At 40.0% G+C, this 243,876-nt stretch overlaps 3 protein-coding genes across 10 annotated transcripts; all 3 read right to left on the bottom strand.

Annotated features, from left to right (window-relative positions):
* Window positions 1-7,446: 7,446 nt before the first annotated feature.
* PYROXD2 (pyridine nucleotide-disulphide oxidoreductase domain 2) lies at window positions 7,447-23,768 on the bottom strand (the record flags this gene model as incomplete). Its single annotated transcript, XM_081328559.1, has 16 exons — window positions 7,447-8,680; window positions 8,940-9,060; window positions 9,354-9,460; window positions 10,071-10,225; window positions 12,115-12,271; window positions 13,093-13,165; window positions 14,195-14,329; window positions 14,602-14,743; window positions 15,178-15,275; window positions 15,523-15,584; window positions 16,522-16,675; window positions 16,829-16,984; window positions 18,248-18,321; window positions 18,408-18,501; window positions 18,715-18,734; window positions 23,321-23,768. 16 exons carry the CDS (start codon window positions 23,766-23,768, stop codon window positions 8,610-8,612), a joined length of 2,067 nt encoding a protein of 688 aa, XP_081184685.1. The 3' UTR covers window positions 7,447-8,609.
* A 3,068-nt stretch (window positions 23,769-26,836) lies between these two features.
* HPS1 (HPS1 biogenesis of lysosomal organelles complex 3 subunit 1) lies at window positions 26,837-40,150 on the bottom strand. 8 transcript variants are annotated; one of them, XM_081329272.1, is made up of 19 exons: window positions 39,810-40,146; window positions 39,246-39,362; window positions 38,621-38,758; window positions 36,661-36,803; window positions 35,782-35,890; window positions 35,249-35,409; window positions 34,923-35,034; window positions 34,052-34,144; window positions 33,732-33,801; window positions 33,093-33,157; window positions 31,969-32,136; window positions 31,696-31,875; window positions 31,379-31,446; window positions 30,519-30,644; window positions 30,296-30,360; window positions 29,556-29,701; window positions 29,254-29,432; window positions 28,309-28,391; window positions 26,837-27,856 (listed from the first exon to the last, which is right to left on the bottom strand). In XM_081329272.1, the coding sequence occupies exons 1-19, from the start codon at window positions 39,918-39,920 to the stop codon at window positions 27,810-27,812; spliced, it is 2,181 nt and encodes a 726-aa protein (XP_081185398.1). In that variant the 5' UTR covers window positions 39,921-40,146; the 3' UTR covers window positions 26,837-27,809. The 8 variants fall into 8 exon arrangements, 6 of the variants coding, with proteins under 6 accessions (XP_081185398.1, XP_081185397.1, XP_081185400.1 ...); XM_081329271.1 differs by having other exon boundaries at window positions 29,319-29,432; window positions 39,810-40,142; XM_081329274.1 differs by having other exon boundaries at window positions 29,319-29,432; window positions 39,805-39,950.
* Window positions 40,151-54,618: 14,468 nt separating this feature from the next.
* On the bottom strand, window positions 54,619-218,095 carry HPSE2 (heparanase 2 (inactive); the record flags this gene model as incomplete). The annotated part of the gene is made up of 12 exons (XM_081330114.1): window positions 54,619-54,784; window positions 56,262-56,408; window positions 58,796-58,941; window positions 62,591-62,705; window positions 67,005-67,111; window positions 70,704-70,797; window positions 81,003-81,050; window positions 94,832-95,003; window positions 95,810-95,983; window positions 190,205-190,366; window positions 216,566-216,723; window positions 217,836-218,095. The coding sequence occupies 12 exons, from the start codon at window positions 218,093-218,095 to the stop codon at window positions 54,619-54,621; spliced, it is 1,749 nt and encodes a 582-aa protein (XP_081186240.1).
* Between the last annotated feature and the right edge of the window lie 25,781 nt (window positions 218,096-243,876).

The raw sequence follows: 243,876 nt of genomic DNA, 5'->3' as shown, positions 1-243,876 counted from the left end.
ATAATCAGAGGCCCAACCTCTAGGTGTGATTTGAAGCATGGAAAAAATAAAGTACATGAATCAAGTTCAAAATGACACTTTAATGTACTGTAACTGCTTTCACTTCATCTCTTATTTATCCAAATAAAATTTGTTTAACACAACCTTATCCAAATTGGCATCTTTCAAATGAGACTGCAGTCCCCAGAATTCCTGGGCTGAGTTAGCATGATTAAGTTAGTAACTTATATTTAAATTGGGGGGGGGAATCGAGGAATGCAAACAGGATCTATTTCTTTGCAAGTTAAGGAATTCCAAACTCAGTTCTCTCTCTGTCCCTAATATAACCTTTGAAAATTCTGAGACAAGTTAGACTAAATGCAACTAATTGGTCCAATATTACTTTGAGAGCTTTAATACTAATTTGAGATTTGATCCATAGTCTTTCAAGTCTTGGCCATATTTCTCCTGATCTTATGTCCAAAAAGTTTGACTTTTTGAATAAACTAGGAGAATAATATAAATAAAGGAAGATGTTTATTTAGGAATATAAAGACATCTAAAATTATAAACACTAATTCTATGCTCAAGTAAACTAATTTCAAAGATAGAAAACAAACCAAATAAGATTGACATTCAAGAAGATAGAAGTTATGAACATGTTTGTATAACATTTTTTTCTCCTCTTAGAATGAGAGGAATTTTGTCCACTGCTGAGTTAAATTGCTTTCCATCCATCCTTGAATCTCTAGCATAAATCCAGCATAAAATTATACCCCATTGCTGATCTCCATCTTGCCTCTAGTGTGTCTATGTCAAATAATGTTGTCCTAATTATGTACTGTATATGTAGTGCAGGCTAGGCAAAAGTGATGGCTGGGCTTTGCTATCCTCCGTTTTAATATGTCATCACACAGGGAAAATCATCTGCCAATCAGGGCACTGCAGCAGAAATTGACTGGGTCCAGCACCAGGATTTTGCCAGGATCTCCAGACGGCATCATCTGTTGCTCCCTCCTAAGCTCCGTTCTGTCATAATAAAATTGGAAAAAAAACCAAAAATATCACAGATGGAGTTTTTGGCAGAGGTTTAAGGGAAAATTACATTTATTTGAAATTTATTTCTCCCTTCTCTCCTTTTTTACATAGTAACCATACCTTTGTATTCTGGAAGTGAATGCAGAAGGGGGAAAGAGAGAGGGCATTATTTCACTCTTCCTGTTTCAGCCTGTTATGCTATTTCATGTTATACTATTTGGGCAGCAGCAACATATCAAGTAAGCTTCATGTTTTGTGTCCAGAGAGCAATTGGCAGAAGTATCCAGATCATGAACCAGCAGAAAAGGGAAACACCTGCATCAGTCTGGATAATAAGCTCTTTCTAATCAATTATTCTACTATTCACCTTACTTTGCTTCCATGTCATAACTGGAGAATTGTAATAGAAAGAACACACCTTAAGGATGCTGCTGGACAGTATTAGAACCAAGGGGAAAACACTACTTTAGCACTAGTACAGTACAGTTAAGACTGACTTAAGCCAGCCTCGCTGATGGACTGGGGAACAAGATGAAGGCAACATGATGGGGATGAGTAAGAATGACTGTTATCAAGGAATGACTATCAAGTACAAGTAGAGGAAGAATTTCTAAGTTCAGGTGTATTCACTGAACGTAAAAGAAAGTCGTTTTCTGAAAAAGTGGAAGGTTTCCCCCCCCTTGGAGATCCATACATATCTTGCAGCACCTTGTTCTTCAACTAAACATATTTGAGGGGGAGGGAAGCAATTAAGAATAAGAATTATGGCGCAGCAGCAGGAAACTGGGGAGTGGGATGAGGTTAATCTTTTTTCCCCACATTGATGCCTTATTCCAATTTCCTCCCTTCCTCATGCTATTTATTTGGGAGAACATCAATCATAGTGATACTTTCAACAAGCTCTACTTTTCTCCCTTCTTAGAGCCAAGAGCCCAGGGATAAGGCCTGGATGAAGGTTGTGGAAAGAGACTGGGCATTCATCTGTAGCCTCTCTCAGATCAGGGAGAGAGATTGGGGGTTCGGATATCAATTTACTCACAACGTGACTTGTTTGGACTTGCTGTTAAGAGCTGGTATCAACAGCTTGCACATTTTAGCTGCGCTCTAAAACAATATTGCTTATGACTCAAATGGTTGCCAAGAGCAGACCTGCACCAAGTATCATGAAGGAACAAGGGGGCTTTCAAGTGTATGGCTCAGATCGGAAACTTGGTTTCAATATCAGAATTGAATCCCCCATCTTCCCCAAATAAGGTAACATTCTGCTTTCTCTCAGGCGTCCTAGTTGAGAATATGGGGGAGCCACTTACAAGCTCATTGTGCCACACATTGCTATGCCCAAGCATTCCCTAGGAGTTATGTTGAGACCCTTCCCCTTTCTGCTTTCGAGCAAGGTCTTCAGATCTTCCATAATCAAGACGCTCCTTTTCAACCGCTTCCCTTCCCTCCCAGATACTCTCTGAATAATGATTTTAACTCTTTTCCTTCGTTTTACTTTTTATTGTTACAAGTACCCTAAGGATAGAACGGCAAGGCATTAATCACATAAATAATCAATCCCTATCAACCTTCTCTCTCATTTCTTAGAAATAGTGATCTAGCACTAATCTAGCATTAACAGGTAGAAAACAAGGGCCAAATGTCTTTGCCAAGAGGAATGGCAAAGCATTACAAAGAAAAGTAAATCTTGCTTCCTCCCCACGCCCCAAAACAAGCCAGGTTTGCGACTTTGATCCCGTTCATAAAGAGCAGACATGCCTGCACCAATGCACATGCAAAGGAAATATCTTGGGGGGTCTAAGTAACCTATGGAGTTCTGTCACCCCCACTGACTTAGTCCACTTAATTTTTCAGGCAGGGTATAAACGAGCCTCTTTCCTCCCCGTCTCTCTTCGTCAAATGTTCTGCAGAAGGACGACCTGACTGGGCACACTGGTCACCCCACCGATCGCCAGGATTGATTTGGCTGCGCTCCCCAGTTAGAACCTCCAAACAAGCTCAGAGGCTTGCACGGAAGATCTACTGGGAGGATCAAGAGATCCTCCTGCTTAATGAGATTTGCCGTCTGTCTTTCACTGGCTCAATTTTGCCGTGCATGGCGAGATCTCTCAGGCTTTGAAGGAGAAAAACGACTGCTCCGGGACGGTCCTCCGATCGGAAACGTCGAGCCAGAGATTAAAGCTGGATTTGTCCTTCCAGGAAGGCGGGGAGCCGCTGACAAGGGCGAAGTTGCTCTTGCTTTCCTCCGGCACCGATTTCTGGCCTCTCTCCGGCCTTCTGCGCGATCCCCCGACAGCCCCGCGGCCTCTTCTGCCCCGCGGCGGCCTGCGGGGGCGGGAGGCCGCCCCTTAACGCGATCGCCTGGACCCAGGGCCATTCGCCCGGCCGACGTGGCAATGCCGGGAGGAACAGGCCCTCCTCCGCCTTCCGAGCGCCAAGCCCGGGGCGAGCACGTGTCAGGCCCTCGGCTCGGGATGCATCCTGCGGTTTAGCCAGGGGAGCAGTTCAGGCGGCGCTAAAAACAGCTCAGGCGGGAGCTATTCTCAGCCCGTCAATATTTATATAGCTGTCTCAGGTGCAGCCCCCTCGCTCCAGGGAAGCTTTTATTTCGGGGCTGGTGGGAGTTCCAGCGATGGGGCGAAGCGTCACACGGCGGAAATGGCTTCGAGGCCGAGCCACAGGGTAGGAGCCCCTTGTTTCAACGAGGAAAAGTGAGGGGGCGAGGGTGGGCCGCTTGCGCCCGTCCTTCCAGTCGACGAAGGGAAAATGGGCAGAGGCTGAGGGGCGGGAAAGAGCCCCAGGGCCAGAAGCCGAGAAGGGGCTCATATCCTACGTTGCCTCTCACACAGGACCCAGCCCTAGCTCTCTTTCACTGCTGTCTCCAAAGGTGCTCTTTAACGCAGCGTTTCTCAAAAAGTGTCAGCTTCCAAGACGTGTGGACTTCAACTCCCAGAATTTCTGAGCCATAAATTTGAGAAAGCATGTTTAAAAGTGTGCTGCCCGTGATTAGTAGCCTAATCCTCCAGAAATGTGGCCAGTCTCCCTTGAACACAATATATATTGGCAGCCATTACCACATCTGATTACAGTGAATTCCACACTTTTATTGTGCTGCATAAAGGAGGACTTTCATTTATTAGTTACGGACTTACTGCATTTATTTTTAAGGAGTGATCCTGCTTGCTAAATTATGATCATAAAAAAACTACATTCTCTCCCTTTTTTCCTTATTATAGATTAATTCCTGCGTATATTCCTCTAATCTGCTGACTCTGGAAACCGCTTAGAGAGGGCTAAAGCACTGTAAAGCGGTATATAAATCTAAGTGCTATTGCTAATCTGCCTTCTTTTGCATCCTTTCTGGCAGCAGGCTGGGCTGCTGTTTGATTGGCAGAGAGGGGTAGCTTGGAAAGTGTTCTCTTCCATTAGAAACCACGCATTATCCCAGAGTAATATTGTAGTTTTCAAGCACTTTTCGTAAGTGTCGAGGCTGCAGGTTCACCCGCCTTTTTGTCATAGACTGTGGCTCAATCTGATCCAGTTCTTATCTCCAGAGTAACAATTTCCTTCCTGACAGAAGCTGAGGGTAAGAAAACTTCTAACCCTTTGCGCCCCTGCTTTTTATTTGTCAACCGGAAATGCTGCATAAGAAGCCATCTGTATTCATATCCATCTTTCTATGAAGCATTTCTGGATAATGTTAAACATTTATGTGCAAACCTATGACTCTTCTCTGCCATCATCACTGCAATCAGAGGAGGTCAAACACATGAGAACCCCTTCAACCTGAAGCAGAATGCCAGGACAGTCTCTTGAGATTGGAAGAAACCTGGCAGATACAATATGGATAATCTCTGGTGTGTAAACAAACTAATACTGCTTTTAATTTTTATTCATTGCCCCTGGCGAAAGACACTGTGCCCCCCCTTCTAAATGGCATGTGCAAATAAGAAGTCTCAAGAAATACACAAGGGGATGAAAAACCAGGAAGAACCTTTTGTTTTCAATCTGCTGAGTGAGATGACCAAGGAACTCTGGCTGCACTCATGAAACTCACTTAAATTGGTTAATTCATTTTATACGTTGGCACAATATATAAAGTACCCCAAATGGCTGGATTTACACAGCATGTTAAGCCACAAGGAAACCTCACCAATGTTAAAATTTGCCAGCTTTTACATGATGTGCAAATGCAGTTATTTAAAGCTTTAACTGACCTGGCTAAGCATGTTGTACAAACACAGCAGCGAGTTCCATCAGCCAGTCTGATTTGGAAAGGAAGGCACAGGGAAATAATTGCTGCTGTCAGCTGTCTTCTTAAGCAGCTTCTGCAGAAAACAGCATGGCCTTTTTGCTTCTAAAGGGAGGCAAAATTCCTGCAGTGTGCTCTTTGCATTGCTGTGGCTGCCTTTTTCAGCCTTTCCGGTAGTCAGCTAAGAAGCTTCTGCAAATGCAGTTTAACAACAAACCATGACATCAAAATAGCAACACAGGGATACAAATATGACATGTATTTGCCTCAGGATGCTTGATGCAAATAGAAAGTTCCATGGTTTATGTGATTACATCATCTCTCCCTCTCCTGGGATGCTGATGGCAGGTAGGGCAAAATGAAACACCTTAATAAATCACGTAGGTCTGTCTCCATGTCTTGATGAAACTGACTTGCCCAGGCCTGTTCTAGTCCTCTCTTATGCTAGTGTTTACGGCAAGAACAGAGAGATCATGGCTGAAAAATAAAGTTAATGTGGAAGTTCTGGATTCAGCTCTTGGCATCTGTAAGGGCTCAAGTCAAAGACAACGAAAAAGATGCCAGAAACCCTGGAGAGTTACAGCCAGAAGAGGTGGAGAGTGACAATTCAACCTAGTGTATATTTCCTTAGGATATTAAGATTTTCATCTTCATGGGCTGACACTGAAGGCAAAAGGAAAATATATTTAGAGAATGAACTTGAACATTGCTATGCTTTATAAATCATGACTCAGGGTTTGTCATACTCTGAACTAACCAGTTATGTAATTACTAAACCATCATTAGTCAACTTATGGCTTAGCAATCTGTGTAAACACATCTTTTCTGGGAATTGTACTGAAAACTGGATTTTGCCTTTAACTTAGGACATCAGCACCAACTATTATTATCCATTATAAATGTTTCCATTGTTAGCATGTTCTGTTTATGGACAAGTGGCAATGGCAGATGACCCATGTTTTAGCTTCAGGCTAGGCCAGATCCTATATGTCCATCATTATTAGACACCTTGTTGCAAGCTAGATGCTGTGGACACAGCACTGCCAGATTCTACCAGTAATACCAAAATAGCTGTGCAAAAAGTAAACATAACACCAACAAATGAGAAATACAGCTGCATTAGTAAGGCTATGGAACTGTATTAGAATAGGGCTACTCTGTACTTGCTCTTTTAAACCCCCTAAATTTAAGTAGCAATGCTTCCCTCTTGTGGCCATCTTTGGTCTAGCCAAGAAAGGAGTTGCACAGACTTTGTGGTCTCTTGGATTATGATGAAATATAGTAACCTGTGTGAAGCATGACCTTAGAAGCTGTGCCATATAAGTTGTGTGACTCTATCCACTTTTAGTTTATTCAATTAACTGTGATTAAACTAATCACGTCTTAGCAGAAAAGTGAAGGCCAGTTTTTGATTCTTTTCACTGTGCTATTTGTTCTGGGTTCAATTCAGCTCTGAAAGGTTCCTCTGCTAAAGCATCCATTCTTGACTAGATACCACACGAGATGATTCCTATGGGATGTGATATAAAAGCAGGGCCCTTTACAATGTTCATATAAATGAACATTTACAAGAAAAGCTAATTGTTCCCGCACTAATTCCTGTAACTGCAGCTACTGCAATGCACAGCATTGCGGGGGGGGGGGGGGGACCTTAACAAGAAAATATTCCCTCCCAATGTGAACCAGCAGTGGTAATACATAGGGAATAGTTGTATGGGTTGCATTACAACTGAGACAGGATATTTGGGGTTGACAATGTTTGGGAAGTAGAAGGCTCTATTTATTTTATGTAATATGCTTCATCATTTCATATGATGTCTCAGAAATTATGTGGCTTTATATAACAATCTTGTCAGACTTTGATAATTTCCTTCGTGGAAAAATCTACCAGCTATTGCTGCATACAACTTGCATTTACTTCAGTTGATGTTTGTGCCAGTTCCTAAGGAAGCCACATCAAAATGAATGGCTGTTGCTCATAAACTGCAGTTGAGAAAGAGTAACATGAGGCCACTGGCAGCCCCATCTACAAACACCATAACCAGCATTGTCTGCGCTCGCTTTGAATCCAGCAGCCAGTGATTGATGTGCTCCCATAAAACAAGAGAAATATTACAGTATTACAAAAGACGATTGGGGAAAGGAAGGTGTTTTTCAAACATTTTATTAATCTCTGGGTATTTTCTAGTAGGGAATGATTTTATAATCAGTTCTTCATATAAAACGCATTCATCATATACAGGGAGGGAAGTTACTGACATTCCTTATTGTGTCAACACATTTTGCTTGCAATCTATGTGTAAGCTGAGGTGGAGTATTAGATTTAAACTGATTTATTCGCACGGAGTTCAATGGAATGGAATGGATAGCAGCCAAGTGTTCTAGCCCCGATGCTTTGTGACTGAGATTAGCTGGTGCAGAAAATCCAACCGAGGCCGAATCAGCAAGGGCAGCTGGCTTCTGGCCACTTCCTGCCTGGATTTGCAGTCAGATTGCAGAGAGGTGTTTGCAAGCAGCTGCTTTTTGCTAGTGAGAAATATGACTCTTTTGGACTCTGGCTCAGTCAGGCATATCTGGCTTTGGATGGGGAGCACAAGGTTAGATGACATGCATGGCAGTAGACTCTCCTTAACCCTCTGCTGAGGTGATACTGTAACAACCTGGCCTTGGTTCTGATCTTCTGGAAAGCTTGACTCATCATCTAAGTTATAAGCTGGTTCTCAGGAGCAGCGTTTCAGAATGGCTGTATTTTCACAGGTCAAGAAGCAAAAAGCAAGATAAATAGTACACCTGGGAGTTTTGGAACAAAAGAAATTGCTAAAGAGCAGTCCAAGACAATCTGAACTAACGAACCTCAGTACAGTTGGATTATTCAGCTGGAGAGAAAGCTAGCCCAAGGGGTTTCCTTCACTCATGACTCTGAATGTTCCTCTAACTATAGAAAAAAGAGCAGTGTGCATCCCTTCAATGGTCCAAAGAAGAGGAATAAGTTGTGGAACAAGACAGAGGGACAAAATCCAGATTAAATAATACAATATGAGAAGTACGTTAGTTGGTTATAAGGTCAAAATAGATCTCCAGAAAAGCTCAGCTACTGTGTTCATAGCATGCTTTGTATCCTACATGAAACAGCAGTGGCTATTACTTGTTTAGTGATCATGCTACTCCAGGATAAATGTATCACAGTGGTATATTGAGTAATTTGTGATGAAAAAATATGAGAAGATGCTAGTAGAACAGGCTTCCAAATGCCAGATAAGAGAGTTCATTTCAAAGGCTTGGACTGGAGAATGCCAGATTTCTCTCCTTTTGAGCCAATGCAATAAATCGTCCTACTGGTTCACAGATTCTTGAAGTCCTCCAAGGCTACTCTAGCAGCATTGCGTCCCACTGCTCCCATTACACCTCCTCCTGGGAAGTAAATTGAGGCATTGAAGGAAGAAAGAGGTTTGACTACAACAGTAAAATGGCAGTACTCTCAGAAATATTTGTGATTGACAGGCAGGCCCGAACAAATGACCCCCAACTCATTCAACCCAACTAGCAGCCTCTTCTAGGATTATATTGTAGAAATGCAGCTTCCCATAATGACACTATGAGCAAACACATTTTATGTCTTTTTTTATTGCAGTCTTGCATATACTACTCACACTACCCCTCCCAGACATACCCGGATGAGCACCACTTCCACAGAGGTATAGGCCTTGGATTGGAGACTGGTAACTGGAGTAAGCTGGCACCGGTCGGGCAAAATATAACTGATCCAAAGACATAGCTCCATGGAATATATTCTGAAAGCCAGAGGCAGTGTCAAATGAGATATTGCTGAAGAGAGAGGGCTCCTTGTCCATTTCCCAGCATAAAGACAGGGAATAGCTATCCTGTGGCACTCAAAATTCTAAGAATAGCAGATAGGATAGATTTCCAAGACCATTTTACAGTCAAAGGCAGGAAAGGATCAAAAAATTTCCTTATTTGTCAAAGGAGCCTTCAGAGGGTGGATGGATTTTAGGCAAGGCTGCTGTGAAAATTAAGATATATAGTCTCCTAAATTGATAGGGAGTGATTCTCAGTAAATACATACCCCACCAGGTAGACCAAAGATCTTCTCAATGTCTGGAGGTGTTAAAACATCTACACCAATGATGGATGCCTTGAACCCAGGTGCGTAGGCTTCAACACTGTCAAATACTACAGAAAGAAAAGACATCTGATAGAGACCGTAAATCAGGAGTAGAACAGAACTCCCCAAAATTCATCTCTGATATGTCCAGGTTGAACTGGAGAACCTCTACCTTTAATCTTGGAATCTCCTCCCAGTTACTGTTGAAGACACTTAAACAGTTGGATTCATGGTCTGATATAGCATAAGGCAGTCTTGTCATTGGCCAAATAGAATGAAAATACTTGGTTCAAGGCAAATCAAACATCATTTATCTAGGTGGCCCCCCAACCAGGTTGGAATGCAAACCTTCAAGAACATAAAGCTACGGATGCTCTGTAATTTAAATCATCCTTCAGTTGCTGCTAGGCTTCTGTTCATTCCAAGAACTTCCCTTGTTCATCATGGAAATGCACACGGCTGTTCTCAGAGGTTATCTCTGCGTACTGAAACTGCAACTAAGAGCAATATATCCTTCTAAAAGAGCAAGGGAATTAACATTTTGTCAAGGATATAGTGATAAGGTTTGCATGAATACAAAGGGGGGAGGGGATATTCTCGCAAATGGAAGATAACTCCTTAGGTAAATGCAAGATTTATCCTTTATACCAAGATTACTCCCTGCCAGGGTTTAGGTACCTCGATTGGCATAGTCCTCACGGTCACGGGGGTCCCACTGTTTTTCTTCAGCAAGCAAATAGGGGGTGTATTGGGTAAAAAGTGAAATCACATGGCAGCCTGAGGGAGCCAAGGTCGGATCCAAGACCGATGGAATGCACATCTCAATCATGGGCCTAAACAACAAGAAAGAAGTACATTTCGCCAGGACCTGAAAACCTGGCTTTTCGATCTATCAGGCCTGGACTGAAGGGGTTTTAGCTTTTTAATATTGTTTTAATTGTTGGGCTTTAATTAATTTAATTCATTTTAATTTTATATTATCTTTTTATATATATGCTGCCCTGTAAACCGCTCTGAGTCCTTCGGGAATAGGGCGGTATAGAAAACTAAAATAAAATAAAAAAATAAAAAATAAAAAACCTGCAACTCTTATCCCCAGAGTCGCTGGCTGATAGTTCTCTTTCTGTGGCTGCTAAGATCATGCTTCAGTTTGGCCGTAATACAATCCTGCCAGCAGCTTGTAACAGAAGGGAACTAAATGAGGAACTTGGCCCCAAGCCAAGAAGATAGCCCAAACCTTAAAACAAATCTTTTGAGAAGAGCTAAAGTCTGCTGAAGGATAACATATCTGGACAAAGTCTTACTTATTTCATAGTATGTACTGACTTTGCAAACCTCACTGAAAACAATATACATAAATCCAGAGGTGAACAAGAAGTAGCACTCCAGTTCTTGCAGAATGTCAACTTCTAGCATCATCTTTAAACTAGTTGGGGTTGCTGGGAATTGAAATTCAGCAATATAGGGGGGGGGAAATCACCCATTCCTAGCAAATGCTAGTAGCAAATTCAGCTCTTCTGACCAATAGAAGGGGAAATCAGAAGGAAATTGGTCAGATGGCAGATTAAACAGAAAATATTGGTCAAGATTGGTCATTTTATTGATCCTGGGTCCCTTTTGCTATTCTCATAAAACCAAGAAAATACAAATTTGAAAAAGGCAGGGTTTTTTTATAGATAACAGATATCTTATTTGGAGTATATGATTCCCAGCATAAGGCCTAAAATTCCCATTTTATTTATTATGGGATTTAAAAAGTATATTATAACTTAATGTAATTCCACATACAATTTGTTTGGGAGTAGGCCTCAGTAATTCCATGAACTTAATTCTAGTGAGTAAACAAGTATATAATTGGGCTATTAATTTCCTTTCTTCACAAAACAGATTGAGTGCCAAGGTGAATTATTATTCCGGATTTTAAATGGTATTGTGCACTTAAAACTGTTGAATAAATGATAATACTGAGAGATGGGGAAAACAGAAAACACCAGCAAACTCTTTGTTGTTGCAAAGAGATGGCACTAGAAGATCAAACCAGCAATGCAGAATGTGCATCTAAATTAGAATTTCTGCACTACATTCAAACAGGAACAAAAGCCTGACAAATGTTGCAGTGTCTAAAATAGCTAATGAAACTGTGTAGATGCATGCTTATGTAGGACGTTCACAGTCATATAATTATACCAGAAAAGAATCTTGACAATATCTGTTTGTTTTGCTACAAAATGAGCCTTCACTCATTAGACTAAGATCAGATCATGGCAAGGGCTTTAGAGTAGGAACTCTGGAGAAATGAAATTTGTGTTAACAATTTAAGTCTGTGCTCTCAAGTGTAGGAAAATTGGATGTTTAACTGAAAGGCACTGCCAGATTGAGTACTAGGAAGGCTACTTAAAAGGGTAGCTGGGAACAGGTCCAACCAGAAAACTTTTAAATATGCATTAGGTAAGAATCTCATATATCAGAACTGGGCTGACTTCATTCTCTTCTGTAGCTGTTATCGTTACTCGACAGGGTAAGAAAAGGTAGCTTATAAAGTTGTCTCCCCAAAGCTAAGAAGACCTCAGTTTATACAACTCTCAATTACCAGTCTTTGCCATGTTAGTTGGGAATTATAGGACCTGGAATCTTAACATTACTGGAAATATCCAGGGCTTTTTTTTTGGGTGGATGCTCCATCTCCAACTCTATTGAAGCCACTCAGAATTGCTGATCATACCTTCTAGAAGGCCTCCCGTTGCAAGCATCTTCAAAGGCCTGGTGCAAGGCACAGGTGTTTTCACAGTTGAGATGGATGGAGCATTGATGGTGAGGCAAGGGGTTGTTGCTGGTGGTGTTTGAGACTGCCAGAAAATTGGGCAACCGATCCACAGCCACTGAGGATATGGGCAGTAAAAGTTGATGTCATAAATAATGCAAGGCAGTAGGATAAATTTTAGTTCTCCAGATATTTTAACACAACATTCAGGAATTTGCTCACAACAGAAGTTCACAACAGAATATAGAAAAATAAATCATTTATTGCAGATAAAACGGAAGCCATACTTTGCAGAATACCTACCCAATGCAACAGAAATCAAACCCTACATAATTTCTATATTAGGGTTTAAACTCAAAGCCTTTTGCTCCTACCTTTTCAAGTCTACAAAAATTTTGCTGCTTCCTTCTCCGCTTTGAGATTGGGGCAGCTGTTCAGTGTTTACAAAAGTGTCCTGTCTAGCCTGAGAGCCATTGGTTCCCACTTTGTCAGCATTTTCTTTAAATTACCAGCCTCCTAAATTTGCTGGGGGAGGCAAATAAAAATAGATTTCCAATTATCTGGGCAATTGAGTTGGAAGAACAAAATATAATTCAGAAAAAATAAATCAACAGGCTGCTATGAGAAGGAAGGAAAGAGAAGGTTCCCCAAAACTCTTTGAATGATTGAACAATACAAAACATTGGGAGGCGGGGGCATCTTTTTTTATATATTTGCTTTTTTTTATTCTTCATCCCAGGTCTTTAGTATTATCCAATCTGAAGAACAGACCAAAATTTGTTATCGGTTCTGTAATGTTTCAGTTGGTCCTATTAAATTTACCCAGTTACAGATAGGAAGGCAGCTCTGCCTGTTATGCACAGGACCATGGAAATTATTGTACCACTAAGAACCTTTACATGGAAGCTTCTCACCTATTCACTGCCTTACAGTTCTCACCATTGATCTTGGTCACTGGAGAGCGTGTGTCGAACTGTGAGATTCTCTGTATAAATTCCAAGGGCAGATGCTCCTAGAAAGAAGAAACACAGATGCTTGGTTTTGAAGCAAAATGGAAACTAGTTTGGAGTTTAACTGACCAAACTCATTTGTCTCATTCTTTGTATTATTTATGGTTAAGTGCCCATACCTCAGGTTGGACAATTCATTGACAGAGAATAAGGACATTATGCCAGAGAATATGATGCCCCTAGTCAGTACAATACAATACAATTGGAAGATTGATATTTAATATGAAATCAATCCAGTTTTTTTTTAAAAAAACTATCAATACACAACAATAGAACCAGAACAATGTTTCTTAAATTTCACTTTCTTAAGATTCCTTTGGCACTCTTTAGATATGCCAGGCATTAGGTAGGAATTATTTATTTATTTTTATTTTATTTTATTTTAATTCCATTTATATCCCGCCCTTCCCCGAAGACTCAGGGCGGCTTACAAGCTTAGCAGTAGCCTTCATTCTATGTATATGCCTGCTTGTTAGGGCTTTCACACACACCCTAAGCGGCATTATTACAAAGTCAGCTTAATTGCCCCCAACAATCTGGGTCCTCATTTTACCTACCTCGGAAGGATGGAAGGCTGAGTCAACCTTGAGCCTGGTGGGATGCGAACCTGCACTAATTGCAGGCAGCTGGTGTTACTTAAGGAGGCATTAGCCCACTGCTCCACCAAGGCAGTTATGGAACAGGAAGATAGAGAAAGCTATACTGGGAGCACATGACTTAGACCTCTCCCCCCCCCCTTTTCTTCTGGAAAACCTTCCTCTTTCCAAACAGTATTTATCAGTCTTTCTCTTATATGGATCGAAGGAACTCTCAACAATCTTATTTGCCTGAGAATCCATTGTCTTCTAGACAAATTATACTCCCAGCCTTATGGGTCCTTGTTGAAAGAGCTGCCAACTAGAACACAAATAAATCCAAGTTCTAGGCACCTGGTTTTTTAAGAGAAGGAAAAAAATAAGGATAATGGTGATGGTTTTCTAACAAATCTTCCTGAGGCCTTCTTCCCTGTTTTGTCGGAAAGCTAAACATACTTGTGGAGTCAACTCCAAAAAGGTGTGACGTGGAGATGCATTGGACAGTACCAAGCGACTCTTCACTTCAGTTCCATCCTGGAGGCAAACTCCTTGAACCTTCTTATCAGAACTCAGGAGAATCTGGGAAACTGCCTGAGGAGTAAAAAAAAAATTGTAATCAGCAAATAAATATGGGTTCTCACGTGATTAGTAAAAACTGCCCACTTAACTGGTGGTAGAAGGGATCCTGACTTCAGGCTGTCCCCTCCATAAAGAAACCAAAGTTTGAGTATCTGTGTCTTGTCCTGTGGTTCAAACAGAACCCCGTGTGCATTTGCTACCTCTTGTTCCATTGTCCTTTGTCACTGTCTACTTTCCAGGAGGAGTTTTTGACACTCGGATCAAGATTTGATAAATCTACTCACCTTGTCAGTAAAGATCTCAGCTCCAAATGTAGTTGCAGCACGAGCCAAGGCCCCAGAAAGTGCCCCCATGCCACCAGACACATAACCCCAGGCACCTTTACGCCCCTCTACTCCTCCCATGACATGGTGCAGCAGAACATACCTAGGAGAAAAACCCAAAATTAGGGACTGCCAAGCAGTATTATGAAGGCTGCAATTGTATTTTTAATGTAGATGTTGGCCAGCAGCTTGTCTCAGACTTTACGGATACCTTTTTCAATGCAAGTCTTCTGCCTCAAATGCAACTTAGTCTTTATAACCGTATGCATTACAGTAATTGTGTGCATTATAACAGTTTCAGTCTCCAAGGGCTTAGAAAAATGTAGAGTATTATAGAGATAAAATGTTATGATGCTTGGTATAACTTATTAGCTATTTTTCCTTGTGTCCAGCAGTGCTGGTACATAGATTGCTATTGATTGCCAACAAGATATAAAGGCTAGGAATGAATATGAAATGATGAGAAATGGTATGTGAAGATAGGAGGCAAAGGTTAAGTTGGAGGATGGCAATAAGTATTAAGAACAATATTATTACCCACTGCCTGGTGTGTGTGGACCAGCCATGGCACCAATCACTGCATCGGTGGCCAATGTTGCTTTTAAGGGTTCTGATTCAAACCAGAAATCCAAAATCTGCAAGAAGAGACTCAGAAACAAGTCTTGTACGGAACCCCTGAAGGAATCTATACATTCCTGTGACCGACAGGTGCTGGGCTAATCCCAGTGCCCTCTTACAGTTCAAATTAAAGTTATCCAAAATTCATTACTGAGCATCTAATGAATTATGGAGATAGCAGTTATACAGTTAAAAAGTTGTGCAAACAACCCCCCTCCCCATTTCACTGGAAGCTTCCTGATCAGGTTGGCCAATGCCATTCACCTTGGAAATGGGAGCTGTGAGAACCTCATAATACTCTGGAAGTTGTTTTCCCAAAGCAAATCCTGGGAAAGAAGAAAATAAAGTTATTGTTCACCCCACCAGAGTTGCTTTTATGAAATGGACAGCTATAGAAAATGTGATTCATGCCTTTCAAATATAGAACAAAAAGGAAACTACTCTAGTTAACCATCCCACCCAGAGACTTACAGCTTCAGAAGATCCCCAATAAAAGATCACACCAGGAAAGCTCCTTTCCCCTCTCTCTCTGTTTGCTCATCTTCCACTGCTGCTCATAAACAGCTTATATGCCCTGGATGCTGCTTAAGCACTTACAGGTTTACATTTCTTGGTTAGCACACCTTCCACAAAAAGCCTTCACAAAGTCCTCCAGAGGTTATTATGTTAGTGCCAATTCTCTTGGAAATGTTGGTTTCAATAGTCTAATTTAAGGAAGATGCAAAGTAATCTTAACTAATCTAGCACAGTCTTCATTCTTGCAGGTCTATTCTTTGGGCATTAGTGCACACACATATGAGTATAAATTAAGTGTGCAAATGAGTGAAGCCCTCAATTCACCAGCCAATGTAGTTTCCAAGAGCTATATGGTGGTTTTGTTGTTCCAAGATAGAAACAAGTAACCTTTTGGTTTTGGGGTTAGATAAGGTTACACATGTGGGAAAGGCTAGGTTTTATTTTAAGGCCAATGCTAGTATTCATGTGTTTCCTTCTCAAAATTGTTGGAAACTGGGTGCCACGCTTTAGTGAACATGAACAGAAATTCTTTAAGGGCTGCAAAAATCTAGGCTTTATATTTGGCCTTGGGATCCCCGTTACTCCTTCTTACTTACAACAAGCTAAGAGGAGAGACTGTTAATTCAAGTATAAAGTGTATAGGACTGGGTGTGATTCTAATCATCTACGTAATCCAACACAACAACCACTGAAGAGAAATCTGGGTACATATCACAAATGGCAGGACCTGGGCCACCTGTCTCTCACCTGCACAGAACAGGGCTTTCAACCCTGCCAAGGCCCTGAATCGCTGATGCAAGGAGCCCTGGGTGAGTGCAGCTACATCCATTGGACAGATATCAAGTAGAGGATCAATGGCTGTCACCAAGCGGTTCATGAAGGCCTCATACTTGGGAAAAGCCTGCAAAGGTAAAGGAAGAGAAACTACGCAGTTTAGAGTCATTTCTAGAGCAAGCCCAAGCACTCACAAATGGTTTTTTTTTTGCATCATATGACTGTGACATGTTCTACACTCCTTACCCCTCTGCCTCCAGGATCAGCCCTCCCCAAATACCTGGGCATCCTTTAGTGAGAACTGGGAAATCTGTCTCTGTGTCTCAGCCATGCTGCTCCCCAGCAACAGCGAGCGAGGAACCTTCCTGCTCTGACTTTTCTCCAGGATTGGAGTGAAGGAATAGGGGTCACGCAGCAGCACTTTTAAGCCATGTTTCTGCAAGACAGAATTATCACACACATGCAGTAGGGAGATTTGTGTACAGTGCTCAGACATATGGGTGGCTATGCCAAAACATATGCTACACAATGGTCGTAGAATGACCCTTTCCTAGCATACAGTAGAAGAATGATTTCTTTACACCACTAACAACTGTACAAAGGGCCACCAGCTAATTTAGGCTGCAGTCTTAAATATGTTTATATATGGAGTAAACTCCATTAAGTATAGTGGGACTTAATTCCAGGTAAACTCCTCAACCAGGCTCCCTTTTTAAACCTATTATCTGTTGGTTTCTGATTTCAGGAATTTGCCTCTTTGATTATTGGAATTTTAATCAAATTTATGTATCATATATACTATATATTACACACACACACCCATTTCACAAAAGGCAACTCTGAGCAGCAAACAACAATCAGATAAAATAAATAACAAAAATGTCCAAAAAACCTTATTAACAAATATCATAAAAGTATCATAAAAGTAAAAAATACAAACAAGAGAGGGAAGAGGAAAACAATGGAGCCATCTGAGGCAAGTCTCCAATTGCCTGGGAACCCTAGGCCTGGTAACCTAGTCAAAACCTCCGGAATGACCATCTTATCCCACTGGGATTGGCTTGCCTCACCTGTGCTAGCAGAGGAGGCATGCTGCAGGTCCTGTCAGCCCAAGTATTCAGGCTGGCAGGATCCAGGAGAAGGGCCTTCTCTGCCATTGCATCAGCCCTCTGGAATATTGTCCCCCCCCAGTGAGGTCAGCTCCAACCCTCCTGACCTTCCATAAGAGCCTAAAGACCTGGCTCTGCTAGTTAGCTTGCAGCTCCAATTGGGGGGGGGCATCACAGTGGAGATCCTTGATAGATTAACAGAACCTACCTCCCCCCCATACTGCTCCTGCCTCCCTGTTTGGCTTTTTGTATTAACTTTTTTATTCTTTTTAGTTTATAGTTTTCCTTTATGATTGTAAACCTCCCAGAATTACCTTGAGGCAAGACAGGAGGCCAATAAATTTTACAAATAAATAAATGTCAAAAGGGATGGAGCTAATCTAAATTCAGGGGGAACAAGAATGTTCCATAAGGCAGGTGCTACAGCAGAGAAGGCACATCTCCTGGGATTCCACCAAATGAAGGTCTCCAGTCAATGGTAGATCTGGTATCAGTATATAACAGCTTTCAGGGGAAAAAAGCACAATTTGGAAAAAAGCTATCAAACAATACCAAGCATTTCCTAAGGCTACCCAAAGCACAATCCATACCTTCAACTCCAGGTCAGTGTAAATCTGGGGTCTCAGCAGACTGAGCAGGTAAGAGGCTCTGGAGAAGTGAAAGCCTGCAGAATAGTGGAAATCAGGTGAACCAAGGAACAGAAGTTTATATGTTTGGGAAAGGAAAGTATTGGGTCAGTTTAACTCTTACCTGGTATGATTTCTTCAGTGACTGCAGCGCCTCCCACAATGTATCTTCTCTCCAGCACTACTGTTTTCAACCCTCCCTTTTGCAGATAAGCAGCCTGGGGATGCAGTGAGTGTTAACTTGGTCCTGAATAGTCCCACCTGCTGCTTTCCAAGAATCCTTGCTGCAGAAACTCATAATTGTAAGACCAAATACTGTATCCCCAGCAAAGAACAGATTCTCTCCCCAAGTACAAATTAAGCACCTGGGACCTGTTCTAGAAATTGTCAAATGTAAGCGGCTACCTCTTCTCAGTACCCTCCATACTTACAGCCACTAGTCCATTGTGTCCTGTAAAGAGATATCCCAGAATGAAAAAGCTACTTATCATATGCTTCTTCTTACATAGGTGCAAATATTTTATTGATACCAGCATTTTTGTCACCCCTCTCAACCCTGAAAGGGTCCTCAAGGGAAAACTTTCATTTGAAAAGTTAAAATATAACTTATAATACAATTAAGAACAGGTGATACAAAAATTTAAAATCAGCAGTGGGACTGCAATGCAAGTGGATTGCCATGCCTAGCCACCCCCAGCCAGCATGGTCAGTGATGAAGATGCTGGGAATTATAATTCTGTAGTATCGAAACCAGTATTTCTCAACCTTGGCAATTTTAAGACAGGTAGATTTTACTCCCAGAATTCCCCAGCCAGCATGCTGGAGAAACACTGATCTAACTGATCAGAGATTTAATTTTAATTTAATTTAATTTATTATCATTTCTATACCGCCCTTCTCCCGAAGGACTCAGGGCGGTGTACAGGGCAAGAATAAAACACAGAAATTTACAAAAATTAAAAAATAATTAAATGCATGCCCGATTAAAATACAATTGATACATAATAAAAACCCCAATAAAAATGATAAAAAACCCCACCAATCCCCCCTCAGGCCAGGCCGGCTTGCTCGAACAAGTATGTTTTCAGATCGCGGCGAAAGGAGCGCAGATCGGGCGCCGTCCGGAGCTCAACCGGTAACTGGTTCCATAGCTCCGGGGCGCCCACAGAGAAGGATCTCCCCCTGGGGGCCACCAGACGGCATTCTCTGACCGGTGGCACCCTGAGGAGGCCCTCTCTGTGGGAACGCACAGGGCGCAGGGAGCTTGATGCCGGCAGCAGATGTTCCCTGAGGTACTCCGGCCCCATGCCATGGAGGGCTTTGAACGCCATTACTAGCACCTTGAATCTCACCCGGAAGACAACTGGCAACCAATGCAGCTCACGGAGCAGAGGTGTCACGTGGGAGTATCGGGAAACTCCCAACACAACTCTCGCGGCTGCATTCTGTACCAGTTGGAGCCTCCGGGTGGTCCTCAAGGGAAGCCCCATGTAGAGGGCGTTGCAGTAGTCTAGACGAGAGGTCACGAGCGCGTGAGTGACCGTGCATAAATCATCCCGGCTTAGATAGGGCCGCAACTGGCGCACCAGGCGAACCTGGGCGAAAGCCCCCCTAGTCACGGCCACCATGTGATCTTCCAAGGTAAGCCGCGAATCTAGGAGGACTCCCAAGTTGCGAGCCCTATCTACGGGGGGTAATAATTCACCCCCCATAGAAAGAGATGGAATATCCGAATAGACCCGGGATGAAGGTATGCAAAGCCACTCGGTCTTGTCGGGGTTGAGTTGAAGTCTGTTCCTCCCCATCCAGACCCGAACCGCCTCCAGGCAACGGGACATCACGTTGAGGGCATCACTGGGGTGGTTTGGGGTAGAAAGAAAAAGCTGGGTATCATCAGCGTACTGATGATACCCAACTCCAAAGCCACGAATGATCTCACCCAGCGGTTTCATATAGATGTTGAACAGGAGAGGCGAGAGGACCGACCCCTGAGGAACTCCACAAACGAGAGACCTCGCGGTCGACCTCTGCCCTCCTGTCAACACCGACTGCGAGCGTCCCTGGAGATAGGAGGAGAACCACTGTAAAACCGTGCCTCCCACTCCCAATCCCCTGAGACGCCGCAGCAGGATACCATGGTCGATGGTATCGAAAGCCGCTGAGAGGTCCAATAGGACTAGAACAGAGGAATGACCCCTGTCCCGAGCCCTCCAGAGATCATTCACCAGCGCGACCAATGCCGTCTCCGTGCTGTGCCCGGGCCTGAAACCCGATTGGTACGGGTCTAGATAATCCGCTTCATCCAGGACCAAAGGGAGCTGGTGCGCCACCACACTCTCAACAACCTTCGCAAGAAAGCGAAGGTTGGAGACCGGACGAAAGTTGTTCAATACAGCTGGGTCCAAGGCAGGCTTCTTGAGGAGGGGCCTCACCACCGCCTCTTTCAAGACGGCAGGGAAGCTACCCTCACTCAAAGAAGCTGATATAACTGCCTGGAACCAGCTGCGTGTCCTCTCCCGGGCTGCATAAGTCAGCCAGGAAGGGCACGGGTCCAATAAACATGTGGTGGAGCTCAGTCTCCCCATAATCCTGTCCACTTCCTCCGGAGTCACAGAATCAAACTCCTCCCAAGTGATATCGACAAGACCACCCGCGTCCTGATCGCCAGACTCTGCCCAGTCGGAGTCCAGACCGGTCCGAATCCGAGTGATTTTGTCCGACAGATAATTGTTAAACTCCTCGGCACGACCCTGCAAGGGTTCCTCCCTCACCTCCTGATTAAGGAGGGAGCGAGTCACCCTAAACAGAGCGGCCGGGCGATTATCTGCGGACGCGATAAGGGTAGCGAAGTGATTAGACCTCGCCACCCTTATCGCAGCGAGATAAGACCTAATATGGGTTCTTAGTCACAATCGGTCGGATTCGGATCGGCTGGACCTCCAACCGCTCTCTAGGCCCCGTCTCCGGCGCTTCATCTCCCGGAGCTCCGCGGAGAACCATGGAGCTCGACGGGATCTGCATCGGGTCAGGGGCCGCAAGGGTACAACTCAGTCAAGAGCCTCAGTGGCTGCCCTTTCCCAAGCTTCCACTAAGGCATCTGCCGAGCTGTGAGTGGGGGAGGCAGGTGGGGACCCCAGCGCTGCCTGGAATCTCGCGGAATCCATTAAGCGTCTGGGGCGGTACCATCTAACTGGTTCCACACACCCACGGCGGGGGGTGGCAAAACGGAAGACCAGCCGCAGGAGATGATGATCGGTCCATGACAGGGGCATAATAATTGGGGAGCCCCCACCAAGATCATCTAACCACCGCCCAGATAAGAAAACTAGGTCAAGGGTGTGGCCTCCCTCATGAGTCGGTCCTGAAATTACTTGCGTCAGGTCCATGGCCGTCATGGAAGCCATGAACTCCCGAGCCAACTCAGATGATCCTCCCAGAGATGGTAGATTGAAGTCCCCCAAAACTATAAGTTTCGGGAACTCAACCACCAACCCAGAGAGGACATCGAGAAGCTCAGGCAGGGCTGCTGCTGCGTGACTAGGCGAAAGGTACACCAGCAGCAAGCCCAACTGCGCACCAGGGCCGCATCTCAAGAAGAGAGACTCACAACCGACTATCTGCGGAACGGTGGCCTCCCGCGGAGCTAAGGTCTCCCTCATAACAACAGCCACTCCCCCACCCCTACCCTGAGCCCGAGGCCGGTGTAGCACCCGGAAACCAGGTGGGCAGAGATCAGCCAGAGGAATACCGCCCTCTGGGCCCAACCAAGTCTCCGTGATGCAAGCCAGGTCCGCCTGCTCACCCTCGACCAAGTCACGGACGAGAGGAGCTTTATTAACGACAGACCTGGCATTCAGGTACACCAGCCGGAGCTCAGGAGGCTGCACATCCTCACTCCCGGGACCTCGGGGTAGAACAAGAGGGTCGGAACGCCTCACCGCTTGCAAGTAGCGGAGAGGCCTTCCCTGGAGTCGATACGGCCCTCTGTTCCTGCACCTGCTGCCATTCCCTAACGTCGTGGGAATAGGCATTCCCACGACTTGCCCTGGAGCCCCGGGGGCGACCGACCTCCGCTCCTCCCCTCCGCGATCAATCCCGGCCCTGGCCTGAACAATGGTTGCTGGACTGCCCCCCATATCCGAACAACCAAAAGAAGTTCCCACCCCCCTCCCTAACCTCCTAAAAAATTTAACCAAAAAACTAACCAGGGGCCTCCTATTTGGCTTATATCGGAGGCCCCTACCCATGCCCAGCCATCTCTCAGGGTCCCAACACTCGGGCCCTTCATCAAGAGAAGGTGTAAAAAGTAAGGCGGGTCGCTCCCAGGATGGGGGGGCCCCCCTGAGAGCGTATAAAGTCGTGCTCGAATAAGTCAGACGCATGATCTTAACAAGTCCGACAAAAAAAACAGCAAGGCAGACCAGATCAAACTCAACATGGGATTGCTGATCCCTGTATATGTTTGGCACAGAATTAGAGTAAGTCTCCAAATTAATGCTTGATTGCATTAATCCTTTCAAAGATTTTTCTTAGCAACTATAATGAGGTGGCTTTCTGACATTTCAGTCCAGTCCTGACCTTTTAAATGACCAAAAGTGACTCTGCTTAATTGAGATCAGCCAAGGTTGCTAAGATGCTATACCTAAAGAGCAGTACAGAACTCCAGATAAAATATGCAATGTTGGCAAACAGCAGCACTTGGATGGGAGACTATTAGAAAAATACCTGGGAAGCAGAAAAACATCCTTGGCAAACTAAGTCCATTCTGTTGTCAAGATAACTGCAGGAGTCAAGGAGGCCCCCAGGAAGCTTTACTTTTTAAAGGGCAACAGGACTGCACGGCCCCCAGTTTCTAATTTAAAACTTCAGCGCTTCATCTTTCCACCTCAAGGAAGCCTCTTGACGCCAAAATACTGTAGACATTGACTCCGAGTCAAGGCAATTCTACCAAGGCAGTGGACCATTTCCATATCTGGCCATGGGGAGCCTCCTTTGCTCCCGCATGTGTTAAATGGGCTCCATTCCTCTGACGCTCACCTGCCCCGATCACGACAGCATCGTACTCCCGCTTCAAAGAGGCTGCAGGCCGCGATTGGTTTGCCCTGCAGCCCCCCCAAATCCAGCGAATGCCGGTCGGGCCCAGGCGGCGATAGTGCCTGCTTGCCATTTCACACGTACTCAACTTTGCATTTCGGATCGCACTTTCGGGCGAAGGAACAGGGGAGGTCCTACCAGCCTTTCGGGAAGGCGGGGGAGAGGAGGGAGGGGGGAGTGTCCGGAAACCGTCCCGAATGCACAAGCCAGAGGTATAGAGGGGAGAGTCGTCGCTTAAATCTTTCCGTGTCGCCGTGCTTCCCGGCGAAACAGGACGAAAGCTATTTGTAACACAATCCAAAGCAGAGCTGCTTCCCAGCTCGAGGCAAATCAGTTTGGTGCCTGATGCAGAGCATGTCAGAAACTTCTTTCGCCCCTTCCAGCAATGCATAGTAATTAATTAAGGGAATGGATGATTAAGGAGTCTCTTTCCAAGACAGGCGACCTCCTAAAACCTTTCGCGCTCTGGAAGTGTGACATGACCAGGAAAGTGTATTCTCAAAAGCGTTTTAGGTACCCACCCACGGGGGCTTTTCCTTGACCTGGGACCCTTCTCTTTCCCCCACGGGCCTACTCAGCTTCTAGATTTTCCAGCTAGTACGTACAACACCCTGAAGGAAGGCTGTTTTCAAGGGACAGAGAAAGCCCTTTAGGGTGAACTTAACTAAGTGGCAGAAAAGGTGATGTACAATGCACATATTAACATCAAATCAAAATCTTGAGAGCCTTTGCTTGCAACCAGGCAGAACACGACCTGATTCAGGCAGAACTGGAGCATAGCTCGCTCCTGTTTCTCGGCAGTGCAGATCACACGCACACCCCACCCCCAAAGCTGGATAATCACAGCCATTGCCAACATTGCAGGCAGCTGAGATTAAGAGGGCTTCCAGTCAAGCGTTTAAAGAAATAATTAACTTCTGATATCTATTGGTATAATTACATCTTCCACTCGGCTCGCCTGGACATCTTTCACATGCTTCTGTGTTATCGGTCCCCACCCTTCCTTCTAAGTGGTTGGAAGAATATTCTTGTTTTGCAGTGTTAATGAAAATATCCACAAAGGGCTTTTCCCCCTGGTTTTTAAAACAATTGTTTACCTGTGGATGCCAATGCAGAATATATCCCATAGCTTTATGCTCAATAACCTTTAACCGCAGCACATTTACATTATTTCAGGGGGAAGACCAAGATCAAAACGTTACATCGCTCAGAATGCCAGTTATGTCCCCTTCCATACAAGACACTTTTTTCCCTCTCCCTCCTTATTTATTACTCCATCTCCTTCCACCATAGTGTGTTCTAGGGTTTTTTTTTAAATCCCATTTATATCCCGCCCTTCTCCGAAGACTCAGGGCCGCTTACAATCTAAAGCACAAATCAATGTGCTTAGCATGCTCAATCCTTCCTGGGTTCTTTGGAGACGGGAGGCGTTTTCTTGTGAGATCTTTTCTTGCTAAAGATTGCACTGACATCCTCAGGTTTCCTTCACCCTACTGCTAGACTTCACTTGGGACTCATTTGGCTACACAGCTCAGCTCTCTTCATTTGCATCTTAACCATGAACCGTACCACTTTATTCTGCACTACGCTCATCAAATTGCCTTCATTTCATCATCAGCCTATGTATGGGACAGTGTTAAGTGGTGCTTAGCTACTTTGGTTTTAAAGTACAGTAGTAATCTTCCACCTAGACCAGGGGTAGGCAACCTTGGCTCTTTTATGACTCATGGACTTCAACTCCCAGAATTCCTGAGCCGAGGTTGCCTACCCCTGACCTAGACCTATAGCAGTTTCCAGACATATGGAATCGGACATGCTTTGCTGACTATCCTGCCAGCAGGTCAGGTGATTGTAAGAGGTGGAGTAGCAAACGCCCATTAGCAACATCAGGCTTGCGTAATGGTCACTGCCTAACCCTTCACGTCCCAGCCTTCTCCTCTGCCACCATTCCTTTGTTCCATCTCCTGCCAGGAAGTGCTGGAAATACAGCTCTGCTCATGGGCAGCTGACAGAGCGGTGGGGTGCGATTGCTTGTAAGAAAGTGGCTTCTCCTGCTTTATCACACCAGAGAGGAAGAGGCGACTGGGTTATCTGCAAACTAGTTGACATCTTGATAAAATAGGAGACGGGGGTCAGCTGTCAAGACTTGCTGCCTCCTGAAACCCCCACCCTGCCAATGCTTTCCTGCTGACATCCAAAACATGAGTGTGCAGCAAAGTCATAGGGTTTCACCAGCTTGTCATGCTTAATATGACCTGAATGTACAATGTCAGGATACCACTGTTTGGCCATAAGCCAACCCAAAGACAACAGATACAAGATAGGACAGCAATGGGAATAGTGAATTTCATATCAATAGTTTTCTGCCAGTTCTAGAACCGGTGACTATAGTAACTCAGGTGTGGGAGAAGGCACTGTAAAATGATTTCATTGTTAATAAAGAAATCCCCTGCCAAGAACTATGAATAAACTTTGGTTCTTGCTTTCCTATACAAGTAATCCTTATAAGTATAATTACCACTTTTCCTGGATAGATAGGCTATCATATTGAAAGTTTTTTGCAGATAAACATGAAACAGACAAAATAAAATAGCTGCACATTATATAGAAATTTCATTTTTATACCAGACACAGCCAGAGAAATGTACCGCCCTGAGTCTTCGGAGAAGGGCGGGATATAAGTGGGATTTTTTAAAAAAAATGGCAACAACAGACATGGGTAAGAATAGACCAATAGCTGTTTTAGATCAGACCTGAAATCAATTTAGTTCAGCCGTAACCAGCTTACTATGTTCCAGATGTGTTCAACTTTAACTGTAATAATCTCCTAGCCAATAAAAGAAATGTATTGACTTGCACAAGCGGCAGGCTGGCATGCACACATGAAGCTCAACTTGTGCAAGCGACGGGCCGGTGCGTACATTGCCGATTGACTTGTACAAATGGTGGGCCGGTGGGCCCACATTTGTATGGGCTGGTTCCCTCCTCCCCACCCCCGCTGGGCCACCAAGCCATAAAGGTTTGGGACCACTGGCATAAACTATTAACGCTGAGAATCCTCAGCTCTTGTTCTATAGACATCATTGTCATTATGTTCATGTTTCTTTTTTCATGCAAGTTTTACAAATGTTTATAAATCATGGAGGGAGAACATGGTGCTTGTGGATGTGTTCCTTGACACCTGAAAAATTCCATGCCCACCCTTTTGAAATTATATTTAAAGGAATAAAATAAATACATTGGAAGCTGGCATGCTGCAAAGCAAGATAAAGATTAAAAAAAACACAGAAAACCTCTGGAGAATTTTTTTTTTTAAAAAATAGCCCCAGGAACTTTTATGCCCTCAGGGACAAAGGTCAATGGATGTCCTCAGCATTCCCCAACAACATGCATTACAGCCCTTCCATTGCTTAACTAACAATACGTTAACTGACACTTTTTAACAATGGTCAGCCACTATGCAAAAGGAAATATTTTTAATAATACAATTAAAGTTGAACATGGCAGGTAAAGATAACTGCAAACAAAAAGACTAAATTAAGTGTGGCAGTCAAAGAATTAAGGGCATGATAGCTGGAGGAAAAACCTCTGTGGTACCCCACTTCCCTTGGGACCCTGAAGATGTACTTAATTTGCTTAATAGTTAGTTCAGGGCTGTTTGGGCCCCATAGGCATTCTTAAAAAATGCTTTAAAAACCAGAATGGTTGCAGTCTAGGACTCTCATTGGATATGTAGACACTTAAAAATAAGATTTAAAAAACTGAATTGGAGTGATAGCTAGGATCTAGCCAGGGTGGTGGATGGCACTCTCTTAGTTATAAGAGGCTTAAAATATCATCTTTTCTGCTCTCAGTTATTGTATATTGTATATTACATTTCTCAAGTTTAGATCAATATTTAATGATAATGGAGTGCCTAACAAAATGAGGCACTATATTAAACAGGTAAATTTACAAGCTGTGCCCAATGGGCCACTGAATCAAAGTTCTGATGTGCAGTTATAAGAAAGGAAGTCCTGTACTGCAAGTTCTCCAACACAAATTCACACCAAGGGCCAATGCTATGACAGTAGCTATGCTCTGACGTGAATCACTTTTGGTATCCAAGGCAAGTTTTGGGACAGAGCTCTTTGATGTTGTGAAGGAAGGCAAATGAACACACTGATCTCCTAGCTCTGAAAATCCAATGGAGGTCAAGTAAAAACGCCACCCAAGTTAGACCTGTCCCAGTGAAGTAAAATCAGCAGAGACCTGAGATGCAACATAGTCCAAAAAGAAGAAAGCAGCCAAGTTGCACTGAGCACCAGCCAAGCCCTCTAAAGCAAGGGGATGCGTGTTGGCTCCCAGAGTTGCTGGGCCAGGCTGCGTGCCTGCTGGATCATAAGTTCATTTGGCATGATGCCCAGATGGATGGTCAGCAGCTCATAGCACTTCACCACTTCATTGGCATGTTTCCTCCCAAAATAACGGAGCAGTTTCCTGTATGAGAGAGTCAGAAAATGGGTAAAGGTGGGTAGTGGCGAAAGGGTGAAACCAAGAAAGTTCTACAAAGCTTCAATGGTCTATCCAGCACAAGACAAAAGCATTGCACGTCAAGTGTCAACAGGCTTACACAAAGTTAAAAGTATATCCATACAATTTTAGGCAATTTAAAGATCTCTCCCAATGTTATGCAAAGTAAAAGATATAGTTGCGAGAATGGTGATGGTTACAACACCTTTCAACTTCATATCACACAAAGATAACTTACAGTATAGGTATAAATTTGATGTTGGAGGCCGCACACTTCAAAGTTGTGAGTTATACCAATGCTAGGAAGAGGCAGTTAAGCTAATTAAGTTGTAAACATTGTCCTTTTCATCCAATCGCAGAGCTTGAATCAAATCCCTTCTGCACCCATCAGTATCTATGGAGTCAGAAACCTTGCTTACCTGTAATAATCACCTGCCAGTGTCCCAATGGGAACTGAATCATCAGTAAGCACTGGCACTTCCATAACCTCCAGCTTATATCCCTACATGGAAACAGAAAGAAACTGTCAAGAAAAAGATGTCTGGAACTGAAGGAGATGTATGTATTCTTAGCTCATGGCTAAGGAAGGCATCCTCATCCTAGTACTCTTCAGAAAGACTGGACTAAAGTCATCAGTCTGTACTATCTTCCTGTCGTCAGTGCTTAATTGCCACATTAGTTGTTCATCCCCAAAACTGGAAAAGGCCGGTACCTCATCAAAGATGAGTAAATCTGGCTTTATTGGTGGGTCTCTGGAAGATGTGCAATAAATATATGTGCAATAAATAAATATATGTGCAATAAATAACAAAGCAGCCTTGGTGGAGCAGTGGGCTAATGCCTCAAGTAACACCAGCTGCCTGCAATTAGTGCAGGTTCGCATCCCACCAGGCTCAAGGTTGACTCAGCCTTCCATCCTTCCGAGGTAGGTAAAATGAGGACCCAGATTGTTAGGGGCAATAAGCTGACTTTGTAATAATGCCGCTTGGGGGGGGGGCAAAAAGCCCTAATAAGCAGGCATATACATAGAATGAAGGCTATTGCTAAGCACATTGAGTTGTGCTTTAGATTGTAAGCCGCCCTGAGTCTTCGGAGAAGGGCGGGATATAAATGGGATTAAAAAATAAATAAATCAGGAAGGGTTTCTGATTGCACGTTGTTTAAGCAGCAGCAGAAGAAGAAGAGACTCTCCCTGGCCATAAATTATATCAATTAAATAAAGAAACTAGGGGACACCAGTTACAGATTTAATGGGGAAAGATTATGAATTTAATTTGGGTATACCCAAACAAATCTCTGTATATCATTTGCATCACACTCTAAAGAAAGGGTTTTCAGCTTCTGAATCAACCTCTTTTATATACCAAGTTGTAAAACAGCATCCTGCCCCCTCTCTTCTCCTCTCAGTTCCAGGTTCCTCCATAATTACCAGCTCATTCTCAAACCAGAGGAAGTAGGTACAATAGTAGTCTCCATCCCGGACCATCAGTGTGGTGTAGCCCTTCTGCAAGTAGCTTCGAGCCATAGCCACCAGTGACCATACCTGTGGACCAAAGGAAGGGAGAAAGGAAGGTAAAAGCTGCTTTAGAGTCGGCCCAAACCTCAAATTCAACATCTCCCATTGAAATTATATCAGTATATATACTTGTCAATCACTCATTATTACCTTCTTTTTTATAAATTCAAGCAGAGGTCCTTTGCCTAACTCTGAAGTAGATTCCTCTGATATGCCAAGTGACGGAGCCACCATTTGTCCTACTGTACGATCTACGTAGATGAAATGCACAAGCCCTGGGAAATTTTCCAAATATGTGGATGAAAGCAAGTTAAGAACTTGGTTAAAGATAGGCATCTTTTTTCCATTTTGGCCATGACCAGCTCGAACAGTAGCCTTAAACATTCACTCTCTACAACAATATTTAGACACGTCATAGAATTTTTGGAGTCAAAAGTCCAATCCCTATTTTTTAAAAAACAAACAAACACAGAATTAAATGAATAACAGAGCTATCATTTAATCTCTTTAGAGTTTAATATTTATCCAGGAGTATGGATACTTTCTTGCTGTATTTCTGTTATTCTTCAAGACCATGTTTTTTTATGGCTCTGTTCCAACACCTGAGAAACTTAGGAACTGTGCTCTTCTACTCCCGTTTTGTGACATGCAAGGGAAACCCTTAACAGGTTTTGTGCGTGTGAAGATGGGAAAGAAATTCTTCTTTTCAAGGCTGCTTTCCCAAGAAATTCCCTCTCTGCCAAGGTTGCTTCAATAGTTATTTCAAAACAGTATTTTGCTCGGTGCTTCCCTTTCCCTTCTCTAGAACCTCTCTATCTTCCCATAGGCCTTCCAGCATCCCCCACCAAAATGGAAAGATGGGGAGAAAATGGTGAACATCAAAGGATATGACACCATGGTAACGTTACGCTTGCTCTTCACCAGTAAGAAGTCTTTCCAATCTCGGAGCTTGTCCCTGACAATACAAGGTGGAGAAAAAATAAATAAATAAATAAATAAAGTACTAATGCTGTTATGCACACAAGTCATGGACAACCTTGCTTGGCACCTACAAATCCTGCCACCCACCAGACTCTCTGCTGCAAGTTCATCTTTCTGCTCCTTCTCACTCACTGTGTGAATTGCTGCACCTGCTCCAGCAAATTTTGAGGCAGGCCTTGGGCCCCTGAAGAGCCAAGGAAGAGAAGCCGATATACAGCACAGAGCTGCCGCCGGACATTGCAAAATGCCTGCAAAAGCCTGAAACAAAATAAATATCAGTATGTTTTTAGAACATCTCTTGCTCTAAACATCACTCCTGATTTGGGCTTGCATTTTTCCCCCCTACAATTACTTTTTATAAAGAGCACATCAACAATTCAGGAAAACTAATTATCCATATGGAATTCTTTTCCTTTTCCCAATATTTGAGTATGTTTTCTGTTTATTTTCTTTGCTGCACAAAAGTATTAGCTGAAGTATTGGACTCTTTAGCTTTAGGGTTTACCTTGGACAAAACAATCTCTTGTTTAAAATATAGCATTCCTATTTTAAGCTTTAAACTACAGTTTCATCTGCTTCCCACCTCAGGAAATGATCTCCTGTCCCTCTGGATTTTATCAATCATAATCAATTGGAGCTCTGACAGCCCCACTCCTGCTTATTGTATCTTTCACATTTTAGTTCTTGCTATATTCAATTTTGAACATCTTTGTTAATTCTTTTAAACAAGATCTGTATTCTAAATATTCACAGGTGCAAAATTTAAACTATCCCATAGATCAGGGGTGTCAAACTGCCGGCCCACGGGCCGGATGCATCAGCCGGAAGCTGCGCCCACCCCATTGCCGGCAATGGCAAAACCGTCCCGATACGTTGCGCGATGTCACATGATGTCGCGAGTTTGACATGTCTGCCATAGATATATTCTGCTTGAATGGATGAATTTACTTGTGCTTATGTCAGCAAGTGTGATAATTTTCACTAATACTCACTCCAAGGAACTCCCACACTCACTTCGAGACGAAATTTTGTTCTTTAACTCCTGCCAAGTATTCTGCAACTGAGGAACATAGAGAAACAAGTTGCATTAAGAATCCATTACACAACAGAGTTCAGCTATTTTCTTATTTAGGAGGTCTCACTATCATTCCCATAGCAAAGTGGGATCTCAACCACTGTAAAGGTCTACTCAATTCTAACCCATACTGAAGGATTCGATTTTACCAGTAATTAGCCCAGCCCTCTTTATATTGAGAAAAGCATCCACTAACAGTACTTATTTTCTGTGTAGGTGAAGTTATTTTTTTACCTGTGACTCTTGTCCACTTAGTTTCTTGACAAATTTGTCCATTCGATGTCGGAGCTCCAAAAATAATGGCTGAGAACGCAGAGGTTGCCGAGTCTCCTGTCCCTCTTTCAACTTCTTCTCTATCATTAGGATTCCATCCAGCAATTGGTAGAGAGAAAGGGCTGCTTGGGAACTGGGGTTCTAGAAGACAAAGAGGGTGGACATTTAAAGGGTGGACATTCTGAACCCGCCAGTCTGGATGATATCAAATGAATGTCTGTGGACTCTGTTCACCTTTGTGAGGAGTACCAGCAAGATGCCTGGCCAGAGTGAAAGGCAGTGCATTGTGTGTGGCATCATGGGGCAGTAGCCTTCTTTCAAGTTGACATCCAGAAATATTCTCCGTGGATTTGTAGCTTCTGAGGCTGGGGATTCTATAACATGCAGCAAATCCTCAGCCACCTAGGAAGAAAATGTACAGGTGTCATGAAATTAAAATAAAATGAACTGCAGTATATATTCAGATTAGTGTTCCAATTTTGTTTCATTATGATTTAGTGTGTATGTATATATATATGTATGTATATGTATATGTATATGTGTGTATATATATATGTATATGTGTGTGTGTATATATATATATGCGCGTATATATATATATGTGTGTGTGTGTATATATATATTATATATATATATATATATATATATATATATATATATATATGTATATGTATATGTATATGTATATGTATATGTATATGTATATGTATATGTAACAGAACATTTACCCAGAGGTTGTTTTTTTTAATTAGGATGAGGCAACTTGTTCAAAGCTTAAATGATTCTTTCAGGACAAAAAAGAATTGAGATGGAGAATGCCTTGGAATAGGCAGGCTATCCATCTATTATTATGCAAAATGGAAACATGTATTGTGTCACAGAACAAGCCTCCCCAAATCCTCCAGCTAGGAGTCTGTATTGGTTGAAGACTATGAAGATTGTAGCCTAATGCATCTGGGGGATACCAAGTCTGGGAAAGCTACTATAAAAAAAATCCCTTGTTTTCTCTTCTGTCTTGAACTCTTTGATTCATTATAGAATAGTCCTTAGCCTCACTCCATTTTCCACTGATGAGTTTCTTTATTGCTACATTTTATATTTTGTGGAGTTTTATAGCGTTTGAGAGGTTTCCTTTTATTCTTTTCTTCTTCATATGGGGACAACAAATGAATGCAAGTCTATGCTAGAGGCTTGGCTCACAGAAAGGGCAGTGAGTGGGTGGTGGGAACCCTAAAGTCATTTCTGATATGGTGATAAAATAGATGAAGGTTAGAGAAAGGTCTAGGAAAGAGTAAAGCCCAAAAAGATGAAGTACAAAAATGGATTATAAAGCTAGCAACCCTAATCCAAGCACTTACCAAGAAATCAGCAGAATTTACCTCTCCATCACTCTGTGAATCCACGCCCTCGGTCCAGGCACTTCCTTCAGACAGCAGAAAAAGAAGAGAGACTAAGAGTGCTTCCAAACTTAGCCTCCTTATATACTTGCCCCTGCTTCAAATACAAATTTTTACTGACATGTTCAGTCACAATCGTCTTCCGCTTGGAGCCGCTGTGTTCTCACATATTTTCTTTTCCCCACAAAAATACATTAAAAATAAATGTGGAATAGCTGCATAATAACTACTGACTGATAATCCTTATAAGCACCCAAGATACCCTTACCTTCAAGAACGGGAAAGAAGTCAAAAAGACAGCAACTAAGACAAGAGATTTTGACCATAATTGTCCAATCCAGGCATCTGGAGCAATATATATCCCATTTTTCCACAGGTTTTCTCAGCTTTATGTTATTATTTTTCTAATGTCACAATAGTAGTAGAGCTCTGTTGCAAGCAAGCAAGCAAGCAAGCAAGCTAATAGTAATTGCCATTTATTGCAGCCAATTAATATGCAACCCACTTCTCCTGAAAAAGTCCTACTCAGAGCCATAACAGAATGCCCCTCATTCTCCATAGTCTCATCTCAATGTTCTCCACAATTGATCCTGAACTCACCCGTGCTCTGTTGGCTAGGGGAAGCCTTGGGGGTGAAGAACTCTTCAGGCATAGAGAGATCATCTGCTATCTGAGGGAAGGCGGAAGGGAACTGACTCAGCCAAGACTCAACATGGCTTCCTCCCATATGTCCCTGAAGAAATTCTTACAATGTGCAACAGAGATTAACCATCCTGGCAAAGAATGTATCCCAAACAGCTCGTCCCAAACCTCAGAGAAGCTTTCTTGTTTTCTACTTTTTCAAAGTCCACACCCGGTGTCCAAATCCCAAGCCACATTAAGTATCTGAAAGGTCACACCAAAGACCAGCCTGTACTCACCTGTTCTTGAGAAGTGCTGTGGTAAAAGGGATTGTTCACTGGAATACTCTCACTGCTTTGAGGTCTCTGAAGGCTTATTGCTCCCTCTATAGGCTGAACAGACAGATTTGGCATCAGCATCCAGTTCCACTATAAAAAGCTATTTTTCCAGTGTTTAATTTTTCACAATGCCTAATCATAACTTAATTTTGTAGCCCTGTGGGAAATTAAAGTAATAGAAAAACATGGGAAAATAAGCATTTTCAGAAGCTAACACTGTAAATAGAAACTGTCACATTCATCCCGTTCTTCTTTTAAAGAGGATAACATATATTTATGACATCTTTCAACTTCATTTTAGATAAGTTGAGTGAACATCAATGACATTTACAGCTGATGGGGATTTGAACTAATCTTCTGAATTCTAATTCAAGTCTAATAATGAACTACCAGTGTCATTCAAGAAAGACTCGAACATTTGAGCAAATCGTATAGAGCCAATGTTATTTAGTAATTAAGATACTAAAACTGAAGAGAAGTTGATGTAAGTTCATTTTCAACCAAAAGCGCTTTTGATCAGTCACTATTTTTCAGCCTAATACCTTTAATTGTTGAGAGAAACACTGGAGAAGGGAGTGCTTATCATGTTGTCTTAAGCGTCTGAAGGAAAAGTAGCATATACAGTATCTCTATATCTGGCACATAAATATTTGTATGAATAAAAGTTCTCCATTCAAGATCCTTATCACAGAATTCTGTTTCTACATAATTCTATTTTGACATTCCATCCCAAAACAGTTGTCAAAGGGATTCTCAGAGGGAAGGAAGAAGAGGGTGATAGGCCAAGAGATTCTTATGCAACTCCCTTCATATGGAAGAGTTATTTCTTTACCTGGGCAAGCACTTCGGAAACAGGCTGGTCCTTAAAAGAGCTGGGATATAGATCTTGCACAATCAGAAGCAGAGTGAGCAAGTCAGCTGGTCGCAGAGAGCTGGCATTCCGGCTGGAAACAAAGTGCCACGGAGAAAAAGAATGTAATTTTTAGGGAAGCCACATACTGTATCGGCTTCCCAAAGGGACAAAGAAAGCAAACTGGAGGACCAGACAATAGGAAGTATCAAAGGAGGAGGCCCAGATAGTGGGAAACATTAAATATTTTATTGGGAAAAGCAGCACCTGCACTGGGGGAATACGACTGAGGAGAACTAGGATTTTACCTGGAGTAAAAGGCAAGTAGTTTAGTGTGTATGAGCAGAAAGGCATGCACTACTTCATGTCCAGCACATTCAGTGTTACTATTGATGAAGTGTACAACTTGGCGCTCCAAGAATTCAATACATTGTTCACACAGCTGCGGATGGATCAGCCGTTCTACAGCCTAATAAAAATGAGCAGAGGGAGATTTATATTTCAAAAACTTCTCCGCTCCCACCTTTGGAGCTTGTAGTCCTTCAGACAATTCCTCTATAGTACAAAAAGTACTTTTTTATTCCTCTAAACAAATGTAGGATAAATTCCTTCATCCTAAGCCCTATTTAATTAAACAGTACAAACGCCATCAGTACTAGCACTTTCCCCATTCTAGCATTCTCTCAGCCTATTGGCTCAAAAACTCCCACCTAAAATGGCTAATACCTGCTTTATCCTGAAGTTATGCTTACTTCTTACAAGGGACAGTCACATATTCTGGCTTGCTATCTCCATTCTTAAAATGATGCATCTCACAAGCATTCCAACAACCCCATTCTACCTCTACAGCAAAACTCTGGTCTTCCTCACGCAGCTGGTTATACGTCTGCAGCAAGCTCTGAAAAAGCCTCCAGATGTGAGCTCGTTGTTCAGTTTCTGTTGGTCGAAGTCTAAAAACAACAACAGCCAATCAGCTCAGTATAGCCAGGGCTAATTTTCCCTTTCACCACCTTCCCCTTCATGCATTGCCATTGGTTCCCCTTTCTATCTACAGTGGAAAATGCCATTGCATTCTAGTCATTATCCTTAATTCAACTATGCAGTCTTCCTTAATATATCAAGCAATACAACACAGTTGCTGATAAGTACTCTAAGCCATACAACAGCTTCTGTGTTGCTGTAATTTGCCTCTCAATTATAAGTAATACCAACTTTTCTATCTCAGAACCTTGTGACCAACTCCTAACACATGGGAGATATGTGTTTGAGTTTCATGAAGCTGGTATTCCCAACACGGAGTTCCTGAAAATTGCAAAGCCTAGAAGTGGCATTGGCCAGACGGTTGTATTACAGCAGTGGTTCTTGATCTTGGCAACTTCAAGACATGTGGACTTCAATTTTCCAAAATTCTCTAACCAGCCTCCTTCTCAAAGTTGAAATCCAAATGTCTTAAACTTGCCAATGTTGATAAATACTTTATTACAGCTGTATGTCCAGGACTACTACATGTGCACATTTCTGCAAGTGTAAATTGTAAGAGTGAGGAAAATGAAAAAGAAGATCTTGCTCTCATGTCACTTAGCACAATTACAAAAGAGGAGCTTAATGTTAGTAGAGCTGAAGAACAACATATAAAAAGCCTGGTTGATGTTCCATCCAAGAAAAGGCCACAATGAAAAATCCAACAAAACAAAAATCCCATCTTCACCCAGTCACTCACTCCCGTTGGAAGAGGTGGCTGTCCAGTGTGACTAGGCCGAAGTGAGCCTCAGTTAATCTTCTGAGCACATAGAGCTGACGGCGCAAGTCATCCTCACTCTCATGGCCGTCTCCATTCATTGCAATGTACAGGCACTCACCAAACTGAAAAACAAGCAAAACACACCTACAGAACTGCATCGGCTACAAGTACAAGGAAACAAAATCAAGAACATACTGCTGGTAACGTTTACCATAAAATTAACATTACTTAAAAGTCCTTTTTACTGCTCCAAAACTTCAAAAGTACCTTTTTATTTTCAAATAAAATATGTTTGAAGTCAAAGGCAGTTCACTGAGGATGGTTAAAGTCACTGAGCCCACTTTAGAGAACACTGTCTGAGACTTACCAAAAAGTGTCCACTCTACAATATACTGTTTCCAGGATGAATGTGGCTCGTGGTTGACAAAAATAATTTATTCTTTGTAGGAAAAAAGATAAAAACCAAAAGTTTAGTTTCAAACATTGAAACCAAAAGATAAGGAAAAGAATACAGATAGTTCAGTGACCACTCATTCAGCAACTGTTCAAAGTTATGACATCACTGAATGTTTCTCATAGGTGCAACCATTGCAATGTCCCATGGTCATATGACTGTGATGCCGGCACTTGGCAATCAGCTCACATTACGATGGTTGTATCCCATGGTCGTGTGATTGCCATTTCTGATTTTACTGCTGGATTCTGGCAATGGGGAAGCCAGCAGAAGGTTGCAAATGTCGATCACCTAACTGCAGGACATTGTGGCCATGCAGGATTTGCCTAAGAGCAAATGTTAGCAATGGAGATGCCGGTCCCAATTACCATCATTACATGAGGACTATCTTTAAATGTGGAGTTTGCTGTTTAACTATGTGTCCTCGGATGTAATTGGATCTCAGCTAGGCATTCCCTTTTACTAGCCTTCTTCTGCTGGGCCTTAAGAGTTACCCAGCCCTGGACAGCCAACTTTAAGAAAGCATGTATTCAATAGATCTACATCCCCCCACACCAATTAGATCTTCAAGGAGGATGTTAAAATAAAGTTATTTAAAATGCTTCCGTATAAACCTTTCACTTGTTCTGCAAACAATTATTAACCTCTCTGGCACTGCAGGCAAGAAATCCCTTTTGGAAAGCCCTCTCCAAGCTTGGATATAAGAGGAGTTGAACTATGTACAAATCCAGCTGAAGGATCTCTTGGGCCTTCATATGCACATATATGGATATATGTGCTTTAGATATCCATGGCACCTAATTTATCAATTAAAAAGTCCAAATTGGCTTGAGACCACAGAAATTAGGCTATGACATCTTCTGATAAAAATCTGCCTGCAACTGAAACACTCAGAAGAACTAACTGAGAAGATTGAGAGACTCCTCAGCTAATCTGTAGAGAAAAAAAATCTAGTTGGCTCTCCTTTTTGACTGAAATACTCACCTAATTGTGGCCATGAACTAATGTTTATGAGAACTTAAATGCAATTTAGATAAGAATGCCCCTGGTCAGGGAAAGATATGATGATCTTTACTTACTGCTGCTTTAAGCAATGTTATTTAATTTTTTTAATTTTTTTAATTTAATTTTAATTCCATTTATATCCCGCCCTTCTCCGAAGACTCAGGGCGGCTTACAAGCTTAGCAGTAGCCTTCATTCTATGTATATGCCTGCTTATTAGGGCTTTTCACACACACCCCAAGCGGCATTATTACAAAGTCAGCTTAATTTATTTTTAGCTTTTAAAAAAAGTCAGAGTTGTAGAGATGATTTTTTTTTGCACAGAAACAAAACAAAACTCTTTTGGGAGAAGAGAGAAAATATTACTTTGAAACTGGACAGTTAATTTCTGTCCTAAAACAAGTGGCATATCCAGAAGGTATTTATCCCCTCCCTGTTAGAAGTTCACCAACTGCTTGCAATACAGAGCAGTGAGTAATTACCATATGCAGCACATAGAGATGCTTGCCATTTTCAGCAGAGAAGCAAGTGTATGTGTCTCCTAACTTTTCTAGCATAGTTGCACAGGAGATGATCATGGGGGCAAACAATGTGTTGATGCTGTCTTCCACAGAAGGTATCTGTGAAAAGAAGGAAAACCAGCAAATGTTCCTGACTTCCAATTAGCACACATATCTTGGAAAAGCAGAAACCTAATATCCTTCCAAGAAGTTATACATAATCACTTAAACAGGAGCATGTAACTATGAACTTTCCCAACCACATTAGGCTTTGCACAGCAGACCAAGAAGCAATATTTCAAAAGTTTACAGGGCCACTACTCCTTTCTTGAGTGATTTGGCAAGGCTTAAAGGACCCATTGTGCTCTTTAATCCCCTGAACTACAAAACATATACTGTAGAAACAGGCCTAAAAACGTTTGACTCCATCTACTCACATGGGGCTCTGGGGGCTGCAAAAACTGGCAGGCTGCCATTTGGGCATCCAAAAAAACCTTAGGTACACTTGCTCTAATGCTTCAAGAGTTACAATTTCTAAATGGAGCTGAACCCAAGAGCATCAATCTCCTGCTCCCGCATTTCTGCTAATTCTCTCTTCAGATCTTACTTCATCCTCATTCTGATCCTGGGTTCCAAATCGCTGATGTAGGATTGCCATAAAGTCTGCATCTGCCCAGTAGAAAAGGACTTCAGCACCCTCACTGGAAATGAGGATGCACTTCATCTGTAGAGAAATATACACACATAGCTTTTAAGGTGGTTACCTAAATTTACTTCCTGTTTACGAGGAGCTGAAAAACAAAGAAGAAAAAAGACCAGTTTTGGATCTAGCAAGAAATACAAAAGGGGGGGGCAGTAAAAATGGTAACCACTGGAGAACTGAGCATGGGTCAGTAAGCAAACTTATCATCTATAATGGTGATGGTGCTCCAAGGAGGCCTGTAGAAAGAAGGAAGAGCCAAGAACCTCTTCTCCACTGCTTGGTATATGGAAACGAAACTTGTTTCTACAGTTGGCAGAGGAAGAAGGGAAGGAAAGAAGCAACACTCAAGCTCCCCGCTGGAAACCCACCAGGACTAAGCGCCAGGATGTCACGACGATTTCCCCCGGAAGGAAGAGAACTTTTTTCAGGCCACAGACGGGCCCGTTGCACCCAATTGCCCTACCTTACCCGTCCTGGGACACGCCTCCAAGCGAGGCCGGCTGCGAACGTGCAACCGCGGGGTCTTTTCAGTTTTTGAGCTGAGCAGAAGGAACGGCCCAGTCCCAAAGCGGTTCTCATCCACTCCAGACGAACTTGTGTAAGCCAAGCCAAGCCAAGCCCGCGCGGAGCCGGGAGGGCGGGTAGGCGGGCGCGTGACTCTGCCCGGGAAAACGTAGGAGCCGCCGACTCAGCTCCGCCCGAAGCAGAGAAGGCTCGGAGCTCCCCCGCCCGCCGTGGCCGCCCTTTGGGCGTTGCTGTTTAGGGGTTCGGTTTGCTTTGGATCAAACCGGCGGCCAGCCTACTAGGCAGATGGCGGAGAGGAAGGAAAGCGCCGTTGCCTCACCTATTTCCTCGCCACTCGGTTGGCTGTTTGGCCGGTTCAGTGAAAGCGCGCCGCTTCGCCTTTGAGAGGAGATAGGGCGGGGCTCTTCGACAAGGTGCTGGCGGGGGAACGGCGAGATGAAAGTTGGTTATCCGAGGGGAAGATGGAGAGACACCCCGAGCGACCCCTCGGTCTAGCAGGGCCGCAAAATTGGCCGGCTGCTGCCTTTTCTCTGGGGAGGGAGGACAGAGCCCCTTTTCACTTGCATCCAGGCTGCTTCTCGATGCCGCTCAGCAAGCCTTTTTTCGGCTGTGATGTGATGTCGCGGACTTAATCTCTTCCCCAACCTGTATCTGTGGCAGCTTTAAGTCTGTACTGATGTCAAAGCAGTGTTTCCCCCTTTCTCCCCTCAATTTTCGCCACGGATGCGAACTGATAAGTTTCACTCACCAAAGCGAAAAGTAAAGCTTCGCTGGTCAAAGTGGTGTCAAGTGAATTCTAAGAGGTGTGATGTCTTTTGGTTGATGGAGCCACATCTCCTTCTCTCTGCGTCCTAGCCAGTGCCTCCCAGAGTATCTGCTTAAAGTATTAAAAATCCATCGGGAATGATCAGCATCTGACCAGAAGTGGAGATGGGGTTAGAGAGTGAGCTGCCTATTGAAACTAGAGCGAGTTGTCTCTGCTGCTTTAGGGCACAACTAGGCCAGCACCTATCAGCTGGTGTCCAGGATGCTTCTGAAAGTGAGTTTAGCACTCTTCTGGAATAGCACTAAACTTGAAAGAACTCTTTTTGGACACGAGTTTAGTGCCATTCCAAAAGATATATCAGCTTATAGTCATGCTTCCATGCGCCCACATAAAAACCCTAAACTTGCTGGTCTAGTCATCTGTCGGCATCTTCGCCTCCCAACCTCCAACCCCAGTCCACTGTAGGAAGAGTATTGATGCATGCTTTCCCATTGGCTGATATTTGTGGGAAGGGAAGGATAAAAAGCCAGGGAAATCTATCCTTGATGTGCCTCGTACAATGCAACAAGGAGGGCACCATTTGTTAGGAATCACTAGTATGAGAAATAAAGTTTAAATAAACCTTTATTGTCAAAGTACAACATGTGTACATTGAGATTAGCTGAGCCTCCCCCCCCCCCGTGCTCTCTCCCCTCAACACACAGTGACAACAAACCCTCCATCCCACCACACCGTGTGAACCAACTACACCTCCCAAGTCAATTCTGCATAAGATTATGTCCCATTTAAAAGCCTAACAGCCCACGGATAAAAGCTATTTTTCAGCCTGTTGGTACGGCTGGCTATATTCCTATATCTCCTGGTATATATACTGGTATAGTTTTCTGCTGGCTCAAGAACTGGTTTGTAGTATTTAATTTGGCTGTGATACTAATTTCATTGAAAAATGTGGTACAAATAAAGGAGAATATTTGTAGCTCAGGGTTGAAATCGGGGGTCCTTGGTACTCTCTGAGCTTGTTTTCTTGCAGACATTACCTAGTTTGGATAACGAAATGTCTGCAAGAAAACAAGCAAGAGAGCACCAAGAGCCCCCCATTTCAACCCTGAGCTATCCCCCATTGAAAAATGTCCCATGTGTGAGTGTGTGCGCGCGTACATATGCATATATGTGTGTACACATATCCTGACTCTCCAGGTACACGTCTTCCTCTTACCATTTTTTTTTCTAATTCTAGATAACTCGGCAGTGGCACAACTGAAATTTTGAAAATGTTTTGTAGATGCTCATTTGTGGTAGTTTCCATGAGAGGACTTGCCATTATTAGAAGTTCTACTATGGTTGCTGTGATGAGGGACTAAAACATCAATTTTCCAAAAAGTTGCTCCTTCCTAATGCTTCTAACCTGAAAGATACTTTCTTGTTTACTTTTTTTCCTAGACAAGTGGACACATTTCTGAGTAAGAATTTTGTTTGGGGAAAAAATGATGATTGTACTGTAGTGGAGAGTGGTGTAGCGGCTAGAACAGGGTAAAAACTGGGTGCCTGTGAATTCTAGTTCCACCTTGGAAACAAAGCCCGTTGGGTGACTTTGGGTCAGTCACTGTTTCTCAGCTGTAGGAAGGAAGCAGCAGCAAACCACTTCCAAGAAAATTGGAGGGAACTTATCCTGGCAGTTACCAGGAATCAACACCGACTTGAAAGGCACACAAAAAAGAGAAAAGAAAAGAAAAGATGCTGGCAACTTGTTATTTCATTATTTAATATAGTTTGAAAGAATTTCCCCCTAAATGTCAGATTCGGCAGGAATATGGGTGGTGTAAAATAGAGCATCACTTTGTTCTATTTCTATCAAAACCGATGCTGTTCTCTCTGTCTTCCTTGGTCCTAATTGCTCCCTCAACCCTGCATCTCTGTGTCCTTTTCTTTGGGCTTCTCGATCTTTCCCACCTCCTGTATCAATCCTCTCATTTGACTTCTTTCATGCCCATCTTTTAGATATCTCATTTTACAATTCCCATCACTTCCCATCAGCCTGACTACTCAAGGGTGTAACCGAATATTGTTTTGTACTTGTTATTGTTCCACAAAGTGTCATGTCCACTGATTGTGCTATATAAATAAGGTTAATTTTAAGCCTTGCCAGCCAGCTTGCTGCAGTCAGCAAGTTTGCTAATTGCTCTATAAGCAGCATGCTATGGCATAGAGTGAAGGATGTGCAGACAATTACTTTCAGTGGAGAGCTTCAGTGATAGGCTTCAGGAACATGAATTGAAAACAATTCCCCTTTTCTTTTGGGAATCCTTCCTTCCCTTGTCCTGGGAAGCCTTTGTGATACTTGCTACATGTTTGAAGTTTGACTACAGAACTGTGGACAGAAGATAGACTTGCCTTCCCCAGGTTGAGTGCCTTTCTCCCCAATGGCTAGGCTTCAAGGCAAGATTGTAGCAGCTAGTGAAAAAAAATAGGATGGCCACTCTTTTGGAGGTGACATAAAAGAGATTAAAGACACTATAAACACTAACTGCTAGATTATCTTCAGCTGAAAATAGAATCTCTAAATGAGAAGACTGTGGGAAGTCTGTGGAGATGTCTGGAACTGATTTATTGAAAGCTGATAAAATCCTTCAGGGTGAAACAGTGTTGCTGGAATTCCACTCTCACTGGGCCAATATATATACGACTGAAATTGCAAAAGAAGATTATTATATTGGATCAGGAGCTATCTTATTTTTTATTATCTTGTTTTATTGTGATATTGGTATATGTTATAAATGATTTTGCTTTACCTGTTGCATGATGCAGGAGCCAAAGTGTACTGCATGGGACGGTGTTTAGGCTATTGGAGTAAGAGCTTAAGAGAGCCAGGTTCTGATGATCCCTTAGGCACAGAAACCAGCTGGTTGAGCGTGGGTCAGTTACCGTCTTTCGGACTAAATCAGCATCAAGTTCTGCCCCCCTCTTGTGGGGGGAGGGGAGATCTTAAAAGTTTTCCGTGTTCAGCTAATGTGCCTGTATCTAGACTAGAGCATTGTTTTTTCGGTCTCATCCTAATTGAAATCTTATTTAATCATGTCTGCCTACAAGGAAAGGTTAAACTTGGAAGTTTTATTTGCAGCTCTCCTTCATCTTTCTCCTTTACCCTTTTCCAATTCTTTAACAACCATGTATTTCAGCTAATAAATAAAACTTCTTTCTCTTCTTTCCTACTTATTGGTTCATGTACTATTAACAATAATTTACCACAATTATCTTATTACATCTTGTAAGGGATATCAGGGATATTTTGTATGATAATTTGACAGCTGTGTTCAATTAATAAAGATTTCATTTTTAATTTCATCATTTTATGTGCCTCTGTTTTGTTGTATCTATACTATTAATTAAATTGAAGGCACTCACCATTGTAACAAGGGATCACCGAAGGGCTGGATCTCCCAATTAAACCTACTGTAGAATAATGTTTGCCAAGTTAAAACAGATATGGACTGAACATGTTTTTCTGCAGGAGGCTCCTAATAGAAGGCTTGAGAAGGAAAGTCTAGGTAAGTGATCGTTCTGTTTTCCAGTTGTAATTTTGATTGAATTACAATTTCTTAACCTTTTTAAAATCACACTCCCCTCCCCCTCAAATTATATCCTTGGTTTTGTAAGATTTTTTTCAGTGTTATGTAAGAATTTTAGTGGATATTTGTAGTTCTGTTAATCCTTCTCAACCTGAATATGCTTCAGCTTTCTCTGTACCTAGAACTTTTTGGGTTGAGTGTAAGCTGATCCTGAAGGTGCATTGCTCCTATTCTAAGACAAAAGGAAAAAATACTGATATAAAGACCGCTGCTCTTCTTCAGCCTTTTACTATGCATGTCTCAGCAATGAGGCTGGAATGTAGCTGTCTTCACACAGTGTTGGTAATTTTAAGCTTAGACCTTTTCATCCTACTCCTTGCTGGCAGCTACATCTAGGGTTGCTTCTGCAATGACACTACATAAAGGAAGTGGGAGCAGAAGCAGCAGCAATCGAAGCACATCTCCAGGTACTCAACATATACAGATGCACACTTGAGTCTACAGTTGGATCTAAGCACATTCGTTTACACACAACATATGTATGGCTACTATTTGGATCTTGTAGCCTGCAACAGTAGCAGCACATACATTTATTTATTTGTTTGTTTGTTTATCCATTTTATTTATTTATTTATTATTTTTATGCTACCCATCTCCCCTACAAGGTGGCTTTGGGTGGCTTAGAAATTATAAAAAAACATACAAAAATAGTTAAAAGATTAAAACGAATTGCCATTAAAATATTAAAGTCTCCACTAAAAACGACACCTACAAGAATCAAGAGATGCGTGATGTGATAAATAGAAATAAGCATCTTTAAATTTGCCTCTGGCAAAGAAAAATTGCATCAATGCTTCAACTGTTTTTTTGTGCTAGAGATGGCTGTTTGTGTCCCTGTTTTCTCAGGGTCTACATAAGTGTAGTGATGCTTCAATTCTGCTTTCCTCTGGGCATTTCTGTGTGCCTTATGAAATATTTATTGGCAGGGAGAGCTAGAAACAGATGACAAAGCCCAACATCAAAGCACTACAGGCCCATGATCCCTGGGCAAGGAAAAGAAGGGCCATAAGAACTCACGCATGGATCACACATAAGTCTATAATACGCACAGAGTACAAAAATTGAAGGACAGCTCCTGAGCACAGTGCTTGGTGATGCATTTGTACTCTGCAGCTTTTCTCCCCGGCGCTGCCCCTCCCCCCCAATGGAGACAAAAATTATCAGATGAGGTGGTGCTGGGAATATTAACTTCATGGAGGACCAGTGTTCCCTTTCCCAAAAGGGTACTATTCCCCTGATCCATACCGTTGTAATGTCCCCTTGGCAGTCCTTCTCCTGCAGGAGTTGGGAAAGTACTGATTTCATGCTGGAGTACCTTGAGCCTTTAGTAGCAGGTTGTCTACAGGATAGACACTCTCTTCTGAGGCTGTATCTTCAGCAAATGGTATGTGAGGCTTCTTTGCATCATGATAAGCAGATGATGTTCTTAGCTCTTTCCTGTTTCATATTCCTTGGTAAAGTTAAGCCAGGATATATGATTTCACATATACACCAGGTAAAAATGATGTACAATTTCAGATTATGTTTTTGTGAAATTTATAGCCTTATTTGACAATAAATTACACAGATCTTTTAAGTGGTTCCTTAAGTGTAACTTTGTTAAAGTATTAAGGTTTAACTTAGGTAGAACAGAAGATAGTATATTTTCCCCATCGTAATAGGGACTAGATTACATTACTGTCTCTGACATGGGACATTGCCAAAGCATTTATTTGAACTGAATTACTGCATACTGTTCTTACAAAATTGAGCAACAATTAGTTAAAGTCCCCTCAGAAAAAAGTTAAAGAATTATTCATTCTTTATGGATTTCATTCAACCCTGAGTAATGTAAATCTGTGGTGTCTGCTAAATGGGAATCTCACAAGCTTTACGCTTCTAAAACAGATTTTTTATTACATTGCACCAGGCAACAATATTGGGAAAGGAAAAAAAATCAATAAGCTAATGGCCTTTAGACAGAAATTAAGCAATGTAGTATTGTAGCATTTATTCACATGGGAAACTATAAGGGTTCTAGATCAATCAACACTTCAAAAAATTATAAATTGTTTAGGTCCAATTCATCACCAAATGATGAAATAACGATTTCTTTTAAAAAACGCACACAATGTGAGATTACTGCAGTTATTATAGGGCGAGGTCATTAATTTTACTTTACCTCTTTTACTTCAGGAAATTGTCACTGCAGTTAAATTTGAAACCAGGAAAAGCTCCTGGCCATTGGCCTTAACTGTTTTCCCATTGACTGATATAAAATATATGAGTTTATATATTTTATTTTCTTGGAGGTATATAGTAAAACTTTTCCAAATAAATTCCTGTACTTTTAATGAGTAAAATCATACAGATATATCCAAGCAGGGAAGTATATACTATGTGTTCTATTTATACACATATTTTCTTGATAAAAGTAGATACTACATTTTTAACAGTAATTAGTCTTGTAGATTGTTTTTCCAATTGTTATGCATGCGGATTTGATTGGATTTATATCAGATTGTCAAACCTCTAACTCAAAATGGGCAGATTTTGGTTACTGGGAAAAAGAGAGGGGGAAGGAGGGAGATTTTTTGAGACCGATTTTGATTTATCTGGGGTTTCTCAGAGCTATACAGTTTGGATTCATATGATTTATTAGACCTGTAAATTAACAAAATTTATGAAATGGTACAGATCAAATATGCTTGCTTTCTCATATTCTTTTTAATATGAGTTTTTGTCTGTGTTAATAGAAATTCTGGAAATATTTAAAAAATACATATAAAGATGAGGGGCAAATGTACAAATGGGATAGTATGTTTTAAACCAGATATTAATACTGAATACATGATATTGGATCCTAAAGTGACTTTATTATGCCAAAATTTCAGGCTTATACTTTGACCTTTATTTTAGTTTTGGTTATTGTCTAGGACAGGCATGTCAAACTCACAACAACACATGACGTTGTGTGATGTATCGCGACTTTTTCCCCATTGCTGGCAATGGGGTGGGCGCGGTTTCAGTATGATGCACCCGGCCCGTGAGCCTGTAGTTTGACATGCCTGGTCTAGGATAAGGAATATCAGTTTTCATCTTTTCTTTGGGTTTAAGTTGACAGCTGTTTTTTTACCTAATTAAAATTCTGGTAAGTATTATGATCCTGTTTCATACAAGATCAGTTTCAATACCCACAAAATACCTCTGTCTGTCTGTTCATCTGTCTATCAAAAGGGTAATTCTTACCCTTTCAACTATGAAAAGTTTTATGTCAATATTAAATATTGCAAATAACAGATCCTTGTGGATTTGCATATCAGTAAAAGATGGGTTATGGGAAAAAGAGATATTCCATGTATTCTTACAGGTGAAGAATTACTAAATTTGTACTTATGATGATCAGAAATCACTTCTTTAAATATGTCTTCTTTTTTTGCACTTTCTATTCTGTATTTTTCTTTTAGTTTTATTTTTTCACTATTTCTTTTTTACTATTTTTACATTTTTCAATAAAATATTTTTAAAAAGGGAAGTTATGCCAAATTATAAATTAAAATTTTTATTTTTTTATTTTATTTTAATCCTATTTATATCCCGCCCTTCTCCGAAGACTCAGGGCAGCTTACAATTTAAGCACAAACCAATGTGCTTAGCAATAGCCTTCATTCTATGTATATGCCTGCTTATTAGGGCTTTCCCCCCCCCCAAGCGGCATTATTACAAAGTCAGCTTATTGCCCCCAACAATCTGGGTCCTCATTTTACCTACCTCGGAAGGATGGAAGGCTGAGTCAACCTTGAGCCTGGTGGGATGCGAACCTGCACTAATTGCAGGCAGCTGGTGTTACTTAAGGAGGCATTAGCCCACTGCTCCACCAAGGCTCTTGTAATTTTGATTTTGTAATAATAATTTGTAATAATGTAATTTTAATTGTATATTGCATTTTATTTATTTTTCATGTGTTATAATTTGTATAACTTGAAATATATATTATTAGCAGTATGAAATAAAGCTACTATTATTATGACATGCTAGAATAACTGTTAACAAATAGTTGATAAATTACTTTTTGTGTTACGTTGCAACTGTCTAGTTGTTGGATTAGCGATTCAGGAACTGAAATGTTGATGCGTATAGTATTGTCTTCTATATATAAGTATATAGTTTTCTGTTGTCACATTTTGGGATGAAATTCACAGAATCATTGAAACACATCAATCACTATGTATAAGTATGCTTTTCTCCTTCTTGGCTATATTCCCAGTGTATTTGGAATTTGTCAAGACATACGAAATGTAGACTTTAAACAGAAAAAGGAAATCTATGCCTGTTCTGAATTAATACTGTGTCAGTATATGCTACTTATCAACATTTGCAAATGGACATGACTTTTGAGCTTTTATTTATTACATTATTTTCAAACTGTTGCTGCTTTCTCTTCATTTCTATTATTACCATATTATTATTATTACCATCATTTCTATTATTACCATCTTCTATTTTTTTTCTGTTGCTAGTTTAATATGCATACCCACCAAGATATATACCGTGTTTCTTTGAAAGTAAGCCCCCCTGAAAGTAAGCTCTAGTTTGCGGGGTACGGGGGGTGAAGCTGCCCCACGTGCCTCGCACCCGCTTACCTTACCAGTAGGACCTCCACAGCCAGACCTCCCACACCCTGACACTTGTCAAGCAATGTGGCTTGTCACGCCAGTGCCACTGCTCGTGGCAGGTTGCACAGTGCTTTGGGCCATTGCTGTTGCTCGTGGCAGGATGCTGCATGGTGCTTCACACTGTTGCCATCGCTCAGAAATGGCCCGAAGCGCCATGCGGCATCCTGCTGCAAGCGACGGCAAGTGGCTGCTGAACAAGTCAAGCAGCGGCACAACAGGTGTCAGGGTTGGGGGGGCCTGGCTGTGGTGGTCCTAAGGTAAGACACCCCCCCCCAAAATAAGACCCAGTGCCTCTTTTGGTGGCAAAAAAAATATATAAGACCGGGTCTTATTTTCGGGGAAACATGGTACCTATGTTATAATCTACCTATCTCCCTCAGATTGGACCTGCTATTGTATATACTACAGATGGGGAATCATTTATCCAGAGGTTATTAAATTTCATCTCATCAGACTAGCTAGAATAATCACAGATTAGAAATAGTGAGAGCTGATGTTCAACAAAAATTAGAGGTGCAGAAGTTCTCCACTCCATATTTAGGTAATGTTTATATACAAGTAACTTCTAGTTCACTATTGTTCCAATAGGACCTCTTGGCTGCAATAATTTGTATATATAAATGATGCCCATGGGCACTGCTGTGTCAAGAGACAACTCCCACTGCCCCTACAGACCATCTCTTCTTTTTCACAGTGGCTAGGAGTGCTTCAGCCTGATGAATTGGCCTGTAGCCACTTGCTATTTTTATACTGGAGAATATCTCCAGGCTTCAAAAGACCCTAAAATATTCTTATGAACTAAATATTTTGGCAGCTGAAAGCCATATTTTTGTTCTGATATACCTCTCCAATCACACAGAAAAGTGGCCAGTCTCACTGTTAAAGGGAGAAGAATGTATAAGTGTCATCTGATCAATGGGAAGAAGAAGCAGTGCAGAGGGACAAAACTGAGAAAGAAATGAGCAATGAATGAGTGGAACCTAAATGAGATTCAGTTATGTGGGGGTGAGTGGATTATTGATGGGATAAATAGATTTTGTATTACAAGTACTTAAAAGAGTAAGAAAATCCGAAAGATGTTCTTGAAAGAAATGAAGTTCAAGGAATTGTGTGTTTGTGATTCTGTCTCTTCACTGCCAACATATATATTACCAGCATCATTTTGCTGACATAAGGATGTGGCCATGCTCATCACATTAATTATTGGGAATGGCACATACTTCCATAGCCACTTCTTTGTGATGACATATATGACATATTCCTTAGATATGAATGTATTTAATTATATTTTAGGCCATGTCATTAGCAATTCTGGATGACATACATGTTTCTAGATTTTCCTAGGAAAATCTTAGAATTGCTAGGACTGTAAGCAGTTGTGCTTCTGGTACAAGATAATGGAAGCTTCTGACCTAGAGGATAATGCATCCTCCCAATTACAAACTGGAAAATAGTAAAAATATTTGTGTTCATACATACTGAACTGGGATAGTCAACCTAAGACCTTTCACCTTTTACTTGAACACTTCTAAACTTTTTATACTCTTCTAGATTGGTTCACACACCATGGTTTGTTTAACTGATTCATTGAATACAGCAAAATGGCTAAGTTCACATAATCTATTAAGCAAAGAACCAAACAAACCACATTATGAACTCATTCTTCATTTTATAGAAATTTAGTAAAAATAAAATGCATTTCAACAATAAGTGATCTGAAATGAAGTGGTAAGAACACTTTGGGGAAAGAAAGAAGGGTTTCTCCATATGTTAAATTTCTGTCATTGAACAATTTAAGGACGCAGTTGTGATATTTCACTCACACCTAAACCTTTAGACTGTTCAATCCAATTATACCATATTCAATCTTAAATTGAGATAAAGTGGATCTATACAATAACTGAATATAAAAAAGTGATGTGGTTACCAAGGAGCACTACTTTGGATACAAAACCTATATGGAGGAAGTAGTCCTGTTTATCTTTAGGGGGTATGGATTAACAAGCACATGCTGTTGATGGTTTCAACAGAGCAGAAACCTGGAAATGCCTGTAGAAAAGTAATCTCTTGAGTAATGGAGCACAAGTCATGGAATTACTTTAATGCACTACTGCCAGTGCAGAAAAGGATCAAAAGAGCCACAGGAGGAATCCTATAGAAAATATTGGCCCAACATTCACAAATTGCTATGACTTTATATGACAAGGAACAGGCCAGAACACAATGCTATTTCATTTTGCTGTGCAACAATTCTATTTTGTTGTTATTTTAGTATTTTTTAAAAAAAACAACTAAATTCTCCACAACACTTTTTTTATAAAGTTGAATTAGAGAAGGAATATTGTATAGCGTCAAAGGATGGACATATTATGAGGTGAATCAATTCCAACACTGGAATTTTCTTACAGAGATTGAAAAAATAATTATTCAAGAGATTGTCATATTTGCCCAGGGAACAAATATAAGACAAGTATAAGCTTTAAAATAACGTTTTGTAGCTGAGGCTTAAAATACTGATGTCTAGTACTGGAAATTCACTCAAGTTAACCTAGAGAACAAGAAGTTGAGTCTATGGGTTTCAACTGATGTATTAAAATTAAAATTGATTCCCCTTCTGCTGAATCCAAGAAAATATGCACAGATTCTTCTGCAACTGCGCTACCTCTATATGCTAGCTGTTGCATTACTGTACATACAAGAATTCTGATACTTTTACTTCATATCACTGACATAATTAATAACACTATAGTTAATACTTCTTAACTGTCAGCAACCCAAAGAGTGAAAATTAATCGACTTTCTATTTTCATATACTAAACACTATTAGGTTTCCTGAACATAGAGCAAGTGGTTCAAAAACCATTGAAGTACCTACCTTTCTTAATAATTCTTTATTGAGAAAATATATCTTTAAACTGGATGCTATCCACATTTTAGGGGAAGTAAATGTAGAGAAAAGAAAATACTTTACCTCTCTCGTTTTTACTATTTTGGATTAAATATATGCAGGTTATTTTTCTTAACTGTAAGTGACACTAAATTTTGCTTTTCTGTTTTGTTTCATTCTGAGAGTATTCCAACCCTTCCACATTTATCATTTTCTATCCTTTACCAAAGTTTGTCAGTTTAGAGACAGGAAAAGAAGGGGTTGAGTTTAAGTCCTGGTGGAGTATTTCATGTTATTTTGTGTGTAGCAATAGAGAAATGTTTTCTAGTTGCATTTCTTGTGGAATGCATTTTCTTGTTTCCAGTCTGGCCTTTTTTGGTGGCCTCACATCTAAATACCAGCCAGGTCCAACGCTACTCAGTAATTCTCAGAGAAGATGCAAAAAGGGAGAATATTTGCATTGATAGTTGGAGGTGGCATCCATACTTTAAGTTGTTTCACAATTCATGTTTCATATACTGTACATCTAATTCAGGCTACAATATATTTTACAGCAGAGCAGACAGGACACAGAGTTGGGTGAGAGGACATGGAGAAACAAAGTGGGGAATACAGCTTCTGCAATTATGTTCAGGAACTCAAGACTGTTTCACAAGTTACAGGCAAGCATAGCATCCCAGGCAATCCCAGTAAAAGGTACTAGGAGTTTTGGCAAATCATCAGTTTTTGCAAAAATGCTGTTCAGTTTTACGCTGTGATGAGCAATGGTTTTGGGTAATAGCTGGAAGCATCGCATCGCACTTTGAATATGTCACAAAGATCATTTAGTTCACCCTGTTAATACAGTAAATCATTACTACAACATTTATAAGCTAATCCATTAATCAAAACATTCATTGTTCTTGCCTTTACTGTGTATTTGCTCAGTTTTTTTTCAAGGCAGGTTACTGCTTCTTCTATGCCCATCCTTCATTTGTCATATAGAACTAAAAATGCTGATTTATCTTCCACAGATTGTAATGATTAATAATAATAATAATAACAATAATACCATATCTAAAGTAATTGAAAACTCTAAAGCATTACATAAATAATATGATTCGGACTTAGTTTGCTTTATTCCTGGTCTTGCATGCCTAAAGACAACAGTGGCACACTTTTTTCCTGTAATTGGTTTGCTGTCCTAGAGGAAATTAAATCAATCATGCACATAACAAAATAATTATGAGCTAAAAGGATCAAGAAAACTAGTTTAGAATTTTTCATTCTATAATAAAATAAAGGGACCTTTAAATCTATGTCAAAACTATTTTTGAACTTGAGAGGCCATTAAATAATTAGGCAAGGTATTTGGTGAGGCCTCTACTTGATAACAAAACAATAAAGAATTAGCTACTATTATTAGGTGTCACTTGTGACAAGTTCTTTCTTTTGCATCTCTTTTAGTTTCTCACTCTTCTTATTTTTCTTTTCCTATTGACAAGAAGTATATATTAACATAGTGAAAGTTTCATTTTTATTTTAATTGTCCTTATCATTTACATTTAATGTCAACCAAAAAAAACCCCAAGACTTTATATATGAATTATCCTCCTCCCAGGCTAACTTAATTTAATCTTGGAGAATACTGTATAAATGCTTTGCTTCTTTTAGTAACCTTTGAGTTAGATGAAATGAATAGAGATGAATAATGTGGGGTGGACTGTATCTAAAAAGCTAGATAATTGTGCACGAGAGTGTAAAGAATAGGATGGATCCTCAGACTGAAAAAGTGTGCATGGTTATTAGTAACATAACAGATGTCCGGTTGCTCATAATTAGTTGTGACATCTAAATTAATATAAACACCGCTTTTAGAAAGTGCAGGGATAGAGCTACTGGCTCTGGTTTGCAAAAATCTGAAGGACCACTAAATGAAAGCAAAGAGACATAGTAGATTATAGTTCTTTGCTGCCATACAGAGTTTTGCAGCCCAGACTTAGTATGATGCAGAGACTTCAGAATATTGAAACAGAAATATAATAGCTGTTTTTAAATATGTCATTCTTTCACACACCATCTGATACAATTTATCCGTGCCCCAAGAAGTAGGAAACTTTTTTAAAGCCTCAATTTCTCAGTTCTTACAAGCATTTTTTTCAGCTTTTCAGAAAATATAATTTAATAGTTAACATTTACAGCAAATGCTCCCAGGAGGCAGCATTATTTACAGTGGCCAAGACCAATCCTCTTCTTTTCCATCCCACAATGCCATAGGCTCAAGCAGCTGTAGATAATTTCATAATTTCTGGGTTGTCTTTCTTCTGCAGCACCACTGGGTGCTTAATTCTTCAAGATACAATTCTGGCTCTTCTAGATATGTTTTCCTGGCTACGTTGCTTATTCTGCTGCCACTTGCCAGTAGGGGGCACACCACCCACAGGGATAAAGCTGAAATACCAGATTCTAAGCCTCTTCCTGCTGATACTGTTTTGGTAGCCTCTGGCATGATGGATCAATGCATCTTGACTTTGCACTTGCTGGGCAGAGAAAACCAGGAACAATTCTTCATATTACAGCTTCTTCGTTGCCCACAAGGTGGCACAAAGTCCCCACTCTACGATAGTCTATAGGAAAATTGCAAAGGATTTAAAATACTGCTTATTTGGAAATCGCCATAGCAGGTGGGGATGCTAGGACCATAAGAAACAGCTGTGGATAGCCAGTGTTTTCCTGGAGGCACTTCTGTCCTTTTTTCCTGTTGATGTCTGCACACCCCTGCCAAGAAGTGTCCCAAGAGGGTCTCAAGGTCTGCCTTTGGCAGTGGGGTTTGGTAGAGCTATCGATACCGGCACGCCAGGGCATTAACATTCTTCACCACATAGAAGCTCATAGTGAGAGGTGGAATAACAAGGGTTCGGCCAGGACGAAGAGGACGAGGCTTCAGATTTGGCAGGGTTCCATCATCCAGCATAGTGAGAAGCTGTCCATTAAGCTGCACAGACCTACACAGACCAGATGCATTTTCAGTCAAAATGTGGAGGAGAAAACTGTCCCTTTCCAGATAATGGGGGGGAAAGTAGGACTTAGAGATAGCATAGATGTTCTTCATGACAACGATAAAAGAAATACAGGAGACGTCAAAATAGATGGCCACTAGCTTTATCTTTATATCTTTGCTATGGGACCTAAAGATAAGCTCCTATGAAAGAACAAGGCTAGGACAGTGACTGCATGATCAGATAAATTATACCAATACTAGAATCACATGGCTGGTGAGAAGGACTGAGAGTGTAGAATTCAGGACAAATAATCAAGAGCCGGGGTCCCCAACCTCTGGGCCATGGCCCACTATGAGGCATTGAGCCATTCAGAACTGGGCTATGGAATTGACGGGCGAGCACGCATGCGCATTCCCACTTGCACAGAATCATACCCTCTCCCCTTCACATGCTAGTCTGCAAAACCAAAAAGTTTGGGAAACTCTGATCTAGGGCATGCATGATAACAAGCTGTGGTGATGATCAACAGTCTGGAAGACTTTAAAAGCAGACCGGACAAATTCATAGTATACCACTAACTGACACCTAGTTATGACTCATGATGGTGGAATATATTTCCAAAACGAAGACAGTACGTGACTCAATACTACTTGCTGAGAACATGAGAGAGAGGCCTACTGTGTTTGCATTCCATTTGTGGATTTCCCACAGGCATTTCATTGGCCATTAGGAAAATGGAATGTTAGACCATATAAGCTTTCTTAGGTTTGGTACAATACTGTACTTCTTATTTTTTTTATTTTAAGTGGAGCACCATAGTGGAGAATAAAGTAAGAAGGTATATTGTAATAGTTTCCATTATGGGGGATGGAAACCTCTGGTCAGGAGTGGGTGGAATTTTGGGGAAAACAACATTGCTGGGTTCTCCATCAGTATTTTAAAGCTGGATGGAATTATACACAGTGACAAGTTCCAAAAAGGTAGCCTTTTCTGTTTAAAACACAAAAATATGTGGTTTTTAAAAAAATGAACATTATTTACATGATTTATTATAACATAAGCTTCTGCCAACCTAGCAGTTCGAAAGCACGTAAAAATGCAAGTAGAAAAATAGGGACCACTACGGTGGGAAGGTAACAGCGTTCCGTGCGCCTTTGGCATCTAGTCATGCCGGCCACATGACCACGGAGATGTCCTCAGACAAGCGCTGGCTCTTCGGCTTTGAAACGGAGATGAGCACCGGCCCCTAGAGTCGGAAACGACTAGCATGCATGTGCGGGGGAACCTTTACCTTTACCTTTTAAGCTTTTGGGACAGCAAAAAGATGGAAATTAAGGTATCTGAGTAGTTCATGGCAAGTAGCACACGATATGTATAGATGAATAAATGGAGCACAGTGCTTAATATCAATGCTTGGTCATTAAAATGTTCTTTAATGGGTCCTCATGATAGTAGCCTTGAACTAGACAATAGCACTCACCTTGACCAAAGTCCTTCCTGACCATCAGGCTGCAGCATATACTGATGGACAAGCTTGTCCCGAAGGGTCCCCACCAACTTTATTTTCTTTCGCGACCGATGTAAGTTGATAATGTAAATTGTGATAGAACCACGGACATAATTATGGCTGTGAGAGAGATAAGAGGTTGAAGGTGAACCATTTGAATGCTTTTTAATAACAATGTGTTCGCTCTAGATTTAAAGGTTTTCACCATTATTTTCCAATCCCAACATGAAATTCTAGTGATAGGAACCCCATTTTGGGACGGCTGTGGCCCTTTTTATCTAGCTTAACTGCCTAACAACAAGAAGCATTTCCTGCAGTTCAGTCCAGGATGTTCTTCGGTCAAATCAATTTTCCTATGTATCACTTTGCAAAGAAAGATTTGGCTAAAGGATACTCCTAACATTTTCCACAATAATTCCATGGTCTTTTTTTTTAATCCCATTTATATCCCGCCCTTCTCTGAAGACTCAGGGCAGCTTACAATCTAAGAAGCACAAATCAATGTGCTTAGCAATAGCCTTCATTCTATGTATATGCCTGCTTATTAGGGCTTTCACACACACCCCAAGCAGCATTTTTACAAAGTCAGCTTATTGCCCCCAACAATCTGGGTCCTCATTTTACCTACCTCAGAAGGATGGAAGGCTGAGTCAACCTTGAGCCTGGTGGGACTCGAACCTGCACTAATTGCAGGCAGCTGGTGTTACTTAAGGAGGCATTAGCCCACTGCTCCACCAAGGCTCTTAATGAAGCCACTATGGATTGGTGTTTTCAGAGCAGCTAAGGTCCTATATTTCCACTAAGCTAGGACAAGATAACATTTTTGCATCAAGATCTAGCCTGGGTCATAGGGAATATCATAAAATTGAATAGCACAATTTGTTTGGGTTACATGGGAGAAGAGCACTATAATCTAGATGTAGAACAGGGTTGTCAAACTGCCAGCCAGCGAGCCAGATGCATCATGCTGAAGCTGCGCCCACCCCATTGCCGACAATGGCGAAAAGGCTGCGTGACATCATGTGACATCGCGAGCTTGACATGTCAGATGTAGAAGCATCAATATTTTCTCTTGGAAAAAGTTAGCACCTATTGGTGTAGTCAATGTAGCGTTTCCTAGTCTAGTTAAATAAACAGCCTTCCAACTCCACCATTGTTTATTTGCAAGTGGCTATTAAACTGAGTAGGAAACTGGCATGTGAGACAGGTGCAGTGACTTTATTTGTGATGAATGGATGATTAGAGTAGGCTTCAAGTTTTAATGTTTGTTGCAGGCAGCAATAGGGTGATGACTAGGCCCTTACAATTTTAAGTAAAATCCTCCTATTTAGCTGTAATTTGCCATTAGGTACATGTAGAAGAGCTGCCTAAAAAGCAATATTTTATAGGTCAGAAGAAAGCTATACCGTATGCTAAAGAAAAGTCTTTTGGGAGGAATACTTGAAAGCTAGTAGAATCGTTAAGACACATGTTGGGAGTCCCTGGCTGAAATCTCACCTAAATCTCAGATGGTTTTTTTTTAGTGGCCTTTGGCAATCTTTCAATCTACATCTCTTGCCTGAAAGGTGATGGGGGTGACGGTGTAGTTAACAGCACTATTTTATTATAGGATGTTTATACAGATGTGATAATACAAAGCATCTGAAGCCTTATACATATTATTTCCTTAGGCAGCATTTATAAGGTTTTCAATACTCCTGCTTTTGAAGTAAACCTAGGCAAGAATATGCCCAAAGAGGAGAGAGTTAGCTTCTGCCCCCATTTACAGTATTTGCCCTGGGCATGAAAAGGAGCTAGGGGTCTGCTGGCCTGTGCCTACTTTCTCTTTCCCATCTCTCCCTATTTCTGTTGCCAGTTACCTGTCAGTCGTTGGCCAAAGCTCCCTCTAGGAGGGGGAGGGGGAGCCTTGCTGAAAGCATCTGGGTGATGTGAAGTAGCAACAATAGGGAGCTGTGTCTTTAGGAAAGTCCCAGATCCTACACTCCTAAGATGCTTTGAAGGCTTATCGTAGAAATTCTAGCTAGGTTAGGTGCCCCAAATGGGAAGTGGAGGTGGGGGGAGAGAAGGAACTGAAACCAGACCATGGGGCCTTTGGGGAACTGTACTCCCTTGATGTCATCCACAAAGGCTCCCACCACAGTCCCAGAGATAGGTGAGCTTCCCTATCAACACCAATTCCCTATTTCCTCCTCTCTCCACAATCTGAGAAAGCCACGTTGCCAAGATGTGCACAGAGAGGGGGAAAAAAGAGAAGACAAAATCTATGCTTGTATTTATATAAGATTTTCCCCTAGTGCTCTACTGTTCAAATAATAAATCTCATTCTTTAGCAGGTATAATGACACATAGATCTGGGAGCCTGGAACACAAAGATTCATCTGAATTAGATGACATTTTCTTCTTATGGGAGTAGCTCACTCTGATTAATCCCACTTGGATCTGTCGGTCTTCAGTGCCCAATCTCCATTTTTAATTTCAGTAGTTGCACCTGCTCTGAGATAACTCACTTGTAGTAACTGGTGCAGTGAGCATAGATGCGTAACTTATCACGAATCACCCTGCCAGGGCGAGGTTTTCTCTGCAGTCCAGCTACATGAACAGCAAGTACTCTGGGTCCAACAAGTTGCTTGTATAGCAGTGAGAGCCAATAGTCCTGTCAAAAAAGCCAGATTGATTATTCCTAGGACAGAGTTTATGGAGAGGCGGTATAAAGGATTATGAAGCATATTCTAGTTTGCTACAATCCAAGAGTAACACTAAGCATAAAGAATTATGCTTCTCTATGTTCAGAAAATATAATACAGAATTTTTCTGCTTTTAATAGCTACACATATGGGAGAAGGTGAAATGTGTGTTTTTCTTCTGTTGAAAAACAGTACTTGTACAAATTCTTCCTTTCAGAATAACTGTCCGAAACATTTGAGCTCTATCCAATACTGAACATACTGCTATAGAATTTAAGTATCCTTTTGCATTGAACGTTTCTGACATGACCTCGGGGGTTTCTTATATAGGTGTGTTTAGAAAAGGAGGTATTGGGGGAAAAAAGTAAATTAGATGACCTTTTATACAATCCTACTAAGTAGACACGGCTGTCTCCAAGCAGAGACTTACAGGATACATTCCCAGGGGCCCTGTAGACCTTTGCAACCAGATCTGAGCTCTAAAATTGTGCCCTAACCACATGGTGAAGAAATGCTGCTTGTAACCTGACAAATAATTGCAGTATAATAGACCTTCCACTCCCAATTCTCTGAGAGTTATTGTTGTAAAAACCAGAACATAAAATGCCACTTGTGGTTCTGTTCTCGTCACTTCATGTTCTGTTCCTTCCAGTGACAAATGCACATGCGTTTGTCAAATGAGATGCAGCACAACAATAAGGGTGCCATTTACCACAAATATGAGAACAATATACCCTTAGGACTCATGTGCAAAGCAGACAGAGTATTTATTCTTAGCTAAGGTGTAAACACAATTTGGTGCTCCTTTACCACAATATTTTACAGTACAACTTAGAGCTGTCATAGTCTTAGAGAAAAGTTTATAAAAATCTGGGGATAAGAAATTCTTTCTTAGCTATTTTTTTGTGAAGTCTCACATTCAGAATATCCTCTACAGCAGCTACTGAGTCTGAAAAATTTGGAAGCATCTCAAGATACACTATTATCATATGGAAGTTTCCTTACATGTTGTTTTAATGTCTGTAATCTCAGTTGGCCTGTGATAAGCAATAGGATTTTGGATAAATCTTTAATTTGCTCCAACTGAGAATTATTTCAAGTAATAGTAAGGTAAATTATCATCTAATAAAGTCAATGGCAGTACATGGTGAATTGAATACTCATATATACATATATGAATGATATTCCAAAACAGACAGTTGGAAGACATTCACTTTGGCAAACTGAATTAGCCTAGACGTCAGAACTGTTTTCATGGGTGCCACAACAGCTCAATTGTCCTTCCTTCAGCAGAGAATCTCTGGAGTTAGGGCTAGATCTGCCATGGCATGGAAAGGAGAGCAATTGAGCTCTTGCAAGGCACCCAGCCAAAGCTTGTCGCCAGCTGATGGGTAGCCAGGCCAAGGCATTGATTGATGTCACGGCTTCTCTCAGCATTGGAGGGTTTGCACAAAGGAAAGATAGCAAGTCTTTGTCAATGAGTTAGTGGGAGGATTCAATTTCACATCCCAGCAGTCATGCACAGCCCCAAACAGCCACTTTCATCTCCCTGATAGCTCCCACGGGAAAAGAACGGGCACCACATCCCAGCCCAGCTTCAGAGTCTGCTGCAGCTGAGCGATGCCATTTTTGCCTCCACCCAAAAAATCACCTGTTTTGGATAGGAAGAAAGATATTAGCACTGAGTGAGTTTTACTCAAAAGAAGATGCGTGCATAATATGAGCTTTTTTCTTAGCGCTGTATGCTTAATTTAGAATGTTTGAAATCCTAGAGGAAGCTCTGCATAGGATTTTGATTTTTCTGAGGCCCCCCAAACTGCCTTTTTGGTATAAATGCTTTGAAGAAAAGTATTTACATATTGATGCTCAGTTAACAGCAGATCCATTTCTTGTGTCTCTGCCTGTCTTCTGCCTCTGTCTCTCAGTAGCCTGATAATTATCTGTACCATATTTTCATCCATCCCTACTCCCTCTCCCCTTTCCTCTTTTTATCAGTCTATTTATAAAGCAGTGGTTTTTTTAAAAAAAAAAACCTGAACCTTAACTTTATGAAAAAAGAAACATTCAAGAAGTATCATTTTTCCAAACTTTCTGTTTCATAACAACTACAGACCACGCATGTCCTTGTCTTTTCCTACTATAGAATTATGTAAGTTATTTAAGTGATATCTTGTAAACATTTTTATCGAGATGTGAGGCATAAGAAGCCTGAATCAACAAATTTTTAGCTAGGAGAAAATTTCAGCAACTGATGCTCTCCTAAAATCTAATTGCACAAAATTTCCTCTTCATTATAGGATAATTTGGCTTTTGTGGCTGCTCTTCTGCTTCCCAAATCTGCATGCTGCACTCCAGGGTCTTGCAAACAGTGTGTCTCAGATGTTACCAGGCCTGTACATTTCTGGCCATGGAGATTCAGAGCTTTTTGATGCTGCTAAGTTTCACTTACAAGGTGTAAAATTTACTAGACTGAAATTGAAGAAAAGAAAACCTATTTTAAGATTAACATATGTTTTTCTTATTAAAACCCTGTGCACTTTCAACAGTGAATACTTCTGTCCTTTTGAAGAACTGCAAATAAGAGGGTTTGCATTAAACTGCAAGGAACTACCCTGCTGTGTGAAATTGTGAACTTCTTTCACCTTCATTCCTACAAATTTAAACTTTGTTCAGCTCCATTTTCCTACCACTTTGCTCTTTCCCTAAGGACCTAGCTGCCTTGGGTTTGGTTGTTTTTATGGTATGTTTTCAGGAGCTATAACTCCCCTTTTGCCCCTCCTTCCTCCCTGTATTGGTTTAAATGCCCCTCCCATAAGAAATGCCCTGATTCTCTTGGTCTTCTGCAACCCACAAGGGTCCCATTGAGGCACTCACAGTGGACAAAGTTATAGCTCCAGAGGTAACCCTGCCCCATCTGCTTTCAACATGTTGTACTTGACATTAACTAATGTCTCCTATTAGTACTGAAAGCAACAAATCTGGAAAAATGTATTTTCAAGCCGAGTTCAAACAGGCCACAAAGAGCAGTAGATTTTCAGCTGTGTGTGCAAAATCTTTTTAAAAATATATATACACACAGTATATCTGTGTATGAGTGTCTGTCTGTCTGTGAAAGCCAAGAATTTGAGGAGCAGGTCAAGAGTACAAAAGTCATGCACAAATCCTCTGATTTACTGACTGGCAACATGAAAAGAGAGAAACTCAGACTGATTCAGCAGAGATAATATAGAGCAAACAAGAAAGGAACAAGCAGAAAACTGAGGTGAGAAATGAATGGAATTACTGTTGAAGTATATACCTAACTAAGAGTGAAAAGAAGAGAGAATTCTGGCTGGAAATAACAAAAAGAAGTTGATGAAGATACAGCATGTGAATAAGGTTACCATGCAATGTACCTCTGTTAGTAGATTAAAAATGCTGCTTTGAAGTAACTCCTACAAAATAGGTAATTATGGAGAAACAGTTTGTATATATATACAAGAATGTAAAATATGAGAAAGACCATGTGTTACATTACACATTTAGAGGTGTATATAATATGTAGGACAGAGGACCAGCAAGAACAGAGGGATGTTAGTGCAAGTTCAGAAGATACAGAACACTGTATCATCCACCTACCGGCAATGGGTTGAAGTTCTGGTCCACAAGATGGTGGTGCCCATGATCAAAGAATGAATGTCTCATTACCACATCAATGCCTTGGCTCGCTAGCATCCCAAGAGAGTTTAGCCACCTAGCAATTTAGAAGACAATCAATTAGCTTTTAACCAAGAATAGCAGGGCAAATTTCCCCAATCTAAGTTGTGCCTTAGTTCCGTATATATCAGAGCTGTCTTGTCTAATGGGTACCTCACAGTTCACCATAGTGGTCAGTGACTTGTGATGACTGGAATTACATCCCAAAACATTTGGCCACTAGTTTGGGAGAAGATGTCCCTGGTGCATTCTCTTCGTTTGCCATCCAAGTAAGATACGCTTAATCTGCTACTTCACTGAGAAATAGAGTTAACTTCAAATTAAGAGGTACTCAAGATCTTTTCCAAAAAAGACATATTTCAGAGGTAAATTATGGGAGCTTTTTGGACCTGAAACCCAGCATTGTCAGATAATGTATACTGCTATTGTGCAGTATGCACAATGCTGTATGTTTTCAGCTAATTATGATGGGGGGGAAAAACCTCAGCACTAAAAGTCAAAGATATTTCTACAGATTTTTGTTGTCCTCCAACAAGGACAATGGACAAAATGCCCTATATTGTCTCTGTACATTAGATAACTTTGTATATTAGCATGTGTGATTTTGAATAAACCAAAACAACAAATTTACTCTCGTGTACACACATACACACACACAAACAAAATAATAATAATAATAATAATAATAATAATAATAATAATAATAATAATAATAATAATAATAATAATAATGATGATGATGATGATGATGATGATGATGTGCTAGCAGGTCTGCTTTCCCTCTCCCCCTGCCCAAGTCAATCTATTATTGTCTATTATGAATAAAACTTAAATCCTTTTGAACTTAGACAGCCGGTTGATTGAAAGTGTGTCTTGGCAGCTCTCCTGCGTGAAGGTGGATATGATATTACCAAGATTCTTCAGGGAAAAGTTGGAGATTTATATGAAAATATCCCAGGAGAACTTGCATAAATTTTCCATGGAATAATTATAAGAAGTAAGTGAAATATTGGGGGAAATTGAATTTCTATTGTTGAGATATAAAGCACCATTAGACAAGAAAGAGAGAGAGATGATTCTCCCTTAATTATAATGAGATATTCAGGAGGAATGTGCAGTCCTGATAAGTGTGGTGAGATGAGTCCCCCACCACAACAGTGCATCGATGAGGATTTGAAGTTATGAACAATTTTAATATCTGCTCAATGAGCAGGTAGCAGCTATGGCTAGCAAGGCCTCTCTGTACAGCTTCATCTGCTACACCAATTGTGTGCCCTCTCCAAAATTGGGAGGTCCTTCAAACAGTCATTTATACCCTGATCACTTCACAGCTTGACTACTACAGCATGTCCTTGAAGACTACGCAGAAGCTTCAAACTGATCCAGAACACAGCGCTTTGGGCAATGATGGGCAGGCCTTGGCGTGCCTATGTAACAGCTGTGCTTCATGAACCAAACTGATTGCCAGTTTGTTTCTGTGATTCTGCTTATTACTTATGAAGCTCTGTATGGCACAGACCTAGTTACTGAAGGACACCTTCCCCTATAATCTCTTCCTATCTGATTTGATCTGACGGGGTTAATACTCTCTGGATCCTTGAACAATACCATCTATTGGAACAATGATTTCTTTTCTACTTTCTTTTTATCTTTTCTTAGGAATAGCTTCATAAGTATAACACAGCTCTCTTAATGTCCAAAATAAGAAAGTTGTCCAAATCATTCTTCTATAGTTGAAATCTATACATCCAACTAACTCTTCTGATTTATTATTTGTGTGTCCATTTTAGAAATTAAAATATCAGCTGGTTTCACTTTTAAGTCCTGTATAACTTCTTTGTCAATATCACTCTTCTATTCTGTCAATTTTAAATCCATATCTAAAACAGCCTGATGCTTATACAGGTAGCCCTTGACTTATGACTATTTATTAACAACAGTTCAAAGTTACTGTGGTATTAAAAAGTGACTTAAAATGAGTCCTTACATTTACAACCATCACAGTGTTCCTGTGATCAGGTGTTTAAAATTCAGGTGCTTGGCAAATAGCATATATTTATGAGGGTTGCAACATCCTGAGGTCATGTGATCATTGATTGCTATCCCAGGGTACTTCTGACAAGCAAAATCAATGGGGAAAGTGGATTTACTAAAAATCTGTGGCAAAAATGTTCTAAAATCAGGTGTAACTCTTTTAATGACCACTTTGCTTAGTGATGGTAGTTCTGGTCCTAATTGTGGTCGTAGGTTGAAGACTAGTTGCAGTAACTGATAATCTTAAGAGAAAGTTCTGAGAACACTGCTGTTAAATATCCTTGAATTCTTCCAGAGTTAAAATCCTTTTCTCATTTTTCAACTCTTCATCTCCTCTCTAATACTCCTTTGCAAGTTTAGTACTTTCCTTCAACTTTAATACCATAGCCTATCACATTCTCTAAAACCACAATAAAAGTTAAATATGTACTTGAAATAAATAAATGTGTAGTGATTTGTTTTCACATTTGTGCAAATATATAAATTCTCATGGAATAATCTAAAACACAATTTGTAATCAAATAGTAAATGTTTAAGGAATCTTATCAGCAGTCTTCAACCATTAAGCTTACTTTATTTCCATCTGCTTTTTTTTTCCAGGAAAAGCTTGAGGCTATCTCATTTTCTTTTGGGCAGAGATTTTTATCTCCAGTGGGAAGAGGAAGAACCGTGGAAGGGAAGTTGCCTAGCACAGTTTTTAGCTTGGAATGCTAAGTCAGACAAAACATGTTGATCTCCTGCTGTCAGTGTAATATAAACAAACTCTTTTTTTAAGAAAGTGAACCCCTATACTAATTTCTGTTGATTAACCTAGTTTGACCATGTGGATCTCCATGGAGCACCTTCTATGAACTTAATAACTTGAACTTTCCCATGTGATTTCCTTGTTTTATTTTTATAAATGAGTTGAAAAGTTGCCAGGATTGTTCTTTCCACCACCACCTGGATGACCTATAACCTATGACATCACTTTCTGACAAAGCAAGAGGAAAAATACTAATTTTAAAAATGGATTTTAATGACACCTACTACAAAATGATCAAACAGAGCTTCCAAGGGAGTTGTGGTAAAATATGAAATCTTTATATTTTCATAACATAAAAATGAAGTAAAAATCATTAACTTAAAGCAAAGACAAATGGAAGATAAAGGGAGGGGAAAGGGGAACTTGAACTAATTAGCACTGTGCACAAGCTGCTGAAAAAGAAAGATGGGTATAAGTAAATCTTCTATAATAATGTGTTAAAGAGTTCTGGGAGGCATACTATTCTTTTCCATTCTTTAAGTTATCTTAATCAGTCACCTTTCTGTCATCTGAAAATTCAACAGATGCTACTTATTATCTACTGTTACCTGTGGAGTCATATCCTTTTTTTAAGCAAAGTGTCATGATATTTCTTCATTCTTATTTCCATATAAGAAGTAAGAAAATAAAGTTGAAACAAAAAGGAATTACGTTGATGGACAAATCTTTCGATCTTTCAAAATCTTTTAGAGCCAGTTTGGTCTAGTGGTTAAGGCACCAGGCTAGAAAGTGGGAGATTTTAAGTTCAAGTCCCACCTTAACCATGAAAGCCTGTTGGGTGATTTAAGGCCAGTTATTCTCCCTCAGCCCAACTCACCTCATAGTATTGTTGTTGTGGGGAAAATAGGAAGAGGAAGATGTGGTGGATATGTTCATTGCCTTGAGTTATTTGTAAAAACAATAAAGGCAGAAAATAAATAAAATCTTTTAATCTCTAAGAAATTTGTCAATAACAAGTAAAGCTTAACAAACAATAGGTGAGGACAGAACCAAAAAGTCTTTTGCTAATACAATTTTTTACTTTCGCTTCCCTTCCCTTTGTCTCTCCCTTCCCTTCTCTTGAACAGCCATCACAACAGATTGAGGCACATAATTCTTGTAAAAATTCTCCTGTGGCCCTAGGTCTGTTAGTTGGACAGTGGTATGACAAAGCATTACAGCTAATTAAAAGTTCCATTTCTAATCAGCTTACAATACGTCCAGCTTATATATAAATAGAAGTGAAGCTACTACTTTAAGGATACCTAGCTATTCCTACCTTATAGCAGTAGCTTCTCCACTTTTATTTATATGTTATTTACCTTTACATGTCTTCTCCCATTGAAAAAGAAAAATGGATAAATAAAGTCTAATATTAATCCAATGATGTACAGTATCCTTGATTTTAGAGTTGAGATTAGTGTGTCTTATAGAAAATAAAGAAGCCAATTAATCATTTTGTGCACTTACTGGTTTTCTCATAAACATATCACTACTTCCATCCTTAGATTAACTTACAGGAAGCTGGCAGCATAGGAATCTGAGAGATTAGTGATGCCTCCTTCAGAAGCAGCCCCGATACCCTCTAACCAAATCCTTTTTCCAGGCATGTGTGCATTGACCACCTGTTGCCAAAAAAAGAAGGGGAAAGCAAAGGTGGCGGTAAGAACATCATAAGAATAGCCCTGCTATTCAACAATTGTCTATAGCTGGTAACTTTAAAACATGTGTTATCACAGGCTAGCATAAATAATACTGATTTTTCAGTGACTAGGTAAAGGTAAAGGTTCCCCCGCACATGCGTGCTAGTCGTTTCCGACTCTAGGGGCCGGTGCTCATCTCCGTTTCAAAGCTGAAGAGTCAGCGCTTGTCCGAGGACGTCTTCGTGGTCATGTGGCCGGCATGACTAGATGCCAAAGGCGCACAGAGCGCTGTTACCTTCCCACCGTAGTGGTCCCTATTTTTCTACTTGCATTTTTACGTGCTTTCGAACTGCTAGGTTGGCAGAAGCTGGGACGAGTAACAGGCGCTCACTCTGTTGTGCGGCACTCAGGATTCGATCCGCCAAACTGCCGACCTTCTGATCGACAAGCTCAGCGTCCTAACCCACTGAGCCACCGCGTCCCTTTTTTTCAGTGACTAGCAGGGCTGAAATAATGAGGAAAACAAAAGTAAGAAGTGGATGGAAAATACGTTAATCTGAACAGAACTTTCTTCTACTTCTTTTACGGGCATCGATCTTGCTTTCCTGGAACATAAAACTCTTTGCTGACTTCCTATTTGTTTGTGAGGGTTCTCTTAGTTTTGTTGTAAGCGCACCATCCTTGAATGATTCCTTTCAGTTTGTTTGTGGTGTCTCACATGAAGTAGCAGACAGCAGGCTAATCAATAAAATACTTCACTCTTGCAAAATGAAATTGTCCGTGCCTTCAAAGCCTCATTTCTTTATGAAAACAAAAATTACTCACACAACGTAAGATATTTCCATTATCCAGATCAGACCCTTATGTAAGGAAATAATTTTTTTTTACTTATAATTTTGCTTTCCAAGACATATATCACAGTAGGCTGCAATACCATATGGCAACACCATTAAGCTTTTCTTATTCCCACTTATTTGGTATAATACCTCATTCTCAGTTTTTAAAATGAGTACAAATTGACATTCTCGGGTTTTAAGAAGTTATTTTTAAAATTTCCACAATGGTAATTCTCTCCCCCCACACACACACATATGTACACTTTGTAGTTTGACTACGGCTTAGCACTGCCTAGTTTTGAATAGTTTTATATACAGGTAGTCCTCAACTTACAACCATAATTAAGCCCAAAATTTATGTTAAGCAAGACATTTGTTAAGTGAATTTTGCCCCATTTTACGACCATTCTTGCCACGGTATAGTTAAGTGAATCACTACAGTTGCTGTAATACAGTTGTTAAGTGAATCTACCTTTCTCATTGACTTTGCTTATCAGAAGGTCACAAAAGGTGATCACATGACCCCAGGACACTACAACTGTCATAAATATGAGTCAGTTACCAAGTGTTTGAATTTTGATCATGTGACCATGGAGATGTTGCAATGGTCATAAGTGTGTAAAATGGTCATAAGTCACTTTTTTCAGTGGCACTGTAACTTTGAACAGTCACTAAATGAAAGTCGAGGACTACTTGTAATTTACTATGTACATTTATAAATACATATGTTGTTTCAGTAAACACGTCTTTTCATATATAATACAGTTTATGCACTGGGAGCAAAACCAGGTCCTTACTGTGTATATATGTAAGGGTATATAGCCTAATAAGAAACAAGACGCTTGTTAGATTAATATGTAGATTGGATGTCTGATTAATTGTGTTCAAACATCTAATCTACATTAATATATAACCCTAGCTTCTTTACAAATCAGAGCAGGCTTTTGGCCTCTAAGCTAGTTATCAATAAAAAACAGGCATTAGTAACAACTACAAAGCTATTTCTTAATTTAACTATATTGGTGCGTTCAATGAGAGTAATCAATGTTTGGGGGCATATGTTACCAAGCCCCCAAGCTCCAGAACCTTGTCAGAAACTCATACTGGCCTTAACTCTTTCCTATGAAACTTCAGTGGTGAAATAGAAGTATGTACATGGCACTAGAGATCCCATTGTGAGAATGCCCGTTTAACATGAGACAAACCTTACAACACAGACCTGTCAAGAACATGATGGTGCCAAGCAACAAATGCATGTAAGTGAACACAAGGTCCGATGATGTCAGTTTACTATCTGCTACCTCTGGATAAAAATCTGACAAGTGTCTGCAGGTCTTGTCATTCACTAGACTTACTTAAAGGAGGTAGGGCATCTGTAAGCTGGTATCTTTGGGTTCTTTAATGAAGCAAATCTTCTGTTAGGATATGTCTGGCACTGCAGCTAAAAATTCTATTTCAATTAGGAGAAAAATGATCCATAATAAAGCTGTTTTTATTGTTTTCTTGATAAGTCAAAACATTCTGTAAAAATGGACCAAGCATTCTAGTCAATTACCTTACAGGAAATAGAGCTAGGCATAGTGAGTTCATAGGTATCTTTTCCCTTGATATACATTAGCCCAAGGAAAGATTCATCACCCTTGTTCTCCAAAACTAGCATCTCCTCCCCCATTTCCTGTCCTGCACAATGAGTTCTGTATTCTTACAAGGGTTCGGAAATTCAATTATTTCAGTCAATAACAGCTTTCCCAATATCTCTATAAAGACAGAGTTTAGGACATTTCAGCTGTCCACACAATCTCTTCCAAATATTCTTATAGTTATTTTGTCTATCTTATTTGTCAAGTTTGCTGGAAATTACAGTGGACTTGAGTTTGCTGGAAGTTACGGGGTCTTGAAGTAGCAAAGTAGAAACCTTTGCTAAGACCAGGGGGGCTTTTGCCCAGGTTCGCCTGGTGCGCCAGTTGCGACCCTATCTGGACCGGGATGCCCTATGCACAGTCACTCATGTGCTCGTGACCTCCCGTTTAGACTACTGCAACGCTCTCTACATGGGGCTGCCCTTGAGGACCACTCGGAGGCTTCAGCTGGTGCAGAATGTGGCCGCGCGAGTTGTGATGGGGGTTTCCCGATACTCCCATGTAACACCTCTACTCCGTGAGCTGCATTGGCTTCCGGTTGCCCTCCGGGTGAGATTCAAGGTGCTGGTGATGACCTATAAAGCCCTGAATAGCTTGGGTCCGGGATATCTGAGGGAACACCTGCTGCCGGCATCAAGCTCCCTTCGTCCAGTGCGCTCCCACAGGGAGGGTCTTCTCAGGGTGCCGCCGATAAAAGACTGTCGGCGGATAACACCCAGGGGAAGGGCCTTCTCTGTGGGTGCGCCTGCCCTCTGGAACCAGCTGCCTGTGGAGCTTAGGACTGCCCCCGACCTTCGCACATTTCACCGGGACCTGAAGACTCTTTGAGCTCTCCGGCCCAGGCTGAGAATTTTTAACTGGGGTTTTTAACTTTAGGGATGATTTAATCTTTTTTTAATTTGTTTTTAACTTTTGTACTGGTTGTTTTAAATGCCCTGTAAACCGCCCTGAGTCCTTCGGGAAAGGGCGGTATATAAATTTAATTAAAAAAATAAAATAAAATAAATAAATAAACCCGTCTGGTACTGAGCACTTGTCAAATCCAGACTCAGCACCCTGAAGTATTTGAAGCTCCCCACGTTTGTAACACTCACTCACTTTCTGGATTTTCCTGATCTGGTCAGAGAGTGTGTCTAACAGGCGTGTTTTCAGGAAGTCCGTCACCTTGGCCACTCGGCCATCAAGGTAGTAACTGGAATGAAAATGAGAAGGCAACAGTCAGAGGGGCTGCAACTATGTGCTCTCCCTCACCTTGACCAAGGACCGCTGCTGTCCACATTTACATTTCCCCCAAATATTCTCTCTGTTCTGCACAAGGTCAGCTGCTGTTGGTGACCTTTGCTTCTTACTTCTGTGCCTTTGCCACATGCTTTTCCTTGTATCCCAAACCCCATTCTAGAAGTTTCTCCATGGTGATATTTTTCAGCAGTCTTCTTAAATCACTCTAATTTTTCCTTCTCTTTACTTTCATCTGCAGTAATTTGTAAGTCCTAGATAACTTTATTCAGTTTAATGAAGAAAGAGACCTCAAGCCAGGAACACATTTCTACATAATGTCTAGAACTATGATAAGTATAAACAATAATGAATAATATTAATAATTAATCACAAAATATGGAAGTCACCTCAGTCAACTTTCCAAACAGATAAATTTACTCAGATTTGTAAATAAATTGATACGCCAAGTATAAAAGAGTTCTAAACACCAGAAGCAATTCATTTGTTGGAGAATAAGAGGAGACAGCTATTTCCTTCATGTTCTATTTGTCTTAGATGTCCTAGGTTTGGTCACTGCAAGCAATTAAGATGATCTAACCAAAGGTTTAGAAGTCCTGTATTGGTGTGTTAACTGCCATCATAATTAGTTCCTACTAATTAGTTTCTACTAATTAGCCACTATGATCTTCTCAGGTAATGATATGCACTGTATTGTGAATACAAAAAAAATCACATACATGATTTTTAAGCTAGATTCACTACAGAAGCAACAATCTCAAGTAAAATAACAATGTCAGCTGAGGATCATAGCTGAAATAACTTTGGGAGCATATTGGTTCTGTTATGTACTTTGGAATCATCTTCCTAAAAGTTACCAATTGATTAGAACTTCTATTTCCTTTCCTTTCATCTTACCTTTGTTCATTATCAATAAATAATTTATTGGATGGTACATATAAGACAGGTAAAAAGAGAGTTATCCTGTTATAAAGCTGGATCTCAGAGACCTGTGTAAGCTAGAAAGTGCCTACCTGCAGTGGAATATATTGATGGATTGTCTGTATCTAATATGAAGGAGTCAACAGTAAAAATGCAATATTAATAAATTAAAATGATGAAGTTATATGTAGTATATTCAGATATAAAGGAATACAATATCTGGATGGGTATCTGGATGGGGACACACAAGCTTAAAAAATCAATCCTAGAAAAATGAAATGGCTATGTATAAGGAAACCACCCAAAATGTTCTATGGAAATTCAGTAAATAGTTTTGCATAGGTTTACTCCATTCCACATTGGTTCATAATCCAGGGCTTCTCTTGATTCTCAGTTCCTGCTTAAAGAGGAAAGTGAAGCTGTGGTAAGAAGGGCCTTTGCGCAACTCCATATAGTACCTTTCTTGGAATGAGACAGCCTGGTCGTAGTTATTCATGGCTTGGTCACTTTTGGTTGGAGTATTGCAATATATTCAGTATGGGGCTACTCTTGAAGAGCACTCAAAAATCAAAGCTGGTCCAGAATGCAGCAGCTTGAATAGTTATGGATGCATCTCAATTTGTCCATGTTTTCTGAGCTGCAGTGGTTACCACTTTGCTAGTAGGTACAATTAAAATCCTGGTTGTCACTTTAAAGCCCTTCATGACTCAGGACCTGGTTGTCCTCATTATTGCCTTCTTCCAATTGGTCTGCCTGATAATATCAGATAGAAAGAGCTCCCTCCAGGCTATTAACGACTGTTTTTTCCAACAGGGTTTGGGAATAGATATCTTATACATCTTGTTTACTCTTCTAGTTTGGGCTTTTATTTATATAGCTCTTGCCTTGTTCCTTTATGGGGAACTGTTATGTGATGTTGTTGTGTATATTTTTTATCTTTGTTTATGTAACAGTATACACACTATTTAGACTCTGAAATAACTGGAGCAGTATACAAGCTGAATTAAATAAATACTATGTACATACTTAACCTGGTAGCAATATGGAAACTGATGGGATAAATAGGGTAGAAATTAGATCTACGGTATAATCAATGAATATAGTTCTTATGAGGCTTCAAATTAGGAAATTGTAAATAAAGATATTTAAACTTTGGCATAACTCCCAGGGGGCTGTTATCCTTACCAAATTTTCGCTTTAATTAACATGGAAGAAAAACAAGAAGTCTTTCTGAGAACAATCGGCATGGAAGATTTTCTATTATTTTAAATATAGTACAAATTTATCTTCATTAATGCTAGCCATAAATGCAAGAAAGGCAGGGAAATACTTATTTTATTATTAATGGGTTAGGTTCAGGCTTAGTCAAATTTAGTCAGCTTGGAAAAGATCCTGTCAAATAAATACAATAGCTGTGATTTCAAGAATGTAAGCCAATGTCTGAATGCTTCAAAGTTGTTATTTTAATTCTTTTAGTTCTTTTTTATTGAAATATTTTAATTATATTTTATTCCTTGGTTTATAAAAGTCATAGAATTACAACACTACTAATAGAGGGATTTTCCTATCTTCTCAAAACACTCACATTACATTGCAATCTAGCAATGCTTAGCAGAAAGAGCAAGAGACACATAGGTTAAATTAATGCAGCAAGTTAATTAAAAAAACCTTGACCTCAATAAACTTGGTTTCAAGTAAAATTTGAGTGGGCACTTATAGTTCATAATAGATCCAGCTTTTAATAACTATGTTAGCTGTCTCACAGCAGCACATTCTAAATATAACTATGCATAAATCTAGCATTGGTTTGTCAACCAGATCTATTCTCTTAAACTACAAGGAGATATGCAGCATTGACAAATGAGAGCTCTGGAACATATTATCAGGCACGCCAATATCTAATTGTCAGATAGTAATGGGTGGAGAACCTAATAAGGAACAAACCAGAGTGGGGAGTGGGAGGATGTCATCCAGGATGTAGATAGACCTAATTACAGTAGCTGCTCCACAGACATATTGTCTAGCAACCCAGGAGAGGTAAGGAAATTTATGCCTGATTTCTTGATCAGCCCCTTCCGAATCTATTCTGTTTATCTTCTCTGAAGACTTTAGCAATTAAGCCTATTGTTCTGTATTGCTAAACTAGGTATTATATTACTATTCTCAGTATGCTCAGAGACACACTGCTAAGTCTAACAAGATTTTATTATCCCTGAGATAGAAACTGAAACTTTCCACAGAAGTCTTGAGAGAATAGGAGGTAATGAATTTGTACAACTCTCATCCAAGCCGATTGGGCGCAAACAACAGTAGATCAGATATGTCTGCCTCTCTTGACAGATATGTTTGCTGCTCATGACAGTACTCTAAATTTCTACTTTGCCTTGCCACATAGTACAGATGCCTTTGATACAGAAGCATATTTTAGAATTAGTTAACACACTTTACTCTCCCATTTATTTTCTAGATGGAAAACTCTTTAATCTCTCTAGACTGAGAGCAAAGTCTAAAGTCCAGCTGAAATGGCTACGGGATTTCCTCTTCGCTGACATGCTGCCATTACTGGTCACTCTGCAGAAGACCTTCAACAATTTATGGACTGTTTTAGCAAGGCCTGCCAAGACTTTGGACTAACAATCAGCCTGAAAAAAACACAGGTCATGGGTCAGGACGTGGATTCACCTCCCTGTATTACAATCTCTGCACAAGAACTGGAGGTCGTCCATGACTTTGTGTACCTCGGCTCAACCATCTCCAACACTCTCTCTTTAGATACTGAGCTGAATAAACATATTGGTAAAGCAGCCACCACATTTTCCAGACTTACAAAGAGTATGGCTTAATAAGTCAGCTTCTTATTAAATCTTATTAAATCTTTTAATAAGATTTTTTCTTATTAAAAATCCAGGTCTATAGAGCCTGCGTCCTAAGCATACTCTTGTACTGCGGTGAGTCTTGGACCCTTTATGCACGGCAGGAGAGAAAGTTAAACCTTTCATATGTGCTGTCTCTGACGTATTCTTGGCATCACCTGGCATGACAAAGTTCCAAATAGCGCAGTCCTGGAATGTGCTGGAATTTCTAGCATGTATACGCTATTGAAACAGCGATGTCTATGCTGGCTTGGGCATGTCATGAGAATGGCTGATGGTTGTATTCCAAAAGATCTCTTGTATGGAGAACTAGTGCAGGGAAAGCACCCCAGAGGGAGACCAGAGTTGCAATATAAGGATATCTGCAAGAGGGATCTAAAGGCCTTGGGAATGGACATTAACAGCTGGGAAACCTTGATCGTTCGGCTTGGAGGCTAAAGACACAGCATGGCCTTCTCCAATTCAAAGAGACACTTGTGTGGCAGGCTGAGGCAAAGAGGCAGTCCTGGAACCAGCAAAATCTGGGGGCTGGACAGGGGACAGATTGTATCTGCCCTCAGTGTGGAAGGGACTGCCACTCTCAAATTGGCCTTTTTAGCCACACCAGATGCTGCTTTAGGACCTCTTTCCTGAGCACAATACCATAGTCTCTTGATACTGAAGAATGCCAATGATTTCTAGGGTACTATTTCTAGTGCATTTAATTAATTAAATATATATAACTACACATATAAAGACACGGGGTTTCTGAAATGGAAAATGTGCTGATGTTGGTTTTAGCCAAGGGATATGCATATTGTACCATTTAAGAAAATACTTTTGCTTCTGAATACAAGTGAAGTTTGAATGCCTTTGCATTTGAAACAATAACCTGCATTAAAACAAGCTGTCCTTATTAGTCAGATTAGTTTGCTAAAACCAAGCTAACAAGAAGAGAGAATAAGTTAATTATATCTGAATACAATTTTCTTTAACAAGAAAGTATATGCTCCACCAGGAGTAGAATGAAGAGTCAGGATTAAAATACGAAATTGATAGAAATATGGTCAGAGAATGACTATTTACTCTGAGAGAGTTGCATTCCACAACAGTCTGGCCAGGTATTTGTATATTGTTTTTGAAGAGAACTGGAGAGCTAGACAAGTGCTAGACAACTTCAGTGGAAAGGATAAAAAGAAGGATCCAGGGAATTATAGATTGGTCAGTCTAACACCGACCAATTTCTTGGAGAAATTCTAGAACAGATTATAAACACTACCTTGAAAACAATGAGGTAATCACCAGAAATCAGCATAGATTTGTAAAGAATAATTCTTGCAAGATTAATCTGATGTCATGCTTTGACCAAGTAGATTGCAGAGATACTGTAGACCACAGGTGTTAAACTGAATCGTGTCACATAACATATTGCAACGTTTTTTTGCCTTTACGGAACCGGGGTGGGCCTGGCCTGCATGTGATGCATCTGGCCCGCAGGCCGCCAGTTTGACTCCACTGCTGTAGACATAAGATATCTAGTTTTCAGCAAAGAATTGGGAAGATTATTGAAAATGTACTAAGTAATCAGCTAATTAACAGTGTTATGGATAGCATCACAATAAAGTGGCTTGACAATCATTCTCAAACTCATCAGTGGTCCCTCATCTAATTCAAGATAGATCATGAGGTACCACAAGATTTAGTTCTTAATCCTCTCCTCTTCATTATTTTCATTAATGATGTGTATGAAGAGAGCGAAAGAACATTTCTCAAATTTTCAGACATAACAAAATTAGATAGCTAATAGAAGACAAAAATTCAAAACAAGTTTGGTACCTCAGAAAAATAAGCTAAAAGAAGCAAAATTATATCTGTATAACAGAGGTACCAGTATAGGCTATGGGAAAGCTGCTTGGTAATTCTATTTTAAAAAAAGATCTGTGGCATAGTAACCAATTGCAAACTGAATATGAGCCAATGATATGATTGGCTCCAAAAAAAAGCTATATTAACAAAAGTACAGTTTTCAAATTATGGGAAATAGTACAGATAATCCTCGACTTATGACTACAATTGAGCCCAAAATTTTTGTTCTTAAGTGAGATATTTGTTAAATGAGTTTTGTCCCACTTTACAATCTTTCTTGCCACACTTAAGTGAATCATTGCAGTTAATACATTTGTAACATGGTTGTTTAGAGAATGTAGCTTCCCCATTGATTTTGCTTGTCAAAAGGTTGCAGAAGGTGATCACATGACCTTGGGACTCAGCAATGGTCATAAGTATGAAAAAGTTGCCAAACATCTAAATTTTGCTCACATTATCATGGGGAGGCTACAAAGGTCTAAGTGTGAAAAATGATAAGTCACTTTTTTCAGTGCCAATGTAAATTTGAATGGTGACTAAATGAACTGCTGTAAGTCAAGGGCTACTTATAATTCCACATTATTCTACTTTGGTCAAAACCCATCTTGAGTATTTTGTCAGTTTCTGGGCACCATACAACAAAGAGAGGCAGTTTGCTATAGTGTTTAAAGTGATCAGATTAGAAACTGGTAGAGTGAGTTCTAGTTCCTCCTTAGGCAAAAAACAAGCTGGGTGACTTTGGGCCAATTATTCCCTCTCATTCCAGGAAAAAAAGATAATGGAAAACGACTTCTGGAAATCTTGTGGAGAAAACTGCAGTGATGTGCAGTTGCTGGGACTCCACACAGATTTAAAGGCACACACACATACACATACCTTAAGAAGGATTTAGATGAATTGGAACAGATATAGAGAAGGGCAACAAGGACAATCAAGGGAGTAGCAATAAGTCCTATAAAGGCAAATTTAAAGGAGCTGGAGATGTTTAGACTTGAGAAGAGATGACTGAGGGAAAGAGAGTGATAGCACACTTCATGCACCACTTGTGACAAAGAATGAGATCAAGTCCTCTCTCACTGCAGAGTGACTTCCTTATAATAACCTGAAATGGTGTAAACCAAACTGAAAGCTCTTCTGTGGATTTGGTATACTAGCCATTTCCTTCACTAAACAGAACTATTACATCTTCAATACATTTTTCCAGCAATATACACAATTAGTTGCTTAGACCCATTAGTCTCAGACAGGATACAATGAACAAAGTTGGATGGCTTCAGCACAGCTGTTTTTTATTTTACTCCAATTTATTGCAGAGGAAACTTTGCTCCATTATCTGACCCTAATTTTTACTTCAGTTAATGGCATTAAAGCCACTTCCCAACATGCAGGAATTTTTAGGGAGGTCTGCTTGAAATTAGATCTGTACCACCTTTTCTTTCTCCATCCCACTTCTCCCCAAGCCTGGGTTTTGTGTTTTTGTTTGTATGGTCCACTATCCCTTTCTCAATATAGCTACTGGATCTAATTTATGGGATCAAAAATATGGGATGTTTATACAAAGCTGGGTGCTTCAGTTCTGTTTGTGTGAACCAGTTGCTAAATTCTCAGACATATTAGACCTAAGTCTAAACCTCGTATTTTCCAGTTTGCTTCATCAAGGTGACATTTTGGTTATCCAGGCAGAGAGGGAAGGCTAGCATGTGAGCTGATAAGAATTTGTACCATGTACAAGGCTGATCTGTAAAATAATTGCTGTTTGCATCAAACAACATTCTTCTGCATTATCTGAGATATTCTCCTGCCTTTAGTACAATTGACCGCTAATGACAGGCTATGTATCCATCAACTCCCATTGCTCAGTTTCACTTTCTGACTTCTGTTTTTCTTAATAATTTATTATAAAAATATGTGCTGCATCTATACATGCATACACAATTTTCAGATAAAATCCTTCACCACAGAGCAACACCAAAAACCACAGCAACAGAAGTTCTGATAGGGTATGGATGGGAAGATCATTTTCCAGCAATGGCAAGAAAACAGATGCCCTCCCTCACCCCTGCACCAAATTTTTCCTAAATCTACACGTAAGTATCATACAAATAGGACTAAAATAAGATTACCATTTGTAGAAAAGTGTAGCAAAGAGGTTCATGTTTATACTTAATCTAAAAGCATTCACTGCCTTAATCCAACTTGGGCTCCTGAGAAAAAATACTGACCGTAACATCTAGATTATTTTGATCTCAGTGATAAGGTCATGGCTGCGAAGCACCTTGACATACAGACTCATTATACAGAATATTACGTTTTGCTTTTTCTTTATTTCAGTCCATGGAATGGACTCTTTCAAATAATTTTACTACACTAGATGTTCAAATATTCTCTTATTCCATTGATACAATATAACACCTACAAAATTAATACTTATTTTACATATTTCAAGAGCAAATATCTCACAAATTCTCTGCCAGTCACCCTAAAACCATAAAACATGAGTAGTAGCAATAAGTAACAAATCAGCATGTGGCCAATAATGCCATTCTTATTATAGTCAGACTTATTCTCATTATATAGAATAGATGCTGTGTCTGTTTCTGGGAAAGTAACCTGTATTCCCATATTTCTGAAACTTAGGAAGAAAAGTACCATTATGAAAAGAATTCCATAGTGTCTACAAGAGTCTGGTATATGATACTATGAAAAATGCACTTACATTATCCTAAGTTACCATAGTTCATTATGAATATAACTATGATATTATTTGGAAAATGCTTGCTTCAGAGGGCAATAATCTTGCATACCGTCTAAGGCAGGGATTCCCAGCCCACAGCCCACTACTGGGCCTCGAGCCTTTTGGAACTGGGCTGCAGAAGTGGCAGGCAAACGTGCGTGAGTTCGCATCCCCACCTGCGCTCGCAGCAGGCAAGCGTGTGCACGCACATTCCATTTGTATGTGCACTTGCCTGCAGCTCACTCAAATGGAGCTGCACACACATGCACGCTTGCCTGCCACTCGGGCGGAACCATCCCCTCTCCCCCCACTGCCAGGCCACCAAACTGGAAAGGTTGGGGAACTCTGGTCTAAGGCATTCAAAAATATGAAAGAGCATTCTGGCATATGTGCTAGTGATAGTTTAGATGAGATTTGAGAATACCTTCCATTTACCTGATTTTACTATGCTTTATTTTTTGTCAGCCAAAAGAAAATCATCAACAAAACTGTTGCAAGTAACAAGCAAACATTGCTTGAATAAAAGGATTTAGGGGAGATATTTTCACTATTATCAGGAAACATATGTGGAATCCTAGAAGGACATGATTCATTAAAAATGTCCAAGGCAAAGCCTTCTTGGGTGATCATCATTCTGAGAATACCTGCAAATAATGCTAGCAGCCAAATCCCTAGAATAAATGACTGTTGTTAGTTTTCAGTATTCAATTCATAATTGGCACGAAAGCCATTTTGGTAGGCAGAAGAAACACCAAACATTAGTAATCTCAACTATTTTTCAAGGGAGCTACCTATGAATTCAATCTCACCTATAGCAAAATTCCTATAGCCAGGATTTCTAACTACATAGTCCAATCAAACTTCCTTCAGTAACAATAATCCCTTCAGGCTTAGTAAATGCTGTACATGAGAGTTTTTCCAAAAATATCATGTGTTATCACTGGGCAGTGAAACTTGATTGCTCAGATAAACAATACGAAGAGTAGAAATTATGTCTTTCCATCTGTTTTTTTCTGAAGCCCACGGGCTCAGCACTGATTATACATTCAGCCAGTTCCCTACAAGCTGTTCCTTACAACAGCAGATACAGCAGGCAGATAAATGTGACCCACCTGCTGGCCTATAAAGCATTAATTAATCAGGAAGCCTAGTGGATTTCCAGTGTGAATTTTCTTCAGAATACCATCCTACCTGAATATGAAGTACTCCAAGGGATTGCTGTATTTGTTAGAATAGGTTGTTTTAAACTTCACGTCAAGTCTCTTTGGTCTATATTCAGAATAAACAGTGTAAGAGAGGTGATATCTGAATAACAGTGCTAGCAATAGTCCCAGCTAGCAATACTCAAGAAGAAGGATGCTGAAAGTTATTATTCAGCTTAATGACTGCTGATTATATCTACACCAGTATTTTTCAACTTTGGCAATTTTAAGGCATGTAGACTTCAACTCCAGAATTTCTAGGAATTGGTCCACATGTCTTAAAGATGCCAAGGTTGGATCTACACCTGTGGTTTAAGTTCTCCTGAACTACAGGAGTAGGTAATGTGGTCACCTGCTGAATTTCTTTGGCTTTACATAATTAAAAGAGTACCTCTTCCTTTTGTGATGCAAAAGAGCTTCATTTTCAGACTAAACTCAGAAGAGCAAAATGAGGATAAATTTCTGAGTTCTCTCGTCTGAAGGTCCTATCAATATTAGGTTCCCTTTTGTCCTGTACCCAAGCTTTTTGTCATGATCATCCTTTTATAAACATTTAAAAAGGAAAAAGAGAAGAAAAAATACCTACTGTTGCCAGGTAACTGCATCTACTATGTTCCCTGCCACCTTCATGAACCTGTGAAATACAGAAAGCAGGTAAGTTTATGGGCCTAAGAGAAAGGCATGCATATGTATACATGTACATGCATGCATATACACATCCTAGATGAGCACCTGTCCCTCTATCTTTGAATAAGTCTAAGAATGAATTCTTCTATCAACTACACTTTTTGAGAGCCATGCTTCAAAGTAAATGAGCCAAATGCAGCTGGTACAAATATTCATGCTTACTCTACTTCTGAATGCACTTTTTTGATGAAAGAAGAATCTAATCTAAATAAATTTAAGCCAGTAATCCTGACCCAATTAGTGCTATAGCATTTAAAGTCTGAACCTCTTAAAACAGTTTTCTGAACATGACTTCTTTTGAATATTTTTTAATTGCAACTCCTCAAATTTCTACCAAATATGGTTTAAAAAGCACTATTTTTAGAGAAAGGCAGGAGAGACCGTACTCTAGAACAGGGGTCCCCAACCCACAGTCCATGGACCAGTACTGGGCCATGGCATGCCAGCAACTGGGCCACACAAAAAAGCAAAGTCCATCCCTGGGATGCAGGCAGCACACAAAACCACACACTCTCTGGTCTGAGAAAAAACCTCTCTCCACGGAACCGGTCCCTGGTGCCCAAAAGGTTGGGGACCTCTGCTCTGGAAGTCAGCTGGGAAATGTGTATCAGATTATGAAGTGGGTAAAAGCAATACGATGTGTAATACGTAAGTGTACACAAGTGTGTGACACCATGACTAATATAGCACAAAATATGTATTTTAATTTGATTTCACAACTAGAACTGGCTTAGCTTTTTCTCTTGCTGATCAAAAAACTATAACATCTAATTTTGGAAGGGGAAAGATACAGTTTCAGAAGAAAAGATTTCCAATTCTTTCCCGAGTGTTGCTGCGTGGATTAAACTGGCAGACCCTCCCAATTGTGTTTCATTTAAAAATTGTTGGGAAATCTGCAAAGATTCCAGACAAGCCATTTATTACGCAATCATAACATGTAGTTCATGGAATTTTATAGCGAGATCCAGATGTTATTGTCTTCTGTTTATAATCCACCAGTGTTTTTTCACTATAAAGAACCCCTTAAGAAAGAAAAGATGGAGCAATTGCACAACTGATGGATAGAATTACAAATAAGTCTGGAAGCACAGCTAATCATGGGGAATTCTTTCAATTAGTTTAGTCATGTAATACAATCTCAGTAACTGTAAGTACTGAAAGTGACAATGTAAGAAACATGCCATAGTGAGTTGCAATCATACTGTGAGTCACTATGTTCCAGTTCCAATGGTGATTTGAACATGACTTGCTAACTACACGCACATTTATTCATTCCAAATGTGATACAAAATTATTATCCTGAATTGGCAATACAATTAGCACTGTATTGATAAATTTATTCAGCACAAAAATATTAAGAGTATCAATCCTGCCTTATTTATAGTTTCAGCTTTGCTAATCGATAATTTAGATAGTAGATAATTTACTTTTGTAGGATGCCAGTCATTCAACCTATTATTACTGCTTTAAATTCTATTTCCTATTGATGATACTGTGCTGTATGCTATCAATGAATCGCTTCCTGCAGTTTCATCTAGATTTTAAACAAGAATGGGTAGAGTACTCATCCCTGCACAGCAAGAGGAGAAGATTTCACCTCTCCCCTCCTCCATCAACATTGACTGGAACCATACCCAATATGAAGCCATTCAAGCAGAATATTAAGAGAAATTTCATTTGTCTTTTTTCTCATGGCAATGAATCTAGGAGGGAATTTATGAAAAGTGGATTGAGGAGATTGCAATGGTTGTGTGAAAGTTTGGTAGTTTCAAGTGTTGGGACAAAAAAGGTGTTTCCCAATCTTCAACCAACAGTTTCTGCTGGTCTTATTTTTGAGGTCTCTAAATGAGTGATTGGATGATAGGGTTTTTCTCAAATAACTTGCATAGTGGAATGGCTGGAATTGTCTTGGTTCTGGTGTTGGACATTGGAGTGGTAGTCAGATCAACAAAAAGAGGTAACAGAAACAGCAGTGAAGGTGGAGGTGGACGCAAAGCAGTAGTAGAATTGGAAATGCCATTCAGCTGTTAGCAAGTCCCACCATTCAGCTGTTTTGCAGCATGTCTGTCATAGTAGAACTGTAGAAGATCTTTCCCCTCTTTGCTTTTTTCCAGTGTCTAATTAGAGTTCCAGGAGTTTCCACATATTTTCCTGTGCTCATTGGAATTTATTAGACCATATTATTATCATTGGATCATATAAAAAACATAGTACCCCTTTCCAAAGAGTGCTTTTACTCTTTGGAAAGTTCCCTAGTAATAATCCATTTATAAAATTGAGAAGATTCTTTTAAAAAATAATAAGCAGTATTTGGAAGGGGAAAGCCATATCAAATAGTCAACCTGAATTAATTGTACCAGCACTGAATCAGTTGATTCATTCATCAGAGTCTTGGTAATGCAAGTTTATAGGAAAAATAGGGAACACCAGTCCAAAAAAGAACACAATCTACCTTGCATATTTTGTATTATTTATTTTCTGGCAAACATACAGAAACAGTGGTGTACTCCAACCAGTATGTAAAATTGGGAGAACTTATAGGCTAGTTCCACTTGAAATCCTCCCTGATGAGATATGGGTAGTCCTTGACTTATAACTATTTGTTCAAAGACTGTTTGAAGTTAAGGTGGTACTAAACTAAGGAACATATAACCAGTTCTTGCAGTTACAGCCATTGCAGTGCTCCTGAAGTCATGTGATCAAAAGTCAAGTGCTTGATAACTCATGCACATTTCACGACTGCAGGAGCATTTCAACTCCCCCACTATCTTATCTTCTCCCCATCTACCATGTTTTCCGGAAAATAAGACCCAACCGGAAAATATGCCTAGCATGATTTTTCAGGACACTCGTAATAACAAGCCCCAGTTAAGATCATCAGCCAGATGGATGCATTTAGTACTGTATTTCCCCCAAAATAAGACCTAACTGGAAAATAAGCTCTAATGCATCTTTTGGAACAAAGATTAATATAAGACCCGGTCTGATTTTCGGGGAAACCCAGTATGCCCTTTTGGCACCCTGCATTCTGCAGCCCTAACTGACCTTCACAGTCTTCTTGCTTCTGCTACTGATCAAGAAGGCCTGGCCCGGCCCATTGCAAGGCAGCTTCTGGCTACACAAGGGTTTCTTCTTTGTAAGGCCTAGGAAAGATGGTCCTGCTTGGTCAGCAGTTGCCTCGTGAAGGGTTGGGGCGAGCAGGCCTTGCCAGTAGCTGGGGAGGCAGAGTGCAGGGTGGTGAGGGAGACTGAGGCTGGGACTGTGCTGGGGTGGCTGAAGCTTCCTAAGGTGGCTGGGGTTTTGAGCCATATTACTGGGGCAGCTGGGGCTTCCAGTAGTAACTGAAACTTTTTGTTGTGCTGCGATTCAGGGATTTCTTCCATGCAAAACAATGTAGCCAACTGATTTAATTTCATTTGACTTATCCATAATCTTTGGCACCCAAACATAAATGTGCAGTACTTCATAAATCTTCATGTGCTGATTTCAGTTTTTAGTTTTAGTCAAGTACAGATAATCTCAAGACTGCAGACAAACTTCAGAAAAGATGTCAAATCTTAAATTACTGGTAGAGAGACAAAAGCCACCCAATCTCTACCAATAATTGAGATTACTTCACCAATAAAAGAGTTTTTAAGAATTATTCCATATGTGCAAACATCAATTCTAACTTCAGAAAAGAGAAGGGCAGTAACAAGAAGTCAGCTTAGCCTGTGCAAGATATGGGTTACTCACAGAGTATTGAGAAGGGTATATAGCCAATTAGAAGCTTCAAAGACTTGATTATAATTAAGAAGATACTGTATATATTACATCAGTGCTGGGCAAGCTGCATTGGTTAACAATTTGTTTTCAACACCAATCTGAGGCAGTGGTGTTGATCTTTAAAGCTCTAAGTGGCATGAAACCAGGTTATTTGAGAGACAGTGTCTGTTTGATATCATCTGCCTGTCTCACAAGATCCAACAAAGTGGTCATTTTATGGGGTTTTTTGTCCAGGAGTTCCAGCTGGTGGGTCTTAGGTGGCAGTCCATTTTTGCTATGACATCTGCATTGCAGAATTTTCTGCCATCTGAGGTGAGGATGGCTTCATTGCTTCTAAACTTCTGAAGGTCCTTCAAGACCTGGTTATTCCCCAGGAAGAGGTGAATTAATGAGGTGGCTTCATATTATGAACATTCCTTCTTCTATTTATTTCTTTGCTTTAATTTTGTTCCAAAACATTTTCTAATTTTTTAAATATAATTATTGATAATTGTTTTAGATATTTATTTTTTTAGTCTTATATGCTGCACAGAATCACTTGTTTTATGAGATGAGTGGCTATATAACCTAGACAAACAAACAGAAAAATAAAATTCTTCCAATTTTTATTTTGTTTTACTTGCTTTTCCATGATCCATATGTAAAATGATGTTTACAGTTAAGGTGTATGACATCTATGACATTGGCCAGATATACTTGAAATATTCCCTGCCAAAAGTCTGTTAGATTGGTTATACCCTTTGTCATTTTCATAAATCTATGCCACCTACTAGTAATTACTCTGTTTTCCCACAGGTGCTTAAAAAGATTGATTTATTGCTCATCCTAATAACTTCCAGGGTATAAAAGTCAAACTAACCAGTCTATAACTCCTCAACTTCTCCTTAAATATAGATGTCACATATTTGTCCTTCTTTAGTCTTTTAAGATTTTTTTTTTCTTCTGCAGGAATAAGAAATAATTGCTCAGGCTCCAAGATATCTCTCCAGCATTTGATAGTTATTCTTTGATGTGTGCTTTTCTTTCCCAATCCACATCTGGTTTTCCTTCCATGTTTGTCATATATCAACATTCTGCAGCATGCAGCATATAAAAAACGGGCTCTGAATTAGCAAGTGGTCAGAGAACTGTCTCAGAACATATCTGAATGTCTGCAGTGTCAGTCAAATCTTGGGAAAGAAATTAATGGCAACCTCTAATAGCAATTATAATTGTAAAAAACAACAACCCAGCAATGTTTATATGGTATAATGTTTATTCATATGAAGGATAGGTAGAGCCAATTTTATGTAACAAGAAGATAAAAGAGTGAATATCACACCTTATAGGAATAATAAAGATGCACAGATGACAGCATTCATCTACTGTTTTCTATTAAGTTTAACTGTTCATGAAGAGGATTTTCCTAGAGAAAATACTTCATAGCTTTAGAGCACATATTTTAGGCAGGTTCAAAAGTAGCACATTTTTATCTCTATCTGATTTATATCATGCTGCTGTTTTGGTGGCCCTCAATAACACACAAAATATAATAATATTAAAAAATATACAATATAAGTACAGTACAGTAAGTACAATTCCTGGCATCAGACCCTATAGGCCCTCTGGGATAACTCTGTTTTCAACTTTTTCAAAAAGGCAGATGGGAAGCCATTCCAGAGAGCCAGACCCATCACAGAAAAATGTTTCCAGGCTTCGGCCTCTCCAACCTCCCAAAACTGGGACAACCAGCAGCTTCTGACTGCTCAACCAAAGTGACCAGACTGACTCTAGTGGGGAGAGGCAGCCCTGCAGATAATTTGGCACTAAGCCATAATATAGGTTAAATGAGGTATCTCTATTCATTTTTCATATCTGGAATTAATAAAAACAGAAGTCTATAGCAGACTGCCATAGAATTATTTCTGTGTGACTGAAGGAAAAGTGTGGGCTATAAACTGGTCTGTGTTTCAAATTAATTTCGCTTTCCCTATGGGTGCCTCCAGTTACTGTTGTTCTTCTGCAACTGCCCTATTGTGTTAATGGAATTTTATAGGGGGTTCATATGGCATTATTTTTATTTGTAACCTCTCATAATTCCAATTACTTGCTCCATATTTTTTTCTTAAAAGATGAAGTAGTTGCACTTTAACTTTTAATTGGTTATACTAGGGTGGTAGTCTTTTATCTGACAATACCCAATGAAGATTAAGGTGGAAGGGGCTTAAAAATAAGCTTTATGACTTGCAATTTTTAACTATGTTTATCCGGCAAGGAGCAAATGGTTTCTTCTTCAGATTTTTGAAAAGTGTGTATATTGAAATCTCCCAGAACATACATAATCTACAATGCTTTTATTGTTGTTGATGATGTTGTGGCTTTTTAGGGGGGAATCCTGACATAACCAGTTACACCAGAGAGACTTAAAATCATAACTTTAAGTCAACTATAGCTGTTCCAGAAATTTTTTAAAAATATTTTTACTTTTCTCCCAATTCAATTTTTGCCATTTAAATGATTTAGCACACTTTATCAATGATGTAGTTGATGACTCAACTAGAGGTTGAGACCTGTCCTACAAGCATGACCCTATCCCTCGAATTGCTAGATGGTGCTATTTTAGTTTGATTTACAGGGCAGACTGAATTCTTGTCTTCTGTAGAAGTGCTTGTCTATTATTCCAGCTCCTTAAGTAAGTTTTTAAAATGTGGAAGTTTTTAAAACTTTTGAAAGAGCACTAGTCCTGTGATGCAGAGACAGTTGAATTAACCCAAGAAAGAGAACCAGATTTTACCATTGTGTATTGCTTATTTTGTCACTAATGTGTGCATTACAATTTTTCTGATCTTTTTACCAACATGGAGTTTCATGCAGCCCTCTTTTGGAGTGTTTTTATTATTTTAGATAGAGGATTCATTTTTGTCTACTCCATGGCTGAGTGCTGACACCAGCCTTAATGCACAATGGAAGTCTATAATGCAGATAGTAAAATGTATGCTATCACACTTTTTCTAGACTGAAGTATAGCACTTTGATGCAGCAATCTGTCTGTGCCTTAATTCTCTGCATTAACGCATTCTCAAAATCCACATTTGACTGGAGAAGGAAAACTGAAATATCACTTCCCCATAAAGCAATCTTCCCCAACTTCTCCATCAAAGTATTGGACTATAATGTACAGAATATTGCTCAAGAATTCTGGAAGTATTCATCTGGATGACATAATGTTGGGAAAAATGTGTCTTAGATATACTTATTAATGCAGATATATTTGTGACAATATATTATATAATATGAATTATTTGGTGAATATTAAAAATGGCATAATACCACTGAAATATACACTTGCAGAACTGAATTTATATAAGAAATCTGTTAAATATTCTAAATATGTTGACTTTTAGAGGAATTCAACTATAAGAAATCCAGTCAGTACGATAATGGCTGCAGCTTAAGAGAAGTTGGGACTGCAGTTTTAAAACAGGCAAAAGAAAAAGATCATAAAGATGTAAGACTAAACATTCCCCTCAAAGGAGGCAACTTAAATCAAATAAACTTCTGCATACCTATCTGACAGCACTAACTATAAAGATGATACATTTATTTCAGGGATGCATAATGTTTTTTCCTCATACAAAATTCATTTTTATTGTGTTCATCTTTATTATATGGTCAAACATCAATAACACAAGAACATTAGCAATGTACTTCACCCTGTTTTCACATTTCTAAAGTTTTTATTTATTACTTTCACTTCACCATTGGTAGGAAAGCCCACTGTTTGATGCAGATATTTCAAAGGAATTTTTGGTTATAAGGTCAGACATGTAAGTTAGGAAGTGGGTAGACAGTGTGACAGCAAACTGAATATTTTGCTTCATTACATTACATATTTTACCCAAAGTCCATTTACTAAGAAGCTGACTGAAGTGCCTTTCTCATTATATATGGACACACACACACTGTGTGTTTGTTTGTGCGTATGTGTTTGTGTGTATGTGTGTGTGTGTGTGTGTGTGTGTGTGTAATTTGTGTATTTGTATACAGTGTACAGATACACTCACATACACACAAAAAAACTTTTTAACCATTAAGGAAATGGTTACCATGTAACCACAATAACAAAAATAAGACAAAAACCAGAACAAGAACAAGAAAGTAAGGAGAAAAACCTGGAACACATCTCATCTCAAAGAGCGTATGAGTGTTGTGATGGCGGGAAGGTTTATGGACCCAAAATCTTCCATTGCCTTCTAAAATGTGGAACCTGTTTGTAATGTATTAGGATTTTTATTTGAACTGTTTCACGTGTCTGTATGCTGCTTAAGGTTGCTCAATGGTGTGTCTGTGTAACGGTCACTGACTAAGCCAGACTTGTTCTCTCCAAGATCATTGGATGATTTGGGGCAGGAATGGGTTCCTTTAAACCTATTGGCTGCCGCCTAGTGTCCAACCGTATATAAGTAGCTGCGTAGCAGCCTCTGTTTCAGTTCTGTTCTGTTTGTCTCAATAAAGCAATGTTCCTGTTTGCAACCTTCTGTCTTGCTTATTGCCTGCAAAGAACTGGCTGCACAACACTGGCGACGAGGATGGGATGCTGCTTCTTCGAAAGAGCTTGAAATCACCAGGGGTGAGGCCAGCACCCGCGTTCCCCCCCCTTCGGTCTGCCTAGCAAGCCACGCTAGAGACCACCCTGCCCTGTGGACCAGTCCCAGAGCATATGAAGCAGCAGCAGCACGAGGCAACGCGAGACACGAGCCGCGAAGACTTCTCACCATGTCGAAGGTCAGAAAGCTCGAGGAATTCGATGTCACACACACGGAGAGATGGACATCCTACATTTCAAGAGTAGAGAACTACCTCCATGCAAACCAAGTTGCCAAAGATGGCCTGAAGGCTGCAACACTTCTCTGTGTCTGCGGGTCTGCAACATTCGACATCACGGAGAACTTAGATGCACCGGCACAGCTGGAATCCATTACTTACGCAGACCTGAAGAAACAGCTTGGTGACCATTTCCAACCGAAGCTGTCGGTGATAGCGTGGAAGCATGCCTTGGAACAGCAAGTGCAACAACCGGGTGAGATGGCCACAGAGTTCATCGCGGCATTGAGGCAAGCTTTGCGCCTCTGCCAATTCTCGGATTTGGAAGAAAGGCTTAGAAATCGTCTTGTCTGTGACTAAGGAGTAGAGAGCTCCAACAAAAACTTTTCGCAAAGAAGACTTTCTCGCTCCAAGAAGCCTTAAAAGAAGTTATGGTGGACGAAGCCACCAGCAGGGCCGTGAAGGCGTTGCGGCCTGCCAAAAGCACTGAAGAAGCCATCCACCATGAGGACGCTGAACATCAAGAAGACATCAACTCCGACCACGAAGTTGACAAGATCCAACAGCACCACAACAAGGAACTGAAGCCCCCTTACAAGGCAGTTCCCTTCCTTCGATGTTTGGGCTGTGGCAGCCGCCACCAATGAGGTGACTACTGATTCCGGTCAGCCACGTGTCGGGCCTGTGGGAAATCCGGCCACATCACAGTCATCTGTAGAGGTGACCACAAGGACCGTCAACCGGATGAGCCAAACAGGAGAGGTACCGCGGCACTGGGACAGCATAGAGTAGGGTTCTGCTCCAGTCGCAGAAGTGTCTGCCATACAGGAGCTCACCACCCCCTTAAACTAAAACTTCGGCTTCAAGTCAAGCTGCAAGGCATTCCTTGCAGGATGGAACTGGACACTGGTTCAGCTGTATCCATTATTTCACTTGAGACTTACCGGTTCATATGCAACCGCAGCAAGAGGTGGGCCAAGCTTAGGCTGTCCAACATCATTTTAACTGACTTCCAGAATTCCTGAGTAGCCGTCAAAGGCAAGGGCACTTTGGCCGTCAAATTCAAGAGTTTTTGGGGGCTCCTAGATGTAATTGTGGTGGAGGGCCAGAGAACGAGTTTAATTGGGCTTGATTGGTTTGATGCACTGGGTATTCAAGTAACCGGGATCCACCGGACACAAGCAGAGAACTTGGCGTCAGTATGCGAGGAATTCGCAGATGTTTTTGATACAAGCCTGGGAGAGTACAAGGGCCCTCCGATAGCCTTTAAGCTTCATCCTGCTGTAACGCCTATTAGGATCAAGCCCCGTCGAGTGCCATTTGCACTAAAACACAAAATCGATGCAGAGCTGGACAAGCTAGTCAGTCAGGGGGTATTACAGCCTGTAGATGGGGGTGAATGGGAAACTCCCATTGTCATGCTACTTAAGGCCAACGGGGAGATCAGAATTTGCGCTGATTACAAGTGCACCATTAACCGGGCACTACAGTAGCACACATACCTGGTGCCAGTTGTTAGCCACATTTTGGAATCGCTGCAAGGGGGTACCATGTTTACTAAGTTAGATTTGGCACAGGCCTATCAGCAGTTACCTGTGGATGAGGCCACAGCGGCTGCACAAACAATTGTGACACACAGGGGGGCTTTTAGAGTCAAACGTTTCCAATTCAGGGTTACCGTAGCCCCAGGAATCTTCCAGGGAGTTATAGAGCATACGCTCAAGGCTATTCTGGAGGTCTGCCCCTATTTTGATGATGTGCTCATCGCTGGTGAGTCCACTGAGGTGCTAGCAAGGAGGCTCAAAGACGTCCTTCAACGGTTCCACACAGCGGGATTCAAGCTGAAGAGGTACAAGTGTAAAATTGGGGTCCCTTCCACTGAGTTCTTGGTATTCTGTATTGATACTGAAGGCATCCATCCTGCGGAGTCCAAGCTGAAGGCAATTCAGCTGGCACCAAGCCCCAGATCCAAAGGAGAGCTCCAGGCACTCCTGGGCCTCCTGAATTTTTACCATGCATTCCTTCCTAACAAGGCCGCAGTGGCAGAGCTGTTACACTGTCTCTTAGATAAAAACACCCCATGGAAGTGGACCAAGGTTCACAAAAATAGTTTTAAGGCAGTAAAATCACTACTGTCCTCAAATTCAGTGCTTGCGCACTTTAATGAAAACTTGCCTGTATGCATTGCAAAAACTAATTATATGTGGTTCTCTTTTAGTGACCATAATTAGGAATGGCAACTTGGTGATTAGTGAAGTGTTCACTAAGTGAAACTGCAATTATGCTTATGATCTTACTTCAATTTTCCTTTGTTTTACAGACCTGCAAATGTTGTATATGTGAGAATTGGTGGTAAAGTTACTCTGTTATCACCATTGTAACTGTGAACCATCACTAAACAAAGCCGTTACTAAAAGAGGACTGCCTGTACTTTTTGTTTTCTTGGCTGCATGTTAGAGAGTTGGCTTTTTATACTGTATTTGCTTTGGCTGTAAAGGAAGACATGTCTCCTGCAATTTTTCTCTCCTACATAAGTTATTGACAATATAAGAACTCTTATTTTCTTCTGCATTTTGTCATCGCAGCTAGGAATAATTATTGGAACAGCAAGAATGTCAAGATTACATTAAGCTAATCTAAGTGTTAAAAAGTTACCATTTGTTATTTTATAATAAATGTGAGATCTGCCTTCACCCTTCTGGTTTTCAGAAGGGCCTTAAAACCTGGCTTGGCCAGTTGGTCTGGGGCTTTGATAGAGGTGGTTGGTGCAGTGATAGAGAAGGATGCATCACCCTCACTCTACTTGAGCTCTTGGTTTTGTTAGCCCATATAAACTCTTGGAACTTTAAATTGTTTTTGTATTTGTAACTTTTTTGCATTTTTACTGCACTGTAAGCCACCTAGAGTCACTTTGGATAGCAAGATGGGCACACATATATTTAATAATAAATAAAATATAAAATCTTGTTCTCACAGTCATAATTTAGCCATGCTCAACAGAAGAGTTTAGTTTTTAAAATATGTATCTATTTGAGGAAAAAAAATCCTAAATTCAGGCAGTTAAGTACTTATAATTTTATGGGAAAACCTTACTTTAATAATTTATAAAAGCAGATAGCAAAAAAGTTTTTTAGGCCGCAGAATTTAACCAAACTATATGGAAAGGAACACTATGGCCAGGAAGCAATATGAGACAGGATTAAAAACAAAGAGCAGGAAAAGTAATACTATTGATTATAGCAGGTATAAGACCTTTAACTATAGTCCAGAAAATTTTTACAGGGAATGGAACATCTTACACCTATGCCAAATCAATCAGAAAGTGAGAGAGGCAATAACAATAGCACTTAGACTTATACACCACTTCATAGTGCTTTACATACCTCTCTAAGCGGTTTACAGAGTCAGCATATTGCCTCCAACAATCTGGGCCCTCATTTTACCAACCTCGGAAGGATGGAAGGTTGAGTCAACCTTGAGCCATTCAGAATTGAACTACCAAACTGCAGTCAGCCGGCAGTCAGCAGAAGCAGCCTGCAGTACTGCATTCTAACCACTGTGCCACTAGGGCTCATTGAATGCTCAATCATTCCATAATTCCTTCCTTCAGCTCTGTGATATGGTACAGTACACAAGATCAGCTTTGATTCAGAAACTAGCAGTTCTCCTTTCTTTTAGATCTAACATACATCATATATTTGTCCATATATGACTAGACAACCATTTATCTGAAATGATATAGGGTTTCCTACCTGAGCAGGTCCCTTCCAACTCTATTATTATTATTATTATTATTATTATTATTATTATTATTATTATTATTATTATTATTATTATTATTATTATTATTATTATTACTACTACTACTACTACTACTACTACTATTATTATTATTATTATTATTATTATTATTATTATTATTATTATTATTATTATTATTAAACTAGAAGGGACATAATGAATCATTTACTCCTATTACAAGAAAAGATATCATATTCCTATTTAGATACTATTAGGAAACCCTAGATCAGGTGTTTGCTGTCATCTTAACACGCGGTTTGTAAGCAGATATGGCAAAAATAGCAATGCCCAAGGGATCAGAAAATACCAATTTAAAATTTCTAATGCTAAAAGGGTAATACTAAAAGACTACTTTAGATTCAACAGGCTGGATGAATTCTCTTTGGGGCCAAGGTCATAGAATATATGGTGGTAACATAGCTCCTGAGTTTCTTGAGGAATGATTACTGAACTTATTTCAACTCTCAAATTGGTAGAGAAATTGGTCACTCAGAACAACCACGGAAGTTGATGAGAGAGTACATCCCTTTTAGTTCTGTAGGACCTTCTTAGCAGTAGTGCCCTTTGAATAAGACATTGTCTAGAGTCCATTGGAGGGAATAGATCAATGGGGCATTGCCTGTGATAGTTCAGATCAGCATGTACAAGGATGTAACAGTTTGTGAGGCGTGCTTTCTCCTGCTTCACCACACAGTAGCAAAGGGGAGGCTAGTCAGTCACTTATCAAAATTCAGAATTTTCCCATCCTTGCCCCAAATTATATCAGTGTTTTGACTGGTGAATTATTTCCTGTCACCTGTAATGTTCAGAAAGACACAGGACATCAAAGCCAGAAAAATTAAGCAATCACTATGCTTAACATACCTCAACACGAGAAAACTTTAGCAGACGTAATAGATGCAGGATAGGAACTGGCAATAAGATCACCAAATGTTATGTCAATGTAGTTTCCTACTTCAGGATGGGTGAGAAGTAGTTGGCCAATGGGGAAAAGCATGACTGGTTGCCAGTCCCCTCACATTTGGCAACAAGATGTGTTGGAATGGTTCTGATCTCTTGTATCTGATGGTCACGGAGCTCTTAACTAGCTGTGCATTATTCTCTTAGCTTACAGGAAGAATTTTTTTTAAATCCCATTTATATCCCGCCCTTCTCCGAAGACTCAGGGCGGCTTACAATCTAAGCACAAATCAATGTGCTTAGCAATAGCCTTCATTCTATGTATATGCCTGCTTATTAGGGCTTTTGCCCCCCCCCCAAGCGGCATTATTACAAAGTCATTATTACAAATTCATGGTTTCTCTATTATATGAAAAAATGGATTATATAGTAATTCTGAAGATAGGTATAATCACTTACCCATCCAAGAGGGTGACAACATTTTTCCTAGGTCTCCCAATATTGGGCCCATATAGACTGGCTCTGGAGTAGGTGCGGATTAACTGTAGCAGTCTCTTCAGCTGCATATAATCCTTGCCCAACTGAGTGCCATTTACTGCTCGTCCTGTGAGGGTTCGGTAATTATTTGGTTCTGTAAGAAAACAGAAAAAAACATTAACCAACCTTGACAACATCCTGACAATTCACGTGATAAACCTTCACTAGTCTGGAGGCATTACATGTAGTCCTTGACTTAACAATGGTTTGAAGTTACAACATCCTTGGAAAAAGTGACTTATACTCATTCTCAAAATTATGATTCTTGCACTACCCGTATGGTCACATGACCTCAGTTTAGATGCTTGGCAACTGGTATATATTTACAAAGAGTTGAAGCATCTTGCGGTCACATTATCATGGTTCTCAGCTAGTTTTTGATAAGCAAAGACAATTGGGGAAGCTGGATTCACTTATTGACAGGGCTAATTCACTTAACAACCACAGCAAAAATGGTTGTAAAACCAGGTCTCATCACATGATGACTCACTTTATGATCTCACTAATTTATGATGGAAATTCCAGTCCCCATTGTGATTGTAAGTTGAGGACTATCTGTATGCATAAGGAAATGATGTCATATGTCTTTAGAAGGCATATCTCTTAGTCATCTATCTATTGGAATGAATTTAATTGACTGTAAGATCACACTGTAAATATATTTATCCCCAGGTACTTGTAAATGTTCTCACTTATGCTTATATACTTATGCTTATATATTTATTGCACTTACAGGTGCCTGTCTTTATTCAACTCATTTGTTCTATTTGGATCCCTGTAGGGATGAGTTGCACTAACATTCCATACAGCAATACTTTATTGAAAAAAGTTCCAAAAGTGCTTCTTTGGTCCTCCCATTTCCTTCCCTTCTCCAAATCCCCATCCTTAAAGTTCACTTACCGTTGCCCAGCTCCCAGGAGATATTGTACTTCTTGCTGGCACTATACTTGAGCAGGCTGAGAGCATTGGAGCTGTTCCAGGAATTGTTGGGATTCCGGCGCAAAGCATTTAGTGCAAAGATGAGATGCAGGCCAGAGCAGTCAGCAAAATTATAAAGTTTGTCTAGAGACCTGGCTGGGAAAAAAACAAATCCAACCTGAAACTCAAATGCAAAGAGCCTGGGCAACAAAAAATTAGCTACAGGTTCTGCCGAATTGGTGTGAACCGGCTGACTAGTTCCATGCCAATCATAATCTTCAAACTGGAAGAATAACGTCCAAAGCAAGGAATTGTTTCTGCAATTAATTCTTAAAATTCAAGTTTTAGAACTGTCTTAAGGTGCTTAGAGAAAAACTCTTCTTGCTTTGCACCTCCAACTGAGTCATACTAATGGCCAGTGATACAGACGGTTGTGCTCATCCTTATTTTCATCCCTCATGGATTGAATAAATAGAAAAAGTAGAAAGTTTGGACTTCTGGAAGTGGCATCCACACAGAGAACCGGTTGTTCACATATTTGAATCTCACCACTGGAACTAGTATGCTGCTCCCCCTACTCTGTTGATTAAACCAATAAAATAAAACAAAACACCTAAATGGAATTTAGATCTAACCAGTGAATCTTGTGGAACATCTTTTTTTTTAAAGGTAAGTGAAACTTACTGATTACTTAGTGAATACTGAAGAGACTACTATAATGTGTATCAGAAATCCTCCTACCACTCCCCCAAAAATAATTCCAGCAGAGAGAAACATGTCCATGTACTCATTCTTTGATGAATTTGCAGATATTAATGGAGCTAAACTGATATAAGAAGCAGCCATAAGAGTCTTTCTGTGCTGAAAAGCAAGTTTGCGCACAGCAGGCAGTCGTTGGGGGGGAGATCTCTAAGGTAAAAGGTCATGGATGCTAAATAGGCCCAGACGGCTCACGGTTTGCTTTTTATGGGGCCAAAGACTGGGTCTTCTCCCCTGGGGGAGATCTGTTGTCTCTCAGGTCTCAGTCATTCCTTGTTACACTAGCCCCCATTCTGTTTAGGTCATGCAATTTCTGAGGAAACCTTGACTTTTGTAAGCATCTTGGGGCCTCCTGTTTGCATATGCTCATTTTTTAGCACAGTCAGAGCCAGCTCCAGTTTTTGATAAAAAATCCTAAGATTTTTCCCAGCCCAAAGACATTATTTTTCTCGGAAAGTTCCATATTTTCTGGTGTGAGGTGTGGGAGTAAGGAGAGATGCTGCAAGCTTTAAGTGGAATCAGGTGCTGTTTTCCTGCAGGGACATCTGGAAAATGTCAAGATCCTTGGTGTAACAGGTACTGGCAGATGAGCCCAATGCTTCCCACACAAAGCAACCTCTTTCCTTCTGGAATCTTACATCCTGTCCTTTGTCCCTGGAACACAGATCCTTGAGCTGGGTTAAATTACCAGCCACATGCTGAAAAATCAGCATCTATTGGCAGTGCTTAATAAGAACAAAAGATGGCATTTCTAAGAAAAATGCAGGCTCAAAATGAGTCATCCCAAGTACTTCTGTCTAAGAATAACTGTATCACTTTAATGTCCAGGCTCCACCTGCCGGGCCAAGAATCATTTCCAAAGCTCAGAGGATTCCACCTGTGAACATGTAAGTGTCGGGGGAATACACATTGCCATAGTGATTCCTATTATACAGTATTTCTTAAGAAAGAAATAGTGAAAGAAAAAATCAGTGGTCGCAAGTAGAAGTTGTATGTATCCAGCATGGAGCTTCTTTACTTGCTCCATTCTTATGCTGATGAGGCATATAGTATAGAGCAGGGGTAGACAACCTCGGCTCTTTTATGACTCGTGGACTTCAACTGGCTCAGGAATTCTGGGAGTTGAAGTCCATGAGTCATAAAAGAGCCGAGGATGCCTACCCCTGGTATAGAGAAATGCAGCTTAAAGGGTTCTTTTTCCCTTGGATGTTATGCTGCTGCTTTCTGGAGATAGCATTAGTAAAGCAATGACCTATAAGTAAGAGACCAGGCTCTTCTAGAATAGGATTATCTGTCACATCTAATCATACTCCACTGGTTTTCTTACTTCTCAGGGCTTGCATCAGAATAGTCTTGGTGACTCGACAAAGTTAAAAGATGTAGATACAGCCTTCAGAGAAGGGGTCTATGACAATTCGCCATGGCCGACTCAGCACGGCAGTCTCACCGTAGGAGAATTCAGTGCAGGAGAAGTCAAGAAAGGAACAAGTGAAGTGCAGCTGGCTTGTCTTGCTTTAGGTTTGAATCTTCTCAAGTTAGAAGTCCTCAAGGCTGGGGTGAGCCAGAGTGTGGAGCAGCCCAATGGCCAAGCCATGCAGCAACCAGTGGAACAAGTGTGGCACACCCAGGTATTCCCTGTGGGATCCAGGCTGAGAGAGCAGGTATGTCTGCAAGATGCTGCTGCCCTCCTTTCTTCCTGGCATGCCCGCTGCGAGTGCCAGCCGCTCTGCTGACATCCAGAAGTGGGGGAGGGGGTGGCATGGGGAGAGAAAAAGCAGACACGTTTGAGAAGGTTCAAACCTAAAGCAAGATAAGGCCCACTGCAATTCACTTGTCCCTCTCTTGAGTTATCCCATGTTGAATTATCCCATGGCAGGTTGCCCTGCAGCGAGTTGGCCAGGGTGAGATAGCCAGGATGAGACGGTGGTGGCGAATTGTCCTATTCCACAGAGAAGAACAGGCAAATCTTGGTCAACCCATCAGAACAAACTATTCTTCCCTTTCCCTTTGCTGCTTACACAAACTGGTACACAAGCATTAGGTACTGAAAATTTTCAGATAGTGAAGTTTCAGCTGTGGTTAAATAACATACTAGTACAAAATGGTTCAATACTTGGTAACCTAAATCTCAGTATCTGACATAATATATGTTCCACTTGGCTTCAGTAAAAAGTTGTTTGTATCACTGAAAGCTTTGTTATTGTATTTTTCTTTTAAGACAAAAGATGTTAATGTATGACTTTTTTTCTAAACCAAAACCTCAGTATTCAGATTAAATTGCTGTGTTGGCACTTTGCGATAACTAAGTGGGTTTTGGGTTGCAGTTTGGGCACTCGGTCTCTCAAAGGCTCGCCATCACTGTTCTAGTAGGCATTTGGCCCATAGATTAACTGAATGACACCTTTAAGGCACTACTTTTTATTGCTTTTAGACAATGAATTGATGGAACATAATGAAATCAAATTCAATTTTAAATTAGTTATATTTTATATACTTTTTTACTTTGTTATTTCTTGCTCAAAGCTGTTAGGATTAGGGCTGTCTATAAAAATTGTAAAATATTTTTCTTAAAAAATATTTATATTGAATGCCAAAAGAGTATTGTGCTTGGTTAGTTTTTTCTGGAAGTCTTATGTCTTTAATATTGACTGAGAGAAAATGCTTTTCTATCACTATGTTCTTCTGTTGGGAAAACCTGAGTCTCCAATTTTTCTGCCTGTCATGCAGCTCCTGAAGGCAATGAAACCCTATATCATCCTTTTCCTAGTGCACTCCAGACACTGGGACTACAACATATGTGCATGGGCTGGGTTGGGAAAAAATGTTGTATCCAAATAAATGCTAACATCCACATATAGGTCACAGAAATTGGATTTTATCCATTCTTCTTCTGTAGTTTAAAGATGCAGCTTAACCTGAATTGTTCTCTCTCTTATTCCCTCTTTTCCTTTTAAATACATTTCAGTTTTTGTATTTTTTAAATAAAGTTGCCCATATTTTCATGAAATAAGAGGACTGATGGCCATTTGCACTGTTTTGAATTTCAATATTCTACATCATGTCATCATGATGTAAAAAAGATGTTGAGACTCTAGAACAGGGGTGTCAAACTCAATTTCATTGAGGGCCGCGTCAGCATTGCGGTTGCCCTCAGGGGACCGGGTGGGTGTGGTCTGGGTGGGCGTGGCCTACTGGGTGGGCGTGACTAAAGTGCCTATGGCCTACTGGGTGGGTGTGGCCAGCTCTACATCGTTTGCATGAAGGGTGCTTATGGGGGCCTGGGCAGGAGTGGGACAGATCTGGGGGTCTCTGGCAGAAGGAGGGTCTCTGGGCCAGGGCCAAGGCAGTGGGGGCCGTTCCCTCACTGTTTCCAGGATGGCTTCGCGGGCCACATGAAACCACTTCACGGGCCGGATCTGGCCCCCGGGCCTTGTGTTTGACATGTCTGCTCTAGAAAGAGTACAGAGAAGAGCAACAAAGATGATTAGGGGACTGGAGGCTAAAACATAAAGAATAGTTGCTGGAATTGGGAATGTCTAATGAAGAGAAGAATGAGGGGTGACATGATAGCAGTGTTCCAATATCTCAGGGGTTGCCACAAAGAAGAGGGAGTCAAGCTATTCTCCAAAGCACCTGAAGGCAGGACAAGAAGCAATGGATGGAAACTAACCAAAGAGAGAAACAACCTAGAACTAAGGAGAAATTTCCGGACCGTTAGAACAATTATGCAGTGGAACAACCTGCGTCCAGAAGCTGTGAATGCTCCAATACTGGAAGTTTTTAAGAAGAGACTGGACAACCATTGTCTGAAATGGTATAGGGTTTCCTGCCTGAGCAGGAGGTTTGACTAGATGAACTCCAAGGTCCCTTCCAACTTATTATTATTAGTATTAGTATTATTTCATGTATCTCATGCTTATTAGGATATAAGCCTAATAGCTCTCTTGATGATAAGATGCTATAAGTAGAGGAAATAGGATGGCCTATAAAATATGACATAGTCATTTCCAAATACATATATTTTGTATGTTAGCTGAGAAGTTATTGAAAGAGCTATAGGTTCCACATCTAAGACTATTATGGCTATTACAAAAGCAGCTGTATTTTTATGTCTTTAGGTCAAGGGTCCCCAACCCTAGGGCTGCAGTCCACTACCAGGCCATGGCCTATTAGCAATTGAGCTGTGCGAGTGGCTGTCTGGAGCATGTACGCAGCTCAACTTCCATGAGTGGCAAGCCAACAGGTGTGCATGCACATGTGCACACTGGCCTGCCAGTTGTGCAACGGCCATTTACATAGCTCAGTTCCCCTGTCCCTCCCCCCTGCCAGGCCACCAAGCCACAAAAGTTGTGGACTGCTGCTGTAGGAAATTCTTGCTTTGCTTTCTTTAAAGGCAGTACCTCTCAGTAGGAAGATCTATCCATTGCTATCCAGGCCAATGCAATTTTTTTTAAAAAAATATTAAGCTTTATTTTAAAAGTCATTGCCCTCCAGATATCCTGGGATGCTTCATACAGTATTTTTTGCTCAACCAAAAAATATTGTGTTTGCAATGATATATCAAACAAAATCTGTCTATTGTGTTTTTTCTGATGACTGTTTCACACAGGAAAGTTTTTACTCTGATGTTTCCTTTTTATCCGTGAGTGAAAAAATGAAAATGTCAATCAGTCCAGCCCTAGGACTCTGTTGGAAATGGAAAAATAGCTTAGAAGCAAAAGAAGCCAACCCTCCCTTTATATCTGCATGCAAAGTGCTAAATGGTATGTTTTGAACCCACTTCTTAGTTGGAGTTCTTTAGTACAGAATGGATTCTAACACAAAAGGGCAAGTTATATTTCTCTCACTTTCTCAAGGACCTGATATGCAGATGAATAGGATATGAATGTACCAAATATTTTTCACCATTAAGAAGCTGAACTGGCAAATGTAATAGTGAACGCTTTCACATTTTTATATTGATTCAAAGGGAGCTCTGGATGCCAGGATTTTTAGAATTTGAAATCAAAACTTTTTATTTTCTGGTTCCACATTAGCTGAAATTGAGCAAAACTGTCCTTTCCTTTGCAGCAATATAGACTGCTTTTCCACAAATGGGAACTCCTCACTCACCAGCATCCTGGCTCTGAACCTCAGCATCTGTTCCTGCTCCCGTCTGCAAGCACAGATCTACACATTTGGAAGTGCTTCAGAAACAAACATGAGCACAACACCTCTCCGCTATTTATTAAAGCATGCATGTCTTTTTTCAAACTATGTGTAAGCCTGGAAAAAGATGGTCTGCTTTTAGAATCACATTAAAGATACAATGATTTAATTATTAGCTTAAATTAGTTCTTTCATTAAATTTCCCTTCATGATGTCTGAAGCATTCCTGTGGAATCATTTTGGAAGACTGTATGTTTTGATTCAGTTCCTTTAGTGGTTGTTATACATGTACAGAGATGGTTTAAGCCCCTTCGGATTGGGCCTGCTTTGACACTTCATCAGTAGAGATGCATCATTTTGACATTCAACGTGAAGACTGAGACAGATTGCACTGCTTTGCACAGCCCTAACAAGAGCACAGATAAACAGTTGTTTCAAATGAACAACTGGAAATAATTGTGGCAATGGAGAAGTATCACACAGAAACTTTAAAAATGAAAATTAGAAAATAACATACGTAAATAAGTAAATAATTTTGCTTACATTAATTACACCATCCATAATTCCAATAGCTTGATTTCACCACCCACTGTTATTCATCACTCCTAATTATTTAGAACTACAAAAGAAAAGGTTCACCAAAACCAATGAAATTACCATAATGTGCTAATTCCAGGATATAAGATTCTTATCCTATTTAAATATAGAATTATAACAAAATTCTGATTTTAGCATGTGTCTAGTATTTTCAACTAGACCCAACCACCATTAATTAGAGAAAGCTATGAAACATTTGATTAAGGGATTGTATACACCAGTCTTTCAAAACCATCTCCCTCTATTTTTCCTCTATACTGAGGCCAGACAGTATATAACGTGTTGCGAAGCTACCACTGTCTGCCTCTACACTCACAACTGTTCTAGATATGCAGTTACTAAACAATATATCTAAGCTGTCAGGGCTTGCTTACTTGCTCTCTTACAGAATGACTGGTTTATGTGGCTGTAAGATCCGCTGTCTGAAAAGCAGCAAAATCTATTAAGTGTTTCTAAGCAATGACAGCTGGCACTGCTGTGCTATAGTTTATGCTGGCTCTCACATAGCTTAGATCAGCCGCTCTTCTCTGAGCACCTTGGTCTTTCAGAAAACATGGTTTTTGGAATGGTTTAAAAGCATTCCCAAATACACAAGAATTGTTGTATCTGCTCTTAAACTTATAAAGGCATTTGGAAACAAAGAATAAATGCACAAATTGAAGATAACAGCCTTCTCTTGACCAAGGCTTCCCTTGATCAAGACCTACACCGCCCAGAGCCCCTGTAATAAATAAATAAAGATTAGTCCTGGATCAAAAATCAAACTAAACAATGGATGATGCTGCTGAACCAGGAACAGGTGAGTTTATGGATGTAGTTAATGGGTTTCCCCTAGTCAATAGTTTTCGTTTAGAATTGTTTCCAAGTTCAGAACTACAATAAATAACATTACAATATGGCTTCCATGTTGCAGAAATATGATCAATAACCAAAATTATGCAGTCATATTTTTAATTTTATGCTAACCAGCAGGGTATACTATAGTAAATTAACCACATATTACAAAATGACATGATAAATACGTAAATAAATAAATGAAATAATTAAAAAACCCATCCATTCATCCATTCAAGATGCATTTCAGGACAGCATACACTATTAAAAGCAACAAATAATACCTCTAAAATATAATATACTAAAACATATTGTGCTGCAAGTGATTTAAAGAACCAGAACAATTAAACCAAGCTTACAAACTACCTTACCTAGTGTCCCGAAGAAAGCCAGGGTTTAGATCCTTTCAGAAGGCAAGCAGGAGTGTCCATCTTATATGTTGTGCTCCACATGGGGCTATCCTTGAAGAGTATTTGGAAGCTGCAACTTGTGCAGAATACAATGGTGCAGGCAGTTCTTGGGCGGCCCATGTTACACTGCTGTTCCTCAAGCTGCATATGCTGCTGGTTTGCTTCTGGGTGCAATTCAAGGTGTTGGGTATCACCTTTAAAGCCCTTCATGGCCTAGGTTATCTGAAGAACTGAGTCACCCCAATGGGACTGGCCTGCTCCATCTATGCTAACAAAAGAGGAATGCTGCGGACCCTGTTGGTCAAGGAATTTTGACTAGTGAGGTCCAGGAGAAGAGCCTTTTCTGCCATGGCTCCTGCCCTTTGGAATATCATTCGCCCCAAGGTGAGATCTGCACCCATCTTACTGACCTTCCCATAAGGGCCTCAAGACTTGGCTCTTCCAGTTGACCTAGGGCCCCAGCAGGAATGCACCATTCTGGAGGTGGCTATTGGGTTAAGAAAAACTCCCACCTTTCCTTATATACTTCATGCTTCCCTTCTCTCCCTCTTTTAACTGTACATATTTCATTATTGTTATTTATTGTTTTAGCATTTTTATGTCTACCAGTTTTAATGTTTGTAAGCCACCCAGATTGGCTTCTAAATGAGACTGACAACACAAATCTAATGAACAAACCATACCAAACTACATAATTTGCAAAGAGTTCTTATCAATTTCAATTCTTCAAAGTCATCACTAAATTCAGGATTTGCTAAATTCTATGATATATGGAAAAACTTTTTATTGTAATTTTGATCTTAGCAATGACAGTGAAACACTTGCTATCTTCTGAATATAAAGTCAATAATATTTAGTGAATAACATTCAAAGAATGACGTTTATGCAAATTGGCCACTTAATTTTTACTTTTCTTTACCTTCCTATCAGAATGAATGGCATAGCCTTCTGTTTATAATGCAGATTTTCCACAGCAATCTGAATCACAACTCATGCAATAAGATTCTAGTATAAGGTTAAATTTGAAAAGAAAATATCTTATCAGCAATTGATAACATAGTAGCGACAAATGGCTCCTCACTGATTGTTCCACGTAATTATAAAATTAATATGTATCATTAAGTAAAGGATGCAACTGTTTTCAATTCATTTTGTTTCAGGTCACAGTGTCTCAGAAGCATTTTGTATGTATTTAATTCTATGTAACTTCTACATAACGATAGCATCTTAAAAGTTCAAAATAGGCAAAACATTGTTCAATCCTTCAACAACAGTTTTGAAGAAGGATCTGTAACTTATAGTCTGTTGAAAGATATGAAATGCCTGCAGAATTATATCAATCATATAAATGCTGAGGACATTTTCAATGTAGTTTGTTTATTCATAATAAAATACTCACCAGCCTTCATAAATTAGCACATTCAATTGGCCATTTCTCTTCCAGTCTTACTGCCCACAGGGAAATAATTACAGAATAGATTGCAACTGAAATACATAACAGAAATAAACAGAAATACACACCCACCATACACACCACACACACACACACACACACACACACACACACACACACACACACACAAGCCAAGTGATGTTGTTGCCGCTCTGTTGTGGAGGCTATGGGATCTGCATGAGAACAACAGGCTACAGCAGAACCCTGGCAAGATTGAATGGCTTTTGGTGCATGGAACTTCAAGATCCAGGACTTTACCCAACTTAGTTCAGGATGGGGTAGCATAACTCCAGACAGACCCAGTTTGGAGTTGGGAGTCTCCTGGACTTCCGACTCCTGCTTGAAGAGCAGGTGTCGGTCGTGGCTAGGAGAGCCTTTGCACAATTTTGGTTGATGTGCCAGGTGCGAGCTTTCCTGGATCAAGAGTTCCTGTCCTGTCATTCAATAGCAATTGCAATATACCGCTCCATAGTGCTTTACAGCACTCTCTGGGAGGTTTACAACATCAGCATATTGCTCTCAACAATCTGGCTTCTCATTTTACAGGCCTCAGAAGGATGGAAGGCTGACTCAATCTTGACTCAGGCTCGAACTCCTAGTTGTGGACAGAGTTAGCCTGCAATAGTGCATTCTAACTACTGCATGACCATGGTCGTCTCACATCTGGACTATTGCAGTGCACTCTACATGGGGCTGCCCTTGAAGAGCATTCAAAAGTTTTAACTAGTGCACAGTGTGGCAGCACAGACAGTTCTTAAGGTCTCTAGGATGACCCATGTTACACCACTGGCCTGCGAGCTGCACGGGCTGCTGTTCTGCTTCTGAATGCAATTCAAGGTGTTGGTTATTACCTTCATGGCATGGGTCCAAGCTACTTGAGGAACCCCACTGGGATTGGACTGCTCTACCCGCACTGGCAGGCTGGGCATCCTGAGCATGCACTCCCTCTCATTCAAGGAATTCCAACCAGCAGGGTCCAGAAGGGTCTTCTCTGCTGTGGTTCCTGCCCTATGAAACATCTTATCCCTCTGAGGTGAGACTGACTGCCCCCCTTCCGTGCTTCTGCAGGAGCCTCAAGACCTGGAGGTAGCTGTTGAATTAAGAGGCAATCCCACCTCCCTCCCTGCGCATTCTCTTCCCTCCCTCCCCATCTTTTAATGATATCTTGATTAGGATTTCAATTTTTATCCCTTTAAAGAAATTTATTTGTTAGGTTTTTAATCTTTTAATGCTGAAAGCTGCCAAGAGTTGTTTGCTACAAGATGGGTGGCAAATAAAGAAGAGACTGGACAGCCATTTGCCTGAAATGGTATAAGGTTTCCTGCCTGAGCAGGGGGTTGGACTAGATGACCTCCAAGGTCCCTTCCAACTTCTTCTTCTTCTTCTTCTTCTTCTTCTTCTTCTTCTTCTTATTATTATTATTATTATTATTATTATTATTATTATTATTATTATTATTATTATTATTATTTTCAATAAATAAATAAAAGCAGAATTCACAAGATTATACCTGGAATAAGGAATGCATCATGATCCTCATATAGTACAATACATTTCTGGCACTGCTCAAAGCACAATGCTTCAAGGCAACGTGGTCTCACATGCTTTTTGAGACTCGGCAGGTCCAAAAAAAACACCCTATGACTTCCATTGGACTGGACATATACTTGGTTCTCATATATGCCAGAGTATGGAAACTGACAGGAAGGAAAAAATCCTTTCCTCAGATACGTTTATTTATTTACTATTTATTTATCATTAGAATAGATTAACATTAAAGATATAGACGGTTGAGCCCGTTTGATGTGTTTCTTGTTTATATTTTTTTGTTTGGAGAAGTCAGCTGATGTGTTGGCCAGGTAAAGAGAGAACACAGTTCTGTTGCAAGCCAGCATGCACAACCCAGGCTCATACATTTAAAATCAAATTGCTATCAAAACTAGCTTCCAGGACTGAGGAAGTTCTATGACAACTTTTGCACAATCATGGCTCCTGCCATAGCCCCTTCTATTTTAAGTGCTGCCCAAAGCAACCCAGTCAAAACTGAGGTGTGCTTGCCTAATCTTACCATTAAATGAATCTCTGAAATTGCAACAGTGTATTACTCACAGTTTCTAGGGGAGATCTTCTAGTCCTTCTAGGGGATACCTTTACAACTAGTACTTGCAAACTATTTAATCAGATCAAGTATGTATTAAATCTACAGTCATTTGGTATTCTGTTCTGTAATCATGTACGAGAGGAATTTGTTTGTTTTCTATAGCTGTCCATGTCAATCCAGTGACTCTGAGTGGCAAGCAATTAAATATTAAATTTTATATATATAAAAGAAATAAGCATATTACTCAGCTTCAAGAACTCAGATATCAAAAGTCCATTGCATTTTAATCCATTTATTTTCTAGGTAAGATTGTCTTGCTCTGAGAAACCCTATAGTGTTCCATAGGCAAACCTTATTGGATATTTCAAAGATCAAAATCTGTTATTATTATTTTATTCCTCCTTTATATTTGATCAACCCAAAGTGGCACACATAACTAACATTCCTGTCTCCTATTTTCCCCATAACAACTCTGTAAGGTGGATTGTGCTGAGAGAAATGACACCTTTAAATTTTCATGCCTAAGGGAGCACCAAAACTTCTGGTTTTCTAGTTAAGCTCAACACCAAACTGGCTCATAATCTACGGATAGCTATTTTAAAATTTTGATATTCAGGAAATAAATTGAAAATAAACCCTTACTTGTCTCAAATAATTTTAAAAATTCTCCTCTGCAACTGGATACCAGAAAATGTAACAAACTAGACTGTGGCCAATATGAGCTAACTATTGTTCCCATTTAAGTCATTCTCTCTCGGTCAGATTCTGACAATATTATACACGTGGTTTTACCCAAGAATCAACACAGAATGTTGCGGCGGGTTTTTTTACATTTCTTTTGCAATCTTTGAAAATGGGGCATCTGGTATTTTTCAAAACTCTAAAACATTTTAACTGGAAACTGTCCTTAGGAAAAACACACACATACATAAAACCGGAAATGTTTCAATCCGAAATCCTTAATTAAAAACATGTTCTAAATACTTAGCATTTAAAGAAAAAAAGTTAAAGAAGAAATGTCTTTTTGCACATCCTAGGCAGAGAGCCATGCCAAGAAAATGCCATCCTAGAGTTAAAGCAATGGCCTCTGACACATAAATGTGGGGCTTCTGTGCTAACCTGCCCCAGCTGTCTTAAAACTTAGGAAATGGTGCATACCCAAACCACCTCATTTTGATAATCATTCCATCAACTTTTCTTATATTTTGATTATGAATAGAGAACTAAAATGAAGTATTCTAGATTCTTCTGGCTTTTTAAATGTTGTATTCCAAATATGCATTCATACCATAGACACATGATGCTATTTACTGTTGGGCAAACAATGTTATACAGAGCACAGAAAAACAATAAGTAGTAGTATAAGTAAAAGAAATTAAAGGCATGAGGAGGAAAAAAGGAAATAAAAATCTAGTTTACATAAACAGCATCAAGCATACCACTTGGCCCTGTTTATTCTCATTTCCACTATGTTCACACACTGATTCATACATTGCCCTTTATTCTTCTGATTTCTCACTTCTCTTTCTGAGGTTTTCATCAGTTCAACAGAACCTTCACTACCTTAGTTTTCCTCTTCATCTTTACCCAGTCATTCTTTTTTCATGTATTTTGCACTTCAATCTTTATTCATTCTCTCTATATCACTAAATCACCTCAATATACTTCCTTCACACTGCTCACTTTTGTGAGCAATCAAAAATCATCATCCATTCTTTCTGGCACTCATCTCTTCTTTTGTAATACACACTTCTTAAGTAATTGATTACCACTGTATTCAACTTATTTTTATGTTTCCCCTGACATACTAACTCTCATTTCTATATAAGAAAGTAGGCAGAAGTATGTATTTATACACAGCCATTTTCTCTTCTTTCAACATTCATTCGTTCTGTGCCATATATTATCTGCTAAATTAATGTTCAGATCTCTCATCATACAGTCTTTGAAAATTATCATGCTTCTCAGCTAAAACTATTACCTTGTCCCATACAGAATACAACAATAGTGGGCCTTATTCAAGATGACAATGAGGGTGCTTACCGCAAGGAGGTTGAGGGTTTGGTGAACTGGTGTAAAAAAAACCCACAGCCTAGTTTTAAACTTTGGAAAAACCAAAGAGATCATTGTCGATTTCAGAAAAGGCAGGCACAGCCACACTCCTCTGTGCATTAATGATTCACCTGTGGAGATGGTTACCAGCATCAAATTCATGAGTGTGCAGTTAACGGGTAGGCTGGCTTGGTCGCTCAACAGCAAGACACTGGTACAGCGGGCACAGCAGCACCTGCATTTTCTGCGTTACATGAGAAAAGTACATCTTCCTTCTCCTGTCCTTACCACTTTCTACAGAGGGACGATCAAGAGCATCCTGTCATACAGCATTACAGTCTGCTTTGAAAGCATCACTGCTTCATACAGGAAGATGGTGCAGAGAGTGGTGAGGATGGCAGAAAAGATTATTGGCAGTTCCTGCCTTCCATCCAGGGCATACCATTTAAGTGTTGCTTCAGCAGGATCCACAAGATTGTCTGGGACACTACACATCCTCTTCACAACCTGTTCTCCTTGTTACCTTCTGGGAGGAGGCTTCGTGGTATCCAAAGCAGAACATTCAGATTTAGTCATAGTTTTGTTCCATACAGTATTAACCTTGTGAACTCTAAAGCTTCCTCTTTATTCAAGATGGCAGTGATTAATATTTATATGTTATTTATATGTAAGGGTGTAGATTTATACATATGTTGTGTATAGCATGTTTAAATGTGTGTTATATATGTGTACGCTTTGAGAGCAAGCAACTACATTTCATTTTTAATGTGTGCCAATGTGCCCACAGTAAAAAATGACAACAAAGGTTATCTGTCTATTTATCTATCTAGAAGTACAGACATGATTCCTGAACCATACAATTAACCAGGTTCTTATTATAAATGTTTTGAGGATGAACTTTTACAACCATTACAAAATATGATGAATTCTATTTTATAGGGAAAAAAAGATGTCAGAGAGCTGGAAAGAGGCCACTATAGCATTAATACCTAAATACCTAAATATGCACAAAATTTGACTTTAACAAGAAACTGTAGGCTAATATTGTTATTGAATAATGATCACAAATTGTTTACAAGATTTTGGTTGACAGGCTGAAAATAATTTTGCAACAATTTATTCATAAGAACCAATGTTTGTTTGTTTTTTTACTTAAAATAGAGTTAAAGGTCAATATTAGAAATGAGTTGGACATTTTGGAATATTTGGAGCAATGTAATGAAAAACAAGCCACACTGATTTTCCTAGATGCAGAGAAGGCCTTTGACAATTTGAATTGGGCCCTCTTGTTCAAAGTTTTGGAAGACATAAGCTTTGGAAAGAGCTTTATAAAATGGATAAGATCAGTTTATCCTTCACAAAAGCCCAAATAATTTTTAATGGAAATCTAGCAAAGCCCTGTGAGATACAAAAGGAACAAGACAGGATGCTGACTGTCTCCTCTTTTGTTTATTTCAGTTCTTGAAATACTGAATAGAGATAGAAGGCAAGATGAGAAGATTATGGAATAAAGATTAAAAAAGAGATTTTTTTAAGCTAAGAGCTTTTGCAGATGACCTGGTGTTAGTTTTGGAAGATCCTTTAAGGGAATTGAAATATTAATGGGAAAACTAAAAGAATTTGGTATATTAGCATGTTTTATGATCAACAAACAAGATGCAGATATTAAGAAAAAACATGAAAATAGATGCTCAAACAGAACTGATGAAGAAACACAGATTTTAAGATTGAGAAGAAAATATAATTTCTGTGTATCACCATGACAAATATCAATTCCATCTCCCATCTCAGCTGCAGATTCCACCACAGCTAAAATAATATCATCAAAGGATATAAGACTGTGGATCTGAAGGTAGTTTTCTACAGAAATCAATTATATGAAATCTGGGCTAGATGACTTTCCAATAGAATGGTGGAAAATATACAGTAAAGAAACCTTGGCACCTATATTACTAGAAATAAATAACGATGTTTTGAAAAAGGGAGTTTTTCTCTTATTTTACTAGGCCTATATAATGGTAATTTTGAAACTGGGCTAGCACTATAGATTGAGTTATCATCCAATATCATTGTTACATATAGCAAACATTCTAATGGCAAATTTAGCACATAGGTTGAATAACCTGCTACCAAAAATAATACAACCTGCACAATCTGATTTCATTAAAGAATTTTGACCTCTGATAGTATTAGATTGCTAGTAAATATTTTAGAACCTCAGTCTGAGAATCTTGAAATTGCTGTAGTAGCTCTGTTTGGGTGATGACAACTGATTATTTCCTCATGAATTATGATGCAATGTGGGATGCATCAAGAAATTGTATATAGGGAAGAATAAATGTAAAAATGAATACAACCTAATGAGTAATACATATTTTAAAGGAATGCATATGTTAATTCCATTTAGATGCTTTAGTTTAGACAAATATATACATTAACAATTACATTTCTGTAACAGCGTTCCGTGCTAGTCATGCCGGCCACATGACCACGGAGATGTCCTCGGACAAGCGCTGGCTCTTCAGCTTTGAAACGGAGATGAGCACCGGCCCCTAGAGTCGGAAACGACTAGCACGCATGTGCGGGGGAACCTTTACCTTTACCTTTAGAACAATTGTGGATGCTGCTAAATTATGGGAGTTGGAATCTTTAAAATCCTAGCATTTATTTCATTCTAATTATAGCTAATTAGAATTGAAATTTATTTCCAGCATTAAAAGGAGCTAGAGAAGCTACTGGTGAAAAAATATAAGGTTGATTTTTGTTCTCATAAACTATAGACTCTCTGAACTAAAATACTGAGGAGGAGGAGGAGGAGGAGGAGGAGGAGGAGGAGGAGGAGGAGGAGGAGAGCAAATAGAAGAATAACTGGCAAAAGAAAGCAAAGGTAGTACCAATATTAATAGGCTCCTTGGGTTCAATTCCAAAACATCTAGACCACTTGAACACCATTAGCATTAACAAAATCACCATCAGGCAGCTTTACTTGGAACAGCTTACATCTTGTGACAATATCTTTAACATCATCAGACATCTGCCTATTCCAGATCTTTGGAAAGGACTTGATAGGTGGATAAAAATGCCAAATCCATTCTAAACATCTGTCTGACTGGGTAACTAACTATAATAATAATTTTATTTATTAAATGTATATGCCACCCACACCAACAACTCTCGGTGGCTCACAACAATTTTAAAAATGTAATAAAATCAATAAAAGATAAACATAAACGATTTCATGAATAATAAAGCAGGATTAGTTTATTAATTGTTTTTTCATGACTTCTGATCCATTAAAAATGAATACAATCTACAAAAAATTGCTTAATGATAACATACAACATGTACATGAAACTGCTAGGGGATGTCATCCATCGGTATGGCAGTGCTGGCTGAGTGCCTGGAAGCTATAAGGATCTGGATGGAGAGGAACTGGCTTCAACTCAACCCTGGTAAGGCAGAATAGCTGTGAGTTTTTTGTCTGTTCCCCCCCCCAGGCTGAGATGATACTTCACTCTGGACTGGGGGGCACTTTCTCAGACTGAGTTGGTGCCCAATTTTGAGGTCCTCTTGGACTCCTGCTTGAGGGGCAGGTGGTAGCCATGGCTGGGGGAGGGCTTTGCAAAAATTCATCTAGTACAGGATTGTCAAACTCAATTTCATTGAGGACCGCATCAGCATTATGGTCGCCCTCAAAGGGCCAGTTGCATGTAAAACTCTCTCTCTCTCTCTCTCTCTCTCTCTCTCTCTCATGCTATTTTGTCTGAGCCAGATGGTTGGCATCTTTTCTTGGCTACAAGTCCATTCATGTTTGAGGTAAGGTTCTGAGTTGTGGAAACTCTCAGGATAGAGTAGAGGTGTGCATCAGTGAGAAGACTTCTTTGTACGCTTTTGTTCACCTTCATCACAGAGAAAAGTTGCCCACACAGGTATGTACTACCAAACATGCAGAGCATTCGAGCAGCTTGTAGGTGGAGCTGGGGCATTGTTTTTGGGATGAACCTGGTGAACTGTGCGGGCCCTACAGAATCATACTTTACCTTAAGTGTGCTGTTACATTGGAGTTCTGTCAGCTCCATCTGGATGCTTACAGATGCTTTCTCCATGTCGACTGCAAATGGAATTACTGAGCAGTCCAAAATTGAATTTCAGTGCTTCAAAGTTAACAAAGCGACGTGTAAACTCCATGTGAAGTATGCTCAGTTTATCAGCAAAATGAACATCTGAGAACACAGCGGTGGATACTTGGTTTATGATTGTTTGGCAACAGGGAAAGTGACTCAAGTTTCCTTGCTGCATCTGAGTCTCCCACAGTTGCAGCTTAACTTGAAAGGCTTTCACTGAATCATACATGTCCGTGATCACACGGTTCTGTCCCTGAAGCTGAAGGTTTAGCATAGTGAGATGCTTAGTTATGTCACACAGCCACTTTTCATCCTGCAATACTTTGGAGCCTTTTCCTTTATTTCCATGAACTGACAGATTTCCTTACACAACTCTAAAAAAAAAATATTGAGCACTTTTTCTCAACTTAGCCATCACACCTCTGTGTGATAGGGCAGACCACCAAGTTCAGAATGTATTTCCTCCAGAAAAAGCTTAAATTGATGGTGATTTAAACCTTTGGCTCTTACAAAGTCTATGTTACAGTGCTCATTACACTTTCCATCTTCAAGGTTTTGCTGCATAGTGTTTCTTGGTGTATGATGCAGTGATATGCTGTTAGCTTACATGTGCAATTCTTGCTCTGCATCCTTCCCATTAATGCACTCTTTTCTCTGCACATCAAAGGCCCTCCATCTGTTGTCAGTCCTGTAACTTTGTCCCAGGGCAGTTTCATGTCATTTACACATTTAGATACTGTTTCAAATACTGTATGTCTTTTCCTGTGGTAGTGCCATGCATTAATTTCATATCCAAAAATTCCTCTGTAATGTGTAAACTTGAGTCCGCTCCACGGATAAAGATTGCCAGCTGTGCCGTGCCAGTGATGTCAGTGTTCTCATCCACAGCAAGGGAATATGCAATGAAATCTTTTCCCTTTTCAATCAATTGTACTTGTAAATCAGTGGCAAGCTCACATATCTGATCAGCAACATTATTTCTACTTAGGCATACATTAAAAAATGCTTGCTTTTGGTCTGGACACAAGACTTTGCACACTTTAATCATGCAGAATTTCAGAAACTCCCCCTCTGTAAATGGCTGGGCTCATTTAGCTATCTCTTCTGCCACTATACAACTAGCCTTCACAGCAGCTTCACTTTGTGATTTTGCTTTTCTGAACATATGCTGCCGTGACATCAAACTCTTTTTAAACTCTTCCACTTTCTTTAGCTTCTGCTCTATAGCCAGGTTTCTGTACTTAATCATAATCATAACAGTAAAGTTGGAAGGGACCTTGGAGGTCATCTAGTCCAACCCCCTGCTCAGGCAGGAAACCCTATATCATTTCAGACAAATGGCTGTCCAGTCTCTTCTTAAAAACTTCCATTGTTGGAACATTCACAGATTCTGGAGGCAGGTTGTTCCACTGGTTAATTTATTTATTTATTTCTTTTATTAAATTTATATGCCGCCCTTCTCCCTAAGGACTCAGGGTGGTGCACAACAATTAAAATTAAAAACATAAAATAGAAATTTTTTAAAAGAATTAAACAATAAATACAATAATTATATGACAATTTAAAAACCAGTAAAAAGCTAATTAAAACCATAGTCAGTCCAGGACCGCTTGTTGGAACAACCACGTCTTCAGGTCACGGTGGAAGGACTGAAGGTCAGAGGCCGTCCGCAGCTCTGGGGGCAATTCATTCCAGAGGGTTGGCGCACCTACATGGAAGGGTGTGTGTAGTGGGGTGCCCCAGGGCTCTGTTCTGGGCCCAGTGCTCTTCAACATCTTCATCAATGATTTGGATGAGGGGATAGATGGGGAACTCATCAAATTTGCAGATGACACCAAGCTGGCAGGAATAGCCAATACTCCAGAAGATAGGCTTAAGATACAGGAGGATCTGGACAGACTCGAACACTGGGCACTATCTAACAAAATGAAATTCAATTGTGAAAAAGTAAGGTTCTGCATTTAGGCAGGAAAAATCAAATGCACAGGTATAGTATAGATGGTACCTTGCTCGATAGTAGTAACTGTGAGAGGGATCTCGGAGTCCTACTGGACAATCACTTAAATATGAGCCAGCAGTGTGCTGCAGCTGCCAAAAAAGCCAACACAGTGCTAGGCTGCATTAACAGAGGGATAGAATCAAGATCATGTGAAGTACTAATACCACTTTACAATGCCTTGGTAGGGCCACACCTGGAATACTGCATCCAGTTTTGGTCACCACGATGTAAAAAAGATGTCGAGACTCTAGAAAGAGTACAGAGAAGAGCAACAAAGATGATTGGGGGATTGGAGGCTAAAACATATAGGGAACGGTTGCTGGAATTGGGTATGTGTAGTTTAATGAAGAGAAGGGTGAGGGGTGACATGATAGCAGTGTTCCAATATCTCAGGGGCTGCCACAAAGAAGAGGGAGCCAGGCTGTTCTCCAGAGCACCTGAGAGCAGGACAAGAAGCAATGGATGGAAACTAGTCAAGGAGAGAAGCAACCTAGAACTAAGGAGAAATTTCCTGACAGTTAGAACAATTAATCAGTGGAACAACCTGCCTCCAGAAGTGGTGAATGCTCCAACACTGGAAGTTTTTAAGAAGAGACTGGACAGCCATTTGTCTGAAATGGTATAGGGTTTCCTGCCTTAGCAGGGGATTGGACTAGATGACCTCCAAGGTCCCTTCCAAATTATTATTATTATTATTATTATTATTATTATTATTATTATTATTATTATTATTATTATTATTATTATTATTATTATTATTATTCACAGAGAAGGCTCTCCCCCTGGGGGTCACCAGCCGGCATTGCCTGGCCGATGGCACCCTGAGGAGGCCGACTCTGTGGGAGCGAATCGGGCGATGGGAGGTTGTCAATAGCAGCAAGTGTTCTCGCAAGTACCCCGGGCCTAAGCCATGTAGGGCTTTAAAGGTTGTAACCAGCACCTTGAATCACACCCGGAGGGCAACCGGAAGCCAATGCAGCTCGCGCAGGAGTGGTGTAACATGGGAGTACTAAGATACTCCCATAAGCACCCGCGCAGCCGCATTCTGCACCAGTTGAAGCCTCCGGGTGCTCTTCAAGGGCAGCCCCATGTAAAGAGCATTGCAGCAATCCAAACAAGAAGTGACGAGGGCGTGGGTAACCGTGCATAGGGCATCTCGGTCCAAAAAGGTGTGCAACTGGCGCACTAGGCGAACCTGTGCGAAGGCCCCCCTGGTCACGGCCGTTAGATGATCATCCAAGTTGAGCCGTGAATCCAGGAGGACACCCACGTTGCGAGCCCTTTCTGAGGGGGGCAATACCTCCCCCCATCAAAAGAGAAGGAACTTGTTGGACAGTACCAGATGCCGATATCCACAGCCACTCGGTCTTGGAGGGGTTGAGCCTGAGCCTGTTCCTTCCCATCCAGACCCGCACTGCCTCCAGGCACTGGGACATCATGTCAAGGGCATCACTGGGTTAGTTCGGGGTGGAGATGAACAACTGGGTATCATCTGCATATTGGTGATACCTCACCCCAAAGCCACGGATGATCTCACCCAGGGGCTTCATGTAGATGTTAAACAGGAGGGGGAAGAGAACCGACCCCTGAGGCACCCCACAAGTGAGGGGCCTCAGGGTAGATCTCTGTCCCCCCACCAATCCAAACTGCGAACGGCCTGAGAGGTAGGAGGAGAACCACCATAAAACAGTGCCTCCCACTCCCAACCCCTCGAGCCATCGCAACAGGATACCATGGTCGATGGTATCAAAAGCCGCTGAGAGGTCAAGTAGGACCAGGACAGAGGAACATCCCCTGTCCCGGGCCCGCCAGAGATCATCCACCAGTGCGACCAATGCCGTTTCCGTGCTGTAGCCGGGTCTGAAACCGGATTGGTACGGGTCCAGATAGTCCGCTTCCTCCAGGAATTGCGGGAGCTGATGCACCACCACACTCTCAACAACCTTCGCTACAAAGCGAAGGTTGGAGACAGGACGGTAGTTATTCAATGAGGCTGGGTCCAGGGCAGGCTTCTTGAGGAGGGGCCTTACCACCGCCTCTTTCAAGGAGGAGGGGAAGACACCCTCTGTCAAAGAAGCGTTGACCACTGCCTGGAGCCAGCCCCCTGTCACCTCCCGGGTGGCCGAAACCAGCCAGGAGGGACATGGGTCCAATAAACAAGTGGTAGCGCTCAGTTTATGCATGATCCTGTCCACATCATCCAGAGTCACAGGGTCAAACTCACCGCAAATGGTATGATCAAGGCCTGCCCTCTCCACTCCGCTGGATTCTGCTCAGTCGGAGTCCAAGCCAGTCCGGATCTGAGTGATTTTGTCCTGCACATACTGTACAAATTTCTCAGCCCTACCCTGCAAGGGGTCATCCCTCGGTCCCTGGTTAAACAGGGAGCGGGTCACTCTAAACAGGGCAGCTGGGCAATTATCTGCGGACGCAATGAGAGCGGAAAAGTAAACATGCTTTGCCACTTCCATCACCACTAGGTAAGACTTAAGATAAGTTCTTAGCTGTGTTCAATCAGATTCAGAACCTCTGGACCTCCAACAGCTCTCTAGGTGTCTTTTCCGGCGCTTCATCTCTTGGAGCCCCTCGGTAAACCAGGGGGCCACCCGGGGTCTGCGCTGGGTCAGAGGCCGCAAAGGCACAACTCAATCCAAGGCCCCAGCAGCCGCCCTCTCCCAGGCTTCTACTAGGGCCTCGGCAGAGTCGTGGGCAAGGGAAGCAGGAAACGTCCCAAGCTCCGTCTGGAACCTTTCAGGGTCCATCAGGCGCTTGGGGCGGAACCACCTGGTCAGTTCCGCCTCCCAGTGGCAGGGGGTGGTGAACTAAAAGTCTAGCTGGAGAAGGAAGTGATCGGACCATGACAGGGGTTGGATGGTTAAATCCCCCCTACCCAGATCATTAATCCACTGCCCAGAGATAAAAACCAGGTCGAGTGTGTGAACTCCATTATGGGTGGGGCCCTGAATTATTTGAGTCAGGTCCATGGCCATGATGGAAGCCATGAACTCCCGGGCCAACTCAGACGCCTCACCCACAGAAGGTAGATTGAAGTCCCCCAGAACTATAAGCCTGGGGAACTCAATTGCCAAACCAGACAAGACGTCGAGAAGCTTGGGCAGGGCCAATGACACACAGCTGGGAGACAGGCACGTGATCAATAGGCCCAATTGAACTCCAGGACCCCACTTCAAAAGGAGAGACTCACACCCGCCTATCTGAGGGACAGTGGCCACTCTCGGACAAAGACTCTCCCTAATAATAACCGCCACCACCCCCCACCCATACCCTGGGCTCGCGGCTGGTGAAACACCCAGAAACCTGGTGGGCATAATTCCGAGAGAGGGACCCCCCCTTGGCCCAACCAGATCTCCGTGATGCAAGCCAGGTCCGCGTTCTCTTCCTCAATAAGATCATATATGAGGGGAGCCTTATTAACCACGGACCTGGTCTTAGTATAGGCCAACCTGAGCCCAGGGTTCTGCAATCCTATGCCCCCAGGGGAGGCGAGAAGAGCAATGAGGGCGGGAACAGGCCACCACTTGAAGACAGCGGTGACTCGTTCCCTGATTACAATGAAGCCCTCTGCTCCCACATTCTCTGCCCCTCCCAATCACCGTCAGGATAGAAAGACCCTTCTCCCTCAGAGCTGCATCCCCCCCAACTCCCTACTCCCCCCACCATGATCATCTGATGGTCTGGACTGCTGTCTGGATCAAACTACCCCAAGTTCACTCCAGATCCCTTGGGCCTCCCCCCCGGATCCCCTTAAAATTTTATTTAAAAATCTTAATAAAAAACCCCTCAAACTCCTCTTTGCGGCATACCAACTCTTGGGGTTCCACAACCCGTCATCAAGGGAGATCTTCCATAAAAAAGATGGTCGCTCCTGTGAGAGGGGGGAATCTTGCAGGGAGTAAAGTTCTGCTGCAGTACACGCACACATACAAAAAAAGGGAAACGGTAACATCAAACAATGAAGGGTGCCAGCAGTTGAAAGCAGTAAGAAAGTTCAGTCAGCCAGTGGCAGATCCCAAAGCCACAGTCATGATAACAACGATGGTATGGTCGACGGCGGCGACAGCAGAAGACATAATAAGAGTGGCGATGACAGCTCCAAAACAACGGGTTCAGCCACGACGGCAGGAACAGCTGCAGCCTCCGTGGAGGCAAGAGGGGAGGGGGAGCGCTAGAGCAGGCACCATAGCCACAGCAATAGCGCCACCAGGTCCACTGCGTCCGTAGAGCCAGGCTTGCTGAGTGGCGGAGAGGGAGGAGGAGCCACGATAACACGATAACAAAAGCCCCTTTCCACAACCCTCCCCCCGCTACAACCCAAAAAACCATAACAAAACACACAGGCAGCATTTGGCTCCAGTTCCAATCCACTCGACTCAGCTCCGTTCGACTCAGCTCAACTGTCAGGAAGTTTCTCCTTAGTTCTAGGTTGCTTCTCTCCTTGATTAGTTTCCATCCATTGCTTCTTGTCCTTCCTTCGGGTGCTTTGGAGAATAGCTTGCCTCCCTCTTCTTTGTGGCAGCCCCTGAGATACTGGAACACTGCTATCATGTCCCCACTCGTCCTTCTCTTCATTAAACTAGACATACCCAATTCCAGCAGCTATTCCTTATGATTTAGCCTCCAGACCTCTAATCATCTTTGTTGCTCTTCTCTGTACTCTTTCCAGAGTCTCAACACCTTTTTTACATCGTGGTGACCAAAACTGGATGCAGTATTCCAAGTGTGGCCTTACCAAGGCATTATAAAGTGGTATTAACACTTCACATGATCTTGGTTCTATCCCTCTGTTAATGCAGCCTAGCACTGTGTTGGCTTTTTTGGCAGCTGCAGCACACTGCTGGCTCATACTTGTCCTGATGTTTCATCTCATAGTGCTGTCTCAAGTTATATTCTTTAAGTACAGCCACATTAGCTCCACAAACAAGGCACACGGCCTTATCTTCAATGTCAATACTCTGCCTCCCACCTCTTTTGAAAGCACCTGTTTTCAAAGTCCACTTTCTGTTTGGCCATTTTTTGAGGTTTAAACATCAGTACAGGTACGCAGGTCTTCTTCACGGCAGATGTATATATGGAGTATGAGACTGCACAGAATTAATTATATAAAAAAGCCCTCAGTTGTATTGATCATATCAAGCCATGGAATACACTTAGAAAAATAGAATATATCATTGTCCTCACGTGAAAACTATGTAGAGATCAGGAAGTCTCGGTATAGACAGAACATGGTAAAACACTGACTACCAGATTGGCAAAGTAGTAATTTGGCAGGCCCCCAGCTTTTAACCTTCTGAAAAGCACTTAAGACCTGGCTTAATAATAACTTATCACCAAGTGCTGGGATAGGGTGAGTTTGATGAGATGAACATCTAAGCTGCATGTGAACGTTTAGTTACGATACCAGGTTTTGTGGGGTTTTTTGGCTTTATACTTGTGGTTTTAATATTTGTATTATTTTTAGTTGCAAGCCACCCAGAGTTGGTGCAAGATGAGTGTCTATATAAAAGTTTTAAGTAAACAAATATGCATTGACAAAGCAAAAAATCAGATAGCTTTGATATGTTCCAAAAAGGGAGATTAGTACTTCATATTTAGGATTTATGAAGGTAGTCCTCGACTTACAACAGTTATTTTAGTGACTGTTCAAAGTTACAACGAGACTGAAAAAGTGACTTATGACTGTTTTTCATGCTTACAACCATTGCAACAGCCCCCTGGTCACATGCTGAAAATTTGGATGCTTGGCAACAGGTACATATTTATGACAGTTGTGGTATCCTGGGGTCATGTGATCTCCTTTTTTGCGACCTTATGACAAGCAGTGTCAATTAGGAAGCCAGATTCACTCAACAACCGTGCTACTAACTTAACAACTGCAATGATTCACTTTACAACTGTGGCAAGAAAGGCTGTAAAATGGGGCAAAACTCACTTAAATGTTCCCTTAGCAACATAAATTTGGGGTTCAATTGTGGTCATAACTTGAGGACTACCTGTATTGCTTCAGATAATTCCAATTTTTCAGAATGATAGCCATATTTTTTGTCATAGTTTATTCTGTTATTCTTTTATAATTGTCAGATTTCATTCTGATTTCCAAATGCAAAAACCATAAAATGGAAAGTCTTCATTCTCTTCCGTTGCTGACACAGAAAACATTTAGCCAGTCAAAGAAAAACAAAACTGGAGAAACTTCATGGAATAAGAAGGAATGGGGAAGAGAAGTCTAGCAAGGATACCTAACAAACACAGCATTACCCTCTAAGAGGAATACGTGAATGGATACATGAAGTTCCCAAAACATTGTCAGTCAAGAACCAGGACATAGCTGTCAGACAATTGTGCTTTGGTTTCTGAATTGAGGAAAAGTGTCAGTTCCACACTCTTCCTTACTTCTCAGCTATATTATTCAATACAGAAAAGTTGAAGCCCATCGACATCTGCCATTTAGTTCTCAATCCGTTTGAAAGGAAGATCTCACAACTGTTAAACAATGGCTAGGAAATATGGCAGACATGTCAAACACAGGGCCCGGGGGCCAGATCCGGCCCGCAAAGCCATCCTGGAAACAGTAAGGGAACGGCCCCCACTGCCTTGGCCCTGGCCCAGAGACCCTCCTCCTGCCAGAGACCCTCAGATCTGTCCCACTCCTGTCTAGGCCCCCATAGGCACCCTTGATGCGAACGATGTAGAGCTGGCCATGCCCACCCAGTAGGCCATATGCACTTTAGCCATGCCCACCCATTAGGCCACGCCCACCCAGGCCACACCCACCCAGCCCCCTGAGGGCAACCACAATGCTGATGCGGCCCTCAATGAAATTGAGTTTGACACCCCTGAAATATGGGATTGCAGAAGAACCAGACGAATATTGAATAAAAGGAAAGAAGAAAAGTTCTTCAATGGAATTCTTATTGACTAATAGTGGGTAAGAGCAAACTAAAGGCAATAAGATGAGGAGCAAAGGCATGTGGGAGTGTTCTTTTTTTCACACAGAATTCACAACATTCTTTTGAAAATTCAGTTTAACCGTGCTGTTCTCATTTGCTAACCAGAACCAATTTAATTTTAAATCTATACACAGAGACTAAAAATGGGATGGGGTGCAGTGGGGGAAGAGCAGACAGAATATATTGCCATCTCTCTTAGCTCCCAGTACAAAGGCAAAGTAAAGTGGCTGGACAGACCACTCGAGACAGCTGGTAACCTTAACACGTTTATTAGAACAGAGCAACAGGTAACAGGAGCACTTGGCTATTTATAGTCTGGCGCCGGTCGTTCGGTCCAATCACTGGCCGGTCTTTTTCCCGCTTCTCTTCTCCTCCAATCAGCTTTGCGGTACGTTTGACAGTTCGGTTCCTCGTGCGGGCGGCTTGTGTTGCTTTGACAGCCGAGAGCTGTCAACTAGTGCGCCTGCGTGGGTCGGGAGTTTTGACAGCTGTCAAAACTCCCTCGTGTTCAGCTGTCAACGTTTTACCTCATGTTCGGCTGTCAAATGCTTAACCTTACGAACCAATAATGTTAACACATTAACTGCACTATATAACTGAACTATATACATATAATACACAAAGTGCAACTGCTTTGGATCCTGCTGTAATAATTGTCCCATCTTCATCAAATCCAGGGCAGATATTCTTTTCTCTGTTCAGGTCTAGAGAAAATAATTGGTCTGGATCATTGCAAAATAATTCTACATGGTTTATGCAAAATAAAGCAAGGAAGGATCTGCTTTTTTAAAGAGCCACAAGAAAATCCCACCTAACCTGTCTGCAAATTGTATGAAATGTAAATCTAAAGAAGCCATTTTCTATGGTCAGTTCTGATTCCCACCAGGTCCACACCTATAGCTACCCCACAATATGAGACCACGTTCAATAGCTTCAGAGAAATGTGGCTGATTATTTCATCTACTTCAGGGCAGGAAGCCAACTAAGCCATGTTTCCATCACTGCCCACTTTCAGGAACATATTGCCAATATGAGCATGTACAAGGGTTCCTTGGTTTCATGCCTTGTTGTGACAGTTTAGTAAACAATTTGATAAAATCAAGCACTTTTCAAAGGAAAAGTCATTGCATTCATACTCACTTACTCGTCTGGTTCTGCTTACCATCTGCATGGGCTTATTTGGAACAACAAAACAAATTTCATTTCCTGGTCTCCTTCAATGTAAATAGGTCCATTAAGCTATAAGGGTGTTTACATTCTGGAAGATAGTTTCAGCTTTTCTTCTGATTACCCACAGCCCATAGCTAGTATTTCAGCTGCTTCCCTGCAGTCAACTTTCTCTGTTACCTCATCCTGGAAAAGATGGAGCCTTGTGGATCTACAAGCATATACATAACAGAACCAAAAGATGGGCTATACATCTTTAGAAAAAATAGTACACACAAACACACATATACAAACACTGTCTCCACTACATGATATATCAGCAGCAAATTGTTTCAGCCAGTCACAACTCATTCTGATAAAAATATTCTATTAAATAACTTTCCATAATAATTTTATATTCAAAGATATTATTTTGGAAAATGTCATACTTCTAAGAAGTAAAGCACAAAGTAGAACTAGCTAGGAAAAGCGGAAATCACCAGGCCACATAGAATGACAATCAACAATTAAGGTGCCTTAGCAATTTAGAAAAAAGAACAAAGTAACTTACTATGGTTCTCACAGTTTGTAATTATACAGGGTGAAACTCAATCCAAAAGTTGCTTTAGAAATGCCACAAGGATCAATTTATTTGCCACTCCCCATCTCCAAAAGAAAGGGACAGAGTCAAAAACAAATGATTTGTGTGTGTGTGTGGTAGGCCATTTTGCCTACAATTGGCAAAAGAACTTAGAAAGATATCTTTGCTACAAAGATCTTTTAATATATGCCAGGTCTACACATAACAATGTTATTTTCCTTGTTGAACTCTTGTTTAAATGCTGAAGTTTTCCTACAATTAACATTCATTTTGAATTTATTTTTGTCTAGAAGAGTAAGAATTCTTGAGTTTCCCATTTGGAAACAATAATAAATGGATAGGGCTGGGCAACTAATTGTTCAAGCCAGGTCACACTCGTTCCTATTTTACAGGACACAAAGTCCTTTGGAAAGCATTTTCTCAGAATTAAATTTATCCTGGTTGGAAAGCAAATGTTTTAAAAAGACATTCTGTCTCACAAAATGGAGGAACGTATTAGTAGAAAACTGACATAATGTCCATCTTATTCACCTCAGGCTTTTGCATTCACTTTATATAATTAGGTTGGCTTGGAAATCTTGCCTTGACCTTTCCCTCTCCTCAAAGCAACAAGGATTGTATCATGTAAATGTTTCTGCTTCATGGACACCATTTTATTGCCAATTTTAGTAGAAGAAACAAATATTACGACTTTTCTGGTTATGTCTTCTGTTTTTGTTTAACTTAGGAAAGATTTTAAATGCTTTCACACAGAATGTAGAACTACACTGTAATATATTGGATTTCAATCCCATGAATCCTGGAAGCATCTGTATCCTGCAGACAAGTGTTCAAAAGAGAATTTTATATACACCCAGACTAGAAGGATTAAACATAGCCCAATGGATTGTAAAAGAAATAAACAAACAAAAAATAATGGGACCCAAAAACCATTATAGTTATCTCCCTAATGTCATGGTTCCGATAGATGAAACTCTTCAAAAGAACTTTAAGGCATTGTTTGCCTTAAAGAATCTTTTATTCGAGAAACAAAGTATTGGCACTACATAGTTGAAACCAGAAACTAAATTCCCTTCCCCTGGATACAAAGTAACAAAGTGCAATTCCCTCCTCCAATAAGCAGTCATAAATCACATTCCCAAATTAGCTTGAAGCGCGGGCTTTCTCCCCAGCTCTCCAGCCCGCCAAAATATTATCAGCTCTGGGCCCAATGTCCTTGGGTTCCCACGATTAAGTTATTATTGTTATGACTAGGTGGACTCTCATCCACATTCCCCCTCCCAGCAGCAACTAATTCTAAAAGCAATAGAGAAAATGGCTGCATTTCCATCTGTTGTCAAAGCAAGAACATCCGATGTAAGCAGCGTTGACATCCACCACCCCCTTATAAAAAGGACAAATCCTGTAATGCAAACAAAATCATAGGTTAAGGTTGCCTCTAGGTTTGTTAGGGTGCTCCTTATAGAATCTATTAATGGGTCTGTCAGCTTTTACATCGCTAGATTTCACCCAGGCGGCTTCAGACAACGGATACCCCTTCCATTGCACTAAGTACTCCAATTTCGCTTTAAAAAACCTATAATCAAGAATACGCTTCACTTCATAGTGATTCTGTCCTGCTACTATGAGAGGTCCAGGTGCCTACTTAGGGGGAGGTCTTAAGGTGGAATCCCAAAAAGGTTTCAGTAGGCTACAATGAAATACAGGAGTCTGGGAAGTTTTAGTTCTACCGTGACCAGATTAATAATCTTTACAATGGGGAAGGGTCCTAAGTACTTCAGTCCTAGCTTTTTACTAAGAAACTTAAGCCGTAAAAATTCTGTGGACAAATCTTTTTCCCAACTTGGAATGTCCTTTGAGGAGCCCTTTTTTATCTGCCTGTTTTTATATGTCTTGGAAGCCTTTTTCAAAGCAGTTTTTGTGGTTTTCCAGACTACTTCCCACCCCCTCACCATTGATCAAGAGTTTGGGAAGTGGAGGGTCCCTGAGGATATTCGGGTATTGGGCTGAACTCTTTCCCTGTGGCCACTTTAAAAGGAATGAAGCCAGTGCTGATGTGAACAAAATTTATTGTAAGCCACTTCTGCGAAAGGGAGGAGGTCAGTCCAGTCCATTTGTTGATAATCCACATAGCATTGGAGATATTGCTCCACCATTGAGTGCGCGGATTCAGCCGCCCCATTGGTAGACAGGTGAAAGGCCGACAATAGTCCTTGAGATGAGCCGATTAGTTTAAGAAAACTCCTCCAAAACCTAGCTGTAAACTGCACCCCCTATCAGAGATTACTCTGTAGATATGTTTCAGGAACATTTTGGTTAGTCACTAGGTAGACGGGAGTCCTTTGCAGGCAATAAAGTGAGCCTGCTTTGAAAACAGATCTATCACAGGCCAGATGATCATATTTCCCCTACTTTCAGGTAGGTCTACAATAAAATCCATAGCAATTTCTTCCCATGGTTGGGAAGGGTCCACCACCGGTTGTAATAATTCTTTTCATGGTAGTACACACAGCACAACTCCAGACATAGTTTTCCATGTGCTGTTTCAATCCCGGGCACGGATGAGGTGTAGTGTTTTTAAATATCCAAAGTGCTCAGTCTGTTTTACATCATGGCTGTGTCACAGCGCATTAAGGCAGAGGGTCTCGGGCAAGTACTGCTTTCCCCCCTTATAAGCCAAACCATCCTTGCATGTTAGGGAGGTTTGATTGTCCTTGAACCATTAGTCAGTGAGGAGCTCTCATTTTATTTTCTTTGCCCCAGGGTGATCGGGGTTTGGGGCTCTGGAAGGGTGGGACTCTGTGCAGTGTGATTTGAGAAGCAGTTTGTGGAGTGGAGATAATTGCTTCATTAACCTCTTCATGCTGGCTTTTGTACTGGGGCAGTCTGGATAAAGCATCAGCTAAGAAGTTTTTTCCTCCCAGTATGTACTTTAGAGTGAAATTAAAATGGCTGAAGTATTGCACCCATTGTACTTGTTTCAGGGACAATTTGCGGGGAGTTTTCAGTGCTTCTAGGTTTTTGTGATACCTCGAAAGGCACCTTGCTCCCTTTTAGATAGTGTCACCAGTTTAATAGAGCCCAATGGATCACGAAGGCTTCCTTTTCCCACACAGCCCCCCTCCTCTCACACTCAGTGAATTTTTTCAAGGTGTAGGCGCAGGGTTGTAGGGTCCCACTCTGGTTCTTTTGCAGTAGCACAGCTCTGACAGCCACATTGCTGGCATCGGCTTGAATCACAAAGCCTTCCCTGGGCAAGGATGCTTTAAGTTCGGTTCGATCGCAAATAGCCTTTTTAAATTCTCAAAAGTGGTTTCTGTTGTGATTCAGTGTCAGCCTGTGGTCCCAGCAACTGAGTCTGATGAATCGGAGGAGGAGGAGGAGGGGTTTGGAGAGCCTTTGGTGTCAGAGGGAGGCTCTGATGCACTGCAGGACTCTCAGCCTGGCCCCTCCAGTCATGTTCCTCATGAGACTCAGCTGTGTGAGCACGAGGTGTCGGACTTAGATGAATCACAGCTGAATCTGTTCAGAGACGCTAGAAGCAGAAGGCAATCCAGCAGAGCAGAGCAGAGCAGAGAAAATCAATGAGGTAACTCAGTGAGAGGAGGAGAAGGCAGTGAGAAGCCACGCCTTGGGACTGATAATAAAAGGGGAAGATGTGGGTGGGGCTGGTTGCTAAAGACAACCGTCTGAAGACATTCTGAAAGAGTCCTGGTCTGTTCTTTATACTTCTGTTTAACTCTTGTCTGTTGACTCTTGTTTGATATTTTGATTTATTTATTGAAGGAAATATTCTGTTGCTTTTTTGTTTGAACTGTAAATAAATTTGGTTGGGTTTTTCCAGCCTGTTAACTGTAAAAAGGAAAAAGGGGTTGTCCCTGACACAAAAACAGGGCCAGTGGTAGGCTGGAACAGAACAGTTTCACAATTCATAGTCCATGCTAGTGGTTGACCCGGATGTGGCTTTCCTCCCTCTTTACCTGTTTTCAGTAATTCCATAAGTGGTAAGGCAATTTCAACAAAGGAGGGGATGAACTGACAGTAGAAGTTGGCAAATCCCAGAAAGCTCTGGATCTGTTTGCGAGTCTTTGGGGGCTGCCATTCAATTACGGCTTTCACTTTGGTCAGGTCCATTTCAATGCCCTCGTTGGAAATTCTATAGCCAAGATAATCTTGTCGGGTCTGGTGAAACTTACACTTTGATAGTTTAACGTAAAGTTTGGCATTCAACAGTTTCTTTAGCACTTCTCTTACTAGTTTTACGTGGTCAGCCATATTCATGCTGTATATCAGGATGTCATCAAGATACACCAAAACCCCTTTATATAAATGGTCATGTAGTACCTGATTGATCAGCTGCATGAAGACAGCTGGAGCCCCCTGTAGTTCAAACGGCATGACTTTAAATTGGTAGCTCCCCATGGGATGGTTAAAAGCAGCCTTCCACTCATCTCCCTCCTTTATCCTCACCTGGTAATATGCCTTTCTCAAGTCCAATTTAGTGAAGACACTCGCCTCTGCCAGGTGGGTTAGTCCTTCAGGAGGGGGAGGGGGTATTTGTTTTCCATGCTCACAGCATTCAGACCTTTATAGCCCATGCAGAGATGAAGCAACCCATTTTTTTTCTTTAAATAACACTGGGGCTCCCACGGTAGACTTGGCCCATTCAATAAATCCTCTCACTAGGTTCTTGTCCATATATGGATGCATCTCCTCCATTTCCAGGGGGGACATAGCATACATTCTCAGTTGTGGGAGTTTGGCTCCCAGTAACAGTTTGATAGTTCGGTCAACGGAGAGGTAGAGTGTTGCATTCTTTCTCACTAAACACCTCTGCTAGGTACTGGTACTCGCTGGGAATGAGTGGTTCGCCTGGTTGAGACAGGGCAGCTATTTGCGCTAGCTCATTAGGTGGGCTGAGCTCTCTTGTAACGTCTGTCGAGTTAAGGGAGGGCTTGTGTAAAGGTAGCATAATATAGAATCAATTTTTGACCTAAATGTTTAAAAGCTTTCTCAAAATGTTCACTTGGAATAATAATAATAATAATAATAATAATAATAATAATAATAATAATAATAATAATAATAATAATAACAACAACAACAACAATAACAACAACAACAACAACAACTACAATAACAACATCATTCGAGGCTTCCGGTTCACGCGCATGGCGCTTCCAGACGTGCAGGGACAGTCTGTCTCCTGCTGTCCGTTTCTTTCTTGTTTGGAGGACCCTGATTACTGAGAGGAGGACCTCCCTGTGATCGAGGAAGGGCGGCAGCCCTCTGCTGGAATCCGGGATCATCTCCTTTGGCCCGAAGAAGAGCCCGGCCATAAAGATGGCTGATCACTAAGCCGCTCCCTGCCGAAAGCCAAAAATACTACCTAGCACTAAGAAACAATCTGGAGGACCTGGGTGAGCTTTTACCTTTCCTATTCCCTTAATCATCTTCCAGTGGGACTTTCCTGAAAATCTCCTTCCCCATTTTTTGAGAAAACAGTGAATATCTACTTTGGGAACAAATCTTAAAGCCTCAAAGTCACAAAACAAATCCAATTAATGCAGCAAAGAATTTAAGCAATTTCAGCTGTATTTAGTGAAAAGCTTCTATTTGTTGCTGGGGACTCACTATCCTATTCTCTCTTTAAACTGTGAATTAAAGAAAAAAATTGGACTAATCCTACAAAATTTCTATATTAATTTGGAAAAAGAAAAAGAAAAAGAAAACTTCTTACATTGCATGTTATATGTTATTGATGACATCTTGTGGCGAAACCTGGTACAGCAAGTAAATTTCGTTTTTCTGTTGTGGTAGCTGACTGAACAATAGAGCTATTCTTGAAGATAAGTGTTGAATACAACTCTCCAGGAGGTGGCAAATCCTTGACTATTATTAAAACAGCCTCCATGAATTCAATTAATCAAATGTCAAACATAATACCAGCTACTAAAAGGTAAAAGTAAAGGTTCCCCTGCACATGCGTGCTAGTCGTTTCCGACTCTAGGGGCCGGTGCTCATCTCCATTTCAAAGCCGAAGAGCCAGCGTTTGTCCGAGGACGTCTCTGTGGTCATGTGGCCGGCATGACTAGACACCAAAGGTGCACGGAACACTGTTACCTTCCCACCATAGTGGTCCCTATTTGTCTACTTGCATTTTTACGTGCTTTCAAACTGCTAGGTGGGCAGAAGCTGGGACAAGTAACAGGCGCTCACTCTGCTACGCGGCACTCGGGATTCGACCCGCCAAACTGCCGACCTTCTGATCGACAAGCTCAGCATCCTAACCACTGAGCCACCGCGTCCCCAGCTACTACTTTCTACCTAACCCAGACAGAACTGGAAAAACAAAAAGATTTGATTGATTTAATGACAATTATATTATATCAACCATCAAAAACCGAACTACCAAAGCAAAAATACAATGGCTACAAAGGGGACATTTTCCTTGCAAAACTGACATTTGGATACGCTCCCTGGATTCATATCAGGGGTCTAGGAAGAAAGGAAGATACATTTGAGAATTTAAAGATACCAAGAGCGAAGTATGATTGGCACAAAAGGAAGGCAAGAGTTAGATTTAAAAGACTGAACTTGTTTCTTTTTTGGGATTCCTAAAGATAGACTATAAAAATATCTTTTTATGGATTAAGGGGAATCTCTATAAAATATCACTGATTTTACATTTAATTTTTAGATTTGTAAAGGAAATATACAGTAACTCCGAACTATATTATAGAATTTGGAATGACATATCAAAAGATGGTATTTTAATAATTGATGTATGGTTAAGATGCCTTATAGAATATTCAGTGGCTAGTTTTGAACTATAGTATAGAATCTAGAATTTTATATATAAAAGATAGCATTTTAATACAGTAATTGTTGAACGGCTAAGGCAAAAATATATTTCTAATAACTGGTGATTTGCTAAGATGAAAATTAGACTTTAATGGTAAAACATAAAAATGTTTTGTAATGAACAATATAAGTTTTGTAGACAAAAGAATTATTCTTTATTGAAATAGGGAATTGTGGGTTACCCAAAATTAAGCTTTTTTCTGTATACTATAGGCTATTCTAGAATATCCTATTGCAATTAGATAAAATTTAAAAACAGGATATTGATATGTATTAGTGAAAATATATTTTGAATTTTGTTGATTGACTAGGTTATAACTAGAAATATATTAACTTGCTTATTTTAACTATGTAATCACTAAGGGAATTAGAGAGGGCATCTCTGTTGATGTAACCTGACCTATTTACAAATGGCTATTTCTTATTTTAATTACCCAACCACCATATTGTTTCACAAATACATGTACACGTACAGTAAATATTAAAAATCAATAAAACTTGTTTAAAAACAACAACAACATTCGTGAGGAGGGGAAATTTAAAAATGAGATGTTATCATTGAGAAAATTATCTTCCTGGCTACCTCCCCCCACATACAATCATTTTAAAATTTGTTCAGAAAGGAACCCCTGGAAATGATTTAGAAGTATAATCTAACATATTTAGAAGAAGGTACAAGTATGGGTTTAGGATTTAAATATCAACATGTTGGATTGTGTTCAGAAACAGGCTCAACAAAAATACTATAATTTAATGATTCAGGTAATAAAATACTGTACACTTGAAACACCCAATTCCAATTAGTTTCCTCAGAATTATGATTTGAACAAATAATCATTTTCAGCCCATCTTGAAATGCAATATAGCATTCTAATGTAATACAGAGAGACCAGACCATCTATAAGCATGGCTAGGCTATTTATGCTATTTTTCAGAGTAGCTTTAGTTATTGTGGAATTTATAGGTTGCTTATGAACTCCATCTGGATTCTTTTAGAAAAGGTGCAAATCCTGTAAATTTCTTGCTGATGTACTTGCAATTGTTCGCAATTTTGGCCAGATCAAATTTCCTTCTGTCAAAAATTGCTTTTACATTTTCTTATCATATACTTTACAAGCAAATTACTTGTATCTCCAGATCATCAAGGTATTTTTTCATTTATCTTTTTATGCTAGCTACAACTTTCTTCTGTTTTTTCTTTTTCTTTTTCCTGTTCCTTTGTACAATTTAGTCCTTCTCCAGGTTTGGCAAACTTTTGTGTCCTGGATTCTTCAGTAGATTCAAGAAGTGAATATGTTTTACTCCATTCTCAAACTTTGTTCTAATTTGAAATTAAAATAGTGATTTATATTGTCAACATACTGCTGCTAATCCTCATTTTCTGGATCCAATTTCCATAGATTATCTTTGCTGCTTTTTTTTTCACCAGCAATTTACATACATATACAGCCAAACAATGCTCCTATTCACTTTATTTGAAGGCTAAGAAAACAAGCAGCTTATTCCTGGACAAACATGGAACAGAATTGGAAAAAAAAGAATCTTGCTCCAAGATTTAATATCATATTTAATTCTACTATGGTCAGAGTAGTATTGTTTTGGTTAGAACTGTTGTTTCAGTAGAATGGAAATAGTTGTGATACAGGAATACTCTTACAGTAAGTTCCAGTTTCTGCAGCCCTAATGGGTATGGATTTTGTTTAGAATTTATCATTCTCTATCCCAAATCTTAGCTGCCTTTGCAAACTGGTTAAAGGCTTTGGAAAAATGTCTTGTTGAAGAACGGATAATATGATGGCATCTTCAGAACTTCCACTTGAAGATGGCACTCACTGAATTATTTTTGCAGTCTCCTATTGGTTGCTAGAGGGAGAGAACTGTTTCCTTTAGCATATTTGCAGTACCTCAGCTGGAGTAAAGATAATCAGTAAATCTCCTTCAAATTGCTTTGGAGGGACTGGGGAATGGAAATAGAGCCATCTGGAAGTGTCTTAAATTGGCTTCAGGTAATTAAACTCATTCTGTGGAATGCATTGCCCTGACAGCTCAGCAAAACACATTTTAGTTTCATATTTTCATACTGTGTGATAAATGTTATTAATACTAATAACATTTACAGCTGAGCAGACAAATCATGAACTGAATAAGCAAAACAGATGTAGAGCAAAAGATTGTAACATATAGTAGAGCATAAGCAACATCACAAAGTAAACAAGCACACTCCCCAAAATTCAATTTCCTCTGCATGGAGAAATTGCCACCAAATGTTATCAATGGATTAAGGTAGTAGGCTTTATGGGAAGGAAATTTAAGCTAAGTAGAGTTTCAACTGTATGAGATGCATATGCATATTGCTCTCTTTGAGATTATTTTGGGCAGAGGTGTCCATATTATTATATGCAAATGCCTAAAGTTTCCTCTGCATCACTCCCAACATGACACTAGTTCTATTTCTTTTATATGTGCATTATTATGACATCTCTCACATACACATACAAAAGGAGCACAGCTTAATAAAATTACTGGATCCTGCAGATATCTCTGTTGTTTACTTAATACATTGACATACAAATATTTGGAATTGCCTCTTTAGATTAAAAAAGTATATATCAGAAATATTTGGACAGAAAACTGAAAATAATATTCTGGTGCTAGAATAATACATTTACAACACACTCCTTCACTGAACAATACGGATTGCACGGTCCCATTAATTTGTGTGGTTCATTTCCCCTTTTGTCCCATAGTTAATAAGAGGATAATTATTTCTAACCATTTTATGAAGTAGATTCTGACAAAAAGCAATTATTATATGAAATCCCTGAGCATGCCTAGTCTTCTGATTGAATAGTCTCATGTTGATCCTAATGAGATTTGAGGCAGCATTTCGGGATTCTAATTTTGCATGCTGATGTTCTTTCAAGCTCATTGAGAGAACATTCTCACATCCCCGTGACACAAATCAAGCAATCTGTTATGCCTTGTCCTCATAAAGTTGCCCTTATTCATAGCTGAAGCAGCTTAAAGTTGATTTTTGATTTTTCAAGATGGTGTTTTCCCTCTTCTCCTAATACAGGGTTCACTGTGAATATGACCTAGCATTGTTTTATTAATGTGTTTGTGGTCAGAGGCTGGAACTTGCCCAGTTCCTACTGATTACTTTAGGTTGTTATGGTTACACCTCTTCCCCTATAAATTGTTTGGCACTCCCTCCATGGACATTTAGAGTTGCAGTGCAAGAGAGACTAGACACCTAGTTTACAAAAGGCTTTTTCTTGTGTAATGCTTCACTGGCACTTTTCATAGTTAGATCTGTCTCAAATGCTATTATGGAATAATGCTCTTTTGAAAGAGCGCTAGATCAAATTTTTAAATAGAAAGTACAAGTCTCATGCTGCATACAAGGTCAATTTAAATAAGGAAAGAGATGAGTTTTGCCATCTCTGTGTTGTTGGTTCTGCCACCATTGGTTATATTGTGTGCAGCTATATTCAAATAAACCTAAGCAAAAGGAAAAGTTATAACCTAAGGTAAATAAATGGATAGCTAGGGAGCACCTCACCATCAAGAATAAGTTTAGATCTCCGGGAACAGACCAATTACAATCTTGACCAAGAAATCATCTTAAAACCATTTGAAAATTCATGGAGTACATATGTAATGTCAGAAGACTGGAAGAGAGCAAATATTGCTCATTTCTTCAAAATGGGGAAAAAAGAAGTCCTAAATAACTGCAGACTGATCAGTTTGATGATGATGTTGGACTAAACTATGGAACAGATTAAGTAGCTATTGTGGATGCTGCAGTAGTGAGCCACCTTGAGTAAAATACATTAAAAAGATGGAATAAAAATTTAATTATTATTATGGTTGTATTATGGAGGACAGCACCCCCCCAGAGAAAGAAATATTTTGGGGAATATTAAAAAGCAGAATATTATATTTTCCAAAGGAATACAGTAATGGAGAAAGAAATCTTAAAAGACAGAAACCAGCCCCCAGAAACTAGCCCCAGGGAAAGGCCAGGTCTGTAGAAGTGCAGATTTGATAATCCTATTCAGAAAGGTTGGAACCAGGAAGCTAGTTGTTGATGAGATTAAGAAGACCACATATTTAGCACATCAGTGCTTGATGTTAAAAAGGTAAAGGTTCCCCCGCATATGCGTGCTAGTCGTTTCCAACTCTAGGGGCCGGTGCTCATCTCCGTTTCAAAGCCAAATAGCCAGCGCTTGTCCAAGGATGTCTCCGTGGTCATGTGGCTGGCATGACTAGACGCCAAAGGCGCACGGAATGCTGTTACCTTCCCACCATAGTGGTCCCTATTTTTCTACTTGCATTTTTACGTGCTTTCAAACTGCTAGGTGGGCAGAAGCTGGGACGAGTAACAGGCGCTCACTCTGCTACGCGGCACTCGGGATTCGACCCACCAAACTGCCGACCTTCTGATCGACAAGCTCAGCATCCTAACCACTGAGCCACTACATCCCCAGCTACTACTTTCTACCTAACCCAGACAGAACTGGAAGAACAAAAAGATTTGATTTAACAGGCGCTCACTCTGTTTCACGGCACTCCCAACTGTAAAATGTCTGGACACTTATAGGCTTCATCCTGATGGCTCCTGATTGTTTGGCCCTTCAGCATTTAAATTCCATTACTGTTCTTGATTGTGCCCTGATTTATTGCTACTGTAGCTCATTTCTCAAGGCCAAATTCTATTGCTATATCTCTGCTTAAAATTCTTACAGTGTTTGTCAATTACTGGATTTCAATTTCTGAATTTCCATAAAGCTTCAGATGATCCTTATAAAGCAAATGCCAAATTTTGTTAGCATTTTTTGCTGTTTGATAGCCAAGATGTTTTCTTCACAGCAATGCCAAATAATAAGGCTGATAATAAGTCATCCTCTTAGATGCCTTTCCTAATGTTGACAAGCCCATATTTTTCATTTCCAGCCACCAATTTTGTCTTCTACTACTTCATTATTTCTTCCATAAAAATTTTAATGTGTTCACTGACATTAGTTTATTCCAAACATTGGATGATCCAACTATGTGATAATGAATCAATAACTTTTTATAATGAATGCAGACCATCTTTTTGACAGATTTACAAATGATAGGATTTATCTTTTATAATGCAGGACATTCACAACTCTTAATACTGTACACTTAGTAGAATTCTGTGATTTCTAGAAGTCTGTGAAAGAAAAAATAATAACAAATAGAACATTATGCATCTAATATAGATATGAGTAGACAGGTTAATTTAAAGAATGGAATAATATTTGTGGGTTTCTTCTACATGCCTTAGTACTTGGATTTTGCCTACAACTCTGAAAATAGACAACATGGTTCCAGCTGACAGTGTTTAAAACACCGTACAACAGACATAACTGACATAAGACAGTACTCTATACAAATGTGCATACACTTAAATTTCATAGAAACTTCTTTAGATTTAAATTTTGCATTCTGATTTATTTTTGGAAATAAATCTCTGCTGATAGTGTTAACAGACATAAGAAATGATAAACACATCTACCTCACACATTTCTATGCTACCTCCACCTTACTTTTTAGAACATAAACACAGAGTCAGTTATCTCAAAATTAACCTGTAGTACTGTTATAAAGTAGATGTATCAGCTGACATTAAATTTTGGTACTGGAAAGAAGCAGGTTGCCACCATTGAATAAGAGAGTGTTTGGTATTCTGCAGTAGTATTTGCCACACAGGTAACTGTTTTATTCAGTAGCATCAATTATTTATCTTTCCCTGTTATATAAATTCTATTCTTAAAGGGGTGAGGGATAGTGCTCTCATTTTTGGATAAGGTTACATTGTGATTTTTAATTCAGGATCAATTTATCCAGACTTCTCAAACAGTAAGTGGAGTTACCAAATGTACTTTAATCTCTTATTCATCTTTCGCTAGCTGTATGATAAATCATGAATATCTTGCAAAAAAATCTACACCTGCCTACAGAAAGAACCTGGGAAAAGGCAAGGGGGAGGATGAATAATCCTAATGACTTTGAAACCACAAAGGAAAAACAATCCTATCTCAACATACTTCATTTGCTGAACAAAACCTTTCCTGAACCATCTTGCAAGAATATTTTTGGACTTAGAGTAAACCTGCATAAAACGATGCCATCTTATCTCTATCACCTTGTCCTTATAGCAGTGCCAAACATTCTACCCAGAACTGGTGAAAGGAAAACTAGTTGCCAAGTTTCGGTCATTGTTCTTGTTTATATGGATTTGTCTGAAATCACATTTTGACAGGATAAGAGAAAACAACCCTTTTAATTCCTCAATAAAATCTGTGCCACAGTATGAGCCATTGTCTGCTTTTTTTTAAACATTGCCTGGGAAGAACCTTCTGGTTTTAATAACTAATACTGCTGAGTTAAATAAAAAAATACTTAATTCAATTTAAAGTAAACTTTGATTAATGCCAGCTTCCTCAGGAATTTTATCTTTGCTTTAATTTGAGTTACCATGAAAAGAAGACAAAGGGGGGGGGGGGTGGAAGGAGACAGCAAAGGACAGGAATCAATTAATTTGTGTGCTCATTTCTGGGCAAGAGACTGAAAAGTAGAAGATTGACAGGTAAATGGCAAGAGTCAATTCCTTGTCCCTCTGAGCAGTTCATTCACAGAGTATCTAATGTTTTCCTTAGTTTGGAAGAAGAAGAAAATAACACTGGACAGTTCATAGTTCAATTTAGAAAATAAAATATTCCGAGACCAATTAAGATTAGGTTTCATTCAAGAAAATATACCGTGTTTAACATGTTAATATTTCAGAGATAAGCTACTGTATAATTGAATACAGAGAACTCTTTAACAACTGAATATTTAAACAGATAGACTTGTTTATAGTCCTGTAAATAGTTAGTTAATATAGTTAACATAAAAACATTTTAAGGCCCTTTCCCCACTACCTGTCACTAGTGCCATCCATCCATGCATAAATCAGCAAAAAAATTCATATGGTTGAGATTTGCTGATCCCATTGCTATTTCCTTGTCTGCCTCTATTACCTATCACTGCCTATTTCCTGACTTCTGACCAAGCTTATGGATGCATGGACCTCTGACCAAGCTTTTTTCATTTCTATTTAATCCTGGTCTAAGCATGGCTAGCAAAATGCTTTTCATCCTCAGCCTATTTGGAGTTGTATCGGTGTTAAATCAGCAGTTTCACACTGCAGCAGTAGTAAAGCATTATAGGCTTATTTAAGAGGGGACAGAAAAGGGGGATCAGACAGGAATCAGAGAGAGTCTATTTCTCATTTATTTTCTCTTTTGTTAACAAAACAAAAGTATAGAATAGCAATAGCTTTTAAACTTATATACTGCCCCACAGTATATAAGCACTGTCTGGCCAATTTACAATGTCACCATATTGCCTCCAACAATCTGGCTTCTCATTTTAACAACCTCAGAAGGATGGAAGGCTGAGTCAACATTGAGCCCTGTCAGGATCGAACTCCTGGCTGTGGGCAGAGTTTGCCTGCAATACTGCATTCTAACCACTGTGCTACCAGGGTTCCTAATGCTTCCTATCTTGGTTCAAAACACTTCTTCATTTAGATGTTTCTCTTTCCAATATGACTCACATGTAACATCAAATACGATACTTTCAGAAGCACTAATTTCCCGTTTTAAAAACTATACCTTAATATAAACAAGCATGATTTCTTATTTCTATTTTGGGCCTCATTAGTTTTTTTTACTGTATATGCATGAAGTTGTTTAAAAGAGGAATATTTTTAAAAAAATAACTTTATCTGTCTGCCGTTTAAAATAGTATGTGTCATCAATTTATTCTCCCACATGTGGAAAACAGACCAAGTAATAGATGAAAAAATAGGAAGTTACCTATGATACTATCAAAACTTCAAAATTTCCCTCTGTGGTATCTCCTTAAAGTGAGAGAGGACAGACCAATGCACTATTTGCCACAGCACTCTTTGGTGACAATCCTCTCCCCCCCCCCCCGCCACAAACCTCTGGAAGGAGCAAGCTAGAAAATACATGTATGCTAAGAGGAAATTTTGAGATTTAAGAGACAAAATGTGTGACTTGTTTAAGCCACATTGCAGAGGTTACAAATCCATTTCAGTTTTACAACCCCCACCCAAAAGCCCACTGCTGTTATTTTTCTCATGGTAGATTTAAAAGGCTTAAGTGCTTTTTTTCCCTGTTAAAAATCACCATCCCACCAAAAATAGTCTTACTTATTCAATGTAAATAATAATGTGACTTTAACATCCACACTTCTCCAGCCCTTCCATACAAAAGTTGTTTTTTAAAAAGGGAAATGCAAAAAATGTTGCCCTGTTTATAGATTGTCTAAAATATACAAGCATGTTATGAAGATGTCATACTTCATTTTCCATTTTGATCCTTCAATATATCCACTTACTTTTCATACAGAATGCAAAGTTTTAGAAATCATAAATGCCAGTTCATTTTCTAATTGGTAATTTCTGACTTTTTCTACTTTTTCTACTCTACTTTAACACTAGAGCTGTTTGTTTATATAAATATAATGAACAGGGAAGTAGTCCAAAATGATTCCAAAATTTTTGTTATATAAAGTTGTATCTTCTTTTGGAGACTAAACTATTTGCTTTCCTTCTTTCATAAAGACAGCTGGTTCTTGCTTAAATGAGTGTTTGTAGCCTACTATCATCTGAAGTCAAAGAATATGTCTGAGTCATATGTCTTCACCACAAACATTTTATCCAAGTCAGAGTTTGCAAGCATTTGAACCTAGAGCAGTATTTGTCTAATGGCTCCAAATCCCATCTGGCATTTTTCAGCTCAGAAAAATATATCACGCAAATCCTTTTTTCATACATTAGTGATAGGGGATATCAAAACATTAAAGTCTTTGATAAAGCTTCCCCAGTACTTTGCCAGTTCAATAAAGGATTGAACTTCTTTCTTGTCTTTGTCTTCCTTCCAACCTAGTGTCATTTGTAGGGGGCCCAAACCATTCCCATTTGGACACTTTGGCAGACTGCCATTTTTTTAAGAATAGTATCATGTGTACTACTCTCATAAATTGCTAAATATAGCATTCTATCTCAAATGTTCATGCATGACTCTAATAAAGCCAGTTTTTTTAGGAATAATATTCTTACAAATATTCTTTGGGAATACAGCTGTATGCTATTTCTGTATTTTGAATTCTAGTGAGGTTTGAGAAAAGATTCAGATGAACAAAAGATGGACCTGAATATTTTCCACCCTTATGTATTAATAATTGCACAAATCTTTTAACATGAGGATGAGATATATTCGGAGCTCCTTTATTTTTCCTCATGGAAGTTTAGTTTCTTCAAACTTTTTCCCATCAACAAGGAAGCTATTTGCCATGTTATTGACACTGCATGACAATTTAAGCAAGTACATTTTCATAACAATAATGAACATTCAGTCCACATATACTGTAGGAATGGGCAGAGCATAGCCTACGTACAGAGAAATGAGTAGTATTACACTGAAAACAGTGGTAGTGGAAAAATAATTAAATGATAAATATATGAAAATATGGAAGTGAAGTGGCTTACTATCCTTATCACAAAGAATGTTCTTTAGAATCTATGATGCTTTAAAAACCAGAGTAATAATTTGAAAAATAATTAGTTAGAAAAATTACTATATGTCAAAGCACAACATTTGGTGCTATTTTACATTACACTGAATAGTTAAAAATGCTACTTTCTGCAACAGAAGCAGATTTTGTGTAAGGGGAAACAACAAATGAGAAACAAATGTACATTTATTTCTCAACATACTGATTGTGTAAAAAGCCCTTAGAAGCCAGTACTGCCATGGGCTATCTGACTATCTTATTACTTTAAGCCTGATCATATAGCATAGAGATTGTTGTTGTAATTGCTGTTTTCATGTGTGTGGTTCTTGAAATATTGTTTTTCGTGGTACTATTCCTTCTGCCAAACATCTCCTTTTTATATTAAGCCATAATGGAATGAGCCTAAACAACCCTAAAAGTTATTATTTTTGTGCCAATTACACCAGCTATCTAACTGATTTTTAGTTGATAGATACAATACAGGATTGCTTATATTTGCTAGATTGTATATTACTGTATATACACAAGTATACTCCAAAAGAGAGAACCCTGTCCAGAAATATGTACTGCTGATTTCTTAAGACTCTTTAGAAAAGAATATTTAACTTGCCATTTTAATTTTTACATTGGCATCCAGAGGTTTGTTTATCGGAGCATTTTAAAAATGTGTCATAGAACCATAGTGAATTATATTAGCTGTTTGTTTATTTGTGTCAGAAGCATCACAATTAAAATAAGGCTTACTATATGACATAAAAATAAGCCTTATTTTAATTGTGATGCTTCTGACATGAATAAATAAACAACTAATATAATTTACTATGGTTCTATGACACATATTTAAAATATTTTTAAAAAACTAATATTTAAAATATTAGCTCAAACACATCAAACATGTCCTAAAAATTTGAACATGCATATGACAGTTTTATATTTGTTGAGTTTACACTTTAAATTTTGGGCCTTGTGTACACTAATATATGAACCACCCACGATAACTTGAAGATGTGCAGTCAAACCATTATAATTTGTATATCAAGACATGGTTTAAAATGTCATTTAGCACATACATGAAAAAGTAAATGTGGATGCCAGTGAAAATAACACAAGCATGACTTCCCTTCCTGGTTAAATTCTCTTTAACCCTTAGAATCGACATAGATCCTTTAAAAAAACTTCACTACTTTTAATCAGACATATATAAATTTAAAACCAACATCTTGGTGTGAGGTCTGTGGTAGAACTAACTATATACTTCTTTTCAGACCATGCATCACTTTTGGAGTGTGAGTGACATGAAACGAGTCACTCCAACAACTCATGAATCAGGATGAATAAGTGAACACAGTAGACTAAAAATCTATGTCTGGCTTTATTTACTGTAGTGAATATGGTTACACTCCTTCTGTCACATTGAACACACATTCAGAGGTAACTTTCAGTAGGCTCATGAAGCTTGCAACCCCACACAGAAAGTACCCATATGGTCAGTAGATAACTTGGGTATACCCATACATCTCAGTGTCCCTTCATTGTCATAATTACTATTAGATGGGATGAGAAATAGAAGTTTGACAACTGTGTCATTTAGTTATGTTGAAAAGTGAAGCTAATTTGACAAAATATTTGCTTATATTTTAGGTTTAAATGTAAGGAATGGTATTTCAATTAGTGAAATGTTTAGTATGGAAATACCCTACACATAACTTGTAGAAGCTCACAAGTTTAGCTATATATTTTTCCAGAGGGGAAAAAAAAGATAAAGGTAAAGGTAAAGGTTCCCCCGCACATGCGTGCTAGTCGTTTCCGACTCTAGGGGCCGGTGCTCATCTCCGTTTCAAAGCCGAAGAGCCAGCGCTTGTCCGAGGACGTCTCCGTGGTCATGTGGCCGGCATGACTAGACGCCAAAGGCGCACGGAACGCTGTTACCTTCCCACCGTAGTGGTCCCTATTTTTCTACTTGCATTTTTACGTGCTTTCGAACTGCTAGGTTGGCAGAAGCTGGGACGAGTAACAGGCGCTCGCTCTGTTACGCGGCACTCGGGATTCGACCCGCCAAACTGCCGACCTTCTGATCGACAAGCTCAGCGTCCTAACCCACTGAGCCACCGCGTCCCTTCTGAGCCACTGCGTCCCTTCAAAAAAAAGATAAGTGCCTGTTAATCTTTCCATCCTCCTGAATTCAATTAAATGTTTTCTAACGATATACACAGGACTGATCAGTTGCTTCTCAGATTCCTAATCAGAAAATGGCATTTTCATACATTTGCATCCTATTAAATCAGAAATTATTTCCATAAGCAGCTGTATATTACAGGACAATAATATTCAGCTTTTTCAGACACAACAACACTTATCTTTAAGTTCATTATATATCATGGGACTCCTTTATACTTTTTTGCCATGTTGATTTTTAACCCTTTCCTTTTTCTTTCTTCTTCTGTCTCATATTATCTCTGTAAGCTTAAACAATGAATTGAAGTGGAAGCAGGAAAATATTGAAAATAGTGACATTATACCACCTGATTCTTTTATCAAACATTATCAATAAAATATGAAAGTAAGATGATTTTAATCAGCAGCAAGTAAATATACAGTATGATCTGAGTGAAGCCTAGATTCTCAAGGAATTTCTGTGACTACATAGTGCTCCATATAGATACTTCCAGGTTGTGAGTAGACTACCTCTATTCACAACCTGGTACACAGTCTAATCCAAATATTCTTACACCCCCTGGAAAAAGCTTGGAAATATTTCCAATATATCTTAATACCATAGAGAAAATATATCGCCTAAGGCTATAGGGAAACTTTGTCCAAAGCACATTAAGCAAATAATATAATAAATCATTTTATTTTGACAAGAAGCCAATTACATGTTAACAGTGCTCTTCAGGTCATAAAAGCATATTCAGTTACATCCCTATAAAGTTTCAAAATGCATCATACTGTTTTCAATAGGTCAGAGGTGCCAAAAATTCAGGGCCAAATTACCAATCTGGTTGAAATAAAGTTTTGGAAAAGTTAAACACATCAGAAAAGTTAGATGACAAATAATTTCATTAAAATGCAACTATTAAAATTAGAGAGAAAGTGTCAGCTGACAGATTGTTTAATCAGTCTCATTCTATCATATTAGACAACAAAGATTTTATTTCCTGAACGCTTTGGGGTGTATCTTATAGATTTTTGGCTGCTGATCATGAAAATAACCTACAATTTAACCTATCATGTAACCATTTTATAGAAATGGGGCGTTGTCTTACCTGCATGCCTTTTCTCAGCATGATGATGGAGAATCCACGAATGGGTTAACTCTGTCTTCCTGCCCAGTTAAACTAAGTCAGTCAAACTTGCCACGTCTCTCCTGGGCCAGGACACCTCCCAGTCACGACGAAGGCAAAGCAAATGACGACAGTCTAACGTGTTGGCTCCCATACCCCTGACACAGGACCTGACGGACACTAAGGGGTAGGTGTGGATTCTCCATCATCATGCTGAGAAAAGGTGTTCAGGTAAGACAACGCCCCTTCTCCAGCAAGATAGATGGAGAATCCATGAATGGGACATACCAAAGCTGCCCTGTCCCTATGGGAGGGAATCAGTCTGGGCCTGTGTCCCACCCTGTGGCACTACCTGTTGCAGCACTCTCCGGCCAAATGAGGCGTCTGTGGAGGCAAACCTATCCAGTTTATAATGCCTCATGAGAGGGGAAGGTGAGGACCATGTCGCCACCCTACAAATGTCCTCAATGGACGCCTGTGTCGCCCAAGCCGCAGAAGTTGCAGCACTACGAGTGGAGTCAGCAGTGATACGCCTGGGAACTGGCAGGGAATGAGATTGGTACGCCCCTGCAATACAAGCCCTGATCCACCTGCCTATAGTGGAGGTAGAAACCTTCCACCCCATAGTAGAGGGTTGAAAGGAAACAAAGAGGGCTTCTGACTTGCGAAAGGATGCTGTCTGCTTAATATAGTGGCGTAAAGCCCTGCGGACGTCCAGAGTGTGCCATTGCCGTTCCAAGGCATGAGATGGATGAGGACAAAAATCTGGCAAAATGGCTTCCTGCGCTCTATGAAACAAGGTATTGACCTTAGGAATAAAGGAGGGATCCAATCGAAGGACCACCCTGTCAGTATGAAAAACGCTTAAGTCCTGACTGACAGAGAGAGCTGCCAGTTCAGAAATGCGTCTAGCCGACGTAACAGCTATCAAGAAGACCACCTTAATTGTCAAGAACCGCAGAGTACAGGTCCTGATGGGTTCAAATGGAGGAGAGGTAAGGGCCTGCAAGACCCATGACAAATCCCAAGAGGGATACCGGTGAAGCACTGGAGGCTTGGTGTTGATCGCTCCTTTGAGAAATGAGCGTACCATAGGATGTTGAGCCAATGCCTCTGAATTGCCCCATGTAAATACGGTGGAGAGAGCTGCTACTTGTTGGTGGATGGTATTGGGTGCCAATTCCTTGTTGAGCCCCTCCAATAAATAATCCAAGATCCTCGGGATAGTAACAGCCGAAAGATCTAACTGGTTATTTGTACACCAACTACAGAAAGTCTTCCAAGTGGAGTCATAGATCCTGTTTGTTGTAGGCCATCTGAAGGCCTGAATCATTGTAATTACCTCCAATGAATAAGACTCATGTGTCAGGAGCCACCGCTCAAGTGCCAGGCGGTCAACTGGAGCCACTGGGGTTCTGGATGATGCAGAGCTCCCTGGCTGAGTGAAATGCGATCTGGAGGAATCCTCCACGGGGGAGAGAATGACAGACTCACGAGGTCGGCAAACCACGGCCGTCTTGGCCAGTCTGGTGCAACAAGTATCACCTCTGCCCACTCTTGCAGTAAATGGGATTAAAAAAAAAAACTTGCGGATGACTGCCGGGATCAGAGGGAGAGGCAGAAAGGCATACAGCAAGCCCCCGGGCCAAGGGCTGCAGAGGGCATCTGTTCCCTCTGCCCCTGGAGAGGGGAACTGGGAGAAAAACTTTGGAAGCTGGGAATTCGCCGGAGAAGCGAACAGATCCAGTACCGGCCAACCAAACCTCTCTGATATCTCCTCGAAGAGACCGGGATACAGGTGCCATTCGGAATGATCCATTGCGACCTGCTGAGAAAGTCCCCCTGCTGATTTGCCTCCCCCGAGATGTGCTCGGCCCTGAGTGATGAGAGGTTGGTCTCTGCCCAAGAGCCCAACAGTTAAGCCTTGGCCATAAGGGACCTGGAACAGGTAACCCCTTGCCGGTTCACATGGGCTTTTGCCGCCACGTTGTCCGTGAGGACCAGAACATGTTGTCTCGCCACCCTGTTGTGGAAGTGGCGTAGGGCCAGATGTATGGCTCTGAGCTCCAACCAATTTATGTTGTGCTGTAGGTCAGACCGGGACCACTGGCTCTGAGCCAACTGAGACCCTGGATGCGCCCCCCAGCCAAACAGGCTGGCGTCCGTACTCAGGGTGATCCGAACAGGCTCCTGGAACAAAGACTCCCTGGCTACCGCTGGCAAGGTTCACCACTGGAGGCAGTTTAGGGTCCAAGATGGAACCCTTACCCTTTGGTTGGAGGAGCTGGTGCCCAGTCTCTGAAACAGAAGCAAGAACCGTTGCAGGTCCCTGGAATGTAGTCTGGCCCATGGGACTATTCCCATGCAGGAAACCAACTTCCCTAACAGTTGGGAAAGAATGGCCAGGGTGACTACACGCTCTCTCTGTACCTGAAGAAGCAGGGCTCTGATGCTGTCCTGACGTTCCAGAGATAAATAGACCCTGCATAGTTCGGTGTCTATGACCGTGCCCAAATAAAGAAGGTGGGTTGAGGGAACTGTCTGGCTCTTTTGAAAGTTCACCAAGAACCCATGGTCCTGGAGAGTCTTGATAGACAAAACCAGGTCCAATTGAGCTGTCTGGACCGATAGAGACTGGATGAGAATGTCATCTAGATAGCACTGGATGCATACAGGAATGGACCTCAAATGCGTGGTCAGCGCTGCCAAGAACTTGGTAAACACCAACGAAAGGCTGAACGGTAAGGCTCTGTACTGGAAATGATTAGTCTTGTAGCAAAACCTGAGGAACCTTTGGTGGGTGGGAAGGATGGGAATGTGAAGGTATGCTTCTGTGAGGTCGATGGACGTCAGGAAGTCTCCCCTCCTGATACTGGCCAAGATGGACTGTAGTGTTTTCATCCTGAACTTCTTGTATGCGAGATGAACGTTCAGCCCCTTTAGATCGAGTATTGCCCTCCATCCTCTAGACATCTTCAGAATGATGAAGTGGATGGAATAGAACCCCCTTCCTAGCTGCCCATCCGGGACTGGTTCTATGGCCCTTATTTCTAAGAGATGCTGAATAGCCTCTGACATGAGAGACTTCCTGACCGCATTTTTTGACAGTGGACAAGGAATGAAGCACTCTGGGGGGACGGACATGAATTCTAGTGACAGACCGCTCCTGATAGTGTTGAGGACCCAAGCGTCTGTCGTGGTGGCCTCCCATTTTTGAACAAACAATGTCAGTCTGCCACCAATTGGGGAGACTGCCCTGAAGTCATTTAGACTTTCTGAAGGATGGCCCCCTGTGCCTCGAAAGGGCTGCTTTGCTTGGAATTGTGACCTGGGTCTGTCTCTGGTCCCCAGTCAGTCAAATTGACAGTCAGACCTGGGAGGGAAGGAACGGGAGGGCTGAGCAAACTCCGATCCTGATCCTGGCCGGAAAAATTGCCTGCAGACGTATGGGGTCGGCCATCTATCTACCCGTCTAAGAAGATGAGACATCACCTTATGCTTGTCCTTGTTCTCCACCAAATAAGGTGTCAAGGCTTCCCCCAAAAGCTGACCACCATGGTAAGGGGCAGCTGCCAAGCGCCACTTGGATTTAACATCCGCTTGCCAGTGTTTGAGCCACAGGAGCCTGCGAGCAGTAACATTGGAGGCTATGGCCCTAGAAGAGAACCTGGCGGCATGTAAAGATGAGTCCTCCATGTACTCTGAAGCAGCCACTAACTTGGCTAAGTCCTGGTGCATTTGGACTTCTTCCGGGGGTATTCTGGCCTGAAGTTGGCGGAACCAGAGAAGGGAGGTTCTGGCAAAGAAAGAGGTGGATGTGGCTGCCCTCACCGCCCATGCTGAGGCCTGGTGGGTCCTGCAGAAGGAAAGCTCAGATTTCCTGTCCTCCGCCTTCAAGGTCTCAGCCATATCACCGGACACCGTGGAGGAGAAGAGTGGAGTCAGAGGTTCATCCACAGAAGGAACCTCTAGCACTTCCGACAAGGCCGGGTCAACATTAAAGAGCTTCTTGTCTGTCCCCCCTGGAGAGGGAAAGGTGCCAGGTGTTCCCCATTGCTTCTGTACCGTGTTCAGGAAGAGAGGGGGACAAGGGATGTGATGCTAAGTGACCACATGCTCTGAAAATACCGGCCTCACGTCTTGGCTGGTGGACGGACCAGGATGGGGAACCTGGTCAGGACCAATCTTAGCAGTAGCGCTGGCCTTAGGAAGCAGAGATTTAAAGAGCACCGCATTGAATAGACCAACAAAGGGAGGAGTGTCCGGAGTAAGATCCTCATCCTCCGAGAGCGGCATTTCCATCGGGTCGTACTCCTCAGAAAAAGATATTCTGCTGCGAGGAGACCGGGCGGGAGAAATAGGGTCAGAATATTCTGGTGCTCCCAACTGGGGGAGATAAGGTGGGGTCATTGAGGCCACCGATTTGGGTGCATAACTTTGCTGACGTTGTAGTGCCAATCCCTGGGCGACCGCCTGGGAGATCAGAGTACTCCGGCGACCACACTCCCTGCGCCTCTAAGGGCCGAAGACCGGCTGCTGTGGGCGTAAAGGTGGCCTCAGGCCTGGACTGCATTGCCCTTGGGACTGGAGGCATCAGTCGGATACCTGGTCCCTGGGTAAAGGAAACCATCTGCTCCTGCTCAGCCCTGGGAAGATAAGGTTGGTCATCATCCTCCTCCTCCGGAGACCAGACCCTCTGGGCAGACGAGGGAGGAGAAGCAAGCTGTGGCCCAAAACAGATTGCCAGAGGAGAAGAGACCTGTTCAGTGCCCATCGTGCCCTGTTTCTGGGCCTTGGCAAACTGTCTTTCTAAGGCCTGGTGCCCCCTGCTGGCCTCTTTCACTGCCTCCTTGGAGGACCTTTTGCCAGAGATGGCCTTGACTTTGGCCTTGAGCTTTCCAGCGCCTCCAGTTTGGAGGACCTATGCTTTGATTGCGCAGGAGTGTAGTGAACGGAGAAAAATTCCCCCTGAACTGAGAATAAACAGCAGGCATTCAAAATGGTGGCCGCCAAAAATGAAAGCCTGAGGCTTTTGGAAGGCTGCAGCTCAGACAGAGCTTGAAGCTGGAAAGGGGAAGGAGAAGCCAGATACTGCACTGATCCCAGTGCAGGGGGTGAGAAAAATCCACAAAGGGGGAAAAAAAACTATATGACCTGCTCAAATTACTCTGAAGAGAAGACTCAGTAGGATTCTGGGAGCCAAATTTGCTATGTCTTTTCTGGGCAAAGACTAAGTCGAGACTGGGAGGTGTCCTGGCCCAGGAGAGGCATGGCAAGTTTGACTGACTTAGTCTAATTGGGCAGGAAGACAGAGTTAACCCATTCGTGGATTCTCCATCTATCATGCTGGAGAACTCCTATTTTTACACAATGGCAATTTACACCCTTCAGTACCTGTTGGCCATGGTGTACACATGAAAGAAACATACAAAAACATGGAACTGTTGTTGAAGCACATCCAGTATATCAAATAAAACTGGAATATCTGTGGAGATAGTGGCTCTACTGCTTGGAATGCAGCTCAGATATACCAAGTACTCTTATTACATATGTGAATGGAACAGCCACACACGAGAATTGCATTACATTAAAAAGAAATGGCCACTCCGAATGAATTTGGTTCCAGGACAGAAAACACGGCACATGAACCACTTGTTGCCCCAAAATATTTTTGCTCCCACTTCACATAAAACTTGAACTGATGAAAAATTTTGTGAAAGCAAAACAAGGAAGATAAAGTTTTTCATTATTTGAGACAGATGTTTCCAAGAATATCTGATGCCGAGATTAAGGAAGGAATTTTTGTTGGTCCACAGATTAGATACATCATCAATGATAAGGGTTTCGAAGATCTTTTAGTGGGACCAGAGAAAATCACATGAAAGCATTCCAGGATGTCATTGAAATTTTTCTTGGCAACTACAGAACACCAAACTACATTCAGCTAGTTGACAAACTTTTCACCCCATACAAGATCATGAAGTGCAACATGTCACTAAAGATTCATTTCCTGCATTTGTAACTGGACTTTTTTCCTGAAATCCAGGTGCAGTTGGGACAATTGAAATTGATCAGTGCTTGTGTTCAGTTTGAAGGTGTCAATCATAAGCACCAAAAGTTTTTCAGGAAGCAAAACATTTGAAAAATTTGTTGTCCAGTGATCAGAAAAATTTAAGTAGTAATGGACTGAAGACAGTTCCAAGAGGGACTTTAGAACTCTGGGAGCTGGAAATGTTTGCCCACTTCCTCTTTTAATCACTTTTACTGGAAATGGCTTGTACATTGATTTTTGGATACCAAGAATCTTCAGAAGGATATGTTTTATTACAGTAGGTGATTTTCCTTTAATCCTCAGCAAAATAAGTTTTATGTAAGTTTAAGAACTTAAAGAAACACTTTTTTCTTTGGAAATAAGTGACAAAAGGGTGATTAGATTAGTTTTATTAGTTTTTATATTTTAAATGGATTAAGGAGACAGATTGACTGGAAATAAAGTTTCTGAAATAATTATAAAATATTTCATGTAGCTTGTTTAAAATCCTATTACATATATGAAAAATTTGAATTCAAGTGTAAGAAAATGTTGTGGGTTAGAAAAAAAACATGGTAAGGAGATATTGAAGGCTCATTACTACATGCAACTAGAAAATATTAAACTTTATAATTAAAGGAGGAGACCCACCAGTACAAAATAGAAAAAATGTATTTTAACTATGAAATAATTCAAGGATATTTGCAACAATATACCGGTACTCAGCATGTTCTCCTAGGATTGTCTATTAACTATAAAAATTGGTTCAAAAAAGGAGATAGAAAGGATATAACTGAGAATCAGGCTGTTTTGGATATGGATTTAAAATTCATAGGAGACAAGAATGATATTGAAAAATATGTTGTATAGGACTTACAAATGAAACCAGTGATGCTTTAGTAGCTAAAGGGACAAACAAATAATAAATCAGAAGGGTAGCTTGAACAACTTTCTTGTTTTGGACTTACAAAAGTGATAAAAATTGGTTCAAAAAAGGAGATAGAAAGGATATAACTGAGAATCAGGCTGTTTTGGATATGGATTTAAAATTCATAGGAGACAAGAATGATATTGAAAAATATGTTGTATAGGACTTACAAATGAAACCAGTGATGCTTTAGTAGCTAAAGGGACAAACAAATAATAAATCAGAAGGGTAGCTTGAACAACTTTCTTGTTTTGGACTTACAAAAGTGATGTGTTATACCTTTTTTTTTATTGAAAAGTTTTAAAATACAGTTTTCCTTTAAAAATCCCCCCTTCCCCCTCCCTCCTCCCCCCTCCCTACCTCCCCCCCTCCCCCCTCCCCCCCCCCGACTTCCCAGAGCTAAATACAAGGTATATATATAAAAAGCAATCATAAACAATCATATACTAACAATTATAAACTCTAAAATCCATCAATCTCTAGCTTATATAAGATAAAACAAATGATAATAATATTAAATATGTATAAAAAGAAACTAAAATAATAAAAGAAAAAAAAACGAAAGAAGACTTATTCAAATGCTACATAAAACTTCTTAACCCTATACTTGTTCTGGATAAAATCAATCCATTTTCTCCATTCCATAATATAGCGTTCTTGCGAATGATCCTTCAAATAGGCCGAAATCTTCGCCATCTCTGCCAGGTCGGAAACCTTTAAAGTCCACTCCTCTATAGTCGGCAGTTCCTCTTTCCTCCAGTATTGGCCTATCAAAAGTCTTGCCGCCGTAATTAAGTTCAACATCAACTTGGTGTCCACAACTGTAACATCTGTAATTATTCCCAACAAAAAAAATTGCGGACAAAACTTTATCCTCTGTTTAAAAATCTTCTGCATGTTCCACCAGACTTTTATCCAAAAAGCCTTAACCTTTTTACAAGTCCACCATATATGAAAATATGTTGCATCTTCATCACCGCACCTCCAACATTTAGGCTGATAATTCGGATACATACTTGCAAGCTTTTTGGGATCTAAATGCCATCTATAAAACATTTTGTAAAAATTCTCTCTTAAATTTTGAGCTTGTGTAAATTTTACGTTCCTCACCCAAATCTTTTCCCATGTGTCCATTGTGATAACTTCCTGGATATTTTGGGCCCATTTTATCATACAATCCTTAACAAGCTCTGTTTCTGAGTCAATCTCTATCAATGCAAGATATATCCGTTTGATATGTGCTGGTCCCTGATTCCTGATTTGCTTTATCAAATTTTCATCAGTCATTGTAAATCCATTTTTCTGGTCGTCTTTCCACCTGGCCCGTAACTGAGTATATTGAAACCAATTTTGAACAACCTTCTCTTCTCGCAAGAGGCTATATGATTTCAAACACCAAACATTTCTTTCCAAACTGAGAATCTCCTTGTACGTAGTCAAATCATGTTTGAAGCCAGCATGTATATTTTCTATTGCGTGTTTTGGAATTGCCCACAATGGTATCTTACAACTTAACTTATGTCTGTACTTCTTCCAAACTCTCAGCAATGCCTGTCTTAAAATATGCACCCTAAACACGTTGTCTACCTTCTTATCATACAACAAATATGCATGCCAGCCAAACAACAAATCATGGCCCTCAAGATTTAATAACCTCCCTTGCGTCAAATTAATCCAGTCACTTATTCCTACTAATGCAGCAGCTTCATAATATAATTTAAAATTAGGCAATTTAAGGCCACCTCTCTCACGAGTATCCTGCATAATCTTAAGTTTAACTCGTGGTTTTTTCCCTGCCCACACAAATTTATTGATACCTCGCTGCCATTCCTCCAGATTAGAATCTTTCTTAAGAATCGGTATCATTTGAAATAAAAATAAAAATTTAGGCAGGACATTCATTTTTACTGCTGCAATCCGTCCCAACAAAGACAATTGCAATTTTTTCCAACTCTCCAATTCTTTTTGAATTTTCCCCCATAGTTTTTCATAATTATTTTTATATAGCTTTGTATTAGAGGGCGACAAAATCACCCCCAAATATTTAACCCTTTTAACAATCTCAAATCCAGTTAGACCTTCTAAAAGGGCCTTTTGCGATGTTGTCATATTTTTGGCCAAAATTTTTGTTTTTTGTACATTAACCTTAAATCCAGAAACCTTCCCATATTGTGTTATTATCTCCATCAGGTCCACAACAGAGTTCTCTGGCTGGGTCACTGTAACAACCAGATCGTCTGCGAATGCTCTCAATCTATAGTCCTGATCTCCAATTCGAATCCCCTTAATTTTTTCCGAATTCCGAATTTTAACCAATAATATCTCTAATGTTAACACAAATAACAAGGGCGATAACGGACACCCTTGCCTTGTGCCCTTCTCAATATTACATGCTTCTGTCAAGCTATTATTAACTATAATTCGGGCAGTTTGTTTTTGATATAATGCCCTAATCGGTTGTAAAAAATTTTCCCCAAAATCCATTTTATCTAAAACTTTCAACAAAAATTTCCAATTCAATTGATCAAAAGCTTTTTCAGCATCTAAAAAAATTAGCACCGCAGCAATCTGGTTGTTCCTTTCCAAAAACTCTAACACGTCAACTATATGCCTCACATTATTTTTCATTTGCCTACCACTAATAAACCCTGTTTGATCCCCATGAATCACCTGTTGCAGAACCCTCATCAGTCTATTAGCCAAGACCTTAGCAAATATCTTGTAATCTGTGTTTAAGAGCGATATCGGTCTATAATTTTTAACTTGAGTAACATCTTGGTCTTCCTTCGGAATCAAAGAGATAAAAGCTGTTCTCCAAGACGGTGGCACCTTTCCCCCCCTCTGGATTGTCTGGAACAGTTCCTTTAACGGTTTTATCATTTCTAATTGTAAATTTTTATAATAGGCCGCAGTCAAGCCATCCGTACCTGGTGCTTTATCCACCTTCAATTCCTTAATTGCTATAAAAATTTCTTCTTCTGTGATCAGTTGATTAATCCCTTCTTTTTGTACTTGCGTAAGAACCGGGATGCTAGCATTTTCCAAATATATATCAATGTCCTTTTCATTAATTTTCTCCTTAGCATATAATTTAGAATAAAAATCCACAAAAGCGTCCTTGATAAGGTCCTGCTGAAACACAACCCTTCCTTTATGCACAATCTTGTCTATATTAGAAGCCCTTTGTTTTTTCCTCAATCTGTAAGCTAACCATCTGCCTGGTTTGTTAGCGTTACAAAAAGTGTTATGCCTGGCAAACCGCAGATTGGTTGCCACTTGGTCAGCCATTAATTTATCAAATTGTCCTCTTAACAATTTAATAGCCTCCTTAATCTTCACATCCTCTGAATTCAAAATCAAAGCCTTTTCTTTTTCCTTTATTTCATTCTCCAGTTCTTTCCTCCTAGCTTCCACAGCACGTCTATGTTTGTTGTTCATATATATCAACACCCCTCTCATATATGCCTTGCTAGCATCCCACACCATGTCCATAGAAGTACCTTTGTTCATATTAGTTTCAAAAAAATCCTTCATCCGCTGTTTGCATTCTTCCACATTTCTCTGATTTCTAAACAAATTCTCATTTACGCGCCACGAGCGCCTGTCTCTTTTCTCCTTATCAATCTCCAACCAAACTGGACTGTGGTCAGAAATAGTTCTTGCACAAATCTTCACCTTTTTAGTTCTCAAAAAAAAATCATTAGTCAACAAAATAAAATCAATCCTCGAAAAAGAGGATTGCTAGACTGCCTAAATCTTTTTTTGAAATGAAGGATGACCTGGAATTGCGAGATATTTGGCGTGAGAGACACTTGCAGGAGAAGGATTATACTTTTTATTCTGACAGACACCAATCTTTTTCGAGGATTGATTTTATTTTGTTGACTAATGATTTTTTTAAGTGATGTGTTATACCTATGACGGAGTTTCTGACAAAAGATAAAGAAATATATCACCATGATGTAAAAAAGATGTCGAGACTCTAGAAAGAGTACAGAGAAGAGCAACAAAGATGATTGGGGGATTGGAGGCTAAAACATATAGGGAACGGTTGCTGGAATTGGGTATGTGTAGTTTAATGAAGAGAAGGGTGAGAGGTGACATGATAGCAGTGTTCCAATATCTCAGGGGCTGCCACAAAGAAGAGGGAGTCAAGCTATTCTCCAAAGCACCTGAAAGCAGGACAAGAAGCAACGGATGGAAACTAGTCAAGGAGAGAAGCAACCTAGAACTAAGGAGAAACTTCCTGACAGTTAGAACAACTAACCAGTGGAACAATCTGCCTCCAGAAGTGGTGAATGCTCCAACACTGGAAGTCTTTAAGAAGAGACAGCCATTTGTCTGAAATGGTATAGGGTTTCCTGCCTGAGCAGGGGGTTGGACTAGATGACCTCCAAGGTCCCTTCCAACTTCTTCTTCTTCTTCTTCTTCTTCTTCTTCTTCTTCTTCTTCTTCTTCTTCTTCTTCTTCTTCTTCTTCTTCTTCTTCTTCTTCTTCTTCTTCTTCTTCTTCTTCTTTTTCTTTTTCTTCTTCTTCTTCTTCTTCTTCTTCTTCTTATTATTATTATTATTATTATTATTATTATTATTATTATTGAAAAGAAATCAGCTTTGGAGACAGTACAGATAGTCTCTGACTTATTACCACAATTGAGCTCAAAATTCTGTTGCTAAGTGAGACAGTTAAGTGAGTTTTGCCCCATTTTACAACCTTTCTTGTCACAGCTGTTAAGTGAATCTTTGCAATTTTTAAATTTGTTGTTGTTAGCTGCGAAGTCGTGTCCGACCCATCGCGACCCTATGGACAACATTCCTCCAGGCCTTCCTGTCCTCTACCATCTTCTGGAGTCCATTTAAGCTCACGCCTACTGCTTCAGTGACTCCATCCAGCCACCTCATTCTCTGTCGTCCCCTTCTTCTATTGCCCTCGATCTTTCCCAGCATTAGGCTCTTCTCCAGTGAGTCCTTCCTTCTCATTAGGTGGCCAAAGTATTTGAGTTTTAGCTTCAGGATCTGGCCTTCTAAAGAGCAGTCAGGATTGATCTCCTCTAGGACTGACCGGTTTGAAGTGCATCTTGCTTCCCATTGATTTCACTTGTCTGAAGGTCACAAAAGATCACAAAAGATGACCCTGCATACTGCAACTGTAATAAATACATGCCAGTTGCCAAACATCTGAATTTTGATCACATGACCATGCAGATGCCACAATAGTCATAAGTGTGAAAATGGCCATAAGTCACTTTTTCCAGTGTTGTAACTACGAATGGTCACTAAACAAACTGTTGTAAGTCAAGGACTGCCTATCTCTAAACCTTGCTGTCTTTGGCTCCTCAGGGATGCACTCTCTCCCTCCTGAAAATCTGAACTATATTCCATTATATAAGATATTGGAAGATGAGATTTTCTTTGTATTTCTAGAGAAAATGCTAATTTACTGTGTAAAGGAGAGGAACAAAATATGAAATTGATTTACTTGTTTAAGATTAAGGTAGTCCTAGACTTGCAACAGGTCCTTTAGTGAACATTCAAAACTGCAACAGCACTGAAAAAATTGCCTTATGGACATTTTTCACACTTACGACCATTCCTGCATCCCCTTGGTTACCCAATCAAAATTGGGACACTTGGCAACTGACTCGTATTTATTACAGTTGCAGTGTCCAGGGGTCATGTGATCACCTTTTGTGTCCTTCTGACAAGCAAAGTCAATGGGGAAATTAGATTCAATTAATAACCATCTTATTAACTTAACTGCAGTGATTCACATAACAACTGTAGCAAGAACAGTCGTAAAATGGGAAAAATATCAGTTAACAAATGTCTCACTTAACAACAGAAATGGGGGGCTCAATTGTGGTCGTACATCGAGGACTACCTGTATATTGTTATTTCTGGTACCTCATAAAGGACCTTTGTTAATTAAGAATGATGTGGCTTTCTTATTTGCTAATATAAAAAATCATATATGGGATGAACAGATTCCTAGTTGAAATGTTAGAGAAGGTGATAAGTTACTGAAATTGTAAGTACTGATGTTTTTTATATGTTTTTTTTTCTTTTTATATATATTTTCTCTCCCTCCCCTCCTTTTGCTCTGCACTTTTTACTTTTACTTTTTTGTATTTTTCTTAGTTTGTATATTTTTATCTTTGTGTTTTAAACTTCAGTAAAATATTATATATAAAAAGAAAGTTTTTCCTGACATTGAGAAGTTAATAAAAGTGACTTTTTAGACAGACAGCATTTATACCAATATAAAATAATTGGAATGTAAAAGCTGTTCTTTAAATAAAATTTAAAAATATTGGTGGAATGTGCCTTTTTTAAAAGCATTATAATGCAATATTTACAAAGATGTTTCTTCTAAACTAGATTATGCACCGAGGAATGGTGACTTGGCACAATTACAACATAAGGAGACTTCCTATTATCTGTCTTCCTGACCTCAAGGTTACAGGAAATGGATTAAAACAATCTTAATCGGTCAGTTTACTGCTCAGAAATGCTAAGTTTGAAGGCAGTGTGTTAAATGCTTGCTGAGCCCTGTGCTTCAGTATGACAGATGAAAGAGGAGGTCAGATTTACTAAGTGCTGAGGAGGTGTCATCGAGCCATACATATTACTTCAAGATGTCTTCTGCCAGCAGTGGGGCTATATTATACCTTATAGAATAAGCCTGCTCCAATTGTAGGCTGCTTTATCTACTAGGAATTTTTAAATCTTAGAACTTCTGGAAGAACACCTCCAGCTGGTATGGAACTGAGTTCAGAGACTATCTATATGTTACACTACCAGTGAAAAGCAATTACATTTTGTGTGTTGCTATGCATATATTTGTTGCCTTGAAAGATAAACAGAAAAAGTGACAAATAAAAGGAACAGGGATGATTCCAAAAGATATTAATATGAACCATGTGCTTTCCCCCATTCGCCTGCCTTCCAGCTGATTGGGAGTTTACAGACAATATAGTCAGAATGTGTTGAACAATTCTTCTGCCCTTTGAACTCCCATGAGTCATGGCACCAAAGTATGGCAGCAAAACACTGAAGAGAGGTGAATTTTCAATTTTCAACTAATTAAACAATTTTTAAGACTTAATTTAGGCATAAATACCCTTCTTCTTCTTCTTCAAAAAAAAAACCACCTCACAAACAAACTGGAAATGAAGATACTCTTCAAGACTTGCACATCAAATCAAAGTCAAACATCAAAAACCTTGGTTGGAGAATGCTCACTAGAACTATAGGAACAATAACTGATTAAGAAACTTGAGTATCAACTTTCTGCTATACTAATCATGATGTTTGGTCTAGTGGTTAAGAGACCATGAGTTCGAATTCTGCCTTAGCCATAAAAGCCAGCTGAGAGATCTTTGGCCACTCACTGTCTCTCAGCCCAACCTACCTCACAGGGTTGCTGTTTTGAGGAAAATAGGAGGAAGGTATGTTGAATATGTTCACTGCCTTGAGTTATTTATGAAAATAATCAAGGCAGGATATAAATAAATGAATACAAAATGTATATTATAATTAACATAATTTTATAGAATCAAGCTATAATCTCATTTCTCTTTCAGTTGCTCTTGCTAAGTCTTAAAAATACAATACATTAAGTATTGTTATGAACAATCACTACTGTGTGCTGATATCTGGTTTGAACTATTGAAGAGATTGGTGAGAGGATTTGTTCTATAGATGCAAACAGGCAACAAAGATCATTAAATTAAATTATATTCAATTAAAAGAATGAGTAAATATATAAAAAGAATTAGTCCAGATGTTTTGCCTCTTTCTTCAAATATTAAATATTTATTGTCATGAAGATGAATGCACAAAAAGATTTGATCAGTGGAGAAATAACTCATATAGTCTACAAGATTTAATAATTAACAGAGAGAGAGAGTCTTTTGAGAGTCTTTCTTCATAATTAGACAGAATCAGCTCACTGGTTTCAGTATTTCCATATATTTAAGGAATTATAAAAATAAGCTATAAAAGACAAAGTTGAATTTGAAAAACGTACAACACAAAATTCAGAACATTTGTTGGAACTTGGGGTGGTATATGATTCATAATTTCAGAAGTTAATGATTTTATGGCTAAATAAATGCAAATTTTAAATTGGACATTTGACATACAACAATAGAAATAGCAAATAACAAATATTGAATTCAATCTCAAAGATACACTTACAGGAAACTGGTACAAGATATTTTATCAATGATACTGTATTAGAGTTGATTGCTAATACAGAAAACCTATTTTCTAAAAATTGTTGTAAATTCAATGATCAGACAGAAACAGTCTTTTATAAATGATGGCAAAGTTGTAAAACCCAATGATTCTGGAACACTACTTATCATTCTATAAAATGATCATTCTGCATCATTCTACATAATAATTATTCATTACAAAATGAAACAAATTCTAAAGCCTGAATTCCTTATGCGACTAAGGAATATTTTTGTTAATTGCGACCAAACATTATATTCTCACAAAGTACACCAAGTTGATTTTGTATATAATAACACTATTGGGACATTTTCTGCTTGTTATTGGACATTACATGTAATTTTCTCCACAGAAGAGTGGTAAATTAAGTTTTAGGTGCATACATTCATGTCAAAAATAATATCATACTTGAAAAACAAGTCTGATGCTGTAAGAGCCAAGAGGATAACTTGACAAAGAGAAAGAAGACCTTATAGCAAGGCAGCAGGTAGGTAATCATTTTTTAAGCCCAGATGACGGGGAAAGAGTATGAAAATGTCTCTCTCACACACACATACATACATACACTCACAAACACTGAATTCACAAAAGGAGAAAGAAGAGTCATATTCAGACTTGCAAGATTCCGTTACTTTAGGTAATGTTAATAAAGACAGTTATAGCACATGTGGCGCCTGTATCCCTGGTCTGATCTACTTTATAAGGCCGACACATACAGAATCCAATTCAACTTGGAAACTATTTAAGGTTTATAATTTTATATATGGGCTATGTGCCACATTCAGTTTGGGTTTTTAACATCTAAGATTTAGGTTGGTTTGCTAAATAAAAACATAATTCTTAAATTCAGCAGATTTTCTGTAATTCTTTTGACTTATAATGGATATGATACATTTATTTTTTGTCTATTGGTTTTAATAATGTTAAGTTCTTAAGAGATACATTAATATGTAATTATTGCTTGATAGTTTTATGTAATCTATAATGCTTACTAAACTCTTTCCTACTTATTTTTACTTTTTTTCTTTTTGATTGTTTATGAATTAAAAAAAATATTAAGAAAAGCTAAAAAATAATGATTTGAGCCATCATTATAGACAAATAGTTTGCTATGGAAAATAAAAATTTAAAGACAGGTAGAAAATAAAGTACATTCAATTGGTTCCAGATGTGTAAAACATACACATGCTGGTAGCTACCTTAACACAATGGCAGTCTGGAGAAGAAAGTAACAATCTACAATAACTATAAAAAAGATAATGTTTCATATGTACATGTATGTGTGTATGCAAGTTTATACACATATAAACATGCATGTCCCTCCTGCAATTGACTTGAAAGCATTTTTCTTCAAATGGAGAAAGCTGGCAAGGTATCTGGAAAAAAAGAAATAAATAAAAAGATGATGCAGAATGATAACTGTTCATTTCAAATCTAAGAATATTCATGGACTTTCTCCTCAATAGGGCTTGGACCTTATAATTTTTAGCAGATCCATGACTGCCAAAATAGAATCTGCTTGTCTAGCATGAACATCTAGAGGGGGCTTTTAAGGGAGCCTCTTCCTTGCAAAATTCACGTGATGTGGACCATTCTCACTGATGACCCCCCTTTATGAAACATTCCCTAGAGTCAGCCTTATCTTCCTTTAAGCAAATAAATGGTGCAGTAGTCTTTTGGCATACATTTGATTTTTAACCAAATTTGGGGGTACATCATAGAATGGGGGAAGAATTATCTATTATCTATCTATCTATATCTATCTATATCTATATCTATATCTATATCTATATCTATATCTATATATCTATATATCTATATCTGTATCTATATCTATCTATAGATATAGATATATAGATATAGATATAGATATAGATATAGATATAGATATATGGAAAGACAGGACCGAATACAGTAATTAGGGCCAGAAACTGCAAAAATTCGGAAAGCTACAAACAATTAACTTATAGCTAAGGTTAGGTTTGAATCAAATATTTAATGTCTTTTCTCAACATTTATGTTGCCCTTGCATTGGGTAGTAGAAAATTTAAAGGGACAATTTTCTAGTTTAGAACATAGCATTCATTCTCTTAATTAATTTTATTCAAACCTATGCTTGAATTACTTTGAGGGAAGAAAGTTTATGTCCAAAAATAATTTAGAGTTCAGCATTCTTATGCTTGTAGGCTTTTATTCAATAATCTCTAGATAAGAAATATATGGGTCTTAATGTTCATGGTTCTACAGCTCTAATCAAATTAACAACTTATTTAAATTATCTTTATTATGAATGATTATGCATCTCCCACATCATGCAAACTCTGGAGTTCAGCTCTGCTGAAAGGTCCCACACTAGAGAGCTCAGAATTACAATTATTACAATTCCAGATTTGCAAGTCATTTACAGAAGGGCAGGAAATCAAAACACAATTGTTTGAATAGAGCAGAAACACAAAATCCATAAGTACCTGCATGTTCAATTAGAAGAAATGCTAGGAGTTTTTTAACTACTAGATTCTTTCTGCTTATAATCTAACAAAAAAAGCAGCTCTTTTGTTGGTTCTAACTGGAGGAGAATTAATATCCTTCTTTGGTCACACTTTTATGGCAGTAAATGGCCACGGTTTGTCTAATTATTAATGAGGGTTTTTAAATAAAAGGTTAAATATTTTTAATTAGACTATTTATGTCTTACTGTCTCCTTATTTTAATTATTGTTACCACAGGACACCTGGCTCATATACATAGCCTTGAATGGTTTTGCAAGCCATCATAAGTTCAAACGATAAGTGATACATATGCTACAAATGCAATCCTGTGTGTGTTTATCTATGAAAGCCCATAAGAACAATTTAATTTAATTTAATTTAATTAGATTTATATACCGCCCTTTCCCGAAGGACTCAGGGCGGTTTACAGGGTATTTAAAATCAGCAATACAAAATACAAAAGTTAAAAAACAATTTAAAAAGATTAAATTATCCCTTAAAATAATTTGGCACCCACTGAGAAGGCCCTCCCCCTGGGTGTTATCCGCCGGCAGTCTTTTACACAATATTCAGTAAACATTAAATGAAGCCATATTCTTCAATTCTGTGTAAATTCCTGGACAAAGATTCTCCAAAAAGAATGTTATTTGCCATACAATGTATGACAAACATCCCTTTTAAAAAGGATTTGTAAGAGGATGAGAAAAACTGGAATTGAAAAAAGGCTGTTTATTGACTCATCCCAGTGGTAAAAAGGATAGAGCCATTGAGAGGTTCACCTGCCATTCTTATATACCTGTTCAGTTGAGCTGATCTATAGTAATTTTGTCAGATACTGAAAGTTGACTTGCAAAGAGGGAGATATCCTCAGCATTCCAGCAATCCCAGAATCCTACAGTAATACATGATGCTTTTTTAAAAGAGCATTTTTAATGCTCTTTTTTCCTTGAGAATAATACTTCAATAAGTAATAAGTAATACCTATTGTTATTTGAACCATGCTCCATGTTCAAATCTCTTGAGGTAATTTTGAATTGTGATTTTGTTGTCTAGGGCAGGGCTTTTCAACCTTTTCACCCATTGTACCACTTTTAGGATATGGCAACATCCGAGTACCACCAGTTGCTTAGCAAGGTGTCAAAAACTTGATGACCAAAAAAAAAAAGTGATGAAGTACAGGTAGTCCTCGACTTGCAACAGTTCGCTTAGAGACTGTTCAAAGTTACAATGGCACTGAAAAAAGTGCCCCCCAAGCCACAGCCAAGCAAGACACCTGCCTGCCCGCCCGGCGGCGCTCTTCCTCCTATCCGAGGTTTTCATTGTTGTGAGCATTTCTGTTGAGGATTGGCAGTGGGGGTGGGGTGGGGGGTGTTTGTTTGTATTCCCCCTGTCTGCTGGGTGGTTGCAGCAGGTTTTGGTCACTTCACATGACCCTGGGACACTGTGACCATCATAAATATGAATCAGTTGCCAAGCATCTGAATGTAAATCACAAGACACTGGAGATGCTGCAACATTCCAGCTGATTGGCGCTTCTTCTGGGCTCAGCAGAAGTGCTGGGATCAGTGCCAAGATCCAGCTGGAGCCTGGCGCTGATTCTGGCGCTTCCGCTGAGCCCTGACAGCCCCAAAGAAGCACTGATCCTGGCGCTTCTGCTGAGCCCTGACAGCCCTGCAGCTCCAGCTGTCTCTCGCTTAGGCTTGTGCAGTGCTGCCACTGGTTCAGCTCATTCCCCTCCCCCACTACCACTTTTCTAGGATGGGCGTGTACCACCTGCCAGGTGCCAATGTATCACAGGTGGTACCCGTACCACTGGTTGTAAAGCCCTGGTCTAGCGTATCCTGTATCCTGGTGTCGTAGGCAAATTTAAAAAACAATCCCTCAGTTTCATTCTCTACGAGAGGGATTCTCAAATGTCATGGCACCACACCACCCCTCCCTCCCTCCATCCATCCAACCCATGAACAAAACAATTTTGTTTCAATTAGGACTAGGAAAGAAATGAACACATCACCCACTCTTGATAATTAAATTTCACCTTCCACTTCCTTGGCCCTACTTCACTCTCCACAACAATTCAGTCCAAGGCAGGAATGTCACAGGAGCCTTACACTGGATTCCTGCAAGATCTCACTCCAGGCCTTGTTTCTGCCCACCATGCCCACAAAGCAATCCAATTCTAGCCATGCACACTATGGTACCCCACAGCTGGATCCCTACAAGATCAATATGTGCATGCCGTTGGCTGGGTGAACTGGACTCTTGCTCGATCATGCTCTTGATCTTCCATTTTTATCACACCTGAACAGTGGTCCAGCCCCAAGTGAACATAACATGAGCATCTAAGCTGGATCTCTATAATAACATATTGGACCACACTCCTATTTCCCCAGACAAGCGCCATCTGAACAGAATGGGAGTGAGTTATGGCAATGATTTTTCTCTAAGGGTGCAAGCCTTTCAAAATTTCCAAATCTTTCACACTCCAAATTTGCCCACAGGATAAAGTTTGAGAATCCCTGTTCTAAGTCATTTATAAAGTTGGTAAATGTCAAAGCCATGTGGGAGCCTGTTCAATATGACAGGACAGGAAGAACCATTTACAAAGACCCTCTGAGTGTGGTTGCAAATGCAATAAATCACAATAACTTCTAACCCATATTTATTCACCTTGCCTCCAAAGTATGTAATTATTGTCTAATCTTCAGTCTAGTTCACGTCCTAACCAAGGATCTAAGAGCTGTTAAGGTAACATCTGTGTATATAGACAGTTCTGAGTGGGTGGTTTTTTGAAAAGTCAGAATATTCAGGTCTAATAAGTTCAAAATTTCCATGTATCTAGGCAGCCCTTTTATATTGCTCCAAGGGCTCCTATTACTATTGGTACAACCATTGATTTCTTCCTCCACAATCACTCAACTTCAATTTGCAAATCACAATGGTTTTTTTTGTTTTTTTCTAGCTGTTTCTCTTCAATTTGTGCATTCATTGCAATATCAATGAACCAGACTTTTTTTGTTTTCCACAATAGTGATGTCAGGCGTGTTGTGGGCCAGATGTCTGTCTGGATCCAAAAGTCCCACAGGATCTAGACCTATTCATTTTCAAGAACTTTTTTAACTTGGTGTTCCCAGTGTGGGACTCCAAGCTAACCTCTCCAATGGACTGAGACCAGTAAGCCCCATCCTGCCGGCAGCAGACCCCTTTGTGTCTGTGGATGGGTTTCTCAGGCCCTGCCCATGTGGAGCCAGGGTAGTAAAGGGAGTTTTGAGTTTGAGCTCAAGGGCTGCTTTGGAAAGAAGGTGAGAGTGAGTACCTCTAAATTTTAACTTTAAAGCCAAGGGGAGTGAGAGAAATGTGTGTATATCTGTGTGTGTGTGATAGTGAGATGACCCTTTTTCCCGATCACAGTTGGATTTTGCTCCCTCTGACCTTTCCTAACCGCAGAAAGGATCTGTTCAAGTGGCAGACCCTGGAAAGAGCATAGGGTTTGGCCAGAGCATCACACTAACTTCTGAACATTCTGTCTAACGTGTTCACTAAATAAAGCCTAGCTTAGAAAGTCCCAATAATATCTATGCAAGTACAAAAATGCTTACTCATATAATGCTCTTACTATGAGGAAGTGTGAAATTTCTATCCACACTTAAAAATTATGACAAATTCTTGCAGAAATGTTTGCATATTGTCTCATGTATGAAGGATAGGAAAGAGAAAAAAAATATTCTCCTTTTAATCCACATCTTCCCAATTCTCACATCCCATAATTTCAAAATGAAAGTGAAATTATAATAAGGGTCAGGTGCATATAATGCATTTTTCAAATGATTTTTGTTTGTGAAAGAAAATATGCAAAAACAGGATATCCATGAAGTATTTTGTTAGGAAAAAGTATTTCAAAAACTGGTATTTTAGATAAAAATTCAGCTAAAAGTATATTAGGAGAAAGGTACAAAAATGTGCACATTTTATAAAAAATAAAACTGATAATGAACAGGACAAAACAAACTGAAAAGTGAGAAATTAATCTGACAGATCTGTCCATTGTTAATGATTACATATTATAAATGTATCTGTACTGCTAAGATGATCACTGCCAAGATGAAAATAATTTCTCTTATAACTGACCAGCCACTGGTCAGAGAATATAAAATATCAGTATGAACCTGGATGTCTACTACAGTTGCGAAGCTAAGATGTGAATTTCTCCTACACTATCACTCCCCTTGGAATACAAGGAATGCAGCAAGTAAAGCCAAATCCTTAGCAACCTATTGAATAAGGATATCTATTTCTGAATAAAGAGGAATAAAATCCCCTGCATTTTGCAGCTTGCAAACTTGCTGGAATCCAAAATGTCAATAATAGATGCCCTGAATACAATAACTACACTGAAAACGAAGTGTCATACCCATATGTATATACCTTATGAAAATAGAAAGCTAATGCAGCAGTTGACAACTGCAAGAAAGATGACAGTTCCTGGACAAGTTTAGATATGAAGTTGTAAGAGAACAGAAACAAAGCAAATTTTGATGGACAATCATATAAACAGCAATATTCATTAATTTTAGTAGATGTCTAAGTATTTTACCTATACACATTAGTCTTCCCAATTTATAGCAAAGAAAGAGGGGTCAAGGAGCCCCCTAATGTAGAGCAAGAAATCAGCAAGATTTACTTTAAGTTGGGACAAGTGCTTACTAAGAAAGCATTTCTTAGATTTGGTGTCTAATAGATTTTGTGTCTGGGTTTGGGATTATTGGGATTATTTGTTTGTTTTACAAATAATGCTAAAATGGTTTTAGACTGTAATATGTCAGTGGTGAGAGTTGGGATGATATTATCTGGATGCACTATTCTTTGGGCTGGCTTCTGGTTTGATGCCAACATTAATCAAGCCTATCCAGATCTCTGCAGCATATAAACAGCATATAAACATACTGTAGCAATTTTAGGACAAATTACTATGACCATAGGCCATTGGTCACTCGTACAACTGAATCATGCTATAAATTCAGGAACCCACACAGAAACAAGCTTAATAAGAACAGCAGACAACTGTTTCATTTCTGTTTCTCATAGAAAAAAAAGTATTTCCATGAAGTGTAATGTTTGGAAAACATCTAAGATCCTGGATCAATCAGAAATGCTTAAAACAATAGAAAAGCACAAATTTCTCCAACTTTCCTATAGCAATCTCATAAGCAATATTCCTGCATGAACACCCCCTTTTTAAAACTTCCTTATAATTGATGGTGGTGTTACCTAATGTATCGATGAATCATCTGCAAGAAAACAACCAACCACAGAGAGCACCAAGGACCGACAGTTTTTTATTATTCTCATGGACTAGGGATACTCTCAGTGTAGCAATACTGAAACAGAACAAGGATATCTTACACTGTCTCAAGGTGCTTTTTCAGGAGGCAACTGGACTTTCTTGTTTTTTCTTTGAAGACATTTCAAGAAGCTTTTTGGATGAGAAGCGAAATGTCTTCAAACAAAAAACAAGAAAGTCCAGTTTCCTCCTGAAAAAGTACCTTGAGACAACCTTGATCTGGATGACTGAGAATCTCTGTATATATCTTACACAGAATGTTCCTTTAAATGTGATACTGTCTTACTTACATGCATGAAATTTCCATATATAAAAAACATGTACATTGTATGAAATAATAGCGTTTTTCATGATGACGGTATACAGGTGCAGTACATAGTACAGTAAATAGATGGAGAAGGCTTATAATAGAATGAAAAATAATATATTCATTTATCTGGGTTTAAATAATACTAAAACACAATAGAATAGAATAGAATAGAATAGAATAGAATAGAATAGAATAGAATAGAATAGAATAGAATAGAATAGAATAGAATAGAATAGAATAGAATAGAATAGAATAGAATAGAATAGAACCTTGGAGGTCTTCTAGTCCAGCCCCCTGCTCACGTAGGAGGACCTGTACCATCTCAGACAAGGGACTGTCCAGTCTCTTCTTAAAAATCTCGCCCACAATTTCTGGAGGCAAGCTGTTCCACTGATTAATTGTCCTCACTGTCAGGAAGTTGCTCCTTAATTCCAGGTTGCTTCTCTTTTTGATCAGTTTCCAACCATTGTTTCTTGTCCTGCCCTCTGGTGCCCCTTTGCCTTGTGGCAGCCCCTCAAATACTGGAATACTGTTATCATGTCTCCCCTATTTCTTCTTTTCTTTAGATTAGCCAGACCCAAGTCCTGCAGCCATTCTACATATGTTTTACTCGCCAGGCCTTTAATTATCTTAGTTGCTCTTCTCTGAATTTTTTCCAAAATCTCAACATGTTTTTTGTGATATGGTGACTAAAATTGGCTGCAGTGTTCCAGGTGTGGTCTTACTAGGGTTTTATAAAGCAGTACTAATACTTCACGTGATCTTGATTCTATGCCTTTGTTTATACAACCCAGGATTGCATTAGCTTTTTGGGTTGCTGTTGCACACTGCTATCTCATAGTCAAGTGATTGTCCACTAGGACTCCAAGGTCCCTCTCACAGTTACTGTTTTTAAGCCAGGTCTCCCCAGTCTGTACTTGTACCTTTGATTTTTCCTGCCTAAATATAAAACTTTGCTTTTCTCCACACTGAAACTCATCTTGTTGGATAGGGCCCATGGTTCAAGTTTGTCAAGATCTTTTTGGATCCTGAGTTTGTCTTTTGGGGTGTTGGTTACTCCTGCCAGTTTGGTGTCATCTGCAAATTTGATGAGTTCCCCTTCAATTCCCTCATCTAAGTCATTGATGAAGATACTGAAGAGATCCATCAGGTGGTGATGTTGTCTATTCCATCTTTTTCTAGCTTACCAAGGAGTACATTGTGGTCTACTTTATCAAATGCCTTACTGAAATTTAAGTATACTACATCCACACCATTTTGTTGGTTTACTAGTTTAGTCACTTTATCAAAGAATGAAATAAGACTGATTTGGCATGATCTATTTTTAACAAACCTGTGCTGGCTACTAGTTATAATTTTGTTTGCTTCTAGTTGTTCGCAGATCTGTTTCTGATTATCTTTTCTAGGATCTTACCAGGTATTGATGTTAAATTGATTGGTCTGTAGTTTCCTGGGTCCATTTTTCCCCCTTTCTTGAAGATGGGAACCACATTAGCCCTTTTCCAATTCTCAGGTACTTCCCTACTTCCCAGTGCTCCAGGATTTATGAAAGATGTGGTACAATGGTTCTGAGATAACATCTGCCAGCTCCTTCAGAACTCTGTCGGGTCCCGGTGATTTATATTCGTCAAGGTCGGATAGGTGTTCTCTTACCATTTTCTTGCTTATTTTAATTTTTGTTTCTAGTTTGTCTTTTGCAGTGGGGTTTTTTTTGGGGGGGGGTAATGTTGGGCTATAGTTTCTTTTTGTGTGAAGACTGATGCAAAGTATGAGTTAAGCAGCTCTACTTTCTCCCTGTTGCCTGTTATTTCCTTGCCATTTTCTCTCTTTAGTGGACCTACAGTTTCCTTGACTTTTTTCTTGTTAATATGTTGGAAGAAACTTTTTTTATTATCCTTGATTTCTGTTGCAAGTTTTTGTTCATTCTGAGCCTTTGCTTTCCTGACTTCCTCTTTGCATGTTGTGGCTGTCTGCTGGTAATCAGCCTTAGTTATGTAACCCTCTTTCCATTTTTTATATTTGTCCTTTTTCTCTTTCAGTTTGTCAGAAAGATCTTTGTGCAGCCATGTTGGTTTCTTCTTGAATTTCTTGTATTTCTTTTTCAGTGGTATTTTGCTGGTCTGGGCTTTTATCCTTGCATTTTTCAGAGTTTCCCATGCTTCTTGGGTTGTTTTTCCCTTTAGGATTTTCATCTATGGGATCTTTTCTAGGTTCTCTCTAATTTTGTTAAAGTTAGCGCTTCTGAAGTTTAAAACACAGGTTGGGTTGGGTTGTTTTCTATTGCTAAGTCTTTGCATTATATTAAATTCCAGTATGATGTGATCTCTTTCACCCAAGGTTCTGGCAACTTCAACTCGCTCTATCACGTCTTCTCTATTAGTAAGAATTAAGACTAGTATATCTTTATTTCTAGTTCCCTCCTCCACCTTTTGGGTGACAAAGTTGTCAGCTAGGTTGGTTAGGAATCTGTTTGATTTCCCCCTTGCTGCAGAGTTTGTCTCCCAGTTGATATCTGGATAGTTAAAGACTCCCATTACTACTGTGGTATGCTTCCTACATGCATTTGTTAACTGGCTGGCAAAGAGTTCATCTATTTCTTCTGATTGGTTGGGTGCCCTCTAATATACACCTATGGCAATGTCATTTTTTTACTCTTTTATATTGACTCATATACATTCTGGAGAGATTTTATCTTTGATCATGTGCATTTCTGTAGATATGTAGTATTCTCTTAACATATAGTGCAGCTTCCCCTCCTCTTTTTGTAGACCTGTTTCTTTTGAATAATTTGTATCCACCCATCAGTCCATTCCATTCATGGGTTTTGTCCCACTAGGTTTCTGTAATGCCAAGTATGTCAAACCCTCCCTCGTGTACTATTGCTTCTAGTTTGCCCTGTTTGTTCCCCAAGCTTTGAGCATTTGTATATAAGCATTTAAGACTTTTATGCCTGTCTGTGGGTATGTTTCCTGCATCTCCTGATTGTTGTTTGGGTGTTTCTTTTTTCTCATCACTGTCTACCTCATTGTTTGATTAGTTTTCTTGGGATTTATGGTTGGTTTTGGGTTCTAGATTCTAAAGAGTGGTCACCCTTCCCCCTCAATTTTAGTTTAAAGCCCTCCTGATGAGTTGGACCAGTCTTTTTCCAAGTACATTTTCCCTGTTTTCATGAGATGCAGCCCATCCCTTGCCAAGAGTCCTTTGTGTAAGAAATGCAGTCCATGATCCAGGAAACCAACATTTTCTTGGCGACACCAACCCTTCAGCCAATGGTTTATTTCTAATTTTTTTTCATCAATGGGTGTTGGCCTTTCGTTGGGAGTACTGATGAAAACACTTATCTGTGCTTGGAAATGTGTTTTGTTTATTTTGGGGGCAAAATGGTATGTGAATAACCCATTACATCCTATGGCTATCAGCAAAACATTATAACCAAACCAAGTCCCACTCCTCATGGTTTGCATTATCTGTGATTAGATATTTTAAGATGTATTTTCTACACAGAGATTATTTGGAGTAAACACCATAGGAAGTCTATAGAAAATTGAGAATAATTTTATGTATTCTCATTTTTTGTGTCATCATAAAAGTAATGGGACAGAAGCACATTTAACCAAAGTTGGATTACTGTAAGGAACAGGTTGTTAATGGAACAAGTTTTGAAATCTTTGGTTTTAATACATTTGAAAAAATAACAAAATGAGTCTAGCATGATTTTAGCTCAAGGTTGAAGTTGAGGTCACTTGATACAATAAGAACTTCTCCATGCTATTGTTCATGGTATCAGCCATAAACAGTAGTCCTTCAGTTTTTTAAAAAGAGAGAATGGAGGACAAACAGAAAATCTTTTTTTTAATTAACTACCAAAGAATTACACAACTCTGAGCAAAGATATGAGGTATTTCACCACTAGTTTCCTCACAAACATCTAGAAAATATATGTGTTAAGTTTTTCAGAGCAAGAATCAGATCACAATAAAGTGAGGCATAGTGAAACAATATAATGGTAACAGTCTAAGCATTTGCTGTAATCTTACATTATGTATTTAATGGCCCTTATTCTTTCCTTTAGGATAGAGTTCCTAAAGAAATGATTTGTGAAAATCCTTGACAAGAACACTAAAGGTCATTCAAAAGGCTGAACACTTGAACAGATTGTCCATATTTCCTATATTGTAGGCCTACTCCAGACTTTAGAGCACGTTCTTTGTTGGTAAAAGTAATTTATGAAGCAGATCTGACTACCAGAATCTTTTTTGGCAGGCTACTGTATATAGACTTTATGGACTCCCCAGATAAGCAGCAGACAGAAATAAACAAGAGGTCAAAGAAAAGAAAAAGAAAGGAAAGGAAAGGAAAACTGGAAAATTGCCTAAGACCAAGAGATAAACAAAACACTTCTATTATGAATAACAGTAGTTCTGGATATAAATCCAGCTTGGACAGCCTTGAATTTGGATTTGAATTTACAGATTCTCTCTGTTTCACCACAAGTGCGATCACATAAAATTCCCAAGAAGCTTTATTTATTAGGAGAGTTACACTAACAGGAAAAAAGGAAAGCCTCCCAACATATGCAAAAGTCTAGCTGACAACCCTGACTTAGAGGAGGAAGTAATACCATATAAACATTTGAGAAGATCCATAGCCAAATTCACCTCACTCCCATATTAGGTAGTATGGGTGACTTAAACAGACTCGTCCCAAGTCAAGTCGTGGCTTTACATCATACAGTTCCTGTCTGGCCATGTCATATATTAAAAGTATATCAGAAATAGGATCTGGAGAATGGAACATTCTGAAAGTAGGACACTGTCAGTTCCTTCTGCTATAAACAGGAATAATCTTATAATAGCAGCAAATTTGTTTTAGTTAATTGATTCATAAATTCATTTGAATATTATCTTCATATTAGATATATAAAGTTAACTGCTTTCTAAAAATAATTAACCTCACAATTTCCTGGATCTTTAATTTCCAGATATGTTTGGAAGGAAACTTCCCAGAAATCAGTAAAACCTACTAATTACCACCATATCCAAAATCTTGCATTTTACTTGAAAGCATGATAAAAAAAAACTAGTGACAGCTAACTTTACAAAATCACAGGATACATGCATCGACACTTGAGAGTTGTAGGGGGAAAATTAACAAGCATTTATTTGTAACTTGTCAATGAAGTAGAAACACGAGGAGAAATTTCCAAATGGGTGCAGCGATCAAACCGGTCAGTCCTAGAGGAGATCAACCTTGACTGCTCTTTAGAAGGCCAGATCCTGAAGTTGAAACTCAAATGAGTTTCCATCCAGCCACCTAATGAGAAGGAAGGACTCACTGGAGAAAAGCCTAATGCTGGGAAAGGTTGAGGGCAATAGAAGAAGGGGATGACAGAGAATGAGGTGGCTGGATGGAGTCACTGAAGCAGTAGGTGTGAGCTTAAATGGACTCCAGAAGATGGTAGAGGATAGGAAGGCCTGGAGGAACGTTGTCCATGGGGTCACGATGGGTCAGACACGAATTCGCAACTAACAACAATTATCCCAGGCAACTATGCCAGAAAGAAAGGAAGAAAAACATTTTATTCTACAAATGTAGATAGTAGGAAATCCTCAAAGCTTTCAAAAAGTGTTTTCTCATACAGTGTACCTGGTGTGTGACAGCTGCTTCTTTGTAACTTTAGGGAACTGTGGTTTTCCATTTGTGAAAATTCAAGTAAATCTGTCATTGTTTGGAAAGCTACTATGTCCTGGGGTTCTCAAATATCTTTATAGGTTAAACACTTGGAAAGAATTCAAGGCTCCAATCAATGGTAGAATATGGGGAAGTGTTTAACAGCATATAAAGTAAGGTATGTCTGTGCTTGATGATTATTTCAGGATTGACTAATGACTTGTCCTGCTGCCAGACACCTCCAAGATGGCTCAGGAGGCTTATTTTTAAAGCTTATATCCATGGCATTCCATCAAATGGAGACTCTCTTTTTTTTCTGCAAAAGCCCTGGACTTGGGAATTCAGAGCCAGAAGAAGCATAAATGAACTGCTGGATACTAAGACTAAACACTCCTAGATGTGATCATGCAATTAAATCATCTAGTATTTCCATATACAACAGCCAACAGTGGGAGAAACAACTTTTTAAAAGGAAGTAAAATGGGGCCATGATGTCAGCTGCAGCTTTCCTTAGTGATTCTTGAATACATGCCAAAATTGTAGTTAGCTTTTTCATTCCACAAACCATTCTTTGCTAAGTAAAAATTTCAGAATCCTTAAAGTTTAATATTACATGCCCACAATTGCTGGGAGTCAGGCCACACATACTATATATATTTATTTTTATATGTATATGTACTTATTGTTATTACTATTATTACAGCCAAAGGTATGTTTTCCTAAAAGAACAAGAATATTTGCATGCACTGAAAAGAGGTGCAGTATATTTAAAAATACTAGATAATCTATAATTACTTTATAATTATTTTAATTTCTATTTAGAACTATAAGTGTATCAATAGATGACAGATGGAATTATGCTTCAAGTGGCAATGGCATATAGTTTAATCCAAAAAAGCTATTATTTAGAAGGAGCGAGTGAACCTTTCAGGGGGGAAAACTAGATCTCTCTCACCAGCTCATAGCATCTGAAAAGAGGATGGAAAAAAGTTATCGCAGTGAAAAGAAAAATCAATCTGGGGGGGAGGAGGGTGTTTAAAAAAGGGGCAGTTTCTACAGGTCCTTGAGGGTCATGTACAAAATATATAAATTAATACAAACTGTGGAGAAATATATCACATAGGTTTCTCACAAAATATGCTAAAAATATACAGAGGATTGAAATATTTCATACACTATTCTACTCTCACTTAGATATACACGCTAAAGTTAATTCATATGTTTTCGTTTCACTACTGTTATAAGATTGGATACTCTGAGATCAGTAAGTTTTAAATGCCAGTTTTATTTTTATTGGGAGTTATTTTTTTATTTTATTTTTTTATTTTAATTCCATTTATATCCCGCCCTTCTCCGAAGACTCAGGGCGGCTTACAAGCTTAGCAGTAGCCTTCATTCTATGTATATGCCTGCTTATTAGGGCTTTCACACACACCCCAAGCGGCATTATTACAAAGTCAGCTTAATTGCCCCCAACAATCTGGGTCCTCATTTTACCTACCTCGGAAGGATGGAAGGCTGAGTCAACCTTGAGCCTGGTGGGATGCGAACCTGCACTAATTGCAGGCAGCTGGTGTTACTTAAGGAGGCATTAGCCCACTGCTCCACCAAGGCTCTAGTTTCAAGGAAGGAGACATATTGTTTTGAATCATAAAGATAGCAAGTAATGTAGCTACTTTCTACATGTGCCCAATGCTAAATGGAAAAATAAAATTAAGTGATCTGTAAATCATATAATAGGGAAATAACTAAATAAATAAACAAACTGGGCATTTCACAGACACAGAAAGAGACGTCCATAGCTATTAAATATATGGAGAATAAATGAATGAATAGACTAGTGTAGTCAAAAACTTTTCCAACAGTGAAAAACATTGCTACAATGTCAGTATTATTTCCATCACAAGGTTTAAACCACAGGTGTTCACAGTAGGCAAACAATGAAACGTGTTAAGATGTCATGGTACAAACTCCATTCTTTTATAATATACTCATGTTGTACAGTTATATGCAAGTGCATATGTGCTAGAGCTTGCTTTCTGACATTATGTTATATGTTTTGTCATTCTAGTAAAACCTTCTACAGTATTACTGCAGATGCCCAAGTTCAAAACTCAAAATCCTCTTTGTCCTAGCAGATTGATAGAGGGTTTTTAAAATATATATTTGTGTGCTTTTGTGTCCAAGGAAATACTAGAATTCACTATTCATAACTATTCTTTATAATTACTTATCTTATCTTATCTTATCTTGTCTTGTCTTGTCTTGTCTTGTCTTATTGTTTTTTATGATACTAGCATTTATTATTACAGAATTGCTCTGAGTGGCTTCCAAATTTAATATATAAATGAATAAATAAAAAATTTAAATCAAAGAGAAGTAAATCATAGGAATTTATTTCGGGATTTGACACCATATCTCCAAAAAATATAAAAATACCAAAATGTCATACCTACATCTCATAAGATCTGTATTCTCAGCTGAGATTACATAAGCTTTTATCTTTTGTATTCTTTTTTTCTAAAAAGTCTATTTTTATTTTTAAAAAAACTGGCACCCATAATTTTGTTGAAACCATACAATGCTCACAGCCTAAAAATGCTACTGATCCTACTCTATATTTCTGAGTTCTGTCTCTCTCACTAAGCTCACTGAGATAAACACTCTCCTTTTCTAAAAACCAACATACAAAATTTTGCATCTGATTCCCTATTCTTGAATACTGCCAGAAAACATGGAATGGGGAAAAATGTTTTATCTCTATATATTAATTTCTCACTAGACTTTCTCATCAGTGATGCTTTAGATCAGGGGTGTCAAACTTGAAACGTCACATGATGTGTCACGACGTATCACGACTTTTTTTCCATTGCCGGCAATGGGGGGGTGGATTTTGGCATGATGCATCCGGCCCGTGAGCGGCAGTTTGACATCCCTGCTTTAGCTATATCCCATTAACTATTTCCTCATCAAATATATGGGTCCAAGACTGTTTGTAGGAAAGACAGCTTAGACCACCCAATACTGTATCTTGGCTAGTGAACTTGTACAATTTCTTTGTAGGAAAAGTTCTGCATTCCAAAATATCCTTTCAACATCCCCATGAAAACTTTTTATTCTGCTTCCGTCCCCTTTCTGCTTGCCAGTTGCTTCTTCCAAATTACCCAGTTGGGCTGGCTTGGGTGTATCAACTTTTCTTTTTTAACACGTGCACAAATAGTGACATTGTCATACAAGACAAGTGAAGATTGAATCTGAGGGCTAAAAACCAGATGTTTCCAAATATTCCTCTGTAAGTCATATTTTATCTATAGCTTGTCTCTAATTTATAGCCAATGAAAAGATGTTACTACATTAGCTCATGGAGGAGGTGGATGATAAAACAAGGAAAAAGACCAAAGAAGCTATCCAGAGCACTGCAATTGGAGAAGCGTGACGAAAGGGCAGTGTGGCTGCTGCAGGCCTCAGCAGAAAGGCAGATTGCCTGGCTAGGAGTGATTGGCCACAGCTGGAAGCAGCATTGCAGGCACCATCTGGAGTCCCTTAAAGAAACTTCCGCAGGTAGTCCAGTTTAAGGAGTGTCCAGCAGAATGAAGAAAAGGAGCAATTGAGGCAAATTCAGCTCCAATGCCCTCTATTTATTTAATGGAATTTGTTTCCTCAAATCTACTGCTTTTGCTTCCTTGCCAGCAAATTCACATTTTATTCCTAAAATGTTTTTCACCATTTTTATCTGAAAAATTCTGAATGTGCAAGTCATGACATAAGAACCCACCAAATGCGGAGCGGAATAAAACTGAACTATTTATCAAATCCCTTTCATCTCAGTTCGATTTAAATATACTTCTAGCGAATGTGAATATCTGTTAAAGCTTGTGCAGTTCATTAGTAGAAATATATTCCATGCAGTTCTAGAATACAGCTAATCCTTAACTTACAACAGTTCATTTAGTGACTATTTGAAGTTACGTCATTGAAAAAAGTGACTTATGACTGTTTTTTATACTTACAACAATTGCAACATCCCCATGATCACATAATTAAAACTTGGATGCTTGGCAACTGGTTCATATTTATGACAGTTGCAGTGTCCCGAGATCATGTGATCTCCCCTTTTGCGCCTTCTGACAAGCAAAAGTCAATGGGAAAGCTGGATTCACTTAACAACCATGTTATTAACAACTGCGGTGATTCACTTAACAACTCTGGCAAGAAAGGTCATAAAATGGGGCAAAAATCTCACTTAGCAATAGAAATTTTGTCCTCAATTGCAGTCCTAAGTTGAGGAATACCTGTATATGACAGTTGTGTCCAAAAATCTATGTCCAAAAAGTATATGAAATACCGCAAACATGTACACATACATTTGAACATCAATTCACACTTATCTAAAAGTAGTATGTAAAGTGTGTTACTCTGTCCCAATTCATATGCCATACCAAGCCCAGAAGCGAAGCTGTGCTATTGTTTTGTAACAAAAGCACCCAAGAATATTTGAAGTATAACAATGAGCTTATACTAGCCTTCTCTATCTTACTGTCCTCTAGAGATGCTGGCAATTTCTGGGAATTACAGTCTCAATACATTTGAAGATTCAACAAGGCTAGTTTGCCACAAGATTTTTTGTTATTTACATTGAAACCTCACTTACAGTTTAGTCTTATGATCAAGTCTCTATACCATCCTCTTCTCAAAAACTTCAGAATAATACAAGGCATAGGTAATCACACATTCAGCATTACAAACAGAATACCAAGACTCAAAGAATGTCCTAGCTATGTGCTGGATTTTTAAGACATGTCCAATCTGTATTTATGTATCACTGTTCATTTCTTTGAAATCTTAGGGCTGCCTAAGAATCAGAGCTGCCTAGAAATGCTATTTATTATCCTGACCAAATTAAGGAGAAAAGGGAGGATATCAATAAAATAGGCTCTGTCCCTTAACGATCACTAAATCAGGATCTTGTTTTCAATTGACTAAGGTAGGAGAGCAGGAAGAGTTGCAGGCGAGGAATCAACAGGGGAAGTGGTTTGGAGTTAAACTAAGCACTCGCATCAGATTGTATTCCTAACAGCAGGCAGTGCACCTACTGATCAGAGCAACCCTTGTGGCCACTTAAATAATAATCCAGATGTACACTCACCCACTGTTCTGTCTTCCTTTGCTGCTGCTTCTAAATTGCAGAGGAATCTTATTCCAGCAATAAAGAATTGATCTGTCATCAGAACATGTCCCTCAAGGTACAGATGAAAGAATGAGCAATGACCCTATCAGCAACTTGACCACAACATTCCTTCAAACTCTCTTCCCAGGATCTTTAGCATCACATACACGTATAGCTTTCACAGCAGCTCACTATCCCCTTCTCTTAACAAAACCCTATCTTAAAATAATTCAAAATTGCCTGCTGGGTGATAACCTCAGTGTCAACTTCCTCTAATGCAGTTCTCTCCACATGTGCTAGAATTCTCTTTTTTTTTATTGAAAAGTTTTACAGTACATTTTTGAATACAAAACCCCTCCCCTCCCCCTCCCCTCTCCCCAAACCTCCCCAACTCTCCCCTCCCCTCCCCCCTCCCCGACTTCCCAGAGCTAAATACAGGGTATAAAAATACAAACAAACATAATCTAAAATATGCAAACAACAATAAGATATTAAATTCTATCGCACTTTAACTCTTAATAAAATAACTACAAGCTAATTATACATCATATAAATCCGCTACTTATTCAAATGCTAAGTGAAACTTTTTAGTCCCATATTTATTCTGAATATAATCTATCCATCTCTTCCACTCCACGGTATATCTCTGTTGCAATTGATCTTTCAAATACGCTGAGATCTTTGCCATCTCCGCCAAGTTGGAAACTTTTAAAGTCCATTCTTCTATAGTCGGCAGTTCTTCCTTCTTCCAATATTGCGCTACTAAAAGTCTCGCTGCCGTAATTAAATTCAACATCAATTTAATATCTACAATGGTGGTATCTGTGATAATACCCAATAAAAACAATTGTGGAGAAAACTTTATCCTTTTCTTGAATATCTTTTGCATATTCCACCAAATTTTAATCCAAAAAGCTTTAACCTTTTTACAAGTCCACCATATATGAAAATACGTTGCATCCTCACAACCACACCTCCAACATTTGGGCTGGCAGTTCGGATACATACTTGCTAATTTTTTAGGATCTAAATGCCACCTATAAAACATTTTGTAAAAGTTCTCTCTTAAATTTTGGGCCTGTGTAAATTTTACATTTCTCACCCAAATCTTTGCCCAAGTATCCATTGTAATAACTTCTTGAAAATTCTGAGCCCACTTTATCATACAGTCTTTAACAAGTTCCATCTCTCAATCAATTTCTATCAATGCAAGATATATCCTTTTTATATGTGCTTGACCTTGATCTCTGATTTGCTTTACCAAATTTTCATCAGTCATCAAAAAACCAGTTTTCTGGTCCTCTTTCCACCTAGCCTGTAACTGCCCATACTGAAACCAAGTTTGTACTATCTTTTCTTCTTTTAAAATGTTATATGACTTTAATTGCCATACATTCCTTTCCAAACTTAAAATTTCCTTATATGTAGTCACATCATTTGCACGAAGCCAAAGACACCAGCCTGAAGATGACGAGTGGGACCTCGTCGAAACGTCACCAAGACACTCTCAATCTTACACGGGAAAAGACCCGAATATGCCAAGACCTACACACACACACACACACACACACACACACACATTCTTCCCCAACAAACTTTGTTTAGAAGCTAACAAAGCTATAAGACTAATTTGCACATACTGTACAACCAATTATATACATTAATACATGTATTTTCCCAGAATAATCACCACAGATAATCTTTGTCCTACCTACTGCAAATTCAAACATAATATTTGCACTGTTTATAGAGTTTGGACATTCCTTGGAGACTTTAAAAACTGAGGAGTCTTTGGTGGTCTCTAAGCTTGGTTGTTTTCCTGCAAATGTTTCCTTACTGAAACTAGCTATCATCATCGGTGCTAGTGACTAGCACCAAGGACCGCTTATTTTAACCCTGAGCTACAAAATATTCTCAAATATTAGTACTTTAAATACTGAATTATACAGTGATGTATATGCAAATGTGAATCTATGCTAACATAATAGCTAAATTAATAGACTAGAAGATGTATCTATCAAAGGCTATTTAAAAGAATCAAAATATTAGGAGAAAAATATAGAATTACACACTAGTGAGTAGCAGCTCCTTCAATATTGCTATTAGTCTGGTATTTTGCAAAGACTGAAATTTAACTTTGGGGCTGGTCCCTGGCACACAGGAAATAAGAATATGAATCATTATGTTTCCTTGCATTTCAGACAACTTTTAAACAAGATAATTTAATGTGCTTGTAGAACAATGACACATGTACCTTACTGAAAGCCAGTATTATGGTATGTCACTAAGCTTAACTATACAATTTGTCTCACTTCATAACAATATCTTGATTGATTTAAATAAAGTCAAACAGCTTACTAAAGGAGAGTAGAATGCATTAGAATTTATCTAGACATGTTCTGTGCTGTTCCTCGATCAGTTCCAGACATCACCATTAATTACTTCAGCTACATCTGAGCTGATATTTTTCTGACTCTGAATCAGTTTATCACAGCAAAGCTTCATTTTTTTCCCCCGACACTAAATTTGGTGACTAGACTGTTTTGCTTTGGTTGCTCAGGGCAGATAAGATCTTGGTCAGCATCTTCTGCAGCTAACTGTGCCACTTTTACAGCAAATCCCCTTCACTCCTTACAGTCAGATTCTCTTCACTTTCACAATGCTACCGTAATTGCTTAAGCCTCTCTGCCTGTTTGCGTATGCTTACATAAACAGCATGCAGCAAACTCCTCCCAATTCTAGATAGCAACCTATAACTACAGTTAGCATTATCATGAAAAGTGTCTGCCTAATTGAAAAAAATACCACCATATGATCTTTAACTTGGCAACTCACGACTAACAAAAAGAGTAATGTCTTCACTGGAAAATGGCTTCCTTCTTAACAATGTGCCTATGCGCAAATGGCCAGACAAATGCACACATGCATTACAAACATAAAAAGCAGGGACTGGGAATTCGTTTTCTTTTTCTTTTATGTAATCTGTGGTTGAGAAGATTTTTGTTGCTCCAAGAATTGTGGAAGCTCAGCAAATAAAACATTGTTTAAATCCCTTTTATTTTAAAAAAAAACCTTTTAGGTAAAAAACTGAAAGTGGTGGGTTTTGTCTTTTTCATAGAGTGGAATAACAAATTTAAATAAAATCATGAAAAATAAAATATATTTCAATGATAACAAGTACCAGTATTAGTTAAAATAATGATCTTCCCAGTAGTAATGTATACCTGTGACAGTTGTGCACTGAGAAATTTTTTTTTAAAAAAAGTTCAAATTACAGATTTAGAGACACTAAGAATATCACAAACTGTAAGAACTAATCAATCAGTCCTAGTCCAAATAAAAGCTAACTGCTCTTTTGAGGCACTGAACAACAGCTTGTATGCTTTGAGCCTGTGTTCGGATCAGATGATGGACTAGAAGAAAATATTATGCTTGGCAAGGTTGAAGAAGCAAGACAGAGAACATAATCAATAAGGTAGATGGATGGGGAAAAGAGATTATTGGAATGTTCTTGGGAAAGTTAAAGTTATTACTACAGTAGAGACAAATCAAGATAAAGTGTTCCTGCAGTTGCCAAGAGGCAAACCTAAATCAATAGCAATTACTAAGTAATTATTCATAAAATGGAGGGATAACTGACTGACTCATGATGTTCCTTGCCTATTTTTAGAGTTTTGTGAATATTAATCTACTTTGTGACAGATTAGAGAGAGAATCAAATGGAAAACTTACAGGAAAATGCCTCTAATTAAAACTGCTTTCTTTTGAATAGAAACTTTGGCAAGCAGGATTTAAGGCTTTTCCTATTGCTGAGTTAAGGTACTATCCACTTTCTATCAGAAGAAAACAATGTCACTGTTAATCCCAGTTTTATTTCTACTACATCTGTCTGAGTCATTGTCAAATAACTCCTGGTCCCTAAGTGTGCCACTCAATATAGAAAAAAAACATTGGTTTTGTTATATACTGGGCTCATAGTAATACCACATAGGTTGCTGGAGCAGCTAACGGCTCTCCAGCAACCCAGACTACAAGTCTCCAGCACTACAATTGGCTATCCCTAGGCGGCCATGGTTGCTTCAAACCTATTGGCTGCCGCCTAGGGGCTAGACTATATATTGCAGCTAGTTGCAGCCATTTGTTCAGTATAGATTCTGCACAAAATAAAATATGAGTTTCCCTATACTCAGCTACCTTGTCTTCATTCCTGCGCCAAAGAACCTCTATTTAACACTGGCAACAAAGGTGGGATCCTGCTTCACTAAAAAAGAGTTGAAGTCTATGAGGAGAAGGCAGTGCACGCCGGAGGGAAAAGGCATTTTCTCCCCCCCTCTCTCAAGGTCAGCTAGCAAGCTACGCTAGCGACCTCGTGCTCAGTGGACTCATTCCTTGAGCCTGGAAAGCAGGATTCGGAAAGAATCGCAGGAACCAGCAAAGAAAGAATGTCGAAGGTCGGGAAATTTCGGGAATTCAACGTGAAGCACCTGGAGGAATGGCCATCATATTTATCCCAGGTAGAGAACTACCTCAGGGCTAATCAGATCGTGGAAAAAGGACTGAAGGCCACAATACTACTCTGCGTGTGTGGCCCAGCAACCTTTGATTTGGCTGAGAACCTTTTTGCGCCGACACCGATTGAAGCGGTCTCCTACGTAGACCTCCAAAAGAAGCTAACCGGACATTTCCAGCCCAAGATGTCTGAAAGGGCTTGGCGGTTCAAGTTCAACCAAAGAGTGCAGCAACTGGGTGAATCAGCTTAGGAATTCATAGCGGGCCTGAGGTAGGCCGCACGCCTTTGCAAATTTTCAAATTTAGAAGAGCGACTACGAGACCGGCTCATCTGCGGCCTACGGGACCAAACGCTTCAGCAGAGACTCTTTGCCAGACCAAATTTAAAGTTTTTTGAGGCACAAGATGAAGTGATGGCCGCCGAAGCCGCCGGGGGCACAGTTCAAACAGTACAACCCGCCAAAATGACAAAGTTTGAAGAAACGGTCCACCTTGAGGACGCCAAATGCACCGAAGAATCTTCTGAGGAAGAAGAACCTGAAATCAACAGACTCCAAAAGCAACCCAAAAAAAGCAGTTGATTACTGATTAAAACTTGCAGTGCTACTATAACTAGTAATTAAGGGTTTTTTTAAAAAAATACCTCCATTATTCTGTGTCTTGAATTCTGGAACAAGAATTTATCTTTACTGGAAAACAACATTTTCCAGTAAAGATAATGATGCTGTCAAGTAAAGCTGGATCCTGGGTAACTCCATAGACACATCCAAGGAGATTGAGAGTTTAATTTAAAGTACATTAAATAAACAATATGGAAGTGTTTCACCACTGATTTCTTTCCATTTTCCCCCCAAATTTTCTGGTTTAGCCAACTATCCTGCACTTCTCTGGTGCTCTTCCACTGAAGTAGTAACTAAAATTCAGTTCTCCTTACACAGTTGGCCAGAGTTTTATTTAAAGTACATGGATTTCATATTTAAATTTCTGGGTGGATTGAATGAGCATGTGCCATGTGTTTGATAATCCATTGGTTTGTTTTAATGTCTGTTCATGGTATTCTTAGGAGCCTTCTCCAACCCCAAAGTTTAAAAGCATCAATACTTTTCCTAGCCTGCTTTTTCAGTTCCAACCTTTGCTTCCATAGAGTGTCACGGAGAATACTAAAGCACGCACATTTCTAATCTTTGTAGGTATAGATATATTGTGACATTTGAATATCTTTTCCATGGCTTTCATGATTGCATTTTTTTGTGTTCCTTTAGACAATAGTTTCATTCCTAGAAGTCTTTTATTTTCTAATTCCTTTAATAATGCTGAGTTTGTGACAACCCTGCGATGTTGGCTCCTTTTTTTGGAGGTATAAACTGGCACTTTTTAAATGTTAATTTAATAAGAAAGTAGGATTCATTTTTGAGTATACAGCATCATTTTCAATTAATACTTGTAAGAACAGAAAACAAATACATGTCAAGCTAAGTTATGGCATGAATATCTTTGTCTACTGTTCTTTCTTTCATTTTTACTTTGTAGAGCAACTTTCAATTTCTTACGCTGCTCCTAAGGTTTGTACTTGTTGGAAGCATTTTTTCCTAACGTTTGTTCCTTGCTTAGGTCAAACATCAGAAGCCATAGATCAGAGTTAAAAACTTTATTTAGCACACAAGGCAAGAGCATGAACGCAGCCCTCCTGTCCAGGGGGTATAACACCCTTTTATGTCAGGTATAAATAACTAGTTTCTACATGCCTATTTTTAAATTCTCAAGTTTAGCTTTCCAAATAAATTATAGCCTGATTCCTCACCTTCTCACTGGTGTATCTTACTCTATTGTCAGACATGTAACAGCTTCTTCTCATTGTTTCTTTATCTGTCTATGTACCCTCTCACTTCTCTTTAATGGTGAAACACTAATTTCCTTCTAAAATGCTGTTACTTCATCTTTTTAATAATTATTTTCCATTATTCCCTGCTCTGGGCCTTTAAAGAAACTTCTTTCAAAGGCTCATCTTTCCTTTATGTTTATCATGTTTTGTGCTTAATTTCCTGAATCTCCATATGTGTAAGAATAGTCAGTTTAGCACCACAAGGTTTGAAAATTTTAGAAAGCTAGAACACACCATAAATATCTAAACATTGAAAACAACAACATCCAAAATTACAAATTATTAATAGAAAGATGATACCTAGTACGGTTTTTAACCAGCCAAAATTTGGAAGCCACAAAGTGACTCTTTCCCATCATTAGGAAAAGTGCTGGTATCATTCTTGGCTGCATTTTCCCAACAATCCTTAGTAATGTGGTAATTTCAAAGGACTTCAGTAGTTCTAATTCAAGTTATGTTTTTCAAAAACTGGTACTCTTCAGATGTACTATTAGAATTCAGTTGTCATAATTCCACCTCCCTACTTTACCAACAAGGAAAGGAATGGTTTTTCATGTATTAAAATATGAACAAAAGTGAAAGGATAGACATCATTTTTTTTGCTGGTATTCCCATACAATATGGGCTTGTGATCATTTAGTAACTGTTTGGGATAGTGTATTAATGTATATTTAAACATTTATGGAAATATCTTTAAATACTAAATATGTTAATGTAATGTTGAATTATATTTGGATTAGATATGGAACTGTAGTTGTATCAATCTTAGGTAATGGCATAAAATATTAGTAAATTGGAAAAGTGGAATTATTCTAAATGTCGAGGAATGTTTGCCTGAAATGTGTGATGAGTTTGTTAATAGAAAGGCAATACTTTCTATTAATCCAAGGATGCAGCAATATGTGTTAGTATGGCAGAGATCCGTTATATCTTACAATAATATTTGCACTGTTCATATTATAATACAGATTAGATTAGTAAACTGGTGACTATTGATAAATATAAAAGATATTTTTCTTTTTTCCTTCAGTTTGTACTTTTACTTTGTACTTTTAAATTTTTTAATTGTTAAAATTAAAAATTAAACTAAAGATTCTTTTATTGTAAACAATAAAGATGGATGGATGGAGAGAGAGATCAATAGAAAGATGTTCAAACCATATGTAGGAACAATTAGTAAACATTGCTAGTTTTAATGCTCTTGAAATACCCTGAGAGTTCATTTTTGCTCAGGAATTGCTCTATAACAGTGGTGGCCAACCACTGTCGATTGGTGGACTGGAAGAAAAGGGAGGGGCTGCAAATGGGGCGGGGCTAGTGCCTGCGTGATACTAACTAACCCTTTCCTGTTCTTGCACGGTGCAGCGCCTTGTATCTGCACCCCGTGGTGTGGCGGCGGCCATTTTTGCATCTTGCAGCACGGTGGCCCATTTTTGCACCCCTGGTTTTTGTGTGCCAAAGCAGCACTCAGAGACGCTTCCCTGTCCATCCCACCCCCGAGGGCACCACAATGCTGATGCGGCCCTGGCACTTTGTGATAAATAAGTGGGTTTTGGGTTGCGGTTTTGGCACCCGGTCTCTAAAAGGTTCGCCATCACTGCTCTATAACATAGGTATTGGCATAAACAATTGAGAGCCCACTTATCTCCTTCTCATTCCTCTTATCTTCTTGTCCTTCTGTTTATTTGGCAAAGAAAAAGCCTGGATTGCTCCACTGCTCACCTCTTCTTTTAAGAAAAAAAATCTACCATTGTTATCTTGCTTTCTTTGTTTTGTTTTCTTGTCCTTTGTTTTGCTTTGGTGTAATTGTCTTGGTGCATAGTCTCTCAGATTCATCACACAACCAATACACAGAATCCATCACCAGAAAGAGAAATATTTACATCGCTCTGACTAGTTAGAAGTAAATATTATGCTTTACTTTCTGAGAAACTAAGGCTCAAATACCTTTGTGAAATCAGAGGTTAAACTTCCTAATCATTATCAGACTATATACACCCCATTCAAGGAGATGGGACGTAATTTCCCAGTTTTGAGTAAGTCGTATTTTACAGAAAACTTCTTACGTTGTCCATTAACATATTGTAACAGGCCAAGACACTACAATAACCAGGTGCTTTTAGGCAACAAGTCCAAAGAAAAATGTGAACAATGTTCTAGGCCTCTTTGAAACTGCTTTGGAGAACAGTGTACGAGGGAACAACTCTCCCTTTGAGGGTCAGTTTATTTACTGAAGAATAAGCAAGTTGTCAGGGGAGATTCCAAGGGCTCAAGTACAATTAAACAGTCAAGTAAAAAAAGGTAAAGGTTCCCCCGCACGTGTGTGCTAGTCGTTTCCGAATCTAGGGGCCGGTGCTCATCTCCGTTTCAAAGCCGAAGAGCCAGCGCTTGTCCGAGGACGTCTCCTTCTAGTCATGTGGCCGGCATGACTAGATGCCAAAGGCGCACAGAACGCTGTTACCTTCCCACCGTAGTGGTCCCTATTTTTCTACTTGCATTTTGACGTGCTTTCGAACTGCTAGGTTGGCAGAAGCTGGGACGAGTAACAGGCGCTCACTCTGTTATGCGGCACTCGAGATTCGACCCGCCAAACTGCCGACCTTCTGATCGACAAGCTCAGCATCCTAACCCACTGAGCCACCGCGTCCCTTAAACAGTCAAGAGAACTGTACTATTGAGAATGAGAAATGGCTCAAAGAGAACTTGCCCTAACATCTGCCACGTGCAAGTCTAGGCCCCTACCACAGCTATATCTCTTTCTCAGAACACTGAAACAAGACTTTAGCCTCAGTTGGTTTCTGTTTTCTCTCCACATGGTGGGATGCCATGTTTATCAGAATAAAGTACATGTCACCACAATTCAGCATCCGTGCAACATTCCTTCCACTATATGGCAACAACACTGGACAGAGCTTGGTAGGCTTTTCAGTATCACTCACTTGCCAGAGATAGAAAAACTGGATCCTTCCCTTCTATTCTCTCACTGACAGGGCAGAACATACCCAGTTTACAAGCACCTTGCATCTTTCTTTCACAGCCTGTCAGTCATTCCATCGATTTAATGGATAATTCAAACAACACCCATAATAGAAACAGCCACTCTGCTCCATCTGGGCCATTATCTCTTTTATATTTGCTCTTTAATATTTACTGGGTTCACACAAAGTGCACATGCTCCTTTAGCTTCAAGGACACCAAATTTAGTAATTGCTGCATCTCTTTTGTTGAAACAGGGAGAGAGGACAAAGCTTTTACAAAAAAATTTAAAAAAAAACCTTGCAGACTGCTATTTTCAGTACTGCCATGATTCACTTTGTGTGGGCAAAGACACATATAAATGTATATACATTTCTACTACATTCTACCAATCACCCTCTGTCTCTGCAATCAGGACCTTTAAAAAAAGAAGTAGTAATTAACCCTTTAGAGAAGCAATTTCAGTGCCATCTCTCTCATGAAAACTGCTGAAAAATAGCTATAACTATTTTTTAAAAAATAATTTTATATCAAAGATTAAATGAAAATTAAAGTCACTCTACCCCTCATACACATATCCCAAAAGTCTTTGTCGTCTTACAAGTGACCATAAAAATGTTCTATTTATTAATAAGTTTAAAAAAATTAAGTGTAATGCTGCATCTATATTTAGATAAGTTCATATAAAAAACTAATCTACTTATCCCAAGAACATATTCTGGAAATAAACCAATACTGAAAATAAATAAGGTATGTGTTCTTACACTAAATCTAAGATATGCATGAAATAAGGGATGATTCTTCAAAATGCAGAACATTGATTAAAGGATTTTTAAAATGGAAATCCAAAATGTGTTTGGAATTGAGCCAGGTGATGCAGGTCTAGGTCAACTCGCCACAGGACAATTCAAGGCTGTATTAATTGTTTCATTGAGTTACTTTTATTATTGATGACCACATTTTTGTCAAAATTATTATAACTCTTGTATTTCTGAATTGACTTTATTTTATTATTATTGGCCATAGTTCCATTGAAATTAATTTAACTTTTTTATTTGTTAAATTGTCTTGTGGTGAGTTGTCCCAAAGTGAGTTGTCCATGATGAATGGTCCCACAGTGAGTTAGCCATGGCGAGTTGGCCATGGTAAATTGGCTGTGGTGAGTTATCCCATTCCGAGGCGATGCTCTCACTGCCCTCTCATGGTGCCTGGAGACTGTGAAGGTCTGGATGGGAGACATCAAACTTTGGCTGAACCATGGTAAGAATGAGTGGCTTTGGATGCATTCCAGGTTTGATTTCCTTAACATGTTTAATTCTGGATGGTGTTGCACTACCCAAATGGACCCAGTGCACAAACTGGGGGTTCTCCTGGACTCATGAATCCTGATTGATGAGCAAGTAGCAGTCATGGCTAGGAGAATCTTTGCGCAATTTTATATTGTGTGCTAGTTGCACCCTTTCCTGGACTGAGAGTCCCTCTGCTCAGCCACTCAAACCCTGGTCATCTCACAGTTGGATTATTTAATGTGCTCTACACTGGCTATCCTTGAAGAATATCCAGAAGCTTCAAGTGGTACAGAATACAGCTGCACTGGCACTTTTTGGAGGCTCAAGGGTGGCTCACAATACACCATTGTTCTGCAAGCTGCACTGACTACCAGTTTTCTTCCAAGTCTAATTCAATGTGTTGGCTATCACCTTTATAGCCCTTCATGGCATGGGTCCAGGTTATCTGAGGAACCATCTCATTCAGGCTGGCAGCAGAGGCATGTTGAGGTTCCAGTCAGTCAAGGAATTTTGGATGGCAGGAGAAGAGCCTTTTCTGCCATGGCACCCACTCTTTGGAACATCCTGCTCCCCTGTGATGAGGTCCACACACCCCTTTAGGTCTTCCGAAAAGGCTGGCTCTGCCAACTGGCTTGGGGCCCCAGTGAGTAAGTGGTATCCTGGAGTTGGTTCATGGATTAGACAGACTCTACATTCTCCCCAGGCACACTTTGCTTCCTTCCTCTCTAGGTTGGCCAATTGAATTTTAACTAAATTTTCAATTCATGGTCTTTATATATTGTTTTAATGTTTTATGATATTTTTATTGAATGACTGTAAGCTGCCTAGAGTCACCTTGGCAAGACAGGCACCATGGAAACTTAATAAAATAAATTAATAATAGTTCCAAAAAATACATAACCTTAATGAATTTAATATGAACAAAAATTGAAGTTTCTGGTGCAATTATTCTTTGCTTTCATATTTAAATAATAATTAATAAGTCTTGCTATCATGGCTCCACTAAGGGAACCCAAGTGACAGCCAAAGTTCAAGTCTTCCTGATACAATGCCAGGAGAAATTGTTAGGCATCCAAGCCTCTTATGACTATTGTATGAATTTCTCCAGATAGGAGAATTTGCCCTTTGTGCACCCTCCAATTATATGTCCTTTTCTAATATGAATTTTCTATAATATTGGATAAATTCTCTTACTGTTATAAATATTCAAGTTGCCAGCAAAGTAAGGAGGCAAACTCATGACCATATTTTACTGTGTACAACATTCCAGTTGGCTTTGTGCTATCTGTACAGAATCTTCCCATGGCCCCAGAGCTATAAATAAATTCTCTTTCAAGTCAAGCTTAACTACTGCTAACTTTATGGATAGATCCACTCTTTTTTTTTTGGCAACAGAACAGAAATGGTTTGCCCCTGCCTTCTTCTGGGGCAGTTTTCAGTTCTCCAGTCTAGCCTAGTTCTCTGGTATTCCCTGCTAGTCTGTCATCAGTAGGCTTTCATTAAGAGTTTTATTTTTATTTTTGTCATGAAACATGAGCAGTTATATTCTACTACAGTTTCTATGGAATAATGATCCTTAACTTGCGGTCTTACCTGTAAGTGTGAGATTTGTGTAGGTGTTAGAGAATTGTTCCTTGAGAAGAACCAGGTGCATCTGAGCTGCCTTTTCTCTTTGTAATTCCAACATGATGTCAGGATGCTGGGCAATCTTACAGCCTTTTTGTTTATCCAGTGCAATATCACTGCGAATAATGTCTGCAGCACAAGTAAAAAAAGAAAACATGTCACACAGTCAACTTCCAAACTTACCAAAGTAGCCAAAATTTACTCTAAAACCAGATAATATAATTACTGTGGATAATTTATTCTTATAGTACCTTGGACATCTGAGTTTCTTTCCAAGTAATCTTGTGTTTTAGACTTATTTCCCTGAAAGACGACATGGCCACTTGCCACTCCTGCCGTTTTTGTTATGAAAAGTTTTTTCCTAAAACAACTTTTAATATGATCTGTTCCACAGAGTACATCTGTCCTGTTAAACTTACCAGTGATAAAAGTAAGAAACATAAGCCACAAAATAGGATTTTAAAACATTCAAAACATGAACTTCTAGATTAAGATTTGATGTATAGACTTACATAAAGATCTTGGATTGGGACTGGGAGGGCAAGTTCAATTTTATTCTAAATCATGCAAGCTCAGTAGCTGATTTGGGGCTAGTTACCATCTCTCAATCCAAACTATCCCTCAGGATTGTGAGAGAAACCTGGAGGAAGGGAGTGTCGGATACACTATTTTTCACTTTTGGATGAAGAATGGGATATAAATATAATCAATATACTTTTTTAAAAATGGTTTAGAAGGCAGTGAAAGAATATTTAAATTTGCTGTACTGATAATTCGTCATCCATTTTAATGAAATCTCACTGTTAAAACATTGCATTACAATATATTGGTAAATTCTGTTGAATCATAAAATCATAGAAAGTAAGAACTGGAAGGGTGATCTTGTCCAACACTTCGTTCAGAAATCTGATAAGCCATCTCTCTCAGGTCATCATTGAGTCCCCAGAAATTCACTATTGCAGTACACAAACCATTCTACTTCTTAACTTATTGTCAAGAAATTCCTCCTAATAATCTCTTCTATTTATTTCAATTTGTTGATCTTTGTTCTGTCCTTAATTTCCTCAAACAACAGGCCTGTCTTTTCTGGCACATGAGAGACTTTTAAATACTTATAGACAACTGTCACACACCTCTTCTCAGACTTCTCTTTGAGAAGCTACAGATGCCCAGCATCTTTCATTATAGGGCTTAGTTTCCAAATCTCTTTTTTTTCTGAACTGCACTGGCATTTCCATGTCCCTTTGAATGTGCACAGCTTAAAAGAAGCACCGTACTCCAATTGAAGTGTAATTACTACAAAATTATTACTTGTAACACTCATATTAAAACAATTCAAAATTACATTGGCCTTTTTAACAGCTGTATCAAACTACTTGTTCATATTCAACTATTCCATAAGACCTATTAATCTTATGTATTTGATTTTTACTATGTGGACACAAGACCATGCATATGCCACTGTTGAATATCATTCTGTTGGATTTAAGCAGGCTATTGCAAGGGAAAGAAAATCTGGATTTTGGAGCTGATCTTCACTTCTAGCCCAATAATCTAATTCCACAAAATAGAAGACCAGATTACTGGAAGTTTTGGCCTCCAGTTACTCCTGTTGAATACCAGATTAATATATAATAAGGCTATGTGGCTCAGTGGGTTAGGACGCTGAGCTTGTCGATCAGAAGGTCGGCAGTTTGGCGGGTCGAATCCCGAGTGCCGCGTAACAGAGTGAGCGCCTGTTACTCGTCCCAGCTTCTGCCCACCTAGCAGTTCGAAAGCATGTAAAAATGCAAGTAGAAAAATAGGGACCACTACGGTGGGAAGGTAACAGCGTTCCGTGCGCCTTTGGCGTCTAGTCATGCCGGCCACATGACCACGGAGACGTCCTTGGACAAACGCTGGCTCTTCGGCTATGAAACGGAGATGAGCACCGGCCCCTAGAGTCGGAAACGACTAGCACGCATGTGCGGGGGAACCTTTACCTTTACTATATCCATAGACAACATATATTACCAGAGAGGCAGTGTCAAACTCTTTGAGATCTGTTTTCCTTAGTCTTGGTTCCTACCTACGCCATGATGCCAACAAGTTGGAGGGGAGAATGAAGAAAGAGAGGCTGATCCTTAAAGCAAAATCTGGTAACAAGCAGGGGCTTTGTTCATAAGGTGTTGGCTGTGAGTGCCTATTTGTGACATTGGGTTTTAAGGACAGTCTGGATATTCTACTTGTCCACTCATATTTCTATACAACTGAGGCCTTTCCTAGCCAGTAAGCTTTATCTGCAGTAAGGTATCAAGAGTCTCCGTGGTATATAGTGCTGAGGGATTTCAATATTTAGTCTCTTAAATGGAGTTCAAGTACTGTAGAATTCAGGACTTCATGACCTTCATGGTCACCATGGGCTTTCTAGCCTAACATACATGAATGGTCATATACTGTATTAAATTTAGTTTTCATCTCAAAGCAATTATATGATTATCTGGAAATGGAGGGCAGCATTGTTAATCCTTTGTCATGATCAAATAATTCCTGGGTTTGTCTTATATTAGTTGCTACTTCAAACCCCACAAGGCAGGTAGATCCTTTAAATCAGAGGTCTCCAACCCCCAGGCCGCGGACCATTACCAGGCTGCAGCCTATTGGGAACTGGGCAGTGGACAAGTGCACTAAGCTTCATTTGCGCATGCGTGGAATTTAGGTTGCATGCACAAAATCATTCTCGCCCTGCTACCGCCGAAGCTGCCACTACCGCTGCCACTGCCACTGGTTCATGGAATCAAAAAGGTTGGGGACCTCTGCTTTAAATTGGTCTGGCAAAATCCATTACGGGTTAAATGGATTCCAACATTTGGAGGTTTTACCAGCAATCTGAAAACCAATCTCAAAGAGTGCCTAATTCAGGTCTGAAAAACAGAGGTGACCATAGCATTTCACAAGCAGAACCTCCCTCCTTTGCTGGTCCAGGGATGCCTCTTGTTTTACCAAGTAATAAAGCAACAAAAGAGTATCAGAAGACTAGAAGCAAATTTGATCAGAGGTAAGAGTTTACATTTGAGCCCTTAAACAATCTTTCTTCTTCAGTCTTATTGCGTCAGCAAACAGAGCAGCATCTTTGTTTAGGACCATTTTCTTCTTTCTATGCTGCTATAAGTAGTCCTCGACTTGTGACCACAATTGAGCCCAAAATTTCTGTTACTAAGCAAGACATATGTTAAATTAATATTGCCCCATTTTATTTTTTTTCTTGCCACAGTTGTTAAGTGAATCACTGCAGTTGTTACATTAGTACCATGGTTGCTAAGTGAATCTGGCTTCCCCAGTGACTTTGCTTATCAGAAGATCATAAAAGGGGATCACATGACCCTGGGACACTGCGACTGACATAAATACATGCCAGTTGCCAAATGTTTGAATTTTGGTCACGTAACCATGGAGATACTGCAATGGTCGCAAGTTTGAAAAGCGGTCATAAGTCACTTTTTAAAATACCATTGTAACTTTGAATGGTCACTAAACAAACTGTTGTAAGCCGAGGACGACCTGTATAAGAATTGTGACTAGCATTTCATCAGTAAAATCACACACATTCACTCAAATATTGACTCTGCAAGGCTATAATAAATGAAGACTTAAAACATTATTTGGGATTAATTCTGTCCTCTAGATTTCAAGGAAGTGGATAGGATTTTGATCAATATGAAACTCCTGCTTGTGAACTGTGGATCGCTGCCCTGTTACTCTGAGAGTCCAGAGATGGGGATTATCAACTGGAACAACCCTTGTTGTCAACCCTTCCTGGTAGTCCAGCCCAGAAAACCAAAATCATTAATACAAATACTACTTTACTGTAAGGTTACAGTAATAGAATCTTGCAAGTTTGCAAATGCTTCTCCCCTTCCCCTGCCTTTACATTCCAGAAAATTAAAGAGGGTCAATTCTGAGATATTTTCTCAAATTACATTTCTGGTCTGGGCTCAGATTTCATTTATCAGAGTATTATATGGGTTGCAATTCTTTCTCCTGTCTCTCAAGACTATTTTCACTGATGATATTAGACTAAGTCAGAAGTTTAAAATATCAGAAGATTCTTCAGTTTTTCTTTTATTAGTTGCAGAATTGATAGGCATTACTTCTTATACAGTATTGCACTCCTTGTACAGTTTTTGAAGTTTTTCAGAGAGTGAAGTATGCTGATTTGGCTGCCATTTCTATCACTTTTTCTGTGTATTTTGTATTATATCGCTAGTTTTTGAAGAGTCTTTAACAGAAACTGAGGCCCTTCATCTAAAACTCAGAACTGTACCCATTCATGCTCATACTGTCATTTGGAACTGGAATATATTGTAATTAAACGTTTCCATCTCACAATCCTTTCACAAACAAGCAACTTCATAATCTTGATCTGACAGGGATCTTCAGGAACTGCCTTTTTGTATAATTGGAGCACTGGACCAAGACTTTTATTCATATAGTAAAAATGTATAATTTATAGTAAATTCCTTAGTCTGGACAATGTATAACTGTTTCTTAACAACTGATGATTTGTGAACATGCCCTAAAGTCACATGGGGATTTATGCTGGCATAAGAAAAATCAGAAAAAGCTAGGCAAACAGTTATGCTTGATCTCATCCTATGTTTAAAGATATCATACTTCCCAATAATTGTGACATATATCATTTCTACTTTTCCATCCCTTTCCCCACGTGTGCATTATTCTTCTTCCACATAAAGCTAACAGAAGAAAGAGAAGAAAAATCATGTGGTTTAGAAATGGAAAGCAAATTAATATGTGTGTTTTCTCATATTCATGTTGTCTATCCCTACTTTAAATTTTGTGCACATGGACAAAAATATGTACAAGTAAGCAGTCTTCTAAGCTTTTGGACTCGTACTGGAGCCAATCCTCAGGGAACTTTGGGTTATTCTATGCATCGTAGAATAAATATTTTTTTATATTTTTTCTTCCCTTTTCCTGTGGCAGGATGAAGAAAGACGGGAGTTTTCATGATTCTGAAATTTGAGGACATCATTCTTTTAAGCAATGGTTTCAAAAACACAAGTTGGTTCTTGTTTGTTCTCAATAATTAAACTGATCATTTCTTTTCCAGTTTTGGATGTGTCAAATAATAGTTTTGTCTTTAAAACCATAAATGGATACTTTCATTTCATCTAGAATACATACACAATATCCTGAACTCAATATCCTCTTATGCAACAATTTGAGAAAAATAATACAGATTTACTTCTGTAGACTAGACTGGAGTAAATTGCTGTTGGTTTTGGTTACAATATATTTTTGAATAATCAGGAAGACTATGCACAGTCATCCTTCTGAAGTTATTTGTACTGCAGATTCATAGATGAATATGAAGGGAGCACACCCATGTGGCAGGTAGATGAGCTGCGGCTAATTGCAGGATGCAAACCCAACCTTCGTAAACTGGAAAAATGAAGGGCTATCTTTCTATTACAACTCTAAGGCCAGAATATGAAAAAACAGTAAGGCTTTCTGAAGGTAGCATGTTCAAAGCTTCTCATGCTACCTCAGCATTACCCTGGAGATGCCTGAATACTTTTGGGACCGTCACAGTGAAACTGTTTGGAAATTTTGTCCATTTTCAGCAGTGGTATAAAGGATCTTCTGTACTTTTGCTAGGATGGGTTCCATATATTTCCACATATGTTTTAATTGAGGATCTCCTTTTCAATTGAGATACTAGTACATCCCACATCAATGTATCTACATTTTTAAAATTGGTATTGGAACAGAACAAAAATTAGTTACGGTAGTCTGAGATAGAGGCAATACATTTATCTGTTAAAACAATTGTTCTCTGGAGGCCTACAATAATTGTAGGCATCTCAAAGCATTCCTTTGGGATGCCTACAATTATTTTCCAGAAATTATGACAATTGCCACGAAAAAGTTTGAAGATTTCATTGAATCTTTTAGGAAAAATACCAAACGACAAAAGAAATTTAAGTTGCCTTTCTTGTTGATCAGAAACCTTTCTACTTATGAAAATACTGGAAGTATTTTATTGCAACACCAGAATCAAGATATCCAGCTGCGGTAAAACCCCTCTTTTAGTCATCAGACAAGATGGCCAGTAAATGGAAAGTTATAAAAGTTTGAAATAGCTATTTTAAAAGATTGTAGCCATTAAATATGTTTCTATGCTTGTGCCCAGGTTTCTGGACAAGTTTGTGAGAGTTCAGTGACTCAGTTTTTGGACTTTGGCAAACAATCAGATAATGTGAATTCTTTGGTTTAAGAAATGCTATGCTAACTATCCTAATATAAGCAGCATATATTTGTTTTGGTAAATGTTCCTATCTTAGAATATGAAAAAAGCTTAGAAACCAGTATTAAAGCAAGTTAATAGTTTCCTCAATAGAGTAAGTCAGTTTTATCTTGCCCATAAAAAGACAGTTCTCTCTTTTATATTCATTTTTAAAAGACTTCTTAAACATAACAACCATACAGTTTCTAAATACTTTGTCGATTTCTTTGTTCAGTGTATCTTTGATACTTGCTACTAATGCAAGTAAAGTTTTCCTCATCATACTCAACTCCTCATAATTTTATGGACAGAGGAACCATATTAATCAGCAATACATTTATTTGTTTGTTTCCTTTTATTTCTATAACTGTCCATGAGTACATGGACAATTTACAAAGATTAAAGCAATATAACAATTAAAACAGAAATAAAAACTTCTTCCAATAAAATATTGAAAGAAGAAATCATCACAACAGACCACTTTGTATCTGGAAAAAGTCTGGGGTGTCTTGGTGGATCACAAGCTGAACATGAGCCAGCAACCTGATGTAGTTGCAAAACAAATCAACTAACAACCAGACCAAATGCAATCCTAAGATTTATCAATAGTAGTGACATGATCAAGAGAAGCAAGGCCAATTCATGATTTGCAGAACAGCATGTAAGGTTTTTTTTAATTTTCAAGACTACTTCATCTAGCAAAATAATTTGAAGAAAAGGCAGATATGAAAATTGTGACTAGAGTTTAACTCATGAGGTCTGGGCTGAAGTCTTATTAGACCTTTTTTCCCAATTCAGATGCAGCTGAATTCAGGTGCAATATAAATGACAATTTTATACCCCATCATTTTTATTTCTTCATGCGTGATGAAAATTCCTAGAAATTAAAAAGCTTATATTTTCAATATATTTCAAAAACCCGAGTTTAAATTAGCAGTTATGGCCAAAGAAAGCTAACAAGCAAACATTACTGCGTCCAGATTATTGTTTTATCATTTAATTTTAATATTATACCTTATTTAGTAATTTATTTGTTTGCTTGGTTATACACAATTAAATATTTCAAGGTGGCTAAAAAATTACAATATAAATATAGAAAACATTTCAATGCAATAGTGAAAATAAATACTAAAAATAATAATTTAAATTATTATTAAAGCAGGCAACTGTTGTTGGAAGGAACAAACTAAGGCATTGTCTCTGTTAATCCCCAACTCACTGTCAAAATAAGTGAAGTACATCTTAGCAGTGCTTTTTTTGTAAAAGAAAAAGGTGCCGGAACTCACACACGTCATACAAACCCGCCTTGCCTACCCTACAAGGTTCCATCAAAAAAAGGTGCCGGAACTCCATTCTGAGCGTTCTATGACAAAAAAAGCCCTGCATCTTACTGTTCCATTTCCAGAGTATTCTCTTTCATGTTATGGTGCCTCAAGTGTTCCTGCCTCTTTCAGTTTGTTGCGTGCTTAACCCCAGCATTTCACTAGCTAGTTTCCAAAGGAATGAAAGCCTCTTCAACTGAGTTAAAGCTTACTACTTTCTCTAATATGTTTTTAAACTTTTACAATGAATTCTAAAATAATAAAATGATTATTCCCTCATAAACAGGGGTTTTTTTTTGAACCTTGCCAGAAATATTATTGTTTTAATTACTCATTTGTCTTTCTTCTATTTGTCCTGTGCTTTAAAAAATCCCCTAGTAATGTACTGTTTCATCATTATTACAGTGACTTTAGGATAGTAATGGGTCATGGTAATTCTAAAAGACATTAGGGGGAAAAATGCTGGTAAGTGAGATTTTAAAAGAAATAAGCTGCTTATTGTCCCTGCATGTATGCCTTTTTATGCATTTACTTTGTATATATACATTCTAATGATTTTTTTTGTATGGAGGGCCAGCATTTTATACACACACACACACACACACACAGAGAGAGAGAGAGAGAGAGAGAGAGAGAGAGAGAGAGAGAGAGAGAGAGAGAGAGAGAGAGAGAGAGGGAGAGAGAGAGAGAGTATTTTACCTGTATATATTTATAACTATAAATCTACCTACATATTGTCAATTGCTTTCCTTTCTAGAAACAGGAAAGTGGGAGGTCAGAGCAGCAGGGCAATTATTGAGTGGGAGGAAGTGGTAGTCTACTGTCCAAAGCCAAATAAACTATGATTAAAACCAAACATAGCAAAGCCAACATTAGTAGAAGAAAACCAACTATAATTTTTTGAAAATATCATATTTGTCTAAGTTATCAAGATTTTTGATTAGCCAATATCCATCTTCAGCAACAAGCTAACAGTATACATATAAAATATTTATTATAGTACACCAAGCAGGAGATGGAATATTGAGATTAACTAACAAATTTCTGGACCATTCCACAATCAGTTATAAGAATTTCCTCTCTATTTTTTCTAGCAAAAGCAAAAACAAAAAGATTTTTTTTACATAATTAAATTGCTAAAATCAAGAAAGCAGAGTAACTAGGGGTAGATTTTTGTGTGGAATGGATTACGAGCTCAGTTCAGTTCTGTTATTGGAAACACATTTTTGGTTCAAAATGTATTCTTTTTTTAAAAAAAAATCCTACTTTTTCATGCTAAGTGTATATACCCAAACTTTGGATGGATATTCTGGAGTACTAATAAAAACTTCAGAGTGATTTTTAAAACTGACATAATTCTTTGGAAGAAAGAATTCCACTGCTAGATAGTTTCATGTATTTAAATTTATCTGATTAAAATCTGCAAGGTAAATATATATTCTAAAATATTTTCAGTCAGACAACTGGTGTGTTAGAAAGTATGTTTTAGAATTAATGGAACATTTTATGGGTCATAAAGCTAAATCCTGCAGTTATATTGCTTTTATTGTTTATTGTTGCCTGCATTGCTAAGAGGAAAAATAATAACACATTCACTTTTATCACACAATATGTCAATTATCAACAGCCTGCAGATTATGGATAAAGATATATTTCAGGAATTAATATTTCTATGCCACTTTTCACATTTCTGGGGAAGAAACAGAGCAACTTCGGGCAACTCCACTCTTTTGTCCCCCTGTTTACTTTGATGCTACATAATTGAAGCAACAGGGGAAAATGCTGTTCTTTGGTTCCTATCTTTTCCTGTGTAGGTAGTCCTCAATTTACAATCACAATTAAGTCCATAATTTCAGTCGTAAGTTGTGACCATGTCCAATTTTACAATACTTTTTTCAATGGACATTTAAGTGAATGCCATGGCCATTATGCAAAGCCATTGTTTTGGCAGGTTTTGCCAGTATCAAACACCAATTTCTGGCAGAAATGTCATAAATCATGGTCACATAACCATAGGATGCAGCAAATGGCTATAAATGTAGAGCAGTTGCTGTGCATCCGGAACAGGGCCAAGTGACTGCATGGGGAACCGGCCCTTGGAATTGAGTCATAAGTCTTTTCTTCAGGTTCTGTTGTAACTTTGAACAGTTGCTCAGCGATTGGTCATTAGTCAAGGACTACCTGTAGGTCCATGGAAACTATGCAACAAGGAAGGGCTGATAATTCAGTTTCATATAAACAAAAAAGCAGCATTCCTAAAGATGTATTAAAAACAAAAGGGAAGGGAGAGAAACTGTGCTATACTTCATGCAAATGGTGGGAAAGCAAGGGTAGAACACTTCACCCAGCCTGAGCAGAAGCCAAAATGATACCCAGTGGAAGATGAAAGGTTTGAATGGAGCATGAGCTTTGAAAGTTGATAGTTCACTGACTTAAGAGACCATCATTAGATAAACCACAAGATTATTTTTAAAAATGTAATGTAGGAAAGTGACCAGCTGCTGGATGGGAGAAGATAAGCAAGAATTGCAGCTAATTGGAGGTGGTCCTGCTACTAGAATGGAACAGAGTCCATCATTAGAATAGAATAGAATAGAATAGAATAGAATAGAATAGAATAGAATAGAATAGAATAGAATAGAATAGAATAGAATAGAATAGAATAGAATAGAATAGAATAGAATAGAATAGAATAGAATATCTTTATTGTCATTGTGTAATTAAGTTTATTCTGAAGGTCTTAGGATGGCTCAGGTCAGAAAACTGCCATTTTAAATCAAAACTGGAAAACAGAGACAAGGGATATATTTTCAATGTTGTAATTTGGAAGAAGATAGCATAATTTATTCTTGCACTCAGGAATCAGTAAGTGGCCAGGTGCTGAGATAAGCAGAAAGTGTGGATCTGCTTATAGTTGATATTTGCATTCATGTAACTTGAGATGCCTCTACAGAAGACACTTTCCTAGTTTTGGATAAAAATGTCCTGTTTGTTGCACATTTTTCAGCGAAAATAAATAGACAAGCCAGCTATGCTCTCAGAACATGATGTTTTTAATAAATGACATCACAACACAAGGTTACAACTCAGAGTAGCTTATGAACCAGACCTACTACAGGCAATCTATTCACTCTACTGGTTTAAAAAATAACTTTTAGCCTTGCTTACCTCATAAGTTCAAACAGCTAATATTTCCTATCTATGAGAATGTTCAAACATCTCACAAAAAATCCTATGAGTACTTTTCAGGAAAAAAATAAGAAATGCCAGCATGGAGCAGCGAGACAGAATGCTGACTGAGTAACAACTATTTAATTTCAATGCATAATCTTTGAATTTGCAAGAATCAAATATGTTCAAACCTCTGGATATCAATGGGAACCTATGGCTCTTTTCCAATCAACAGAACCTGTAGTTCGTTTTTCACATGAGGTTTAACAATTCTGTTAGAACAGTTCTAAAGAATAAAACATATACAAGCTTCACTGTATAAGATGCATTCTCACCTCTGAATGAGAGAATGGAAAAGTAATTGTTAGACTGTGCCTACTGCATTCATGCAGATGTTGAGTCATTGTAAAGATTTTAAACAATCTGCTGCTCAGTTACTTGGGTGCTTTTTGTAAACAATGAAAATGATTTAAAAATATTTAAATATTTTTGACATAGATCTAGATAAATCATATATTTAGGTTTGACCAAAAAGGCCACACTATAATTTGCAGCTTAAACAAATCATCCAAGATGGTAATACAGATAAAAATATTGTATTGTATTGATCATTTGTATGAAAACTTGGCAAAAGCATTAATAAGAGATAGAAAGTAAAATACTTTTCCTAACAGATATCAACATATTTGATTTTTCATTACTGGAAAATCCCAAAAGATAATGTAGTACTCTTTAAGAAAGGGGGAGCATCAACTTCCAAATATTTAACCTTTTCAAAGAGAACTTATAATATTTCCACTCCCACAGTTTCAATTATCATTTCACAAATTAAAGCCCTACCTAAAATATTACACTGAATTTGAATTGAGGCGATGACAATACGAATGTCACTCTGTTTTTTAAAGCAATTATATTATAATGGATTACAAGTAGTCCTTGACTTATGACCATAATTGAGCTCAAAATTTCCATTGCTAAGCAGAATACAGAGGTACAAAAAAAAAGATAATGAGGGAAGAAAAAAAATGTAAAATAAAAAGGGAAAAGAAAAGAAAAGCATTGACTTCCGATTCCTTTTGGCACAACAGAATGAGGTAAATAACATAAAACCTCGACTTTTTACTTTTATATAATAATATATATTTATTTGTATAACAACAAATTTCTATAACAACAAACCTATCCAATCAGCAAAACTTAATCAAAGTTTTATTTTTCCCCACCTCAAGCAGAAAGTCCAAAAGCTGTTTCCAATTAGAAACAAAATTAATTATATTCTTTTCTTTTAATCAAAGCAGTCAATTTAGCCATCTCTGCTAACTTTATCAACTTTTGCAGCCATTTGTCCATTGTGGGAATCAAAGTATCTTTCCATTTTTGTGCACAGAGCATTCTTGCTGCTGTCAGCATATAAAACATCAAAGTTTCATTTTTCCCCCAAATTCTTTACTTGTTAAACCTAAAAGAAAAGTCTCTAGTTTTATATTTGTATTTACTTTAAGAATCTTCTGTATTAAGATATGAATCCTACTCCAATATTTCCTTGTTTTGTCACATGTCCACAATAAATGATAAAAAGTTCTTTCTTTACATTTACATTTCCAATATTCATTTGAGGTAACTTTGTACATTATTGACAATTTGTCCAGTATTAAATATCAATGGTACATCATCTTATAAAAAATTTCTTTTGAATTATAATTTAATGTAAAGGTTAAACCTTTCATCCACATTTTCCCATTATTCAACCATTATATTATATCCAAAGTTCTTTGCCCACTAAATCATACAATGCTTTACGTACTTATTCTCCAAGTTCAATTTCAATAGCAATTTATAAACCTTTGCAATAATGTGTTCATTACTACCACACAATACGATTTCAAATTCATTTTTTACAAAATTGAATCCATAGCTTTTTAAATCTGATTTAAATCTTTCTTGCAACTGTAAACATGTAAACCAACAGCAAACACATCCTTCTGATTCCAACTCTTTAGTTTTGAGGATAGGGTCACTGTTATGTATTGGGCTTAAATGTAACACCACGTGGTAAGCTGGAGCTTGCTAACGGCTCCCAGCAACTCAGACACCTCGTCTCCGGTGCTGCTATTGGCTGCCCCTAGGCGGCAATGGGTTGCTTTAAACCTATTGGCTGCCACCTAGGGGCCAGGCTATAAATTGCTGCAGGCTGCAGCTCAGCTCCTCAGTTCAGATCCTGCAAGCAAATAAACATGACCATTGCTGAACTCACTCGCTTCATCTCCATTCCTGCGCAACGAACTCACTACACAACATTGGCGACGAAGGTGGGATCCTGCTTCTCCAAAAGAGCTGAAGGTCAATTGGGGGGAGGCAGCGCACGCCTGGTGAGAAAAGGCATTTTCCCTCCCCCTTCGGTCGGCTAGCCAGACACGCTTGCGACCACTCACTCAGTGGATCAGTTCCTGGGCATTGGAGAAGCAGGATCAGAAGACGCAGGAACCAGCCGAAAAGACCAGAAGAATGCCCAAGGTCGGAAGGCTGCGAGAGTTCAACATTAAGCGACCAGAAGGATGGCCATCCTACCTGTCCCAGGTCGAAAACTACGTCCGGGCAAACCAGGTTGCAGAAGATGGACTGAAGGCCACCACGCTTCTCTGTGTGTGCGGCCCAGCAACATTTGATCTGGCTGAAAACCTGTTCATGCCAACGCCACTGGAGACAGTCTCCTACGCTGAACTTAAGAAGAAGCTCGGAGAACACTTCCAGCCGAAGATGTTGGTGATTGCTTAGCGCTACACATTCAAACAACAAATGCAGCAGCCCGGTGAGACCGCGTCAGAATACATCGCCTTGAGGCAGGCCGCACACCTGTATAGATTTTCTAATGTCGAAGAGTGACTGCGAGACCGGCTCGTCTGAGGCCTATGAAACCGAACACTGCAGCAAAAACTTTTTGCTAGACTGAATCTGACCTTCACTGAAGCCCAGGATGAAGTCATGGCAGACGAAGCCACCGGTGGGGCCGTCCGAACAATCTGGCCTGCCAAAATGCCGCAACATGAAGAAACAGTCCACCACAAGGACGCCGAGTGCTCAGAGGAATCATCAGATGAAGAAGATGCTGAAGTCGACAGGCTACACAAACAGCCCAACATGCAGCACTGCAGCAGCAAGCAACAAGAGACTCCTTACAAGGCAGTTCTCTTACCTAGATGTAAAGGTTGTGGCGGCAGCCACCAACGCGCAGATTGCAGATTCCGGTCAGCCACGTGCAGGGCCTGCAGCAAAACCGGCCACATCACAGCAGTTTGCAGAGCTCGCCAGAGGGACCGGCCTCCAAAGCACCAGTCGGATGATCCGACCAGGAGAGGTACCAGGGCCCAGGGGCCATTTATTGTGGGGTTTTGTGCAAGCCGCAGAAGTGTATGCCATACTGGGACCCAACGCTCCCTCAGACCCAAATTTAAACTTCAGGTGGAGCTACAAGGCGTCCCCTGTAAAATGGAGTTGGACACAGGCTCAGCTGTCTCCATTATTTCTCTGGACACATTTAATTTCGTGTGCAGTCACAGTAGAAAATGGGCCAAGCTAAGGCCCTCTGACATAATTTTAACTGATTTTCAAAACGCTAAAGTCTCAGTCAAGGGTGAAGCCACCTTGGTCATAAAATTTAAAGGGTTTTATGGGCACCTGGATGTTGTGGTAGTAGGGGGCCAGAGAATGACCCTAATAGGACTCGATTGGTTTGGCATTCAAGTAACCGGTATCAACTGGACACAAGCTGCGAATCTAACGTCAGTTTGCGAGGACTTTGCAGAGGTATTTGATTCAGCACTAGGAACATACACAGGCCCGCCTATATCATTCAAGCTAGATCCCAGCATGGTCCCCATTAGGATTAAGCCTCGAAGGGTCCCCTATTTCCTCAAACATAAAACTGACACAGAAATAGACAAGCTTGTAGAACAGGACGTTTTACAACCAGTTGATGGTGGGGAGTGGGAAACTCCTATAGTCACACCACTTAAGGCCAAGGGAGAAATTAGAATATGTGCAGACTATAAATGCACAGTAGTGACAGATTTTATTTTCCTGGGCTCCAAGATCACTGCAGATTGGGACTGTAGCCAAGAAATTAAAAAACGCTTGCTCCTCGGGAGGAAAGCCATGGCAAATCTAGACAGCACACTAAAAAGCAGAGACATCACCCTGTCAACAAAAGTGCGTATAGTCAAGGCTATGGTCTTCCCAGTTGCCATGTATGGCAGTGAAAGCTGGACCATAAAAAAGGCTGAGCGCCAAAGAATTGAGGCCTTTGAACTGTGGTGCTGGAGAAGACTCCTGCGAGTCCCTTGGACTGCAAGGCGATCAAACCGGTCAGTCCTAGAGGAGATCAACCCTGACTGCTCTTTAGAAGGCCAGATCCTGAAGCTTAAACTCAAATACTTTGGCCACCTAATGAGAAGGAAGGACTCACTGGAGAAGAGCCTAATGCTGGGAAAGATTGAGGGCAAGAGAAGAAGGGAACAACAGAGAATGAGGTGGCTGGATGGAGTCACTGAAGCAGTAGTAAAGGTAAAGGTAAAGGTTCCCCCGCACATGCATGCTAGTCGTTTCTGACTCTAGGGGCCAGTGCTCATCTCCATTTCAAAGCCGAAGAGCCAGCGCTTGTCTGAGGACGTCTCCGTGGTCATGTGGCCGGCATGACTAGATGCCAAAGGCGCACGGAACACTGTTACCTTCCCACCGGAGTGGTCCCTATTTTTCTACTTGCATTTTTACGTGCTTTCGAACTGCTAGGTTGGCAGAAGCTGGGATGAGTAACAGGCACTCACTCTGTTACGCGGCACTTGGGATTCGACCCACCAAACTGCTGACCTTCTGATCGACAAGCTCAGCGTCCTAACCCACTGAGCCACCACGTCCCTTTTAAAGCAGTAGGCGTGAGCTTAAATGGACTCCAGAAGATGGTAGAGGACAGGAAGGCCTGGAGGAACGTTGTCCATAGGGTCGCGATGGGTCAGACATGACTTCGCAACTAACAACAACATAAATGCACAATTAACAAAGCCCTTAAGCAACACGCATATCCTGTTCCAGTGGTGAACCACATCTTGGCATCTTTGCAAAAGGGCACCATTTTTGCAAAGTTAGATTTGGCACAGGCCTATCAGCAACTGCTGGTTGATGAGGCCACAGCCGCAGCCCAGATGATCATGACTCATAGGGGGGCTTTCAAAGTGAAGCGTTTACAATTTGGGGTTAATGGTGCTCCAGGCATTTTCCAGGAAATCATGGAACACACACTTAAAGGCATTCTGGGTGTTTGTCCTTATTTTGATGATGTACTTATTGCTGGAGAATCCATAGAGGCATTAGCTAGCAGGTTCAGAGCTGTCCTACAGAGGCTGCGTGAAGCAGGCCTCAAATTAAAAAAGAGTAAATGTAGTATTGGGGTTTTTTCAACTGAATTTCTGGGATTTCGCACTGATGCTAACGGTATTCACCCTGCTGAATCCAAAGTGAAGGCCATTCAATTGGCACCTAGCCTTAAAACCAAGGGAGAACTACAAGCTTTCTTGGGCCTACTCAACTTCTACCATGCATTGCTGCCTAAGAAGGCCGCATTGGCAGAGCCCCTTCACAGGCTCTTAGATAAAAAAGTTCCATGGAAATGGACCAGCATTCATAAGTAAAGCTTCTAGGACCTAAAGGCACTGTTGTCAGTTAAATCTACTGTAACTCATTTTAGGGAGTCTAAACCAGTTTGTTTAGCATGTGATGCATCCCCTTATGGGGTGGGGGCAGTCTTGAGTCATTTAGAGAAGAATGGAACACAAGACCCTATTGCATTTTATTCAAGGACATTGTCCTCTGCTGAGCGTAACTACGCTCAAATTGACAAAGAGGCCTTAGCCATTGTAGCAGGAATTTAAAAATTCCATGACTATTTATATGGCAGGGACTTCACAGTCTTCACAGACCACAAACCACTACTGGGACTCTTTACAACAGACAAACAAACACCCCACATACTTTCCCCAAGAATGTTGAGATGGTCTATTTTTCTATCAGCCTACACGTTTAAGCTGGTTCACAAACCCAGCAAAGAAATGGGCCATGCTGATGGCCTGAGCAGACTCTCACTGCCACTAACAGAACCAGATCCGGCCCCAGTGGCCAGAATTCTGTCCATTCAGGACTTGCCTGAATTTCCCCTCCACGCTGGGGACATAGCAGCAGAAACAGCTACTGATAAAACACTTAGTAGAGTGCTTTCATGGGTGCACACAGGGTGGTTAGATAAAAGCCCAGGCTCTGAGTTCCAGACTTACTTTGTTAGAAGACATGAGCTATCAGCTCACAAGGGTTGCATTTTATGGGGAAACAGGGTCATAATTCCCACTTCACTAAGAGATAGAGTTTTACAGTCACTACATGAAGACCATCCAGGCATTGTCAGAATGAAAGCTTTAGCAAGAAGCTACCTTTGGTGGCCAGACCTAGACAAGGCCATTGAGGCACAGGTACATGGATGCTATACATGCCAGCAATCAAGGCCTGAAATGCCACATGCTCCAATTCACAGGTGGGAGGAAACGCACACTCCCTGGTCTAGAATTCACATAGACTTCACTGGGCCCTTCCAGGGACAGCTCTTCCTCATAATGGTAGACAGCCACTCCAAATGGCTTGAAGTAATCCCAGTTGCAAACATGACTACTGCTAGGACGATCCAGGTGTTAAAAAAACTCTTTTCCACACATGGGTTGCCAGATGTCTTAGTTTCAGACAATGGAGCCCAATTCACTGCTGCTGAATTTCAGGCTTTCCTGAGAGCAAATCTCATCAGACACGCAACATCTGCCCCTTTTCACCCCTCCACTAACAGTCAAGCTGAATGTATGGTAAGGACCACAAAGGAGTCACTTAAACACATAGTAACAGGGAATTGGCATCACAGACTGGCAGATTTTTTACTCTGTCAGCATTCTATGCTTTGCACCACTACTGGGAAAAGCCCTGCAGAACTTCATTGGGGGAGGCGACTGATCACTAAACTGGACAAGTTGCATCCAGATAGAGTGGCAGCAGAAGCCTCTCGACCAAAACCCCCGAGGGGGCTGCAAGTGGGCGATGGGGTATGGGCCAGAAACTATGGACATGGGAATCTGTGGGTTCCTGGAAAAATTACCAAATCATCTGGTCCCCTCTCTTACGAAGTGGGCCTGGAGGGCGAGTTGTCAGATGCCACATTGATCAACTCAGAAAGCAGTTTCCAGAACGGCCACTAAGCAAGGACTGCGTCATAAGTCCCTCCCAAGGTCCCTAAACTGGCAGCCAAGCCAGCCCATGCATTGACTCTCAAGACTCTTACAGCACAAGTAATAAGGAGTTGGTTGTAGAGGAGGGGAGTTCAAAAGTGCAACATGGATCCCCTGACGGAGCAAGCAACCTGATTTTCACAGCCACTGTGCTAACTCTGCTGAACAATCTAACTCTGGGGTGGGCCAACCTGGAGAGGCCAGCCAGAGAGCATCCAATCCTTTTGGCTCAAGTGCATCAAAGGACACTGGTCTGCCCATCCCAGTCGGTAAGTTGGTAGACCAGAAAGTGACTGAAACCTTGAGGCGATCCACAAGGTCACACAAGCCTCCTGCTTATTTAGCAGACTATATTGTAAAATAAAGGAACTATAATGATGTATGTATTGTTGACTGTTGCTGTACTGAAATAATATTGGAGCTATGATGTTGTTAACTGTCTTATTGTACTGTTAATGGGAGCCTATTCATTCTGGTGTTAAATCTTGTAACATGTATTATTTTGCTTATTGTTGCTATGATGTTGTTCCTTCTAAGAGGGGAGGGGTGTTATGTATTGGGCTTAAATGTAACACCATGTGGTAAGCTGGAGCTTGCTAACAGCTCCCAGCAACTCAGACACCCCGTCTCCAGTGCTGCTATTGGCTGCCCCTAGGCGGCAATGGGTTGCTTTAAACCTATTGGCTGCCGCCTAGGGGCCAGGCTATAAATTGCTGCAGGCTGCAGCTCAGTTCCTCAGTTCAGATCCTGCAAGCAAATAAGCATGAACATTGCTGAACACACTGGCCTCGTCTCCCTTCCTGCACAATGAACTCATTACACAACAGTCACCATGACTGAAAGATATTTTTTTTTAAAAAAATCCCATTTATATCCCGCCCTTCTCCGAAGACTCAGGGCGGCTTACAATCTAAAGCACAAATCAATGTGCTTAGCAATAGTCTTCATTCTATGTATATGCCTGCTTATTAGGGCTTTCGGCCCTAATTTTGGCCAATTTATTTGACCATAAATCTACCAGTCTGGCCTCGCCACCATTTCTTTTCTGAAAGAAGCTTCCTGGGGCAACACCCAAAGGGACATCTTCGCAAAGAACTTTATATTTATTCCAAATTCTTAGGATGGCACATCTAACAAAATTATTGTTAAAATTAACATTTACTTTAACCTTATCATACCATAAATAGCTGTGTGAATCACTGAAGCTGTTAAGTTAGTAACATGGTTGTTAAGTGAATCTGGCTTTCCCATTGACTTTGCTTGTAAGAAGATCGCAAAAGGTGGTTACATGACCCAGGGACACTGTAACCGACATAAATACATGCCAGTTGCCAAGTGTCCAAATTTTGATCATGTCACCATAGGGATGCTGCAACAGAAGTTAAGTATGAAAAATGGGCATAAGTCACTTTTTTCAGCACCATTGTATCTTTGAACTGTCAATAAATGAATGGCTATAAGCCGAGGACCACCTGTACACTCTTGAAAGCATCCATCTGAAATCAGTATAAATAACAAAAATATGTAACAGCTAATTTGGTATATGAAACAATTTACTATCTTATACACAGGCATTAAACTAGCTTATTGGACTTGTGGCAGTATGTCTTACAAATCCAATTTTTTTAAGAAGAAATGTTATAACAATATATATTCCCTAGTATACTTTTTATTATAAAGAAAGGGAAAATTTTTTATAAAAGAATCAACTGTTCATAAAATAAGAAGTAAGCAGAAGATGGATTATAAACAGTCATAAAACTTCCACTCCGAGTATTCTAGGAAGAATCTCTAGATCTTATACAGTCTGAGAATTCAGATCAATGTCGTATCTTAGGAGTAACAAGACATCCAGACTTACATAAGCAAGTAAAAAGAAGCAAAGAATACTTTAAATATTTAGGTCAGGAAACTGGCAGTAGAGAAAGCATAACAAATTCAGGTACATTCTCATTAGATGTTATGCTTAAAATTTGGTGAATTCACAATTCATAATCCAAGATCTTCTGGCTTCCAGAAAAATGTTATAATGTATTTATTTTTCACCTGGCTCTTGAAATTTAAGAAGCTGAGCTTACTAGTACCATTTCCAAGAGAAAACTGATCAACAAATTCTAGCACAATATGCACATTTCACACTTTAACAAGGGGTTGAAGGGTAGAAACCAAAATTTGCAATAATAGCCAGGCAACAAAATGGTAGAATATTGGGTATGTTATCCTTCCTACACTTTGAGTATTCATTTATGGGAAGAGAAAACAACCATAAATAGATCTATGCTTGCAAAATGTAACCCAAGTCCAGCTATTGATTTACATTTTATTATTACATGCTTCTGACCGGTTCATGCCTAGAAGTCATTTTGTTATAAGACTCCCAATATTTTCCAAAATTATCAAATTCTGTGTCTGTGGAAAATCCTGCTTGTAACTCTTGGTTCTTGAACAGAACATCCAGTAAGAAAGCTTGGCCTGTGGGCAGGAAATCCCCCTACCACACCTTTCTGATTTACACTGATTCCTGATACACACCACATGTGTCCCCTCCCTCCTCCCCCCATTTGCTAAGGTTCTGTTCCACATTTAAGTGATGAAAAGTTAAGACCTATGGTTACAACCTCTATGAGAAACTTCATTTTGAAGGGCTGCTACATTTCAAGTTTATTGCCATGAGGAAAAATGAAGAAACAAAAGGCCACAGTCACTCAACAGCAAAGAAATCTGGGTGAAGACATTTAGTAAGTGTGAGTTCTCTACCAAAACTTGTTGAAATATTGACCTCTGGGCTGAATGAATATTTATTTCTGCGAATCTTTAATATGAATCAACTTCAGTTCCTGGTCCAAGAAGTTTTATGCTACAGAGAAAGTTTTCCCTTTAACTTTTAAACCACAGCAGCTTCAACAAAGCAAGTTGCAGTGGGGAAAGGGGGGCGGAGAGGAAATAAAACAGACAGAAATCTGTGTGGAGAATGTGCACATTCTTTTATCAGGTGAAATTGAGAGGGTACATGCAGTAGGAATCTCAGCCCGTACTGCCCTTGCTGATCAAGATATCAATACTAAAAATAACTTCTACAATAAAAAAAGAAATAGAATTGGGGTATGCATGGGGAGTTTGGAGTTGTTTGACAAAGCAGATAAAATCTCCATAAACCACTTAAAGTCATCAGGCTGAAATGGCATAGAAGTTATACTTAGTAAGCATTTAAATAATAAAATAAGCTACTTTCTCTTTTATCAACTAGCTCAGCGGAGTTTGTCTGGGATTAATTGGTTGCCCTGGTAATGGCTTTTAAAAACCAAACAGCCTCCTAGATCAGATAGCCAAAGAAATACTGGAAGATGGGTATGTTTGTGTGTGTACTACTTTTTTTTAATTAAAAAAGACATGCTTGCTTGTCTCTAATCATACATTACACTGTTTATTCTAAAGAAGACATTCATAAAACCACCCATGTTGGCACACAGCAGTTCTTTTAAAAATGGTCTATTTAAAATATATGAAGTATAATTGTATTAATTTGTACATTCACGCTAAGTTCCCAAGAATAACAGTTTGTATTTATTGAGAATACTGAATGCGGATTAAGTTACTATTTAATGGACTGTATATTCCAACTAGTATCCTTAATTTTTATTTATTTATTCAACAGGAATTCAGTAATGTGCTCAAAGGAGTTTACTCTCATGAAAAGATACAGGGAATCTGTACAAAGAATATAGCTTTCAGATTAGTATTTAAAACTTAGAGATCACCTCTTACAACTTTATCTGGAAAAGTATGCTGTCTGCAATAACATAGCAGAGTAAGTAAACTATTTCATACATTGAAAACCAATGTTCCATAGCCTTTCAAAGAACAAGAATGTAATTTCAAAACATTTAATTTATCAGTGAAATTTCAGTCATGGATTTATATCTCCCAGTCCTATCTTCCATCCAGCTATAATGTATGAATAATAATGCAATTTTCGATTATAAGAATTGCTGTTATTATGAAGCCTTTTTTAACATTTAGGAGAAAATACTATGTGGTTGATGAATAAAAATATTTACAAGTTTCATAAGCTAGACTCACTCTCCTGGACATTAATTGAAGTGAATTTGAGAACATATCAGAAGACATATCAATATTTATCATGCAGAAGTGCTAGACTAATTAAATAGAGCCCTGTTATTCTAGGAAATGAAACTTCCAGAAGACTCTCAAGGATAAGATTGGTAACTTGATAGCTTTCTTTAAATATGGTAGTTACTGACAAAACAATAAATGCAAGTAAATATTACAGTATTGCAGCCAGAATTAATTTTGAATATATTTTACTGGGATTAATGCAAGCCTTCAATCCCCAGGAATCATCTAGAGTATACTAACTCATATTTAACCACTTAATTTTTATTATTATAAAAATAATACATTCTGTAATAAAATCCACATCCTAAATATAGCACATTGCTTTAAAATGTTCAATTGACATTGGTATTAGGAGGTGCATAAACACACTTTTAGAGTAAAAAAAAGTTGAAACAGTCATTTGAATTTTGCAATCTAATAAGTACACTTTTATTCAATAATTAAATGCCTAAATATGTCTGCAACATTTTATTTAAAAAAATTTATGTGGCAGGTCTTATCTTATTATTCTGTCAAAATTCAAGGTTATTATTTTTGTGCTGGTGAGAATAATTCACCTTCATGTGGAAGGGAATTTCAGTTCATCCAAATACAGCTCTGGATAGAAAATAAATAAATAAAAATAATTAAATGGTAAGAACAGTACAAATACAGTTTGCTCCTAAAGCTGCTTCTAATGAAGGAAAATATATCTGGGATGATTAGGAATTCATGGGAAATCTTTTCAGAAGCAGTTTTTTAGCACAGTTTATTTCCGTTTTAAAAGCTGTGATATCTTGACTCCAAACAGATGCTAATGGACGGCAGTTAGAAATTAGGTAGGAAACAGATTAGTTCATCATGCTAAATTACTGGGCTCAACTGATATATCTGGAACAGAGAAGAGGATTTTAGAAAATTGTTTTCTTCAATCATTAGAAAGAAAAGGTAACTGCCTCAGTATATGGTAGGAAAAAATTATAAAATGAAGGAAGTCTGGATGGAAAAGCGACAAAATGTTATTGCTGATTTAAATACAAACTATTCCATTTCAAAATGACAATTGGGACAGGAATAGATGCTGTTCTCAGTTTTATAGATGAAATGCCCTCGCGTTTTGTTCTATTTATAGGCTCTTCATGAAGATAAGTTATATAATATGAAGCATTTAGAAAAATAAGAAATGGTTGTTTGGTGGTAATCAATGTAGCATTTTTCACTCTCCAAGAACAGTATAAAAAGGGTTAATATAGAAAGTGATGCTTATTAATTCTGTTATCAGAAAAGGAAAAACCCCTGATATTAATGGCAGCCTTCAAGTATCATAGGTGGCAGCAGACTGAAATAAGAGCAGACGGAAGTTCCCATTGGTAGCGTATATTCTAGGTACAGCATATTAACTAAAGCGCAAAATAGGAATTAAACTACTGATTGATTTTGAAACATTTTTTCTTTCAGAGAAATTTTCAATAGAAACTTCTGCCTTTATTATAATGGCATATTAATACTACCACCTCACTTTCAGAAAAATGGCAACACACGGAACAGTGTCTCTACCACTGCTAAATGTAGCATTCCACTAATAATTTTTCTTCTGGTGTCACCATTGTCAGGTACACTGGGGCTTCCATATGTTTCCTTTCCCTAATACTCCCTTATTAGTATTGTATTCATGGGGGAATGGATAAAAAAGACTAAGGGATTACAGCACATTGTAATCCAAACAAGAGAATAAATGTATGGAAATTTTAGTACACAACCCACAGCATCAATGATGCCTCAAGAGGACTTCCATCTATTCACATCACAGTTCATACTATGAGATTGTACCATGTGACATTATTTCATTCTTCTTTGCACCTTTTCAACATATCACAGAATATTTCCTGGAAAGCATGTTTCACTTCTTTCTATAACAAATTGTCTCAAAAATACATAGCCATCATGTTATTGCATTTTGGAGTAATCAGTGTTATGTAAAGCACAGAAAAGGAATATGAAATTGTAAGTGAAGGAAATTGATATTAGAAAAAAGAGGAAAAAATAACTCAGGCTACAATGTCATTCATTATTCCTCTCCATGTCTTTTCACCCTTGCAAACCACCCTTGTTTTCCTTTTATCTGTACCTTGATTCTCACACTGCCTTTAAACTTGTATCTCTTTTGAAGAGTGTTGCTAATTCCAACTATAACTTTGTCATCTTCTCCATACTCTCCACCCATTCATTCTTTTACTATATGTTTGTTCAGTCTTCATTCATTCTCTCTAAATGACGGTCACTCATCTTTGTATTTAATCTCATTTTAATTACCACAAATCATTCTTGATCATATACATTTGTGTTTTATTGTACACATTTCTTAAGCAACATATAACTACTGTATTCAACTTAGTTCTCTGTGTCTCCAGACATGCCCTATTTATTAATCACAGGGCTTTTGGTGGCTCACAAAGTAAACAATAATAATATAAAAACAATATAAAAACAAAAGGCAATTAAACCCCAGACAGAACATCTGGCATCAGATCCAGAAAAGTTCTGTCTTCAGCTATTTCCAGGGGGCAGACAATCTCGAAGACTGCCATTAACAAATGGAGAGAAGCAAACACTTATATAACAACTATTTTTACCTCTTTCATTAACACCCATTCCTCACAACAGACCACATACTACCCACTTCCTTAGTATCAACATTTGCATCTCTTAATATTTCTTTGTGAATTTTACCATCTTTAGCAAATATTCTACAAGGTATAAACATTCTTGTGTTTCTTCATCATTTATGTAGGCAATTGTTCGCTCCATTTTCTCTCAGCCACAACTATATTAGTTTTTGATACCTTAATTTTTACATTTCTACTCCTCATCCATACTGCATTTGGATTTGCCACAAAAATCATCTGCATATAAAATATTTGTTTATACCCCAACTACCACATTTTTAATGCTTCCACAAACGTATTTATTTATTTATTTATTCATTCATTCATTCATTCATTCATTCATTCATATCTATTTTAAATCTCTCAAATATGTTCTGGTAAATCAGAAATGCTAAATATGCAGCTATGTTGTCTAATATAATATGAAAGGTACTGAGCAAAAGTTCTAATGAGGAGTTAGCATATATTGGAATATTGATAATGAGCCTAGAAGGTCTAGCTTTGTAATTCTCATATGTTACTCTTTCTTTTCTTTTCAAGTCACACTTTTATTGCATACCTATAAAAAGTATAAATTATAATTTGCCTTTGCTAACTGACCTGAACTAATTATTGATAATATCTGAGAAACAAACTATTAGCTTATTGTCAATCATTCATGATAGCAGTTAACTTTAAAAGAATAATAGGCCATCATACTAAATCATAGTGAATTTAAAGTTACACATCATCAAGAAATGTTTTTTCCTTGAGAAATGGAATATAAATATTCAAATAAATACATTAATAAAGTGTTTATAATATTCACAGTTCTTGTTTGAGTCAGTATGTCTGTAAATACTGGAAGAACTTAGTTTTCAACTTCATTCAGCATGTTTCTGAAATGCCTTGGATGAGGGACCTAAGATATGGACCCTGATTCTACAAATTAGCTTTTGTGACGACAGCATTCTCTTCTTATTTTGTCAATACAACCTTTCCATGCACATGGTTACTGTCTATCTAGCCAAGATACTTCCAACACAGTGTTGTACTTCTTGTACAAATGAAAGCAGCAGATTTGAGCTTGTGCTCAAGCTTTTTGTTATTGACCAGCTGCCTGGGACTTGGGAAGTATATAGTTGACAATTTTCTACGACACTCACATGAGGTAAGAGAGAAAATAATACAGGAGTCCCTAACTTCTCAGCCTAGCATAGTTTAGAAACAAATGCACAAAAGCTTCTTATTTTCCCGCTGGACACTTTTTTGTGAACAGGTATGCACTCAGTCATAGCACCCACATTTCCCACAAACTTGTTTTTTTATCCCTGCGCTTCCCTTGGTCCCTTGAAAGAGGTGCTACCCAAAGGCCTCCCTCAGGACGTCTGGCCTGAGGCGCCTTTAGCTTGCTCCTCTCAGAGGCTCTCTGAGAATCCCTCCCCAGGACCTTCCTGCCCCTGAGGCCTGGTTCTCACCGTCCTCGTAGTTCTTGAGGTAGTAATCCGGTCCCGGTCCACCACGGCTCTTGGCTGGGTTCTTCACGTTCTGGAACTGCAAAAAGTCGGTCCTTTTGCCCGCGAAGCGGAGAAAGGCGGGCGCCAGGCCACGCGCCAAGGTCACTAAGCGCCGGGAGCTGCAAAGAGAGGGGCTGAACGAGCGAGGACGCCAAAGGAGGGAGGTGAGGCTGCACGACTGCGACGGGGCTGGGCGCGGCGCCATCGCGGCTCCGGTGCCCCGTCAAGAAACGGCTCGCCAAGCCGGAAACTATCAGCGCAGCTCCGGGAGAGGCCCCCAAAGCAAGAGTACGCTGGCTTGAATTCCCGCACCAGCTGCTGGAGGAAAGTGCCGGAGAGCCCAGCATCCGTTCCCCGAAGATTGCCACAGGGACGGCGGCGGTTCTCAGCCACAGGGAAGGCGCGCAAGGGCCGGCGCTTGGCCCACGAAGGGCAACTTGCGCCTTCCCGACGGAGCTGGCGTGGCCCTTGCCATCTCCTCGGACTCCGTGGAGGTCCCTTTCTCCAGCGTTTTCCAACCTTAGGAACTTGAAGATGCGTGGACTTCAACTCCCAGAATTCCCCAGCCAGCATAGCTGGCTGGGGAATTCTGGGAGTTGAAGTCCACGCATCTTCAAGTTCCTAAGGTTGGAAAACGCTGCCTTTCTCTACCTTCCCCCCCCTCCCCACGTGCTTGGGACAACAGGCGGCGCAGCGATTGGCTGTCGGTGGGGAAGCCCGTGTTGTCCCGACCAGCGAAGCAGAAGGAGCCGAGTTTCTTTGGCCGCCTGAGATGGGCAAATTTTCCAGCGTTCCCTCGCCATGGCCACTTGTTGGCATCGCCCGCGGCTCCTCTCCTGTTTTCTCTTCCCGGATCAAAATCGCCAAAGGAGACGGGAAGGCTGGGGCCTGGATACTGCCCTGGGGGGAGCCTCACAGGAGGCCATTTGAGACCCCCTGCAGACCTCTAGGGATGACATCTGCCCGAGCAAACCTCCGGAGAGGGGCGGGGGGGGGGAAAAGACAAGCAGCCAGGATTTTTCAGAAGGGCGATACGTTTCCGAGATGCTTTCTCCATTACAAACATGTGCATCTTAATAGGAACCATGGCCCGGCCTCTTCGCCGCGGCTCTGCGGGCCGTGGGAGCCCGGAGGGCGCATGGGTCTAACCGCAATGGGGGGCCACGAAGGCTGGAAGGACTAAAGAAAACGCGGCGTGTGGAGAGAAACCGAAGAGCCGCCCCTTCCTTACCTGAGGAAGTCCAGCCAGCCGTCGTGAAGGATTGAAGGATCCAGTTGCAGCGAGAGGAAGTTCTCGCTGGTGACACGGAGGGAGCTCCTGGTACTCACGTCCAGGAGGATGAGCGTCCTGCCCGGGGTGCCCGGCGGGCTTGTCCTGGCGGGAAGGCGTTTCACCCCGGCCTGAGAGGGGAGAGAGAGGTGAGCCAACAGCGCCAGTCCAGGGGCCAAAAAGGCCAAGAAGCCAGAAGGGCCAGAGCCGGGGCAGGGCATGCTGGGCCGAGGGGGGCTCCCCAATTAAGTCCCGCGCCGGGCACAGCCAGTCACGGGCAACTAATTGTCCGGAGTGCAAAGCGTGGGGGCGCGCTGCCTTTTTTCCCTCCCCCTCCTCCCCCCAATGTTTTGGTGCTGGGGGAAGAGGGGAGCTCACGCCCCTGACCAGCCTTCCCCGGGGCCGGTGCCAAGACGCCTTGTTCGCCAGCGCCGCCCCTAGAAGAGTCGCCGCCTGCGGACATTTTCGCGTTTCCAAAGGTAAAGGAGAATCGTTCCTAGCTTAACACTCTCGGCCCGGGATCCCCAAGGGCCCCAGGCTGGTTCCCTAAAGGATGACGGCTGCAGGCAGCGAATGTTTTTTTTGTTGTTGTTTTTGCCGAAGGCCTTTTCCCCTCTGTGATTGCTTAAAAGAAATCTATCCAGAAATTGCAAACAATCCCTTTGCTAAGGGTAGTTTTGCCACCGGAGCCTCACCTGGGCGGCTCAACCAGAGCCCCGAAATAGATTGCATTGTTCAGTCGCAGAGGCAGTGCTGGCAGTTCGGCAGAGGTCTGGAGCCCGTGTAGAGGAAGGCGGGGAGGGGTCGGTCGCTGTGGGTGGAGGCGAAAGAAAAGCATTAACTTTAGCCTTTGCTTTTTTTCTCTCTCTCCTGGTTCTTCTGCGTTTTTACCGAGCACTCAGAAAACCAGAAGTGCTGGTGGAAGGGTGCAGGGATACGAGCAGCAGTTTGCCCGCGCTGCCTAAGGCCGAGAGAGGAGTCCAGAGCCCGATACAGCCGAGAAAGAAGCGCTGGGGATTCAAGAGAGAAGCGCTGCCCTGAAAAGCAGAGCTCTGCGCGGAGGGAAACCGGAACGAGATGGAGTGGTGAATCCAGCCATCTTCTAGGCCAGGAGGGTAATTTTTTCCCATATTGGAAAAGCAGCCTTTCCCCCAACAACCGAGGAAAGTTCTGCGAAAATGCCCTCCCATCTTTGTACCCCCTTACCTCTCTACTTTCGGCGCAGTCGCCTTCCGCCTTTTCTTGGGAGCCTTTCTCTCTCCGGCTGCAAGAAGAATCAAAGGCAGCGCAGAGGTATTTTTCCAGTGGGAAGCGTCGGGAACTGAGCTGCCATACCGGACAGACCGGGGATAAGCGAGACGGCCAAAAGAATTGATCCAGTTTTGCCTCGTATACAACTGACAGAGGCGCCTTAAGGGAGATCGTCGCCACTCCCCCCTTCTTTGGGAGAGATTCACTATGGGCCATGGGATAACTCCAGTTCAAAACAAGCCTCCCACGGCGCTCTTCGTGGATGTCGGTACCCCCTTCCTTTTGACGCGTTGGTCTGACTTTTCTGGGTATAAGATCCATAATGGAGCAAAGGAAAATTGCTTCGGAATAAATCTGCGCGACCGTAATCTCCCATGCAGTACTGAACACGAAATCAATTCCAGAGAAATGCAGACCAAACCTTTTCCAAAAAGAAATATATTCGATGGAATTAGGTTGCTAAACAGTTGGAAGAGCTGGTGTCTCTGAGCCTTGTTTACATGCAGCTTGCTGGTGCCGCGGCTGAAGTAGCGAAGCAGTCCCCACAGAGTGGCGGGCAGCTTTTTTTTTTCTTTTTCCTCTGCGCCGAGACAGCCGGTATGTCTTTAAAGATCGTTCTTGTACACTCATCTCCTGTCCACACCATTTGTGGCCTAAAGAGAGGAACTTCAATAGCCTCTTTTTGCCAGTAAAAGCCTACTATACAAGACACACACACACACACGTGCGCGCCCCCCCCCACACACACACACAAGAAACGCACCTCAAAACGTTAGGGACTGTAGATGAACGATCAGAATTCTGCAGCTTTTCCAGTATCAGATATTGTCTTCCGAAAGTGGTTTTGTGCCGGGGCTGTGTGAGTCATGTCTACCATAAAATAAAAACTATTGAGTTTAGTCGACTGCAGCTCTGATTTATGGCTCAAGAGACTAGGATTAACCTTCCTTCCTCTCACTGAATACTGTGCTATAGGAAGCGCCTCGGTGAAATGTGAGAGGTGAATCGGTTGCACTTTATGGATATAAGTCTAAAAACATTCCTACTCACGAGTATGCTTCAGGTACCACCAGTAGGATGTCCCTGAAAGAGTATTTGGTGCACAAGACAATCGCTGATTACTTATATCTTTGTTGACTTCAGATCATCCTCCTGTCCTGTGTATTTTTAATTAAAAAATAAATCCTACCACCCCTATTGGAGTTTACTCCTGAATAAATAAGTACTATATAACAAGAATGCGACTACGGTAATAATTATTTGATCAGCAAGCCTTCATCAATTTGCAGTAGGATTTATCCCATCACAAACTACAAGCAAAAAGATTAATTAACAGAGAACTTTTCACAGCTGTTGACCGGAGGAAGACATTCCTTATTCTATGCTCCTAATATTTCCAAATGATGAAATATGCACTTTTACAATAAATTGTCCTGTTATAGCCATTTATAAACACCTTCTGCTAAGGTTCACTAGGATGGAGGTGCAGCCAACAGCGTTAAAACATTTCAGGTAGGAAAGGTGCTGTATCTGATGTCTGCTTAGAATCAGGGAGAAGCAGCAAGGGCGGAGGAATGGGTTACAGTACTAAACTTACCTGGCCCAGAGAAATATATTAAGTAGTCATCGCATTGTCTTGCCTAGTGTCTCCTTGTCAGAAGATGGCTGCGTAATTGGACTGAGCCCTGAGTTTGGAAGAGCACGCTGAAAGACGGGGGATAATATTGCTCTCCCTTTATGAATGTAAATCGTTCTCCATTCCCGAAGGTAGTCCTTGAGCCCAGTAGCCCCTTTTCTTCTACCCTCTCCCCCTCCCCTTTCTTTTGACAGTATCCAGATCCAGTGCTAGGAAACTTTAAAACGGTGATTTGGGTGCCTAACTACTAGATTCTTCAGTGCTACTTTGTGGAAAATTTATTAAAGCAGATTAATGTCTCTCTGAGTGTGCTCAGATTATTGATCATTCTTATTCCAGTACATCTTCCAATTATATTAAAAGGCATCAAGTTTACAAGATATCCAATATTAATTGCCCATGAAGCATAGCTTATCCAATTATTTAAATTTAATTAAACTCAGTTTTTATGCATCTTTCAGTTCTGCAAATTAAGATATCCTAAAATAAACTTGGGAATTCTGACAGGAAGCATGTACTCTATTTTCTTTAAGCTGAATATCTTTTAAGTATAAGATGAGTTGAAAAGGCATAGTAAGTAACTCTTTTCCATTTATTTTAAACCATTGGTGGTTTTATGAAATCATTTCTTTTTTTTTGATACATAGAGAATTTAAGTATTTTAAAATCCTTTTCACCAAGGATTTCTGATAATCTTTTATTTCTCTCCAAATTAATATGCTAAATATCCATCTGAAAAATCTGGATGCTTCTTCACTGTGCCATTGATATCTGAAAAGCTATGAGGGTGATGCTATTAAAAAAACACCTTAATAATAATAATGTATATGCCACCTGCACCTAACTTAATGGTCTTATGCTTATCAGATAAACTTCCCTCATCTTCAAAGTGTCACAAGGCCTCTGTCATTTTCACCTCCTCCAAAGGTCCAAAGTTACTTCTATTGTTTTGATGGCTGCTGAAATCTATTGAACCAGCATTTCTGAAGATGCCTTTGAAATGTCCAGAAAGAGCTGGTTTGGAAGCAGAAATTATTGCAACCAACTCAGAAATGCCACTCTCTGTAGGACTTCTTTCTGCAACCTGAGGAAGAGCTTGTTTTCTTCCATTATAATAAAAGATGAAATATGTGTTGCTGACCATTTAGCTCTGTTGTTGTTAGCTGTGAAGTCGTGTCTGACCCATCGCGACCCTATGGACAACGTTCCTCCAGGCATTTAGCTCTAGTTCCAGTATAATTCTACTAACTAGCAGACTGCAATACCAACCTGTTCCCAGAAGAGACTTCCATTGAAAATATCTTTTAGGAGCAGGCTAAAACATTTCCTACACTTATATGCTTAAACAGTGCACATGCTCTAATCATAGAGCATTTGCCTTACATTCATGTGAAATAATTATAGTATATGGAAATAAATGTTGTTTAACAAATGAGATTGGTGTCTATGGAAAATCCAAAAATAAAGCTGAGCGCATAGTACAAAGAGTATGTTTAAATTCAATTCTGCATCTCTACCCAGCCTGGTGTTTCCCTTCAGTTTGATCCTGGAAACCTAAGCAAGGTCTGTCTTGCTGAGTTCTTGGATGGGAGACCACCATAAAATTGAAGAACTGTGGACCACCCAGAATAAACATCCCTGAAGGTGGTAATGATAAATCTTTTTAGTGAAAAAAAAACCTACAGGGATTTATTCAGGGGGTCAACAGGGTATGAGCTCAACTCAAAAATATCTTTACCTTTATTTATCTGCGTATACAGTAGATGTTAGAAGATTAGGTGAACAGCAGGAACTGTCAGTGATTTTTTCTTGTGTTTGGGATCTAGATTGAGATGTCCTAGGCGTTAATTGGGATGGGAGAAGAAGCAAAAAAAAGGGGGGGGTGAGGCAGAGAAAGACAGCTTCTCTCAAAGTTTCGTCGCCGCTGAACCTGCTTGGAGAAAGCAAAGGGAAAAAAAAGATTTTTGCTAACTGTAGTATCCGGCAGAGGGCGCACTACAGAGCTTCTGAGGCTTTTGGTTTGCCTTCCAGCACGCTATCTGACATAGGAGCTGCCGTTCCCTGAGTGCCTCCTGGCGGCCAAAATTCAGGTCAGCACTGAATTCCTAAAATGCAGGCGGCTACGTATTAGATAGCGGGTAGTGTGTGTGTCTGTGGGGGGGGGGGCGGTATTAAAGAACGTACAACAGCACTTTCGTAGATCCTTCCTCGCATCTTGGAACTCTGTGGAACTGTAAAGAGAAGGCAAGCTGAGTAAACCTTGCTCCTTGTCTCTGCCAGTCAAATGAAAGGATGATAGGAACAAAAAAAAACAACTGCTGTCTCAGGCCGTGGGCCCATTTAGTCCAGTATTGTCTACCGCAAAGGAGCCAAGTGCATTTTGGAAGTCCGCAAACGTGGTGGATCACGCAGGCATTTCTCGATGGTCCTCTTTTGGAGTTATACTTAAAATATGCTGCCAGTGGTTCAGGAACTAATGCGTGAAAGTGTGAATTCTTCTAGCCCAACCCGCTGGTGCGCGTGGAAACAAATGCTTTAACTTAATGTTTTATACAGTTAATCAATGATTGCCAGTAGCTGCTGGTGTGAACTGAAGTTCCGTGTCTACATTAATTGAATGAGAATGGAGACAAACTTGTCCAACTGCCCACCAGCTCACTCTTGCCTGCCCGTTCTTGCGATTACATTACCCGTGGCATTCCCGAGAAACACTATTATTGTGCTCCCTGATTTATGGTTTCGTTCAGAATCCCTTTGCCAAAGAAATACCCATAGCATAAATGAATGAACTTCTGAACTCTGAAAGGTTTCTGAGCGTGCAGTGCCACGCTTCCGCTCCGCCAGGCGAACTGCTGTTGCCAAGAAGGACAGGCTCGGCTTGGGCTCCCTAATTTAAAATGTGGTCCGTTCGTAAACTCTGGGAGACTTCTACTACTCAGGCATCAGCGCGCGTTAATGCCCGCCAAAGAAGTTTTCCCGGGAACCTTGCCTAGGAACTCTTCCTTCTGTTCACGTCTGCAGATAGACATTTTCTCCTCCCGACTTCACACGTATATTCGCCTTCTTTCTTGACAGGTTTCTTATTTTTCTGATCGGTAAAATCTAGATTAAGCGATGCCAAGTGTATCAATGATCTGTCCAGGGAGGGGGGGGGGGAAATCCCTTTTACAACGCTCACGAAACTTCTTCCAGCGGACAGAATAAGAAACGTATGAGTGTTAAAATAAACGGAGTAATACCATGGTATGTGGGTTAGGGTTAGGGTTAAAGATACCTGTAGTATCTTTAAGGGCGATATTGATTTCTCTTCGGAGCCTTGAACTTAACCTGTGCGACTGCGCCCGTCTCAGGGCTCCTTCCGGCTGACACCCCGATCCAGTAGATCGCGCAAGAGATTTAAGGAAAGGGTTCCCAGGCGCTTACTTCTTCGCTGGCGAGGAGCGCCCCCCCCCGCGCCCCCCACCTGCTCATTCGGTGCTTTACAGCAGTTTCTACGGCAAAAGTAAGCAGATGACTCTATTTTGTAGCCAACCCTGCCAATACTTTTTAGTGGAATCTTGTGATCATCTTCAACTTTGCCAGGTAAACCACAGCGTCGTCATGACTGCAGTAGTAGTTTGCACATAGGGGTTCATTCTTTACGCGAGAAGACTCTTCGCGCCATTTTCTTGGAACACAACGCGTGTATTTCAATTAAAAACTTAGTACCCTAGGTCAGCATTTCCCAACCTTAGGAACTTGAAGATGCGTGGACTTCAACTCCCAGAATTCCCCAGCCAGCTCTGGGGAATTCTGGGAGTTGAAGTCCACGCATCTTCAAGTTCCTAAGGTTGGGAAACACTGCCCTAGGTATAGCAATCTTCTCCTCTGCCCTGAGCTACGTTTGTAAAATTAAAACGCGAGGATTGCAACCTGGACTGATTCTGGGTGCTCGTTTGCCGCTACTCCCCCCTCATCCCTCGGCCCCTCGAGGTGGCCATCCCGGGCGGGGACGCTGATCGCCTGTGCTAATGGGGGGTAGAGAAATGTCTCTGCGGAACAGGCTTTATAGCACAACGACCTCACACACGCGAGACTCAGAAGATAGATGGTTGGAGCTGCATAGGCGACCCTGGAAATAGCGAGGAGGCCTCGGCAAAAGTGAATCTGTGGGTTTCCCATCCAGCCCATTTGGCTGCCCGAATAAACTAGCCGAGAGGGAGGACAAAGGAAGCTTTTCCTTGATTTCAACTTAAAATGAGCTCAGCAGGCAGCGGTCAGGAAGACTTTCTAATCTCGACCTCTGAACCAGGCCTATATAAAAATATATACAAAAACAACTGGTTTTGAACAAATGTCTGTCACCCACCAGTTTGTCAAAGGAATGATATTTTGGTTTGCTTGATTCAGATCCTCCCTTGCTTTAAAGCTTTGGACTGGCTTAATTTATGCAGACTACGTTTGTACTTGCTTGGGCTTGAAAATCCTATGATCTAGAGGCTGTAAACAGATCAAATAGCAGTTGGTTGGTTTCTTTAACTAGATTGTCTTCCAGATATTTATGGGAAACATACTGTATGTTAAGATTAAATGTCTGCAAAAGAGATGGTATGTCTTTCTTAAAAAGTAAAATCAAGTAGATTCATGTCTTCACTGCCCTGCAGAAATTAGTCTTTTGAGAGCAAAGAATCACTGGACAAGCATTCCTGAACTTGGTGCCCTCCAGTTGTCTGTCTAGACTCTAGAGAAAAGAGGAAAGTTATCGTGTCTGGCAGGCAACAAGTCCCAAATATGGAAAACTTGCCATTGATCCAATCAAAGTTAAAGGATTTTTGTGTCTTTTCTGCTTAAATAGGAAAATGTAACGTGGGCCCTAGATAGAAATCATCTATCCTAATAGGTTTTAAAAGTAGTTGAACATTTACCAAATCATGCTTAAGGTGAGCATTAATAATTGGCCCTTTAATGAGGACTAATGTTTATACATTATGTTGCTACTTCCCTTCATGATACAAATAAAAATAATGTGAGAATTCTTTCTTTTGGCTTTCCTTCTTGTACATACAGTATATTCAAATAATTTTTCCACTGAGATCAAAGAAATTGGTTTTAGCCTGGTCCTAAACAGATTCCCTCTTAACTATTCTGTGAGCATTTTTTAGACTGGAAAGCAAAAACATATATCCCAATTAGATGCATGTTTCCAATAGAAAAGAATATATTTAGCTCATGACATTTCATGAAACACTTGCAAGCAAACAATCAAGCTCAGAGGCTCCCAAAGACTTCACAGATGCATGTTTAGTCAGTATAGTCTGAGCAAACAATTTCAGCTGAGAGTAAGATTAAATTAATTCATTGAGATGGATATCTGAGTCATATTCTACCAACCACAGTTTCAAAATATTATCTCAGTTTGTTAATTATAGTAATATGGTAGCATCTGTCTCGGTCTGCCTGTCTGTCTTGTCTGTCTGTCTGTCTGTCTGTCTGTCTGTCTGTCTGTCTATCTATCTATCTATCTATCTATCTATCTATCTATCTATCTATCTATCTATCTATCTATCTATCTATCTAGTTTGTTGAAATATCTCCTAAGAGCATAATGAAAAATTCTTGCTTTTAAGCAATTTTGTTTTGCTCTGTGTGTGTGTGTGTGTGTGTATGTATATATATGTATATGTATATATATGTGTGTGTGTGTGTATATATATATGTGTGTGTGTGTGTGTGTATGTATATGTGTGTGTGTGTATACATACATACATACATACATACATACATACACACATACATACATTTTAATGGTAATTAAAAATTAAACTACAACAAAAGCAAAACAATGTCACTGTAGACCCTATAAATGTAGTGTTGGAGATACCTTTTCAAAAAGGAATCTGAGAATTGTAGAAACTGTTAGATGTTTGGTGGAATGAATGTAAGAAATGAAGAAATCCTTATCACATTCTGCTGTCTGACTTTTAAGTTTGTATTTTATACACTCTTTTAGATGTAAGTCTCATCCCAAGAAATCCATGTTCTAACAGAACTATTTTACATAGTAGTCAAAATAAAGCAGTCTATATTTCTGTTCTGCTCTGTTAATTTCCTCTGACAGTGTTTCCAATAAATGTGCTGAGGATTGCATTTAGAGCTGCCCACCAAAGTTATAAGCCTTAAAAGTGCTTAATTGTGGCTAAATCAAGCCTGCCTAGAGTGTTTATATGATCTCTCCTTGAAATGGAAAATTTGACTATTAATTTCTCCTTTCCAGAGATTATACACACATCTACATCTTGAGTTAAAAGTTAGCTCTGAAACAAAAAGGCTAGGTGCTCAGCCATACATAGCTGGCTCAGTCTGGGAAGCAAAGTGTTGCTTTGCAGAAAAAAGAGATTTAGCAAAAGCAGATGATGTAAGGGAATCCTGCACATTATAAAGTAACCATCCGGTCTATAGGCTTCTGCCCCAGTGGAAACTGCTGCACAGCCTTTGATGAAGTGACATTCCCTCGCAACCCAGTTCTGCTTCAGATAATGTTTCAAATAGGCCGATGAAGATCTTTTTGCCTCTTTTAAGATAAATAAGACAATGCTGAAAAAAAGTGTCTTTCCTTATTTCTTTCTGTGCTCTATGAAAGCCAGGACGGGTGAAGGGGAGGAGGGCAAGGCCAGAGAGGGATGTGGAGTCAAATAATGCAGGATTAAACAGAATCCAGCTTTAAGTTAGCCTCTGCAGTAAAGGCAAGTTAAATTAACTGCAGCAAAGTATGTGCTGGAGAAAACCTTTGCAGAGAACCTGGTTCCCAAGGCCCCAATGGAATGAGAAGAGCCCCTGTGCCAGCAAGCCTCCCAATGAAACTTTGGCATTGCTTTGCTTAGTACAGCCTTGCTAAGATTGCCACAAATCAGAACATGACATGGCATAGTTCCAGATTTTTGAGTGAGTCATTCATGTAGGCAGGGAAAGGGCACTGCTTTATCAACACCCTCAGCTCTGGCACTTCTTGACTATAGCTGCACGACAAAGAAAAATCCTTTCTAATAAACAGTAAGGTCTCCACATAGTAAATGTTAATTGTAGCACAAATAGGAGGTCCGGTACAATATATGGCTTAGTACACTTAAAAACATTATCCTTTTCAGAGAAAGCCAAGGCTTGAGCAAGAAAAATAATTACTTTATGGATAAAAAGCTGGAAGGTTGTAAAGACTATATTTAGAGGAAGCTGCCCTCCCTGCCTTCCACCAATTTTCCCACAGCAACAAATGCAGAAATTTACTGTGGGCAATGAGAAATAAATCTCTTGTTTGAAGCAGATTCCAGCTGTGTTGGCGAGGTACAGTGAAAAAGGGACATTTTCACCTTCCAGGCAGAAAAAAAATCCATGCCAACATTTAAAGTCAAAATATGCGTGACCCATGACTAATTAATTTCTTCCTGAACTGTGTTTGTTTACAGTTTTTACTATGGAAGCAATATATCTACACTGATTTGGTATATACGTCCTCCTCCTATCCTCCAGGAAAAAATAGTTTTATTGGATGACTGCCCTACAGTCTTAGAGAAGCTATTTCTTCTATAGACCTTGTATCAGTTAAAAGAGTTGATGATGGAATAGGGATGGTAGGTTAGCATATTCTGTGGCAACAGGTAAGAAGAAAGAACCATGTGCTGCCACCACATGGCTGTTTTGGGAAATTATACATTATGCTAATGGGCCAGTTAATCCCTCCCTCTTTGTGATGTATTTCCCCTCTTTCTGAGCTAACTTCCTGCTTCTTATTGGCTCTGTGCCTGATATCCTCCATAACCGGCAGACATGTGATAACAGCAGACATGTGCTCCAGATTCATGTGCAGACGCTGGGAGTTATTACCATCTTCTGACCTTGGAAATACTGTTCAAACATCATCTTAACGCATCCCACCTGTTGTATTCTACTCTACATGAAATAAAGGTATTTTTAGATGATAAAGGGTGTTTCCATGAGTTCAGCTATCTGGAAAAGGGCTGTTAACAGTGATAACAAGGGATTAATCACAATACAGCAGTCTTGATTCAGAATAGTCAGAAGATGTAATTTGAATTCCTTCAGTCTGCAATCTAAAGTATGCATGTTTTCTGCAAGCAAGCTTAGTCAAAAAACGTAATTTGAATTCCTTAAGTCTGCAATTCATATATCTGCATGTTATCAGCAAGCAAGCAGTCAAAGGTGTTTCAAAATAGTGCATGCCTGCAATAAACAGGAGATGATTAATTCACCATTCTCCAGCTGATTCTGCAAGAGGCAGAGCTGTGCCTTTGGGATTGTGTCTCTGTGAATTGTTCTCTCTTCCTATCTTCCTGAGGAGAACAGCCAAAAAGGCTTGTTAAAATCTTACTGTCTCCTTGCCAGTGAATCACTAGCCAGCGTTTTAAGTAATTGGAGAGGCCTTGAAATGCAAATGAACTCTGCTAAGATGTACTTTGAATGCTACAAATGTTCCTAATTGCAAGAGAAACTGTGTTAGTAAGCTTGATGCAGGATCGAAACTTCCTGTCTGTCTTTTCCAAAACTGCCTTTCCCCAAATTTGGCTGGAAAGATCACAGAGATCTTGTGTTGAAAACCAATTTGTGTTCAGAGTTGAATTTTACTCAAAAAAAAAGGGTTTGCCAGTTTGCTAAAATCCTTTGTTCAAAAGACTGCTGAGGGAAGCCATAAAAAGGGGTCCGACATGGAGTACAAACACCCCACTGGGAGAGGCGCATCAGGGACTAAATCAATGGGGCAGTCATAGGGCCTGTGCGGGGGTAATTGATCCGCCTCTGTCTCGCTGAACACATCAGCAAAGTCGGACAGTTCGGGAGGCAAGGAAACCCCTGGGGAACCCTCCACCTGGCCGGCACAGATATGGCGGGTGTGGTCCACGCACTGCAAGCTTGGGAAGGTGACCAGGTTCTGTGACCAATAGATCTGTGGATCATGCGCCCGGAGCCACGCCAGTCCCAAGACCACGGGGAAATGCAGATCTGAGGTGATATAGAACTGGATGGCCTCCACATGGGAACTGATGGTCATACATAATGGTTGTGTGGCAGCCGTAATTGGCCCAGACAGGAGCACTCGACCATCGATAGTCTGCACTAACATGGGCGGATCCACCGGGCACTGGGGAACAGCCCATTTGGCCACAAATGCTGAGTCCATAAAATTTGTGGTGGCCCCAGAGTCAATTAAGGCATGGACTGGAATCCCCTCTGGCTTGCCAGGAAGGATCAGACATGCCTCCAATATCAGATGCCGTGGAGGTCCACAGGCAGCATCGGAAAGACGTCGCTCAGTGTTGTTGTGGGACGCCCGATCTATCACACCGTCTAGATCGGGCTCGGGGCGTTTCCCGACAGAAAAGTAGGGGACTTTCTCGGGGCAGACTCGGTCACTGATGCCCGCTGTCGCTTCTTTGGGCAAAAAGCAGCCAAATGCCTAGGGTCCCCGCAGTAAAAACACAACCCCCCCGATTGTCGTCTGTTCATTTCAGTCACTGATAGATGAGACCTGGCGGCACCCAGCTCCATTGGCTCCTCCCTTTGAACTGGGGTCTCACGCACAACAGGGGCTGCAGGGGTCTGTGGGGTGGCATGGCGACTCCTTCGCTGCTGCAACCGAGCATCAATCTGCAGGCAGAGATGGATCAGCCCATTCAGGTCTGAGGGAATATCCACACGGGCCAGCTCATCCAACATCTCTGACAATCCATCCTGGAAGGCATCCACAAGCGCAGCCTCATTCCAGGCGGAATCCTGGCTAAGCAGCCGAAAATTGCTGATATAGCCCTGTAGGGGGTGTTGACCCTGCCTCAGAGCTTTCAGGCATCGAGTAGCAGTCTGAGTCTTTATAGGGTCCTCATACATCAGACGCATATGATCACAAAACCCCACAAAGTTGTCCAACAATGGACTAGGTTGAGCCAGCAGAGGCGTGCCCCAACGAGCTGCATCACCCGAAAGAAGGCTTAACACAAACCCCACCTTATCCCGGTCAGTGGGGAAATCAGCTGCTCTCACGCTGATAAAGAGCTGGCATTGTCCCAGGAAAGCAGGAAACAGTTCTGGATTGCTAGTAAATTTATCCGGCATCGCAACTTGGCATTTTCTCCTGGGTGGGGGTGATGGTGGGGGTGCAGCATGGACCTGAGCTTGCAATTGAGCCACTTGAGCTGCCAACAAAGTGAGTTGCTGGGCGAGCTGGGCATTCTCAGCACGTAGCTGCTCCATAATAATAGTAAGGGGTGGGAGGCTGAAGGCAAACTGTTCTGTACCAGTCTATTACCGGCCCTGCAGATAAGGCAGGGACAACCCCTTTTACAAGAAGGCAAGAGGCTGGAACTAAGCCTGCCAAATTTATGAACACAAAAGCAAATAGAGTAAAACAAGACACGAACCATGAAACAGGAACTATTCAAACGGTTGCCTTCAGCAAACCAGCCCTCCCACGCATTCCCCTTTTAAACAGTTCAGGGCGTGGCTTCTCTCTGCCTCCTTCCGAGGTGCCCCATTGCCTTCCTCTGTTTACTCCTGATTGACTGCCTCCTGCCTCGGGTGTCCTTGAACAGGGCCAGCTGTGGGTCATCTTCATCCACGCTGTCAGGCTCACACAGCTGGGTCTGCGTCGTAACCAGGTGGGAGGGGCCTGGCTGAGGGCTCTCATCAGCAAGCTCTCCAACCCCCTCAGCAACCTCTCCAACACCCCCTCCTCCTCCTCTGAATCATCCGACCCAAATGCCGAACCCACAGGCTGACCCTGAATCACAACAGCCAGCAATGGCAAAACCGTCCCGATATGTTGCGCAATGTCACATGACGGCACGAGTTTGACATGTTTGAACTAAAGTTTACTATCAAGGAAAGCTAATTTCTGTGTCTTGATTAATTTAGGTGAATCTGACTTTATGTGTTTTTGTTTTTTACATAATGTTTTTATTCTTGTAAACTTAAACTCATGAGGATAGGCAAGGCATTTTGGTAAACTCAATTAAGTACATCTGTCCATTGATTCAACTTTACTTTCCACCATATTTGTCCCCATCTGTAGAGGCATCTGCATGTGTAATGGTTGACTGGGGTTTTCTTTCTTATCAGATCTTAGATGGGTTTCTTATATATACAGGCTTAACATGTTTGGAACCAAACAGGTTAAGTGCTATTTGGAGTGCTAAAGCTATATATCTTTTTTAAAAAAAAAAGTTGTACTCCCTTAAGAGCACTAGTCGTGCTGCACAAAAGGTTGATTTAAAATAAACCATGAAAGATTCTGCCAGCTAGTTGTATATTGCTGATTCCGACTTTAAGATGTGTGGACAGTGGTTAAGGTGTTATCTAGTGAAATCCAGCTTTAAGTCTATCTTTACCTGTCCAAACTTAACTGAATAATTTGGAGATGGTCACAGGCTTTGGGGCATATAAGGAGCTGAAAACCTCATTCTTGCCTTGACTTTCTGGAGAAAAGGCAAGATTGATGGTGGTGATGATACAACATGCTGCCTGTAGGCAATTTTGTTTATTCAGTCATTTATTTGTTTGTTTATTACAAACAGTCTTTGGCTTGTGACCAGCAAATTTCAGTTGCTAAGCAAGACAGTTGTTAAGTGAGTTTTGACCCATTTTGCAACCTTTCTTGCTGCAGTTGTTAAGTGAATCATTGCAGCCATTAAGTTAGTAACACGGTTGTTAAGTAAATCTGGCTTCCCCATTGATTTTGTCTGTCAGAAGTTTGCAAAAGGTGTCCACATGATCCTGGGACACTGCAACCATCATAAATATGAGTCAGTTGCCAAGCATCTGAATTTGAATGATGTGAGCATGGGGATGCTGCTATGGTCGTAATGTGAAAAACGGTCATAAATCACTTTTCCCAGTGTCATTATAACTTTGAACGGTCACTAAACAAACTGTTGTAAATTCAGGACTACCTGTATATAGAGTTATATGGCCACCCAATCAACCTGTACAATCAATTTGTAACTTTGGGTAGTTAATCAACAAACTTTATCTATATCAGGGGTGTCAAACTCAATTTCATTGAGGGCCGCATCAGCATTGCAGTTGCCCTCAGGGGGCCGGGTGGGTGTGGCCAGGGTGGGCGTAGCCTACTGGGTGGGCGTGGCCTACTGGGTGGGCGTGGCTAGAGTGCGTATGGCCTGCTGGGTGGGCGTGGCCAGCTCTACATCGTTGGCATCAAGGGTGCCTATGGGGGCCTGGGCAGGAGTGGGACAGATCTGAGGGTCTCTGGCAGGAGGAGGGTCTCTGGGCCAGGGCCAAGGCAGTGGGGGCCGTTCCCTCACTGTTTCCAAGATGGCTTCGCGGGCCACATGAAACCACTTCGCGGGCCAGATCCGGCCCCCGGGCCTTGTGTTTGACATGTCTGATCTATATAAATTGACTTGTTGTGGCCATTATAGATATGTGTACTTTGTTCAAAAGCCTGCTGTACTTTTTTTTAATTTTTCGTTTTCTGGCTTTTATTACTGTCCTTTAACTGTTTAACTTTTATGTTTTTGCAATTTTATTTTTTTCCTGCTGTTAGTGATGAAAACTTGAACACAATCATTGGCTACAAATTTAATGAAAAAAGAAATGTATTCTAGTAAACCTGCTTAAAAATAAAAGAAGGTTTTCTGATTGCTGTTATTTTAAAGCAATAGTTTTAAGCTGGGATTCCAGAACAGAATACATCTGCTCAGAAAGAATAGGGATAACCCTACTCTCATCTGGATTGGGGATGGGGAAGGAGGTCAAAAGAAGAATATCTTTTGGTACACAGATATAGGGCAAATAAAATAAACATTTAGAAAAGGCCCAGACCTAACCAAAAACTTCACTGTTTGCACCAGTTGAGGATCTGGCACCCAGTTGGTGTGAATGGGTTGTTTCTTTCAGATATTATCATAATTACTTCTGAAAGCCGGGTTCCTTTTAAACTCTCCCTGTAAACATTTAGTCCACAATTTTGTTAGGCTTGTAAATAAGCCCCCACACTCCTCCTTCCTCTTCTAAGCTTGCTGTTTTTAATCATAAAAGGAACCTTTGAGAAAAGGGGAATATGAGAATGAGATGTGGGGGGTTGTGTGCAATGGAACTTTGTCCAGGGCAGAAGCCGCTTTGGTCCTCCGCAAATTTATGAAGGAGCAAAACTAATCAGTTTTTTGGTGTTTGACAAGGTTTGTATTAGCATTCACTCACTTGGGGCTTGTGTAGCCGGGGCTCTATACAAAAAGTTCCCAACACTGAAAGTGGCATTTCCCAAGATGTCCTTTACTTGGTAGGAGGCAACCAAGGAATGTATTCCTCCCCACCCCCGAGGTTCCATTGAGTATTTTGGGTTTGGTAAAGTGTGGATGTAGAATCACACTGTACACTGTAACCTTTCAGTTGTAGCAATGATTCGAAAGCTTCCTCTCTCATCACGGGCATCTTTCATGGTTCTTAGCAACTACCTTCCACAGGTAACCCTTGATTTACAACCACAACTGAGACCAGAATTTCCATTATTAAGCCAAGGGAATGTTAAATGAATCACAGCCAATTTTACGACCTTTTTTGTAACAGTTCTTAAGTGAGTCACTGCAGTTGTTAAATAAATCGTGTAGTCTTTAAGCTTTCCCTATTGAATTGGCTTGCCAGAATCCAGCTGGGAAGGTCATAAATGGGGATCTCAGGATGCTGCAAACATTGTAAATATATACCAGATGCCAAACAACCAAACTTTGATCACATGACTGTGGGGATGGTGTGTCAGTTTTAAGTGCAATGACTGGTTGTAAGTTACATTGTTCAGTGCTGTGGTAAATTTGAACAATCACTACATGAATGACTGTAAGTTGAGGACTACCTGTATATGCATTTTTGGGAGAAAATAATATTTAATGCACAGAATACTCTAGGGTAAAGTGTGCTCACCTAACTCACAGCCTTTATTTCAACATACCAAGTTCTTGATATCTTTGGCAAGCCTGCAGCATAAATCTATTCATGTTTACTCAGATTTAGGGTGTTTTCTTCAGAGTAAGTCCGTACATAATTTTGTGCAACTTAATATTGGTGAATCTTTGGGTAAGTTCAGAGAAACAGATGACCCATTTACCTCTAAAGATAAACATGCATTTATTAATGCTAATAATGTTTTTTAATAAACAAGTTGGAAAGGATACAGTACATGATACAGTTGAAATATTACTTCATTAAATAACTCTCTAGGAGAATTTTTAATAAGCGGGGTATTACAAATATTCAGAGACAGATGAAAAAAATTAAAACTCTGAGACCTTTTCTTAGAATTTATTTAATACGTCTATTAGAAAAACTCTGAAAATGGCCCCCTTCCAAAGTGAAGCAGGCTGCCAACCAGCTGAAAAGAAAGGTTGTAAGTGTCTTGCCTGTGTTTTAGCTAAGTTTGGAATGCAGAAATCAGCACCAAAAGCTTTGAGTGGAGATAAGCATTATCACCTGCTACAGTCTATGCATCAATCTGCTGCAGAGTGAAATGGCCAATACAGACTAGCAATCCTTCACTGAGATACAATACTTTATTTCAGCTTTCTCTCCAACCAGTGCCCTCCAGGTGGACTGGATTGCACCTTCCTTTTTTTTCTTAGGTAATGGCTTTTTCCCCACTTACAGAGGAAATAATGTCCACACCATCTCTAATGTCCCTGGTATGTTGCCTTCATTTTATTCCCAGTTTAGTGTTCAAAAAGACTAATGTATGCGTTGGGTGCAATATTAGATCCAAGCAGCAGGAAATCTTAATCCGTGGTTGTCTTTTCACAGCTTCAAGGTGTTGAAAGAGAAGTCTTCATCATGGTTCAGTCCAAGCTGGGAATAAACATGGCGACTGCTTTAGAAAGAAGGTTGCAGTTTATTGAATAGGAGAGCCAGACAGAAAGATGGCTCTGGCAGAAAAGAGGAAAAAGGGGCTGAGCACATGTAGGGAGTAAGTTTTTATACCCTCTGGAGCCTATTGTTTGGAGTTGTTTCCTGTTCCTGTTTTGAGGCTTTGTATTTCCTGTTTCATGTATTTTGACCTGTGTCCCTTTGGCATCTGTGAGTTAATCCTATTATGTTCTGTCTTAGACTTTGGGTGGGGTATGTAGATTTTAGATGTCTTTGTCTTCTTAATCTTCTAGCTTCAACTTTCCTGCATTTATATAGAGCTGGTTTCTGCTTGGGGAAGGGAGACCTGGGGCTATCAAGAAAAACTGGGCATGCCTTTCTGCCTCTTTAAGATCCTTTGAGGAAATATATTTTTCTGCCCTTTTAATATTTCCTTCTCTGGGGGGCTGACTTCGGACAAAAGTATGTAAACTGTAAATGACTTACTACCCATTATCAAATTATGGGTGTGACCAGATATGTTTTGGGAGATCCTGGCACACCATATTTTTTTTGGCCTTTCCCAAAACTTTGCCACCATCATTTCCTAAGTGCCTTTCATACCATTACATACTCCCATACTTCCTAATTTTGAAATTAAAACTCTCAAGAGTTTCCAACCAGGCAAAATGGAAAAGAGCCGAGTGCTACCATATTATATCCAGGGAAGAAGTGGGGTCATAGTTATGCAACTGCATATTTACACACGTCAGGTCATTTTCCTCATTGCAGCAATATGAATACAGAACTGTAAATCAAACTAGACTTTTACTGATTATTTCCCAGCTCGCATATTCTTGGCTATTCCAGTTAGTCCCATCCTCCAACCTATGGCTGCTCAGTAGTTAGTCAGTTCCAGTTATCTGCTCCTTTACAGCAGGCTGCATAGTGGTGACAACTTCTGTCTCCCTCCTCTCCTGATTTTTGAACTCATGTGTCTCCCTGCATGCACAGTTTTTAACTATAACTCTTTGTCCTGGAACTTATTTTCCAGTTAATTTTCCTGTAAATATACGTATGTGACCAAAACCATCTTCTCCTAGCTCATGAAAGGCCCAAATGGGACATGAGAGGAAGGCAGACACTTATGGAGTGGCACAATGACATCTGACCCATCTGTCTCTGCTTCAATGTCTGGATTAGTGGATGTTTCCCAGCTGGTTGGTAAGAAGCTGAACAGGAGGATGGCAAAGGCAAATGAGAAAGTCAATCTGTGTCCCTGCACTGACTGGCATATATATGTACAGATCTGGACAAAACTGATTTGGCAAGGAGTTGAAATAGGACCAACAGAGGCAGAATAGGGACCAGGTGATGCAGTAGCCAATTTTAGGATGGCAACGTGATGCTCCAACCCAAGGAATGGTGAATAGTGTTTCTCTGCCTGCCAATGTTTAGGAATGATTGTTTGTCCCCTCAATCTGCTAACCTGAGAAAGTTGCCAGTGGCTGAACAGACAGAGAAAGAAGTGATGTCCTTTGTGTATTTTTTGTGCCCAGGTTGAATGAAAGGATGGGTGACAAATAAGCAAGAGCAATTGTGTCCCCCATCCCAAGTAAACAGAATTGGTACTTGGGCAATGGCATCCACTTCCTTTTTCCTCCAAGCTGCCCTGCCTTTCCTTTCCTTTCCTTTCCTTTCCTTTCCTTTCCTTTCCTTTCCTTTCCTTTCCTCTCCTCTCCTCTCCTCTCCTCTCCTCTCCTCTCCCTTCCTTTCCCTTCCCTTCCCTTCCCCTCCCTTCTCCCTGTCCCCTCCTGTCCCTTTCCCTCCCTCCCTCTCTCTTCTTCTCCCTCTCCCTCTCTTTCTTCTTCTCTCTCCTAGTCTCACTCACAGACATTCAGAAAGAGGAAGTCTGTGAGCCAAGTGCATTTGTGAGAGCAAGTGAGCATATTGCAACCCCCTCCTTCCATCTCATCTGCCCAGAGGAGTATCCAGATGTTCTCTCCCCTAAACCTCTCTGCTGCTAATGCTTTACTGACTGCAATCATACATGCATTTAAAACTGAGATCAATGCACACTGCTGAGGCTTGAGCTCCTTTGGGGCATTAATCAGTGTCACACACAGGCTGGGAATTCAGCTTTACCTGGTGCCGTGGCACTCACCCCAAAGTCAGCTGGTGGAGGGCTGTATTTGAATTGGGCATAAGTCCAATTGGACACAGCTGTATTTGCTTCCCAGCTGAAATGCACAGCTGTGTGAGTGTTATTTTTGCCAGTGCACATTCCATAAGTGCACTAGAGCTGTATTATAGTTTTCATTTGTGGACTGATGTTTGGTTTAATTTGAGGATGTTAACATTCTTCAAAGCTTCTTCATGGGGTGTTGCTATCTCACTTTGCCCACAACTTGAAAAGCCAAACAAGTCAGAAATCCAGGTATTATTACCTAAGTATTGGCATGATCTTACATAAAACATCTTGTATTGCAATATTAAAAACAGAACTAGATCAGTCCAATAAAATCTGCAGAATTTTTTGCTGAGCAGGAAGCTGGATTTTGGCCCAAACCAACCATGCTGTCAGTGCACGGATATCACTTCTCTTGGCAGCCCAGGCTGGTGATGTTTCCAGTAAAAAGAATTAGGCGGAAAGCAAAATGCCCTCGCCGTCTTGACTACTTCAGAGACTGGAACACTGAAGTTATCTAAACTATTTCTACAGCCCGATAGCTGTATTAGCCAGGTGCTGAAATCACTGCTGTAATCACATCCAGATGGCCTTTGCTACAGAGGGAGTGTAAGCATTTTTTTTTACCAAATCTGTGCCTGTAATTTCTTTGTTAAGAAAAACATATTCAGTACAGATCATTTGGGAGATGCCTGGCAAGCAAGGTCACAGCTACCATACCTTCTTTCTCTGAAAGAAAGTATGTTTTAAAGGAAGGGGAATTCAGAGGAAAGAGCCATTGCTTTGACAAGTAACATTACTAAATGACTATGGAGATTCTCAGTCATCCAGGTCATGTTTGTCCCAAAGGTGCTTTTTCAGGAGGCAAGTGGGCTTTCTTGTTTTTCTTTGAATACATTTTGCTCCTCATCCAAGAGGCTTCTTCAGTTCGGACTGGATGGTGGGGAATGGAAGGCTTTATATTCCTTACAGAAAGCTGGTCATTTGCATTCTTGGCTGCAGGATGTTTTCTGCCCTGTTTTCTTCCCTTCACTGTTTGAAGACAGGCGCAGGCTGTTGGGGATGGGTCTGTGTTGTCTGCATCTCAAACTGCAAATGGTTCCTGTAGTCTGCTGTGTTTTCTGGAAATCTGTTCATACCCCCGCACCATTTGAAAAGATATTCACTTTGGGATGAACACCCTTAGAATGGTGCAAGAGTATCAGTGGATTTCCAGAAAACACGGCAGACTACAGGAACCATTTGCACTTCAGTTTGAGATGCAGACAACACAGACTCATCCCCAATAACGTGCACCTGTCTTCAATAGTGAAGGGACACAGGGCAGAAAACATCCTGCAGCCAAGAAGGCTCCACGCCCATTTGCACTACTCAGGGGACCCTGAAGACACAGGTAAACCTCCAAATGGCCTCAACGATTCTCTAAAAGAATGTAAATGACCAGCTGTCTGCAATATAAATCCTTCCATTCCCCATCATCCAGTCCATGCTGAAGAAGCTTCTTGGATGAGAAGCGAAACATCTTCAAAGAAAAGCAAGAAAGTCCAGTTGCCTCCTGAAAAATCACCTTTGGGACATTACTAAATGACCTGAAAAAATGCATCTCGACTGCCTTTTTGCACAAGACAGAATGATTTTTCCCTACCTTGTTTTTCATAGCATTACCAGTGGTTAAAGGTAAAGGTAAAGGTTCCCCCGCACATGCGTGCTAGTCGTTTCCAACTCTAGGGGCCGGTGCTCATCTCCGTTTCAAAGCCAAAGAGCCAGCGCTTGTCTGAGGACGTCTCCGTGGTCATGTGGCCGGCATGACTAGACGCCAAAGACGCACGGAATGCTGTTACCTTCCCACCGTAGTGGTCCCTATTTTTCTACTTGCATTTTTACGTGCTTTCGAAATGCTAGGTTGGCAGAAGCTGGGATGAGTAACAGGCGGTCACTCTGTTACACGGCACTCAGGATTCGACCTGCCAAACTGCCGACCTTCTGATCGACAAGCTCAGCGTCCTAACCCACTGAGCCACCGCGTCCCTATTACCAGTGGTTATCCAGGCACAAATAGGCAATAGTTATCACAACATTCATTTCTCCTCATTTCTGTATAACAATATTCAGCTTGACTGCATGGATTCATTCTGAGGCTAAATAGTTTGGGGCACAACTATGACACAATAGTTGTTAATTTCTGTAAGAGGGTGCTATTATTCTCACTTTCAGAGTTGTGAGAATGTGAGCAGTTATGTATGCACCACCTCAATATCGCTACTGTGTGAGCTGTTCAAAGTGCTAGTTGTGACCTATAAAGCATCTGTCTGTCTAAGGGACCATTTTTCTTCCATTGTTTCTGTAACCTAATAAGAACTAATGGAGTGAGCATACTTCAGATTCCTTCTTTTAAACAGTGTCATCTTATGGGCAATATACCTTCACTATCAGGGTGACTGCCCCTGAAATACTATTCTGGAGTTTTTGAATTGTCCTGACAATTAGAACTGTCCTTTAAAAAACTGCCAGTCATGCAATTGCAGCAAGAACAAGATCAGTCTATCTACAGGACTTATAAAATATGTCTAGGAACTTTGCTCCTTTTCCTAGACCTCGTTCTATGAAAATAGACTGCCATAAGACATTCTAGGAAGTTGAATAAAGCAAAATAGTAGTAATCACTAATAGAGTTAAATTACTGCCTATGCCCATCTCTCCTTTCTTTTAATTTTCTATGTAGTCACCACTTGCTGACCCACAGATTCATCTGTGTCTTATTCTGAGGCAAATAGGTGAGATGGAGTTGGATTTACCTTGTGTTTCTGTTATACTGTTTCACTATTATCTTTTTTCAGGCTGAAACAATATTATATATCAAGCAAATTTTGCACCACTGTGTCCAGTCGAGTTCTTTAAGGAGTGAATGGCAGGCTAGGTTGGCTGTACTGTGTTTCCCCGAAAATAAGACCTATTCCAAAAATAACCTAATATAAGCCCTACCCCCAAAATAAGCCCTAGTTTTGAGGCGAGGCGAGGCACATGCGTAAAAATCAAGCTAGGGTGAGGGTGGAGAGTGGAGCTTAGGACTGCTGCAGCCAGACTTCCCACACCCCGACACCTGTTGCGCCACTTCCTGAGTATTCCTGCCATGAGCGGCGATGCTGGTGCAAAGTGTGTACGGCCGCAAGTGGCCGCAAAAAAACACAGGCAGTGGCACGACAGGTGTCGGGGCATGGAAGGCCAGGCTGCGGTGGTCCCAAGGTAAGTGGGTAAGACATCCCCTGAAAATAAGACCTGGTGCCTCTTTTGGAGGCAAAAAAATATAAGACCGGGTCTTATTTTCAGGGAAACATGGTAGTAGATGTTGACCAAAATTCAGAGGGGAGAAGAGGAGTTTGCATCAGCTTGAAATATCCTTGAGATAACTCTGATTTGCATCTCATGTCAGAGGGAGTGAAGAGTAAAGTTATGAGGCTACTATATGATTATTAATATCATTAATAAAAACTGAAATAAAGGAATTTGAGGACAACAATTTAGATAAAGAAAAGAAAGAAAGATTGCATTCCATAAATCTTACACATGTTACATGATATACAGCTTTGTTCAGCAAAACACATAATGAAGTTTGCACTTCTTCACCTATCTATGCTGCACATGTTGAAGTGCATTGTGTATGGCAGAATGTTCTGTTATATATAATCTTTCTGATCAATAATGCCCCATTTTGGGGGGCAAAGTATGAATGTGGGTACATGTGTGTGTGTGTTTGTGTCTGTGTGTGTGTGTGTGTGTGTGCGCACGCGCACGTACATACATACATATATACTCAGGGCTTTTTTTCTCATAGAACGCTCAGAACAGAGTTCCGGCACCTTTTTTGAATGGAACCTTGTAGTGTAGGCAAGGCAGGTTGTATGACATGTGTGAGTTCTGGCACCTTTTTCTTTTACAAAAAAAGCACTGTATATACTAATTGATTTAGGATATTCCTGATAAACAACAAAAAGTCTTTTTAGTTGGAAAAAAAATAAAGAACATCAATTGTGAAAGTTAAACAGTCCTTTTTTCTTGGGCCAGCAAATACCATACTGGAATGAAATTTGCTGATGCCTATCATGCTCCTATTGTCTCAATTCTGACTTACTAACATATAACAAACAAAGCAACAATTTATTCTTGGCTTTTGCTGTCTTCCCTTTCTTTATATCATTTGCCAGTAGGAAAAATGCCAAAAGTGGCACTGAGGGGGTCTAGCTTTAAAGTTTTGTACATCATCTTTAGAATTCTCCTTGTCTCTCTTCTCCTAAACCTCTTTCTAGCATAACACAAATTAAATTGAATTTCACCTGCAAGTCAATGGTTCAATAAGGTAAAGGTTCCCCCGCACATGCGTGCTAGTCGTTTCCGACTCTAGGGGCCGGTGCTCATCTCCGTTTCAAAGCCGAAGAGCCAGCGCTTGTCTGAGGACGTCTCCATGGTCATGTGGCCGGCATGACTAGACGCCAAAGGCGCACAGAACGCTGTTACCTTCCCACCATAGTGGTCCCTATTTTTCTACTTGCATTTTTACGTGCTTTCGAACTGCTAGGTTGGCAGAAGCTGGGACGAGTAACAGGCGCTCATTCTGTTACGCAGCACTTGGGATTCGACCCACCAAACTGCCGACCTTCTGATCAACAAGCTCAGTGTCCTAACCCACTGAGCCACCGCGTCCCTTCAATGGTACAATAGTTTCCTCCTATTTGTGTTTTACACCAACATTCGCAGCATGTTGCCTCTGCTTACTTATGGCAAGAAAATTAAAGTCACTCTTTGTTTAAAGTACTCATTCATTTTTTTCAGCTTAATTCTACTAATGCACAAGATTTCTGAAGCAAGAGATGGCAAGAACAGCTATTGCTATTTACATGGAAGATAGATACAGATACTGTAGTCCTCAACTTATGACTGCTCACTTAGCTACCGTTTGAAGTTACTACAGTCTCCCCAAAGGTACTTACAATCCAATTCTGAAGTTACAATGACCACACACACACACACACACACACACACACACAAACACTGAAGTTACATGGCTGCATTTTGGGCACTTGGCAATCACATTTATGGCCATTTGCATCGTTCTACAGTTACGTGACCACAATTTTCAATGATTTTGCCAGTTTCTGGCTTTTACTTCAAGTTTCCAGCAAAAAAATGATGCCCACTGGGTATAATGAATTTGCTTAACAACCACCACAAAGAAAAAATCTCATAAAGTCAGCTCCTGTTAAGGGCTGACCTGCTTAATAGCACAACATTTTACAATTGTAATTCCAGGCTCCATTAGGGTTGTAAATCAAGGGTCATCTGTGCATATGGAAGACTCACTATTGGATTTTGTTCTGGAGAGATGGATTTCCCCAGTATGCCACAACAAATATCATAAAATCATGAACTCTCAGCATAACATAAGCTGAAGTGTATGCTTCATCGCCAATGGGCTTTTCCTCATAGCCAAATCTCTGTTCCAGTGTTTCTCAATCTGACAGCCTATTAAGTTGAAGTCCACACATCCTACAATCGTCAAAGTTGAGAAATCCGGCTCCAAGATTGGTACCATAGTAAGTGGATGTGTAGCAGCACCTAGAAGTAGCCCATCAGTGAATAAAATGGTATACATCGATGTTTTTCAAACCTGGCAACTTTAAGATGTATAGGTTTCAATTCCCAGAATTCAGCAGCAGCCTAAAGTAGTCAATAGGAATTGGACAGATCCCCATCCTTTACCATATCATCAAGCCCACTGGCAATGAGGTGTGCTAGATCATACCAATGGTAAAAAAAAGGGGTTCAATAAAAAGAGAGTATGCTACTTTAAAACTAGAACAGCTAAAGATGACTATGGAATAGGAAGGAGACGAAGGCTGGAGCTGAGCTGAGCTAAGGGCAATGTCATACAGACAAACCATGTAAAAATGGTGAGTGCAGCATATTCATTTTAAGATTAGAAGGATGTGTGGATGAGTCCTTTTTTTCTCCATCTCTCCTCTGGAGATGGATGTTTCACAATCACAGTTCCTCCCGGCACAAAAAAATGCAGATGTAAATATAATGAGTTATACATGATGTTC

Source organism: Vipera berus (genome assembly GCF_964194415.1).
Source record: "Vipera berus genome assembly, chromosome: 5".
Taxonomy (NCBI): domain Eukaryota; kingdom Metazoa; phylum Chordata; class Lepidosauria; order Squamata; family Viperidae; genus Vipera; species Vipera berus.
Note: the sequence above shows the minus strand (reverse complement) of the source record. Positions and strands in the feature narration are given on the sequence as shown.

Bases quoted from the DNA above. Each gene is read 5' to 3' on its own strand.
- HPS1 (XM_081329271.1), bottom strand. From the start codon at position 39,920: ATGAGAACCGCTTTGGGACTGGGCCGTTCCTTCTGCTCAGCTCAAAAA. The intron at 39,363-39,809 runs GTAAGGTAGGGC...ATTTCTCTACAG, and splicing joins GGAGGCGTGTCCCAGGACGG to ATGAAGTGCATCCTCATTTC. The intron at 32,137-33,092 runs GTAAGTGCTTGG...TTTTCTTCCTAG, and splicing joins TAAATTCTGCTGATTTCTTG to GTGGCTGAGGATTTGCTGCA.